Source organism: Hyperolius riggenbachi, chromosome 11 (genome assembly GCF_040937935.1).
Source record: "Hyperolius riggenbachi isolate aHypRig1 chromosome 11, aHypRig1.pri, whole genome shotgun sequence".
NCBI lineage: Eukaryota > Metazoa > Chordata > Amphibia > Anura > Hyperoliidae > Hyperolius > Hyperolius riggenbachi.
The window spans coordinates 41955419-42190293 of record NC_090656.1 but is presented as its reverse complement, the minus strand read 5'-3'; the positions used below and the strand labels follow the sequence as shown (position 1 = coordinate 42190293).

The 234875-nt window shown below is 43.8% G+C and overlaps 1 protein-coding gene across 2 annotated transcripts; it reads right to left on the bottom strand.

Moving 5' to 3' along the window:
* Positions 1 to 18926: 18926 nt before the first annotated feature.
* CPNE2 (copine 2) lies at positions 18927 to 234585 on the bottom strand. 2 transcript variants are annotated; one of them, XM_068260756.1, is made up of 16 exons: positions 234371 to 234585; positions 139304 to 139494; positions 96753 to 96932; positions 86858 to 86932; positions 84746 to 84817; positions 84507 to 84590; positions 81995 to 82084; positions 80529 to 80627; positions 75214 to 75300; positions 70562 to 70621; positions 51009 to 51142; positions 36918 to 36972; positions 31935 to 31986; positions 26036 to 26169; positions 21106 to 21342; positions 18927 to 19161 (listed from the first exon to the last, which is right to left on the bottom strand). In XM_068260756.1, the coding sequence occupies exons 2-16, from the start codon at positions 139469 to 139471 to the stop codon at positions 19054 to 19056; spliced, it is 1635 nt and encodes a 544-aa protein (XP_068116857.1). In that variant the 5' UTR covers positions 139472 to 139494; positions 234371 to 234585; the 3' UTR covers positions 18927 to 19053. The 2 variants fall into 2 exon arrangements, with proteins under 2 accessions (XP_068116857.1, XP_068116856.1); XM_068260755.1 differs by lacking the exon at positions 234371 to 234585 and adding an exon at positions 143155 to 143215.
* Positions 234586 to 234875: the final 290 nt, after the last annotated feature.

Here is a 234875-nt window from a genome sequence, read left to right as displayed (position 1 = left end):
TTACATGATTGCCACTTTCAGTGAATTCCCCAACATTCAATTAAGTACCATTATTTTAGCAGTACTATAAATAAAGTGGCATCAGCTAAAGCCTGATGCACGCTTCCAATTATGATTGGCCAATCACTGACCAATTTTACCACCTCCTCGTAGTATGAGGCTACATTCAAAGTGAGACCTTGCAGAGCTGCGCTATAAAGTCTTATATCGCAGCTTATCGCACTGCAATGCCAATCCTGTGAGACGGTCACAGTGCAACGTTAGCGTTGCATTGTAAAGTGTAGAGTTATGGTAACACACTGTTGCCTCTAAACGCACATTACCAGGTACAGGGAAGCATACTTTTCATTGCCTGTATGCATCCCTTTATTCTAAGCTCAGTAACCAGGCTGGTGTACTAATATGAATATATACAATGTATTTATTCATCAACGCGCTGGGGAAATCGCTATACAAAGCGCTTTGTGATTTCCCTATACCTTCTAAGCAAAAAACGCTCAGAAAAGCTCAGAGCTTTGCTGAGCGGAAATGAACCGCTCAGATGAGAACACTCTCACAGGGAATCATTGCACAAGCGTTTTCAGGGTGATTTTCAAAATCGCCGGCGCTTGAAAAAAAGTGCAAAAAAGCTGTAGGTGTGAACAACCCCTAAGCGTTTTTTTTCTCCATAGCAATGCATTGTGGAAAAGCTTTCAGTTAAAATGCATATAGTGGGAACTGAGCCATAAGGAAACATGGACATTACTCTACTTTGAAAATCAGTTTTCCTTTTAGTTATAACTGAGGCCTTGCTCACATGCGTTCGGCTTGTCGTCCGCGCTTAAAAAATAACAAAATTGCCTGCAGTGTGAACAAGCCCTTAGAGCAACTGCGTGTAAAAAGATAACTGAAAGAAAATGGATTTTCAAAGTAATGTCCATGTTTTCCTTTGGCACACTATACGCGTTTTAACTGAAAGCTTTTTCACACTGCACTGCTATGGAAAAAATGCATACCAACGCATTAAGTGTAAAAGGGCGGCCCTTTTACACTTAATGCGTTGGTATGCGTTGGTATACATTTTTAAGGGCCCTCAGGGTTGGTTCACATGGGCTTGGTTGGAACCACTTGGTTCATATGTTGCTTCCAGGATCATCTAAGTGCCAAGCAGACAGCGCAAAAAAATCTGGATAAAAATGCAGCGTTTGTGCAAGCAACAATAAACAATGGCGCTATCCATTCATTTGAATAGACAGTGTCTATTGCTGACTGCCGGTTGATAATTAGGGGAGTGGCCTATAACTTCTGGTCAATAATTGGGAGGGCGGGGGACCTAAGACTGCTGGCAAATATTGGGGGTCATCTATGACTACTGGCAGATATTGGAGACCACATATGCCTGCTGGCAGATATTGGAAGTCAGCTGTACCTGCAGGCAGATATTCGAGTGCAACGTCTGTGCGCAGATTTTAGTATCCAGCAGGATTGCGCGCACTCCTGGAAAAACCCAACATCATGTCATGTGACTGCAACCCCATAACAGACGCTTCATTGGAAGAGATACATTTACATCCAGTGTGGTTTTACCTTTAATGTGAACAGTTTCAGGCTTGAGCCATAGCAGTTTTGCAGTGATGGGTCTTCTACAGGAGGTTGTAGTTTATTGGTGACAATGCTCTCCCCTTAGTAGCTGTATACTGTATATGCTGGTGCCCAGAAATAAGTGAAGTTGTGTGAGTGGGTTGGGAGGATAGGTGGTGTAGTAGTAGTATCTCTTTAGGAGAAATAGTTTTTTAATACAGTATTTTTATATATGAAGTTTGTAAATCCAACCCTAGTGTGTTTATTCCATTCATGTCAATAAAGTGTATTTTTTTTATGTATCGAATTACCAGGTGAGCGCTCCTTTCTGGAATGTGCTATTGAGGATTAATTTGACCCAGCGCTATAGGGGATGAGATACTTACCATACTGCATATACTGTAAGTCATAGTGCCAGGAAAAGGTGTGGGCTGACAGTATGGGGGAAACTTATGGTAATTACGGTCACTTTGGAAGCTCCCTTTATTAACCACTTCAGCACCATAGGCTTACGCCCCCCCTAGTGACCAGGCTATTTTTTACCATTTAGGGCTCTGCAGCTATAAGAGCTCGCTGCAGAGCCATACAACCGTGTACACATATGAATCCCCATCCCTTTTCTGCCCACCAACAGAAATTGGTATGGCTCTCTAACCACTAATAAAGAGTTTATTAAATTAACACTCACTTTTTTATTAAAAATATTTTACAATGCATAAAAAAAATAGAAAAATGTGTCCTCTTCTGTATCCTTTTCTCCCATCTGTATTCTTCTTTGACCTCATCTGCATCATTTTTTGTTCTTTTGGTCTTTTTTTTTGTATATTTTCATCTTTTGCCATCACACAATATTTTTCTGTATACTTTTTGCTAGTCACTGAATACAAATAAATGCACTATTCATTAAAATTCAACATTTTAAGCCTTTATTCTGCAACAGAACCATTATTTTGCATTTCTTATACAAAAAAGGTCACACGAACATAAGAGAATAACATTAAACAAATACATTAAGATACAACGTACAAGCTTTCACGTTTAATAATTGCATTGGCATAATACAATAGTTACTTACAAGTTCCTCCAATAGGAGGAGCTCTTGTTCCATGTACTGCCTGGGCAGCCAGTGCTGTAAGCGGGACTTGTACTATGACTCTCAAGTTTATGGAGACACAAATCTTACAGAACATAAATCCTGATCATTATGTCAGGTCTATATACAAAAATGTACACATGTACAGAAAGTCCCCAAGAGCCAATCAGTGAGGCAGGATGTAGAGCTAGGCTGACCATCCTGGAATTTAAAAAATCAATCATCTGACTGGCAGTATATGCTGGAGCTGCTGGAGCTTGTAGTTCTGCTGCTGTTGGTTGTGCTGAAGCCTAGTCGAGCTGTAGAATGGTTCATGTTTTTGTCTTGCAAAAACCTTTGGCATGCATACAAATGATTAGTGTCATTTGAAAGGGTTTAAAGGGTAATGGCCGCTCACCCTTTATGCATTGCAGCACAAGGTACCACACACGCTGTGATATGCAAAATCAACAACAGTTGCATAGAAAGCAATGTGGTCGTGCTTGAATGGTGTGTGGTGCAATATCACCCTGCTGCCTGCATTTCTGCTGCATTACAAAGAATAGCCATGTACCTGGCCAACCAATGCATCACGTTGCACAGACACCTATTGCAAGTGGGCCCTAAAGAAGTTGTATAAAATAATTATAACACTGTGGAAGCCTAACATTATCTCAGAGATGTATGTGGCACTCATAAGAGGCTTTTGTTTTACACTTTTCATGCAGCTCTCTATACCAGACTATCACTTTATTACATTTATATAAGTGTAAAGTGGCATGTCTACTTATGTACGAGTACCACAAGGTGCCTACAGAGCACACAGTATCTGTAAAGTAGCATGGCTGCCTAGGTACAAGTGCCACAAGGTCCCTACAGAGCACACAGCATCTGTAAAGTAGCATGGCTGTTTAGGTACGAGTGCCACAAGGTGCCTACAGAGCACACCACATCTGTAAAGTAGCATGGCTGCCTAGGTACAAGTGCCACAAGGTGCCTACAGAGCACACCACATCTGTAAAGTGGCATGGCTGCTTAGGTACAAGTGCCACAAGGTGCCTACAGAGCACACAGTATCTGTAAAGTAGCATGGCTGCCTAGGTACAAGTGCCACAAGGTGCCTACAGAGCACACAGCATCTGTAAAGTGGCATGGCTGCTTAGGTACGAGTGCCACAAGGTGCCTACAGAGCACACAGCATCTGTAAAGTGGCATGGCTGCTTAGGTACGAGTGCCACAAGGTGCCTACAGAGCACACAGCATCTGTAAAGTGGCATGGCTGCTTAGGTACGAGTACCACAAGGTGCCTACAGAGCACACAGCATTTGTAAAGTGGCATGGCTGCTTAGATATGAGTACCACAAGGTGCCTACAGAGCACACAGCATCTGTAAAGTGGCATGGCTGCTTAGGTACGAGTGCCACAAGGTGCCTGCAGGCCACACAGCATCTGTAAAGTGGCATGGCTGCCTAGGTACGAGTACCACAAGGTGCCTACAGAGCACACAACATTTGTAAAGTGGCATGGCTGCTTAGGTACGAGTGCCACAAGGTGCCTACAGAGCACACAGCATCTGTAAAGTGGCATGGCTGCTTAGATATAAGTACCACAAGGTTCCTACAGAGCACACAGCATCTGTAAAGTGGCATGTCTACTTATGTACGAGTACCACAAGGTGCCTACAGAGCACACAGCATTTGTAAAGTGGCATGGCTGCTTAGATATGAGTACCACAAGGTGCCTACAGAGCACACAGCATCTGTAAAGTGGCATGGCTGTTTAGGTACGAGTACAAGGTGCCTACAGAGCACACAGCATCTGTAAAGTGGCATGGCTGCTTAGGTACGAGTGCCACAAGGTGCCTGCAGGCCACACAGCATCTGTAAAATGGCATGGCTGCTTAGGTACGAGTGCTACAAGGTGCCTGCAGGCCACACAGCATCTGTAAAGTGGAATGGCTGCTTAGGTACGAGTGCCACGAGGTGCCTACAGAGCACACAGCATCTGTAAAGTGGCATGGCTGCTTAGGTACAAGTGCCACAAGGTGCCTACAGAGCACACAGCATCTGTAAAGTAGCATGGCTGCTTAGGTACGAGTGCTACAAGGTGCCTACAGAGCACACAGCATCTGTAAAGTGGCATGGCTGCTTAGGTACAAGTGCCACAAGGTGCCTACAGAGCACACAGCATCTGTAAAGTAGCATGGCTGCTTAGGTACGAGTGCCACGAGGTGCCTACAGAGCACACAGCATCTGTAAAGTAGCATGGCTGCTTAGGTACGAGTGCCACAAGGTGCCTACAGAGCACACAGCATCTGTAAAGTGGAATGGCTGCTTAGGTACGAGTGCCACGAGGTGCCTACAGAGCACACAGCATCTGTAAAGTGGCATGGCTGCTTAGGTATGAGTGCCACAAGGTGCCTGCAGGCCACACAGCATCTGTAAAGTGGCATGGCTGCTTAGGTACGAGTGCCACAAGGTGCCTACAGAGCACACAGCATCTGTAAAGTGGCATGGCTGCTTAGGTACGAGTGCCACAAGGTGCCTACAGAGCACACAGCATCTGTAAAGTGGCATGGCTGCTTAGGTACGAGTGCCACAAGGTGCCTGCAGGCCACACAGCATCTGTAAAGTGGCATGGCTGCCTAGGTACGAGTACCACAAGGTGCCTACAGAGCACACAGCATCTGTAAAGTGGCATGGCTGCTTAGGTACGAGTGCCACAAGGTGCCTACAGAGCACACAGCATCTGTAAAGTGGCATGGCTGCTTAGATATAAGTACCACAAGGTTCCTACAGAGCACACAGCATCTGTAAAGTGGCATGTCTACTTATGTACGAGTACCACAAGGTGCCTACAGAGCACACAGCATTTGTAAAGTGGCATGGCTGCTTAGATATGAGTACCACAAGGTTAATGTTTTCTGGACACTTATCAAGTGTATGTCCACAGACACAGAATCCTGCCCATTTTTGACCCCTTCTACTGACTTGTAGTGTCCCCTCATCATCACCTAGCTCAGCCTTAAATCACTCCCTGGCCTAGCCCTAACATTGCCCAATCCCTTATAACGTGCCCAATCTTACCCATAAGCCATTTTGACATCTACACCAATAGCTTTGTTTAAACTGGCACCTAAACTACCCCCTAAATATACTTACAGATTTTGTCAACCAGTTTTGTCGTCCACTGTAACAACTTCAAAATACGAGATAGTCACACAACATTAGAGGGTTAAATTAATGAAGTACAATAAAGGCCACTCCATAAAATATAACTTTTCCTTTTCTCTTTGGTAGGAATAGAACATTCAGTTACAGTTGCAGCTGTGAAACCTACTTTAGGCGGTAAAGAGAGTATCAATATATATCTTGGAGCATTAACCACAGAAATGTACAGACTGGAGCTGTGATGTTCTATTCTTCACCTGAAGGGAAAAGTGACGCTATGCTTTACGGAGTGATGTTTAAAGTATTTAGTCCATTTAAGCCCTCGTTGACATTGCGTGAGTTCAGAAACATATTTAAGCTCATGATGAAAAACGCACGCATTTATGAGCGTTTCAAAATGCTTTTCAGTGCAGTGCGCTTTTTTTTAAGCTGACCCACGCGTTTACATGTACAGTACTTAAACGTGCTTGAACGTGTTTTTGTTAATTGTTTTGCTTATTTGATGTAGTAGTTGTCAATAAAGATTTGTTTTCATTTGAAAATATTTTTTTTTAAAATTATGCTTAAAAAACGTATTTCCTAAGCGCATTGGTATGCGCTTCTATGCGCTATAAAAGCGCACTCATTCATTTGCATTGCTGTACACTTTACATCGCAATGCACAGAAATGCCTGCAACACTGCGTTTCTCAAACGGAGAGTAACAAAGTGCATAGATGTGAACTTGTTACATTAGAATGAATGGAAAAAGCTGTACCTAGCAAAGCGCACAGCACAATGCGCTGTGAAAAGCGCACAGCAATATCCCCAGTGTGAACAAGGCCTAAAGCTCCAATTCATATTATTGAGGGCCACTGTTCAGTAGGGCCCAACAGTTGTGCTTCCTTAGACAATATAAATACATTTGTGGTGTAACAGGGTATACAGATAGGCACTTTGTGGCATCTGCACTTAAAAGTTCACTGATATAGTAATACTGGAAATTGAGCCTTATTCTGGAAATTGAGCCTTATTCTAGGGATTACATTATCTACTGAAGGTGCATTATATGGTATTAGAGATGCAGGAAAAGCTAAATGTTTATTTTTCTCCAGACCAGCACTTAGCAAAGCCAGAGACAGAGCACTTCACAGCTATGTTCAACTGAGCAAACACTTTTCTCCACATAATCTACAAGTGGACAGCCAGTGGGGGAAACTAAACAGCTGTACCATTATTTGATTTCAGGTGCACTTTGCTGTTTATAGACTAAAAGTCTCCACACACAATACAATTTATAAAAAAAAAATTCTGCTTCGAGAATTACAACTGATTTTTCCAGTCGGTTGTAACTTTTGAAAAATACGACCAATGTGCACACCTATGTTCAATTTTTCCCCAGTTAAAAATAGTACATTTTATCACATTTTCTGATGGTAAAAATAATAACGTTCAATTGTTCCTTACAACCCATCACAAAACTTAGAAAATCAAACATTTTGTTGTGCCGTGTGTGGCCAGCTTAATAACCAATGAACAGGCTTGTGGTTGGTTTTGTAGTAGTGAGCATATTTTGGGCCTTAAATCCCCACAACAATCTTTATGATTGCCCAGAGGAGCAGAATACGAGGCTGTTATGCTGCTGAAGGAGATGTACATAGGTGTTGTGAAATGGTGAGCTGCTTGGGTGCAGAGGTGTAACGATTGGGAAAGCGGAAGTAAGGGGAGTCCCAACTACCATTCCTTCGATACAGTGGCCCCCCTCTAGAGCAGGTGTTACTGTGACCACACTTATGGTCGTAGTCAGGGCCTGACTTCTGGAAAGGACACAAAGGCTCAGGCGTTGGGCGGTTGCAGCCCGTATCACCTGGACATGAAAGAGACGTTACTACATATAAAAGAGGAGGTGAAAATGGGGAGCAACGCATGAAAAAGGAAACTGATGCTAAAGGAAACTGTTCATAAAAGAAAGGGGCTGCTGTACATGGATGATGGAGCTGCACATGGATGGGGAGGGGGTTGCAGTGTATGGACGATACATATGGAATGAGGGGGCTGCACATGGAATGGGGGGGATGCTGAGACACAAGAAAGGGGAGCCAAAACATACTTGGCCTGTAAGCATAAAGTATAAATCCGGCCTTGCTCATAGTGTATGTACATCATAGTGGTGCAATTGCTATACAACTCCAGATCATTGGGGTCACGGGGGGGGGGGGAGTATGAACATAGGGTGACCCCATCAAAGTTTTGGTGGTGCCCCATGAGTTTTAGATATCCCCCTGTTTGGGTGCATAGCTGGTGTTTTAACCTGCACAGTTTAAAGCTTTTTTTCATTGTTGTTTTTGCCATGCACATATTACACTGCTTTGTTTCTCTGAAGGGTCCTCCTATTGTCCTGCATGCCTGATCCTTCCACAATGACCTGGTGAATTCAAACTTTACTTCCAACATAGGCCTTCTGTACGCAAGCCAACGCATGTAAAACTCATACAGACGCCATGAAGGCAATCCAGAAGTTTAAGCAGAGTTTTCTGCAGATTTCCCAGCAGGTCACAGTGTTACTGAATGGAGGAGATTGCTCCCAGCAGTACAGCTCTAAGACAATACAGCATGTACTAGGCTCTGATTACAAATGAAGTTATTCGCTTCTCTGGATTTTCTATGATAGGCTCTTTACAGAGGTTAGATAAGGTCTTTCATCTGTTCATGGAAATTAGACATTTATAGCAGAACATTGATTTTAACAAAAAAGCAAAAACCATTGTGGAAAAGTACACTTATACCTGGTGAGATGCAAAATGCCCAGTTTAAAAATCAGATGCTCAGCATTTATATACATCTTCTCCTGGTAACACATTTGCCCCCTCCACTAAAAAGAAACCTACCATCACCCCCAGTGTAATATACGATTCCAGCCACAAAATAAAGCTCTACGCGCTTCGCCACACAACCTAGCATACATCATATTGTGGTCCGCTCTGACTCTTATAAGTGTCTCTGATGTTCTGCCTCGGCATTAAAGAGAAAACGTGACCAAGAACTGAACTTCATCCCAATCAGTAGCTGATACCCCATTTTACATGAGAAATCTATTCCTTTTCACAAATGGATCATTAGGGGGCTCTGTATGGCTGATATTGTGGTGAAGCCCCTCCCACAGGAGACTGTGAGGACCATTTTCCTGGCAGTTTCCTGTCTGTGAACCTTGTTGCATTGTGGGAAATAGCTGTTTATAGCTGTTTCCAACTGCTAAAAAAGCAAGATCCCCTGCCAGCAGTAAAAATGTTACCATGTGATAAATGTCAGAATGTAAATCAGGGAGAGGAAAGTATTATAATGGGCACTGACTAAATCATTTATACGTAATTATTGTAAAAATGGAGTACTTTTTTTAATACATGATTTTCACTGGAGTTCCTCTTTAAATAGTAGTGGCAGTAGAGTATTGTACCATGTTAGCCATAAGTAAAAGCAAGAAGCTTTGAATCAGGATGATACCATTTATTGGCTAACTTAAAATAATAAGGGTGGCCACACACCATACAATTTTTTTATTTGATTCGATCATTCCGATCCAATTTTCCGATTGACCAGTAGTTTTGATCAGAATTTTTCGAGGTAGTATACACGTATTTTCGAGATGGCAGCAATTTTGGGATAAAAGATCGTAAACTCCGAAAAAATTGGTTGGTTAGAAAAAGGGAGAGAAAAATGTTCTGAATAGTTGCATACATTGCATTTTTTTCTGGTTGATACAATTTCACAATCCATTACACACCGCACATTTCTTGATCAAATTGGTCTGAATTTTCCAACATGTCCAATGTAAAAAAATAGAAAACCCCCCAAAACATGAAATTCGATCTGATTTTTCGATCGAAAACAAAAAAAAGTCTTTTGATCTCTCGGGATAACTGATCGTATTTATCAAATTGGTGTAAAATTGGATCTTTTAATTATATGGTGTGTGGCTATCTTTACATTAATGTTTTGGTTGTGCAGCCTTCTTCAGACTTCACTCCTGTTTGCTAACAAGCTGTTGGAACAGACAGCTACAGTACAGGATCTTCTCAAAAAATTAGCATATTGTGATAAAGTTCATTATTTTCTGTAATGTACAGATAAACAGACTTTCATATATTTTAGATTCAAATACACACAACTGAAGTAGTTCAAGCCTTTTAATGTTTAAATATTGATGATTTTGGCATACAGCTCATGAAAACCCAAATTTCCTATCTCAAAAAATTAGCATATTTCATCCGACCAATAAAAGAAAAGTGTTTTTAAAACAGAAAAAGTCAACCTTCAAATAATTATGTTCAGTTATGCACTCAATACTTGGTCAGGAATCCTTTTGCAGAAATGACTGCTTCAATGCGGCGTGGCATGGAGGCAATCAGCCTGTGGCACTGCTCATTTTTCAGCACGACCTGGCACCTGCTCACAGTGCCAAAACCACTGGTAAATGGTTTACTGACCATGGTATTACTGTGCTCAATTGGTCAGCCAACTCTCCTGACCTGAACCCCATAGAGAATCTGTGGGATATTGTGAAGAGAAAGTTGAGAGACGCAAGACCCAACACTATTAAGGCCGCTATCGAAGCATCCTGGGCCTCCATAACACCTGAGCAGTGCCACAGGCTGATTGCCTCCATGCCCCGCCGCATTGAAGCAGTCATTTCTGCAAAAGGATTCCCGACCAAGTATTGAGTGCATAACTGAACATAATTATTTGAAGGTTGACTTTTTGTTTTAAAAACACTTCTTTTATTGGTGGGATGAAATATGCTAATTTTTTGATACAGGAAACTTGGGTTTTCATGAGCTGTATGTCAAAATCATCAATATTAAAACAATAAAAGGCTTGAACTATTTCAGTTGTGTGTATTTGAATCTAAAATATATGAAAGTCTTATGTTTATCAGTACATTACAGAAAATAAAGAACTTTATCACAATATGGTAATTTTTTGAGAAGATCCTATATATATCTGCAACATCAAAAGGGGATACATGGATTTTTTTGCAAGCATAAATACATGTCATTAAGATGCCTTAAATGAAACAGAACATATATAGCTGTTTGTTCCAACATCTTGTAAACAAACAGGATTGAAGTCTGATGAAGGCTGCACAGCCGAAAGCTTACTTTAATTCTTTTAAAGGGACTCCGAGCAGTGCCTGTGGGTATGCCTTTAATCATACCCACAACTAATTAATTATATCCTCACACCTACCAGCATGATTTTTGTAATTATATCCCCCTGGGTTCCTTATATTTCATTGCATTGTGCTGAATCGAGCTGCCGACTTTGGGGAAAAGTCGTCTTGTGTAATACAATGCTGGACTCAAAAAAGTAACTATGGAAAGATGCATATCATTTTGAAGCTCTCTTTCTCCTCTTTCCAATGATATATAAACCGCCACCCTACGCCTTTTAGTTTTCGCTATTTTCGTGATCAAAATTGCGGTGGCCGCGATTTCAATCGCTCAAAATAGCAAAAACTAAAAGGCGTAGGGTGGCGGTTTATATATCATTGGAAAGAGGAGAAAGAGAGCTTTAAAATGATATGCATCTTTTCATAGTTTCTGCACTGCTCGGAGTCCCTTTAAGTTAGCCAACAAATGGTCTCAGCTGATATACGGTATAAGTCACATTATGATTGGTCAAAATGACTGGCTCATAAAGTTTGACAGAAGCGGCTCATTGTCAAGCTTTTAGCATTGGAAATGTCTCAACAGATTTGCTAATATGGTTTTTCATACATGCTCATTATGTGCAAATCAAATATTCTCTTTCTGCTCAGCGGCACTGAAGAGTGATTAGTCTGTCTCTGGTGCTGGTATTCTTTCTTTCTCTGAAACATCACCCTATGTGGCTGATCACACCAACACAATAAGCAGCACAGTTAGCGCAAGATGCAAGTCTGGACTAAAACTATGGGAATCTGGTGAAAGCTAGACCAAATATCTAAACAGGTAGAGAACATAGAATCTGGATACCAGACCAGCTACGAGAGCAACTCAACACTTTATTTCATCTCTGGCAAACTTGCTTCTTCAGAAGCCCCCTCAAAGAAGAGGATTTTCCCGTGAAACGGCTGTCTGGCCATCCACACCTTGCTGTATATCTGTCTTTGTTAAGGATGAAATAAAGTGGCGAATTGTTCTTGTAGCTGCTCTGGTGCCCAGATTCACTGTTCTCTACCTGTTTTGCAGAAAGGCTGATCAGCCACATATCCAATGTCCTGTTTCTGATATTTTTGACTGGAGCTGTTTTTCAGAAATAGATTTTCAGGACTAAAATTAAATGTGTTTTTCTTTTTTGTTCAATGCTTCTTGATTTTAGAGCACTGAGCTTTTCATGTTACTAGTCATGCTATTCATGGTACTAGGTTCTGCTCCGCACAACTCAGCCGAGCATTCAGGTTTGTGTCCACGAAAAGGTAAGGGGCGGGGGCAGGGAGAGGAAGTAGTTAGCAACTGCTTCGGATGCAGCTTGTCACATTTGTCACTGCTGCCTATCTTGTGCACTAGCAAGGTTAGAAAAGGATCCTAAACAACACAGCTATAAAATATAACAATAAAAGGTTCACGCCTGGTTAGCTGCAGTTTAGAAATTCTAATTGGCAAAGTATATATTATTAATCACAGAGATGTCTCATTTGGTGGTTTCATAATTAAAAATACAGGTTTGCACTTGCTAAGCGAAAGCATATCAGATGGAGATAAATTAGGACTCCAAGGACCAAGCATGAATAATAAAGGATATTCTTTATGTTATTAATAGTGTATTCTAGATACTGAGGCTTATAACTCAAAGTGGTTCAAACGCTTACTCTTACTATCCCATAATGCAGCAGAATGTAAAAGAGAGACTCTGTACGTTTGCTGTTTTTACCATAAAGCTGTCCATGGCTAACCTGGCAGTGAACAGATGGTGGCCTCCTCCTCCATCCTACATTAGTGATTCCTATTAGCTGCAGCATTGCCTAGTGGCTGTTTCCATGCATGGGAGAAGAATACATGGATGATCGGAGAAGGTCCTAGCAGTGTGGCTGCAGTTCCCATAGACATGGAATGTTATTGCCACACTTGTGTAAGAAAACCCTAAGCTGGTACCACAGTGGTTGCTTAATGCGGGCAGTGACAGTGGTTTTTAGTGCAGATGGCCAGCCACATGAGCCAATGTATGAAAATGTCTGTGGCTGCTTTAATGGCCACTGCGTTATTGGTTATCTTAGCTTCAGATGATTATAACTACCCCTAAACTTTTATTAGGCATATCGTGATGGCATTTTATAGTCTGTCTGCATAAACATGAGACTCTAGTGGTGTTTTACTGACCTTCTAACTTGGCAGTAACATTTAATAGCAGATAAGAAACTTTTATTGTGTGCAGACTGAAGTACTCACTGCTTTTGGCAACATAAAACTTAACAATTGAAGCACACCTGTTGAGTGCTCAGAAAATAAAACTGACTGTAAAACACAGTCACAATCATCTTTACACAGATTAAAGAGTAAAGAAACCATTCCTATTTCTCTGTCAGGAAGGCAGATGTGGGAATCCTGTGCTGGTGTGTATGAACAATACATAATGACATGGCTGAAACTACAGTGAGTGGAAGCACCTCATACCATGACAAATGTATAGGATGCTCCTGTAACACTATACAGCAGCGTGGCTAATCATCTCACCACCATACGCTTTCTGTAACACTCTGGGAGGTTCATCACTATGCATCCCAAGCTTGATACACACCTCTAGCGTAAACTCTTATCATCCCTCATGATGTGGTGCTTCTACTCACTGTAACAGAACACTGAAGAATACGGCGTTCCACCTGCAGGTTGAGACAGCTTGATGCAAGCCTTTCACAAACACCTGCACACTTTTCCCATGTCTACCTCACTGAAAGAGAAACATGAACAGCTTCATTACTTTTCAGTCATCCCTCATATACACAAACATGTAATATTTCTAGAAATAATAAACCCCAGCACAGCCCGACGGTCCCTCAAATATCCTGCTACATACCAGGTGGTGACAGAGTAGGTACATCCGCCTGTATGCCAATGCTCAGGTTCAGTGCAGTAATGTACAAGCCGGATTATAGCCTAGAGGCGGGGGGAGGCATACAGCCAGCATGCTGAACAGGAAATGTGATTGGTTTTTGCCTCACAGGGGCTAATTTCTGCAGGCAGATCATACTAGTAGGTACTTGAAGGAACACTGTATCAAAAAATGACGTAAGACATATAGAAATTCTAGAATACACAGCGTACAAAATGCCCAGGAATACCACTTTTCTGCATCTGACAGCTAATGACAGAAGATTGCCTATCAGTGCTACTGTACCCCATCTTCATTTGCTTTTCTTATCTGAAACAGTCATTGACTAGCAGCTGCTGATCTGTCGTTTTTGCAGTAAATGTTACAATGTTTGTCAGGTGGAAGAAACCAAGTGAAAAGGGGAGGTACTGAGGAGGTACCACTTGTACTCCCTAATGGAGGGAGGCCCTGGCTCTGTCCCTGAAGCTTCTCATTCTCAAGCTATGTCTGCTTCCTGGCATGCCCCTTATGATTCCACGTTTTATCTTAAAGGACTAGAGTTTTGCACAGACCATCTGTAGGTGGAACTGGGAATTCCCCATGGCGTGTATGTTCTGTCCATGCTACTGGAAGCCCTCTCTCTGCTGGCTGCAACTGGTATCAACCTAACCTATATAAAAGTAAACCTAAGGTGAAAATAGACTGATGAGATAAAAAATTGTATTTATCCTCCTACTCCAAAAATGGCTTTTCTAGATATCCCATGGTTTTATTTTATATTTTAGCAATTACAAAGTAGACTGAATATTTTATCGTCTCTGCTCAATGGCAGCCTATGAAGTGTCCCAGAGTTAAAATACATGAACTACTGACCTTTTTTTTTTTATCTCTACCCACCCTCAGAAGTTGTATTCTGCCAGGAAAACCTTTGCATCCAATTTTCCATCCGTTTTCGCGTTCCTGGGGGGTTTTTTTTGCGTGTTTTTGTTAATGTCAGTAGAAACTAAAAACAAAAAAACCTGAAAAAAATTAGCGATTACACATGCAAAGTTGCATGTAAATAACTCACACATATATGTATGCAAATTCACATGCGATTTTGCGTCCAGAAAATAGGATGCAAATTTGCATGCTTCTAGTAGAAACGGGTCCTTATGACTGTAATTTACTATATTCCCGACAAGGTACCGACACAACAGAAGCCGTCACTTGCATGCCTGAAAATTAACTCTTTTAGGCACCAAAATAAAAAAAGAAAAACAGGCTAGTTATAAATATGTTTTACACATATTTATCTTATCATGTCACATGTCGAGTCGGGTACACTTTAAAATGACCCTGAGATGAAGGGGCATAAAAGATTTATACATACCTGGGGCTTCCTCCAGCCCCCTCGCCGGAGCTCAAAGCCTTCCTGATCTTCTGCTATCAGTCCCGTTCTCCCCGGTCAGACAGGCGTACTGCGCTTGTGCGGCTCGACTGTGCGCCCGCCGCGCTCACGGGAGCATTCTGCACAGTATTACTGCACAGAACGCTTCCAGCCGTGGGAGCGACATGGGGGAGCGCACTTGGCCGCACTGCGCCTGCGCCGACTGGCCGGGGAGAACGGGACTGATACTAGGAGATCCAGGAGGCTTTAGACTGCGGCGAGGAAGAGATCTGCGCAGAGGAAGCCCCAGGTATGTATAAATCTTTTATCCCCCTTCGTCTCTGGTACACTTTAACCTTCCTGGCGGTAACCCCGAACGTAGTTCGGGGTAAGCCGCGCAGGAGGTTTTCTCAGGCCCTGCTGGGCCGATTTGAATAATTTTTTTTTTGCTGAACGCAGCTAGCACTTTGCTAGCTGCGTCAGCACTTCGATCGCCGCCGCCCCGCGCTCGATCGCCGCTATCCGCGTCGCAAGACAGCCCCCCCCCTAGACCCCTGCACTGCCTGGCCTATCAGCGCCAGGCAGCGGCAAGGGGTGGATCGGGACTCCCTTAGACGTCACGACGTCCATGACGTCAGTGACGTCATCCCGCCCCGTTGCCATGGCTTTGAACGGGATTTCCTGATCTGGGTTGGGGGGATGCCGCTGAGCAGCGGCTATCATGTAGCGAGCCCTCGGCTCGCTACATGATATAAAAAAAAAAAAAATCAAAAAACCGGCTGCGCTGCCCCCTGGCGGTTTTTAATATACCGCCAGGAGGGTTAAGGAAGTGACAGGGTTTGCTGGAGCAACAGGGTTGTTAGTTCCTGTCAAAGTGTGTCTGATTCTACTGACTTCTATCTGACTGCAGTGTGCTTTGAACTCAAGGGGCTTAATTCACTAAGACGAATAGCATGCCTTATCAAAGTTAACACACCTTATCAGAGTAGAATAGCGAGTGCTACGAACCCGCAGGGGCTCAGGGCAGGACAAGTGGGGCTCTCGTCATTGCCAATTAGAAGTCATAAGTTCGTAGCGCTTGCTATGATAAGGCGTGTTATCTCTGATAAGGTGTGTTAACTTGGATAAGGCATGCTATTTGTCTTACGGCCTTTTTCCACTACCCTGAGATTTGCAATTTGATTCTGATCGCAAATCGCAAGGTACATTAAACTATTGGAAACTGCAGCAGCAATTACCATTAGTGCGATCTGATTGCGATGCGATTTTGGTGAAAATGCAATTGTCGTCCTGCCACGTTTTGGATGCGATTGAGCTTTACTATAATGAGTATAGTAGCTCAATTGCAATCGCATGGTGGAAATTGAAACGCGATTGCAATCGCATTTCATAGTGGAAAAGAGCCCTTAGTGAATCAAGCCCTAAGTGTTACTGAATATCCCTGAGTGCAGCCTTCCTCAGACACTGATTGTCACTGATTGCTGTCTGCTCTGAACCCTGCTCATAACCAAATATTCTTGATTGCTGCCTGTGTGGAACCCTGCTTGCTACTGAATATCCCTGATGGTTACCTGCCTCTCCCTCAGCTTGGCTATAACTATGCTTCTGGCTTCTTTTCCTGTACTGCACACCCAGTGCTGCTGCTATCAACATTTGCCAACCTGGGCATAGTCAGGGGCTGCAACCTGGGCATTGGGCCACAAAGTCCATCATCCCTCAGGCTGGCAAAGTTGCTGGTTGGTGTCTTGTCACACATTCACTTTTCAGCAAAGCAAGCCAATGACACAGAGAGCCCACTGTCTTAACTGTGAATATTATAACACTGATAGTGAAAAGTGGCAATTGGGCAATTTTGAGGATTCTGTTGGCAAAAATTATGTAAGAATTGTATTCTGTCACTCCTACATGAAAGTTTATATAAAACAGCAGAAAGTCAGACGTTTTGTTATAATGGTCCCTTACGGCTGTATCAGTGTGATTTCCTGTACACAGCAGCAGATACTTCACTACTAAGACAAATTGTCAGCTTCATTTGGCAGTGCAGAACGATCTGATCAGACAGATCTCTTACTCTTACTCTTACTAGGCCCTGCTGGTATACTGTATAAAGCTTGGACTTTAAAATATTAACATCAGATGAAATCTTTATCTTTACAGCTTGTGTGCAAACTGTGTGAAGCTTGGAAATGGACCAATGAAATCGACTTCCTGCCAGTTTTAATTGGCCCAAATTCCAAGCTGCATACAATTTTATAAATTGTTTACATGCATGAAAAGACCAGCATCTCATTGTCCATATCCCATTAATGTACTTATACTTGGGTGGGCTTAAAATAACAAGTGCCTTGCATTACTGATCAGGGCCTTGTTTTAAAGCTAACCTGAACTCAGAACTTCCTCTCTATTCTAAAAGATAAGCAATAGCATAATAACCTTTAAAAGACATCCAAGGTGAAAATAAACTTATGAGAAAAACAATTGTATCTATCCTCAGTCTCCTAAAATGACTTTTTTTTTTTTAGATATCCCAGTTTTTTTTAATATTTAAATCTAGTTTTTACTGTTTCATTGTCGCTGCTCAATGACCCCTTCACTGAAGTGTGCCAGAGCTCAAATCTATCAGTTATTGACTGATTTATTTCCTACTTTCAGAAGCCATTTACTGACAGGAAAGTGTTTTATGGCTGTAATTACTTATCAGTGAGGGCTAAGGCCCGTACACATGTCCTACGGGAGGCAACAACGGGTCCGTCGTTGCCTCCCGCTGGGCGGTGTTTCAGCAGACAGTAGCGCGTGTGTACGCGCTGTCGGCGGACTGATAAGCCTGTTCCTGAGCGATCCGCTGAGCGGACCCGTCGTTGCCTCCCGTAGGACGTGTGTACGGGCCTTTAAGCTATAGTCTGACCCAGTTCGATCCGGGCAGAAACTGTCACCTGCATACCTGATGTTTAACTTTTTCAGGCAGAGAAAGAAAAAAAAAAAAGGAACAAAGCCCAGATATTTGTGTGCTAGGCACTGTACATACCAATGTCTATCTCAACATGCCACATGTCAACTCGGTTGTTCTTTAAAGAAAAAACATTTCTTTGTTACAGCTGATACAAACCCTGCAATAAATCTGCAGTGTGTCTACTTCCTGCTTTCATGGAAGCAGGCATAGGGTTACCAAATTAGCTGCTCTGCCGAGGCAGTCATCTGACATAGCTCACATTACATTCTTGATTAGTCACAGATGGGGAATTAAACAGGCTAAACTCTCTAAATACATACTGTTCGCACATTGCTATGTTTTCCTTCTGTCCTGTGCAAGAGTTTAGGTCCACTTTAAGTTATATTTAAACACACCTTAGTATAAGTACAGTAACACTTTAAATCCTCTAAATGCTCCTTTATTTTGCAGAGATTTGTAGTGAATAGAGAGCTGGATATGCTCAGTAACTGTATTACAGGGAAATGTTTAGCAGACGTACACAACCAATATGCCAGAGTAGGCCTTCTGTAGGTTTGTTTCAATAATCACCATAAATGACCCAGTAATACACAAGCAGAAGATCTACCTCAGGAAATGGCCGCCCTGATGAAGGGGAGCTGAGTACCTGGAAGTCACAGGACTCCTGTAGATTGTCATGGTAAGAATAGCAGCAACCCTTGCCAGAGCTTGGTGCAGTCTCGGATTGTCACAGTGACCTCTGGCATTATATATGCAGAGAAAGTAAAAAGAATATGATGGCTTTAATAATACACAGAAGGATGTCCATAGCTGGCCACCCCATATACATATTCACACTGCTGAGACAGATTGCTGGTTTCATTCTGTACTGAGGCTGCACATCCTGACCGTTATACTGCTTCAGCCTTGATGGGAGGCAGGTTGTGGTTCTTGAAGTAATCCACCACTTGCTGGGGAAGTTCTGCAAGGACAGCTTTGGCCAGAGTTTCCTTAGGAGCCTGAGGAGTGACAGAGAATGTGAATTAGCATTGACAATACATGTGGCAGTGCTTTCTGCAGCACACAGGTAATAGCAGTCACCAGTTCCCACACCTCCCCATTTTTATGCATTTCAAATCAACAAAGATAGTCAACGAGATGCAAATTTTATGTAGCTTTGAGTTGGGCCAACTCAATGTACTTCCTGTTAAATTTGATTGGCCCAATTCCAACCTGCATGAAATTTGCATAGACGTTGAAATTATTGGTATATCATTAACTATCTCTGTACACCAAAGGCTGACTGGAGCCGAATGGCGGAGTTACCGGGCTGCCTAGCGGAAGATCCAGGTGGTGTGGGAAAACGGCGAGGGACCAATCAGCCTGAGGGGGGGCTGGAGGAAGCCCCACTTATGTATACTTTTTTTATTTTAACTCCTATCAGGTTCTCTTTAAAGAGACTCTGTAACATTCAAAAGATCCCCTGGGGGGTACTCACCTCGGGTGGGGGAAGCCTCCGGATCCTAATGAGGCTTCCCACGCCGTCCTCTGTCCCACGGGGGTCTCTCCGCAGCCCTCCGAACAGCCGGCGACTGTGCCGACTGTCATTTCAATATTTACCTTTGCTGGCTCCAGCGGGGGCGCTGTGGCTGCTTTCCATTCCAAACTACACGGAAATACCCGATCTCATTCGGGTCCGCTCTACTGCGCAGGCGCAGGAAACTTGCGCCTGCGCAGTAGAGCGGACCCGACGGCGATCGGGTATTTCCGTGTAGTTCGGAGCCGACAGCCGTTAGAGCGCCTGCGCAGGAGCCAGGAAGGTAAATAATGACGTCACCGCTGCCCGGACTCCACGGAGGGCTGCAGCGAGACCCCTGACGGATGGAGGACGGCGTGGGAAGCCTCATTAGGATCCGGAGGCTTCCCCCACCCGAGGTGAGTACCCCCCAGGGGATCTTTTTATGTTACAGTTCCTCTTTAAGGTACATTTACAGAATTTCGCAGAAATCTATGCCCCAACATGTCAAATCAATTGTAATTGTAATAACCAATCAGAAAAGAAAGAACATCTCCATCGATTGGAGGCGGGGCAGGAGTGGCGGTAGATTCACAACCAACAGTGCAACACTGTGGTTCAAATGCTTCATGCTTAACTCTATTGAAAATCTATATGCAGTGTGTGGAAGGAATAGATCCCTCTCTGATCACATTTCGATAAGAGAGGGATCGATCTTTCTGCCACATCTGGTGGCGGTCTCCTAATGTGTGGCTACCTTTACCCTGGGCTCAGCATTTTGTTGTTGCAACAAGTACAGAGCACTGAGCGAGTGACACGGATCCTTCCTTATTCTGATACATTAAAGCAGCGGGGACAGCCATACTATCCCAGGGAAAAAACTCACATATATAAGTAGATAAATACTTATTCTACTTACATAACATATGCATTGTACTGTCCACGTTTTGATTTCAGTGAATATTATACAGTAAATAAAAAGAAAACTGTTCCAGGCATTTTCCATCTTTACTGCCCCTGACTGAAACCAATGCTGACGTCATTTCCTACCTTACTCTTTTTTTCTCTACTAGAAACTGCACTGTCATTTCTAGCTTGCTTCGTAAACATGTGAGCACAGCATACATCATATTTCAGCAGCTTCTGCAGAGGGGTGAGGTGTATTTCCCTTCTCAGCCTCATGTCACACTGAACTGCCCTCAGCCAATCAGTGTGGAGCAGGAATGTGGAAGGGTAGATAACAAGCTTCCCTCTCCTTGGCAATGTAGCAGAACAGAGCCAGGCTGACTGAGATACGATTCATTACAGCAGAAACATGTATGATTATATTGGAATGCTTGCAATGTAAGGTCAGGATGTAGACTACATAATAAACACAAAGCAGTGGGTAAATGGGATTGACTTTGTGGCTTACAATCCCCTTTAACAACTGATCTGCTCGACTTACATTACGAAAGTCCCGGAAAGGGACAAACTGTACAATGTCCCGCGATGCCTCCTCTCCAGTATGAGACCTGAGCATTCTGTTATCTCCATCCAGAAACTCCATGGCAGAAAAGTCAGCATTCCCCACCCCAATAATGATGATGGACATGGGCAGCTTAGAGGCTTGTACAATGGCATGTCGGGTTTCATCCATATCACTGATGACACCATCTGTTATGATCAGAAGGATGAAATATTGCTGGAAAACAAAACACACAGAGGTCGGTGATTCCATCAGATCGCCATCAGCAGCCATGCAAGATTCCAATCTGACAGACAGGAGCTCATGATGTCACATTTCATTCAATGCATTTTCATTATTCACACAGATGTAACAGTTTAATATCTAACAACTACAAAGTCCCTGCAGCCAGTCTCTGCACTATTCTTATAGCGACAGCACAGCTGCAGAGCGATGTGCTGTATGGTAGAAGCTGGGATATTTAGAGTGCAACAAGATATTTTCCGACTATCATTGATAACCAAATATAAACTGAAATCTAGCACCCTGAAACCTCCACTTCACGAGGTTCCACCAGACCATGCGTCCAGGCAGGACCAGCTGCTTTCCCTGATCTTTATCCTATATACAAGCAATTACCCATATTTTCCGGACTATAAGACACTCCTGACCACAAGATGCACCTAACAAACCAAATTAAAGACTTATCCCCACAGAGACCGCACCACAAAGGGTTGAACAAAGTAACAAAAGCTTTATTGTATAACAATTAGGTTCCAACAATAAAATCAATTAAAATGAAAAATCCAGGATGACACACCATTATAATAAATAACCATGATATATAAATATACATACACTCATGAATGAACTTCCAAACTGTAATAAATCTTGGATACCAACCCCATAAATTCAGTAAGCTAAAGTGCTAGTGCTATTACTAGAGTCCCCCCTAAAATGATTGCTGTAAGAACCTCAAATGGTTAAAAAAAGGAAAGAAAAGGAGACCCAGTGAAAGATGTGAATAGTGAGAAGTGAAAAGGATAGCAGGAGGAACCAGCGTGGAGAGGTGATGAGGAGGCTGGACGGCGCCAGCTAAGATAACAATTTGGGTGTGATAATAGCACTAGCACTTTAGCTTGCTGAATTTATGGAGTTGGTATTTAAGATTTATTACAGTTTGGAAGCTCATTCATGATTGTATGTATATTTATATATCATGGTTATTTATTATAATGGTGTGTCATCCTGGATTTTTCATTTTAATTGATTTTATTGTTGGAACCTAATTGTTATACAATAAAGCTTTTGTTACTTTGTTCAACCCTTTGTGGTGCGGTCTCTGTGGGGATAAGTCTTTAATTTGGTTTGTTGCAGTTCTGTACATTCCCCTTCTGCACACATAGTTCATATAGATTTGATTATTGAAGCTTGATGATTTGTGACTGGTGCTTGCCCTATGTTGGTAATTTACACAAGACGCACCTAGGTTTAGAGGACAAAAACCAGGGGAAAATATATATATACTAAACCTGGTGCATCCATGGTGAAGGGGCATCTTGTGGATTATGCCCCCTTTGTACCTCATGCCCCCTTCTTCCTCTTGTGTCCCCCTGTGTCCTCCTCTGTCCCCCTGTGTCCTCCTCTGCCCCCCTTGTGCCCTCCTGTGTCCCCCTCTGTCCTCCTCTGCCCCCCTTGTGCCCTCCTGTGTCCCCCTGTGTCCTCCTCTGCCCCCCTTGTGTCCCCCTGTGTCCTCCTCTGTCCCCCTGTGTCCTCCTCTGCCCCCCTTGTGTCCCCCTCTGTCCTCCTTATGCCTCCTCCTCTATGCCCCTTTGTGTCCTGGTGTCCTCCGTTTGTCCCCCGGTGTGCATGGGCACATTACAGGGAGTCCCTGACATAGATTATAGTTCAAAAAATACAGTAATTGTCTTACTTTGAAATGATAACCACATACTGTGGGAACTTGACATAGAAGAAGATTAAGATATGTATATATACACCTGTTTACTAGCATATGGGATATCAGCCAACAGTAAAACTGTGCCTGTTCCCTGAGCCGGGAAGTACCTGTGACTCCTAAAGAAGTTAATCATACAATTGGTTATGTCCACGAAACGCATCGAGAAATGAGCTATATCTCGGCCAATTTATAGCTACTAATTTTAGAAAAATATAAATACAGATATAATGCATCCTAATGTGATCCCTCCTTGTGCTGTGTGGTGAGGGTCCCATATCGGGAAAATACTCTTTTTAGAGCTTCCGGTACAAGGAAGTAATTGAAAGCAATATGGAATAATGTTAAAATTGTATGTAACCTACTATATTGTGATGGCTACACAAGCAATCATCTTTTTTTGTATGTATTATTGCTTTTAAAGTTGAATTTTCTAACAAACTTTATTTTTAAAAAGACTCCGAGCAGTGCAGAAACTATGGAAAGATGCATACCATTTTGAAGCTCTCTTTCTCCTGATTCCAACAATATATAAACCGCCGCCCTACGCCTTTTAGTTTTCGCTGTTTTCGCGTTCGAAATCGCGGCAAAAGAAATTAACCAAAACTAAAAGGCGTAGGGCGGCGGTTTATGTGTCGTTGGAAAGAGGAGAAAGAGAGCTTCAAAATGATATGCATCTTTCCATAGTTTCTGCACTGCTCGGAGTCCCTTTAATTGACTATTAGATGACCTGACTCAAGAATTACTATATATCCTTATTGTGAACAGTATGTGTGTCTGGTTTCCCCTGAAAAATCCTATGTGCCCAAAATAAGATTAGCATCTTGTATGTGATAAAGGGGGAAAAACAATAGCTTGTTTATTAATTGTAATTAGATATTTGTGATAACCTATTAGGTATCATTATTGGGCATTCTGAGTCAAATAAACTGAAACTGTAGATTGTATGCTCTCCCCTTGTCTGCTTGGGTTTCCTCCGGGCATTCTGGTTTCCTCCCAATCAGTTTTATGATCATTGGTCTGAAATGTATATTTGTTTTGTGCCAGATTGACAGTTCCATATCTATGTGTATCTCAGTGTCCATGTCCGGTGAATCAGTTAAAGTGTACCAGAGACAAATAATGGTTAACGAGGAACTGTCGCGAAAATCTTAAAATTGAAAACACATACAAATAAGAAGTGCATTTCCCCCAGAGTAAAATGATCCATAAATTACTTTTCTCCTATGTTGCTGTCACTTACAGTAAGTAGTAGAAATCTGACATTACTGACAGATAGTCCATCTTCTCATAGGGGGTTCTCAGGGTTTTCTTTATTTTTAAAAGCACTTAGTGATTGGCAGTTGCTTCGTCCAACTGCCAAAATAGTGTGCAGCGAGCAGGAAGGCTGGCCAGCATCTTTGTATTACTCATTTTCAGGGAATGTCTTTATAAAGAATAAAGGCCATGCTGCGAATCCCCCATGAAGATTGGTAATGTCAGATTTCTACTACCTACTGTAAGTGACAGCAACATAGGAGAGAAGTAATTTATGGCTCATTTTACACAGGAAGAAAACGTATTTCTTATTTGTATGTGTTTTAAATTTTAAGATTTCCGCGACAGTTCCTCTTTAATTATTATTCATCTCTGTTTTCCTTTAATGAGATTTTTATAAATACTGATATATTATGAATTCTAATGAAGCAACAACCCCATCATAATTGTCACAGATATTCCAGTTGCAGGCCCAAGGTGGGAGGCCCACAATGTGACTTAGCAAGTGGCACCCAAGAGGTGCCTGAAAGTATACTTTGTAAGGGGTTATGCCAGTATTTTTTAAACCTGTCCTCGTGGCTGTTTTGCAGGCAGCCTCAGCTATGCACAGGCGGGGTAATTAGTGTCTCAGCTAGGTGGATTCCATGCAGCTGAGACACTAATTACCCCACTTCTGCATAGGTGAGGTTGCCTGCAAAATATGCACCATTGGGGAGTCAGGAGGACAGGTTTGAGAAACACTAGGTTATGCATTCACTTCTCCATGTGCTGATAGCTGACCAGCTAAGGAGGTGACCACTGTGCACCACGGGAGGCCTAGGCTTTGATTCCAAGAGAGGGAGAATTTCAGTGTTGAGCTCTTGGGAAGGACATGAGGTAATTGATATTTATTTATTGTGTTTATAAAGTGCCAACATATTCAGCGCTGGACATTATTTAAGGTTGCAGACAATATTTAGGGGTGACATACAGCTATAAGACAATACAGGAATGCATGGAAACCACATCACGCAGCACAGTATAAGTACAAGGTAATGCTTAGTCAGTCACTGGATGGGAGCATGGAGATTAGGCAAGTCAAGCTCACACAAGAGTTTACTCAGATCCATAGGATGGGTCTACAGTAATGGAAGTGCATGAACAGGTGTGAGGAAGGTGAGGGCTTTGGAGAGGAAGAGGCCATGGACCACTGTAAGGTTATTGCAGACAGATCTGGCATTCCAGAGACCGCAGGGTAGGGGGAAGCATGTGTTTGTTTGTGGGTGGGATGGATGGAAATAAGGTTGGGGTGAGGATGGATGTTGAGGCTATTAGTGGACAGAGGGCTGTGAGGGGTGTTGCTTTTCTGGCAGCAGGCTGTGGCCCAGGGTTAGGTGATATATCACCAGCTGCAAGTAAGAGGAGGAGGGAGAGAGTGAGCAAATGGGAATGGGATTTAAATGTTTGTGAGGTTTTTGAGCTGCTGGGGGAGAGAGAGATTTCAGGAGAGCTAACAGTTCATGAGAAGCTGAGCAAGGTGAGGAAAGCAAAGCAGGTGAAATGAATATAGAGTGTGGTACATTGGGAGGGTGATACATTGGGATATTGTTAGACACACCTCCCTCCAGCCTTTGCAAGAGGCCTGGCTGGCATTGGGTCTGTCAGTTTCAGCTAGTGTAATACCATCTGCAGATGCCTAGGTAAAGTGAAGACTTTTCTCCCTTGACATGCACTTACTGCTGCAGCGTCTTGTGTTGTTGCCTGCGCCGCAAATCGTGCCACGTGGTTAATTATTGGAGAGAAGTTGGTTGGTCCATAGAAGCGTATGTGAGGCAAGCAGGCAGAGTATGCTTCTATAATGCCTTCTACTCCTACAAGAGAAGAACACACACAGAGTTCAGTGGCATTCACAGATGGCAGAATCTCCCAGATGTTCTCCTGTAGAGAAAAGTAATGGGAAACTAAATATGTAACTTATCAGGTGATTTATTTGTACTTCCATGACTGGCTGGTTATAATTAGCCTGCACAACCTGAGGTATGATTACATCATTGCAACCAGCCAATCAGAGGATTCAATATCAATCAGCCAATCAAGAAGAGCAGTAAAAATCAATCACATGACAAACTGATCATGTGCCTCTCCATAAACACTCCTGCAGGAGAAATTCTGCTAGGAGAATAAAAAATCTCTAATGATTTCTAAATAAAAGCACTGTCCAAAGAATAAGCACAGACAAGTAATATCAGTGAACAGTAACTACTAATGCAAACATACTGCAGCTTAGCTAAAATGTCATTGTTACATTTGAAATGAAAATTCTACATTCACTTCATAAAGTGCTTTAACATATATACAATATACTTTAATGTTATTAGAAATTATTTTCTATTTCAATTTGCATTTTGAAGCCAGTTATGTCAAAAATTGCATTTTTTCATAACCGTTAAATCAGTACTTCTTTGGTGTACTCTTTAAAAGTACAGAGTACCCGATAAAACTCCTCCTCCTGCATGAGTAATTAGCTGAATACAGCAGGTGGCACTGTAACTCCTCCTACACATATGGAGTAAACAAACAAACCCTAAAGCCTCATACACATACAAGCATGTAGTGCGGCAGTGATTGGTACTCAATCCCTCAGGTGACATTGCAGGGCTGAGGCTCTACAGTCGGGTCACTAGCCTGAAGGTGATGTGTTCTGTTGCTATGCAGAGGAAGGAAGAAGTCCCAGGTAAGTCATCTTTCTGGACACGGTTCAGGAGTAATTTAAAGTGGCAGGGACAGCCATACTAGCCCAGGAAAAAAACACATATATAAGTAGATAAATACATGTTCTACTTACATATGTACTGTACTGCCACGTTTTGATTTTAGTGAATTTTATATATTAAATCAAGAGAAAAAGGCATTTTCCATTTTTACTGCCTCTGACTGAAGCCAATCCTGATGTAATTTCCTTCCTTACTCTTTTTTTCTCCTAGAAACTGCACTGTCATATCTAGCTTGCTTTGTAAACACATGTGAGCACAGCACAGATCTCAGCAGCTTCACACTGAGCTGCCCTCATCCAATCAGTGAGGAGCAGCAATGTGGGTGGGGAGATACCAAGCTTCCTTCTGGTCAGCAATGAACCAAACAGAGCCAGGCTGACTGAGATACGATTTATTACAGCAGAAAAATGTAAGATTATATGGAATGCTTGCAATGCAAGGTCAGGTTGAAGAATGCATAATAAACACAGAGCAGTCTGGCTGACATTTACGCTTTAAGAAAACAAACTCAATAGTCAACACAGAATGGAGATTGGAGAAGCCAAATTCAAAAGATGCATTTCAGGTAAATGGTTAATTTTGAACTTTAAAAAAAAAGGTCATGCTTATTTATAGTATTATTTTAAGAAGAACATGCAATTTTTAATACAAATTGTTAATCAGTGCTCACTTATCCACCATAGAAATAGCCATACAGTGCTACAGTACATTCTGCAAAACATCAGACTATACAGTTCACAGAACCTAATGCTCTGGGCTAACATACAATGTTACAATGTAAACACGTTGTATAACAACTAATGCCAAGAATGCAACATAATCAAATGTTGTATAACAATAGCCATATTTAGAGACTGTCCAGTGGAGCTCACACTTTTAGCTGAAATACAAACTGCAATAGAGTAGGAGTCAAGCATGAGTAGCGATCTTGCTGACAATGAGAGGCAAGGGGTGGCCTATACCCCACAAGCGATCTGTGGGCCTACTGGGCTCGCCACTGCGGTGAGTTGCCAACTGGCAGGGAGGGGGACACAAGTGGTGAAGGTGCTAGAATCACTGCTGAGACCCTGGCTGCAAACCCTCGGAGTGGATTTATTCGTTTGGTTTATTAGCAAGAACGCTGCTCATAACTGACTTCATGCATTTATTAAAAGTTACTGTAATTGAGAAATGTAAAACAAACAAAAATAAAAGAATCCAGAGATACAGTATATTGATGCAAGCAGCATGAGTTGGAGGCTACAGTCACAGTAGAACGTGATTGTCCTGCATTAATAAAGTCTGATGACGCAGGTTACTGTACTGCAATGTTAAGGTTATGGGACGTTAAAGTCGCGTTGTAAATGTTGCGTTATGGTAACGCACTGCTGCAGTGCGTTACCTCTAAACGCAAACGTTAACAGATACAGGGAAAGATACTTTTCATTGCCTGTATTCTATGGTAACACAGCATTAAGGCGCACTGCAACTTTTTTATTGCGTTATAGTGTTGTGCTTTGACTTTAACATTGCAACACAAACCAACGTTCTACTGTAAACCGAGCCTTAAAGTGCTAATTAAAGGACAACTGACTTGAGAGGGATATGGAGGCTGCCATATTTATTTCCTTTTAAACAATACCAGTTGCCTGGCACCCTGCTCATCTTTCATGCTTCAGCAGTGTCTGAATCACACACCTGTGGCTAATGCAATCACACTTCAGTCAAACATCTGATCTACATGTTTGTTGAAGGTCTACCGCTAAAACTTTTTGGCTAGGTTCACAGTGGTCAGTTGCATAACTTGCGCATTATGATGATTGTGAACTGCAATGGAGACTGGACATAGACTTCAATACAAAGCCTGTATGCAGCAAGTTAGAATAATATGACCAGTTACTGTGAACAGGCCCATAGGATTGTATGGGCAGTGAGTTGACATGCAGAATTATCCTGCAACACAACTGACCATTGTGAACAGGACCTAAAAGGAAATAAATATGTCAGCCATATCCCTCTCAGCTCAGCTGCACTTTAACACATACCTCCTAGAAAAAGCATATAACATATGGTAATAATACAATCCCTAAGAATATGCAATAAGAAGGAAATGTATCCACAGCCGCCTGTCTTTTTCAAACTGAAAGGAATGTTCTAATAACTGTGCATTCAGTTCCTCCATTTTGTAAAGGTAGTTAAAGGACTCACGAGGCCAGAAAAAAATGCACCTTTACTTACCTGGTGCTTCTTCCGGCCTCTAGAAGTCATTTGGGTCCCCCAGCACAACTCCAATCCTCTCCGAGGTCCCCCTGGCAGTCGTAAGTCTTCTGCGCATGCGAACACATACACGCTCACGGCATTGGGAACGTACTGTGCCTCCCAATGACATTGGCTCGTACGCACATGGTGCTTGCACATGCCTGCGCAGAAGGCGCCACTGGGGGTCAACGATCCTTATAGGCTGCCAGCAGGACCCTGGAGAGGATCTGAGCTGCACCGAGGGACCCAAATGAATTCTAGGGGCTGGTAGAAGACCCAGGTAAGTAAAACTGCATTTTTTTTTGGCCCTGTGAGTCCTTAAAGCCTGGTTTACATTATGATTGAGAACAGAAAGCAGAACCCATCTGCACCCAAATCATACCTCAATGAGTCAGAAAATACAAAATATTACATATTGACTAAAAAATACTTGTTTATTAGTATACATTAAAATATATATATAGCATACAATTTGAAGGTCTGAGTATCTGGGGGGCTAAGGGAAAAAGATGTTATAATGCTTCAATAATATTATTACTTTTTTTTAGCATAGTATCAGCATAGTGTATCTTAAAGAGAATCTGTATTGTTAAAATCGCACAAAAGTAAACATACCAGTACATTAGGGGACATCTACTATTACTCTCTGTCACAATTTTGCCGCTCCTCGCCGCATTAAAAGTGGTTAAAAACAGTTTTTAAAAGTTTGTTTATAAACAAACAAAATGGCCACCAAAACAGGAAGTAGGTTGATGTACAGTATGTCCACACATAGAAAATACATCCATACACAAGCAGGCTGTATACACCCTTCCTTTTGAATCTCAAGAGATCATTTGTGTGTTTCTTTCCCCCTGCAGCTATCTTCCACTGAAGTGTCATGCTGTTTCTTCCTGCAGAGTGCAGACAGCTCTGTCTGTATGTAATTCCTCAGTATGTGAAAGCCCAGCCAGCTCAGAGGAGGATTTATCCAGCTTGTAAAAGATAAGAGAGAGGAGAGAAGCTGCCCTAATCTAAATAATTCACAGGCAGTGTGCAGAGAGGGGCCGGGAGGGGGAAGATACATCACAGAACCACAACACTGAAGAAATTGGCAGCATTCCAGACACAGGCTGACAAGTCTGACAAGAGAGAGATAAGTTGATTTATTACAGAGATGGTGATAGTAGAACGTGCTGCAGTAAGCCAGAACACATTAGAATAGCTTTTGGAACTTGTAGGATGATAAAAAACCGGATGTAATTTTTGTTACGGAGTCTCTTTAAAACATGGTCAATGAAATCACATATGAATCACCAAAAGGATTTCAAGAGTTTCTCATATCCATAGTTGCCTGCTTAAGGACAGGAACTTTGAGGATTAGCTCTCTGCTGGCTTTTTACCACCTTGTAAACCTGTGCATCTTGTGTCTCATTGTTGGAACTCTGTACATCAACAGTTGCCTGCTTGTAGACAGGAACTTTAATGCAAACTCTTTTTGCCACTACATTGCCCTGCCATTTTTACATCAAGGACTCTGTTTTCTTATAGTCCTCATGGATTGAGGCCTCTTGAAATCCTCTTGATGATTCATATGTGATTTCATTGACCATGTTTTAAGATACACTATGCTGATACCATGCTAAAAGAAGTAATAATATTATTGAAGCATTGTAACATCTTTTTCCCTTAGCCCTCCAGATACTCAGACCTTCAAATTGTATGCTATATATATATTTTAATGTATACTAATAAACAAGTATTTTTTAGTCAATATGTAATTTTTTGTATTTTCTGACTCATTGAGGTATGATTTGGGTGCAGATGGGTTCTGCTTTCTGTTCTTGCTCTTTTTAAACCCAAGTCACTCTGAGTCATATATCCTTTTTTTTTGCATATATGCATAATCAGAAGTGGATTGGTGTTGGATGAATCACATATATAATTCTTACATTATGATTGGCCAATCACTGACCAATTTTACCATCTCCATATATTATGAAGGTTTATCTACACAAGCTGCTCATAGTATAGTATTCAATTTCTCTTGACTCTCATACTACATGGAGGTGGTAAAATTGGTCAGTGATTAGCCAATCAAATTTGAAGGTGTGTATCAGGCTTAGTTTTTTAATCTTCCGTGAGATAAACAGATTTCTCTATTCCAGAAGGCTGCTCACAGTATTCTTGCTGCCAAATTAGGAATTCTGAGTGATTGCCAACTAAATTTACCTCATGCCGAATGAGTTTCATTCAGATTTCATCCTCTAATTATTGCACCTGAGCGGGTGTGTTCGGGGGGCGGGGTTAAGTTCACCCAGCAGTCTTCTTCTTTAACCCATGTCATGTGACTACTACGCATTCTCCTCCAACCCAGAAGGAAGGCGCCGTGCAACGGGTTAAAGAAGACTGCTGGGTAAGTTTAACACCCCCCCGAATACATCTGCTCAGGTGCAATTATTAGAGGATGAAAACTCAATGAAACTCATTCGGATTTCATCCGAATTTTAACCGGAGCTCATCCCTGACCTCATGACAATAAAATAAAGAATAAACAAAAATCAATGGTAAACTAAATTCAAGAACACCCAGATGCCACAGTCACAATGTATAAGTGAAGCAAATAATACCATAAATAGACTGACCTGAACAGAATGGGCTTGTAGGATTAAAGTTGATTGCAAATTCATGGGACACCTGAAAAATAACAGGTTGTTATTCCACCCCAGAACTAAAATGGTCGCCACACTCCATTTTTCTAAATATTTTGATCATTTTCATTGATGCTCAAAAACCATAAAATCGCCATCAACGAACCTACAGTCCCTATCTCGTTTGTTAACCGGGGACTACCTGTAGTATCAAATCACAGGCCAAGGTTAGGACTGGCAGAGTAGGATCAGATCACAGGCCAAGGTTAGGACTGGCAGAGTAGGATCAGATCACAGGCCAAGGTTAGGACTGGCAGAGCAGAGGCAGATCACAGGCCAAGGTTAGGACTGGCAGAGCAGGATCAGATCACAGGCCAAGGTTAGGACTGGCAGAGCAGGATCAGATCACAGGCCAAGGTTTGGACTGGCAGAGCAGGATCAGATCACAGGCCAAGGTTAGGACTGGCAGAGCAGGATCAGATCACAGGCCAAGGTTAGGACTGGCAGAGTAGGATCAGATCACAGGCCAAGGTCCAGGACTGGCAGAGCAGGATCAGATCACAGGCCAAGGTTAGGACTGGCAGAGCAGGATCAGATCACAGGCCAAGGTTAAGACTGGCAGAGCAGGATCAGATCACAGGCCAAGGTTAGGACTGGCAGAGCAGGATCAGATCACAGGCCAAGGTTAGGACTGGCAGAGTAGGATCAGATCACAGGCCAAGGTTAGGACTGGCAGAGTAGGATCAGATCACAGGCCAAGGTTAGGACTGGCAGAGCAGGATCAGATCACAGGCCAAGGTTAGGACTGGCAGAGCATGATCAGATCACAGGCCAAGGTTAGGACTGGCAGAGTAGGATCAGATCACAGGCCAAGGTTAGGACTGGCAGAGCAGGATCAGATCACAGGCCAAGGTTAGGACTGGCAGAGCAGGATCAGATCACAGGCCAAGGTTAGGACTGGCAGAGCAGGATCAGATCACATGCCAAGGTTAGGACTGGCAGAGCAGGATCAGATCACAGGCCAAGGTTAGGACTGGCAGAGCAGGATCAGATCACAGGCCAAGGTTAGGACTGGCAGAGCAGGATCAGATCACAGGACAAGGTTAGGACTGGCAGAGCAGGATCAGATCACAGGCCAAGGTTAGGACTGGCAGAGCAGGATCAGATCACAGGCCAAGGTTAGGACTGGCAGAGTAGGATCAGATTACAGGCCAAGGTTAGGACTGGCAGAGCAGGATCAGATAACAGGCCAAGGTTAGGACTGGCAGAGCAGGATCAGATCACAGGCCAAGGTTTGGACTGACAGAGCAGGATCAGATCACAGGCCAAGGTTAGGACTGGCAGAGCAGGATCAGATCACAGGCCAAGGTTAGGACTGGCAGAGTAGGATCAGATCAAAGGCCAAGGTTAGGACTGGCAGAATAGGATCAGATCACAGGCCAAGGTTAGGACTGGCAGAGCAGAGTCAGATCACAGGCCAAGGTTAGGACTGGCAGAGTAGGATCAGATCACAGGCCAAGGTTAGGACTGGCAGAGTAGAGTCAGATCACAGGCCAAGGTTAGGACTGGCAGAGCATGATCAGATCACAGGCCAAGGTTAGGACTGGCAGAGTAGGATCAGATCACAGGCCAAGGTTAGGACTGGCAGAGCAGGATCAGATCACAGGCCAAGGTTAAGACTGGCAGAGCAGGATCAGATCACAGGCCAAGGTTAGGACTGGCAGAGCAGGATCAGATCACAGGCCAAGGTTAGGACTGGCAGAGCAGGATCAGATCACAGGCCAAGGTTAGGACTGGCAGAGTAGGATCAGATCACAGGCCAGGGTTAGGACTGGCAGAGTAGGATCAGATTACAGGCCAAGGTTAGGACTGGCAGAGCAGGATCAGATAACAGGCCAAGGTTAGGACTGGCAGAGCAGGATCAGATCACAGGCCAAGGTTAGGACTGGCAGAGTAGGATCAGATCACAGGCCAAGGTTTGGACTGGCAGAGCAGGATCAGATCACAGGCCAAGGTTAGGACTGGCAGAGCAGGATCAGATCACAGGCCAAGGTTAGGACTGGCTGAGTAGGATCAGATCACAGGCCAAGGTTTGGACTGGCAGAGCAGGATCAGATCACAGGCCAAGGTTAGGACTGGCAGAATAGGATCAGATCACAGGCCAAGGTTAGGACTGGCAGAGCAGAGTCAGATCACAGGCCAAGGTTAGGACTGGCAGAGCAGGATCAGATCACAGGCCAAGGTTAGGACTGACAGAGTAGGATCAGATCACAGGCCAAGGTTAGGACTGGCAGAGCAGGATCAGATCACAGGCCAAGGTTAGAACTGGCCGAGTAGGATCAGATCACAGGCCAAGGTTAGGACTGGCAGAGCAGGATCAGAAAACAGGCCAAGGTTAGGACTGGCAGAGTAGGATCAGATCACAGGCCAAGGTTAGGACTAGCAGAGTAGGATCAGATCACAGGCCAAGGTTAGGACTGGCAGAGCAGGATCAGATCACAGGCCAAGGTTAGGACTGGCAGAGTAGGATCAGATCACAGGCCAAGGTTAGGACTGGCAGAGCAGGATCAGATCACAGGCCAAGGTTAGGACTGGCAGAGCAGGATCAGATCACAGGCCAAGGTTAGGACTGGCAGAGCAGGATCAGATCACAGGCCAAGGTTAGGACTGGCAGAGTAGGATCAGATCACAGGCCAAGGTTAGGACTGGCAGAGTAGGATCAGATCACAGGCCAAGGTTAGGACTGGCAGAGTAGGATCAGATTACAGGCTAAGGTGAGGACTGGCAGAGTAGGATCAGATCACAGGCCAAGGTTAGGACTGGCAGAGCAGGATCAGATTCCAGGCCAAGGTTAGGACTGGCAGAGCAGGATCAGATCACAGGCCAAGGTTAGGACTGGCAGAGTAGGATCAGATCACAGGCCAAGGTTAGGACTGGCAGAGCAGAGTCAGATCACAGGCCAAGGTTAGGACTGGCAGAGGAGGATCAGATTACAGGCCAAGGTTAGGACTGGCAGAGCAGAGTAAGATCACAGGCCAAGGTTAGGACTGGCAGAGCAGGATCAGATCACAGGCCAAGGTTAGGACTGGCAGAGCAGGATCAGATCACAGGCCAAGGTTAGGACTGGCAGAGTAGGATCAGATCACAGGCCAAGGTTAGGACTGGCAGAGTAGGATCAGATCACAGGCCAAGGTTAGGACTGGCAGAGCAGGATCAGATCACAGGTCAAGGTTAGGACTGGCAGAGCAGGATCAGATCACAGGCCAAGGTTAGGACTGGCAGAGCAGGATCAGATCACAGGCCAAGGTTAGGACTGGCAGAGCAGACTCACATCACAAGCCAAGGTTAGGACTGTCAGAACAGGATCAAATCACAGTCCAAGGTTAGGACTGTCAGAGTAGCATTAAATCACAGACCAAGGTTAGGACTGGCAGAACTGGGTTAGATCACAGGCCAAGGTCAGGAGTGGCAGCCGACAGAGCAAGGCTGCAGTTTAGGACTGACAGAGAAGGGTTATTTCAGGTGATGGTCTATCCATGATCACAGTACAGATATGCAGCTTGGCTTCATGTTAGGTCCAATGGAGAGGGGAGGAGAGGAACAAGCAGGAAGCATCCTGCTGGAAACATACTAACAATAGAGTTGATGAGTCTTTTCTATCTTAGCAGATAGCATAGTAGGAGTCCTCTAATATCCGGAACACCTATACACATAGCACACTGTCACCTACAACTAACACAATTGGCTTCAAGCGATACAATTCCACTTTCTCTATGTGCCTCAATTCTCTCCTGAAGTGGTAGGTATATGGAGGCTGACATATTTTTGGTTTTTTTCTGGTTGGACTTGATGGACGAAGGTCTTTTTTCAACCAAATTAACTATATTTACATCCTTTTAAACAATGCAAGTTGCCTGGCTGTCCTGCTGATCATCTGCCTCTAACACTGTACTTTTAGCCATAGACCCTGAACAAGCATGCAGATCAGATGCTGGACTGAAGTGTGACTGCATTAGCTGCATGCTTGTTTCAGGTGTGTGATCCAGATACCAATGCATCCAAACAGATCAGTAAGACTGTCAAGCAACTAGTATTGTTTAAAAGAAAATAAATATGACAGCCTCCATATCCCTCTCACTTCATGTGTCCTTTAATGCACGCTTCCAAGGACAAAAATATAATTTTGCATGGTGTGAAAAAGGAAACTGCACGTATTACTGTCTGTGTTACCACTGAGGCAATTTTTCCTCGACTCTTGTCCCTGGGATCACCAAGGACCTCTATGGCTTTAAAGGACAACGGAAATGAGAGGTATGTGGAGGCTGCCATTTTTATTTCCTTTTATGAAATACCAGTTGCCTGGCAGTCTTGCTGATCCTCTTCCTCAAATTCTTTTAGCCATAGCCCCTGAACAAGCATGCAGCAGATCAGGCGTTTCTGACATGCTTGTTTCTGGTGTGATTCAGACACTACTGCAGCCAAATAGACCAACAAGGCTGCGTGGAAACAGGTAATGTTTAGAAGGAAATAAACATGGCATCCTCCATATTCTCACTACAGTTGTCCTTTATTATGGCTGTAGTAGATCCATGGACAGGAATGAGATGACAACAATGAGGGCTTCAGTAGGCTGGCAATCAAGGTTGGCACCTGGAAGGCTGAACTACCCAACAAGTACGCTGTTCAGCATTCTGTATGAAAGAGGCCCTACCCTCTGTATGGAAAAGGTTTATTTATTTCTAAAGGGATTTATCCATTTCCTTTCATTACAGGAAAAAATCATCAGCTGGTGACAAAGACAGCAATAAAACCCGAAAAGATATCTAAATCCTTGATGCTATCATTACTGTACATATTCCTCTCTGTAGCAGGCTTCATTCAATAGTGTTGTGTTTCAGGCATGGCAATGCTATCATGTAGACTATGTCTCAGAGAAGCAATGACATGATCACACACACAGCGTAAGGCATATATTACCTTCCAGTCCGGAGGCAGCTGGGCACCAAATCCCAGGGCTGGAAAAAGTTTATCTCTACAAAGACAAGAAAGTGAAAGAAAAATGAATAAAATGAGCCCAGCTGGCTGGTAATCCAAATGTTTCCTTATCACACAACTCCAGAAAAGTTACAAATGAATCACTTCCTATCGCATTTATTTTACCTGTGTACACAGCCTACAGATCAACCGCACAGGTTATACTAAACTATGTAGGTTACTCTCTGAATGCGAAGTGTGCAGAAAGCTTATTAGAGGTGCTGCACATGTGAGCTGTTGGTCATTTCAGATGCAGCCTTTGTGGTATGCGCTGGCTCTCTCCTCGCTGTCCATTAAAATGTAAGTAAGGCTGCATTTCCACTTGTGCGGTGGGAATCATTGCGGGAAAAATTTGCATGCGGATGCGAATTTCGCATGCGGATCTATGCAAATTTTTATGCGAATTCGCATGGATGACGATGTATGCAAATTTAACCATGGCAGTGCTGGTGTGATTTTCCATTGTTTCTATGCGAATTCGCATGAAAATTCACATACCCAAACCGCATGCAAATGTATTAAATACATTGTATGCAATTTGCATAGCGGTATGCGAATTCTGATGGCTCTGCCATGCGAATTTTTTCTGCACAGAAAAACGCAAAGGAATCCTGACAAGTGGAAACAGTCCCATTCACTTGTATTGCTATGCGAATTCACATGCGAAAAACGAATGCGAATTCGCGATAGTGAAAATGGGCCCTTACACATTTTTGCTAAGCTGCTCCCAAGGTTATACATATCGTATGTTGTTTTTAATTTAGGTTAGGCCACTTGCCCGGAGGTTTGCCTCACCGTGGCGCAAGTGTCCAGTATATTATACTTTGCATGCAAACTATAGTGGAAGCCAAAGTTCCTCCATAGTATAATAAATGTAGAATTTGGTTTGGACGCAGGGCATGCATTTTCAGTCTAATAGTGGTGGTGCATGCCTGAGTGATTAACCAGTCAATTGCAGCATGTTTTAAGGGATGCGCAACCTCCCCCCTTTTCATAATTTTGCTAGTATGTAACTACCAGGTTATCTGCTCCCAGCCCGTATTCCTGAGTTTCCTGTTTGCATGGTAAGTAATAGTAGTTATGCATATGATTTTCATCTGAATTGATTGCGAAGTGTGCAGAAAGCTTATTAGAGGTGCTGCATATGTGAGCAGTTGGTCATTTCAGATGCGGCCTTTGTGGTATGCGCTGGCGCTCTCCTCGCTACTCTCTGCAATTAAACCTAGCACCAAATGATGTCATGGGTGAGGGTGAATGGGGATCTGCAAGGGGTTTCTTTTCTTAATTTCAATAACTGCAAAAGCTGCACAGAGGGTAGCATTAAAGAAGGGGTTGCAAATGGTACAGGAAGCCTGTGCATAGAAGAGGACTGCTGACAACCGTTTAGCAGCTTAGCTTCCTCAGAGGCCAGAGTGCCATCATATCCCTCTCAGATCAGGTGTACTTTAAACTGGTTAGCCTGAAATCTATTGAGTGTACAGGAGCCCCCTGACACTGCCTGAAGTTCCGACATACCGTATCTTTATCAACAATGCTTGTCCAACCCCCGAGAGCTAATGTTCTCTTCCTCAACCCACTTGCCAGAAGCCACTCTGCTGTGTGCCACACACTGTCCCTGCTATCCCCTCCATAGCAACAGACCCATCTGCACTCAGCCCTGAACTGGAGCCCAAAGGTGCGTACACACATGAGACTATAGTTGTTTGAAACGATCGTTCCCGATCGTTTCAAACGACGATCGTTTAAAAAAAAGCAACCAACGATCATTAAGTCTTACGACGGACGAGCTAGATCGTTAAAAACGAACGATCTAGCTTGGCGGATTTTTACCAACGACGATCTGTTGCAAAAGTAGTACATCATTGGAAACGGTCGTTAGTACTAGGCTTGACATGCGCATTTCACTATTTCTCCATGAAACTTCTCATTTTTATGCGCAAGCGTAATAGTTGCTTTACGTGTTGTAACGTTCGTTCTAACGATCAGATCGTTACACACATTTTAAAACTGATGCTACGTACACACATGGGACAACGATCGTTCGTTAAAAACGACGAAGGAAATTTTAATTGATGAAAGAACGACCTAAGTAAAGTTAGTTTTTAAATGTGTGTAACGATCTGATCGTTAGAACGAACGTTACATCACATAAAGCAACTATTGCGCTTGCGCATAAAAATGAGAAGTTTCATGGAGAAATAGCGAAATGCGCATGTCAAGCCTAGTACGAACGATCGTTTCCAACGATGTACTACTTTTGCAAACGATCGTCGTTGGAAAAAATCCGCCAAGCTAGATCGTTCGGTTTTAACGCTATAGCTCGTCCGTCGTTAGACTTAATGATCGTTGGTTGCTTTTTTTTAAACGATCGGGGAACAATCGTTTCAAACGACTATAGTCGCATGTGTGTACGCACCTTCACTTTACTCAGGTCGTTCTTTCATCAATTAACAGTTCGTTCGTCGTTCTCAACGAACGATTGTTGTCGCATGTGTGTAGGTAGCATTAGGGATTAAGTACCATTTTCAATCTGAATTTCAATACAAAAATGTAGGCAGTGCACCTGTAATCAGTGATTGCAGATGTAATCAGCTCTTCATTAGGATAGTGATGAGTACTGAGACTTAATTTAACCCTGTAGAGGCAGTAGGAGCAGATAGTATTGGCACGGTATAACAGGTGGACACATACCCGCTATTAGAGTTGCCTGTCAGGATAAAGGATATCCTGCCATTGACACTGCAGTGTGTGAGCGCTGTACAGACATGTCACTTGGGTATAGTAGTGTGTGTGCTGTGGCTCTGTAGCCAGGGGGAGAACCAGCCACATGACACACAAGCAGGGCTGTGGAGTAGGTACAAAAATCATCCGACTCCTCAGTTTATGAAACCACCGACTCCGACTCCAGGTACCCAAAATGGCTTCGACTCCACAGGCCTGAGCGGGCAGAGTAACCAGAGGACCAATACACCAGATCTGTATACCACAGACACTAGCACAGGCGATAGATACTCTGTGAAGTCCAAACAGCTGCCTCAGCCACCTTCCCACTAGGGAGTACTTTAGGTTATATTCTCTATGGAGCTACCTTATGTTCCTAATAAATCAGGAAAATGAGCCATTTCTTGTATTTACAAGTCAAACCAGGGTGGAGCACTAAACAAATATTAACTTTTCATTGGTGTATTCCTGATAAAAACTTTAAGGACATCTATCCATTAACCTATTGCGGCAGCCCCAGGACCGCCTAACACAGATCGGCGTAAAGTCCTGGTGCTTGCTTTTGCAGGAGATCGCACGCACACTGCATGCGCATCTCCTGCTTGGTAGGCGGATCCGCCTCCCAGTGGCGATCGCCGGCGGAGACTATTAGACGGTGAAACCATTGTCTAATTACCCGTACAGCGCTGCGATCATAGGCAGCGCTGTACTGGGGACAGCCGTGTGATATGGCTGTCCCCTTCATAGGCTGGGAGGTGATCGGCTGTCATAGACTGAAGCCTATGTTGTGCGGCCCTGCAGCTTGGACTTAAAGCTGCAGTGGCCTATTTTACAAAAAAATGGCCTGGTCTTTAGGGGGGGTTTACACTGTGGTCCTCAAGAGGTTAAACCAACTTTTTTTTAATGCTGTATGCTAGGGCACACATTACCACAAGTACTAGGCCAGTTTCTTTCCTCACATAGCCCTGCTTCTCTGCTGTAAAATCATCCCAACATTTCCAGATACAAAATGGTGTCGGCTCTGCATGACAGACCATGTTCCTGCACAGGGAGGTTGCTATATAGTCTCGTAATCACCTAGGTGAAAGAATCGTATTCAAGTAGCGATAAGGGGTTATATTTCCAACAACGTGTGTTTACTGTCTTCACTTATCTGACTGTTCAGAAAGGCATTATCAGTATATCTTTATCAAGGTTTCCCCCCTCCCAGCATGGACAGCACTGAGCAGCCAGATCAAACGCTCAGCGCTTTTTGAAGTGATTTTACAGAGCGATTCTAGGCATCTGGCTAGCGATTTTCTAATCATGCCTAGAGATTTTTGAAGCATTTTGATGTAGCGTTTTTTTATTTTTTGTTACAGTAGAGCTGGAACTGAACATCTTTTGTAACAAATACGTTTGGAAAATCGCTCTGTTCTAGCGCTTTTCAGAGTGATTTTCCACTTTCCTACACTATACATTGAGGCTGATTTGCCTCAGAAAAGCGTAGAAATGCTGCAGGACCCACATTTGCGTTTGGGAGAATATCACATCGCTCTGGTGTGCTCCATCCCATTCAAATAATTAGCCAAGTGCTTTTCGAAGCGCTAGCGTTTTTGAAATTGCGCAGAAGCGTTCTTGGTGTGCACCAGCCCTCAGTCAGGAGTGATGTATACATATCTCCCTGACTGCTAGTTACATTACAGCAATATTGCTGCACATATAGCTAACTGTTACCTCCAGCTTTCCTCCTCAGACTCTCCTGCATGCTGTGAGGACAAAACAATGAAGTATTTGTGAGCTGTGTTAGGAATGAAGAATTATTTTAAAGTAGACAGCAAGAACTAGGGGAATAAATAAAATGCTCCTTGCACTAGTGGTAATGCTAATAAATAGTATTAAAAGGGACCCTGAGCAGTGTATACAAATGAAAATCTGCACTTACCTGGGGCTTCCTCCAGCCCCCTGTAGCCCGCAAGGTTCCTCGGCATCCTCTGGGTACCCTCCCCGGTCCCGCTGGCAGCTCTGTTAAGCTGGCGACTTCGGCTGAAGTCGTGAGCAACTGCGCTGTGTGGCCCATCCACGCACCCGACTCAATCACGCGAGTGTTGCCAAAAGCCTCCTGCACATGTGCGGTTCTCGAAAGACTGAACCACGAATGCGCAGGAAGCTTATGGCGACAAGTGCCTTAGTTGCCAGCTTAGCAGAGCCTCCGGCGGGACAATGGAAGGAACCTAGAGGACGCCGAGGGACCTCACGGGCTACGGGGGGGAGCTGGAGGAAGCCTCAGGTAAGTGCAGATTTTCATTTGTATGCACTGCTCAGGATCCCTTAAAAAATACTTTTTTTGTGCACAAGGGCCACATTACTAGGCAACTCATGGAGCATTTATGGATGGCAGAGGGAGCATGGAGCAAGCAGCGGTTGTGAACAGGTAATGTATAGAGTGCACTGGGCAGCGTGGGGCACATTTAACATTAGGGGGGCAGCGTTGGGCTAGCAAGGCAGCGGTGCACCATCACAAGACCGATGCTGGATCGAATTCAGCATGGAATTTGGTCGGTAATCGGCCTGCGCTGTATGGGCAGCCGAAGATCTCTCTCTAATCAGATTCGATTAGAGAGAGATTTGTCTCTTGGTCGAATCTGCCCATCATCGCTAGATGTATGGCTGCCTTAACTCTTGATATGTACATTGTGATTTATGAAGACTTGGCACCCACTAGGGCTAATCACAGGAATTTTGACAACACCGCACTTGCAGTGTTTTTTTATGGGCCACAGCACATTTCGCATTCAGTCTGCATTAATTTTTTAGAACTGTAGAAAAATCACTAAAATCAAAACGTGGACAGTGCAATACAGATGTTTTGTAAGTAGAGCAAGTATTTATCTACTTCTATATGTGTTTTTTTTCTGAGATAGTATGGCTGACAGCTCCTCTTTATAAGGTTAATAAATAAATAGTTAAATAAATATGGCAGCCTCCATATCACTCTCAGTTCAGAGGTGCTGTGTTCACTGTGTTGCTCTTGGAACCGCTACACTCTACACCAGTCTTGTATATCAGCACACAGGTTTGTTTTTTTAATAATAATAAAAGCAAAGCTAAAGATGATTCCTGAATTGGAATCCTGAAATCTTGAGTTAGAATGGCCCTTCCCTCTCTGCTCCTTCCCTGTCTTTCTAAATATTTTGTTAACAAGATACGGAACCCTTCCCACCTCTATCACTGAAGCTTTTAAAGCACGAATCGCTGTCATCTGACAGAAATCCATTTTTTCAGTCCTGGCAAGCAGCAGAAGACAAATGAGCATGTTACCGTGGTAACTGTTGTGCGGAGTCTGTATTAGAATAGCCACTTAATAGAGATGCGGAACAAGTTTTCCTGCACAAAACCACAGGCAAGGGTATGCTTTCCTTTCAGCGATGGTTTTCTGTAATTCATTCATTTTCAGATGTAAAAACCCAAGTCCTAGCAGGATAAATACATCATCCTATATTTGTACATGCTCCAAAGGGCTGTTTACAAACATCTCCAGGCACAGATATAAAAATACCTTTGAATAGCTTAATAATTAGAGTGTTTGGTTATTACTCTTTTTTGTATGAAATGAGAATTCTGCAGCTTTAACTCCTGTCTGAAAATTTAAACACACGATCAGAAGCTGCTGTGATTAGAAAATTAGTTCTGTGGGCGGAGCTGCTGCTTTGATCACATCATACTGCGGTTCAGGCAGAAGGCACAGACTGATTCTCCCTGAGAAGATTCCAGGCTATGACTGTGATAGTTTGTGGAACAGGAAGTGGTCAGTGTCTGTGCTCCTACACAGGTGCATTACAAGTGAGGTATTTGACATAAAATCTGATAACATAGCCTTTGCTTGATGTACCACATATTGTATATGCAGTAAAAATGCCTACCTGAAAAATATATGCAAATTATATCCAGTCAATTGGCCCTCATATTACCCAGACTGTACAAAGACTGTAAAGCCCCATCTACATGGTACAATTTTCCGTCAGATCGACAGATCTATTACATCATTTCTGACTGGTCTGATCGGATTCCGATCGATTTTCGGTACTTATCAATGCAAAATCGATCACAAAATTGATGTACTAATGTTAGCAAGGCAAAAGAAAAAATGAGGGTAATGTAATTATATAGCTGGTCAGACGCAAGTTCTCAAGCTTGTTTGCACCATGACAACACTGGAGAGGGTTGTTCAGTCATGGTGGCTTGGGTGCTGGACTGAAGTCTATTGGGACAGTAAAGTAGGAAGAATACAGCGGAGGGGTGATACTATGAATACTGACGTTATAGGCATGACAAAGACATCAAAATGTATGTAAAGTATTAGATGGGGTTTGGTGGAAATTTAGGAAGGTTAGGTTTAGGCATCAATTCTTAGTGTTAGCGATGGGGAAGAAGGTTCAGCATGGCTTTATTAATTAGTTAGGATTAGAATTTTTTTTTATTCTGCAAAGTGTTTTAGTTCAATAAATGCATTAAATCTATTTTTTTTCTCTGCTCCTTAGGCATGGAGCCCAGGCAGGTTATTCGGTTTTCTCTTGTCCTTAAATTTGTATTACCAAGTATGACCACTAGATGGCAATACCTATCCCTTTAAAAATGACATTGGCTTATACAGTACTACGTTGAACTGAATTGTTTAGTGTAGCTCCCTCAATGTGCAATTAAAATATACAGAATCTTGTGTGCTCTGCTTCTGGTCCCTGTCCCTGAAGATGGTGGTGATATAAGTGGTATATGAATAGATTTGTGTATGGAGCTTCTCTCTGACCCGGAATGGCCCTGTTCACAGAGCACAATGGCATAGCAGCATCATTAGGCAGATATTCTGTACAAGGCTCATAGTTGTAGAAGTGGTGCTGTCATTGCTGGCAGGTAGTCAGGGTCTGGCAGTATTCACTCACCATGCAAAAGGAGAAGTATGGAAAGAGACTGCCACTATGCCACGCTACCACCTGACAAGCTTCTATACAGGACAAAGCACGTCTCTTCTGTGGTTTTATTTCATTTCTTGTGATTCCTTGTCTCAAGGCTGTAATCTACACCTATATTTAATGTATAAAGCTGTTTAAGGGTCGCTGATTTGCTGATCTGTCAGTAAGTTCTGTGTGAGATCTGATGAAGGCGTACGCACGCCAAAACACGTCATGACGCTGCAGGACCCCGATCCATCACTCCACCCTGACAGCCCATCCACATCAGGACACCTCTGCTGCTGGCCACAACTACGGTATTCGGAGGGAGAAGACGCGAAAGGTCATTCTGACTACCCACATGTTGGGTTACATGCTTTATCATTACCAACATCTTGTAAGTGCATTTTTAAATCCTTTCATCCATCCAATAAAAGTGAACGCACCATACAGCGCTCCTCATTTATGCTTTCCTGTGCGGTATTATCTCAGCATCACTGGTTATTGTCATAAACAATGGGATCTGGGATAAGCCCACCCAATCAATGCTGTCCCATCGTGCAGCAGCTACATGGTCAGTTGTTGTGATCCCTCAGCTGGGCGCTCTTTTGCCACCTCTGAACATCTTCCTGGACTGGTATTTTTTCACCGCTGATGGTGAACATGACATTTAAAGAATACATGAGGTGACATGTGACATGATGAGATAGACATGGGTATGTACAGTGCCAAGCACACAAATAACTATGCGGTGTTCCTTTTTTATTTTTCTGCCTGAAAGAGTTAAACATCAGGTATGTAAGTGACTCTGTCTGGGTCGGACTGATAAGGAATAAAGACCATGGCAGAAAATGGCTTCTGAGAGCAGGAGAGACATAAAAAAGACTCAATAGTTCATAGATTTGAGCTCTGGCATACTTCAGTGAATGTGTCATTGAGCAGAGACAATGCAACTGTAATAACTTTAAAAGTAGATTTAAATATAAAATAAAACTGTTAGTTATATAAAAAAGTCATATGTAGGAGATGGAGGACAGATAGAATTGTTTATCTCATCAGTTTATTTTTACCTCATGTTTTCTTTAACTAGTTACGCGCCCATGTACAGTATATCTACGCCCTGGCAGACTTCATCTCCACACTGGGGGCTTAGATACACGCATCTCCGCTGCAACCGCCACTGTCCGCGCTCTCGTTCACGCATGTGTACACGCCGCCGCCCATTAGCCCAGAGATCAATGAATGGGATCGCAGTTTCCCATTCATTGATCTAACTCCCCACTGCAATGATCGTCAGCTTCAATGAGAAGCCGCGATCATTGTGAAAAAAAGAAAGTTACATATACAAGCTTTACATTTGAAATACAAACATATACATACAAATATACAATGCAAGCAGTTTCTAGGCAAAAAAAAATATAAGGTGGGAAATGACATCAGGATTGGCTTCAGTCAGAGGCAGTAATGATAATGATGGAAAATGCCTGGAGAATCAAAACGTGGACCGTACAATATATATGTTCTGTAAGTAGAACAAGTATTTATCTACTTATATATGTGCTTTTTTTCTGGGATAGTATGGCTGCTTTAAATTGTGAATATACACTAAGACCCAGTGCACACCAAAAACCGCTAGCAGATCCGCAAAACGCTAGAGATTTTTGAAGCAGATTTCAGAGCGATTCTAGGCATGTTTAGAGAGGTTTTCTAAACATGCCTAGCATTTTTTTGGAGCGTTTTTGTGTATCAGATTACAAATATCGTTACAGTAAAAGCTGTTACTGAACAGCTTCTGTAACGAAAACACCTGGAAAACGGCTCTGATCTAGCGTTTTTCAGAGCTGTTTGAGCTTTTCTTATACTTTAAGATTGAGGCAGAAACGCCTCAGAAATCTAAAAAATGCTGCAGCCCCCAGTTTGTGTTTGTGGAAAAAACGAGCCGCTCTGGTGGGCACCATCCCATGCCCTTTCATTAGCCAAGCAGTTTTCACCCTGCAAGCGTTTTAAAAAACGCTTCAGAACCGCTCTGGTGTGCACCAGCACTAATATTGTATTGCACCTGGCCACACTGAAAGTTGTACCATCCCAGTTATGAGATAGCCTTTATCCAGGAATCCAGCAACAGACTGTGTATAATGTAATATAAAACACATTTCTGGATAATATCAAGATCAGCAGTGTAAATTGTTGATCACAGCCTGATTTAAATCACTCTATGCACAATTAAGCATACATACGATAACACTAAATGGTTAAAACAGAATATTTCCCTAATATGAGCACTTCGGCAAGCAGCCAATCACCAAATAGATAAAGTAAGCTGTTTCTTGCTAGTTAGGGTGTCGCCATATATTGTATGGTTATCAGCAGTGACCAGAGACAGAACACTGCATATCTTCCTGCTTAATACAACAGTGTGCTGTGTTGGAAAATACAGCAGTCCCCGCTCAGGCTTATCTCGCTGTTTGTTCTGTCTTTAGGGGAAGTTACCCAATGCAGCTACAAGCTCTTGCTTAGCAAACAGCGGATTTCTTTTGTGTCAGTGAACAAAAATTTAGAAGAAAATATTACATCTATGAGCCAAATTCTTTGGCTACACTCAGCTATGCAACTGATATAGTAACAAAGTATTGATGCAAATTCACATAAACCCAAACAGATCAAATAGTGCCAGTCAGCGCAATATTAGCCATTAGCAGTAACCCAATTCCATATGGATGATGTCACCCAGGCCAGCCTGATTGGCCACTGAGGTTGTAGATCAATATACGTGTGGAGTATCAGCACACAATGACCCGAGTCATAAGGAGCCAGGTTAACATGTCTTCATTATAAGGGGCTACAATGGTAGATGTGGGAAATGTCAATAATCTGTTGCTGTAATTTGGCATTACACAGTGTGAGGTTGCTTGTAAATGTATTTATATCTTTGCTGGACTGAGCATTGCTAGGGGGTGGAGGTAATGGACACAGGAGTTTTTAAAAGGGCCTGCAAGTTGGAGAAGAAAGCGTTTTGTAACAGAGAGGGCTTAAAGAGAATCTGTATTGTTAAAATCGCACAAAAGTAAACATACCAGTGCGTTAGGGGACATCTCCTATTACCCTCTGTCACAATTTCACCGCTCCCCGCCGCATTAAAAGTAGTCAAAAACTGTTTTAAAAAGTTTGTTTATAAACAAACAAAATGGCCACCAAAACAGGAAGTAGGTTGATGTACAGCATGTCCACACATAGAAAATACATCCATACACAAGCAGGCTGTATACAGCCTTACTTCTGAATCTCAAGAGATCACTTGTGTGTGTTTACCTTCTGTCCCCAGCTTCTCTCATGCACTGAACATTACAGGCTTCCTGCAGACAGCTCTGCCTATGTCGTTAATTCCTTAGTATGTGACAGACCAGCTCCTTTCACAGCCTCCAGAGGAGGATTTTTATCCAGCTCTCTTCTATCACTGATAAGATAGCAGAGAAGCTGCTGGCTTATGTAAATAAAACACACACTGGAGTGTGCATAGAGGAACAGTTCAACACTGAAGAACTTGGCAGCCTTCCAGACACAGGCCGACAAGTCTGACAGGGGAAAGATACATTGATTTATTACAGAGATGGTTATAGTAGAAAGAGCTGCAGCAAGCCAGATCACATTAGAATAGGTTTAGGAACTTGTAGGATGGTAGAAAAAACGTTGTAATTTTTGTTACAGAGTCACTTTAAAGCGGACCCAAACCAAACATTTTTTTAATTCAAAATATTTAGTTGCACCCCTCTGACACATACAAAGATAAATAAACACTCCTTCAACCCTATGAGCATTTCAGTGCATGCTTTTCACCCTTCTCTTTTCATAACTAGGGTTATACTGGGGGCAGCCATTTGCAATTCCTCCTTTGCCGGACACCACCTACTCCACCAGTTTGCCGGATTCTGTCCCGGCAATATGAAAGGAAGGGAGGGGTTCCTCCAATAAATATAAAATATTTTATATTTGTCATCATGCAGCTGAAAAAGGGCTGCTTTTTATTATTAGAATTTAGAAAATAGATTTTATTTCTGAAATCTTGTATTTTTAATTTGGGTCCACTTTACAGGAGACCTAAACCAAAATGAAGAGTTTCACTTACCTAGGGATTCTGTGCGCCTGGTGTGTGTCCTCACTCACATCGCTGTCTACGTCCTGCGCAGTACAAGATTTTCTCCTACTGCGCAGGACGCTTACGGCAAAGGGCGACGTGAGAGAGGCCATTTGGTCACTCCAAAATTAAACTTAGTCGCGGCAGGGGACCGGAGGATCATTCCAGGATGGCGCGGGCACAGGGCGGCTGCAGGGGGCTAGTAGAAGCCCCAGGTAAGTGTAACTCTTTTTTTTTTTCATTTCGGTTTAGGTTTGCTTTAAAGTGAACCAGATGTGAGAGTGATATGGAGGCTTGCCTGGCTATCCTCTGCCTCTAATACATTTAGCCATAGACCCTGAACAAGCATGCAGCAGATCAGGTGTTTTTTGACATTATTGTCAGATCTGACCAGATTAGCTGCATGCTTGTTTCTGGTGTCATTTACACACTACTGCAGCAAATAGATGAGCAGGGCTGCCAGGCAACTGGTATTGTTTAAAAGGAAATGAAAAATAGCAGCCTCCATATCACTCTCTCTCACCTCAGGTTCACTTTTTTTTTTTTTTTTTAAGAGGAATGATGTTTCTTCCCCTGAAAGCTAGGCACACATCCATAGCAAGCCTATAGTGTATACATTTTACAGTTGCTCACATAAAGCTGAATTATCACAAATACCTTCTGTTTTAAGAAGGCACAATTATACTCAGCATTGCATTAAATCAGGATCAGAACGCCGCATTTGCGCAATCTACGGTAATTGTCGATGCTAAACGCTCCCATTCACTTGAATGGGAGTGTTTAGCCGACGAGTCCTGAACGCTTGGCGGTAAATGCCGCCAAGTGTACGCGTGAAACAGCCCTTAAAGTGGATCCAAGATAAACTTTTACTCATTGCATAATTGGGTTCCTTTCATATTATTCATAGGGCATTCCTCAAGCCAAATACTTTTTTTTTGTTTTAATACTCTAATTCCCTATAAACTAAACAAGCCTCGCCCACAGCTTCTCCAATGCCTTGGCACTCTCAGACTCATGTAGCAAGGGCTTATAGGAGCTCAGTCTGGGCAGGAGGAGGAGGAGGTTACTAGCCAGAGATTTCAGAGGCAGAGGGGAGAGGGGGGGGAGGAGAGGGGAGTAAGCTGAGGGCTGGAGATGCAGTTGCAGCTTGCCTGTGACAATATGACAAACAGAATATGGCCGCTCTTATTGTATCACAGGAATAAATAATCATAAACTGTTCAAGCTGTTTGCAGCTAGATTTGCTATGTAAACTATCTAAACTTTAGATATAGACAAGTTATTTATTGTAGTTAGCTTTTCATCTCGGATTTGCTTTAAGCAGACAAGAGAGCTTCATCTTTCTATATATAGTTTCTTTCAGAGAACTGTCCCTCAGCATTGTAAGGGGGGGAGGTGTATCCCACTACATTATATCAGAAAACTAGTGATAGTATTCTGTAGGACATTGCTTTACAAACATGTTATGGTGTGTACCCCTTTGCCAATGCCACTGTGTTGCAAGTAACTTTTATAGTGGATTACCCTCCTTGGTGAATATCTTACCCCACAAATTATTGCCAATACCTTAATGACAATTGTGTGTATTTTTGAAGATACCTCCTTCAGTTAATATATCAAACACACACTATGCAATTCACTTTTTCTCCTCCGTTTTCTCCTAGGTGATATTTTCACAACTTAAAATAAGTTAATAAAATAACTTTTAAACCATCAACAAGAAAGAAAATACAAACAATAATTTTGGTAAAACCCTTTCACCTACTTTTTTAAAGTATTTTTTTAAATTTCTAAGTGCTGAAAAGTTACTTAAAACAAAAAATGTAAAATGATCTCCTATGAGAAAGAGAGGCGCCTTACTTGTGGCTATAAGCACCATTAGGCACTGCTATTTGGCCTGAGGAAGAGGGCATGCACCCACGAAACGCGTTGCCAGTGCAATGGAAATTAATTCAATACAATAATTTGTCTTCATTGAGGTAAGCCGCCTCACCCTTTTTCATTTTATTTGTTTTTAACATATTTTATCACTCCTGGGCGCCTGTTTCCATATATCTTGTCCAAGGAGAAAACTCAGGAGAACAAGTTAATTGCTTATGGGTCACTATCTGAAAAGGTTTCATTTTTTCCAGATAAGTCTATATTTGAAAGTAGATATACACCCTGAGCCCACTAGACATACCCCAAGGCTTCATGCACTCTTGGTTGAGAATCTGGGACATAGAAGAATCTATTTAGCAAATCTTTACTCACGAATCATAATCCTGGATGATCTGTCCCACCGACCACAGTGCAGAGAGGTATTCATTGGTTCCCATTGGATTGATATGATGTAGTGATGAGGAATCACGTGGATTTCCATTTGATGCTGTGAAGTCAATTCCAACCTAAGATTGAAATAATCCAGTTAAAGTTATGCTCAAATCATCTACCTATTCCCATTGTCAATCTACGTTGTTTATATCACTTTATTGACGAGAACTGGTTCTGAGTGACATATGCAGGCTGCTGATACCATTTTTAAAAAAGAAATTCCTCAGAGTTTCAGTTCAACTTTTTCTATTGCAAAAATTAAAGGGTACCTGAACTAATGAAATAAACATGTACATAAAGCGCCAATCTTATTTATCTTAATCTTCTTTTATTGCAAGAAGTTTTAGTAAACCAGTGCTTGATCTGTGCAATGGGAGCAGTCAGACTGCAGCGGAAACTCTCCAGAAAATGAATCAATAGCTATTAATCTTTTCTGTGGCTGTGCAAGCACTCTTTGCTATCCAATGGTGATTCAAAGCTCAATAGGTCATCATTTCTCTGTGTGGGAGCTAAATGAACAGCAGTATTGTAAGCTACTATCCCTAAAATAAGAATGAGACTGCAGGAAATTACTATTTAGCACCCGGTCTACAGATATAATTGCTTATCGCATACGTTTATTTTCACTTCAGGTGTGCTTTTGCACCAAATTTCTATATGCCATGAAAAAGCAGGCCATCACTTTGGAGTCACTTTGTCAAGGCATAAAATGAAGTGTCTGTACATTATTAACTCTGGGGCCAACTGCCCAGTTTTCCCCTATTAGGCCTGGTGCACACCAGAGGAGTTTTTCTGAGCGTTTTGAGTTTTTAAATCTGCTGCTAATGTTATCCTATGTGTCTGTGCACACTGGAGCAATGAGGTTTTGTAAAAAACCCCATAGCATTACATGGGGAAGAGCTTTTAGAGGTTTCAAAAGCTCTTCCCCATGTAATGCTATGGGGTTGTTTACAAAACCTCATTGCTCCAGTGTGCACAGACACATAGGATAACATTAGCAGCAGATTTAAAACTCAAAACGCTCAGAAAAACTCCTCTGGTGTGCACCAGGCCTAAGGCCCAGTGCACACCAAAACCGCTAGCAGATCGTCAAACCGCTAGCGGTTTTGGGAGCAGAGAGCAGATATTTGGCCGGGTGCACACCAAGCGGATTTTGTATGCGATCCACCAGCCGCATCAGCCAGTGAAAACGCTTGGCTATTGTATTTCAATGTGTGGTGCACACCGGCGGTTTGAGGTTTTTTAGCAAACCGCAAACGCGCAGCAGGAGGCGCGTTTGCGGCTTGGCAAAAACCTCAAACCGCCTGTGTGCACCATCCCATTGCAATACATTAGCCAAGCATTTTTCCAGGCAGATGCGGCCGGCGGATCACTCCAAAAACCGCTCGGTGTGCACTGGGCCTAAGTCTGTATGACAGATATGGAACAAGTACCTAGCTAGCAGGGTCACAGAAAGTCAAAACATACAACAGCATACCAATTAGGAGATGCAGGGGTTGTGACCATACAAGAGCCCCAGACCAGAGGGGCCCCAGGTGTCCTCCTGCAACCACTGTATTAGCTCTTCATTGATGCTATGCTGGTAATCATCAACTTTATTTGTTCTTTGGACAGTCGCAATCAATTGCAAACTCTCACCCTCCCCTGCTTACACCTCTCTGACACTGTGGCTGTCCTTGGCAGGTTTTGGTGCTGAATATCAGTTGTTATGTGTAGAGTTCTTGAGGGGTCCAATGTCAAGCTTGCACTGGGGCCCACAGCTCCTCAGCCTTGCCACTGAGTACACCTAATCTCCATACTACCTTTGGGTTAGTGACTCACAAACAGTTGATGTATAAAGGTAAAGTATTACAGACAGAGAACTGGGTCCTATCAGAAATGACAGTGACCATAAAGGTGCACAGACGCTGTTATAGAGTAACTGTCGAGCATAAAATAAAAAAATGTATTCTTTATTTTTATCTGGTAAACAAATAATAAGGATGCTAACCAGGCAATCTAAAAGTTAAAATCACTCTTACTTTTCTTCTCCATAAAACATCTTTCCCCAGTTTCCCTGGTTCTTATTTGGCACATCTGCAGCACAAAGGAAGTCACAGGGCATGCTGGGTTTTCTTTTTTTCCTGTTTACTTTCCCCTCAGACATAACTAATGCAGCCTGATTGGCTGAAGCCCCTTTACCTCCTGTTTTCCCCTCCCTCACCTCTGTTCCCCTCTGATTGGCTGATATTTTTTATGCTGAGACAATGAACTTTCTACTGCAGAGCTGGGTGGGAGTGCCTGAAGACTGGGGGAGCAGTTGGAAATGATACACAGACAAAGTAAGGGAGGAAATGATGTCAGGATTGGCTTCAAGATAGACACAGTCAAAATGGAAAATCCTAAGGAGGATTTTCTCTTTATATACTATGGCAGAATCACTCAAATCAAAACGTGGACAGTGTAATACATATGTTATATAAGTAGAGCAAGTATTCATCTACTTATATATGTGTTTTTTCTGAGATAGTATGGCTGACAGCTCCTTTTTAATGAATAAACTGTATCTACTGATCGGTGAATTGTACATTAGCACATTTGTTTCAAACCCTTAATCATTTGGTGGAACAGCCAGCCGCACTTTGTAATTACTCATAATGAGCTTTTTCTATACAACAACTTCACGCCACAACTTCCCTTTTTGTTCACACAGCAACTGGCCTCGAGCATGCAGAGTGGCAGTGATAGGAAGCGGGAGCTGCCAGCTGCATCAGCTGCTCCATTTTTAGAGACAGTTAGAGGACAACTCCCATGACTTGTTATAAGCTTGAACAATGAATAGAAAATGGGATGAAACTCAAAATTCATTTTTTTTCTCTAAGATATTAAACAGCAAAAAAATGAATGCGAAACATGATAAGACTGGTCTGATGTCATTTGAGACCATATTTTCCCTTCACTTAAGCTAATTGATAACATTGCTTGTTTCAGGATAAATTACACAGGTCTGCAAATATATTTTTTATTCGAGAGCTGTTTTGGTCATTCCACGTAATCTTTAGGTTTTTTGGTGCGCTGAATCTGAAAATCTCCTCCAGTTTGTCTCAGGACATCACCTTTCCTGACAATTTATGTAGCTATGTTAACTAAGGCAATACCTCAAAAATAAATGGAAATAGACTTATAAAATTAAAGTTTTATTGTAATGTGTTCATGAAAATCCTTATTTGAACTGAAATTAGTTCACCTACACACACTAAAGTCGATTCTTCTTCCCTGTGAGGCCCCTCTAGGTGCATTTATGCTTGTGAGTAGCATCTACAATGTCTCTCTGAAGCATCCAACAGTAATCTGCCATCATTGTGCTCCATTTTACCTGGTATCTCCTTTCCAGCTCTTAATTGTCTTGGTGGAATCGTTCACCTTCCTCACTCACAGCTCCCAAATTTTCCAAAAAGCACATACCTCCCAACTTATTGAGATAAGAAAGCCCCTGCCACACCCCTAACCACGCCCCTGGCACACCCCTAACCACACCCCGGCACACCCCTAGTCTCGCATACCATACCGTTTTCATAAAAAAAAATTGTGTTTTTTTTATTCAAACCACACAGGTCCTTTCTATCCTGATTCATTTTCCTTCATATTACCATTTGAAAATAAGAAATATATTAATTTAAAAGATGGGAGAGTCAATTAAAGTCTTATTATATTAGAGTCAATTAAACACATATTTCATTATATAAAATACATATATTTACACAGATCTGTACATGAATCCTGAAAGAGGGACAAATCCCTCCAAAAGAGGGACAGTTGGAAGCTATGCAAATAGTCAAGGTGGGACTGGAGGAAATATACTTCCAAGCTCATCAGGCAACTTAAAGCTTGAAATTCTTTCTTTTTTGTAGGGAGGATCTTTGTTATTGCCTAAAAATTTCTGTACAATTTCTTTAAATGCAATCCACCATTCTTTTTGAAGATCCAAAAATTTGATAAATTTTAAAACAATTTTGCATTTCGTGGCAAATCATGACACCTAGGAGTTATTTCAATATTTGATTTGTTTTCTGCACACCAACATATATGGAAATTTGATTAAAATAATCAAACAGCTTTTTAGTTGCAAGCCTGTGTTATCTGACTGACTTGCAATTAAGCCATTGTTTGAACAAATAAAAGAGAATGTTCTGCGAACCAACTGATTTCGGCACAGTGCTGCTAAAACTCAGAGGGGGATTAGTAATCAGCGCGGGCCCAGGGTTTGTGCAGGAACAGGGTGAACTGTTTTTCAGCTTCATCCTGCGCAGAGATGCCCTGAGCTAAGGATGAATAGACCTTCTTCTCTGGTTTCACCCCGGATTCATCAGAAACTTTTCTACACAGTTTACACAGCTCAGTACAGCTCAAGTCAATCTGATAATTCTAAAAATCTATTAACCCTTTGCACTCTCGTATGCAAATGTTCAAACAAATGCATTCACAGATTCACTTATCCAGGCACCACTGTTATCCCTACAGCTAACTTAAAAGCCAGGGTTTTAGTTCACAGAAGAATGCATTCTTATGCTTAGTCACCTATACTGCGCAGAAGTACCCAGGTAAACATAGGTGTCCTAACTCTGGCCCTGTAACAAGCATAGTGCTTGGATCGGGGAGGTTGGCCCTAGAGTTGCGCAGCCGCATTCGCGGCTATGCGGACTGCGCAGCCGCGGCCAGAGCAAGCGGCCATTTTAGGGGAGGCAGGAGAGCCCGACCCGGGCCGTGGGGTCGGGAGCCGGCCCGGGGGGCTAATGAGCGGGGGGACCCGGCGGATCGGCACGGAGGGCGCGGACGGCATCCTCCGTGCCTTAAAAGATGAGGCAGGTGATTAACTTTTTTTCTTAATTTCGCCTCGTAAGTCCTTTAATAATGTGGAAACATCATTATGACCTACATTTCTGATCTAACTCAGAGGTACACACCTAGCCGCTTACTCCGCTCCTCCAATGAACTTCGCCTGACCGTCCCCCGCATCAGCAGTCCCATGCACTCCTCCAGGACTTCTCAAGAGCAGCTCCAACACTATGGAACTCCCTACCTATACCCATTAAGGCAGCCCCCTCCTTCAACACTTCAAGAAGGCCCTCAAAACTCACCTTTTCACTCTGGCCTACCACCCCTCACAATTGCTCTAAACCCACAGCTGAACTCTGGTCCCCTACCTTTCGTGTCCCTACCTCTCCCTCTAGATTGTAAGCCTTTGGGCAGGGTCCTCTTCCTTTTGTGTCCTACCTGATCATGCACCTCCATTACTGTAAACCCATGCTATGCATTTGAGTGAACCTAACTTGCCTAATCCCCATGCTCCATTCAGTGACTGACTAAGCATTCCCTTGTACTCATATTGTGCTGCGTGATGTGGTTTTCTTGTATTCCTGTACTGTCATATTGCTGTATGTCACCCCTAAATATTGTCTGTAACCTAAATTAATGTCCAGCGCTGCGTAATATGTTGGCGCTTTATAAATACAATAAATAATAATAATCATTATTTAGCAGTTTTTCCTTTAATTAGGCTCACCTGGCAAATTAATTATCACAGGTGTCTGAGATTGGTTTCAGTGATCAAAAGAGCCTTAAGACACAATGGCCTCAATTCACTAAGATCATGCTGAAGATAATAAGGCAAGAGAAAACTTACCTCCACACAGTAAGAGCGTTATCTTATCTCTTCATTCCTTAAGTTACCTCCTCTGTAGTTAAGTTACCTCCTCTGTAGTTATTTTCACACGCAGTTAATGAACAGCCTGTCTTTAACTCTAGAGGTATTTTAAGGATTAAAGAGTTAACTTAAAGACAGAAGAGTTAACTTTAGGTTTGCCTGAGGTAAAATGTTTCCTGAATATTAGGCCTCAATTCACTAAGATCATGCTGGAGATAATAAGGCAAGAGAAAACTTACCTCCACATAAGAGAGAGTTATCTTATCTCTTCATTCCTTAAAGAGAGTCTGAAGCGAGAATAAATCTCGCTTCAGACCTCATAAATAGCAGGGGCATGTGTGCCCCTGCTAAAACGCCGCTATAGCGCGGCTTAACGGGGGTCCCTTCACCCCCAAATCCCCCTCGATACACCGGGGGAGCGCTTCCTGGTTGGGGCAGGGCTAACCGCCGCAGCCCTGCCCCACGCGCGTCTGTCAGCGCGTATCTCCGCCTCTCCCCAGCCCCTCTCAGTCTTCCTTCACTGAGAGGGGCGGGGGAGAGGCGGCGATGCGCCGCTGACAGACGCGACTGGAGGCAGGGCTGCAGCCGTTAGCCCTGCCTCCAGGAAGAGACAGCCAGCGACTTTTTCTACGACACACTTTTGCGGGGGGTGGGTTGGGGGTGAAGGGACCCCCGTTTAGCCGCGGGATAGCGGCGTTTTAGCAGGGGCACACGTGCCCCTGCTATTTATGAGCTCTGAAGCGAGATTTATTCTCGCTTCAGAGTCTCTTTAAGTTACCTCCTCTGTAGTTCATTTACCTCCTCTGTAGTTACGTTACCTCCTCTGTAGTTATTTTACCTCCTCTGTAGTTATTTTACCTCCTCTGTAGTTATTTTACCTCCTCTGTAGTTATTTTCACATGCAGTTAATAAACAGCCTGTCTTTAACTCTGGAGTTATTTTAAGGATTGAAGAGTTAACTTAAGGACAGAAGAGTTAACTTTAGGTTTGCCTGAGGTAAAATGTTTCCTGAATACCACATGCCTTATCACCATGGTAACAACTCTAGAAGAGTTATTAAAGACAGGAGATAAGCTTAGTGAATTGAGGCCTAAATGCCTTATCACCATGGTAACAACTCTACAAGAGTTATTAAAGACAGGAGATAAGCTTAGTGAATTGAGGCCATAGCCATCTATTGAAAAACAAAATATTTTTTCTATGTGACACTTTTGTTTGTTTCTGCCGCTCAATTCTCCACTCATCGTTTTTGGCGCACGATTCTGCTGGTGATTCTCTTATCTTCCACTGGTTTTTCTTATTTTTCCATTCTATCAAGAATCGAGCGTCTAAACGATCGAGCGGGAGATCGGACATGTCGGAAATTATCTATCTAACCATCTTTCTGCATCAAAAATGGCCGTGTATTCCCAGCATACAATACAATTTTCATAGTCATTTGGAACCCAATGTATCATGTATCATCTTCATAATACCACATATAATATAAATATAAAAAAACATAAAAATATTTATAAAGGCCCATCACCCTATAAAAAGGAGGGACAAGGTGCAGTGTTATAAATATCATTTTAAACTAAAATCTTTATATAAAGCGGAATGAAACCTAGCATTTCTTCTTTGCTCTAAAAAATTATTTACAGTAAATTATATACAACCAGCATTTTTTTTTTCTAAAGGGTTACTGTTACAAACTGTGATGCCGGCAGCTCCGCCAGCCTATTCAGACAGCAGCGGAAGCCGCTCGAGTGTTCCTCCTCTTCTGGCATTCCCGGCTCCCCTGCAAACGTGAATCGGCGTGGCGATCCCGGACGTGTCCCCAGGCTGACCCGCACGATTCACAGCAGCCTTTATAGGCTGAGGAGACAAGTGTGAGAGGTGTCGGCTGACGTAGAGTCAGCTGACACTGGCTCCCGCAGGAGCACTGCTGATTGGCTGGAAGTTCCAGGGGGCAGGGGTTGCTGTCTCTGACAAGTATATAAGTACTGTCTGGTCAGTTGTCTGGTGTCCGAGATAGCTATCAGTTCGCTGAGCGCTGGACCTTGTCTTGCTATTGTACCTAGTCAGTTAGTTTTCAGAGCTATATATATATGCAGACACTGCCGATATATATGTACTCTAGTTAGACCGGTTATATACCGTATATACTTGAGTATAAGCCGACACCCCAACTTTTTCCTAAAAAATATGGAAAAAATGATTAACTCGAATATAAACCGAGGGTATACGGCCTCCCCATGTGCACGGCATTGTGGGGCCCCTGTCTTGTGCAGATTTTGATGGTTGTTTGCCAATATTGTGCAGATTTTGGCACAATAATTCCTGGAGGTACACAAGGTCAGAAAGCACACTTAGTAAATGGCAAAAATCCTCTGAAGAGATGGGTCAAAGCTGTCCAGTGTACCAAGCCTCTCCTGATGGCCTAATTGCTAATGCATGTCCTGTGCAGCATGCATGAGCCATTTGTCACCATCAGATTGCCATGTGCAACCCCCTTCCACCACTGCCAGACCATGCAAATTAAGAATGCAGTAGTTGTACACACATCTATTTCCCCCTCCATAAGAAGATAGCTATGTGGTGTTTGCATTTACTTAATGTCCCCTGGCATGAGCTGACTGCTCTGTGCTGTGCGCTGCCATTAGATGTCCGTGCGCCTGCCCCTTCACCAGATCGGAGTAGTATGTGGTAGTTTTACAGACCTCCGTGTCCCCCCCGCCCCCCCCTCTGAGTGTCTCCTGTGAAAAGCACAGCGCTGTGGGCACTTTTAATTACCAGTCTGTACCGCATTCTCCTCCAGTCATCCGTCCTTGCAGATGCACGTCTTCCCAGGTTCATCCGTTTTCCCCCCGGCGGATTCCCTCCGGCAACAGCAGAGCGCTGCGATAATTACACTTGTTCACAGGCGCCATTAGAGGGCATCATAGCAACCGTTGCTATGACGCCTGTGAACACAAGCAATCATCGAGGTGCAGACTGGTACATGAAGTACCATGTAGCGTTCTGCTGTTGCCGGCGGGCATCTGCCGGGGGGGGGGGGGGGAACACAGATTAACCTGTGAAGACATTCCTTTGCACGGATGGACGACTGCAGGTGGACAGCGGTGCAGACTGGTAAAAGCGCTCTGCTTTTGAGGGGGGTGGGGGAAGGTCTGTAGAACTACCGCATAGTACTCGATCTAGTGAGGGAAGCAGCGTGCGGCCATCTAACGGCAACGGACAACAAAGAGCAGTCTGCTCCTGCCGTGGGACACGCAGCCGTCACTGCCAGCATGGGGGGGGGGGGGGGGGGCTGGAGGGGGGGGGACTGCATAAAAAGCAACTCGAGTATAAGCCGAGAACCCCACTTTGGGATCACTTTTTTTAATCTCAAAAACTCGGCTTATACTTGAGTATATACGGTATATATATTGTATTTTGTATATTATCCTGATTGTTATTCTGCGTATGACCCAGGGGGCTCTCCACTTTGATTAGTCTCATCCTTCTGTACTACAGTCATCTGATACTCGGTATAGACCTCGGCTAGCCTAACGACTCTGTCTCATCCTTGTTTGTACCTCAGCCATCTGATCTTACGTGTATGACTTCAGCCTGTTAAATGACTTAGCCTCTGTCTCAGCCCATTGTACTTCAGCCATCTGACTACCAGTGTAAAAACCTAGCCTGTTATTTGACCTAGCTTTGCTTCAGTCCTTTTGTACCGCAGATTATCTGATCTTACGTGTATGACTATAGCTGACGATCTGACTACGATTATCTTACTCGCAGTGTGATTATCCAGCGTCACATTATCACGGACCTAAAAAAGTATTATCATGGAGGAGTTGCAGCGTCAGGTTCAGCTTCTCGTGACTGCTATTAATCAGCTTAATACAACAGTCGCTGCTCAGCAAGAACAGTTGACACAGTTGCTTAATGCACCTCCACCTGAGCATTCAGCAGGCCGTAGAGACCAGTTAGTAGCTCCTCCTATCATTGAACCTAAAATGCCATTGCCTGAAAAATTCTCTGGTTCCAGATCCGATTTCAGTAACTTCATGAATCGATGTTTGACATACTTTGAGGTCAGGCCGAGGTCATCTGGTTCTGAATCCCAGAAAATAGCCCTTATTAAAACTCTCTTACAAGGTGACTCACAAACTTGGGCATATGGCTTACCTCCCGAGCACGAAGCCTTTACATCTGTAATCAAATTTTTTGGCAGTGATTTATGCCGATCCAGATGTGGCTTCTACCGCAGTTCGTAAACGTTGCGAACTACGACAGGGCCGTCATACTGCAGAGGATTATGCCGCCGAATTTAGGCATTGGTCAGTTTCCTCCAAGTGGGGGGAGGCTGCACTTCTTGATCAGTTTCTATTAGGTCTGGCTGACTCTGTAAACGATGCACTAGTCAGTCATCCTGAGCCTAAAACTCTCGAGGAAGCAATTACTTTGGCTATTCGGGTGGATAGGCAAATTTGTTATCACCGTCATGGTGGTGCTCATGCATCCTCCACAGCCGCTCCTCGTTCTGTTAGTGTGACTACATCCTCAGGTGAAGAACCCATGCAGTTGGGTTATTCCAAATTGTCTCCTGAGAAACTTAGAAGACGTCATGAGGAGTTATGCATGTATTGTGTTAAAAAGAGGCATTTCGTTCAAAATTGCTGAGCAAAAAGGAAGGCGGAAAACTTCCGCGCCTAGGTGTAGTTGGGGAATCTCACCTGGGCGAGAAAATTCTTCCCCTTAAAGTAAAGAAAGTATTACTATCTGTAACTATCAATTAGAATAATCAGTCTAGTCCTGCTCAGGCCTTTGTTGACTCTGGAGCAGCAGGTCACTTTATTGATTCAGATTTTGCCGCAAGCTTAGGAATTCCAGCCTTGCCTTTGCTGACCAAGTTGTATGTTACAGCCATTGACCTCTCTCCTCTTCAGTGTGGTCAGCCCATCACCATAACTCCTGAGGTTTCTCTACAGATCGGTGTGTTGCATTTTGAAAAACTGCAGTTTTTTTTCTTTTTTTTCTCAGAATATCATCTAGTTCCTTGGTACTAGGACTTCCATGGTTGCAAACACACAACCCTCACATTGATTGCAGACACACAACCCTCAGTGCTCCGAGAAGTGTTTAAAGAAAATTCCATTACATAATGTAGAAATCGTGTCTGACAAGTTACCGTATCAATATAAGTCTTTTGCCGATGATTTTTCTCCTCAGACTGCTGACAAGTTGCCTCCTCATAGACCATACGATTGTTCTATTGATTTGCTGCCAGGTACCATGCTTCTTGGGGACATTTATATAACCTCTCTGGCCTTGAAAAACAAGCTATGAGAGAATATATTAAGGAGAACCTTCATAAGGGTTTTATTCAACTATCTACCACCCCAGCTGGGGCAGGTTTTTTCTTTTTAGAAAAAAAAGATGTGGGTTGTGTCCATGTATTGATTACAGGAGCTTGAACAAAATTATGGTGAAAAACAGATATCCCCTACCCCTCATTGATGACTTATTTTCGCAGGTATCTGGAGCAAGAATCTTCAGCAAGTTGGACTTAAGGGGGGGGGGGGGGGGGCATATAATTTGATTAGGATACTTCAGGGTGACGAATAGAAGACGGCTTTTAACACCCAGGATGGACATTACGAGTACCTCGTAATGCCCTTCGGCCTATGTAATGCTCCAGCCGTCTTCCAAGACTTTGTTAATGATGTCTTCAGGGATGTTCTGGGCAAATATGTTGTTTTATTTAGACAATATCTTGATCTACTCTCCTTCGCTGGCAGAACATCGGGAACACGTTACATAGGTTCTTCAGAGACTAAGGGAAAATTCCTTATTTGCTAAACTTGAAAAATGCCCTTTTGAGGTCACTCAGGTACCATGTTTAGGATATATAATTTCAGATTCTGGCTTGTCTATGGATAAGAAAAAAGTATTTTTAGATTGGCCTCAGCCCAGAGACCTTAAGACCCTACAACGTTTTTTAGGATTCGCTAATTATTATCGTAAATTTATCAGGAATTTTTCCACCTTGGTCGCACCTCTGCCTGATTTAACAAAAAAAGGAGCGGACCCTTCTAATTGGCCAGTTTCAGTTTGTGACGCTTTTCCCACACTTAAGACGGCTTTTTGTTCTGTGCCCATATTAACACACCCTAATGCTTCATATCCTTTTGTATGTGGAAGTTGATGCCTCTGAAGTGGGAGTGAGGGCCGTTCTTTCACAATATTCGAGTCAGCCAGGGCGTTTGCACCCTTGTGCTTTCTTTTCTAAGAAATTTTCTACTGAAATTTTCTTACTCGCAGTGTGATTATCTAGCGTCACAGTTACACACAGGACTTGAATATTCAGTGCAGAGAAATCTGGACGCATCCGAAGTGGAGATAATGTTATCTTGTGTTTACTTTATTGTATCAAGTGAGGAATGTGACACATTCTCTGACTGTGCAGAAGCTCCTGGACACAGACAGAAACTCAAAGCATTTTTGCCTTCAATACATAATGAATAAAACCAGTTATGAATAAAATGCAAAGTCAGCTCTCAAAGCAAAAAACTGTACTTTTGGGAACGTATAATTTCTAAATGAATAATAATACTTATGCACAAATGCAAATATGATAACCGTATGGCATATAAAAATTAGGAAAACATGTTTTTATTGAATATTATGTCAGGGTTTTATACCGCTTTAAACCTATCAGCAAACGCATATTAATTTTGTTGCTCCATCCTATCTCTCTTTGATGTAAAATAATCCTTTCATCCAGTCCTTCTTGTGAATACACTGTTTGTAGGCTATAACATCTCAAGTCTCCCACATTGTGACGTCACTCAGAGAATTGCTTGCTGGAGGGTCACCCTCTTCCTGCTAGATAGTTCTCGATCGGAGCTGCCTCTGCCAAGCATCTAGTGTATCTATAGTAGACCCTGATCCCCTTTGATGCATCGGCACGCAATCTGCTTGGGGGATCCACTCGAATAAGTGCTGGCCGAGGGCAATGTTCTTCTACTCACCCCACTGCATCATGGACTGGGCCTTCAGCCCTCCTCTAACCTACATAGTAACTGAACGCATTGCTAGCCTCTAGGCTAGCGACACATCTGTTCAGATTCCAGCCCGAACTGTCGTCCAAAGAACAGAGTCTGGATCCCTCCCAGGCCACAGTCCTCATACATGTGTATTATTATTTTCTCTTTATCAGGTTACACTTTAACCACTTTACCCCTCGCGGTACGAATTTCTCTGTCCCTTTTTTCCCCCCTAAAAAAACAAGTGACGAAGAAATCCGTACCTTCCACGCTACTGCCGCTGTCCGCGCTCCCGCTGCTCGTGCACGCCGCTGCCCGCTCGGAGATCAATGAACGGGAAAATCCATTCCCGTTTGTAGATCTAAGCCCCCGCAATGATCTGCTGCTTCTTTGAGAAACAGCGCAATCATTGTGATCTTCCCAGCCTCGTAGTGCTTCCTGTAAGCGTCCTACACCCTAAAGCATTTTACATATACAAATACATTAGTTTTACACAATAAATTAACTCATTACCTCCCACACTCCCCAATTTTTTTTTTGTAATTAAAAAAAAAAAAAATACAATAAAAAAAAACATAAATAATTACCTTAGGGACTGAATTTTTTAAATATTTATGTCAAGAGGGTATAACAGTTACTTTATAAACTACGGGCTTGTAATTAGGGATGGATGCAAAACTGAAAAAAATGCACCTTTATTTCCAAATAAAATATTGGCGCCAAACATTGTGATAGGGACATAATTTAAACGGTTTTATAACCGGGACAAATGGGCAAATACATTTCATGGGTTTTAATTACAGTAGCATGCATTATTTAAAAACTATAATGGCCGAAAACGGGAAAATAATTTTTTCCCACATTTTTTTGTATTTTCCCATTAAAACACATTTAGAATAAAATAATTCTTGGCATAATTTCCCACCTAAAGAAAGCCTAATTGGTGGCGAAAAAAACAAGATATAGTTCATTTCATTGCGATAAGTAATAATAAAGTTATAGACGAATGAATGGAAGGAGCGCTGAAAGGTGAAAATTGCTCTGGTGTTCAAGGGGTAAAACCCCTCAGTGGTGAAGTGGTTAAACTCCTCGGTCTAACAAATGGAGGGATGTGCTATTGTGGGGATGATAAATGAAGGTGTTTGCTTGTAAGATGTTAGTAGGCAAGTGTTTGCAATATTCAGCCTGGAAACAGAGGGCCTACTTATATTCCAGGAAGAGACCTAGGCTGATTTGTATATTTGTACGTAGCCATTTTCAGGTGTTATCTGTCCTGCTCTCTTCAAGGGTACACTGTAGCTGTGTGTCAGTGGGGCACTACCCCTGGGAACAGTCAGCATGTGATTTATGAAGCAAGAAAGTCCTGGGAAATGAAAAATAGAGATCACTGATACTTTATCATGATTGCACAAGGACACGCTGATATATAGCCAGCCGGAGGCAGTGAAAGGTGTGAGAATGGAGAACAGGAATACAGGTGACATCCCCCTAGCTGAAACCATAGTCTATCATCAGAGATAAGTCACCATATGTGCCTTTATCAATGGCAACACCCCAACCAAAAGCTAAACAAAAGCTGTATCTAGTGCCTAACGACACTACTGCTTTCCATGTGGCCAGGAGGAAATCCAAATCTGGTCCTTGATTGCTGCATTTGGAGAAGGGGGATGCTTGGACAACAATACTCTCCCACACAGAGATAGTCTATACTGCTGAGGTCATACAGCTGTGAAATTGCGTAATACCAGAATTTAAACCTGTGTTCGTTATAATCTGAATCGAATCTAATCTAATCTAAATTATGCAGTGGAGTAAAGAAGCAAAAGGTGGATGTATCTGGCAAACTGTCTAGGGTTTAATGGCGCAACCTCTCTCTCTGGGGTGAAGCTGACTGCTAGCCCCTGCCACACAGTAAACAAACAGGCCAGACATTCTTTTCCTATGATAACATTAAAGTGGACCTGAACAGAAGGAAAACACTGAGAAATGCACCCTGTATGTATTTAGAAAGTTTAGCCTGTCTAATTCCCCCTCATCTGTGACTAATCACAAGTGTAATTTGATCTCTCAGCTGTGTTAGCTGGCTGCCTCTGCAGAGCAGCTAATTTATAAACACAGGATGTTAACCCTATATCTACTTCCATGAAAGCAGGAAGTAGACACACTGCAGATTTATTGCAGGATTTGTAAGCTGTAACAAAGCAATGTTTTCTCTTTAAATTTTGCTGTTGCTTATCTTTTAGAACAGAGAGGAAGTTCTGAGTTCAGGTCCACTTTAAGTGCCGAGCTTAGGGTAGCAGGCATAAAATAACGACCACTGATAACTGCGTACTTCATCTCTGCCTTTGGCCATACACCATGAAATTTTGATTGTACAGATTTGTCAAATCAGTGTAGTATATGGGCCAACTCATTGAAAATATCATATTGATAAGCTCCTACACAACATGATATTGCTAAGATTGAAAAATCAAGATTGTATGGTGTGTGGCAGCTGGCCATACATCATACAATCCTTGTGTTCATTCTTTAAAGCTTACTGAAATAATCTTCAAAGTATTTTAAATCTGTTGGCCCTCACACTATATACATTTGGTAACATTGTACAATCAACATTGTAAGGTGTATTGCCACACTTATTAGGCTCCTTTCACTGTAAGACCAGTCCGCCATAGCACGATGCAATTATATTTCAATGGGAGCTTTCACACTGGTACTTTTGCAGTGCAATAATGTCCAACAGAATGACGCACAGCATGCAGTGCATTATTGGCCGATGCGCGTGGTGCATGCGCAATGTTTATGGACTGTATGCTGCACTGTATGATTTGAATCGCAGTGGAAGGCTGCTATCCTATTGTTCAGGATGTACAACGTATTGTGATATTCTCTGGGAAGTGAAGATGTTTAGCTCATATTGGTAGAGGAGACCAAAGCACAGAAGGGTCACAACCTACCAGCCAGTGAGTCTTTATAGAGTTAAAATAAAACAATACAGCTTTATTGTCAAAACAATGTCTGGACTTGGAGGAGTGGCGTGCAAGGCCCACCCTTCTCCCAATACACACTAGTCCTGGATCCCAAACGAATCTGCCCAATATTGTTGTTGCTAATGTGCAACAATAGTCAAAATCCTGGACCTTTTCCTTCAAATCCATGCCAGAACTCAGGAGAGGTCTGTGCTGTACCCAGAGCAGGGACAAGGTCCTCCAGCACCCAAGGCTGAGACACCAAAGTGCGCCCCTCCATCCCTCCCACCTCAGCTGTCACACACGGATTGCTACTAGACTAAGAGGGCCACAGGGCCCACAACCTCCCCAACACATTAATATATAGTTATCTGGCTTGCAGTCACTGCTATGTATCCGCTTTTCTTATTACTTACTGCTTCATACACAATTAGGAATGACAGCTGAATGAATTGTGCGCCCCCTCCTACACTGCGCCCTGAGGCTGGAGCCTCTCCAGCCTTTGCCTCGGCCCGGCCCTGGATGTACCTCACAGTATATAGTGTGAAAGTAGCCTGAGCAGTTTATGTAGTATGCTGGGTCAGATATGTGTGACTGGAGCCCTCTGTATCACTGTGGAAGGAAACTGTACTCCTGAGGTCACAGCACATCCCTGTTCATAAAACGCCGGCATTCCTGAGTATGTGTACCCTGGTTACTAATTATGTCTTTAATTACCTGGTCAGTTATCTGTAATACATTACAGATTACCCATGCACACAGGAGCTTGTGTCACCAGTAGGAGTCCTGAAAGCCACACATGGTTGAACTCTGTGAGTGATACTGGTGGCAGTAGTATACATGGATGAAAGCAGAAGCTGAACAGATGATGAAGGTAATAATAACAACACTAACATTTGTTTTTTCGCTTTTCTCCTGTTGGACTGAAAGCGCTTGAGAGCTGCAGCCACTAAGGGTGTGCTCAATAGCCCCCCTGAAGTGTTAGGGAGCCTTGCCCAAACACTCCTTACTGAATAAGTACAGCAAAGATTCTAACCTTGGTTTTATTAAAGCACATCTGATCCAATGCAAAGCTCCCTGAGGGAAGCACAGAGGTAAGTTCATGCTGGATCCAAATACCACTGTACATCGTCAGTTACTCTTCCTGCTCTCCCTGGTCCCCATAACCACTCCTTGAAATATACCTGTCTTTTGCCTGAAGCCGAAGTTTTAGACAGGAAGAGGCAGGCTTGCCGCTGCCTTGGGACCAATAAGATCTCCCTTTAGTTCCATACCATCTAATCTACACCTCTCCCCACCCCAAAACTACTTCCTGAGCCATAACACCACTTCTCCTCACTGAAACTACATCCATCTCCATGGGAACCATTTTATGTACCATGTGTCACAACCTTCCCTCCCCAACATGTAGAGAAAAAAAAAAAATTCGAGAGCCCCAATAGTGTATTATTGTTCATAACATAATGGATGAATTGCCAGAAAAAAACAGTGATATACTCACAAGTGTGGGTTGTCACCACAGGCAACCACTATATGCACAAATGGGGAAAATAAACCTGTCCCCACTCAGGCTAAGACGTCGCTCTCTGTAGCCAGGAAAACGGTGATCACACCCATCCACCGGGTAGATAAATAGGTATTTTTGAAAATAGAGGACCCAAAGTAGAATAAAATGTCATTAAGAAAAGCTTAAAAAGGGGGTTACTGGTGGACTTACCTCCCCAGAGAAGACACAACAGTAGTGTATCATAAAGTATAACGTTTATTCTTACTCCAACAATCCCGCGGGTCTCGCGCCCGCTTCCTCAGGGAATATACAACAAGGAGCAACTATGTGGGAAACGTGTAAAGCGCCTCTAAAGTGCCTTTTAAGCTGTTCTTAATGACACTTTATTCTATTTTGGCACCTTTGTATTTCCAAAAAAAGAATTCCCCAACAGAATCCCATCTCTCCCCCTGAAAACATATAACCACAAACCAACAGGAGCTGTGCTCCTCCTCATGGAGAACTCAAACAGACAAGGGCAGATGCTATGGGGCAATTCCTCGGGCAGCATTCTTCCTGCATGTGTACTCACCTTTACAAGATGGGATTTTGAATGATAAATGGGGAAAAAAATCATGAATTTAAGTTTTGAAATCCTACCATTGAAATGCTATAATCCCTGGTAGTGACCAAGAGCACATACTATATATATATATTACATCCCAAAATGCATAATTTAGTAATAAAGTGATTGGCAAGGACACCAGCGTCAGCAGTTATGTAAGGACTTTAAAAGCTGTATCACATGGACAGCGGGATTGTGTTCTGTCTGGGGAACAGCATTACACCATGTTGTCATGTTACAGGGCAGGACTGGGGATCACAATACAGATAGGATCAATATTATGAGTATGTATTATGGAAACTGAATACGGCAGGGCTCCGCTGTTACAACATGGGCCTCTAGAAAATGATGACACAGAGACATTTACTTGTTGGTGACCACAGCTGCCTACATTTGTTGTGAAGTTATAAATAGGAAATGTAATAAAGCTATTTTGAAAGCTGATCTTTCTCCTCTATGACCTAGCTTAGTTTCACCATTACAACAACCCTGTATTTTCAGGCTGATGTTTCATTACTATGATCCCTATGCATGGCCTTGGCTTACCCATTCCATAATACACAGGTAGCTTTACGGTACTGGTAGTGAAGCTATAGTTATAATTCCCGCTCTACTCAAAGCCACACAGTAATAAACTTTTATAGACAATTTCTACACAAAAAAGTTACAGAGAGGGTTATCAGAGTGTGTTTTTCACTTTAATTCTACTTTGCAGAGAGCACTGAGAGAATTAACAGACTGTTATCAGGCCAGAACAAGCCTTATGACTGCTCACCAAAAACAATTGCAAATTAATTTAATCACCCTATTTTTTTGGACCGTAAGACCCACTTTTTCTCCCCCAAAAATAGGGAAAAGTCCCTGAGTCTTATGGTATGAATGCAACATCGCAACGCAAATGTGCAACGCCAACGCACATACCCGATCGCAATGTAAATAGGCACACCCCATCGCAAATCCGCCTATCCCTCCATGTCCCCTTCTGCCCCTTTGTGTCCGCTTCAGTCCCTCCGTGTCTACTTCTGTCCCTCCGCTTCCGCTTCTGTCCCTCCATGTCCTCAGATGTCACAAGCCACATACCTGCATTGGTCTTCTGCCAGGGCGGCATCTGGCAGGCTGCGGTTTGAATAAGCGAACCGAAGGAGATAGGCTCTTGTCAGGACAGCTGCTGATTAGTGCGCAGCCCTGTCAGTCACGGCTGTCATGCTAAATGCGCCATGTCCCTGCACCATGGACGCACCAGGTTAAGTATATTTTTTTCCCCTGATTTGTGTCCTCTAAATCTAGGTACGTCTTATCGTCCAGTGCGTCTTATGGTCCGGAAAATAGGGTATATACTGCGGCCTTTGCATGGAAACGGTATATACTGTTTCCATGCAATGGCCGCTAAGAATGCCATTCTATGACTTGGGGAACTTGCTTTTGTCCACAAATAATGTCATCTTTGTAAAAACAACAACTGTATAGGCAATAAAATAAAGAAACAAGTTATTATTGTGTGTTATGCCAATCTGTAATTTTCATTTAAGCTAGGAGCATTTTACATGGTTTTCTCAGGATCTAAGACTCAATTGATAATATGTTAAATGTTGTAGTCAAGTGTCCCGTCATTCAATTAAATATACTATGCATCACCCACTTGTTTCACAAATGTAACTATCTGTGCATACAATACCATATATACAGCCAAGATAGTCACAGTACTTACTGTAAACATTAATTGGCATCCCCCAAGTATGTAGTCAAGGAATGTATAATCCCTTGTAATCTAAAGAAAGAAAGCAAATATACCATTATAGAAATTGTTATTATAGTAAGATAGTAAAGCATATATGACAACTCAGCTCTTGTTACTCGTCATTAAAAAATAATTTCATTATGAATTAAATAGGAGCATTCTCCCGAGTTACTGTCTGTATGTCTTTGAGTTTTAATACACTTTGTGAAAATAGCAGGAGCAGTAAAAATGCATTTTTCAAAGCTAAGCAAGTTCTCCCTAACATAACCCGGCCATTATATGGATCTTTAGGGCGCCATAATCTTGTCTCAGGCATTAGTTGGAATTCTGATGCAAGAAAGAGTCCAAAGAATATACAGTAAAGTTCTGATTAACTGGAACTCAGGCAAACAGCAGTTTCAACTTATCGGCATGCCTGGCGGGAAGAATTGGAGCATTCCTACCACAGATTGCAGAGTAGTGCACAGCGGAAGTGACTTATGAATCCTCCAGTCATCAGTCTTTTCTCCTGCAGCTCCCAGTGGCTTTGCGGCGTCCTCGTATATCTCCCCCGGCGTGTAACCACACCTGCATCAGATCACCTGACACATCAGAGCTGTGCACAGAGGATGCCACTGGGAGCTGCAGGAGAGAAAAAGACTGGTGCCCAGAGGATTCAAATGTCACTACAGCTGCACACTACTCTGCCTTTATTCAAGACAATACATCCTAGAGAGAAGCGTATGTATGAGTATAGATTCATTTAGAGGGTTAACTAAATTTGTTTAGATTTGTGTAGGGAGAGAGGTAATGTGAAGGCACAGTTAGTATCAGGGCTAAGAATCCAATAGGTCATGATCAAAGGTTAGGATTAGCTACCCGTCTATTGGACAGGTTGTAGTATTTAGGGGTTAAGGTCACTGTTAGGCATAGTTTAAATTGTGAAAGTTAGGATTAAACCATGTCTGCTGGCAGACATGGCATGCACTGTCCTATTAAGAGGGGAAGGGCTTGAGTACTTGATGTCTGTATTCATCGTCGGGATTATGGGGAGGGTGACAGTTACTGCTATTCTCCGGTTTAGCATTAAGTTACATAAACGCTATAGATTACTATGACCTAATGTGATCTTTTCCAATGACTTTAGGTGACAATTCAATCATCAATATAACTGCAACACTGGAGGTGCAACACTGTGGCCTCAATTCACGGAGCATTATTAAACGTTTATCAAACACTTTATCAAACGTTTGATAATTTACCTCATGGGTAAAATCTTATTTTAAATTCACTAAGGTGTTATACATTTATCAAATGTTCTACCGATAAAACGTTCAACAAATATATAACACCTTAGTGAATTCAAAATGAGATTTTACTCATGAGGTAAATTATCAAACGTTTGATAAAGTGTTTGATAAACGTTTGATAATGCTCCGTGAATTGAGGCCTATGTGATGATTGATCTTACAATATTCCTGCTCATCCCCAAAATAAAAAGAAAGTCAATGGATCAGCTATGTTGGGGCAACAGATGTTGGCCACATTTGATCAGAGTGACTGAATCAGCCAGAATATAAGCGGTATGTGTACTGTATGGCCAGCTTTTAGCATAAGGTAAGGGCCCGTAGTGTGGGAGAGAAAGGCTGGATTTCCATTACACACTTGTATTTTCCGTGTGAGAATTGGCATGCAAATTTTCACACAGAACAAAGAAAAATGTGCAAATGTTTTGAGAATTTTCACATGCAGGGAACATATTGCAGAATTTCTCATTCCTTGCTTTGTATGTAAAGTGCATGAAATCTTTTGCATTTCACATGCAGACCAATGCGCAATTTAGACCCATAATGCATACAAATGCAGAAGACTTATTAGCCTTATTTTTTCATGCAGCACATTGGGTACTAAAATTTGCACTACATGGAAACTAGCCCATTGACCATCATTAGCATGTTTTCAATGCATATTTTCATTCCTGAAAAAAAAAAAACACACAGGAAATCATATAAATAGAAACTTAGACTAAAAAATTCTGCAGTCAGGATTATAACCATGGCCATGCTGTCTGCATCCAGATGAACAGTGCTATGATTTGGCGTTCTGGTGTCTTTCCGCAACCTAAAAATATGCTGGCATGTTCTCTGACGGCACCTCTCCCTCCTCAGACAGGATGATGAGTAGTTTGAGCTAAACTATTCCCATGAGTCTGTCTGAGGAGGCACTCATTTATATATAACTGATTCCCTCTCCTGGGCACTTGTAGAGAGAGCTTCTCTACAAGTGTTCTGGAAAAGGAATCAGTTACATATGAGTCAAATATAAACAAAGTTTAGATCACAGCAAGATCCCTAATAGTCACAACAAGCACCTTGGTGTATTTTGTGATGTCTTCCCACCAGGGCCGCTTCTTGTAACAATCGGGCCCCAGGGCAAAATGAACCCAGGGGCTGCTGACCCTCCCTCCCAACTTCTATGCTCTCTGGGTCCCCTGAATAGTCTTCGGCAGTGTAACATCTCACCTGCCCACCAGCACAGATGAGACGCTACTCTGTCAAAGACACCGCTTAGGCCTTGGGGAGCGACAGTTAAGATGGGGAAGAGACACCTTGGGGGCCCCTACAGGCTCTGGGGCAATTGCCCCCTTTGCCTCTATAGTAGCTCTGGTCCTTCCTCCCACATTTAAAATGGCATTTGGCACAATGACATAGACACTACAACCTAGGCCAGCCCCTGCTGTTCCAGCGGGACTCACCTTACAGTATTTACCCTTTGTCTCTATGGGAGTGCCGGTCCTGCCTCCCACATTTATAATGGCATTTGGCACAATGGCACAGACACTACAACCTAGGCCAGCCCCTGCTGTTCCAGCGACACTCACATTACAGGATTAACCCTTTGTCTCTATGGGAGTGCCGGTCCTGCCTCCCACATTTATAATGGCATTTGGCACAATGGCACAGACACTACAACCTAGGCCAGCCCCTGCTGTTCCAGTGACACTCACCTTACAGGATTTACCCTTTACCTCTATGGTAGCGCGGGTCCTGCCTCCCACATTTATAATGGCATTTGGCACAATGGCACAGGCACTACAACCTAGGCCAGCCCCTGCTGTTCCAGCGACACTCACAGGATTTACCCTTTGTCTCTATGGTAGCGTGGGTCCTGCCTCCCACATTTATAATGGCATTTGGTAGAATGGCACAGACACTACAACCTAGGCCAGCCCCTGCTGTTCCAGTGACACTCACCTTACAGGATTTACCCTTTGTCTCTATGATAGCACCGGTCTTGCCTCCCACATTTATAATGGCATTTGGCACAATGGCATAGACACTACAACCTAGGCCAGCCCCTGCTGTTCCAGCGACACTCACCTTACAGGATTAACCCTTTGTCTCTATGGGAGTGCCGGTCCTGCCTCCCACATTTATAATGGCATTTGGCACAATGGCACAGACACTACAACCTAGGCCAGCCCCTGCTGTTCCAGTGACACTCACCTTACAGGATTTACCCTTTGTCTCTATGGTAGCACCGGTCCTGCCTCCCACATTTATAATGGCATTTGGCACAATGGCATAGACACTACAACCTAGGCCAGCCCCTGCTGTTCCAGTGACACTCACCTTACAGGATTTACCCTTTGTCTCTATGGTAGCACCGGTCCTGCCTCCCACATTTATAATGGCATTTGGCAACATTGGCACAGACACTGCAACCTAGGCCAGCCCCTGCTGTTCCAGCGACACTCACCTTACAGGATTTACCCTTTACCTCTATGGTAGTGCCAGTCCTGCCTCCCACATTTATAATGGCATTTGGCACAATGGCACAGACACTACAACCTAGGCCAGCCCCTGCTGTTCCAGCGACACTCACCTTACAGGATTTACCCTTTACCTCTATGGTAGCGTGGGTACTGCCTCCCACATTTATAATGGCATTTGGCACAATGGCACAGACACTACAACCTAGGCCAGCCCCTGCTGTTCCAGTGACACTCACTTTACAGGATTTACCCTTTGTCTCTATGGTAGCGCGGGTCCTGCCTCCCACATTTATAATGGCATTTGGCACAATGGCACAGACACTACAACCTAGGCCAGCCCCTGCTGTTCCAGCGACACTCACCTTACAGGATTTACCCTTTACCTCTATGGTAGCACCGGTCCTGCCTCCCACATTTATAATGGCATTTGGCACAATGGCACAGACACTACAACCTAGGCCAGCCCCTGCTGTTCCAGCGACACTCACTTTACAGGATTTACCCTTTGTCTCTATGGTAGCGCCGGTCCTGCCTCCCACATTTATAATGGCATTTGGCAACATTGGCACAGACACTACAACCTAGGCCAGCCCCTGCTGTTCCAGTGACACTCACTTTACAGGATTTACCCTTTGTCTCTATGGTAGCGCGGGCCCTGCCTCCCACATTTATAATGGCATTTGGCACAATGGCACAGACACTACAACCTACGCAAGCCCCTGCTGTTCCAGTGACACTCACTTTACAGGATTTACCCTTTGTCTCTATGGTAGCGCGGGCCCTGCCTCCCACATTTATAATGGCATTTGGCAACATTGGCACAGACACTACAACCTAGGCCAGCCCCTGCTGTTCCAGCGACACTCACCTTACAGGATTTAATGATGATCATTCCAGAGTTTTTGTAGCTTCTTTTTTTCTTTTGTTTCTTTGGATTAATACATTCAAACTCTACCTGAAATGATGAGAAATATTTTGCCAGTCATGTCGCAGAGAAAATGATCCATACACATACCGAGGAGCCGATAATATTAATGGAGAGCTATGAAAGAGCTATGTATCGCCTTTGTTATACAAGTTATTTTTGCAAATGTATCTTGTGATTTAGTTACGATTTTAGCTTTCTATTAGTTTGGAAATTTTTAACCGGTTGCAAATTAAAATGGAAAGGTGACAAAAGACCTAAACAGCAATGATCTATATCTCTGGCAGTTTCATTATGAAAGTTACATTTCTCATTTATTTATAGAGCTCCACACAAAGAAGTATTTGGTAGGAGGAAAGGCTGTGGAATATGCCTGCACTTAAAGTGGCTCCGAGATGACTATAACAAGTAACTTGTCTATATATCTTATGTACAGTTTAGATAGTTTAACCAGTTCCCATCCTGCATACAGTATAATCACGTCATCTGAAGTGGCTCCTGAAAGCCACATGACGTGAAAATAAGTTACTGCAATTTTATGAGCACAGGGTGCGTGCTAGCACGCACCTGGGCTCATCAACCTCTATAATCCATCCTGCACTAAATAAGGATCCCCTTCCTGGGGTCTGATCCTACCACCCCCCGCCCGATCCCCTGTAGTAAGCCCTCTTCCCCCATGCAGCGATCGGGCAGCAGGCAAATTAGCAGCATGTAAACAACATACCTCACCTCGTTCCAGCGCGATCAGCCTCCCTTCCGTGCATCACCGCTGCCTGTCTCTTAATGCCGAATGGATCGAGTCCCGGCTTGATGACGTCATCAAGCCGGGACTCGATCAGTTCGGCATTAAGACACAGGCAGCGGTGATGCACGGAAGGGAGGCTGATCGCGCTGGAACGAGGTGAGGTATGTTGTTTACATGCTGCTAATTTGCCTGCTGCCTGATCGCTGCATGGGGGAAGAGGGCTTCTGCCTGATCGCTGCATGGGGTAGGGGGGGGGTGTTGTTTGAGTAAGTCCATATAGCTAGGGGCACATCTACCATTAATGGGGGGAGGGGGGCATAGAGACACACCTGGCTATCTATGGGGCATAGAGGCATACCTGGCTAGCTATGGGGGGGGAGCAAAGGGGCACTCCTGGCTATCTATGTGGAGGGGGGGAATAAATCTGCACACCAGGCTGTCCATGGCAGGGTCAAAAGGGCATATCTATGTGTTGATACTGGGGGGGGGAGGAGCTAATAAGGGGCACATCTGGCTATACTGGGGGCAAAAAAGGGCACACATGGCAATCCATGGAGAAGTGTGGGAATAGAGGGGTACATCTGGCTATCTGTTGGGAGGGAAGAAGCAAGGGGCATACCTGGTTATCAATGGGGGTGGGAGGACAAATAGGTGAATCTGGCTAATAAAGGGGCACATCTGGGCCTTTTATATGGGGAGGGGCTAATAAATGGCACATCTGGCTGTTTATACCGGGAGGGGGCGATAAAGAGCAACACTTGGCTATCTATGGGGGAGCAGAGGTAATAAAGTAGCACACCTGGTTATCTATGGGTGGGGGGGTATGGCGGAGGGGAATAAAGGGGCACATCTGGTTAACTACGGGGTGGAAGCTAATAAATACGTTTAGCTTTTTGAATATGTATGCCATGAGGGTAAATTACTGTTATTTTGTCAAATACGGCTTGTAATTACTGATAAAGTATAATGCAAAAAAATGGAAAAAATACACTTTTATTTACAAATAATATATTGTCGCCATACATTGTACTAGGAACATAATTTGAATGTTGAAATAAACAGGACACATGGGCAAATACAATGTGCAGGTTTTATCTATGGTAACACTTTTTATTTTCAAACTGTAAGGTCTGAAAACTGAAAAATAACGACTTTTTTAATTTGTTTTCTCACTATTCCCTTTACAATGCATACAAAATAAATAATTCTTAGCAAAAAGTACCACCTAAAGAAAGCCTAATTGGTGGCCAAAAAAACAAGGTATAGATCATTTATGTGTGATAAGTATTGATAAAGTTATTGACTTATGAATGGGAGGAGTGTGATATATAGAAAACTGCTCAGGATTTTTAGGGGGAAAACACCAGGGACGCGAAGTGGTTAAACAGCAAATCTAGCTACAAACAGCTTTAATATAATATGATTATTTCTTCCTGTGCTACAATGACAGCAGCCATATTGTTTGTAAACATTACACACAGGCAAGCTTATCTGCACCATCAGCACTCAGACTGTGAAAAAAACCTAATCCCCCCTCCTCCCCTCTGCCTCTGAAATCTCTGGCTAGTAATACCTCCCCTCCTACTGCCCAGACTGAGCTCCCATGAGCCCTTGCTACTGCCAAAGCTCTCTGAAAAACTGTGGGCGGGGCTTGTTTAGTTTATAGGGAATTAGAGTATTAAAATAAAAACAAAAAAGTATTTGGCTTGAGGAATGCCCTATAAACAATAGGAAAGGAACACAATTATGCAATGAGTAAAAGTTCATCTCGGATCCACTTTAAAGCATACCTCTGAGCAAAAACCAATATCTTGCAGTAGGCAATTCTAATTCATATAATGCAGAATATACATATACTAGTTTTAGCAATCCAGCAATAAAAGAGTTAAAGTCCCCTCCACTAGGATTATGCTGCGTTTGTAAGTGATTCATACAAGTCAGCTACCAGAACACAGACTTCTACCACTAATCAGGCTGGGAGAGGAGAGGGGGAGTAGCAATGCAAATGAGGAAGAAGGAAGCCACTCCTCTGTGTAATATACAGTACATCTAAAGGAGCTGGCAGAATACACAGAAGCCCAGATTTATGATACAGATAAACTGCCCTGCCTTGTTTATATGCAACCTATTGGCTTTTTAGAGGTGAGGTGCTTTCTCTCTCCCAAATCCATCAAGGCAGAACAGCAGGCTGCAAGGCACAATGCTCATAAGGAAGAATCAGCCATGCACCATGACAGGATGTTCTGTTTTTCTTACTACTTGCTGGAGGTGACCACAAGCGCGCATCACTTCCTGCTTGGCCGAATGCCAGACAGGGAACACCGTGTACTAATGCAGGGTTTCGTGAAGGCCTGTATTTTGGAGGTGCGGTGGGAGTGACGCACCGCAGCAAACCAAACTGCATTCAGTTTTAATGAAGTTTTTAATCAGGATGATACATGGTACAATACTCTACTGCTACAGAGGAATTTCAGCTCTGCTAGTTACTTCTCCCTCTCTCCTACAGCTGTCAGAATGACTCCTGTTAATTACTTTCTTATCTAAACCTAAATGTATGACTGTTTTTGTTTTTTTTATAGTCAGGGGTGTTTATGGTAGCAGTGATCTCCGCTTCAGTTAACTCTTCCCTGACTCATTTTAAGATCTGTCTTTCTGTTGTTATAAGCACTAAATTGTCACTGCTTAAAAGACACCTGAGCTGACACTTTATCTATGCTAGTGTATGTAGTTTAGGATCCTTCTAATTACCTGTTGCAGTAGAGAATTGTATCATGTTGGCCATCAGTGAAAGCAGGATTATATCATTTATTGGCTAAATTAAAAGAAAAAGAAGAAGCTTTCTGCTACTAAGCCTTCTTCTTACTGTATATTGACAAGATGTTGTTTGCTACTTACTTGTTCTCTGTTTTGAATAGGCTTTTCTCCACTGCACTGCCCTTTCACTTGTTTGTGGCTCTGACTGTAGCCAGTGGTACAGAGGACAAAGAAGCAGGGTATGCTCTGTCCACTCGCACTCCCTGTAATTTTGCGCTCCTGACTGGATGTGCACAGCAGCCGAGGCCGGGAGTGTTATGGGTATGCATACTTGACAAGTACTGCTCATACACGAGCATCATTTCTGAAGTATACATGCCCAGTAGAGTATTGGCTATTGGCTGCTGTACACATTCGGGCAGAAGTGTGGAATTACAGGGAGCACGAGTGGACAGAGCATGCACTGCTTCTTTGTTAGAGGAGAAGGGCAGAGCAGCACAATGGAAAGGAGCCCATTCAAACCAGTGATTACTAGTAAGGTTTTCAGACAGAATAATGGGGGAGGGCGGGGTTGGGTTGGTGACACCTGGCCTTGGGTGCTAGAAAGTACAAATCCGGCCCTGGCAAGGTAATTAATAAACTATACACTGAGGAGATGATAGCAACTCCTGTCCAAATCTGTCCTGCAGAGCCCGACAGTTTTTGTATCTAAAACTGATGGGATGATTTTACAGCAGCGAGGCAGAGCTGTGTGAAGAAAAAAATTGTTTCTTGTACTTGTGGTGCCCTAACATAAACCATTAAAAAAGTTGTTTTAAACGGTAGAGTTCCTTTAAGTACAATCACTGCATGTCATTGTGGTGCCTTTTTAATCTACTACAAACAGTGATAGTGCTTTATTTTGGAGCAGAAAGTGTCAAGTTTATGTTAAAGGACATCCAAGTGACATGTGACATAGGGATTGATTCACTAAACCGTGCCATCTCATAGCATGGCCGTGCAAGCGTTTTGTGCACGTTATAAGGCATGCAACGGTTTACGTGCGCAAACGCAATTTTTGCATGCAAAACGCCCTGCTATGAGTTAGCACAGTTTAGTGAATCAGCCCCCTGATGAGATAGACATTTGTATGTACAGTGCCAAGCACACAAATAACTATGTTGCATTCATTTTTCCCTTTCTTGGCCTGAAAGGGTTAAACATGAGGTATACAAGTGACAGTCTCTGCCCGGGTTGTGACTGGGTCAGACTATAGTGTAGCCCTCACTGATAATGAATTACAGCAATAAAACTTTTTCCTGGCAATAAATAGCTTCTGAGAGCAGGAGAAAGATATAAATGGTCAATATATTTATAGAATTTAGCTCTGGCCTACTTCAATGAATGTGTCATTGAGCAGATACAATTAAACAGTAATAACTTAAAAGTATGTTTACATTTAAAATAAAACGGTGGAATGTCTTAAAAAGCCATTTTTAGAAGGAGGAGGATATGTACTATTGTTTATCTCATCAGTATATTTTCACCTTGGATGTCCTTTAAGCAGCAGTGCAAGTTTACAAATGCTGCAAACCGACCCAGACCCTTTAATAAAGTAACATAAAAACATAGATGCACAGTGTTCCATAAAACAGATCCAATTTCACTTTCCATCATCTTAGAGTAGCAGGACAAGGAAAGATGACTGGTTACTACATGACAATGCACTCTGCACACTGCTCTTTCCCATATGGTATGTGTAGAAAGTGGCAGTACTCACAGACATGTTATCCCGAGCCTCACACATTTTCAGTGCTGTCGTCTGTAATTCCCCAATGAAATCATGCCCGCCATCATTGTCATAGTCAAAGCACATGACCTGTGGAAACAACAGTAAATAATAATGCTGCCAGTCATTGAACTTCCAATTTTCAACAATGGCCATGTGAAATATCCTGCGTTTTATCTTCACATTGATTAGCCACACACAATGCTGCTATCATGTGTCACTCTCAATCCAAGCACTAGCTAATCCATGAGATCAATCCACCAATAGTAACCGTTCATTTTATCTACAACTTGGGATATGAAGAGCAATTCTGTACTCTATGCAATATTCCTAAAACTGGTAAAAAAAAGGTCTTTGTGAAATTCATGAGTGATTGTTATGAAATGTATATAAAGAAAGACTCTGCTCTTTCCAAACCTCCTGGCTCAAAGAGTTGTGCTGCGGGTGGTGGGGATGTGCAAGCCCAACACTGGATTCTCCATAAAAGCAACAGAAGTCCCCAACACACCTTCAATGCCAAAACCTTATTAGTTTTATTAAAGTATTTTAAACAGTGGTGATAGACAGGCTATCACCAATGTTTTAAATGCTTCAATACAATTAAGAAGATTTTGGCATTAAAGATGTGTTGCGGACGTACCGCATCTTCCTTACATGGATTATCCCGTGTTATGATATATATATATATCATGTTACAGTATACAAGTTTTTATTACATAGTGAATTTTCTGCACTCCAGTCAGGGATTCTCACAGTTTCTACGCAGGGGCAGCTCCCTCCCCCTCAGACAAGCTGAAATTGAGAGCAAAGACCTGTCTGTGAGGGATAAACAAAGCACACACACAGGGGGCGTGGAGGGGGTGTGCATAACTTCTCCCTATCACAGCAGAGGCAGCACATTCCTGCCTGGGTCGACAAAGCTTGACAAAGAAAAGAAGATTAGATATATTACAGAGACAGTGCAACTAGAAAAGGCTGCAGTAATCCAGACCACATTAGATCAGGTATAGGAACTTATAGGATAGAAGAAATAAGGCTGGAAATTTTGTTACAGAGTCTCTTTAAGAAAATTAAATAAAGAGCTTTGATTTTTTTGATGATACTGGTATAGAATTATCTACTTAGTGCTATAAAAATACATAATTATAATAATAATAACAACTTATCACTACATAACATGTACACTGACTGTCCTGATAATAATATTACAGCTAAGCAACACTGACAAAAAATAATCAACAGCGCTAAAAAATACTAATTTCTTATTACCATATGCACACGAGAGGTTTACTTTATTTATTAGGCATTGTTAAGGCAACCCTCCAATTGCCACCTGTGTGACAAGGATATTATTGGAGTCATACGAATGGACATATCTTGTTCACCAGAACATAGGGCTCCTCCCATATTCAGCCAATGCATATCCCTTTGAGTTATCATAAATTAAGCATGTTAACCTTTATTGGCTTCTCGATGTCTCCATTGCACAAAGACTGTAAGGGCACAGTGAACGGCTTCCACACAGGGTCCAGAGTGTATTTTATGACCTGAAGGGAAAGAATTTGCAGTGATTAAACTGCTGTAAATGATTCACTCTTCGCAGTAAACATTCATTCATCTCTGTGCATGTGTGAGTTATCACTTCTTACAGGAGGCGGGTTCTTTGCCATGAATCTGCCACATGTGGGAAGGTAGTTATTGTATCATTTCCTTTTACTGTAACTATTACATGATTGTGAGAGCATGGTGGTGTCCAGTCGCAGCCAGTCTGCGCAAGAGAAGTTCGTCTGCCGGAGATAAGTAGAGGGCGCACTTCTCTTTCGCAGACTGGCCGCAACTGCCCAAAGTTACAGGACTCAGTACCGGCGATACAGAAGACTGAGGACGGCGGCGTGGGAGCGATACGTGCGCATGGGGCTGGAGGAAGCCCCAGGTTTGTATAAAACTTTTAGTTTAAATTGTCTCTGGTACACTTTAACTACTTTAAGACCGCGCCACGCCCATGGGTGTGGCCGCAGTGGCAGCCCCAGGACCACCTAACACCAATTGGCGTCAAGTCCTGGGGCTGCACTTTGCAGGAGATTGCGCGCGCATCTCCTGCTCGGGGGGGCAGAGCTCCGCCCCCTCTTCAGTCTTAGAGCGGAGATTGCCGCTTAGAAGACTGTTAGACAGCGTAATCGATGTCTATTTACATGTACAGCACTGCGATCGGCAGCAGCGCTGTACTGTGTGACACGGCTGTCCCCTCCATAGGAAGGACAGTGATCGGCTGTCATAGGCTGAAGCCTATGACAGCTGATCACCCTGATTGGCTGGCGGTGGGAGGGAGGGAGCAAAAATTAAAAAAGTGCAATTTTTATTCAAAAACAAAGGAAATAAATATTTATATATAAAAAATAAAGAAATGTGGAGCGATCAGACCCCACCAACAGAGAGCTCTGTTGGTGGGGGGAAATGGGGGGGGGGATTATTCGTGTGCTGTGTTGTGCGGTCCTGCAGCTTGGCCTTAAAGCTGCAGTGGCCAATTAAGGAAAAAACAGGCTGTTCTTTAGGGGGGTTAAACACTGCGGTCCTCAAGTGGTTAAAGTGTACCCGAGGTGGAGTAGTAGACACAAATGGGACACAGAGGCATGTTACCATCTAAAGGACTGTTTTTAGAGACAAAGGGCTTGTCACCAATCCTAGAGTGGAAGGGGCATCCTTAGCAGGAGAGGCAGTCCTGTGTAATGCCCCTTTCCCAACCATCAGACCATCCTACTGGTTCTCCCTTTCTTCCCCACCTTTGGAGCAATGGCAAGAAGGATATCAAGAAGCAGCTTTATCTACTCAGGGACGAACGCTGCTTCCAGTAAGTATATTTATTTTACAGTACCGTTTCACCTCAGGTTCTCTTTAAGATCTTTGCTCAAATCCTATTGCTTGCAACAATATCCTTCTCATGATCAACAAATGAAAATCTTACAAACTGACCACATATTTATCATTGAATTATCTGTGAAATGAATTTACGGTAAGCAGGATAAATTAACTCTTCTGTTTAGAACAAAACAAAATAACGTATGTCCCATCTGTGGTGAAATTGAGGTACCTGTTGCTCCACAAGAGTAGGAAATAGTTTTCAGATAATCAAACCCAACTAGCTTTTGAAGGTACAGTAAGTCAACTTACATCCACAGCGGAGTGGCGTTACAACCATACCCTTTGATTTGCCGGTTTTTCTGGGCATGGTTATGGGCTGTAAGTGATGTACTGCTACCAGCAGTCATGAAATATTCTATAACCTAAATGCTTGATCAAACTAGTGTAACTGGGGCCAAATTAACATTATTGAATACCATCAACCAGCAGTGGTCCAACAGAGTTCAGAACAACTGCATTTCCATCCACTGTAGTATCTGCAGGAGAACCAGGATGGAGCAGCTAATTGTAGCATGACCAAAAATAGGCATGCGCTAAAGCCAGCTACCAATGGTGGGCGCGAATCGGCCACTATTAGTAGCCGCAGTTCCCATAGTGGGTGGCCGGGGGAGGGGGGGTTATTAGTTGTGGGGTGAGTTATTAGTTGGCTGGGGGGGTTATTCGTTGCTGGAGAGGGTTATTAGATGCTCAGAGAGGGGTGTTAGTTGCCGGGGGGGTGGAGCTATTAGTTACCCACAAGGGAAGACTTCTGTGTTAGAGTTGGGAGAGGTTAAATTATGGTGAAATATCAGCAAATATGTGAAATATTGGCAAATAACACAGATATTTCACTATATCAATTAGGCTGTATAATACCGGTAAATTTACTGATACTCCACTACCACTATAGAATGCTCTCTTAACCTTCCCCCCCATTACGGCCATGCCCAAATTAGCATGCTTAAAATGTACGCAGCCAGGATGAGGGAAGAGGCCCTGGAAAGATGCACTGAAATCATTAATACCTTGGAAGGTGGTTTTCACGCATATAACATGTAAAATAAGATTCACCTCTGTCCTGTGAACCAGCATCCATTTCCCATCATCCCCTTGTTTATAGAATTCTAAAAACGGATCCGACTTCCCAAACAGGTCCTGTTGAGATAACAATGTCTATAGGTTACATTATGCATAAACCTGAGGTGAGCTGCTGGTTATCTTCTGATAGTAATGGGATCACAGTAAGAAGTCACAGGACATCCACATATTAATAATCAGCAGCAACATGATAACACAGCAAAATGTGTCACCTTTTTATCCAGCTTCCTGCCGGCCATGGAGAGCGTTATCACTCGGTTGTCGGACAACTCCTGAGCAATTATCTGGCAAAATAATAACCAGAAAATATACATAAAGAAAAGTAACCTGACATTAGATACAAAAAATGACCTTACAAGATAAACATACTTATTAATATATAGAGGGTACAAAATATGTACAATAACTGCATACTGACTAAAATGATCCTATTAGTATATTTACAATAAAATCCTAATTAAGTGCTGTCATGCACTGTCTGCTGTCATGCACTGTCTGCTGCATTGCACTGTCTGCTGCATTACACTGTCTGCTGTCATGCGCTGTCTGCTGTCATGCTGTCATGCGCTGTCTGCTGTCATGCACTGTCTGCTGTCATGCGCTGTTTGCTGTCAAGTGCTGTCTGCTGTCATGCACTGTCTGCTGTCATGCACTGTCTGCTGTCATGTGCTGTCTGCTGTCAAGTGCTGTCTGCTGTAATGCACTGTCTGCTTTCATATGCTGTCTGCTGTCATGTGCTGTCTGCTGTCATTTGCTGTGTCCTGTCATGTGCTGTCTGCTGTCATGCACTGTCTGCTGTCATGCACTGTCTGCTGTCATGCACTGTCTGCTGTCAAGTGCTGTCTGCTGTCAAGTGCTGTCTGCTGTCATGCACTGCCTGCTGTCATATGCTGTCTGCTGTCATGTGCTGTCTGCTGTCATGTGCTGTCTGCTGTCATGCACCGTCTGCTGTCATGTGCTGTCTGCTGTCATTTGCTGTGTCCTGTCATGTGCTGTCTGCTGTCATGTGCTATCATGCCCTGTTTGCTGTCATGTGCTGTCTGCTGTCATTTGCTGTTATGCCCTGCCTGCTGTCATGTGCTGTCATGCACTGTCTACTGTCATTTGCTCTCCTGCACTGTCTGCTGTCATGTGCTGCCTGCTGTCGTTTGCTGTGTCCTGTCATGCACTGTGTGCTGTCATTTGCTGTTATGCCCTGTCTGCTGTCATGTGCTGTCTGCTGTCATTTGCTGTTATGCACTGTCTACTGTCATGTAGTGTCTGCTGTCATGTGCTGTCATCTGCAGTGTTGGGTCCCTGAACTGTTGACCTAGTGATCTCATCCAATTGCTAGGTGTGGAAAACCTTTTTAGAGCAGAAAGGAAATTCTGACTGTGATTCCATTTCAACAGCCAAAGCATGTAATGGGGCTTTTGGCACTGGCCATTTGAGGCTACTTTCACACTACACCCCCTTCCCACCCCCAGCAGTTTGTCGTGAGGGCAAAGTAAGACTATAGAGACTTTCACGCTATTGCTATGGGACAGAAGTTGCAAAATCACCCCAGGCCAGCTGCAAACTCTTCAGTGCGTTGCCGCATGATCTGTGCCTACCACACAGATTGTGCAGCAATGCTAGTCTATGGCAACAAATGTTGACGCAGTAAGTGTAAACTGCTGATTGCAGTATCCGTGCGAATGTGCAGGTAATCCAGCAGGGAGTATGTCACCGAGTGTGTGTGTGTGTGGGGGGGGGGGGGGGGGGCGACGCTACACATTATTGTGAGCGCACTTAGCGGAAGGGTACTAAGGCTCTCCTGCCATAGGACGATCACACTGCTAGATGTGTGAAACTAGCCTGAAGGGTGCTAAGCTCACTGAGAGCCCTTACAACCATCTGTGTGAACTGACCCTAAACAGCTTTGTACCGTAAGCAACATAAGAAGAAATAGAACGTGCTATAATTTATCTCTGCTAATATAATAGACAGAGCAAGCCCATTATTCTGTTCATTACTGGTCAGTGCAGTAACAATACAAGGCTTATTCTGCCTTCCAGAGATAATACCGCTTCTTACATTTAGTACTTTGTTTACAAAGTTGCAGCAATACTGAAACAATCGGTGCACTTGAGCCTTTTCTCATACATAGAGGAACACGCAGCATATTGTTATACTGACGCTCTGTTATCTTGTTGCTAGGCTACTGTTGCCATGATGCATGTCGTTGGCTTTTTACTAGAAACAGAATGATTGCTACCAGTGGAATAATCAAGCGATTATCTCAGTATGAAGTTCAAACAGCTTTTAAAATGACACACGCAGCACAGAAAAAGCAACCTCTTTACCGTTATAGCTCCCTTTCCTGCTGGCTTCCCATTTCCCAAAACCAAGGGTCGTGTTATCTTCTTGCTTGAAACAATCTGAGAAGGGCAAAGGGAACAAAAAAAGAACACAACAATTGCTATTTGCCAGACAGATATTTTAAGCTCTTCCATTGCAACATAAGGTGTCATTGCCATACATGTCACACGCATTACATACACTACCTACGTGTGTGACATTACAAATAAGGTACAGATATGTTGTGTGTAACGGCAGCTATCGGTGTTATCTGAAGCATACATGCCGGGAAGAAATATTAACAAGCCATTTAGTCATGAAAGGAACGCGCAGGGGTATGTATGAATCACACAAAGGATTGTCACATATTTTTCGAGGCGTCCTAACCTGCCAGTCATTTATGTAACATGACTAATGGTACCCACAGATTCGCTTTTATTGTCACACACACACACACAAAAAATAGGATAAAAAAAGAAAAATTCTGCTAATTTTTTCTATCTACATCTTTTAACTGCAAAAAACCCAAAAGATAAAAAAAGTTTTAAGGGAATCCACTTTCATTATAAATAAAGGACACAAAGGGGTTGATGCATTAAAGGATACCCGAGGTGACAAGTGACATGATGAGATAGACATGTGTATGTACAGTGCCAAGCACACAAATAACTATGCTGTGTTCCTTTTTTTCTTTCTCTGCCTGATAGTTAAATATCAGGTATGTAAGTGGCTGACTCAGTTCTGACAGGAAGTGACTACAGTGTGATAAGAAATTCCAACTATAAAACACTTTCCTAGCAGAAAATGGCTTCTGAGAGCAGGAAAGAGATAAAAAGGGTCAATAGTTCGTAGAATTTAGCTCTGGCATACTTCAATGAATGTATCATTGAGCAAAAACAATAAAACAGTTAAAACTTAAAAAGTAGGTTTAAACATTAAATAAAACAGTGGAAAATCTTAAAAAGTCATTTTTAGGAGAAGGAAGATAGATACAATTGTTTATTTCATTCGTTTATTTTCGCTTCTCATGTCCTTTAAAGGCTGGTAACATTGCACAACACACGGCAATGTTACTTATTACGCAGATAGTGTGAGAATGTTACCATAGTAACACACGTAAACAGTGTACATGCATACGGAGGTAGTGTAGCACGCACTACACTACTGCCGTACCGCACAATAACTATTTACGTGCATTGCTATGGTAACGCTCTCTTGCTATCTATCTGCACAATGGGCGTTACTCAGTTCAGTACAGGCCGCGCATTGTGCCACATTACTGGCCTTTTCTGTATCAACCATCATGATTGGTACTGCAAACAAACTATTTTTTGGAATTTAATGATATTAATAATTAGCTTTCTATTTTAAATTGCAGTTGGCTAAAAATTTCCATAAGGGCTCGTTCACACTAGAGGCGATTTGGGACTTTTTCAAGCGCTGACGATTTTTCGAGAGCGCCCTAAAAGCGGCAATACCATGCTTTCCTATGGTGTCGTTCAGATTGGGGCGTTCCGTGCGCTGTCAGTTGACATAAGCGCTGCATGGAGCATTTTCAGGGCGATTCCGCCTCTAAGAAAGGTATAGAAAAAACACAAAACGCTCACAAAATCGCTTAGTGCAGCGGTTGCGTTTGTGTTTTTAAGAATAAATACATTGTATTTATTCTTTTCCGGATCAAGGTGTGAATTAAAAAAAACCTCTGGAAAAGCGCTTTTAACAAAAAACAAAAAAGCCCACCCAAGCACCGGGAACGGAAAAAAAAATGCCTCAAAAAACTGCCAATGTGATCAGACACGCTACCGGAACGCAATGGGAACGAGAAGGAGCCTGACTGAGATATGGAAGCTTTGCTGTCACTGTGCAGGGTTGCAAGGACAAAACAGTGGCACAAACAGTGAGAGCGGTAAGACCGAGGGGCGTGTCTAATTAAAATCTACGCCTTGGCAGGGATAGCAGCACCCCAATAGATTTCAATTACTCAGGTCCGGAAGCGGTTAAGATTTCCTCCTCCCCACTCCATAGCAACAGTACACAGCATTGGGCCTATACGACAACTCAGGACAAAACTATCACCTGAGGGATTGTGTCCTGGTCCCTGTGGATAACAATATTTGTGCATAAGTACATATGTTAATACCAGTGGTGAGAATGATACTCATCCTACAATTGAAACACGGGTCAACCATATGAATGAGTATTTAGAAATGGAAAAACTTGCCTATACTCATTGAGGAATACTCAAGTGATTCCTAAACTGAACATAAAACATGAAAAAAACACTGGTGGAGGCACCCTTAATGATATACTACCATAGGCAATATATAGATGAGTAGGACATACCATAGGCTAATGGAAAAAGTATTTAGAAATGAACTATAAACAACTTGTTTCACTGGCCTTGGCCTGTTTCTGCAGGTCAATACAAGTGCATGAGACGTTTCCGGTCACGAGCGCGAGCACCTAAAAAACATGCGCTCATGACTGAAAACGTCTCAGGCACTTGTATTGACCAGAGGAAGCGGCCCAAGTCCTATGAAACATGTTGTCAATGGTGCATTGCTAAATACTTTTTTTTCCATTAACCAATGGTTTGTCCTTCTGTAAATTTAAGATATTACACTTCTCATCTATAAATTGCCTACTGTGGTAAATCATCAAGGGTGCCTCCACCAGTGCTTTTAACACAGTCCATACCCCAGGGGGTTCTTAGTCACAAGGATTTATTGGAGTCCTCACAACTAATCAAGGAGCATAACCAACCAGCATCAGCACCAACATACAGAGCAGGAATGGTTATTTCCTGAAGGCTCAGACAGTGTTTACATGTTTTGCAACCCTCCCTTGTGTGTATATTACTTACACATGTATTTATTCATTTGCCGCATTGACCAACGATACTGCACCATTGGGTTCCTGTAAAGGACAAGGGGGGAAAAGGAGGGGGAGAGCGCACTCAATAGACAATTTGAGAAAAATCTCTCACCCGAGATTCTTGCCGATTAGCCCATATGGGTTGGTCGGCTGAAGAGCTTTTGTCTCACTCAGAACCGGGAACCAGGTCTTTCCAGCGATCTTCCTCCACAAGATGTACTTGCACATATGCTTCTCCATCCACTGAACTTCAGTCCTGGATCAGATGTATTTCCACTCCTCGCAGATGCTACCTACCGCTATAGGCGGCCGCATTTATGCATAGGAGTGTCTGCACAGAGGTGTCTTGGATGTGCAGGGGGGATCAGATTTGTGCCTATAATACTCCACGCAGCTCTGTATGCTTTACACTTGTAAGCCACAGGCTGCAGGAGCTCTTGGAGCCAGGAGCTGGCTGTTTGTGTGAGGAGTAACTCCACTCTGCGTGTCTTGCACAAGCAAGCAGCAGGCACCTGGAGGTAAGTTTGTGAGCTGCAAAATCCACTATTTTCTTGTGGATTTTGCTGCTCATGGAGGCAGAGCTATGAGCTGTAGCTCTGCCTCCATGCGCATCAATTCACAAACTTTCCTCCAGGTGCCTGCTGCTTGCTTGTGCAAGACACGCAGAGTAGAGTTTCTCTCAGCCATTACTCCTCACACAAACAGCCAGTTCCTGGCTCCAAGAGCTCCTGCAGCCTGTGGCTTACAAGTGTAAAGCATACAGAGCTGCGTGGAGTATTATAGGCACAAATCTGATCCCCCCTGCACATCCAAGACACCTCTGTGCAGACACTCCTATGCATAAATGCGGCCGCCTATAGCGGTAGGTAGCATCTGCGAGGAGTGGAAATACATCTGATCCAGGGCTGAAGTTCAGTGGACGGAGAAGCATATGTGCCAGTACATCTTGTGGAGGAAGATCGCTGGAAAGACCCGGTTCCCGGTTCTGAGTGGGACAAAAGCTCTTCAGCCGACCAACCCATATGGGCTAATCGGCAAGAATCTCAGGTGAGATTATTCCACGGTTGGCTAACCAGTTTTCTCAAATTGTCTATTGGGTGCGCTCTCCCCCTCCTTTTCCCCCCTTGTCCTTTACAGATATCTTCACCACCCAGAGTGGCTTTTAAAGGAGCAGCACCAACTAACTAACATACTTTGTCTAAACTTTACATCGGTATTGCCAAGTTCGCTCCCTCTGTCGAGTACAGAGGTTAAACAACCCTTTCTTCCTCAACATTGGGTTCCTGGTCTCTCTCATCCCACACATACTTGGAGGTTACGGGTAACCTCAAGGATCAAAACCCTATCTATAAAACAAATAAACTTTGTCCTATATTAATAATGTTCTATTTACCATAAGTTCTATGCATAGAATTAAGTATCTCATAAGTTTGTTTTCAGCATAGGTTTGCTTTAAAGCCGAAGGGAAATGCTAGTTAGAAAGACTATATACAGTATACATACTGTACATTAAGAAAAGAATCAAAAGAGTTAGTAACAACACCTATGTGCAGATGCTGTTATCATAACATAACCCACAATGCACAATCCTTATGCAACTATGAATAATACATTTTCCTCCAAGCGTGGGAACCATTACTGAGCTGTGATGTACTGTTAGTTCCTGTTGATAATGTAAAGCCTGTGACACATGGGCAACATGTAGCAGCGACTCGTCGCAGCAGCTACAAATCTCAAGCTGCACTTACTGTAATGTTATCTCATGAAGGTCTTAGCAACCACAAAACACCAGCAGCAAGCTGACACTACATAGGCATGCAAAGAGAATTATTTTACACAAACATGAAATGCAAAATCATCCACTTTGTTTAAATGACACAATCTGTTGTCGTGCAAGATGGGAGGAGGCACCCCAATTGTGATACAAGTGTGTTTGAGCTATCTATCTCCGTTTAATAGCACCAAATGAATATTTTTTTTATTGGCATCACCTCTTATCTCGAGGTTAGACTGTTCCTATTACTTACATCCACTCATTACATATTGTATCACAATTGGGGCGCCTCTTCCCATCTTGCATTGTCTCCTCCGCTGCCCCAGGTGTTACCTCTGCAACTACAGGGTGGGCCATTTATATGGATACACCTTGATAAAATGGGAATGGTTGGTGATATTAACGCCCTGTTTGTGGCACATTAGTATATGTGAGGGGGGTAACTTTTCAAGATGGGTGGTGACCATGGCGGTCATTTTGAAGTTGGCCATTTTGAATCCAACTTTTGTTTTCTCAATAGGAAGAGGGTCATGTGACACATCAAGCTTATTGGGAATTTCACAAGAAAAACAATGGTGCACTTGGTTTTAGCGTAACTTTATTCATTCATGAGTTATTTACAAGTTTCTGACCACTTATAAAATGTGTTCAATGTGCTGCCCATTGTGTTGGATTGTCAATGCAACCCTTTTCTCCCACTCTTCACACACTGATAGCAACACCGCTGGAGAAATGCTAGCACAGGCTTCCAGCATCCCTAGTTTCAGGTGCTGCACACCTCGTATCTTCACAGCATAGACAATTGCCTTCAGATGACCCTACAGATAAAAGTCTAAGGGGGTCAGACCGGGGGGGGGGGGGGGGGAGGAGGGGGGGCATTCAACTGGCCCACGATGACCAATCCACTTTCCAGGAAACTGTTCATCTAGGAATGCTCGGGCCTGACACCCATAATGTGGTGGAGCACCATCTTGCTGGAAACAATTGACACATTTTATAAGTGGTCAGAAACTTGTAAATAACTCATGAAAGAATAAAGTTACGTTAAAACCAAGTGCACCATTGTTTTTCTTGTGAAATTCCCAATAAATTTGATGTGTCACATGACCCTCTTCCTATTGAAAAAACAAAAGTTGGATTCAAAATGGCCGACTTCAAAATGACCGCCATAGTCACCACCCATCTTGAAAAGTTTTTCCCCTCACATATACTAATGTGCCACAAACAGGAAGTTAATATCACCAACCATTCCCATTTTATTAAGGTGTATCCATACAAATGGCCCACCCTGTACATTCAGTGGTCCTTTGTTTTTTCTGGAGCGTGACCCACGTTGACACAACGGAGTCATAACCAAGTGGAGATGGTCCTTCTCCACATGTCTAAAATTGTGGTTGCCTATAGCAACCCAAATTTGTCAGTAGTTGTAATTTCTTTACATTTCCTATACTTAATACACTTTTTGTCTCCTTTTCTTACCGGTACCTGGGTTTCCAAAACTGAAATTCATCTACCAGACCTCCCAGAAGCTGTTGTGCACATGGGCTGAAGATGCTGGAATGAACACTCAAGGCATGAAGATTGCACCTCGTGTGCCCCAAAAATGCTTCAATCTGTTGAGAGTTGACTACTGAGTCGTAGTGCTCTATGGAGATTCAATAAGATCTGATGCTATGCAGATAATGGAGATTCGGTACTCCAGAGATTTACTGAAATTCTGTATGCAGCAAAGATGAAGGCCAGGTACACATGAACTCATACTCTCTCCTGACCGACTATCGATCAGATCTAAACAATGGGAAAGGGAATTGATTGAAACAAAGCTCTTCTGCAGACCAATCAAAATTATTATATATTCAGTCCTGACTGGATGTGCATGTTCACTTCATTTGTTCCTGCACATGTCACACCATTTGCATGGGTACCTACAAATTAGCTTTTACACTGATATTTGGGTGAATTGCTGAAATTCAAGGAGAATGGGTGTTTTTTAGTCATTCAGGAGAGTGGGTGTTTTTTAGAGATTCAAGGAGAGTAGGTGTTCTGCAGGGATTCAAGGAGAATGGCCTCAATTCACTGAAGGTCGTTCGGTAAATCAAAACTGGTAAAATACCTCATTCAATATTTCTGTTCTTATTTTTAAATTCACTAAAGATTTTAGAAATGCAAGAGACATTCAGTAAAATAGGTCTAAAACTAACCATTCGGTAAGGTAGTCTAAAGTATTCGGTAAACACTGATTCATGCAGTATTTTCCCGAATGAACTTGTACAGTAATTCTTTGGATGTTAGCAAAGACACTCCAACCTAAATTAACTTTTTTTTTTATGTGGGTTTTTTGAAACAAAAATGTTTTATAGTTTTAAAATATACTATTTGTGTTGCACTTCATGTAATAAATTCTATTAAAACAGGGCTAACTTTCCTTGACAGATAAAACTTCCCGACAGGGACCAGCTGGTCTACTCTCTGTCTGGTAATACCCACATGCCCACTTTCACTTTTGTGAATTCAAAGTTCATGTCAGAATTACCAAATATTTTTAGACTAGGTCTAAGACATTCGATAAAACGTTCGGTAATTCTATGTGGATTCAACTTGTACACTACCAAATGCAGTATTTTAACAAACATTCGGTAGATTAGTCTAAACTGTTTTGTGAATTGAGGCCAAAATCTGCAGAGATTCCAGGAGAATGAGGTTCTGTAGAGATTCAAGGCGAATGGGTGTTCAGCAGAGGTTCAAGGAGAATGGGTGTATTGTAAAGATGTAAGGAGGCTGGGTGTTCTGTAGAGATTCAAGGAGAATGGGTGTTCTGTAGAGATTCAAGGAGAATGTGTGTCTGTAGAGATTGAAGGAGAATGCATGTTCTGTAGAGATTCAAGGAGAATGGGTGTTCTGTAGAGATTCAAGGAGAATGGATGTTCTACAGAGATTAAAAAAGGCTGGGTTTTCTGTAGAGATTCAAGGAGAATTAGTGTTCTGCAGAGATTCAAGGAGGCTGGCGTTCTGTAGAGATTCAAAGAGAATGGGTGTTCTGCAGAGATTCAAGAAGGCTGGGTGTTCTGTAGATATTCAAGGAGAATGGGTATTCTGCAGAGATTCAAGGAAAATGGGTGTTCTGCAGAGATTCAATGAGAATAGGTGTTCTGAAGAGATTCAAGGAGAATGGGTGTTCTGCAGAGATTCAAGGAGAATAGGTGTTCTGCAGAGATTCAAGGAGAATGGGTGTTCTGCAGAGATTCAAGGAGAATGGGTGTTCTGCAGAGATTCAAGAAGGCTGGGTATTCTGCACGAATTCAAGGAGAATGGGTGTTTTGCAGAAATTCAAGAAGGCTGGGTGTTGTGTAGAGATTCAAGGAGAATGGGTATTCTGCAGAGATTCAATGAGAATAGGTATTCTGCAGAGATTCAAGGAGAATGGGTGTTCTGTAAAGATTTAAGGAGACTGAGTGTTCAGTAGAGATTCAAGGATATTTGGTACTCAGCAGACATTTAATGATATCCCAAGAGATTCACTAAGATTTTGTGCTCTTTGGAGATGCAGGAGGATTTAAAGCTTTGTATAGAATAACTGAGATGAGGTGATCTTCAGAAACCTGGCTTGTGGGTAATGTGCAGTAGCCTGGCCTGTGGTTTGGTTCTGCACTTGCACTATATAACTAGTTTCTCAATAAAACCTGACCTTTAACATGACATGGGTCTCAAGACGCAGATGAATTAGTGTCAGCAAGTCTGATCACTTACGTCTATAGGGTGTAAGTAGGTTAAACATGATGCAGGTGTAACACAAACTGAAATTTCCATTTATGGAATTTTTTAATTATGTCAAATTTGAAACATGTACACATTTCTTACGAATAACTGTAAAGTCTCCTCCCATGTTGTGTTTTTGTAACTGTTCGCCATGCAATTGTAATCCCCACACATTTTCAATTTCTTGTTCTTCATTATTTGTTGTTTCTTTACGAATAAGAGTAATAATGATAAAAATAATAGTACTGTCCAGTGTTCTCCCCAGGCCCTTATAGCCTAGTGCTCCGCCCGCCTAGTTTTGGTGAGCACCCGGCTGTCATCAGCTCACCTCCTCCTATGCTATAAGCAGAGTTGCGCACAGAAGCACCAGCCCTGCATTCTCTCATATTGCCCCACCCAGCTACTTTTTTATGCCTCCCGGCTACTACTTTATGCCACCCAGCTGGAAAAAAAATTCTGGGGAGAACCCTGCTGTCCATCAAATTACATTCCTTGACTTCAGCTTTCCTTATAGCAGTGGCATCACTAGACTAGGGCCCCTGTGCCAAATGTAAGCAGTGGTGCCCCCATTCTTCTTTGGGACTAACTAGTCCCACTCAAGATCTTGTATATGCAGGGTGGAGGCAGAGCAGCAGCAGATCAATCACCTGCATGCCGAGTCTGCCTACAATAACAGCCTACAGGTGATGCGTAGTGATGATGGGTGCTTTAGCCACTTCACCTGGGTGCACTTCTGAAGACTGTAACAAGCAGCCAGGCTGCGAGACAAGAGATATTTTCACTTACAGGTGCACACTGACACCAGGGATTAGCAGGGATAGTCTTCCTAATGATGGTTTTGAGAGGATCTCTGCCTTAAAAATTACAGTATATATATATATATATATATATATATATATATTTTATTTTATTTTTTTGGGGGGGGGGATTATAATTGTAGGCAGTTCTCTTCCCAATTATGATTTTGGTGGGATTTCTGTGTTATGTTTGATGTTTGCAGTGGACTTGATTTTTAATGATGTATTTTGAGGGAGTAAATGTTACCTGTATTGTGTGTCTGTGTTTGTATAAAACGTTGCATTATTACTTATGGACAATTTGCCTAGTTGTGTTTGGGGAGGAAACCCTGCCTAATTATGTTGACTGTTGCTGAATTATGTGTTTTAGGGGAACATGTGGCCAACTTGTTGTGAGGGGAATCTGTCTGCATAATTATATTCTAAAAAGTGGCTGTTGTGGAAAATGTCTATTTTGGTGTCTCATATGGCTGTATTTAAAGCCTTAGTTTTTTTTATTCAAGGAGAAGGGAACTTCTCCTCTTCCTATGTTCATGAATCCTCAGGGGCACACCCACTTTCCACACATGCTGTACATTTCCCTTTTCCCGTATCTTTCAGGATCCTGGCAATGCCCCTCCCTCACAATATGATTCTGTTCCTAGTACCTGAGACAACTAACAGATGGTTTGACAGTTTTATATTTGTGAGAAAACTCACCGATCCCAGTGTACAAGCATATTCTCCCAGGAAGTCATGTTCATACAGCTGTGTGCTGGACTTGTCCTGGTCAAAGATGGCAAACTTCAATTTCTGCACCTCTTCAAAGTGATAGTTGGTAGTGAACTTCTTTGAAAATACTGGGTTCAGATTGTTGATGCTTGTTTCCGTTCTGTCAATCTAAAGCATTTAAATAAGAACATTTTTATTTCTTATATAAATTTCTAAACAGCAATATAAAATGCACAATGCATCCAGAATAAATTTACAGTGCGGCTGATGATCAAGACAGGAGCAGAGGAAACTCGAGTAAAAGTGGACGAGTTGTCCGTGGCAACCAATTCAATATTTATTTCATTCAAGAGCTGAAACCTACATTAAATGGATGCTTTGGGCAACTACTCCACTTCTGATGCAGTTTTCTGTGTCTTGGGCTTGACAAACCAGCATATCCAATGTTTAAATATACAACTGTGTGCCATATGATTGGGTAGATGGATGGCGCAGTGTGGGTATGAAGGCCATAAAGTTGAATTTATTGCACCCTGACCTTCTGCTGATGCCAGATGTACCTCAGCTGCACTTCCTGTCTGATCATTTGCTGCACATAGATACTGATGGGATTGCCTAATGGTAGGAGCAGGAAGCATGCAAACAGGAAGTACAGTAGGGCTGAACCAATAATTACAGAAGACTAATGCCTGGTACATACCATGCAATTTCCTGTCATATAGAAGGGTTGAATAGATCATTTCTGACAGGTCCGATCTGATTTCCAATCATTTTTCTGATTGATTTTCCAATTCCTTCTATACAAAATCTATCTGAAATCAGATCGCACCTGTTAGAAATTATCTATTTGACCCATCTATCTGACGGGATATTGCATGGTGTGTACCAGGCATAAAACACAATGATTTGAACTTCATAAAAATGTGTGAACTTGGTTCCTGCTGCTAAAGGGAAGGGGGGTATGTCGTGGGCTGGCACATTAGTACCACGGTAGTTTTAGTTGTCTTAGGAACCACGTTCATAAAGAGTCTAAGACCAAAAACAGATACAGCGCTGAAATACCCCTGCCCCAAATCCAACTATTTCATCCTGTAATTGCCTTCATTAAGATTAATATGGAGTACACATTCATCTTTACCCATACTATGAGCTGGGATAAAACTCTGACATAATATTCAATAAAAATGTGTTTTCCTACTTTTTATTACCCATATGTAATATGTAAACTGTTACCATATTTGCTTTTGTGCACAGGTAATATTGTCTGTTTACAAATTACAAGTTTCCAAAGTACAGTTTATCTCCTCTGAAAGCTGCCATTGCATTTTATTGCATAGCTCAGAATCAGAATCATTTATTTCGCCAAGTACAACGGGGGTTGTACCCGGAATTGTTTTTGGCTCATACAGGGTCGGTAATGGTACAAACACATACATGCATCTTCAACACATACAATCATATACAGTAGTACAAAGTAGACATATACCTATGTGTACAGACAGCACATGGCTATAGTGAAGGACACGTGGGGAAGTCTGGAGTGCTATGTGAGGGGAGCAGCCTGCCAACTACCGACGGCGCTCACTCGATCCACAGCAGCTCAGGGCGCCCCGCAGTGTATCCTGGAAAAGAGTGATAGAGAAAGAGAGAGAGAGAGAGAGAGAGAGAGAGAAGGGATAGATAAAGAGAGAATGAGGTAAAAAGGAGAGATCCAAAACAGGAGGAGAGAGCGTCCCTATTAGGGCTGCATATTTAAACACCCTGGGTACAGTCCGACAATCAGTCCAAGCCCTGGCATGCTGCCCGGGATCCATTTATGGTGGTTGCAGGCAGAGGGGACCCAGTGCCTGGGAGCGAAAGGAGCCAGTGGCCGCACAGGCCGATGGAGCTAGTGGCCGAGCTGGAGGAATCCCACCAGGAGAGAGAGATGAGGGGACCGACTTGGGGGCACAGCACGCATATCGGGCTCACCTAGGCAGGGCAGCAGTGATGTGCCACCAGGGGTTGATGTGATCTCCCCTGCGGTCTGGATGGGGAGGCATCCTGCCTGTGCCTGGCAGCAGCGGTGGTTGGTCAGAGGCAGGGCGAAGCCGTGAGGTGCCTGGGCCTATCCGTCCCTCCACGTGGGTGGCAGCGGCCGCTCAGCTGATCCTGGCAGTCACGTGGTAGAGAGCGCGGGGATCACGGAGCTGCGGCTCTATGGTGGTGGAGCTGCGAGGCTGTAGCGGCAGATGGAAGCTCGGGTCTATGATGATGCAGCTGCAGGGTTGTGGTGGCAGATGGGAGCTCCCGCTCGAGCAGATGGCCAATGGAGGAGGGCGGCCGGCCCCCGACATCCCGTCCATCCCAGCGGTCTCCCGTTCAGCATCCACGAGGCGTTCAGGTCTCCCGGCAGACGGCGGTGCGGTGGCCCCTCTCACAGCCTGCAAGGAATGCGGAGGCCGGACCGGTGGCGTCAGCGCGTTTCTCTCCCCGCGTCTCTCCCGCTCACATGTCCCAGAGGATGCTCCACATGCTGGTGAGCTTCCCCTGCAGTCGGTCTCCCGCGGCGGAGCACCCGACCAGCCGATGGCAGCCTGCGCTGCACGCCTGTGTCCCCTGCATCTCACCAGGCAGATGGAGTTTGTAGGTGAGAGCAGTTGGGAGATATTAAAGAGAAGAAGCGAAAAAAGGCCGGAGCCCTGTGGCCGTGGCGTCCGCACCCGGCGCCATCTTGCTGTGTATTTATACATTAAAATCTATCTAGTGATCACTTCTCAGCTGCACACATACTAGAAGCAGAGAGCGATCAGTTTCAGCACTTTGCTAATGTTTACTAATTGTAGGTGACAAAGGAATGTCAACAAAAAGTTAATGTTATCACCTCTTCGAATGTGGCAGGAAGCTTTCCACTGAAGATTAAAGTACTGTGTATTAACTATTTGAAGGCTGTTCTGCTACATTTGTTGTGGTAGTAGATTTTATGTTGCAAATAATATTTTTTTTTTTTTGTTTGAAAACAGTTCAAGTTTATTATAAAAAAGGATCAAATAGTACAATAAACTTGTATATACAATGGTAATATATAGTATTAAAGTATATGACATATACAAATATCGCATATCCTTGATCAACTCTTGAAGTGTTTTCTGATAACCAGATAACCACTGAATAAGAAAAAAAGTAACATATAAAACAAAAGAGGGGAAAATAAAAAGAAAATAAAAAAGAACGAAATAGGTAAGGCCCTTAATTAAAGGAAAAAGAAAACATATGCACAATTATATCGCCCACTGCACGGGGGCATATCTGATGAGAAGTTGGGGTCATGTTGCCTCCGGTCTTTCAAGAGTAGAAGTTTTTGAATATACTATGATTTTTTTTGTTTTATTGTGGCCGCCAAGGTATTACATAAAGTGGTAGTGGGGAAAGAGGGGCGCAATATGTAGGAGTATTATGGAGCTTATAGCTTTGTATGTTGAGAATCCAACCAGTTCTTCCATATTGTGTTGTATTTGCGCAATGCACCTCGTTTTTCATAAATTGCTTTTCTTAAGGGGAGGACACAATTGACAGAAGCCACCCACTCCCTGCGAGTGGGTACTTTGGGCTGGATCCAGTATCTAGTGAGAAGTTTCCTAGCTATATGTAGTACTTCAATTGTAAATTGACGAGTATGTTTTCCTGTAAAGGATTCAGGGAAAATGTATAAGAGACATACTCTAGGGTCACAGGTGATTGGGCAGCCCATATAGTCATTTAGGAATTTAATGATTTGCGTCCAGTATAGATTAACATCGGGACAGGTCCAAATCATATGAAAAAAGGTTCCCCTTTCAGTAGTACATTTGGGGCAATTAGGTGAGACATTAGGTTTAAATTTAGAAAGTCTTATGGGTGTTAGGAAGGCCCTATGTATTATATACAGATAGATCAGCCGATCGGGGGCATGAGGAGAGACTAGGAGTACTCTATCAAGGGTGTCCTCCCATTCCTGTTCATCTATTGGTCCCACATCCATTTCCCACATAATTTTACGGGAGTTAGCACGTACACTAGCAGCGGGAGTAACAATCACATTATATAAAGCAGATATTAGTTGTTTGGGGTTGAGACCATTGATTATATTAAGTATACTTGAATCTTTTAGTTCTGATGGAAAGGATTTGAACTGCATATAGATAGCATGGGATAATTGCATATATTTATAGAAAGATGTATGATGAAGTCCATATTCCTCTGGAAGTTGAGAGAACGATTTAAGTCTCTGTCCCTGTAAGAGTTGGTAGAGATATTTTATGCCTTTATTAATCCAGAATCCAGAGTCTTCTATTTTGAGAAGTTCCTGTAGACATTTGTTTTCCCAGAGGGGGAGATATCGTATGACAAACTTATGGAGAAGTTTTACATGAGCTTTATCCCATACAGATAGTATTTGTTTCAAGGTTGGAGGAAGAGAATGGAAATTAGTTATACCCTGTTTACCTTTTAAGACATTGTATACAGGATCTGTATATTTAACAGATAACCTTTCAAAAAGGAGAGTTTGCAGTACCTGTTTATCCTCTCTGAACCCAGCATATAGGAGGGATAGTTGCGCGGCTAAATAATAAGAGTAACAGTCAGGCAGTGCAATGCCTCCTAGGTCTTTAGGATGTTGTGGGACAGAGAGAGACAATCTGTGTCGTTGGTGCGACCAAATAAATTGAGTCAGGTGTGCATTTAGCTTAACAAAGGTGTGGGGTGGGAGATACACTGGTGAATGCCATAATATATATAGAATTTTAGGGAGAATAATCATTTTAAACATGTTTGCACGACCAAGTGTGGATAATGGTAATTTTTCCCAAGTACGAAGCTTAATAATCATGGAATGTAGCAGAGGGGTGAGGTTCAATGGGATGAAATCATCCAAGAGGCGAGAGATATTAATACCTAGATATCTAATTTCACTAACCCATTTGAGAGGTGTTGTAAGTTGTTCCGGGGAGGGAGCAAAGTGATCCACCGGCAAGATATACGACTTAGTCCAGTTTATACGCAGGCCAGAAAATAAGCCAAAATTCTCAATAATAGAAAGGGCTGTTTGCAGAGATTCCCCAGGATCGGCCATGTAAAGAAGCATATCATCCGCGTAAAGACTTATTTTTTCAGAGATATGCCCCAGTTCCCACCCCCGTATTGTGTTAGTATCCCGTATCAGTGCAGCTAAGGGTTCCAGTGCTAGATCAAATAATAGTGGGGAAAGGGGGCAGCCCTGCCGAGTACCTCGTTGAAGTGTAAAGGAGGGGGATAGCCAACCATTAAGTTTTATTCTCGCAGTTGGCATATTGTAGAGCAGTTTTACCCAGGAGGAGAACCCATCGCCGAATGCAAATTTAGAGAGTGCTGCAAGCAGAAAATCCCACTTTATGGTATCGAATGCTTTTTCAGCATCTAATGAGATTAAGACTCGTGTTCCTATATTTGAGTGACTCGCTTGTAGATTAATAAACAGACGTCGTAGATTTAAGGCTGTGGATCTATTGGGAATGAACCCAGTTTGATCTCTATGCACCAAGGTGGGTATAACTGAATTCAGTCTGTTGGACAGAATCTTGGCTAAAATTTTAACGTCTGTTTGCAGCAAAGAGATTGGGCGATAGGCTCCACACTCCTGGGGATTTTTCCCCGGTTTCAAAATAATAGTAATGATAGCCTCCCGCATGGAATATGGCAGTGTCCCTTGTTCATTGGCAGTATTAAATAATTTCAGGAGCAAGGGGGCGAGTAGAGGGGAGTATTCTTTGTACAGCTCAGCTGGTAGGCCATCTGAGCCGGGGGATTTGGCAGAGGGTAGATCAGCTATTGCATCACAAATCTCAGCAATTGTGATGGGTCTGTCTAAGTGTCTTGTTTGGTCAGTGGTAAGAGTTGGTAACTTGATTAAGTCAAGATAATTGGCGATCTCAGAGGGTGACTTACTTGTTTGTTTGGTATATAATTGTTTGTAGTAGGATGCAAACCTGTTAAGGATTAGGTCTGGACTGGTCAGTATATCGCCCCCTGCATCACTTATACTAGTGATTACTTGAGGAGAACCTCTTTGCCTGGAAATTTTTGCTAGTAGGGCGCCACATTGTTCCCCAAACGCATACCAATCCTGCCTATAAAATGATAGTTTACGCTGTGTCTTTTCTGTTAGTAATTGCTCGTATAGTGTTAGTTTATGCTTATATTCCTGTTCTGTCAGTGTGTTAGGGATAGTAGAATATGCCTTTTCAGCTTCAGTTAAAGCTCTTTTTGCTGTTTGCTCCTGGCAGGCAGATGCCTTCTTACATAGATTAATCTCTTTACAAAAGAGGGACCTAATATAGGTTTTAGTGACACTCCAGACTGAAGTAAAAGAAGCATCCATACCCTGGTTTCCAATGTACTCCTGTAATTTATACTCCAGTTGTATGGTAGGAGATAGTTTAGTTAACCAGTATGTATTTAACTTCCATAAATCAGATCTTGGCGGAAAGGACCAAGCTAGGGTAACTTTACACGGAGAGTGGTCTGATAGGATAGCTGGTAGGTATTCCACTGCAGTACAGTTGGGTAGTAAGGAGTCGCTTACCAGTACATAATCCAGACGGGATCTAGTATGATGGGTAGCAGAGTAACAGGAGTACACCGGAATATCAGGATATTTATTATGCCAAGGATCAGATATTGAGACCAGGCGGAGCATTTGAAGCAATTTAGTAGGAGGAGAAGTGCTACTAGGATTAGGTTGCTTATCTAGCTCCGGGAAGAGGACATAATTCAGGTCTCCCAGCCAGATAGAGGGCAGTTGTGGGTAGTTCGATATAAAGGACAGTGCCCGCTTAATTATTTCGTATTGGAACGGGGGGGGGGGGGTATATATATGGCCAGGATCAGCACTGGGGTGTTATATAATATACAGTGAAGGAAAATGTATCTTCCCTCATCGTCTATTACGGAGTCCCTGTACTGAAAATGTGCTCTACGTGTAATTAATAGGGATACTCCCCTTGACTGGGAATTAAATATGCAATGATAGTTCCAACCGATCCAGGGTCTTAAGAGGGCACGTTCCATGGTACTGTCCATATGTGTTTCTTGTAGAGCAATGACATCCACTGAGTGTTTTTTAAGCACATTAAGTGTTACTGACCGTTTAATTTTGTCCCTCACCCCACGTACATTCCATGTTAGGAAGGATACCTTGGTAGCCATATTGGTCCTGTGAATAAATAAATCATAGGGTCATGAAAGACGGAAGCATATTGGAGGTTGTTGGTGCAGTGGGTAGAGCAAAAAGGGGAAAAGGAAGAATAAAAAATAAAACGAAAACCCAGCTCCTTGCCAGTATAATAAGGCCGGAGCATTATACCCAAGAGCAAACCTTCACTGGGGCAGAGGTCCCAAGAGTACAGTGCCGCAGGTAGAAAGAAACCTGTGAGAATTCTGTACTTTGTGAAACAAGGTAGTATCTGTCCCAGGGGGGGTTGAATCTATATGCTCAGCACGGTCATTAAGGAGCTCGTCAGCTCAATCCGGCTAAAATTTAGTTTAACATGCAGATAAACATCCTGCTTCAACATCAATTAGCTAGCTATGGGCCTATTATGCCAGTATAGTATAGGAAAAGACATAAAACCAGAGAGAGTTCAGCAAACCATTAATAACATATATAAACTGTTAACCGGAAACATATTTATAGCGTCTACACGGCGCTAAAACAAAGCCTAGTTAGATGTTAAGGTATTTTCCAGGCCTAAAGAGAGGCCATCAGGATTCCGAGTGGCATATGGCGGCTTAAGCGCCGTTATAGGAAACAATATAGTCATTGCAGTAATACTTGCATGGCCCATGTTAGGCTAGGAGCTTCAGGTATCTTGCTGCTGTTGGACTGCTGGAAGTTTTTCTATCCAAGATGAGGCCTCCGTGGCGGTGGTAAAAAAGTGTGTCTTCTCCTCAGCGATGACCTTCAGGCGAGCTGGGAACATCATGGCGTACTGTAGGCCGCGTTTACGCAGCCTCTTCTTAACTTCTATGAAGCTGGCTCTTTGCTTTTGGGTTTCAACACCGAAGTCCGGGAAAATGGAGATCGATACGTTGCTCATTTGTATGTTGCCTTTTTCTCGTGCTAGGCGGAGGACCGTATCTTGGTCTCGGAAGTGAAGAAGGCGGCCGATAAAGGTGCGAGGTAAGGCTCCGGGAGGCTGTATTCTGGACGGGATTCTATGGGCCCTCTCTACCGAGAAGCAGGGTGTAAAGGCCTCTCGGCCATAGTGCGTAGTGAGGAGATGTTCCAAGAAGCCCTCCGCATCATTTCCTTCCGACTTCTCTGGGAGGCCTATCAGTCGAATGTTATTTCTCCGGAGTCGATTTTCCATGTCCTCTTGTCTCAGGATCATGGTTTTAAGTTGTTTCTGTGTATCAGCCGCCTCTCTTGGTATGTTTTTTATACTGTCCTCGAGGTCGGAGATCCGCCGCTCAGTGTCGCGCACACGGTCACGTAAGTTGCCTAGATCAGCACGCAGTAGTTGTATGTCGGCTTTTACCTCTTCGACCTTGGTGGTGAAAGTCTGGGTCAACGAGGAGTGCATGGTGTTGATTGCTTCTAAGATTTGTACTGTTGTGGGAGCCGGTTCTGCTTCAGGGTCTGAGGAGGGCATCGCACTAGCTTCCAAGGAGGCGCCATCTTGGGCAGTCTGGCGATATTTGTCCAACGGGCCAACCGTCTTCTCCCGGTCCTTATCTCTATCTTTTTGAGCTTTGGGGCCCATGGTAGTAGTCAGTGCGATGTAGGGCACACAGCAGCTTGTTTAGAGCAGAGAAAGAGATCACAATAAGCAGGATGAGGCAGGATAAATGAAGCCGGAGAGCGGAGCTGAAGTGAAACACGTCCTCTCACATGCTCGTGCTGGCCACGCCCCTGCAAATAATATTTTAGAGCAAAGAAGAAATGCTAAGTTTCATACCACTTTAACTATTGACAACAAAATGTTGCCAGAAATGAATCAGGATCTTCTTGAACTTCTGGCATTAATTAGAAAACACAAATTGACAAAACAGGAGACCTGCAATGGGTTTAGCTGTAGACCCAGGTAGTTACCATATACTAGGGTCAGCCAGATGCAAATAATTCCAGTTTGCTTACACATTTAACATACACTGTATACAGCTTGGGTTTGGGCTAATGTTAAACTTGGGGGTGTAATCTCCACAGTCAGCATACAACACATAAGCTGACGTGAAGGAGGTACACACACCAGCACAAGGGATCAGGATATCCCCAGTTTAGTGGAGGAGAGGACTGACTCCAATAGGAGATTGTGGTGCACAGAGCCGGTGCAGATCTGAACAGCCACAAACACTTTCGTAATAACGTCTCAGCGCAAAGTAGCGCTGAGCGCATAAACCAGGACTGAGGAGATCAGGACAGGTAGACAGAATGAACGCTTGCTAGCTAGCGATTACTTAGCGACAGCAAGCGTCCAAGACCAGACAGACTGGAATGAGGCAGCCAATGCGTTGCGGCGATGGCGTGCCTCACAAAGACAGGACAGGAGAGACAGGAATAGCAGGATCGAGATAGATGAACGTAACACAGATAAATATACAATAAGTATGTTTTCCTAGCGTATTACAATTACAGCTATCAATGAAACTATTCGTAACGTCTGACTAACATATGTATATATTGGCAATGAACCGATATATGACATAAGCAGGAACTCTGACTAAGACTGAAGTAATACAGGGAACAGGACTCAGAAGGATTCGCTATCTCTTCGCAGAGATGAACGCAATCCACAAACAGGACCAGGAACAGGATTCAGAAGGATTCGTTATCTCTTCGCAGAGATGAACGCAATCCACAAACAGGACCAGGAACAGGATAACTAGCTCAGCACGGGTGTTCACGATACGCGCAAACTACCAAAACGTGCTGGAAAACTGACTAACTGAACACAGGAAATAAACAGTTCGTGTACGTATATATCAGCGACACTGATATATTAACGTAACACGAATACAAGGAAAATAACAAAATGCGCAAGTATGCGTATATATTGGCGATGAACCAATATATGACACAAGACAAGCAAGTAGCAACTTCTAGAACAAGAGCAGAACTAGGAGGACTCGCTGACCCCTTCGCAGGAGTCAGCGCAGTCCACACGGACCAGGAACGAGGTGGGGCACGAGCAGAGTAACAGATAGAGTCTGAAACTATGATAGCCCATGAGGCATTGCAGGAAGCAGTTCTTTATACTGAGGTCATCCAATGGGAGCAGACCTGCAGATTCCCACACAAGTGAATGGTAATTAATCACAGGCTGATAGCAGGAAAAGGCAGACAATGATATGCAGCCTGCAGGAAAGGGACCGCCCCTCCACTGCAGCAGACAATGTTTGTTTACACAAAAGCATATTAAACTGTCATTAACTTCAGAGCGACTGCAGATGGAATCAGCAACTAGTTTAAGTGCAAACCAAACTATGCAAGCAAATGCATGTAATGACATTAGAACTGCTTGGTTTGCAATACCACTGCAGTCAGCAGAAAACGCTGCAGAAGCGATCATAACAGTACCCCCTCCCTTAAACGCGGCCTCTGGACGCCTATGAAAACTGACATATTTCTCCTGAACCACCCAAACCAAAAAATCAGAAGTGGGAAATCCAGCAAACTGATCTGACTGAAAATTCATGAAGGTCGGATCCGTCCGACAAAACCAAATTCCCGAATCAGTCTCACCAAAACTAGACCAATTGGAACCAGAACCTACCGAACCATGCCCGTCAGCACTACAAGCCTCAGTGTGATACCCATCAGAACCACGACTTCCAGAGAAAAGCCCCCAGAAACTCTCTGAGCGATACCCACCGCCTTCTCGGGACTGTCCAAAAACGCCAAAGCCTTTACAATGCCCACCGGAACTGTCCCCACCAACACAAAACCCACCGTTGAACCAGTCCAAGGTACCAGGACAAGTTTCCTCAGAGATCTCCCAGAACACCTGGAAGCTCCAAAGAGATCCCCACAGGTCAGAACGCCCCTTAGGTTCACATGGAGAACCACCAAGAACCCCTATGGAACCCAGGGCAACTCTAGAGTCAAGGTCACAAGGACAAACATCAAGATCAGGGTTTTTAGGGACCAGAACCATCTCCGGGCATGCAGGCCAACCGGCAACATCAGAACATGTCTCCACTAGGGAAGTGTGTGAGCACGCCAACACAGACACACTTGGGCACTCTGGCATACGAAGCACATCTGGGCACACTGGCACAAGAGAGACTTCTGGGCATGTCAAGGAACTGCAAACCTCAAAGTCAGTCAAGGTAGGACCGAAACCAGGACTGGGCAAAAAAAAATCATGACTAGACTTCACAGTTACTGGATTGTCACTAAAAAATGCAGGATTAGACTTAGATGTCTCTGATTCCAGCAAAGTTATTAACAAATCATGTTCAGGGGCATTTACAAGACAGGACAAATCTTCTGATGTATGCACTGAACTAGACAGGGTTCCCATAACTTCTTCTGGACTAGACAGAGACTCATCAAATACACTGGATTGGAGCTCATGAAGGGCTGCAAAACAAGTCAGTAGTGCAGCAATCCCCACTGAACTAGGCAAAACTGAGTAACTCACTGGACAGGAAGGGGACTCAGGAACTTCTGCCACACCGGCCAGAGAACCAGAATTTTCCAGGATACAGGGCTGGGTTTCAGAAACACTCATTAACCCGGACTGAAATTCTGAGATTTCTATTATTTTTTCCAGCGAGTCAGAATTATCCATGTTACAGGGCAAGACTTTTGAAACATTCAAAGGACAGGGCTGGAGTTCCTCGGCTGTTACAACACTGGAGAGGGACTCAACAACATTGGTTAAATCAGACTGTGTACAGGGCAAGGTATCTGACACACTTGCTGACGAGGACAATATTTCAATGGCTTCTGCTTCGCTGGGCAGAAATTCATCAAGTTTTATTAGAGCAGACTGTAATTCCAAAACAGCTGCTAGACAAGTGAATATTACTGTAACACCAACTGAGGTAAGCAGTGCCTCAGACTGTTCTGCTAGAGGGTTTGAAGTATCCCAAGTACTGGGTGAAGCATAAGACTCTGTGACCACAGCTTCACTGGACAGGATCACCGAACAGTCCACACTGCAGGGCAAAACCATGGAAGCACCTGCTGGACAGCATAATGATTCTGTGACCTGAGTTTCATTGGAGAGATCTACTGCACAATTCATGGTACAGGGCAAGTTCACTGGAACATTTTCTGAACACGGTAATAATTCTGCGATTTCGGACTCACATAGCAGACGCTGTGAGTTATTCATGAGACTAGAGTGAGGTGTAGAAACAGGAAGATCAAAACACAATGTTTGCGCATCTAAATCACCATTCAATTGTGAAATTGGAAAATTCAGATGTTGGGGTTCTGAGATTTCTGGACAGGATTGCTGGGACTCAGAAACTGATGTAGTGCATCTATTGGCATCTGCTGGATCAGACAGGAGTTGAACTTTATTAACACAGGTAATTTCTGCAGAAGTATTTGCAGAGACAGGCAAGATTTTTCTGGTGTCTGTTTCACTGAACAAAGACTCATGAGTACTGGCTAAGCTGGACTCAGAAGTCAGCAGGACCTCTGGGTCCTCTGCTGAGAAATTTGTGCATGGCAAGATTAAGGAAGTATTAGTAATTTCTGTCTTACTGGGAAGTAACACTGAGTTATCCATGGTACAGGGTGGAATTACAGGAACTTCAATTTCACACAAAAGGAGCTCTGAATCACTCGCTGAATCAGCCAAAGGTGCTGAAGCAGGCGAGTCCTCAGGAACTGAGGAAGTGGAACAATCTCCACTAGACAGTGTGTCTTCCCTGGTATCAACTGATTGAATCGCATAAAAATCGTCCAGAATCATTCTCCACACATCGATCAATGGAGCCACAAAGTCATACCCACACACACCGGTTTTTATTAGGTTATAGGCAGACTTAATGCATGCATTCAATACTAATTCACTCTTTGCACTGTAAAACTGACAAAATGAACTTGCATCTTTCTTCCATTCATAGACCAGGGCTTCCATCTCTCCTTTCTCAAATGGAGGATCCCATGCATATTTAACAGCTGAGCATTCCGGCTGATCATAGTTTGCAAATGTGTTAGTGGCAGAAACATACATTGGGTTATTTAGCAGGTGATTGGCCGATTTCTTATTCCTAAGGATCTCCAATACCTGTAGCAAGTATTGAACTGTAGTGTATGCAAATTTCCCTTGCTGCACGAATAAATTGATCTGTTCAATACTCTGTAATATATCTTCATAATCATATTCAGATAATTCATTTAAACAAGAACCTTTATTTTCCCTGGCTAGCAATGAAAGTTCATTAGTAGTTTCATAGGTCCATTTGACTCCCCTGAATGGTGACTGAATTTCATTATCTGCTAATGGTGGAGTCTCGTTACAGATCTGATGCGCAGTCGCCAAGGGCAACGACTCCGCTGATTGTAACGCTTTTCTTTTGGAGCGTTTACGTTTGGCTTTAGACCCTGCTGCCTTAGCAGAAGAAAAGTTATCAGAACAATTATCTGCTTGCTGATTATTTTTGTAGGCAGTAGAAGGAGCAGCTGATTGACAAGCTGCCAGGAGCTTATCAAAAGGGCTAGGCAAATCGGTTTTGCGCAGCCAGTTATGGATCACAAACGCTAGAAATTCCAGTGGTCTTTCTTTTAAATTGGTATGATCCAAGACATCGTAGGCCCACTGAAACAATCTTCCCTTAAATAAAACATAAACTAGCTGGGGGGCCCACGTTGAAACAGGAGTAGCCTGGAGCTCAGGATTGGCCAGGAACCTGGCACATTCAGAAAAAAACTCATTTTCTGTTTCAGAATTGAGCTTCTCAAATTTCTTAAAGGAACAGGAACCATAACAAACAGTGTCATTTTTGCTGGGAACCCCCCCCACAATGGGGATTGGTAATGGGGCTATCATAATGTTAAACTTGGGGGTGTAATCTCCACAGTCAGCATACAACACATAAGCTGACGTGAAGGAGGTACACACACCAGCACAAGGGATCAGGATATCCCCAGTTTAGTGGAGGAGAGGACTGACTCCAATAGGAGATTGTGGTGCACAGAGCCGGTGCAGATCTGAACAGCCACAAACACTTTCGTAATAACGTCTCAGCGCAAAGTAGCGCTGAGCGCATAAACCAGGACTGAGGAGATCAGGACAGGTAGACAGAATGAACGCTTGCTAGCTAGCGATTACTTAGCGACAGCAAGCGTCCAAGACCAGACAGACTGGAATGAGGCAGCCAATGCGTTGCGGCGATGGCGTGCCTCACAAAGACAGGACAGGAGAGACAGGAATAGCAGGATCGAGATAGATGAACGTAACACAGATAAATATACAATAAGTATGTTTTCCTAGCGTATTACAATTACAGCTATCAATGAAACTATTCGTAACGTCTGACTAACATATGTATATATTGGCAATGAACCGATATATGACATAAGCAGGAACTCTGACTAAGACTGAAGTAATACAGGGAACAGGACTCAGAAGGATTCGCTATCTCTTCGCAGAGATGAACGCAATCCACAAACAGGACCAGGAACAGGATTCAGAAGGATTCGTTATCTCTTCGCAGAGATGAACGCAATCCACAAACAGGACCAGGAACAGGATAACTAGCTCAGCACGGGTGTTCACGATACGCGCAAACTACCAAAACGTGCTGGAAAACTGACTAACTGAACACAGGAAATAAACAGTTCGTGTACGTATATATCAGCGACACTGATATATTAACGTAACACGAATACAAGGAAAATAACAAAATGCGCAAGTATGCGTATATATTGGCGATGAACCAATATATGACACAAGACAAGCAAGTAGCAACTTCTAGAACAAGAGCAGAACTAGGAGGACTCGCTGACCCCTTCGCAGGAGTCAGCGCAGTCCACACGGACCAGGAACGAGGTGGGGCACGAGCAGAGTAACAGATAGAGTCTGAAACTATGATAGCCCATGAGGCATTGCAGGAAGCAGTTCTTTATACTGAGGTCATCCAATGGGAGCAGACCTGCAGATTCCCACACAAGTGAATGGTAATTAATCACAGGCTGATAGCAGGAAAAGGCAGACAATGATATGCAGCCTGCAGGAAAGGGACCGCCCCTCCACTGCAGCAGACAATGTTTGTTTACACAAAAGCATATTAAACTGTCATTAACTTCAGAGCGACTGCAGATGGAATCAGCAACTAGTTTAAGTGCAAACCAAACTATGCAAGCAAATGCATGTAATGACATTAGAACTGCTTGGTTTGCAATACCACTGCAGTCAGCAGAAAACGCTGCAGAAGCGATCATAACAGCTAAATTTTGTATTAAATCTGCATGCAAGTAAGAATCATCATTGACCTTCATGAGCGGTTACTACACAGTTCAGCTGTTCAGATGAAGTAGCCTGAAGCTCCCAGCTAAAGTCGGTTTGGTCCAATAGTTTCGAGAGAAGCCAGTTATGCCTGAAGCAGAACTATGTCCCCTCTCTACCTCTCGAGATGCCATTAGTAAAATGAAAATCACATTTTTCTTGGATCACAAGGGAAGAAGGATTCGAAGGCAGCCAGCCCCAGAATTTCTGACTGGCAAGATGCCCCTTGTACAGTGGCAACAAACGGCACGTTGTGTGACCCACTTTCCAAAAGTGGAAGAACACTGTTTGCTCAACAGATCGCTGGCACAAGGCACTCTTAGTCTTAACACACTTACTTTCTGTCATTTCCTTTACTCAGATACGTAATACAGATTGATGGAGAAATCTACCAGACACTATTTGGCCACATAACCAAAACCTAATAACATTTCTAAACTAAACCCCAATTCGAAAAGAAAAAAGCGCACGCTTGCAGAATTTTATCTTCCGCTGTTGTTGTTGAGCAAAACTCTGTGCTTTCCGTTCAGTGTGATATATTTTGAGGATTAATCGCAAACATTATTTCAGCCTCGTGACTTTTTGTTTGATGTGCACAAACAAACATAATCATTGTTGTTCAGCACAGTGGGTTTTTTTTTTAGATGGCTTTATGTTTGTGTTGAACTTATTGCTTAATAAAGACCTTGTTTATTATTATAAATCGGTGATGCAGCCAATTTTTCCTAGGATTTCTGCTCCTCCTGTTGTTCATGCTATTGTATTGATCCTATGGCTTGCACACTCTACACTATTTGGTGTGCGGATATATTGAGGCTTACACACATACACTAGTTGGGTCACCCACAGAATCGAGCTCAATCCCGTGGGTGACGCTGCAGGGAATGAGTGTTGTACGGATACATCTCTCTAGTATACAGGAGTGATGTGTATTGTTGTTATAATGGGAGCTGGCGGGTCGATGGTGTGGTACTGAGCAATTCTGTTTAAAAATCCGATGTGCTAGATCTTTAAGGGGACACTTGTACTAGCAGTAGATTTTCAGCCAAGATGGCCTCAAAACAATCAGCCCAGTTCCATGTAGTCTGTATATGTAGATATTGGGCTGCTGTACACTACAGGGTCGATTCATAAAACATGTCTAAAGGTGCCCATTAATGGTACAATTTTTTCATGTGATCTTTCAATGCTATTTGAATGATTGAATTGTATAGAAAATTCACCGTTTATGAAGGCAATTGCTAAGAAACGATTCTTTGGTTGATGCTTAATAGGATAAAATCGATCCGAAAGTTGGATTTTATGATCGAATTTGAAGAAATGTGAACAATCAATAATTACCTTCAGATTAGTTTCAATCATTCAAATCGCATTGAAAGATCGCATTTAGTGATAATATTAAGCCGTTAATAGGTACCTATAAGGTGCCCACTAAATATACAATCTTTTTTTTTTTGTCCAATCTTACTACTATGTAATACGAGGAACTACCAAAATATCCATGTGGGATATGTGGGTGGGGGAGGTTCATCTATGCCCAGGAGCCCATTTCACCTAAAACCGACCCTGTTAACTGATAATCTTGCACAGCAGAAATACATTAAATAAAAAATACATAAATAGTTCAAGATGGAGGTTGTAAGATATATAAAACTGTCATCAGTCAGGCCTTGTTCACATTGCGTTCCACTCATGTGTCCGTCCGCGGTGGGCTTATTTTGAGGCGCTTTTTGTTTCCGCTTCCCTGCACTTGGGTGGGCGATTCTTTTTTGAGGTTAGCAGTTTCCGACGCGTTTTTCCTGAGCGTTTTGGTAATTCAATTCCTGACGCAAGTCAGGAAGTGAACTCTGATCCGGGAAAAGAATAAATGCAATGTATTTATTCTTAAAAACGCAAAGCGGTTTTCTGAGCATTTTACGTTTTTCCTCTACCTTCTATTGAGACGAAATCGCCTCAAAAATGGGTCAAGCACCGCTTATCTAAACGGATTGGAAACGAACCGCTTAGATATGAACTATCTCATAGAGAATGATTGTGTAAGCGCTTTAAATCGCCCGCGCTTAAAAAATAACAAAAACGCCTGCAGTGTGAACAAGCTCTAACACAGCAAAAACTTAAGACTTGGATTTCAAGAAAATCTTATTTAGGACTATGCATACAATTGCTTTCAAAACATTTTACTGTGGAGAAGATACATACAGATGTGAAATCAATTGCCAATGGTAATGCATTGGTAATACATTTTGCTATATCTTTTGTAACCACATTATTTTAACTATAACTCTTAGCCCTATACTTGAGTATGACATATTGAGTTATTGAAATTAACATCATGGTAACCATAAAAGTTTACAATCAAGGTGAACCAGTGGCTTTGAAGCCTAACAACTCCACTATCCATGAAAAACTATCCAGAAAAATCACATAAGAAACAATTCTTTGGTCGATTGCTTAATAGGATAAAATCGATCGGAAAGTTGGATTTCATGATCGAATTTGAAGAAAGAATCTTCAGTAAATGCAAACAATCGATAATTACCTTCAGATTAGTTTTGATCATTCAAATCGCATCGAAAGATCGCATTTAGTAAAAAAAATTGTACCTATAAGGTGCCCACTAAATATACAATCTTTTTTTTTGTCCAATCTTACCACTTAATCACACAGAACATACTGGGCAAATTTTTTTCCCAAGCACCACTCTTAGGGCTTGTTTCCACTGTAGCGGTGCGGAATCGCCTGGATTCCACCGCTGAAGAAATCGCATGCGGCTGCGTTTCCGCATGCAGATTTACCCGCGATTTCGCATGCGATTTCGCATGGCAAGGAGCCATGCGAATTTAACCATGTCACTGCCTGTGTTAAGTTCCATTGGCTTTCATGCGAAATCGCATGCGAAATCGCGGGAAATCCGCATGACAAAGCCGCATGCGATTTCCCTATTGAATACATTAGCGGCGATTCGCCCGCATTCCTGCCGCACGCGAATCTGCACGACCCTGTCGTGCAGATTTTCCCCGCACCGAAAAACGCCGCCGCCGCACACGTGGAAACAGCCCCATCCACTAACATTAAGTATGCGAATCCGCATGCAGTGCCCGCATGCGGATTCGCTATAGTGGAAACGAGCCCTTAAAAAAAAGAGAACCTGTAACAAAAAAAGTTCCCCTGGGGGTTACTCATCTCGGGAGGGGGAAGCCTCAGGGTCCCAATGAGGCTTCCCCTTCCCCTGTAGCTGCAGGCAGTCCAGCGCTGGCTCCCCCGAAGTGTCCCGGAATCCTCCCTTGACAAGCGCTGATAAACGCTGATTTATTTACCTCCCCGGCTCCAGCGGGGGCGCTGTTGCAGCTCTCCGCATGGCGATAGGCGAAAATAGCCGATCTCCATTGGGTCCGCTCTACTGCGCAGGTGCAGAAGACTTGCGCCTGCGCAGTAAAACGGGCCGACGGAGATCGGCTATTTCCGACTATCTCCATGGGGAGAGCCGATACTGCGCCTGCGCTGGAGCCGGGGAGGTAAATATTTACAGTTCTGGGAGGATTTTTGCCGCCACTCGGACCGACGAAGACGGGGGAAGCCTCAATTGGATCCGGAGGCTTCCCCCACCTGAGGTGAGTACCCCCCAGGGGAGGTTTTCTTCATTACAGGTCTTCTTTATCCCAAAAAAGCTCCCTCATGGCATTGAACCAATTACAAAAAACCCTTGTAGATAGTACCACAATAGACTTTATATGCAGCCCCATACAATGGCTAGAATACATTATACCGAACCTTAAAGCAGATCCGAGATGAAAAACTACCTATAACAAGTAACTTGTCTATATATCTTATCTAAAGTTTAGATAGTTTACACAGCAAATCTAGCTGCAAACATCTTCAATAGAATATGATTATTTCTTCCTGTGATACAATGACAGCAGCCATGTTGTTTGTAAACAATACAAACAGGCAAGCTTATCTGCATCTTCTGTGAAAAAAACCTAATCCCCCCTCCTCTTCCCTCCTCCCCTCTGCCTCTGAAATATCTGGCTAGTAATACCTCCCCCTCCTCCTGCCCAGACTGAGCTCCCATGAGCCCTTGCTGCTGCCAAGGCTCTCTGAAAAACTGTGGGCGAGGCTTGTTTAGTTTATAGGGAATTAGAGTATTAAAACAAAAACATAAAAAGTATTTGGCTTGAGGAATGCCCTATAAACAATAGGAAAGGAACACAATTATGCAATGAGTAAAAGTTCATCTCGGATCCACTTTAAAACCTGTGCTTGGAAAACAGCCAGTATCAACTCCATACATGATATACTATCATTCATTCAACTCGATGTTCTAAGACAACAGTTTGACCTCCCAAATTAATATTTTAACTAAGAATCTATCACACTTTGAAGATTCTTAAGCACAAAGTACATATAGAAATAATTAATCTACTGTTGCCCAGGTTTAAACAGTTTAAAGACACGGCCATATTCTGTCACTTACTGAATGAATCGGGTTTTAAGAAAACGGCTGTTATACATACAATTGTTTAATTTTTCAGTCTATTTTCACTTCAGGTTTGCCTTAAAGTGAACCTCCAGACTAAAAATCTACTCAGCAGAACTGAAAAGGCTTGTTTTTTCTTTAACAGTTTCACAGCATCAGAACTTTGTTTTTCTTACCAAAGCATCATTTTTAGCTGCATTTTTAGTTATGCTCCGCCCCATCAAACAAAATTGCCCAGGCATTTTTCCCCTGGACTCAATGAGCAGCTGGAAAAAATACACTAATATCTCAAATATACAAAGTTCTAAACTAATTTTATTGGTCCTCTCTTTTATCCTATTTTTAGCTAGATGTTCTTATAGCTCCGATATTAGATTGCATGTGATGAGTTTTAAACGTTTTTTTATATACATGTAATTGCTCACTTTTCTTTTTAACCATATTTTTCCCCTCCCCAATCTTGTTCAACCCTGACCCCTACCCCTCCCCTCTCCCTCTTTTCTTCCTTACACCCACCCCCTCCTACCCTGTCAATACACATTAAGTACATTATACCTGTGACCGTGTAAATGCATGAGAGTCCAAAATATATATTTTTTTTTTTGTTTTCTGTGATTTTTTGAAAAAATTGTTTACAAATGTCTCTTTTTAATCTGCTAATTTATTATTTTTTAGATATATACATTGGCTGAATCGTATAAAATGAAATTATTTCACCCTCAATAAGCTTTTGCAATAAACAACAATCAGCACACTCCGCCCGACTATCCCCCCCTCCCCCTTCCCCTAACCAGGAATACATCACCATGGAATAATCATCTATGCATGTATAAACACATGCCTAGCGTCATGGTTACCATGACAATGCGCAATTCCACATCTAAACGTGATCCTACGCATACCAAATTCCTTGCACAAGAATTGTCACTTTTATGAATTAGAAATTGTAAGCCAACCCAGAGTATATCTCTACACTCACCCCTTTTTATTATATATATATAATTGCCCACTTTGTGAGGGTTCAAACGTCCCTTCGTGAATAGCCCCGCTATTCTCCCTAAACAAAGATGGCGGAAACGTCACTTCCGCGTCCTTGGGCGCATGCGCGAGTGGACGCATGACACACACGCCCAGCCGCCGCAACTCAAAGTGAGGTCTGGCCGCTAGTTAAATACCACGTAGGCGCACGACGTCATATGACGCGACGCCATTTATCCACATAGCAAATAACGGGCGCATCCTTATTACATATAGCCAGAAGGCTTTTCCTAATTGGATAATGAGCACTAATTTACTCATTGACCAGACTATATTATAAGCAGCAAAAACGGCAACAAGGCACAGAGGCGCTAAGCTGACTGAAGCTGCTTACAAGGTAAGATTCTTGATTCTCCTTGTCCTATCATTTACCCACTGCACTGAACCTTACACATACCTTTACCTTCTTAATGCGAACATTGGATTATCGTTAGTCCTTCATTCCTACCAGCGTTACGCTGCCAACCTATTAATTAGAACTATTCAACAACCTTTCACTTCACTAAAGCACTTATCAGAGACTAATATTGACATTTTGCCTGCTGAACTGCACCTTAGTGTTTTAAAGAAAAGTTACATACTGTTTTTCCATATGTATATATATATATATATATAAACACCAAAAATGAATATATCATAGAAATATTTTGTACATAATAGAAGTACTGTATGAACATATTGTAACAGAATGTTTTGGTGGCTTTGTTTCCTTCTGTCCTATAGTGTTTGATTGCTCCTTTTTATAGCCTGATGAAGTGGGTGGAGCCCACGAAACGCGTTGCAAAATATTGGAGTATATAAATAAATCTTTTATTTGTCATAAACTCGACAATTCCTTGTGTCTGCATCAGGGAGGTAAGTCCACCTATTGCCTCCCTGTTTTTAAACATTTTATCTATTTTTATCCTTCTGGCGCCTCTGTAACATTGGTTACTATTTTTCCCCTGTTGCTGTGCAAAGCATGATGGGATTTCTGATGTTGTTGTTCTCCTTGACTACCAACTGGGAGGAGTGATAAGAACACAGGACAGTTGGAACTGTGTCTTATGCTCCCTGTCACCTCCTTTCAACCAAAAAGATGACTTCCCTCATGAAATCACAAACATTTGTCTATTCTCTTAAAACAGGGTAAGAGATTATATTACCTATCTATGTTAATTAACATAACTAATGTAACCTAATGATGGTATGTTTGTTTAGGCTGAAGTTTCTCTTTATGCTTACTTTAAAGCCAAATTTCCATATGTTCCAGATTTCCATACATCTGATTGGCTGATCCTTATTTTTAATTGACCACCAGCCAAAGGCGCTAATTGGTTATGTCTGTTATGCTGGGGATACACGGTACGTTTCTGTACCGTGTATCGACCAGCTGATCCAGCCAGCTGATAATATTCAGCTGGCCCGATCATGCCGCTCGACCCGCGCCCGCTCGATTCCCGCCGGCGGCCAATGGCAGGGGTTAGAGCGGTGATAAGGAAGCGCCGGCGGGGACGAGCGGCAATCGATCCGCGCGGACGAGCGGGGACGCGGCTGGGGTCGATCCGTGTATCCCCAGCATTAGGGATGGTGCACACCAAAAACCTCTAGCAAATCCGCCAACGCTAGCAGTTTTTGAAGCTGTTTTCAGAGCGATTCTAGGCATGTTTAGAGAGATTTTCTAATCATGACTAGCATTTTTTGGAGGCGTTTTGGTGTAGCATTTTTTTATATTTTGTTACAGTAAAGCTGTAACTGAACAGCTTCTGTAACAAAACCATTCGGAAAACCGCTCTGATGTAGCGTTTTTAAGAGCAGTTTTCCACTTTTCTATACTTAACATTGAGGCATAAACGCCTCAGAAATCTTAAAAATGCTGCAGGACCCGAGTTTGCGTTTGGAGGAAAACGAGCCGCTCTGGTGTGCACCATTGACTAATATTAGCCAAGCGGTTTTCCCCCGGAAAGCATTTTTAAAAAAAACGCTCAGAACCGCTCTTGGTGTGCACCAGCCCTTAGAAGTATTTGACTCATAGAATGTTAAAAACAATAGCTACTATTCAGGCAACTTCATAAAAATTTCTGATGATTGTAGAGCTCTGCAGCTGAACAGCGGTTCTGCACATACAGCATTCAGCATTAATAATGCACTTCTATTTTTGTTGTTGTAAAACTAATCACAAGGGTGGGAGCCCATACAAAGACGAGGCAGGACTCCGGAGGGCCTGGGGCAGCTTGACGTCTTAGTGTCGCCTTGTGTGGTCTATTGCAAGATGCATCAATACGTATAGATTATACTGCTGTGGTAGCAGCAATAATGATAGCTGTCACAATTAGAATGGATTGCGATGTAAATGGAGATGTTAGTAAAGGATGGAATGACAAAATCCATAACGGTTTGTGACAGAAAATGACATGCTTAGAGTAATTGGTGCTAAAATGGAGATATAAGTGATGAAAAATGTGTGCATCGAAAGTTACAGTGAGAATTAATATTTAACTCCTTGCAGGGATAATGAGAAAGTTTCCACGAAGAAAGAATGAGGCGGGCAGTATGTTGGCATAGCAGAACTCACCTTGTGGTGCTGGGGTCCCTGGTTCAAAACTGGGCCACTATCTGCATGGAGATTGTATATTGCATGGGTTTCCTTCCACAGCCCCACAACAACAAAAAAGAGAAAAAAATATTGGTTCCCCCAAATTGGCCTTAGCCTGCAATAGGGACATACAATATTACTATGGTAGCAGAAGCGTAGCAGTCCCCCACCCAGATATCAGCCCACCCCCGTAATAAAAGTTCTATACATAATGCAAAGCATGCAGCGCAACATACATGCTCCTGGCCCAATACACATGTCCGCCACTTCCTCTTCAGTTTGCAAGTGCCATGCAGCCAGCCAACCACCTTGTGGGAACTGAAGCTGCATTGTAATTGGCTGGCTGCATGGCACTTGCAAAATAACCAGGAAGGGGAGGGAGGAGACATGTATAATGCTGGCAGCAAGTATGGTTAACGCTCTGCTACACTCCCTGCTCTGCATCAATTACAGTCATGGCGGAAATTGTAGGCACCCCAGAAATTTGGGGAGAAAATCAAGTATTTCTCACGGAAAAGTATTGCAGTTACACATGTTTTGCTATACACATGTTTATTCCCTTTGTGTGTATTGGACATAATGTCCTGCAAAACTCCAAAAATGGGCTGTAAAAAATTATTGGCACTCTTTCAAAATTGTGAATAAATAAGATTGTTTAACCCTTTCTGGACCAGCACCCACTGCCCCCTGAAGGACGAGAGGGTGCTGGTCCAGCAAACCGCCACTTCCCGACGAATCGCCGCAAGTTACCGTCGCTCCCGCCGTACACGACGCTCTGTCCCCGCCGCAAGCTGCTCTCTCGCCGGTCAGGAGCCGCTTTCATTGGCTCCTGACCCTGTCACTCCATGTAAGCCAATGGGAAAGGCTTACATGAATGACAGGGCCAGGAGCCAATGAAAACGGCTCCTGCCCGGCTCACAGTGCTCTGCCGTCATAGAGGCGGCAGGGCAACTGATTGCGGCGGGGACAGAGCGGACCGAGCGACGGGGACGGGCGGGGTCAATGGGACGTAGAGCTTACGTCCGGTCAGGACCGCAGCGCCCCCTGTCCGCCGTAGATTTATACTCGCTCAGTCCGAAAGTAGTTAAAGCAAGTGAGGCTCCTTTAGACTCACCTGGGGTAAGTAACAGGTGTGGGCAATGTAAGAGTCACGCCTGAAAGCAGATAAATAGGAGAGAAGTTCACTTAGTCTTTGCATTGTGTGTCTGTGTGTGCCGTACTAAGCATGGACAACAGAAAGAGGAGAAGAGAACTGTCTGAGGACTTGTGAACCAAAATTGTGGAAAAATATCAACAATCTGAAGGTTACAAGTCCATTTCCAGAGATCAAGATTTGATTTTGTCTACAGAGTGCAACATTATCAAAAAGTTTGCAACCCATGGCACTGTAGCCATGGGTTGCAAATGGAAGAGAAAAATTGATGCAAGGCAGAATAGTCCGGATGGGGGATATGTTACGGAAGTCTGGCCACCTCGAGTTCTGGCCGGTCAAATCTAGAAGTGGCCGGCTGATGCGGCCGATGTTCAAAATAAACTTTCCCTGCGGACTTTGGCCGACCAGAACGCGTTCTGGCTAAGTGTGGCCGGCCAAGTCCCGAAGTCCCGCTCGCCTTTCCCCCGCACAGACCTCACATCAGGATGACCTGGACCGAAGAGGCAAAGAGAGGCAGAGCAGCGCACACGCGACCCGCAAGACGCATACACTTCCATGCTGAAGTAACGTCATTGCTTACTTCTGCATCTGAAGTGTATGGGTCAGGGTGGGTAGCGTGCGCACTGCTCTGCTTCTCTCTGCCGCTCTGGTCGCCCTGATCTGAGGCCTGCAAATAGCGCAGGTTGCCCCCCCCCCAGCCATGCAAAGCGTACAGCAAATGTCTCCAGCCATGCAAAGCACCCAGAAAAGCCCCCCCCCCCCCCCCACAGCCATGCAAAACTACCCCAGCCATGCAAAGCGCCCAGTACATCCCCCCAGCCATGCAAAATGCCTAGAAAATCCCCTCCCAGTCATGCAAACCCCCCCCCACCATGCAAAGTGCCCAGCACATCCCCCCAGCCATGCAAAACGCCTAGAAAATCCCCTCCCATTCATGCAAAGCGCCCAGAGAATCCCCCCTCCCCAGCCATGCAAAGCGCTCAGCAAATCCCCCCCCCCCAGCCTGCAAAGCGCCCAGCAAACCCCCCCCCCCCCCCACCCGCCGTGCAAACCGCCCAGCAAATCCCCCCAGCCATGTAAAGCGCCCAGCAAAGGCCCCCCCCCCTCTCAGCAAAGGCCCCACCTCCAGCCATGCATAGCGCCCAGCAAAGCACCCCCCAGCCATGCATCCCCCTCATCTGTGACTAATCACCACAGGACAGGATGTTAACAATATGTCTGCTCCCAAGAAAGCAGGATGTAGACACACTGCAGATTTATTGCAGGATTTGTATCAGCTGTAACTAAGAAATGCTTTTCTTTAAAAAGATTATTATGTTGTATCTTTCAGAGCAGAGAGGAAGTTCCGAGTGCCATTCATGGTGCTGGACAGGACCCGGTATGTTCTGGGATTTGTGCATTTTGGACTTTGGCTGACTGACTTTGGCCATTTCTAGAACTGGCCGGCCAATGTCAGAAATTCCCATCATTTTGGACTTTGGCCGACGTCAAATCGGCCAGTTCTAGAAATGGCCGGCCAATTTTAGAATTGGCCAATTTCTGCTTTTGGCCGTAACAGATACGCAGTTCCAAACAAGTTCCAAAGAAATTCAAGCTGTCCTGCAGGCTCAGGGAGCATCAGTGTCAGCGCAAACTACCCATTGACATTTAAATGAAATTCAATGCTATGGTAGAAGACCTAGGAGGACCCCACTGCTGACACAGAGACATAATAAAGCAAGACTACAGTTTGATAAATGTACTTTAGTAAGCCAAAATCCTTCTGGTAAAACGTCTTGTGGACAGATGAGACCAAGATAGAGCTTTTGGTAAAGTACATCATTCTACTGTTTACCAAAAAGAAAAGAACACAGTAGCTACAGTGAAATATGATGGAGGTAAAATTATGTTTTGGGGTTGTTTGCTGCCTCTGGCACTGGGTGCCTTGAATATGTGCAAAGCATCATGAAATCTGAGGATTACTAAAGGATTTTGGGTTGAACTGTAGAGCCCAGTGTCAGAAAACTAGGTTTGCATCCGAGATCTTGGGTCTTCCAGCAGGACAATGACCCCAAAACATTAAAAACCACCCAGAAATGCATGGCAACAAAGCGCTGGGGAGTTCTGAAGTGGCCAGCGATGGGTCCAGATCTAAATCCCATTAAACCCTGTGGAGAGATCTTAAAACTGCTGTTGGAAAAAGGCACCTTTCCAATAAGAGGGACCTGGAGCAGTTTGCAAAGGAAGAGTGGTCCAAAATTCCAGGTAAGAAGTGTAGGAAGCATATTGATGGTTTTAGGAAGTAACTGATTTCAGTTATTTTTTTCAAAGGATGTGCAACCAAATATGAAGTTAAGGGTCTTGTAACGATTATCAGTGTATGGCTCAGAACTTAGCTGACTTCAGTATTTTATTCAACGTGTAAAAAACAGGTGATTGGTGCACACTTTCAGGGTGGGTATACCCAGGCACCTAAAGGGTTCAGCCCCCAGTGGCAAGGGCCCACTGGTGGGATCGAGGTCGTACAGGCAGAGGTCGGCAGTAGATCAGGATAACTGAGGTACAGAATCGTGAGGTAAGAATCAGAGTCTATAGACAGGCAGAGGTCGGCAACGGATCAGGATAACTGAGGTACAGAATCGTGAGGCAAGAATCAGTCTATAGACAGGCAGAGGTCGGCAACAGATCAGATTGGCAAAGGTACAGAATCGAGAGGCAGGAGAGAAACCAAAGGTTCAAGCAAGAGGTCATACACAGTAATATCAAAATACAATAATAATAATAGTCCTAAGCTTAGTGCGAATATCCGGGGTCCTGCCTGTTCAAACACCCATGGATCTGACTAAGGTCTGAGCGCTAGCACGGATGTGTTCGCAACAACAGGCAAGGAAACACTTCACAGGGATAGAGCGCGGGCTGCTCTATCCCTGTGAAGTGCCGAGAGCCCAGTGTAGCTAGCAAGCACCGCTGGACCCTGACACGCCGGGCCGGCGATGACGTCGGACGCGGGCACAGCGGTCGCGCTGCTCCCCGCCGATGCAATACCGCTCTCCATCCTGACATGTCTTTAGATTGTAAGCTCGCAAGGGCAGGGCTCTCTCACCCTTATGTGTCTTGGATTTTGTTGTTAATTTCATAGCTTGCACTCTGTTATACATTTTATTCATCATGCTACATCTGTCATTGTAACCACCAGTTCTGTACTTTGTACCAATATCCAGATTTGATGTATATTATTGCCAGCATCATTATCCACTTCAGAATTCTGCGTACGCATAAGTACGCCCCTGAATCATGAAGCGGCTTCCATGCGTTCCATGTCAGTTCACGGAGGGTGTCTCCGTGAACACCCTGCGAGCCTCCGATCGCGGCTCGCAAGGTAAATGTAAAGCTGTTTACATACATACGGCGCTGCTGCGCAGCAGCGCCGTAGAGGAGATCGGCAATCCCCGGCCTCTGATTGGCCGGGGATCGCCGGCATCTGATAGGCTGAAGCCTATCTGAGGCGGCGCAGGACGGATTTCCGTCCTGCGCAGCCCATAATGAAGAGGGGAGGGAGGGAAGGAGGCAGAGGGAGGAATAGCGCTGCGGAGTGGGGCTTTGAGGAGCCCCCCCCCGCTAGGCACAGCAGCGCAGCGGCGATCAGACCCCCCCAGCAGGACATCCCCCGTAGTGGGGAAAAAGGGGGGGGAAGTCTGATCGCCCTGCCTGCTATCTGATCTGTGCTGCGGGCTGAAGAGCCCCCGCAGCACAGATCATCCAAACCACCCGAAACCCGGAAGTGGTTAAGTACCCCTTGTTTGTTTTCCTACTTTGTACAGCGCCACAGAATATGTTGGCGCTTTATATATCAATAATAATAATAATAATAGTAATAAAGGGTGCCAATCATTTTGCCCAGCTTATTTTGGGAGTTTTATGTGACATTATGTCCAATTTGCTTTTTTCCTTCCCTTTTTTTGTGTTGTTCCAATACACACAAAGGGAATAAACGTGTATAGCAAAACGTGTTTCTGCAATACTTTTCTGTGAGAAATACTTGATTTTCTGGAAAAATTTCTGGAGTGCAAAGAATTTCGGACCTGACTGTATATATAAGGGCTGCCACTCCAAGGCTCTGGAGTCCCCCCCAGCAGCCGGGTCCCTGCTATTGTTAAACCAGTGTTATAGATCAGAATGGGGAGAGCACTCTCAGAATTCTGTCCTGCAGCAGTTGGAGCTACTTGCAGCTTGCCCCTGCTGCTCATCATACATCCACCTTCTGATGCCAGAAGGATACATGTCCATTGTTCTGCTCACAGCTAGCTCTACGGATATCCCGGGATAGCCAGCCTGTGTCTCCAGGTGCCCGGCCTGCTGAGATCTGCGAATGGCAAGCAGGCATTTCTGAAGTGAACTAATGAAAAGCAGGAAATTGTCAGATAAAATGCTATAGACTTTGCGAGCTGTAATTCCTTAACACTCTCTGTTGCCATTACACTGTATGGTAGCTAATTTACATTCTTGTTAGTGGCAGAGGAACAGAGGTTAGAGAGGTCATAGCTGTGATCAGGCTAGTGTTCCTCAGTGGTTAGCTGTATCTTCCTTGTCTTCTCTCTTGTCTGTAAGTCACCTTGAATAGGCAGCCGGCTGAGTTACCCTGATGTGACCGCCATGGCAACAACAAGGCAGGAAAGCTAGTAACTACTGATAAGGGGAGGATGGCAAACTCCTGAACTTATCCTGTTGGATTGATCTGTAATTTTAAGTACAGTACACATAAAAAGGCCTGGGGAGGGGGGGTAGGTACTCACCTCAGTAGTTGGAAGTCCCTGGATGGTCCAGAGGCTTCAAAACTGAATCAAACAGATATAGCAGGACCATGCAATAGATTAGAATGGTGGGCTGTAAGAGGCTCCTTCCTTACCTCTGGACCATTCAGAGCTTCCCACTACTGAGGTAAGTATCTAACGTTCTTTTATAAGTCACTTCAGGTACCCTTTAAATGAAACCTGAAGTGAGAAAACTCACATTAGATACTTACCTGAGTAGAGAAAAGGCTCTGGGTAGTATAGAGCCTTCCTGACCCTCTGTGCGGCCCCTCGTTTCTCCACTGTCCTTCAGTAAAGCTGATTGACCTGTGTCTTTGACTAATTCTGAGGACAAGTGCATAACTACTGCGCATGCGCGAGTTTGTGCTTGTGAGTGTGCAGTAGCCATGCTTTTCTCCTCAGAACTACTTGGGGAAACGAGTAGTTCTAAAGAATGGTTTGGTCGAACAACTTTACTGGCTAACAGCGGAGGAAAGAGGGACCACATGGAGGAACGGGAAGGATCTATACTATTCTTACACTCCAGTGAAAAAAGGAAGCAGTTAAAATCTGACAGGACCGACAGATTTTGGACTAGTCCATCTCCTCACAGGGGAGTCTCAGAATTTTATTTGTTTTCAAAAGCTATTTCTTGAACGGCAGTTTAACTGCAAAATAGTACGATACCAGCCAACCTCTATACTCACACACCATTTTGGCAGTTAGACTTTGAAAATAAAGAAAACCCTGTTGTGTCAGATTTTAACTGTTTACTTTTTCACTGGAATAGGCCTCCCAAAGGTACAGGACAAAAGGGGTCTAATTTATGATCCCTGAGCTATAATATTGTTAAAGGGGCACTACAGCGGAAAACTGTAAAAATATGTGCAAACATATACAAATAAGAAGTACATTTTTTCCATAGTAAAATGAGCCATAAATTACTTTTCTCCTATGTTGCTGTCACTTACAGTAGGTAGTAGATATCTGACAGAAGTGACAGGTTTTGGACTAGTCAATCTCTTTATAGGGGATTCTCAGGGATATATTTATTTTCAAAAGCACTTAGTGAATGGCAGTTGCTTTGCCCAACTGCCAAAAAACTGTGTAGGGAGCAGAGAAGCTGGCCAGCATCATTGTTTAACCACTTGCCGACCGCGCACTCATACCGCGCGTCGGCAAAGTGGCAGCTGCAGGACCAGCGACGCAGTTCTGCGTCGCCGGCTGCATGCTAATTAATCAGGAAGCAGCCGCTCGTGCGAGCGGCTGCTTCCTGTCAATTCACGGCGGGGGGCTCCGTGAATAGCCTGCGGGCCGCCGATCGCGGCTCGCAGGCTAAATGTAAACACAAGCGGAAATAATCTGCTTTGTTTACATTGTACGGCGCTGCTGCGCAGCAGCGCCGTAAGGCAGATCGGCGATCCCCGGCCAATTAGCGGCCGGGGATCGCCGCCATGTGACAGGGGACAGCCTGTCACTGGCTGCACAGGACGGATAGCGTCCTGTGCAGCCCAGATCACCAAGGGGGACAGGGAGGAGAGGGAGGAGGGGAATCCCGCCACGGAGGGGGGTTCTGAAGTGCCCCCCCCGCAACACCCATCAGGCAGGAGCGATCAGACCCCCCAGCACATCATCCCCTAGTGGGGAAAAAAGGGGGGCGATCTGGTCGCTCTGCCTGCACCCTGATCTGTGCTGGGGGCTGTAGAGTCCACCCAGCACAGATCAGCTAAAACAGCGCTGGTCCTTAAGGGGGGGGTAAAGGGTGGGTCCTCAGGTGGTTAAATCCTTTTTAGGGAATATATTTATAAAGAATAAAAGCCTTGCTGAGAATCCCCTATGAAGAGATGGACTAGTCCAAAACCTGTCACTTCTGTCAGATTTCTACTGCCTACTGTAAGTGACAGCATTATAGGAGAAAAGTAATTAATGGCTCATTTTACTCTGGAAGAGACGTACTTCTTATTTGTATATGTTTGCACATATTTTAAATTTTATAGTTTTTCGCTGTAGTGCCCCTTTAAAAAGGGGCTAGCAAAAGCATGTTGAGGATTATGCTCCAAGGTGAAACTATTCCTGTATATTTCTTCTGAATATTTCTTCTGTCTTTTACTTACATGAAGTTATCTAGCAAGTTAAAGGAAGTTCGGTCACATTCTTTTCAAAGTTATTGTCATAATCTCCTTCATTTTTTTAAAATACTTTTTTGGTACCTGACATTCGCCGCCCCCTGCCACTGTAAAGAGCATGTTGGCGTTTACAAAAAATAAATCGGTAATAAAATTGCTGCATTGTATAAAATAAATTAGCAGTAAAGACGCGTCAATTAATGAGGGAACAGCTTATAAGAGCAGAGGGGAGAGAAGGCTGAACAGTAGATTCCGAGTGACATAGACAATGCACTACAAATAGACATAAAGACTGTTATTATGTGGCACTCATTCTGCATATTACAAACACTTTGCTTTCTTTTACAGCAGAAAATTCTTCCGCAGGGCCCATAAAAGCTCCTGTGGGTTCCATTAGAGACAGATTTAAAAGGTCACCATTCTCTGCGCTTATCGCCATAAAGAAACCATCAGAAGAAAAATTACCATAAAATTAGCACAACTGTGAGGGTAAATGGTCCTGCTGTCTCAATTTACTGTACTATTTTGTGCAAGAAAAACTGCCCACGCAAAAGATTATCAGGCTAGGCTGTAGCCTCATTTATCCGGCAGGAAGCAAAAGAACACGGGAACAAGTGGTTTGCTTTTTAATGGACCTGACTGAGCAGAGGGATGCGACTGGCGGCACGGATATTCATGAAAGTCCAGCCTATCGAATCTGCATAGACTAATGACATCACCTGCTAGATGTCTGCTCCTTGATGCATAGACTAATGACATCGCCTGCTAGATGTCTGCTCCTTGAAAAAGGGACACATTTCCGTTCCAACACAGTCTCATCCCACCTCCTGCTGCTTCTGCTCATTCAAAAAAAACCAAAATCCTCAGTTCGGTGAGAACACTTTTCAGATATAAATTTTACAGACACAAATGTTTTTTTTCTTTAAATAAAATGCAATCTTTGTACAACAAAAAATGAAGCACCCATGTGGCTTCAAATCATAGCTCCTCATTTCCTCCTTAGCAATCTCTAGCTGTCTGCTCCCTCCCCCCTTCATGGCCAGTTATAAACCATCATAGGCTGTCACTGAGTAGGGAAGTATGCTCAACCTTCCCATTCATAGAGAAAAAAGGACAGTCTAATGCTGGATACACACCATGCGTTTCCGCGTTCGTTGCGTCTGTCGATACGCATCGATTCGATTATTTCCGACATGTCCAATTCAAGTTTCAATGGATTGTTAGGTCGATTTGTCATACTTTACATGGCAATCGACCTAAAAATCATCGAAATGCGTTTGGAAATGCTCGGAAATAATCGAATCGACGCGTATCGACGGACGCATTCCACGTGGAAACGCATGGTGTGTATTCAGCATAAAGGGGAACCTGTGATGGATCCAAGTATATAAACGCACCAAAGTACAGCCAGTCTTGGCCCAATTCCACACGATACCCCCTATCTGGCCAGAATGTTCGCACACAACTCTCCCAAGGGTGCCCATCTCTCTCTTCCCCTATATGCATACTATGTGCAGAGTGACTGCAGTGGAAGGAACATACCTATTCCATCGCTGCATGCTGAGTTCTCTAGTCTCCTCTTCCCTGCGGTCTGAAAGAGAGCGAGAGAGATGCCCCCAACCCTAATTCCAGCTATAAGTTAGAAATTTAAGTCTGACTCGCAGATAAGTCCTTCTTGAGCCGACTGCTGGTTGCCGGGACCCTGTTCTTCTTCGCTGCAAACACGCTCCCGTCCATAAAAGAGCCAGGCTGACAGCCTGTGCATCTGCAGTAACACGGAGGAAATAGCCGTGCATGAGCGGTTCTGTGCTGCTACGCAGGTGTAGACTGCCTTGTGCCTGCGTGGTGTGGCCTCGCTCATACATTGATGGGAGCGCAGCCACATCAACCTACTTGGCAAGTACTTTTCAATTAGGTTTAGAGGGTCCTGACACGGGATCTACAAGCTCAAAAGGGATGGGGAAGCCTCTAGATCATATATGTCAAACTCCGGCCTGCAGTCCAAATATGGCCCTCGGAGCCATCAGATTTGGCCCTCAAGGGGTTTCCCCACTTTGCATTAAAGCAGACAGTACACTACATGTTTTGGGCAGAGCCCTTCATCAGGTGTCACACCTGATGAAGGGCTCCGCCCGAAACATGTAGTGTACTGTCTGCTTCAATACAGCTTGTCGCTGCACACAGCTCCTGAGTGCCGTGTCTTCCTTTCGTTGTTGCCTGTTCGTTTGCAGGTGTGGTGGACCTGCATGACACTGAGCACCGGCTGGCCGACTTATTGTTGGTTATACCCGAGGTGAGGTAATTTCCCTGTTCCCACTTTGCATTATGTTTGGCCCACTCTAGACCACCAGGGAAGCTATATTGGAGGTGAAGCCCTAGAACACTAGGGAAGACATATGGGGGAGACAAGTGAAATAACTAAACACTATGGAACTGTATAGGGGGAAGGGCTCTAGACACCAGGAAACTGTATAGGGCAGGGAGGACCACTAGATGCCAGGAAACTATGGGGAGGCAGGGGACCACTAGATACCAGGGGACTGTATAGAAGCTGAAGGGGGGGGGGGGGCATTAGACCCCTGGGCACTATATAAGGGAGGAAGTTGCCCTTTAGACATTAAGGTTGGTCCGGCGACTGGGTCCCAGTGTACAATTTTGGCCCACTTTGTATTTGAGTTTGACACCCTTGCTCTAGATTATCCCTCTACTGCGGTATCTCATTTTTGCTGAAAAATTGCCTTCAGGTATACTTGAAATGAAACATGATAATGATAATACCTCATGTGTCTAGCTTCATACATCAGCGCTAGTCCTATATGTCCTGAATTCAGCACATTTGGCTGAGTCCTGGCAGAGGCAGAACCTCACTGCTTGTTACAGCTTGCTCTCGGGATATGCTCTGTAATGGTTCAGTGGCTTATTTCTCCATGGCACGCTCCTAGCGCTGCTCATGTTCAAATGCAAATCATGTGCTGGATGAATAACAACTAAACAAAGTAAAGGAGGAAGCTGGAAGTTTTTCAGCTGCACAGATCAGCAGAAATCCAGAAAAATCATGCAAGGGCTTATTTCCAAGGTATGTCTTACAAGGCTGGAAGAAAAATCAATGTAAGAGGACAGGGGAGTGTGGATCTCTTAAATTAGGAACCTCTTATTGGATTGGGCTAGTGATTATCTTTGGGTAATCTGGTCCTCTCTGCATGTTTATTACAAGTTTGTAATAATGTTCTGCCCTCCGTGAAACCTTTAGCTTCTGATCTTATACAAGCTATGCGGCACATTGACTAAAGATTCACTTAAAGTGTAACTGTCAGGCTGCAAAAGCTAATTTAAACCTCTATTCTCCTGTGTTAAAGTTTACAAGGAAGCCAAAAAGGCAATACTGAAGTTAAAAATCTCTCTTACTTTTGATGTGTGCTGAACAGCAAGGCTGTTATTCCCAAGCTCTTAAGAGGCCGAGAGCAGGGCTGTGGAGTCAGTCCAAAAATCCACCGACTCCGACTCCTCAGTTTAGGATTCCACCGACTCAGACTCCTCGACTCCTCTAATTTGCATATTACAATTTTGTTGATTAAAAGTATGTAACATGAAATTCGTCTCTTAACTGCCAATGCTTAGGAATTTTACAAGACAACTGAAGTGAGAAGGATATGTAGACTACTATATTTATTCCCTTTAGACTAAAACTAGTCCTTGGTAAGAGTACTTGTAAAAGGTACAAACCGGAACAAAGAACATCTATCAGGCCCTAGGCAATGTAAGTGTGGGTACATGTAAGAATGATGTGCAGGTACTCTGCAGGGGAATGAGGAGATTGTATACAGACAACACCTCTGTGTTCAATGTGCACAGCATTCTCAGTGGATTCCCTGCAGCTCTGTGGGGAGTGCATATGTAGAGTATAGTACTACTGTGTAACAAAGTAAACCTAAGACAGATTAAATTAAAGTTTTATACATACCTGGTGCTTCCTCCAGCCGCCTTCAGGATAATCAGTCCCTCGTTGTCCTCCTCCTCCACCACCTGGATCTTCTGCTATGAGTCCAGGTACTTGAGCCAGTCGGGCGTAGTGCGCATGCACACACTCCGCCGCCAGGAGCATACTACACCTGTGCAGCACTATTGCGCAGGTGCAGAATGTTCCTGGCTGTGGGAGCGGCATGCGGCCGGACAGCGCTGACTGGCTGAATTACCAGGACTCATAGCAGAAGATCCGGGTGGTGGAGGACAGCGAGGGACTGATTAGACTGAAGGGGGCTGGAGGAAGCCCCAGGTATGTATAAAACTTTACTTTTCATCCGTCTCAGTTACCCTTTAATTTGTAGTCACCAAACCAAATTTTAACAACATATCAAATTATTTGATTTCATCAGCAAAGGGAGTGCATACATTTGCGTAAATCAGCATCAATGCAGAATTATTTCCATCTCGTTGACCATCTCTATTAGTGACACAGCTACACATCAGGCTTTATTCTTACAGCATAGATGTTATTTAGTATATATAAGAGATTCCTGTGTACACATCATATATACAGTCACAATCAGATATGTATATCTGACCTTAATAATACTGCTTTATTGAAGCAGCACAAGTAACTAATTTTGATTGGTTTATTTCATTTTTGTGGACTAAGCACAGCTACTACGGTATATATAGTGTATATATACATTATTTTTAATGACTATTATCTGAGAAATAGAAAAATGTATCATATTTTCTATTTTAATTACAGTTACAAATTCATTAGGAGTCGGTGCATTTTTCCCCGACTCCGACTCCAGGCACCCAAAATTGCCCGACTCTCCGACTCCACGACTCCGACTCCACAGCCCTGGCCGAGAGGCCGCATACCATACTGCAAAGCATTCTGGGGCTGCTTCTTCCCACCTTGGGTCCTCCCCTCGGCTGCTATTGAGAAGTTACAGGCTCATGTTACAACAGCTTGTAACGCAGTCCAGCTCACAGCACTGAAAAATCTCCGGGCAGAGTATACTGCATGAGTCCACTATTGTTCCTAGCCACATGGCTAATTAATATTCACTGCACAGTAGTGTTGTCTTTTTTGTAAGTCGAATCATCAGGAAGCAGGGAGGATATTACATCACAATTGGCTTCATAGGAGGCAGACAAACATGGAACCTGCCATGAGCTGTCAGGAGCATCATTCTCTGCAAATACTATATAAAAATTCTGTGAAATCCAATCGTGGACAGTGAAATGCATATGTAATATAAGTACAGCCAATCTTTAGCTACTGATATATGTGTTTGTTTTCTCTGAGACCTTATACCTAACAGCTCCTCTTTAAAGGATACCTGACCCAAGGCAATGCTACCCAAGGTATGCACAGAGGGATAGTAAGTTCATCCTGGATACACATACCTCTGTACATTGGCCTCAATTCACTAAGCTTATCTCCTGTCTTTAATAGCGTTTCTAGAGTTATCACCATGGTGATAAGGCATGTAGTATTCAGGAAACCTTTTACCTCAGGCAAACCTAAAGTTAACTCTTCTGTCTTTAAGTTGAGGTGAGATCTCTAAAGTTAATGTTTCAATCCTTAAAATAACTACAGAATTTTAAAGTTAAAGAGGAACTTCAACCTAAACAAACATACTGTCAATAAGTTACATTAGTTATGTTAATTAAAATAGATAGGTAATATAATCTCCTACCCACACTGTTTTAAAAGAACAGGCAAATGTTTGATTTCATGAGGGCAGCCATCTTTTTGGTTGAAAGGAGATGACAGGGAGCATGAGACACAGTTCCAACTGTCCTGTGTGCTGATCACCCCTCCCAGTTGCTAGGCAATGTGAATAACAACATAGGAAATCCCATCATGCTTTGCACAGCATCAGGGAAAAAAGGCCCGGGCAGTTTTCTTTGATGGGTGGAGCTTAGGTAAAAATGCAGCTAAAAATGATGCTTTGGTAAGAAAAACAAAGTTCTGATGCTGTGAAACTGTTAAAGAAACACCAAGCCTTTTCAGTTCTGCTGAGTAGATTTTTAGTCCGGAGGTTCAATTTAAAGACAGGCTGTTAATTAACTGCATGTGACAATAACTACAGAAGAGGTAAGAGAACTCTCTCACTGTGTGGTGGCAAGTTTTCTCTTGCCTTATTTTCTCCAGCTCATGATTTTAGTGAATTGAGGCCATTGTCTGTTCCTCTGAGCATTGGATTGACCAGGAAAGAGGAGAAAATGGGAGCATGACAGGAGGGGACATCTCAGCAAGCCTACCTCTTCCTGATTGAAAACTTGATAAGAGTCAAGGAGGGAACGAGGAGAGTGACGGACAATGCACAGAGGTATGTGGATCTATCATGGACATACCTCCGTACTTACCTCAGGTAGCTTTGTCTCCAGCTAGTGTGCTTTAAATCACAAGATGGGATGTTGTGCATATACACCAATGTGTTAACAGGCAATCTGCACAAACTTTAGCAAACTTCTATGAGCTGCAAACTGATGAAGTGAGAGTCTGCAGCCAGTTTTTACTGGAGTTGTTCACTGAGCAATATTATTGTTTTATTTTTAACTGTAGTCGCCAGCTCATGCACAAGGGACCTCAAAGCAGAGCTCACATTTCAGCAGGCCACATAAAGCAACTGACCACAGAGTCTCCAGTGTTAGCTTGTCACACTTCCAATGTCCTGACTGGGGAGGGTTATTCCTGAACTCCCTTCCCCCTCCCGTCATTATTTACTCCTCATCACATGATCCAGAGAGCCTGGAAGCAGCATCATTCATTTAGGCTGGATTCACACTTAGATGCGTTGTGTTAAGTCGCATTGAGTAGCAGCATGCTTTTTTTCAATGGGATGCAATGGGACGGAACTCAACGCAAAGCATCTAAGGCCTGGAACCCACTAGGAGCGCTTTTCTGAGCACTTTGTAATTTGAAAAGCTCTTGCTAATGTAATGCTCTGTGTGTGATGCCACTTGAGTGATGTGATTTTATAAAAATCCACCATAGCATTGCATTAGCAAGAGCTTTACAAATCACTAGTGCTTAGAAAAAGGCTGCTAGTGGGTTTGAGCCCTAAGTGTAAATCCAGCCTTAAATTTGGCCACACACAGTGCAATTTTGAATATTTTTTTCTGATTCAAGGATTATGATTTTTTTTTGTGAATGATTGTAACTTTTGAAAAACCTGACCACTGTATCCTACACCTTGCTTGGGTCTATAAACCAGGAAATTTACAATCTATCCTACACCATCCAATTTTGTAAAAAAAAAAAAAAAAAAAAATGATTAGAATTTTCCACTGTGGCTAATCTAAAAATATTGAAAAAAAAAAGGATATTACATCACATTTCTCAATAAAAAAACAAAACAAAAAAACACATATTTTTCAATACGACCTTTCGTTTTTTTTATGGAAAAACAGGAAAACCAAACATCACATTGTATTGCGCGTGGCCACCTTTACGCTGAGTAGTAAATGAATGGCAATCCAATCCATTATACAAGAACATTTGTGTAGTCAAAAGATAAAAATAAAATAGGTCACTGTGTACTGACCCATAGAAAATTACTGTTTTCTTCGACCCATCCATTTTCATTGCACAGTGGCACCCATGATGTGAACCAAGAAAGTTTAAAGAGACTCTGTAACAAAATTTTCAGCCTTATTTCTTCTATCCTATAAGTTCTTATACCTGTTCTAATGTGGTCTGTCTTACTGCAACCTTTCCTAGTTGCACAGTGGCTGTATTATCTCTGTTATATAATCTAATCTTCTTTCCTTTGTCAGCTTTGTCAGGCTCAGGCACTCAGGCAGGAATGTGCTGCTCTGCTTGTGACAGGCAGAAGCTATACACACCCTCTCCATGCCCCCTGCAGGCTCTGTATGAGTCACAGACTGAGCTTCTCTCAGCCTATCGCATGCTGGTTAGCAGCCATGTTTTTTGTTTGTAAACACTGCCTAAAACTGGCAATTACAAACCAGGATTGCAGCAGGGAGGGGCAGAAACAGCACAGAGAGGCCCGGGAGAACATAATGAATAGAATGGTATGCTTTTTATTGTAAGAATTTTAGAGTACAGATTCTCTTTAAGTGGCATGATGGGTGGACGTCTGCTGAGCAGTGATCAGTTCATTCTGGATTACTGATGCCCAGAAGACTGCCTCATGACTACCCACAATGCATTCTGGCTACAATTCAAAAATCCCTTACTAAGGACATCTTGTGAGGCAGGTGGGTGCCGCTACTGGGTGGTGACAGGATCTATTGATTACATGTTGATGGCCCCAGTTTCTAGGCAAGGTACGTCTCACTATGTGTTGGAAGTATTGCTTATTATTGTTAAACCATATAGGTGGCTTTTAGCGCATCTTTAACAATATTTCTTTGAACTAGCAGAACCGGAATTAACAGGGGCTGAACTGGAACATAGCGCTGGGTTTATGAGAGCAAATGATTTATCAACCAACAACTAAATTAATTACAGTAAAAAATCCACTGTGTAAGTATTCCTTCACTTCCCAATTTTATCAGCCCTGTGGAAAGTTCCAGTTCAACTTTCACTAATTCCAGCTGTTGTAGACTGCAATAAAAGCTGTTAGGTCTAACTAAAACTGCCATCTCTATTGCCACATATGCAATGAGAACAAAAAGCGCAGCCTTCTGTACCCCCCTCCAGGAAGATAGTCATACAGCTGTGTGGAGTGCACTGGCAATGCCACCCAGAAGTGTAAATACAAGTTGCGTCAGTGGAGTACTGAAAGGCAGCAGCAGCAGGAATAGAAGGCGGTGAGCCATGAGACGGAGTGTGGACCGCATTGCTGGCACCATGAGCTGGGTGGACTGCATCAGCGGTGCCAACCAGAAGTGTACATATAAGAAGCATTAATGAAGCACAGATACTGAAAGGTGGCGGCAGCAGGAGGAGATGGGGGGATCTAAGACGGAGTGTGAACCGCATTGCTAGCTGGCACCGTGAGCAGGTTGGACTGCACCTGGAATGTCACCCATAAGTGTACATACAAATAGCAAACATTTTAAAGTAAAAGTAGGAGTGCCAGACCAAGATGGTGTGTGCCAGCACTGCTGCTGTAGTCTGTGCTCCAGGGAGTGGTAGGAAGGTAGACAATATTGCTAACTTGCATCATGAACTGGATGACATGAATGCCACCCATCAATCTTGCAATACTTACCATTAGGCAAAGGCAATGGCACCTATCAGCAGGGCTGTGGTTTCGGAGTCGGAGTCGAGGCAATTTTGGGTACCTGGAGTCGGAGTTGGAGTCGGAGTCGTCGTTTCATAAACTGAGGAGTCGGAGTCGGGAGATTTTTGTACAAAATCCACAGCACTGTTAAATATTAGACTAAAGGTGGCCACACACGATACAATAAAATGATCCGACTTTACAGTAATTCGATAAATAAGATCGGATTCCCAGAGAAATCGAAAGCTTTTTTTTTTCATTCGAGCAAGAAATCCGATCAGATTTCCCATTTTTATTCGATAAAAGTTGATCAGGAGAGCTGGATTTTTCTGATCAATTTTTATGAATATTGAATGTTGTTTGTTAGATTGTCAGTTTATTAATATATACACCTTAGAGTTCTTTAGAGTTTCCAATCATTTTTATCATAATTAAGGAAAAATTGAACATACGTGTGTGGAACATTGATCAGATTTTTGAAATGTTACAATCAGTCAGAGAAATTGATTGCAATCCTTGAATTGAACAGATATTTAAAAAATTGTATGGTGTGTGGCCACCTTAAGGAGTCGGGGCCATTTTGGTTACCTGGAGCCGGAGTCGTGGTTTCATAAACTGAGGAGTCGAAGTCGGAAGATTCTTATACCGACTCCACAGCCCTGCCTATCAGTGGGGTTGGTGCTGGGGGTTTTCATTTGCACTTGCCTGGCCTCAAGGAACAAGTAAAAATGTAAAGTAGATTGCTAGCTACCAGCATGACAAGCACTACATTGGCGATGAATGCCACCTCTCTAGGTAGCAAGAACTAGCAGAAAAATGAAACGAAAGCAGCCGCAGGGGCCAGTACCTTGCATTGCACTTCCATCTGCAGACACTGGTCACAGGTAAAATAGGACAGTTGTATGACTGTATCATTGGCTCTGGCGCCTCCCTGCATCATGCTGACCAAGTAATGCTGGATAGCTAGCCTTTGTTCACACAGACATGCAAGCATATAAAGGGTGGAGTTCCAAACAGTCAGTGTCACAAATGAGTCCATGCAGCTGCAGATTCTGTTACCGCTGGAGTCTGCAAAGCGCTGTGGTGGCCATAGAGGTATAGCAAAAATGGTTGCAGATGGTGCGCGTAAGTAAATGCATTTAAAGAACCTTCAGATCCCCCCACACTCCTACCGTTTCACAAACAGTTTTTAATCCAAAGTCTATCGTGACACCACCCAGGTATTGCATAGTTTTCTCATCGCTGATACCTTGATCTCCAGCGATTCTAGCAATACCCCATGTGCAAATTATACACATTCAAAAACTGGTGCAAACATGGACAAGTTATCACAAGGCAGCATTGGTCTTTGTTTTCCACTTTCACACAGCCCACTACAATGCCACTAGACAGGTGTGAAGGGTCATCTGAGGTGCTAAAAATATATAACGTATATATAGCTTTGGGGTAAAAAAATAAATAAATAAAAAGTGTTGAGTTTTAGCGTGATGTCTGTGATCACAAAATGGCAAAGCAGAAAATCTATATGTTCTGTATTTGACTAAACTGTCCGATAAACAACACATGAATCATACAATGAAGGTAACCTTCTGTGCCCAAGGGACAAGAAGCTATAACTGTTACCAGTTATAGCCTCTCGCTCCAGGTCTGGTTTCTGAGAACTCAAGCCACTCTGAGAAACATAATCAATATTTACCCAGTGCAAGATAATGCAGTGTTTGTTTCACTTGGACTGAAATGATGTTTTCATTACTGTACCTCTGTCCACTTGTCATTCACTTCCAGAAATAGGACACAAAAAGGGTCAGATTTAGAGGCGACATCCCGGTCGAGGAGGCTCTGACAGGAAACAGAAAGTTCTACTCGGCAGACGCAATAATGGGAGCCCACTGGTCCAGCTGAAGAGCTGCTGTATGTGTACGCCATGGGCTTCAGCAAAGCACGACAGTCTATGGAAGAGAGAAAACAAAGACACAAATGTTTAAGCTACAAACTAACCAAGTGTGATGAGCTCAGCCTAAAAGTAATCCTGAAGTGATCTGTAGTATGATGAAGTAACGTGTATACTGTATGTAGTACTAATCCATCTAAGAATTTGCCAACTTTACCTTCTAAGGGTTAATAACCCAGTACTATAAATCCTGGGCACTCTTCTGTAGGACTTCCATGCTCAGAGATGAACTTCTGACACAAGGGAAGGAGCAAGGAGTGAGGAGAAAGCTCAGCACACATAAAGAGTGAGAGTGGAAGCCAGCCACAGTATATAAACTGACCACCTAGATTTTAAAATTGTTATAGAACGGTGTTCCATTTTGTGTTTCCACATGAGATAAGTACAGTATATCTTACAAAAGCACCTTAATACCGATCTTTAGATTTAATCATTCAAGTGACTACCTATGTGATTTGCCATGCCCAATGGGCTGCCACGATCTCTCACAAACTCCATGAAGTCTGAAGGCCAAACCTTGGTCTCCCCACATCCTTTCACTGGCCCTACTGAAAATGGGTGGGGTGGTAAACATCCCCTTGGCTATGCCTTCTCTCCCATCAGGCGGTATGGATTGATCAGGCCACCACAAGTAGCAGCGACCACCGCTGTGAACATCTAGATGAAAGCATTTAAAGGATTTTATAAGATCTAAAGATCTAACATGACAAGGGAGGTGATTAAGGAAATGGAAGTTTTATATAATGATAACATTTTGTGTGGCGAGGGGATTTAGAAAGTAAACAATATTATGGTATGTCAGGAAAGACTAAATTTGAATCAGTACTATACCTAAACTTTTATCATCATACTATATTTCACTTTAAAGAGCAACAATAGTCACATCCATTTTACAGTACATTGTTACAATGTTAGTCATGGGGCAGGAGAGGGTTTAGGGTAAGGAAAGAGATTAGAATTATAGGCTTTGGATCAGTAGAGAGGAGAAGCTACAGTATGCCGATCAGCCAGACTCAACTTCCCCTGCCCCTATGTGGACTTTGTCACCATATTGCCCTCACGACTTATGGGGGCGTGGCTTTTACTGGCAGCAGGGAGAGGGAGTGAACAGCCTTAAAGAGGAACTCCAGTGAAAATAATGTAGTAAAAAAGTGCTTCATTTTTACCATAATTATGTATAAATGATTTAGTCAGTGTTTGCTCATTGTAAAATCTTTAAAATCCCTGATTTACATTTTTTATTTTTTTTGTAAAATGACTTTTATTGATTTTTAATATAATACAAAACAGTAGAGGAACAGGTAAACAGGGAGACATCTTCCCATCAACATTGTAATGCAAAAAAAAAGTGATACCTTGTACAGGAATTCTTGAAAGCTTTGGTTGCCATTCTAATGTCTGTTGACTTATAATTGACAGCATTAATTGTAATGAGAGAAAGAAAAATGCAGAGGATTCACTAGGTATAATGGCACACTATTATATAACATTGGAACTTAAGGAGAGACTATCTCTAGTATTATCTCCTTAAGTGAGTAGGTATCTCGTCGTATCATCCAGACAGGAGTGTGTAGGGAGAAGGAGGGAAGGAAGAATAGGGAGGGAGTGGAGAGGTAGGAAAGATAGGAATAGGGGAGAAAGAGAGAAGGAGAGGTCTGCTGCCAAGATCATCGCCGATTTGAGTGTGTGTGTGGGTTTCTATTGTTGAGGTTTGGTCAGAGGTGCGCACGGGGTGCTTACGTGGTAGAGTATAAGTGTGAGTCTGATTTACATTTTGACATTTATTACATGGTGACATTTTTACTGTGGGCAGGTTATGTAGCTGCTCTTAGTTGTTCTGGCTGTTACAGACAGCTGTAAACAGCCATTTCCTGTCTGTGAACATTGTTACATTGTGGCAGTTTGCCCAGAGTACCGTGGTACTCAGGGCTTCTTGTGGGAGGGGTTTCAGCACAAAATCAGTCATACAGCGCCCTCTGATGGTCTGTTTGTGAAAAGCATTATATTTTTCATGTAAAAGGGGGTATCAGCTACTGATTGGGATAAAGTTCAATTCTTGATTGGAGTTTCTCTTTAAGTATGCTACCATGGAGGTTGGTGCCTGTAACTCCAAGCAGCAGATGAATATATGGGCAACACTCCTCCCTTGCAGCGCTGCATCCCTGGTTTACAACCCAGCACTATCTGCACAGAGTTTGTATGTTCTCCCCGTGTCTGCGTTGGTTTCCTCTGGGCACTCCAGTTTCCTCCCACATCCCCCAAAACATACAGAAAAGTTAATTGGCTCCCCCTAAATTGGCCCTAGACTTTGCTGGTCATATGACTATGGTAGGGATTACACTGTGATGACTATAGTGGGGATTACATTGTGAGCTCCTCTGAGGGACAATTAGCGACAAGACTATATACTTTGTAAAGCCCTGCGGAAGATGCCAGTGCTATAAAATTATTATTATATATATATATATATATATATATATATATATCTTAATTATTGTAACGGTCTGTAAAGCACATGACAAAATGTGACTTTACGAAGTGGCCTTCGTACGAGGTATACAGAGGTCGTGTCCTCTGCCTAGATAAAGGTGCCTACTAATGATCCAATTTAGCTGAAGTGGAGAGAAACGGTCATAAATCTTTGATTGGGACCATAAATAGAATTAAAAATTGTAACAATCCAATCATTTCAAATACAATCGATCTGAAATGGATTGATAATCGGATCGATGATCTAATTGTTTCTTGTGAATTGGTACCATCAATGGTATCGATCTGATCAATCAGAATGTCGATTGTAAGGCAACATTGGTCAATTAGTGAGCATATTTACTTGGTACAACCCTACAAAGACGGAAGGTATGTGATCTAAAAGGGAATTTATGTTTAGTTCAAATGGTTTGCTAAAACAGATATAATCATTTTGTTACAAATTGGGCCTGATTCACAAAGCGGTGATAACTCAGTTATCACACCTAAAAGACTTTAGGCGTGATAACCTTTGCACTAGCAAAGTTATCACCGCTTTGTGCTCTAACTCGCGCGAAGCTCCCGCATGCAAAGTTTTAAGTCCCATAGGGCTTAATGGGCACTTCGCGCGAAGCACGGTGCGCTGCGCGCATAGCGCACCGCACTACGCGCGCAAAACGTTGCGCGCGGGAGTTCGCGCGAATTCCTTCAGATCATGCCTAAACTAAGTTTAGGCGTGATAAAGGGCTTTTCACAGGCGTGCAAAGTGTTTGCACCGCTTTGTGAATCAGGCCCATTGTCTTTTTTACAGAAATGGCAGAATGTATTGAATTGGCCTGTGGAGAATTTTGCCCGAAGGTATAATCCTAATATTAAGGCTAAGCCCCCAGCACATGACATACTGAGTGTTATATTGCCTGTTGGGTCAACTGAAGAATGTGACAGCAGCAATCTACTTCTAGCGCTAGCCATAAGGCATAAGGCAAACATGTTCCCTGGTAAACTACTGCTGCTTCATTCCACACCAGGAATCTACCCTATTGCAAGAACAAGGGCATGCCTAATCCTTCCATTATTTACTGCAAGTTCCACATCCTCTTCCCAAGATTCCTGTGACAAATGCTGACTAACGCGTGCAGTGATTTCTTTCTCAATAAAAACACCTGGACATTGACAATTCTATTTTTACCTTATGAAAAGCAAATCTGTGGGCAGTAAACTATTAAACAGCAGTTACTATAGAAACAGGGACTTCCTGGTTATATGAGCATAGCCACACCCCCTGTTCATATGCTACAGAACAATTATGACCACTAGACAGGCCTGAGCATTGACATGTGGAAGATGAGTGTGTGCCTGTTCCTCTGCAAACTGACTTTAGGAAATCTGTATTTGCAAGAGGATGGATTGCAATGCAGCACTGTTTGATGTAAATGTAACTGTAAACAGGTTCACTTTAATGGAGAGGTCTTTGCAAAAGAGATTGCCAGCGTAGATTTAGGGCATTTCCACTAGGGGCCAGTGTTTGCTGGAGCAATGTGGCATTCTGGATAATGTACTGTATGTATAGCGCGTCAGAAATATGCATGCGTCATAGAGGGTGGCGCTATGTTCCACTACAGACCTGTTTGTTTTATGACACGAACATGCAAATTTCCTGCATTAGGTGGAAACAGCCCAATGATTTTCGATGAGCTGTTACACTTAAAGCAAATTTTGTGCGCATTCAGTATCTGGAAATCAGACCCAGTGGAAACAAAGCTTTAGGGCCTATTTCCACTACGCCCAAATCCGGGCCAATTCAGCAGTATTCCCCGCATGCGAAAGGAGCAGGGAAACGCTACCTAACTCCCAAGTTAAATGCCGGCAAGATCGCACTACAGTGAGAATCTGGACAGCATGCTGCAGAAAGTAGCATCGCACGTTACACATGCGATGCAACAAGTTACAACACGTTGCAGTGAACCATACAATCCCATTGAAAGTCATTTTCATTGCCACTGTAAACCCGCACGTTACCCTATGAACGCACTGTATTTAATGCATTATTCCACCGGAATCGCAACACTGCACCGCAATGAATGCGATAGCCCCATAGGAATATCACTGGGATGCGATAATATTGTCCGTTACAATGCAACTGAATGGACATAGTGTGCAAGGAGTCTAAGACAATTCCTGTTGTTTTTCTCCTACACAGCATAAGGCAAACTGAGTACATCAAAGACAAAAACAGACCTAACTACTATTTGGTGCACCGAAATCACACCTGATTGATCTCTGCCGAGTTCAGAAAGCAACTGCCTGGGAGGGTACTCGGTTTCCTCTCCCCTCTAAAGCTAGCTGGCCAGGACAGCCATCATGGACTACTTTGGTTGAGAATCTAGCATGTGTACGGATGCCCCCGAAATCATCTAAAGAGCTGACATAATGGATATTTAGACATGTGACCGACCCCAAGTGCCTCGTCCTACTACTCACCCCACCTGCCAGAAACCACTCTGGTGTGTACCCTTCCTCAGCCCTAATCTATAGTGACCATGTTAGCCTCTAGGCTAGTGATGGGTCTGTGCAGAGCTCAGCTTTGAACCGTCACCCGAGTCATGGAGTCCAGATCCCTGCAGGTGACAGTCCTCATGTGCAGAAGACTTAAACTTCTTTTCTGTGGTTTCTGCAAGCTCAGTTAAAGAAGGTGAGCTGTTTTAAAAGTTGCAAGCATCCAGCACTTGTGGCGATTTCTGCCTGTGCATCTGAGCGGGTGTCAGCTGGCCGTGGATGCAACATGCAGGGCTTTTCTACTGGGCAGTATTCACACTGCGTGACAACTGCTGACATGCTTTTGTTTACAACCACTGCCATACGCATGCATTATTTTGCAACCAAAAGTTGCATGTCCCCAGCAAATAAGCAGCCAAATGACACTGAAAGAGCCCTTAGACTTGGAACAATTTACTGCCTGATCTTGTTACAACCATGTGGCAGTGATTAGATTGTGAGCCCCTCTGAGGGACAGTTAGTGACAAGACAATATACTCTGTACAGCGCTGCGGAAGATGTCGGCACTATATAGATACTTAAAGAAAAAAATAATGTGGCTATAAAATCTAAATGGTGTCTGTCAATTGTTAGTGAATTTTTTTTTTTTTTGCAATAACTCAGTACTGAAGGAGGAATTCACTGCAACATAGAATTGCCAGCAGCAATCATCCATCCCATATTGTCCTGGAGTCAGCGTGCCAGTGGCGTTCGCGGACCTGTATGTCCTGAAGGGAACGCGGGTTTGTGAGCAGAGTCACCATGGTGAACTCCATCCTTGCTGGCCAGCTGCCTTGAGGTCAAAGGTCATGCTGGGCATTATGGGACGAGGTTTGTTGCTGGTGAACCTCCACTGTGGTGAATTCCATACCTACTCAGTGTGACCAGTTCTGTGGAGCAGGGTGTGCTGCTGTCCTGATGTACAAAGCTGCTGTCAGGAGGTTTACAGAGAAGCAACCAACCACTTGAATTACAGAGGCAGAGCAACTACATATTGTAGAATTCAAAGGGATACCCAGGCAGCTCCTGGTTTCAGCATCAGAAACAGTTAGATATTATTGAGTATTTATAGAGTGCCGACATCTTCCCCAGCGCTGTACAGAGTATATACTGTCTTGTCACTAACTGTCCCTCAGAGGGGCTCACACTCTAATCCCTACCAGTCATATGTCTATATATGCATTGTGGTATAGGGCCAATTTTATGTATAATGCAGTGTATGCATCATAGTCTAGAGCCAGTTTTAGGTGGAAGCTAGTTAACTATGTTTTGGGATGTGGGAGAAAACCAGAGTGCACGGAGGAAACCCACACAGATATGGGGAGAACATACAAACTCCGTGCAGATAGTGCCCTGGCTAGGATTCCAAACGGACCAGTGCTGCAAGGAGAGAGCGCTAACCACTATGCCACAATGCTGCCCGATAAAATGCTGTATATTGGTATGTAACCACCCTCCTAGTGATGTTCAGCTTAGGCTATATAGTTATGCAGCCTTCTGCCCCAGAGCATGCTGAAAGACCAGGTGTTGTTTCTGCTCACTTCGGAACACACAGCAAACATTCCGCAGTGATACGCCTTGACAGCAGTAAAGACGTCTCCATCTGTGATAAATTTAAGACTGTAAATCAGGGACAGGAAAGATTTTACAATGGGAAAAATGACTAAATAATCTGTAAATTAATATTGTAAAATGTAAGCAATTTCAGTCATTACGTCACATCCAGTGAAGTTCCTTTCTAAGGCCCATGTCACATGGCAACTTTCCGATCAGTAATACATGCAGCAGCATAGATTCATCTAAATTAATTTCTTTCAAGTAGCATAGTGTCCCTAGTCATGGGACAATTAGCTGATCTTAAAGTGTACCAGAGATCTCACTATGTAAAGATTTCATATTTACCCGAAGCTTCCTCCCACCCCATAAACACGTGCAAGTCCTTCGCCGTCCTCCCGCGGTCTCCAGTTCAGCCGCAATCAGCCCCAGTAACTGGGTCTTCTGCGCCAGTCTGGGTCTTCTGCGCATGTTCCCTTAAACCTCTTGAAGACCAGTGGTTTATACTCCCCCAGTGACCAGGCCATTTTTTACAATTCAGCACTTCGCCACTTCGGTCATACAACTTAGCAGCCAAATGAATTTACCTCTTTTTCTTGCCTATAATAGAGCTTTCCTTTGGTGGTCTCTGATTGCTGCTGCGATTTTTTTTTTTCATTAAAATTGTTTATTTTTTTTAATAAAAATCCCTATTTCCTATAATTTACTCCCCCCCCCTTAATTGGCCTTAGACTGCGATCCATACATTACACTACACTCTCATAGGCATAAGCCTATGAGAGGGATTAGATTGGGAGCCGTTAGGAGGGACAGTTAAGTGACAGGGCTGTCCCCTGTACAGCGCTGCGCTAGATCGCAGCGCTGTACAAATGTAATTTGCTTTTTTTTTCTATATCAGCCTGCCAGCTCTGATTGCGGCTGGCAGGCTGATCCCAGATCCGTGCTCTGTTGATGTGCAAGGAAAGTACGTGCGAGCTCACGTACCCCGCTTATCCCGCCCAAAGCACTTTGATGCCAATCGGCGTTAGGCGGACTCGGCAAGCCACTCTCCCACTGCCCATCAGTGTGTGATGGTGAAAAGGTGGTTAAAACAGAGGTGGAGACGCCCACTGCATAAAAGATAGGATAATAAGCTGTTAGTCTTATAAACAGAGAGGTAACCTTAACTCTCTTGAAGAATTTGGACCAGTTTATTGAAAAGAGGTCTTTTATTAGAGCACCTATAATTGATAACACATTTCGCGGGTGCTTGCCCGCTTCCTCAGGTCACTGAAAAAGACCCGATGCCTTAACTGCTATGGCTGCGTAGCAAGTATAAGCGCCTCTCTGTTCACTGATCTGTCACTAATTGCTTCTGACATTCATTTGCTAGTGACGGAACACCGAGTGGCTCTCCAACATTATGCCTGTTAATGGAAAAGGATTCTGATGATTCTTATCCAGAAATCTGTGTGATCCAAGCCTGAGATGATAGAGGGAACAATCGGTGCCTCCATTTCCACGTTATAAAGCTCTGTCACTAGTTAAGCTGGTGGCAAGGTACTTAACTGTGAATAACAGGAAAATGGCATGCAGCTTGCATCATCCCACAACAACATAATAGCAGAGCTGCATTTATATAAGTTCTGGGAAAGATCTTCTACCCACCACCTCCCAGTAATGAAGGCAAAGTGCAGCATCTCAGGTTAAACAGGTAGCAAACTTATGTCACAGTAAATGAAAGATCACTTATATGAGCAGGATCTGTTTACAAATGCAACAACAACAGAGTTTAAGCATTATTGGATGGGAATTCCTGCACAAGCATTTCAGACAGTGAAAAAGGCTAGCAGAAGGCAAGGTGTGAAAAACTGTAGACTGTACTGATCCCAAAGCAATTTAACTCCATGCTTTAAGGCTACGTTCACAGCGGGCATTGTGTTTCCTGTAACAGCGGGGTACGCAACAGGAAAGCGGTGTCGCGCGTTATCCACGCATTGCGTCACACACAGTCAATGAAAAATAAGTTTCCCTGTTACTGCTCACACGCGCATACAGTAGGTGTATTGCAGTGTGGCAAGCTGCTTTACAAAGCTGCCGTTATGCCGGACGATAACACACAACTGTGAATGTAGCCTTAAAGTCCAAGGAAAAATGTATTTAAAAAAATAAAAGGAGATACTTACCTATGGAGAGGGAAGGCTCTGGGTCCTATAGAGCCTTCCTTCTCTCCTGGTCCCCTCTGTGGGCTGGCACTGGCTCCCTGGTTTGAATCCCCCACAACAGAGGATTTTGGAAGTCTTTGAGAGCCAAGTCCTCCCGAAGACAGGCGGCCCCATACTGCACACGTGTGAGTACGCGAAAGAGAGCACTCGTGCGTGCACAGTATGGAGCGGCCCATCTTCGGAAGCACTCGGGCTACCTAAACTTCTGAAGTCCCCGGCGGCATGGGATTAGAGCAGTATTAGAGCAGGTTGAATACTTCTACCGGGGAGCCAGCGATGGAACCGGGACTGAGAGAGGACATGGAAGGCTCTATAGGACCCAGAGCCTTCCCCATCCATAGGTAAGTATCTGCTTCATTTTTTAAATTAATTTCTTTATTTTTTCTCATTGACTTTAATGTTAAATTGAATGCATTCATAAAAAAGAACTCTGCATCCCCTAACATTTCTAAATACACTCATAGGCCTTTCTTCACTACTTCCTGGAGTGTTTTCTGACAAGGGGTGTAACCAGGACTGCCAAGGTGCTGGCCATAGCAGCTATCATTCATGAAGTAAAAAAAAAAAAAAGTTTTTAAAAGTTAAAGTGACTGTGTCACATTAAAAAAATAAAGTGTTTTTTTTTCCCATACGGTGAATTGTTAACTCCTACCTAATTAACCACTTGTGTGATCTATAATGGGCCTTAAGATGCATGGACACCTGTAATGGCTGCCGCCCACAGCGATTGGATGCAATCACTAAGGTGACAGCTAGGGGACCCAACGCTGTATTGCATTGCTATGTTGTTGCCTAGCAAAGTACAGCACCCAGAGATCGCATGAAATCCATACAGATGCAATAATGTTACGCTACATGCCCAACTGGTGTCATTTTAACATGGATGAGACAAATCATGTATTTTGATGTGCTTTAAAACTGTGGCACTTGTTATGTGAAAATTAGGAAGGATGAAACGTGAAAAAAATGTGTAATTTTTGTTTTCATTCCTAATTTTCCCAGATAAAATGCCTGTAAAAATAAACAATTCTTGGGAAAAAAATGTTACCGAAAGAAAGCCTAGATTGTCCTAATATATATATATATATCATAAACATGGTGTGCAGGGTGGCGTAGTGGGTAGACCGAATGCTTTTATGTGACCCAATGTCCTGTTTATACAGAGTGAATAACAAAAGGAAAGCAGGAAAATGATGGCTATATAAAGCTGCACCAAACCACAATGTGTTCAGTCAATCAATCTTTATTGGTCTACATACATAATTAAAATCATTTAAAAACAAAAAAGACTGGACAACAATAAGCAATATCATATGATAAATTTGGAGTTAGACTATGGTGGAAATATGACTATAGAAGGGATTAGAGTGTGAGCCCCTCTGAGGGGCCCTTCAAGTCAGTGACAATAATATACATACTATGTAAAAGTGCTGCAGAAAATGTTGGTGCTGTATAAAAATTAATACATTAGAAAACTTGATCTGACATATAAATACAGTATGGCTTCCTTTACACTGCAAATCGCAGTTCCGATTTGTGATCCCTATTTTCATTGGATGCTATCAACACAAGAAGAAAAACAGTAAAAAAGCAGCATGTAGGACTTTTTTTAACCGTGTCACAAATCCGAATCATATTCGTATGTAAAATCGCATCAAAATCGGAATCGCATGTAATGTAAAAGAGCCCTATGATAGATTAAAAGCCAGGGCTCCTGCCCAGTAAAGTGCATCAGCAAATGCTGGTTTGGAAAACTGACAGTCGATCAATCCTATTTATTAATAGGATCCACTCTTGTGCAATCTGCAATTTTTCCCAGAAGAGCAGATGTCTTTCCCATATAGCTTATGGTGGAAACGCATATGCCCCCCGGCTCCAACAAATCCACAACCGACCATTGGAGCGCACAATACACTGTTTACTTCGGCTGGCCGTTTGAGATTCAGCTTTACTGGAGACCGAGCCTAATGGCCCATACTCACGGGCTACAATTGTCGCCGCAACCACGTGGCGCGCGCGTGTTGTGGCGACAGGTCGCCCGTGAGTATGGCATGCGCGCCCCGAACCGTCGCTCGTCGTTGCTGTCGCCAGGCGATTGGCGCGGTCAATCGCCTAGTGACAGTTGCCACCGCAACTTCAACTGTCGCTAGTCCGCGTGTGTATGCGGACTAGCAACAGCAACCTTATAACCAGAGAACTGAGTTTTCGGCGGGGGGAGGAACGGTCGGCGACAGCTTCCGTCGCATCACAGATCCCTCTTCCGCGGAGGAACCTGGTGACGAGCTGTCGCGGAACTGTCGCACACACGCTCCCCTGTGCTAGCGACAATCTACAAAAGTAACCCGTGAGTATGGGCCATTAGACTGAACAGTCATGCAGGTAGATAACCCATCCAAATGAATGGACAGTGAGTGATGATGGACAGAAACGCCTCAGGTTCCCCAGTACTTCCTTCTCTCTCACCGAGGACAAGCTCTGCTTTATGACAGTGAGCACTTCAATTCCTAGTGGTTACAACCAGCATCTACCACTTGGCCAACACAGGGCTTCAGATTCAGCTAAGAGTCGTACTGGTCCACCACCCCAGGGCAGAGTGTAACAACCATACTTGGGGGCAACAATGAAGAAGATAGTATCGACCAAGAAAGATATTAGCAGAGGTGAAGAAGAAAATCACCTGCTATGCAGATTTCCATTGACCAGCTATGAGAAATATATACGAATCACAAATTGACAATCAATAAACCAGGAATTGATTAGCAGTCTTTATATATTAATAGGTGTGGAACCAGGCACAACAACGTCGGGGAAAAATGTAGTCAAAATTCTGTTTCAGAACACATACAATGCTAAAGTGAGAATTACTGTTCAAGTGTGAGAAATGGTCTCACTGGTGCTCAGTGTCTTGATTCTCCTCACTACACTTTACATGTTTTTATTTCACTGTCAGTCACAAATGTCTCCTGTAACCAGGTCATTAGTCCCTGAAGGTTTGTGTAAGCCAGTTTAGAAATACTGTGTGTCTCCATCTCCTCAGCATGTTATTTCACTAACTCCCTGTGCGACATGACACTGGCAACGTATTCTCCAATACACTTGTTTGGTGTTCATCAATTTAGTGATCCACTGGGGTCATTTCCTAAACAATCACAAAATGTTGTTGTGGGGCAGCTGGTCACATTCTAGATTTTTCGGCTGAGATAGTCCAAAACAATTGGCTCAGCCGAGGATTCAAGTAATCCTGTAAGGAAAAAAGTGCCCCTGGGGGGGTACTTACCTTTAAGGATGAAATATTCTCCCACTTTCTGAACATTACGTGGCTTCAAACCATCCAATCAACGGGCAGCAAGAAGAAAATCACTGCTGCAAGTCGCGTTGCAAATAAACTCTGGCCTGCCATAAATAACCCACTTCAAAGTGCAAAGAATCAGCATTCATGGGATTTATAAGTATGCCCCTATATTCCCAGTCTCCCTTTACTTCTGCCTGGTTCACAACACTGTACTAGTTGTCTTTCAGTGTACCCATTATCTCCAGTAATACTCAGATTTGTAGTTTGTGTAACTAATGGAGAAGTGACAGTGTATAACCAGCATCAACATCATGCTGAGGATATTACTTTCCTTTAATCTCCAATCTCTGTGCCATGGCTTCAGGCATCAAAGATTACAGCCTGTTGTGTGCGTGCGACTGATATCCTATCTCAGTCTGCACCATTATCAAAGCACTAAACTTCCAGACGCTGGGAACGCCTAGCAAGGATTCAGATCTTTATTCAAATGACATGCAAAAGAGCATCTCCAATCTGCATAGAATTTACATTGCTAGATCTGCTTTTTGTAACGTATAATGAACTTGTAATGAACTTCCTCTCTGCTCTAAAAGATAAGCAACAGCATATTAACCTTTAAAGAAAAACACTTCTTTATTACACCGGATACACATCTGTCACGGACGGTTGCGGGGCCGCAGACGCGTCCTGGAACCGCCCGTGAAGAAAATGCGATCGCACTCGATTCTCTGCATCGATTGCGGTTCAGATCAATAGAGTCTGGATTGGTTGTGTAGGGGCTACCTGTAGCAACCTGGAGTTTCTCTTCCTCCCAGCTGTCACGGAACAGCCGGAAGGAACGTCGGCGAATCTGGCCGATTCGCCCTCGACTTTCCGATGTCTTGGTCGGATTTGCCAGTCATTGCAGCAAGCAGAACTGACAGTCCTGGTTTTTTTAAACTACAAGTTTTTTTTCTCCCCTGCCTAACTTAACTGCAGGATGGCTCTTTTGATATGCTAATGAGCAGGAACCAAACCCTTGCGTTCAGGAAGCTAATCCCAGCAGGGGGCTATTAAAACCTGCTTTCCCCCCAGACTGGCCGGAGCCATATAGACAGAATAAGAAAGCACGGAGTTTAGGATTTTGAGCATGTTTAAGCAATACCGTTCAGGTGAGAAATGTGAAAGTTATATCATACTGCTGGTCCGGATCTTGTGAGTATTTTGATATTAAATTGGGGCCACTGGCATAACCAGAACTCGGGGGATTCCCCCGTTTTTTTAACCGGGCATGCAAACATGCCCAAGTTTAGTATCATATGAACTGGCCTAGTCTTAGAAATATGAATATGTGATGGTCATGTGTGTGCAGAAAGCGTAAGCCGAGATATGGCAAATGTCATATTTGGTGGGCATAGAGCACCCCCTGTCCAACCCCTGGGCTGTACTTGAGGCTCCACCCAAAGGTGTGCATTGTTCAAAAGTGTTTGCAAGTGACCACTCCCTCAGTCCTCCACATTCCATCTGTATGAGAACGATCTACTAAAATTCTCAGGAACTCGGCGAGCACCACCTCCTATACTACTCCTAGAAAATACTGTGGGTATGCTGCACAATAAATTATGTAGTACTAACATAGAGATATCACAAAGCTTATACAATTATGCGCTGCCTCACAGTCCACTATACTTAACAGAACAATGTCAAGTCCCACAAATCCAGACAGTTCAGAAGTTTCTTCTATCCTTGGAGCCGGAAAGCCTCATGCAAAAGAGAGGGGAAAAGAAAGAACAAAAAACTTCATCGCATAGGCTGCCACGGCAAATATCAGTCCTTCACCAACTATGGCCCGTGCACACTTCTATTGCGTATCACCACTCGTCGTGCAAAACCACCACCCGTGGCTATTGCCCTCACCTTCTTCTCAGGCTGCCCAGACCCACAGACAGCTATAATAGAATATAAATCCAAACGATCACACTCTCATTTCCTCAGGTTATGTTCCAATCCACGAGCAGGTTTCTCAATAAAACACAGGAAAAAACCTCATTGCGCAGGCTATACTGCTGATATGGAAAAGGGGACACACCCACTCCCAGGATATGTCACCGTGTTAGCTTGCGAGGGTCACCAAAGCACACTGTGTAACCCCCCACCTGCCGGGATTGTGCTCACCTAATAGCGCGGCTGCCCAGGTCACAGACAGCTCACCAACATATGTGCACAACCCAGCGACGCACTGATGATTCCACCTTCCCACTTATCAGCCAGAAATTAATGCAGCCAACTGCAACTAAAAAGCTTACATAGCATAAAACCTTTTAATAAATGATAAAAGGCCAGTAGCGCTACTCACAAACAAGGATAAAATCAAGCATGTATCAGTAAAAGTTCAGGACGTCTCCTCAGTTCACTGCCGCTTCCTGCCCGCTAAGCCACGCCCTACGCGTTTCGTCTTATGACTCATCAGGGGCTATGGGTCAGGATAGGCTGGCAGTGTTAAAATACCCACCCCTCATACATATGTATAACCCCTCGTATTATCACCCTCAATACAAAACATCACATAACCACAATTCAAGTCTCTCATGGTGCTCAGATCCTGCACGCATCCTACAGCATAACGCGCCACCCATATCTTAATAATTTGTTCCAAACTATTTTTTAGGAAAAGAACGCGCTGAGTCCCCTCAGATCCCGCGAGAATATGCTTTGGACCGCACAGAACTTCCGCGCTCCAGACCATAGCGCGCATGCCCAGAAGCTCTCTGAGATCGCCTGATCTGTCTCCAAGGCCTCGCGCGAATATCCATATCAGCAGTATAGCCTGCGCAATGAGGTTTTTTCCTGTGTTTTATTGAGAAACCTGCTCGTGGATTGGAACATAACCTGAGGAAATGAGAGTGTGATCGTTTGGATTTATATGCTATTATAGCTGTCTGTGGGTCTGGGCAGCCTGAGAAGAAGGTGAGGGCAATAGCCACGGGTGGTGGTTTTGCACGACGAGTGGTGATACGCAATAGAAGTGTGCACGGGCCATAGTTGGTGAAGGACTGATATTTGCCGTGGCAGCCTATGCGATGAAGTTTTTTGTTCTTTCTTTTCCCCTCTCTTTTGCATGAGGCTTTCCGGCTCCAAGGATAGAAGAAACTTCTGAACTGTCTGGATTTGTGGGACTTGACATTGTTCTGTTAAGTATAGTGGACTGTGAGGCAGCGCATAATTGTATAAGCTTTGTGATATCTCTATGTTAGTACTACATAATTTATTGTGCAGCATACCCACAGTATTTTCTAGGAGTAGTATAGGAGGTGGTGCTCGCCGAGTTCCTGAGAATTTTATGATCAATTATTGTACTTACTTGGTTTGAAGCAATACACACACAGCTATCTCGCTCAGACTCTATTGAGACCAGGTTGGTTAGGTTTAGCAATTTGGGGTTCAGAGTCTGTTTGGGGTAGCAATCATGGAGATGTTTAATATCAGGAGTAGGGGTAAGGTGGACCTTGATTCAATTTTCCTGAAGGAGCCGAATGCGAAGGAGATGAGCCTAGATGGCTGCTTTAAAACATTACAAGGTCTGATGCATAAAGAGGTCAATGCTTGGTGGGATATGGCCAGTCTGGGAAAGTATTCCCAGGCTGGTATTGTGCCAAAAAGGTTTAGATGGGACCTGAGTGTATATGATGGGGAAGAAAGTGATACAAATGACAAAGAATTAGGAGATTTCCTTGAGGACTGTGGGGGTAAACTATTAAAGATCTTGACTAAGAGAAAGGAAAATAGGTTAAGCAGGTTAGCTAGAGAGATTGATGAGGTTAAGGCCAAGATAGAACCATACAAGGAAAGCTTGGAGTTACCCCAGTACATCATGGAGTTAAATAAAGGTATGGAGAAAGTAGAGAGAGAGGCAAGAGAACAGCGGGTCCTTAGGTTCCAAAAGGATTGGCAGGAATATAAGGATAATGTGGCATATAAATGGCAGGTGGAACAGAAGAAAAGGAAGGATGCGGAGTTACAACAAAAACAGGAAACAGAAATGGCTGTGGAACAACAACCCTCACAGGGAGTACCACCCCAGGGTGTTGGGCAGGATAGGGGTCCTGTTCAGGGGGGGAGGTGGGAGGCCCCCCCGGGGCAGGGATGGCCTCAGCCGCAGAGGAGGGGGAGGGGGGTGGGTTTGGGTAGGGGAGGAGGGGAATGGAGAGGAGCTCCAACTAGGCATTTCCAAGAGCACCTACAGCGGGGCCCACCTAATAGGGAGTTGATGGGATATAATGGACCACCACAAGGGGGTTGGAGAGGGGGGAGAGGTGGAGAGAATAGAGGTAGGCCTCTGGAAGTTTACAATGTTCCGGTTTCCAATCGATATGAACCAATTCGGGAGTTCACCCACTATAATAATTTTGAGGTAAGTAATAATTCACAAGATTTTTTAGAGAGAGGTTGGGGGAGCAGGGGGGACACAGCATGGGGGTGGGGGGATGGAATGGGGGTAGGAAGAAAAAGAGGCATAGAAGAGGATGTAGGGGAAGGGAGAGGGAAAAAAAGAAAAGAGTAATTGGACAAGGTATTTTTAATATCAGTGGAGCTCCACTGTCTGAAGCAGAAATACGGGTATTGGATAGAGGTTTGAAGTTTGCCCCATATAAGAGTTTAAATAAATTTGATACGTATATTAGTTTGAATAAATACACGAGAAATCTTAATATGAAAAAGTATTTTCTGAGTAGACCACAGGGGAATAGGAGGGAATTGGTGAATGATGGTTTCCAGCATACATCCTTGAAAAATAGGTCTAAGTTCAATCCCATGGACCAGATGAAGGGTAACACAGTTGATATTTTTAAGAATTTGGTCATGAAGGATATCGAAGCAATTGATGAGGGAAGGAGAGATTGGGATAAAAGGGTGGTTGAGGGTTTAAGAAGGAGGGAAGATATAGTAGTGAGACCAGCAGATAAGGGGGGTGGAGTGGTGGTTCTAAGTAAACAGCAATATGTGGCAGAGATGGAGAGATTGGTGGGTGACAACAGCACCTATGAACGCCTAAGAGGTAACCCCACAAAGGAATATAGGAAGGAACTATGTGGAATTTTGAAGCATGGGTTGGATGTGGGTATTTTGACTGATGTGGAATTTAAATATCTTTTGCCCGATGCTCCAAGAATACCGGTATTATACCAAAACCCAAAAATTCATAAGGATATGACACACCCCCCTGGCCGTCCTATAGTTAGTGGCATTGGTGGCCTTAATCAAAGAGTGGGTGAGTATGTTGATCTTTTTTTGCAGCCGGTGGTGGGGGCCTTGCCTCAATTGGTGAGGGACACCAAGCAGATCCTGCAGAAATTGGAGGGGGTGGTGTTTGGGGATGGACAGCTGCTGGTCACGGCAGATGTGTCCTCCCTGTACACCATCATTCCGCATGGAGAGGGAATGGGGGCAGTTAGAGAGGCCTTGACAGAACGGGGACAGTTGGGCAATCAGCAAATTGATTTTGTAGTTGAGCTGCTTGGATTCTGTTTGGAGCATAATTATTTCTGGTATGGGGGGCAATTCTTCAGACAGAGGGTGGGGTGTGCTATGGGGGCAAAATTTGCCCCCAGTTATGCTAATATCTTTATGGGGAAGTGGGAGAGAGGAGTTCTGGAACTGGAGGAGAGTGGGCCTATTAGGCAGTGGTGGCGCTATATAGATGACTTGTCTTGGGTGTGGGAGGGGACAGAGGACCGACTGGTGGAATATGTGGAGAATTTGAATAGTAACACACTGGGGATACGGCTTGATGCCAAGTGGGATGCGCAAACCATTGATTATTTGGACCTGACCTTATATAGGGATGGGTTGGGGATTGGGACGAAAACATTTTTTAAAAAGACCGATCGTAACGGATATATACCAGTGAATAGTTGCCACCATGACAGATGGTTACGTAACATACCAAGGGGACAATTTGTTCGGATGAAAAGGAACTGTACTAGGGAAGAGGATTTCTTGGAGCAAAGCAATGTATTGATGAACAAATTTGAGGAGAAGGGATATGGGAGAGAATTACTGATGGGTAAGTTCCATAAAGTACAACAGATGGACAGGGCCCTCACATTAAGAGATAGAGTTGAGGGAGATGGTATGGAGAAGCAATATGGCTATTCGGTCCTACTTGATTATAATGCCCAACACAGACAGGTGGAAAGGATCATCAAGCGACATTGGAATGTCCTGTTAGGAGATCACATTTTAGCACACCACTTGCCGTCTCGGCCACAATTTATATACAGAAAAGCCCAGAATCTTCAAAGTTTGATTGTCCCTACTTTTGTTGATGGCCCTAGAACTAACAATAAGGATTTGTTGGGACAGGTAGGTTTTTTCCCATGTGGCACTTGTAATGCCTGTTGTAAGACCAGATCGGGTAGAAGAAATATGGTGAGTTCTTTCCAGACGGGGAAAAATTACAAAATTCGGGAGTGTATAACATGTAATTCCAGATATGTGGTATATTTAGCGTGGTGCCCATGTGGGATTCAGTATATAGGACGCACCACTAGGAAACTGAGGGAAAGAATGTCGGAACATGTCAGAAATATTGAGAAAGGGGTAGAAGGGCACAGTCTCTCCAAACATTTTGATTTGCTACATAATCGTAACCCTGCACTGTTACAGTTTACAGCTTTGCAGAAGCTATCTTCAAAGTGGCGAGGCTGCCACAAGACAAGAGAAATATCTAAGCTGGAAACAGAGTGGATCTATAAAATGAAAACACTTCATCCTAGGGGCCTAAACATTGAAATAGATATCAACTGCTTCATATCTGATGACTAATGGTTATGTAACACTAGGGATATATATACTTTATTTTTGGGTGATTTATTATTTTTATATATGTATATATATATTATTTTTATTTCAGAGCATATTAGTAGTAATCACGTTGGTGTTTTTGTTGTGGTAGTGCCTAGACACAGGCTCAATTGGGTTTAGGTTATATATGAGAGTGGTAAGTGTCACATTATCAGTGGTTGATTATATATATATGCACATGTTAATATTATGTGTAGATATGCATAATGCATTTAGGGGTTTTCTGAGTAATAGGATACACTAGGTCACTTGTATTTTGAGGAATACTATTTGGGATGACATTAATATGATGTTTAGGAATATGGTGATTACAATTAAGTATTTAGGTGGGTAGCACTTAATTATTAGGTTGGGTGGATATGTAGGTTATATGATATTAGATAGGGGTTGAGATCTAGTTTATGATACTAGCATACATAGTGGGAAATGTTGTTGTGATGCTATGTGGCCTGTAAATGATGCGGGATACTGCACGAGTCCTGATATAGAGATGAGGGTGGTTGCTATGACTACCCCATTTTTGGGTTTGCGCAGGTGCCCGATGATGTCCTTGTGCGAGTAGGAGAGTTCCGTGTTTCCTCTCTCTGTATATTCGCGCGAGGCCTTGGAGACAGATCAGGCGATCTCAGAGAGCTTCTGGGCATGCGCGCTATGGTCTGGAGCGCGGAAGTTCTGTGCGGTCCACAGCATATTCTCGCGGGATCTGAGGGGACTCAGCGCGTTCTTTTCCTAAAAAATAGTTTGGAACAAATTATTAAGATATGGGTGGCGCATTATGCTGTAGGATGCGTGCAGGATCTGAGCACCATGAGAGACTTGAATTGTGGTTATGTGATGTTTTGTATTGAGGGTGATAATACGAGGGGTTATACATATGTATGAGGGGTGGGTATTTTAACACTGCCAGCCTATCCTGACCCATAGCCCCTGATGAGTCATAAGACGAAACGCGTAGGGCGTGGCTTAGCGGGCAGGAAGCGGCAGTGAACTGAGGAGACGTCCTGAACTTTTACTGATACATGCTTGATTTTATCCTTGTTTGTGAGTAGCGCTACTGGCCTTTTATCATTTATTAAAAGGTTTTATGCTATGTAAGCTTTTTAGTTGCAGTTGGCTGCATTAATTTCTGGCTGATAAGTGGGAAGGTGGAATCATCAGTGCGTCGCTGGGTTGTGCACATATGTTGGTGAGCTGTCTGTGACCTGGGCAGCCGCGCTATTAGGTGAGCACAATCCCGGCAGGTGGGGGGTTACACAGTGTGCTTTGGTGACCCTCGCAAGCTAACACGGTGACATATCCTGGGAGTGGGTGTGTCCCCTTTTCCATATCAGCAGTATAGCCTGCGCAATGAGGTTTTTTCCTGTGTTTTATTGAGAAACCTGCTCGTGGATTGGAACATAATCTGAGGAAATGAGAGTGTGATCGTTTGGATTTATATGCTATTATAGCTGTCTGTGGGTCTGGGCAGCCTGAGAAGAAGGTGAGGGCAATAGCCACGGGTGGTGGTTTTGCACGACGAGTGGTGATACGCAATAGAAGTGTGCACGGGCCATAGTTGGTGAAGGACTGATATTTGCCGTGGCAGCCTATGCGATGAAGTTTTTTGTTCTTTCTTTTCCCCTCTCTTTTGCATGAGGCTTTCCGGCTCCAAGGATAGAAGAAACTTCTGAACTGTCTGGATTTGTGGGACTTGACATTGTTCTGTTAAGTATAGTGGACTGTGAGGCAGCGCATAATTGTATAAGCTTTGAGAACGATCTACTGCCAGCCAGGGGATCATGTGGTTGGCGGCCATCTTGTCTGAACTGAAACAAAGGACATTTTCCATTTTGCTTGGATTTTAAATTGAGCTGAAACAAAGAACTTTGCGGAACTTGAAACCAAGGACTTGATGATTTTCCCACAAAGGGACATTTTCCATGAAACTAAGTATTTTTTCTCCCTTTCTTTTATTTTTCATACTGGCTATTAATGTTTCAATAATTGTTGATTTTAACCACTTCCATACCATGAAATTGTGTGCTGATCTGTGCTGCGTGGGCTCTCCAGCCCACAGCACAGATCAGCTAGCAGCCAGGGCGATCAGACTTCCCCCCTTTTTTCCCCACTAGGGGGATGTCCTGCTGGGGGGGTCTGATCGCCGCCGGCTGCTTGCGCTTGCGGGGGCGGGGCTCTTCAAAGCCCCCCTCCGCAGTGCTTCCTGGCCTCCTTCCCCTTCCCTCCCTCTCCCTCCCCCTGTGAGCGGCGCAGGACGGATTTCCGTCCTGCGCCTGATGGGATAGGCTTTAGCCTATCAGATGCCGGCGATCCCCGGCCAATCAGAGGCCGGGGATCGCCGATCTCCTCTACGGCGCTGCTGCGCAGCAGCGCCGTATACATGTAAACACCGGGGAAGATCTTCCCCGTGTGTTTACATTTACCCTGCGAGCCGCCGATCGGCTCGCAGGGTGTTCACGGAGACACCCTCCGTGAACTGACATTGAACGGCCGCTCATACATGGTATACACTTCAGGATTCAGGGGCGTATATATACGCACCGAGAATCCGGAAGTGGTTAATAATGGTCTGTATATTTTAATTATTTATATTGCCATGAATAAAAGACTTTATTAAAGTCATTCACTGTTCCGCTACCCTGCTTTTCAGCCATACACAGAAACTGATCCCAGGTCTCTGGAGAGACGCTACTACTATTGATGATATCTAGACAGAATACAGCGTGTTTTAACCGTTTTTATTTGCAGGATCAGTCAGTCAGTCGGTAGGGACCACTGGCCCATACCAGTGGTGGTGGCAGATATACCCTGAAATAGTGTGTAAGTTGTAATTACCGTTCCTCACAGGCTCACTTCTGGTCGGGCTGCTGCCCAAATTTCTGTCCGTTTCTGCGCAAAGATCGCGACCAAAGCTTGCATGGTCTGTGTGCTGAAACCGATTGGAAGGCAATTTGCGGTCTGACCACTAGGGCTCCTGTAACAACATCCTGCAATAAATCTGCAGTGTGTCTACTTACATACTGTTAGCATCCTGTGTTTACAAATGAGCTCACTGCCTTGGCAGTCAGGTGACACCGCTAAGGGACCGAACTACAACTTGTGAGTAGTCACAGATGAGGGGGAATTAGACAGGCTAAACTCTGTAAAAACATACAGGGTGCTTTTCTCAGTTTTCCTTCTGTCTTATGCAAGAGAGTCCACTTTAACATAATATCAGGCCCTTTGCCACAAAACCACGGGCCCCAGTGCGAATCTAACTGGGGTCCCCTCTGGGTCCCCTCTTTACCTTGATCCTTGTACACTCCTCATATTTCTCTTGGCCCGAGGATGCCATACGTGGCTGCTTCCCTGATGTCTGCCACATCATGTGTGTTTTACATAACATTACACATTCTGAAAGAGGAACTTAACTGAGTGAAACTTCATGAACAAAATTGCTTATTTTTTACACTATTACTTTATAAATGACTTAGTCAGTGTTTGCCCGTTGCAAAATATTTACTCATCTTGATTCACATTCTTAAAGTTATTATAGGTGGGGACATCTTTATTGCTCGCAGGTGCCATCACTGCGGAATATTTGTTTGTTCTGTGTTCCAAAGTAAGCAGAAACTACTTTTCATCTCCCAGAATGCTCTGGGGCAGAAGGCTGCATCGCTAAATAGCCTAGGCTAAATATCACTGGGAGGGTGGGGTTACACACCAATATTTGGCACTATATTCATATAGGAACTGTTGGTCTGATGCTGAAACCAGGATAGTCAACATAGAATTCGGTATCTTGAATTATGTATTACACTAGTGGACCTGCGGATGCGCACACCGCGCACGCACATTTCCGGCGCACGATGCACCCACCCGCGCACCCCCACCTGCCGGCCCGTCCGCCCCTTATCGCGTATCACTCCCCCTCACAGTCTCTGCGTCCGCAGAGACAGTAGGGTTTTATTATAGAGGATTCTACTATATGTCACTGCGGGGTCTCTTTAACCACTTCATGACAAAGGACGTATATATACGTCCAGTGTATTTGTGGCCAATGCAACACCAGTTTTTTACTAAATGTAGTACATGTGGTATCATTTTAACCGTGACGAGTTGTAGAATACATTTTGGTTAGTCTTACAGCTTGGACCCACATCACATAAATAATAGGTAGGGACAAACTCAATCAAAACATAGAAAGTCATTTTCAAAATTATGATCAAACTTGGGAAAGTTGTAAGTAGTAGAATAGAGTTTAGAGAGTTTTAGGGTTGAGGCCCATGTCTTGTGTATTCTTTTTAGTCACAAACTGAATCAAAAGCAATTCAATTTTCGCATATTCTGTATCAAAATAAAGTACTTGTAAAATGATAACATAGTCATAGAATATAAAAGAAAAAACATATTGTTACCTTAGGAAATTGGCTTTTTAAATATATATTCCATGAGGGTATATTACTATTATTTTTGCAAATACAGTCTTCAGTGTTCTCCCCAGAAATTTTTTCCAGCCGGGTGGCATGAAAAAGTAGCCGGGTGGGGCACAACAGGGGGAATGCAGGGCCGTGTAAGCTTTGCTGACAGCATAGCAGAAGGAGGAAACGAGCCGATATCAGCCGGGTGCTTACCAAAATTAGCCGGATGGAGGCCTGGGGAAAACACTGAGCCTCCATATGACTCTTGCTTTATTGCTAGGTACAGAGATGCTAGGTGAGATTTTCTGCCCGATTTACTGTCAGAACGATTATTTCCAACATGTCCGATCTGCTTTCTGATCAATTGCCGAGCATTTTCCGATCGATTTCCGTTCACTTCAATAGGAAATTGATCGGAAAATGCTCGAAAATCGATCAGAACGCAGATCGGTCATGTTTGAAATAATGGATCTGACAGTAAATCAGCCGGAAAATCTGTGTGTACCCAGTATTATATATGCACCATCTGTCTTAAAGTGAACCTGCCAAGTCAAAACCAGGAAAAACGGTTGTTTGATAGTTTTCAATGTGCTATTACAGTGCCTTTTGTTTGCGTTTGAAAAAAACAAAACAAAAATAGGCTTGATTTGCAGTACACAAATCCGGTTCACAGTGCAGGTGAAACAGACATCATATTGTTATACGTATTGGGCATCATTAATGGTTCCGATCAACCACTATTGTTCCGTCAATGTTTTTTGGGGTTGGTTCCTCTACCAATCATCTGATTGGTAAGGTTTTCATTATTTGTGGACCCCATTGTTGTGGAACCACAAGGCTCAGCATGTCCTACAGATTTAACTGAGAAGCTGCAAATTCACACATAGGTATGAACTGGGTTTTTTTTGAGAAAATGCAAAGCTCAGCATGGTTTGAAAGGACATGCTGGCCCCTTGAGATTCCAGAGATTAGTGTATCCTAAGGGTTAAAAAAGAGGGGGTGGGAATACACTTCAGGACAGAGCTTTATGTGTGCAAGCTGACCTAAGGTCACAGCTTTTTTTTTGCCTGTACCTATCAGATCAGACTGCTTTTTTTTCCCCTTCAGCGCTGCTGTCTGTGTGCTGTTCTCTGGGCAACCAAGACATCCCGCTCTCTGCAGCGAGTGGAGATCTGCTCCATGCGTCTGACACCCGGGGGAGGAAGTGAGTGATTGCCTGCACTCCTCTCTTCAGTCTGACAAAAGTGCCGTAATTCAGAGATGGGAAAGTTAGTACGGCACGTAATTGTACAACAATTGTACGGTGGGGACTGGGGAGGGAGAGAGAAAAGTGAGACAGCCATGAGGAGGAAAGGAGGCAATAAATACCAAGATTACAAAGCCAGACGGGCTGTAGTTTGCCCAGCTCTGCTTTTAGTCACACAGGCTCCAGCGTCCCTTCACGATCGTGCAAGCACAGACAGAGTGAGAGACTGCTTGCAACGTACCTCGTTCTAACTTCCTAGAAGAGCACTATGCAGTATAACAGATGGCCCCGCCTATTGCCATGCCGAGCCAATGAGTGTACGAGCCCGCCGGAAAGCGGGAGATCTCGTACGTAGAGGAGCTGAGCTTGCTGGGCACAGAGGAGTCAGCGCTGAGTGCAGAGAACAGCGCTGGCTTTTCTAATATGCAAAATAGCAGCCGGGCGGGGCCTTAATTCACCCGGGCGGCGCGCCCACTTAATTGATCCTGGGGAGAACACTGAGTCTTGTAATCATCGATAGTGTACAATGAGAAAGCAAAAAACTGAAAAAAGACACCTTTATTTACAAATACAATAATGTCACCATACATTGTACTAGGAACAAAATCTAAATGTTGTAATAACCAGGATGGATAAGCAAATAAAATCTGTGAGTTTAACTTATAGTTAGCTCTGCTTATTGTAAAGCTATACTGTATGTAAATGTAGAAAATGGACCCTATTTATAAAAGGCTTTGCGGTAAAAAAATGTTGGAGGGAAAATACTGCATCGGTATTTTAGACTTTTGTGTGCTAATTCATAAAAAAGTTTACAGTTGCGATAAAACGTCGGGGATTTCCCGAACTAGGCTGGTGGTAGGCTGGCGTAACATGAGAATCTGCTTGAGTTGATACATTTTCTCCATGCAGTGAAAGCCTTACAATAAAAGAGGCAGCTCCAACTTCCTTTTAGATGTGCATTTCTTTTTAAACTGCCTCTCATTGCCCTGAATCTGCGCTGAATCTGTCTTTTAGTCTTTTTAAACAATCTATTTTATTGCCACAGCTTAGAAAAACTTCAAGAAATGTTACACATGCAGGCTTTCTGATGTGAAATTTATCTGAAAACAGGTACCCAAGAGGTTAAAAAAACAGCTTGGGTATTCGGGAAAGCCTTTTTTGTTCCCTCCTCTCTGCTGCTGCCTGGAAGATCTGTCTGCTTTGCTGTTATCCGCATCCCTATCACCTTTTCTAAACAGAGGGTATTCTCCATCCCAATTCCGCCTGCTCTAATTTATGAATTGACATTTAGTGACATGTGTTGAGATAATCACCGCACAAGGCGGTAATTTCCCGCACTGCTCAGGAATGTCAGATTTTCATGCGGAAACAGCTTTTATGAATTGACACTTTGCTAAGTGGTCGGTAAAGTCAGCTGTTTTCAGCATTACCGCATGTGGGAATGCTTTATGAATAGAGCCCATAGTGTTTTTTTCCTATTTTTTCCCTTTAAAATGCATGGAAAATAAGCTAATTACTAAACAAAATTATCACATGCTAAAAGCCTAATTTGTCCAGAAAAAAAACAATATATAGATCTTTTGGGTGTGATAAGTAGCAATAAAGTTATTAGTGAATGAATGGGAGCTACGCTGATATGTGAAAATTGCTCTGGTCCTGAAGTGGTTAAAGTGTACTGGTAGCACAGTAGCATGGATCTGATCGTACCCAACTTTTTCTGCCGAAACCCGATCGGGTCTACCGTACTGCAACAGTTTTGCAGAGGGGGGTATCTCTGGCAGAGGAGGATGGGGAAGTCTCTGGAGGATACAGAGGCTTTTCTCTATTGAGGTGAGCACACCTTGGGGGCACTTTTTCCCCCTACAGGGACACTTTAATTAGGTACCGGAGTCTGATATAGTCACTTTGGAAACTACAATATCATGATTGTTAATCAATTACTATGGCAACAGCTTTAGGAATGAGCACTACTCAGACATGCTGCTTGGCTATAGCTACTCAGTGTGTGCTGTTCTATGGAGAAGGAAAGAGGTACAATGAGTGGCAGGTGAATGAGCTGTGCATGGGGGAGGAAAGGGCATAGTGACAAGACAATATACTCTGTACAGTGCTGCGGAAGATGTCGGCGCTATATATATACAGTGGTGTGAAAAACTATTTGCCCCCTTCCTGATTTCTTATTCTTTTGCATGTTTGTCACACTTAATGGTTTCTGCTCATCAAAAACCGTTAACTATTAGTCAAAGATAACATAGTTGAACACAAAATGCAGTTTTAAATGATGGTTTTGTATTATTTAGTGAGGAAAAAAACTCCAAATCTACATGGCCCTGTGTGAAAAAGTGATTGCCCCCCCTTGTTAAAAAATAACTTAACTGTGGTTTATCACACCTAAGTTCAATTTCTGTAGTCACCCCCAGGCCTGATTACTGCCACACATGTTTCAATCAAGAAATCACTTAAATAGGAGCTATCTGACACAGAGAAGTAGACCAAAAGCACCTCAAAAGCTAGACTTCATGCCAAGATCCAAAGAAATTCAGGAACAAATGAGAACAAAAGTACTGTAATTGAGAGCTATCAGTCTGGTAAAAGTTATAAAGCCATTTCTAAAGCTTTGGGACTCCAGCAAACCACAGTGATAGCCATTATCCTCAAATGGCAAAAACAAGGAACAGTGATAAACCTTCCCAGGAGTGGCCGGCCGACCAAAGTTACCCCAAGAGCGCAGAGAAAACTCATCCGAGAGGCCACAAAAGACCCCAGGACAACATCTAAAGAACTGCAGGCCTCACTTGCCTCAATTAAGGTCAGTGTTCACGACTCCACCATAAGAAAGAGACTGGGCAAAAACGGCTTGCATGGCAGATATCCAAGGCGCAAACCACTTTTAAGCAAAAAGAACATTAAGGCTCTTCTCAATTTTGCTAAAAAACATCTCAATGATTGCCAAGACTTTTGGGAAAATACCTTGTGGACCGACGAGACAAAAGTTGAACTTTTTGGAAAGTGCGTGTCCCGTTACATCTGACAAAGAAGTAACACAGCATTTCAGCAAAAGAACATCATACCAACAGTAAAATATGGTGGTGGTAGTGTGATGGTCTGGGGTTGTTTTGCTGCTTCAGGACCTGGAAGGCTTGCTGTGATAGATGGAACCATGAATTCTACTGTCTACCAAAAAATCCTGAAGGAGAATGTCCGGCCATCTGTTCGTCAACTCAAGCTGAAGCGATCTTGGGTGCTGCAGCAGGACAATGACCCAAACCACACCAGCTAATCCACCTCTGAATGGCTGAAGAAAAACAAAATGAAGACTTTGGAGTGGCCTAGTCAAAGTCCTGACCTGAATCCTATTGAGATGTTGTGGCATGACCTTAAAAAGGTGGTTCATGCTAGAAAACCCTCAAATAAAGCTGAATTACAACAATTCTGCAAAGATGAGCTAGCCAAAATTCCTCCAGAGCGCTGTAAAAGACTCATTGCAAGTTATCGCAAACGCTTGATTGCAGTTGTTGCTGCTAAGGGTGGCCCAACCAGTTATTAGGTTCAGGGGGCAATTTCTTTTTCACACAGGGCCGTGTAGGTTTTCAGTTTTTTTCTCACTAAATAATAAAAACCATCATTTAAAACTGCATTTTGTGTTCAACTATGTTATCTTTGACTAATAGTTAACGGTTTTTGGTGAGCAGAAACATTTAAGTGTGACAAACATGCAAAAGAATAAGAAATCAGGAAGGGGGCAAATAGTTTTTCACACCACTGTATATATAGCAAATAATACTACTGCTGTATGCACGCTGGATTCTCAGCCAAGAAGGCCAAACACAGCTGAAGAATATCTAGCATATGTAAGAGGTTCTCGTTCTGATGCATTTTTGTCTTACAAAAAATACAATAAAAAATGCGACTAGGGGGCCGTAAAGAGGAACTCCGCACAGACTTCTAATATACAATCAAATAAGTAACTATATGAGCTGTCCTACATGGCCAAAGTTTTGTAATTCTATCCAGATAGCCCTTTGATTCCCTCCGGTTCACACTCGGCGCTTGGAGCACCCCTTGCCCGCGATCGCATTCGGCTCCACTATCACAATTTGCGGGTAAAATCTCGCTATTTTCAACGTTTCAGAGTTTCTTGTGATTCCCGTTCAATAGCATGAGAATCACAGCGCAATCCCCCCCCCCCCCCCCCCAAAACGCTGCATGCAGCGCATTTGTGATTGATCCAAATCGCAAACTCTGCCGTGTGAATGTACCCATAGGGATGCATTAGTAGCAGCGCTTTGCTGATCGCCGGTGATTAGCAAAGCGCTAAAGAAATCGCCCAGTGTGAACTAGCCCTCAGCCTTGTTAGTGACCTCACTTTGACCAATTGCTATTAGGGCCCGTTCACACTTAAAATTGCCAAACGCTAGTGCTTAGTGCTACCAATTTGCTCTAGTGATTTTACAGTGATTAGCGCGGTAAAAATCACTGTATCCTTCCACGATTTCTGAGCGATCATGGTCAGCGTTTATAAGCACTCTACCGCGATCGCTGCCGTATCGCCTAGAAAATGCTGCAGGGAACTTGTTTGCAATTAGCGCTAATCGCAAAATGCCCGTGATCAGCGCCAATCAAAGTATTGCCTGCTAATCGCGTAGGTGTGAATGGGCCCTTAAGCTAGATTGATCACCTGCTGAAGAGCTTTGGTACAGAGATATAATCATCATGTCACTCTCCATACCTGTAAGTTAAACTAATACAACAGCGCAAGACAATAACAACAGGTGTGGATTGGAAAACGATGCAAAGAAATCAAAAGGCAAAAGAGAGGAGAAAAGAAGGAAGGTGGCTATATAAGGGCACAGGCTGTCCCTGGCACGCTGTAACGCTGCAGCACTCACCCTCCATCTCAGGGGACCTCTGGCTGCTGAACACAGAGCACATTTCTTCCCGTTGGAAGAAGAGAAGAAAGAACGCTCTGTTAGACTTGGATAAACTTGTGGACTCCTCACAGATCAGGGAAGTGATGCAATGGAAAATGATACAGACTTCAATAATATGTAATTTTCTGGATGGAAATTTGCCTTGGTGTTTCTTGGGGCATAATTACTACCTGTATCAGACCTTTACTTTTTTCCTACCTTAATTATACCATGAAGCCAATTCAGAGCACTCCACTGTGGTACCAATCAGAACTCTCCTAGCCCTAGTTTAAGCTCCTGTTTTCTTTATGCATCTTGTGTTGAGTACTCCAGGATTTGCGATGCACAGCATTTCATATATTACACTTTGCTGTATTCATTTGCTTTGTAATACAGACTTCCTGTGTGATGTCAGATGCGGCTTGACTTGTACTTAACAGCAGTCTGTGAGCCTTGCAAAATCCCCCCCCCCCTTTCCATTTTCATTCACATGGAGTAGTCAGGGAGGACATTAGAGGGGGCGTCATCTTATCTTTCACTGTGAATTTAGAGCTCGCTCAGCCTACTTAGAACTAATGAAAGTCCATGGGATCGCTCACACTTCAATGAGAATTTCGCATGGGGGGGGGGGGGGGGGGGGACTTGCAGCAGTGAAGCATAATTTCACACAACAGGGTTGATTAACTTAACAGCAGTAATAATACCAGTCACACACACAGAGCTTGTTAATATTACCCTTACTAATGCTGGTAGGTATTGCAAGTTACAATTAAAGCGCGACTCACGGTACTCAAGTAGCGTGACCATTACTACGGTAACGCACAAAACTAATGGTAACGTTCATTAGTTACGTGCATTACCATAGCAATGGTCAATCTACTCGAGTAATGCGAGCCGTGCTAATAGTGTAACTCGCAATACTTACTGGTGTTAGTAAAGGTAGTATTAACGAGTGCTGTGTGTGAATAGTAATATTACAGCTGTTACATGAATCAACCCTTTCTTTGACAATCATTGAGCTACTGTGGCAAAACATGCACGTGAAAACTAAGGCTCATCGGCCCATATGCAATAAACTTTTTCTCCTGAGTTATTTCTTATATCATTTTCATCCCCTCTTTAAAATAACTTCAGCATTTTACAATTAAAAAAATACCCAAAAGTCGGTGAAAAAGTATTATTGAATCACCTAAGAGAAAACGCAGAAGGAAAAGTGAATTGCATATGGGCCATTGCACCTATTCAATTAACTTTTCTCCTAAGTTTTCTCCTAGGTAATATTTTCAGATCTTATCAATAAAATACTGTTTATGCAATCAGCAAGCAAGAAAATACTCAGAATAATTTTGACAGTATTTTTCACCCACTTTTTTGTACTTTTTCAGTTGCAGAGTGCTGAAACGTAAGACGAAAAATGATCTCCTAGGAGAAAACTTGGGAGAAAAAAAGTGAATTGCATGTGGGCCCTATATTGTTTAAAAATCTTGCACTGAAAAACACCTGCATTTTTTGCACTGACAAGTGTAGACCTCCTTTAGGCGGGGAGCACACTTATTAGAAACCTGAGCACTTTGCCGCTTATGGCGTGTACTGTATATGCACTGCCACACATATAGTTTGAGCAAATGGATTGCTCAAGAATCAGGGGGAGGGGGGTTTGCTTACTGATTTGATCCACATTTGTAATGTGCCGCATAACAAAAACAAATCACAAATGAAATAATACAAAAAAAAGTTGTGCACTAAAAACTAAAACAAAAACAGAGCAACAGAAAAAAAAATGAAGGTAATTTTCAGTGCCCGATTAGCTGCAAGAGGGGGCAATAGCCTGTCTGCGGACATTGCCTCCTCTTGCCAATAAATTTACTTTCATAGCTGCATATCACAGCTATTCTGAAAGCCGCAAGGTTAAATTCTGCACCCGCTAGTAGCGCGCCCGTGCACCTAAATTTCCCTATGATGCTGCAAAATGCGTCTTAAATTATAATTGCCTATGGCGGCGCCATTATTACCGAAAAGGCTCCTGCGCCCATTTTTTCTGCTTCGACTCGGCACTAGTAATCCCAAATCTGTATGCATAGGTGCACAGCTACAAGCAAGCACAGATACACAACAGATTTTTGACTTGAAGGTTATACTTACGATGCACAATTGGATTGTTTTGAAAATTTGCCTAGTTCAATTTTTGGGTTTAACTGGACTTCAAGACAGGAGGCAAGAACATTTCACTATCACTGCTGACAACTCTGGATATTATTCTATATTACAACCCGTTGTTTGATAGGGGCACGCTATGCTTTATGCAGTTTTTTTCCTACAATCAATGAACCTCAGGGTATTTATGTTGCTATAGTACAATGGTGATGAATGCAAAATGCCATGTTCCCTCCAGCAGAAATTTCCCCAGAAACTGAAGAAACAGATGAAAGAAGTTTATATTTAGCAGAGGCATGGTCTCTCTCCAGGACACGCGCGGGCTAAGCTATGGCATATGATGACACTTGGCTACACGGACAGGTCATGTTCTGGTTGCCATGACAACCTTGCATTTTGCACTGAATAGGCGAAGAGAAAGACTTCAGACGGGCTGCGTGTAATTCCCAGATAAACACACAACATGACAAGAACTGCACAGAAATGTCAAGGGGAGGCTTTTCAGTGTATTGTCCCCGCTGCATACACCATTTTTTTTTTCATTCAGATTTCATGCAGTTGGGTTCACTGAATGCAGAAGCAGCTATAACACTTACACCCTGTATTAACCACTTGATGACCCACCCTTTACCCCCCCCCCCTTAAGAACCAGCGCTGTTTTTAGTGATCTGTGCTGGGTGGGCTCTGCAGCCCCCAGCACAGATCAGGTAGCAGGCAGAGAGATCAGATTGCCCCCCTTTTTTCCCCCCTATGGGGATGATGTGCAGGGGGGGGGTCTGATCTCTTCTGCCTGCCTGGGTGTTGCGGGGGGGGGGGGAGGGCACCTCAAAGCCCCCCTCCCTCTCCTACCTGCTCCCCCCCTGGTGATCGGGGCTGCATAGGACGCTATCCGTCCTGTGCAGCCTGTAACAGGATGTCCTCTGTCACATGGCGGCGATCCCCGGCCGCTGATTGGCCGGGGATCGCCGATCTGCCTTACGGCGCTGCTGCGCAGCAGCGCCGTACAATGTAAACAAAGGAGACATGTGTCTCCTACGTTTACGTATAGTCTGCGAGCCGCAATCAGCGGCTCGCAGGCTATTCACGGAGACCCGCTCCGTGATCTGACAGGAAACGGCCTTAATTAGGGAGGCACCTGGCGATGCAGAACTGCGTCGCTGGTCCTCCAGCTACCACTTTGCCGCCGCATGGTATGAGTGTGCGGTCGGCAAGTGGTTAAGTAGGTATTTATAATCAGCTAAAAAATGTCTGCATGTATAACATCTCTACCACCTTCTAAATGGATTTTAGGGGATAGCTGTGGTTATGTACAAAATTTACAGCTATCTGCCCCTCCCTCCCCCATTTATTTGCACCTTCAATATAGGAAGTCCAAAAACAATTGCAAGCAACAGGCAGTAAGGAGGTCTTGGTGCTCTGTGGGGATGCAAAACAGAATTTGGAGTTAATTTAACATTTTAATATAGGCACTTATTTTTTTGTGTCTTCGCTTTTGCTTGTAGGTTATGTTTCCACATATTTTATTGTGATGGCCTGTTCAATTAAGATGTACCGGAGACATGGGAAACAAAAAGACATTGGGCCTGATTCACAAAGCGGTGCAAACTTTTTCGCGGACTTTTGCGCGCGCAATTTGCCGCGATTCGCGCGATTGCGGACTTTTGCGCGCGCAATTTGCCACGAAACGCGCAAATGCGGCAAATTGCGCACGCAAAAGTCCGCGAAAAAGTTTGCACCGCTTTGTGAATCAGGCCCATTGTAACGATTGGTGTCAGCAAGCACAGATATTCTGATTATTGGTGATCTGCAGTATCACCAATAATACAGATGCTATACCTGATTATATGGTGATCTGCAGAATCGCCAATAATGCAAGTATAGCGTGACACGATACAATCGTATGCAAGAGGGTGCTTGGTACAATAGAGTATCTCTATAGGACACAGAGATACAACAGCAGACAACAATAATAATATAGAGCGTAAATTCAAGTCTGTGGAAATATCCACCACACCGTAATTCCTCAGAGGTGTGGTTACCTCTGAATGGGAACCCCGTGTGTGAGATCCTCCAAAGGACGGAGTGGAGGAGTCTTGGCCTCTAGCAGCAAGGGTTTGCTAGTGGCGGTCGTCTCAAAGAGGCAAGCCTCTTATAGAACCCTACAGTGGGAGACGTTCCACTGAAGGGAGAAAGGTCAGACAAAATGAGGTTCGGCAACAGATCAGGCGGCAGCAGTACAGAAACGTGAGACAAGAGAATAGTCGGAAACCAAGCCAATAGTCGATAACGGTACGGGCTGGCGAAGTACAGAATCAGGAAGCAGAAGAGTAGTCAAGACAGGCACAGAATCATACACGATAAATCAAACAGTATAATATGTGTAAATATTGGCGATAAACCAATATATACACAATATCAGAGACAAGGCTGACTAGGTCTGAGTGCTGACACAGAGTATCGCAAACACAGACGAAGTGTGACTGAAAAGCACTTCCTTATATACTGCCTGGGAGAGAAGTCTCCACCCCAGGAAGCAACTAATCAGAGCAAGCTAAAATGTCAGCTGACTTCCAGGTCAGCTGACACGCTTTCTAAGAGTATAAAGGCGTGTCTGGCGTGCGGCCGCACCCCCTAGAGGCAAGATGGCAGAGCCCTGGTGAGCAGCATGCTGGTGAGTTTGGAGCAGAGTGCTCGGACGGGTTTGCGTAGCGGATGCCGACGAATTTCCGCATCCCGCGTTGGAAGGTCCGCTTGCCGGACTGGATGTGACCATATTTCCGCAATCCATCCGGCGTTGCGGATTTTTCATTACAGACATTTACTTACCTGGGGCTTCTTCCAAACCCCCCCTCATCTTTCAGGTTCCTCAGTGTCTTCCAGGTCCCCTCCGCTGTGCTACTGTCAGCCAAATTACAGTCACAGACTAGCTGAGCTGCGGGCCACTGCACATGTACTGTCCTGACCGGGCGTTTCCTTGATCATGCTCCCATGGACTGGAGCATTCTACATATGCACAGGTCTTTAATAACTGCATGCACAATCACACCCCATGGCCATGAGATCGCGATCAAGCAGGCAAGCAGACTTTAAGTGAACCTGAGAACAAGGGAAAGTTTTATACATACCTGTAGCTTCCTCCAGCCCGCTTCATGCTGATCGGTCCTTCGCCATCCTCCTCCACTGCCTGCAGCCTCCACAATCTGACCTGGTAACTGCAGGAATAGGGGGCTTACTGTGGGAGCGCGACAGTTGGATTGTGCATGTCCGGACTGTGCCTGTGCTGACTGGCCAAATTACCGGGCTGGATAGTCCAGGATGCAGGCTGCAGAGGATGGCAGTGAGGGAGCTGCCTCAGGTACACTTTAAAGGGACTCCGAGCAGTAACTCAACTCAAAATCTGAACTTACCTGGGGCTTTCTCCAGCCCACCGTAGATCTGGAGGGCCCTCGGCGTCCATCTGGCTCTTCTCCGAGGCCTTGGTCAGAAATGGCTCCCCAACGGCTCCCGGTGACACTGGGCCCGAGCCATTTCTGATCTAAGGCCTGGGAGAAGAGCCAGATGGATGCCGAGGGCCCTCCCGAACTACGGTGGGATGGAGAAAGCTCCAGGTAAGTTCAGATTTTGAGTTGAGTTACTGCTTGGAGTCCCTTTAAGTCCACGTGAATCATGTATTTGTCAGGAGATGGTATTTACAACAAATCACAGCTGACATAAAAATAATGACAATTTCAATTTTATTAGGGATACATATACAGTGTTCCAAATTATTATGAAAATTGCATTTACTGTAAGTGTCATAAAGATTAAATATTTTGTTTTTCAATTAAACTCAAGGACGGTATTGTGTCTCAGGGCTCTTCTTATCACTGAAATCAATCTCGGATATTTCTGATTACTAGTTTGTCAGGTGAGCCCGATTAAAAGAAAAACTACAAAAAAAAGGTATTCCACATTAGAATCAGAATCATCTTTATTATCGCCAAGCACACCGCTAGGTGTGCCCGGAATTGCTTGTGGTTCACATGGCAAATGGCAGTTCAGGAACATATAACAACAAACAGCAAACGTATAGAGCAACGATTAGAGTCTTGGGAGGTCAGAGTTTACAGGTGTGACAGTCCATGTTTCTTGTCAGAGTTTACAGCTGTGATAGAGGGTTGCTCATTATTAAGCAGACCGCCATTTTCAGGCAATATGAGAAAGAAAAATTATCTATCTGCTGCCAAAAAGTGTGAAATTTTAGTAATAGCAACTCTGATCGGTGTTTCAGGAATTGTGAAGCAAGGGGAGACCTCATTCATGTTTGGTGGTCATGGCCAAGAATTGCAAAATTTTGGAATGAAATCAATAAAAAAATTAATAAGCTTTTAAAAATTCGTATTAAAAAGGACCCTTGGACCTTTCTTTTAGGATTTCAAATTCCACACAATTTAAAATGTGAACAGAAATTAGTTCAGCACATCTTATCAGCAGCTAGAATTACAATAGCAAGAAGATGAAGGTCTCCCCGTATCCATTTTTCTGAAACTTTTACACAAATCTCTAATATTATGATTAATGAGAGAATAAATGATAGTATGCCGCAATTTAATAGTATCTGGTCAGGATGGATTGATGATCTAAAAGTCAGTGGTCTCTACTATACCCTAACAATACTATAATTTATTTAATCTAGTATTTATTAACCATTATTTTATTTTTCATGCTTTATCTTCTTGATATTAATGTTTTGACATTTATTGGTCAATGTTTGTTTGATTGTCTATTTGTTATGACAATCAATTGTTATGTATTACATGATTTAATTTGCTATCTGTATACATAATTGTTGGCAATGTTTATGTTTACTGGCAATAAAGAACTTTGAAATGCAAAAAGTGTGAAATAGTTGAATGTCTTGGACAAAGTATGAAAACCTCAGATATTTCATAAAAACTTAAACATGATCATCGTTCTGTCTAAAGATTTGTGGCTGACCCAAAGCACACTCAGGTTTGTGCAGATAAAAGCAAAACAAGAAGGGTTTTGCCAAAGAAATACTTCAGATTAAGGTAACAGCTGCTAAAATGCCATTGCAAAGCAGCAAACACATATATGAAGCTGCTGGTGCCTCCTGAGTCCCGCGAACATCCAAGTGCAGGATTCTCCAGAGGATTTCAATGAATAAACTTTCCATTCAACCACCCCTAAGCTCACAAGCAGAAGCAGCTGCAGTGGACCCAGAACTACAAGAAGATTTTCAAACAGTTTTGTTTACTGATAAGTGCCGTGCAACTCTTCGCGAACCAGATGGATGGAGTGGTGGATGGTTGACCTGAACTCAGAAAATCCTCTCTGGTCTAAAAGATACACAACAGCATAATAACCTTTAAATAAAAAACATTTCTTTGTTACAGCTGATACAAATCCTAAAATAAATCTGCAGTGTTTCTACTTCCTGATTCATGAAATCAGACATATTGTTAACCTCCTGTGCTTCCAAATGGGCTTATTTGCCATTTCTGCCATAGGCAGTCATGTGGCACAGGAGAGAGATCAGATTACAATTTGTGATTAGACACAAATGAGGAGGGGATTAAACAGGCTAAACTCTCTAAATACATACAGTGTGCATTTCTCTATGTATTTCTTCAGTCCTGTGCAAGAGTTCAGGTCCCACTTTGACAGCCACCACTTCCCAACAAGGCTGCAATGTCAGGAAGGAGGTAGCCAAGTCATCTTTTTGGCCGGAATCATCTGAAGAGAGCTGTTCTGCCCCTTTAGGGTCCCAGAAAAGTATGTGGCGTTTCTGACTGACCACTTTCTTCCATGGCACAAACATAAGAACCTTATTTTCTGTGATAAAATCATCTTCATGTATGACCATCTCATGCTGCAAGGAAAAACTTTGTGACATTGGCTGCTGTTGGCATAAAAGAAAAAACTAATAGTGTGGCCCCCATCCTCCCCTGCCATCAATCCTACTGAGAACCTCTGAAGCAACCTCAAGCAAAAGTTCTATGAGAGTGGGAGGCAGTTTACATAGAAAACAGCAGCTCTGGGAGGCTATTCTGACATCCTGCAAAGAAATTCAAGGAGAAACTCTCCAAAAATGCACAAGTTCAATGCAAGAATTGTAAAGCTATTATCAAATAAGGGGCCCTATGTTCATATGTAACTTGACCTGTTAATACGTTTTTGATTTTGATTGATTTTGAAATAGCTTTTGATTTCAGTAAATATGAGCTCCTAATGCTGCAAGTTCATAAAATGACCATTTTTAGTTCTTTAGAACCCATAACATGTTTTGAAACTCTATGGCAGGCTTTCTCAGCCAGGGTTCCTTGAGTACTCTGCAGGTGTTCCTTGGCATTTTCCCCCATCGTGGTGGAAGTATATAGAGCACACTATAATAGGTGGTACTGTAACAAGAAGCACTAATTTTGGGGGGTCAGGAGACAGTATAATGAGTGGTAGTGTAATAGGGGTAGTGAAATAAACAGCCACACATACTTTTAAAGACCATGCCTCCTGCAAAACAACAAAAACAAGAGGTTCCTTGAGATCAAAACATTGTTTGCAGGGGTTCCTTGGGATCAAAAAGTTATTTGCAGGGTTCCTCCAGGGTAGAAAGGTTGAGAAAGGCTGCTCTATGGTGTGTATTAATTTAGAACAGTGCATTTTAAATTTTTCAAAAACATACCTTTATCATTAAAGAGAGACTGAAGCGAGAATAAATCTCGCTTCAGACCTCAGAGTTAGCAGGGGCATGTGTGCCCCTGCTAAAACGCCGCTATAGCGCGGCTTAGCGGGGGTCCCTTCACCCCCAAATCCCCCTCCGTAATGCGGGGTAGCGCTTCCTGGTTGGGGCAGGGCTATCCGCCGCAGCCCTGCCCCACGCGCGTCTGTCAGCGCGTATCTCCGCCTCTCCCCCGCCCCTCTCAGTCTTCCTTCACTGAGAGGGGCGGGGGAGAGGCGGCGATGCGCAGCTGATAGACGCGACTGGAGGCAGGGCTGCAGCCGTTAGCCCTGCCTCCAGGAGCGACCAAGTCTGCGACCAAGTGTCGCAGTGGGGGGTTTGGGGGTCAAGGGCGGCTGCTAACTATGAGCTCTGAAGCGAGATTTATTCTCGCTTCAGAGTCTCTTTAAAGGACTTACGAGGCCAACTACGTGAAAAAAGTTAATTACCTGCCTCTAAGTTTCAGGCACGGAGGATGCCGTCCGCGCCCTCCGTGCAGCGCCGGCGGGTCCCCCGCTCAATTTCCCCCCCCGAGCCGGCCCGGGGGGGGGGGATAATGAGCGGGGGACCCGGCGGCGCTGCACGGAGGGCGCGGACGGCGTCCTCCGTGCGTAAAACTTAGAGGCAGGTAATTAACTTTTTTTACGCAGTTGGCCTCGTAAGTCCTTTAAGTTTATTCAGTAACATTCAAATTGTACTCTAGTTGTTGATTACTCAAAAATGATGCTGTATCAACTATTTAGCAAAATCAGAGAACAATATAATTTGCATAATAATTTGGAACATGGTATAATATCATGATCTGCTCTTTGCATTTAAAAATAACAAAAAAATTACATTTAACATTTTTTTCTCTCACATTGGCCTCAATTCACTAAGCTTTATCGAACACTTTATCGAACCTTTGATAATTTAACTCATGAGTAAAATCTAACTTTGAATTCACTAAGGTGTTATAGATTTATCAAACGTTTTATTGATAAAACATTCGATAAATCTATAACACTTTAGTGAATTTAAAAAAAATGTGATTTTACTCAGGAGGTAAATTATCAAACGTTCGATAAAGTGTTCGATAAAGCTTAGTGATTTGAGGCCACTGTCTCATATTGAATTAAAGGACATTTTGATTTAATTCCGCCTCTTTTTTTTACAGAAAAAATATTGATAGAAAATGACAAGAGAGCAAGAACAGCAAACACCTCACACAAAGGCAGCAAGCTGCAAAGAGGATGTGGTGTCTGCAAGGTTAATGGGAAGCCAAGAAATCGGTGATCTGAAAGTGCCAACACTGACTGCAGTTCTATTGTAACAATTGTATAGAAAGAGTCGGGGAAACTGGCCTTCTGACCCCTGAATGGAAGTTTGGGGAATGATTTTACGACTGACCAAAGGAACTTCTTTTGACGTTTAGCAGCACACTGTGAAAAGTACAATAGAAATGCTTATACCACACTCAAGCTGTTACCTAATAATAGCCTTTCTCAACCTCTCTTAGCCTGGAAGAAACCTTCCGAAAAATGTCAGATCTCAGGGATCCCTTGCAGAATAGTTGTATCTAAAACACACATTACATACTGTATATGTCATATAACACAGTGAAGGATTTTCATACCAAATTTTGTAAATGTTATTATCTTGGTGTTATGATACTGTACATAGGAACGGAACAAGACCACCGTTTGCAGCTATACAGACACAGAGACTAGGGAAATACTGTGCAGTAGTGTTTATTGCAAGGCACTCTTGGTGCAAAAACATGCATACAAACATCAAATGCAAATTAAATGCAAACTACATGCAGTCACTCTATACACAGGAAATCACCAAGCAACCAAGGAAAAGTAAGGACAGAGTAACAGGTTAGCAGATAAGACAGTACGAAGGTACTGTACAGTACAGATAGTACGAAGGGAACAGGCAAATAGCGAAGTCAAGACAGGTGTAACGCTCGGTGAAGCACAGAGAGGTCTGATTACCGGTGATCTGCAGTATCACGGGAAATACAGACGTATACCAGATTATATGTGATCTGCAGTATCACCGATAATCCAATATACTAACTAACCTCTGGTCACCTGAGTAGAGTGTTGTGATTGGTGCAACAGTAATATAGAGGACAAGCCTCAGTGCAGCAAGGAGAACTGCACAGATTCCTTCCACAGGTCTGAGCTCTCCAAGACGGGAGGAGTCAGACTGACAGTGGGAAGGAAAGTCCGAAAGTGACACTCAGGCGCAAGTGTCACTAACAGGACGAGGAACCGCCTCCAATCGTGAGGTCGGTTCTCGAGGTCGGACCAGCCAGGTCGTAAACACACGGACAGATAAAGTACAGATTCAGTAGGCAGAGGCGGAGTCTAGGTACAGGCAGGGTTCGGCAACAGGTATCAGAAATATCGGGGTACAAAATCAAGAGGCAGAGGCGGAGTCAAAGTACAGACAGGGTTCAGCAACGGAGTGTCAGATATATCGGGGTACAAATCAGGAGGCAGAGGCGGAGTCAAAGTACAGGCTGGGTTCAGCAACGGAGTATCAGATATGACGAGGTACAAGGTCAGAGTTCAGGAGGATAGTCGAGGCAGGCAAAGGTCATAACAGATAATCACAATCAAACTAGTACTTTAAGCTATCAACAGAATCTAGCTTAGTGTAGGATTACAGCTCCAGCTGGTCCCGGCACACTAACGGATCTGACTAACGGATCTGGGTGCTCCCACGTATGTGAACGCAACGCCAGACGAGGAATGAATGAACAGCCAGCAGTATATATACTAAAAGGTGTCCCCCAGCACCTCCCTGATTGCTGGACCAATGGGGAGTGGAGCTAGAGTCAGCTGACCTGCCTGGTCAGCTGACTCCCTCTTGAGTGTACTAAGTCCTGTCTGAGTGCGCGCGCGCGCGTCACTCTGAACCCTGGGGGACTACGAGTCTCAGCCACGGCAGCCCCGCTCTGCGGTGTCTCCACAGCGGGGACCTGCCGGCTACCCGCCGCATCCAACGCGGCGGTTTCGCCGCGTTCTGCAGGCTGATGCACGGAGGCAGCCGCCTCAAGATGCGAGGAGGCGGCTGCCTCTCCGTGCGAGTAATTGCTGAGTGCGGAAGGAGCCGCCCGCCGCTGGCTCATGGCGGCGGCTCCTCCGCGCTTTCTCACAACAGGATGACATATTTGGCAACAGGTTAGCAAAGGCAGGTACAGACTAGGAACAGGTACAGATCAGGGAATGGGTTAAGGAAATGTCCAGATTTGCAAGTATTTTAGCAACATATTGGAGGAAGAGGCAGTTCCTAAATAGGCCATGAATTAACATAAAGGCAGTACATGGTTCGTGACCTTTGGCTAACCTATCAGGCTACAATGCAGCATTTATTACTCCCATAGAACATGTGCAGCCATCATGTCTCCAATCTACTAAGTAAGGTTACAGTTTCTCCACAAACAACATGCAGCAGCCACTACCTGCTTGATTCTTAAACATGTAGCTGCTATTACACCCCCCCTCCCCCCCCCCCCAAAGAGTGGTCTGTGCCCCTCATATGCCGGTTTTAGACCGCACAGTGCATCCTGTGTCCTGCATAGTGCAGCATGTGCTCTTCATTAGGGAAGCCTTTATCCCCTCCATCACTGGAGTTCTTTAAGGGCTCAAAACAAGATATACCAACAATTACATTGTCATCTTCCTCTCTATCTGCTCCATGCAGCCTTACATGTTTGAATCTTAAAGTGGATCCGAGATAAACTTTTACTCATTGCACAATTGTGTTCCTTTCATATCGTTTACAGGACATTCCTCAAGAAAAATACTTTTTTTGTTTTGTTTTAATACTCTAATTCCCTATAAACTAAACAAGCCTCACCCACAGCTTTTCACAGTGCCTTGGCATTTTCAGACAGTAGCAAGGGCATATGGGAGCTCAGTCTAGGCAGGGGGAGGTGTCAATAGCCATTGATTTTAGAGGCAGAGGGGAGGAGGGAGGAGGAGAGGGGACTGAATTTACACACAGCAAGCTGATTGCATCTCCAGCCCTCAGCCTGTGACAATGTGACAAACAGAACATGGCTGCCCTCATTGTATCACAGGAATAAATATCATAAACTGTTGAAGCTGTTTGCAGATAGATATGCTGTGTAAACTATCTAAGCTTTAGATACCATATATAGACAAGTTACTTGTTATAGTTAGTTTTTCATCTCGGATCCGCTTTAAGGTCCAGCACTGCAGCTTAGCAATTTCTAATCATTATGAGACTCAGCTGTAGATGAAGTTCAGAAGACACAGCGTAAATATCTCGGGGCCAGGAAGACGCTGGCTGGTGCCTCCTCACTTCTCCTCCTTGACTACCTTATGTGGGTGATGATGGGATAAGAGGGGGTGTCTGAACAGCTTTCTGCTGTGTAAAATTGCATCGAGATCTCAACAGGGTCAAGCTATCCAGGTCCTTTCTATACTTTTACTCCAAAATGTACAGGTATATCATAGGGTGACCAGGTGTCCTCTTTTGCCCGGACAGGTCCACTTTTTCCGTCCCGTCCTGTCCGGGGCGTCCTGGCGGGTTTTAGAAATGTCCGGGTAGGAGCCGTTTGGGAGGCGAACGAGCCGGCTCTTAGGGAGCCGAGCAACTGAGCCAGAAGAGCCAATGCTTAAAGAGCCGGAAGAATTCCCATCACTAGACTGCCCGGGTAGTACAAGCTGCGAGCATGAAGAGCCGTTTTGGGAGCCGAACAAGCCGGTTCTTTGGGAGCCGAGAGGCCGAGCCAGAAGAGCCGATGCTTAAAGAGCCGGAATTCCCATCATGGAATTCCGGCTCTTTAATCATCGACTCTTCTGGCTTGGCCGCTCGGCTCCCAAAGAGCCGGCTCGTTCGCCTCCCAAAATGGCTCTTCATTAGGCAATCAATCCCCGCTGCTCTGCTCCGCCTCCCCCCCATCCACTGAGAGCAAATTGCGGAGCAGAGGGGCGGTGGTGAGGGGCGGAGTTTAGGCCTAGGAGTTAGTGAAGTGAAGTCACGCTGGGCTGCTGTGGCCTGTGGGAGCAGTAATTGATTTATAAAGCTGCGACACAGATGCAGTGCAGAGAGGGAATTTGTCTGGAGGCCATGCCGATCGTCCTCTTTTTTGGAAATCAAAATATGGTCACTCTAGTATATCAGCCATAAAACATTGCTAACTTATACAAATTTACTGTCATATGCATTAAACAAAAATAATTAGCTGAGCTTTAACTTCAACCCACCATGTGTGAAAAATGACAAGGGGACTTGAAAAACAGCGGGTGAGAAATACGTTGTCTGTGATGCAATACAATGCATTCATGCTGCATTACCATGGTCTCAAAAAGTGTTTACAAAATATGTAGCGCCAAGCAAACCTTTTCATAGACAACTACAAAGAAAATGATGTGCTTCAATATCTTATTGAAAATGCAATCACCACCGTACATATTGGCAGGAGAACACAAATTCCTGCTTACACAAACTTCAAAGTGAACAAGTCAAGCTTTTCAACAGCTGTAAAGCAACCTTACTGCTTAAAGTAAACAAGGCATGAATGTAGCAAAAGGATTTATACTTAGCTGTGGCTTCCTCCAGGCCCCTGTAGCCAGTCTGCTCTCTTAATACCCTTCCAGTCCCCTCCATTATGCTGCTGTGAAGTCCGTGATCCAGCTGCTTTGCAGGCCACTAATCATTAGCAATTTGATCTTCTCCCCATGCCCATGCCATGAATCCAGGTCATGGCACATAGTATTATGAAAAAGGCATTAATACAGAGTTGTGGCTGGACTGTGCAAAATATGCACTTCGATGGTCAGGGCGTTTTCCCAGACTTTCAATGGACACCTTACTTATGCCAGTTAAACTGGGGGGTCTTGCTCTGCCTCATTTTCGTCTCTATTATTTTGCTGCACAGCTTACATATATCAGGCGTTGGTTACACCACATTAGGGATGATGCTTCACTAGACACTGAGGCAGATATGACATACTCCTATGAAACTTTGTGCAATGTCATTTACAGAGACGGTGCATTTGGCTCAGATGGCATTGATATCCTAAAATATTAACTTAAAATTGATCATAATGTAAGAAAACTAGCCGGTGAAGATTGCACTAATTGCTCCCTGAGTTCCCCATTGTGGTGTAATCCAAACTTATCTGAGTTTGCTTCCCTCACTGATGTGAGATTCTGGATCCAGAGAGGGGTCAAGTATATTCACCATTTGTACCACAATAACTCATTTCAGTCTTGGTCTCAAATGGCAGTGGAATATAGCCTACCTCGGCATTCCCGTTTTAGATATTTTTGACTCAGACATGCTGCTGCACACAAGGGTCCAACTGCTGATTTGGTCCTGGGCATTGAGGAAAGCTGGCTCTTGCACACTGAGGCAGACATGTCTCATTTGCAGTGGCTGGATAGTGTAATGGTTAAGGGCTCTGCCTCTGACACAGGAGACCTGGGTTCAAATCTCGGCTCTGCCTGTTCAGTAAGCCAGCACCTATTTCAGTAAGGAGTTTCTTGGGCAAGTCTCCTTAACACTGCTACTGCCTACTGAGTGCGCTCTAGTGGCTGCCTCGCAAGCGCTTTGAGTCCGACAGGAGAAAGGCGCTATACAAATACTGCCATCATCATTTCTAGGTACTATTCTAATCTCGCTGGCTATAAATATGTTTATAGATTAACTAAGACTAGGGCACTGTGGGAAGATTGGGAGGAAGAAATACCTCAATCAGAGTGCTCTGATTTTGAGGACACTTACATGAGCATGGTAATTTGCTCTCGGGATAAATTGATTCAGCTGCGACGGCTCCATGAAATTTATATTTAACACCAGTTCAAATACTGTATATTCCGGCGTATAAGACGACTGGGCGTATAAGACGACCCCCCCAACTTATCCAGTTAAAATATAGAGTTTGGGATATACGTGCCATATATGACTACCCCACTTCCAACGCACACCGAATAAAAATTTAAAAAAAAATCATATACTGTTGCTATGTATGAACAGATACTGATGCTGTATTGTATGTGGTACCCAGTATATAACAGTATATAGTTGATTGACTGGTTGGATTGGTCAACTCTCCCTCTCCCTAAGCTGATTGGTCAGCTCTCCATGTCTACCTGTTTATCAGAGCGGTATGGAAGAATAGATTGCACTGTGCCCATAAAACACGCCTCTTTCCCCCTTCTGGCCCGGCCTTGTATCCAATTTACCTCATTCTCTTATCAAATCTTACACATGTGCCTGAGCCGATTCACAGCAGTCCTCAGCAGCAAGATCTGGGAGGCTGTAACAGGCTAGGGCGTATCACCCAGCATCAATGACACCCGGCGTATAAGACAACCCCTGACTTTTCAGATGATTTTCAAGGGTTAAAAAGTAGTCTTAAGCCTTATCTACACGCGTAGATGAGGCTGTGATCCGGCGGCTCGATTAGCCGCCGGATCTCCTCTTCCGCGTACCCGCGTGTGCCCGCCGCATCCCCGCTCGCCGCGCATGCGCCGCATTTGATTCCCCGCTCGTCCCCGCCGGCGCCGCTTATCTTCCGCTCGATTCCCTGCCATTGTCCCCTCGCGGGGAGCGAGCAGGGAATCGGCGGAAGCAAGATCCGTCCTGTTGGATCTTATCAATCGAGCCGCATCAGCGGCTCGATTGATAGGGAGCATCGCGGCCGCATCTACGTGTGTAGATGTGGCTTCATATGCCAGAATATACAGTGGCTTGCAAAAGTATTCGACCCCCTTGAAGTTTTCCACATTTTGTCACATTACTGCCACAAACATGAATCAATTTTATTGGAATTCCACATGAAAGACCTGCAAGGTGGGGTGTGCGTAATTATTCAGCCCCCTTTGATCTGAGTGCAGTCAGTTGCCCATAGACATTGCCTGATGAGTGCTAATGACTAAATAGAGTGCACCTGTGTGTAATCTAATGTCAGTACAAATACAGCTGCTCTGTGACGACCTCAGAGGTTGTCTAAGAGAATATTGGGAACAACAACACCAGGAAGTCCAAAGAACACACCAGACAGGTCAGGGATCAAGTTATTGAGAAATTTAAAGCAGGCTTAGGCTACAAAAAGATTTCCAAAGCCTTGAAAATCCCACGGAGCACTGTTCAAACAATCATTCAGAAATGGAAGGAGTATGGCACAACTGTAAACCTACCAAGACAAGGCCGTCCACCTAAACTCACAGGCCGAACAAGGAGAACGCTGATCAGAAATGCAGTCAAGAGGCCCAAGGTGACTCTGGACGAACTGCAGAGATCTACAGCTCAGGTGGGGGAATCCGACCATAGGACAACTATTAGTCGTGGACTGCACAAAATTGTCCTTTATAGAATAGTGGCAAGAAGAAAGCCATTGTTAACAGAAAAGCATAAGAAGTCTTATTTGAAGTTTGCCACAAGCCATGTGGGGGACACAGCAAACATGTGGAAGAAGGTGCTCTGGTCAGATGAGACCAAAACTGAACTTCTTGGCCAAAATGCAAAACGCTATGTGTGGTGGAAAACTAACACTGCACATCACTCTGAACACACCATCCCCACTGTCAAATATGGTGGTGGCAGCATCATGCTCTGGGGGTGCTTATCTTCAGCAGGCACAGGGAAGCTGGTCAGTTGATGGGAAGATGGATGGAGCCAAATACAGGGCAATCTTGGAAGAAAACCTCTTGGAGTCTGCAAAAGACTTGAGACTGGGGCGGAGGTTCACCTTCCAGCAGGACAACGACCATAAACATAAAGCCAGGGCAACAATGGGATAGTTTAAAACAAAACATATCCATGTGTTAAAATGGCCCATTAAAAGTCCAGATCTAAATCCATTTGAAAATCTGTGGCAAGATCTGAAAACTGCTGTTCACAAATACAGTCCATCTAATCTGACTGAGCTGGAGCTGTTTTGCAAAGAAGAATGGGCAAGGATTTCAGTCTTTAGATGTGCAAAGCTGGTAGAGATATACCCTAAAACACTGGCAGCTGTAGACAACGCGTTTCACGGGACACAGCCCGCTTCATCAGGAAAATAAACAGAAACCTAAAAAACCTGTTTTAGGTTTCTGTTTATTGACCTGATGAAGCGGGCTGTGTCCCGTGAAACGCGTTGTCTACAGTTTACCCCCTATTTTAATAAAAAGACTCCTTTTTCCACCTATATGAGTCTTCTGATGAGGTAAGATACCTCTTTTTATTTGAAAAGTTATTTTTATTTTTAGTTCATTTCTCCGCTAATAGCTTGTTAATAAGATTAAGGGCGCCTCCACCAATTTGCCTCTGTATACCCTCACCTCTTTGAGGTGCTACTATATCACCGGGGAGACTATCCGCCAGTATATAGGACCACAGGAGGAGAGCGACCGCCTGGTACCAGAGTGTTCCAGTACACCGAGCGGAAACATTTTTTTTCCGCATGTGATTGTCATTGGTTGCATCAGGGTAACCCACCTTTGTGAGTATTTATTACCACACCATTACCTAACCCACTAGTCTAACGATACTACACCATAAGGGCTCCCGGTCTCATCCTTTCCCTAGGCCTAAGACGTTCCCCTCCATAGTGTGGCGACAGTCAAGGACCTTCCCAGAAACCTGTTCTGGTTAGGCTATTCTTTTATGCTAAAAAAAAACTATTGCCATGGAATGGAAGCTGTCATCAGAACCTTCTATTAACACGTGGAAAAGATGAATTAATGCCTCTCTCCCACTTTATAAGTTGACATGGTTAGCAAGAGGAGCTGGTAACAAGTTCAATAAGGTCTGGAAAGTTAGGATGCAGTGTACTGATTCAGCTATTGATAATTTAGATATCACACCCAGTATTGTGGACTCCCTCTGACAATTGTTGTGCCTTGTGTATTTAAATGAGTACAACCATGGCCAGGAACCTAGCCTCCTTATAATGCTATTTATATTTGTCATTACCTCCAACTACTCTATGTGTACCTCTATTTTCCTCATTAATTATTTTAGACCGTATATGCTCTGGTCACCTAACCTTGTGTACTATGTCTATCTTTGTGATATAGCCCAATGTAATATTCTTTTTACACTGTCAACGGATGTTTTTTGAATTGTTTTGTTTATTTTTCATATCTAATAAAAAGAATTTGAAAAAAAATGCACTTCAGCCTGCGACTTTGTAGCTACACCACTGGCACTTCAGTAGGGTATAGAGGTGGAGCACTGACTTCTTACTCAGCGATCTGTGCACTGATAGTCAAAGACATACTTCTCTGCTTACTATCTTGCATAGCCAATTACAGCAGCGGGGACTTGTCAGTGTCACACAGAGGCATTGCTGGGATCCTGGAAGCTCTCAAGCACTCCAATTAGGCAAAATTTCCCCCCAACAAAAAGACAATTAGGCAGCATTTCCTCATCACAAAAAAACATAACTCGGCAGCATGTCAAATAAATAGGCAGAGTGTCTAACAAACATAATTAGGCAGAATTCATCCAAAATCATAATTAAGCAGAATCATTATCAAAATCATAATCAGGCAGAGATCCCTCCATATCATAGTTAGGCAATGACCCCCTTTAAAATACGAATCTAAAATACTCAAATATAATTAGGCAGCATTCCCCTTAAATCTCCAAGCATAAATAGGCACCTTCCCTGATGTTTGGGGAGCTCTGTGCCTTACTACATTCTGGAATTTAAGGGAGAGACTATTTATTTAGTCTCAAGAGGAGTTTTATGAATTTGTCGATGCGTTAAACCAAAATAATCATAACATCAGGTTGACATCAGTTATTGGTGCAAAGATGACTAATTTTTTGGATTTGGAAATTCGCATTGCAAAGGTGTCCTCATTACTAAAACATACTGTAAACCCACTGGTGGCAATACACTTCTCCACGCAGCAAGCCACCACCCGCCATCCTTGGTCAGGGGCATTCCGACCACACAATTATTGCAGTACCGACGGAACTGCTCTGCGGACGAGGATTTACGCGCCGAGTCTTGATGAAAGGTAGGAGCGCTGAAATGTAAAAATTCCTCTCTTCCATTAGGTGGAAAATATCCATGGCCTGAAATGGTTAATGAAATCAATCCGAATTTTGGTTCGAACCCATCAAGGTAGTGGGATTGGTTAGGAGATTTTTGTCCATTAGTGGTTCCAAACGATCATTTACAATCGTTCATACGAAGAAACGCTCGTAATCGATCGTTCAACAAGTTGTCTCATTAGTGGTTAGACAGGTCAGTGCACTGATAGTGCGAGGGGCTCACTCTCCAGCCTGCCCCAGCCATCTGACCACTCTATAATGAAGCCCTGGGTACTGCAGCATATAGCCCTGTCATTGTAGACAGCCTTGGAGTGCGAGTCATCACTGAGCTGCCACTCGTGCAGCACTATTTAATCCCGAGTAAGGAACGTCACATTGTTCAGGTCATGCTTTCTTGCAGCCATGGCAACAGTACACCATTTTGTGTACATTTCTGAACTGTATGATTAAAAAAAAAAAGCACAAAGTTTTAGTTATATGGGTTGGGAGTATGCTCATCTAAGCACATTGTCTGACTGAAAGTTCTGTTTTTAGATACTTTCGCTTACTAATTTATCTTACCAGCTGGGATAATTAGCTGTGCACATCCTCAAATAATTTCACCCAAAAAAAGCAACAGACAGTTACAGGCTTGCTGCCGCAAGGTTTCATAAAATCAGCGTTTCACTTTTTTCATAAGGAATAGCTTTATTTTTCTTTATGAAACTTTAGATTCCTTTTAAAGTGGACCTGGACTGATGCACAGGACAGAAAGAAAACACAGATTAATCCACCCTCTATGGGCTTGATTCACTAACCGGCGCTAAGTATTAGTATTAGAGTGAAAAGCCACTTAGGGCCATATCTTATTCAAGGTGATAAGTAGCTTGCAGATGCGAGCTACTTATCACCTTGCCATCGCGCGAGGATTACCGGCAAATCCTATTGCCCATATCCTTCGCGCGATGGCCGATCGTTAGGGAGCATTACTCAGGCGAAAGCCTGAGCGATGCTCCCTGTTACCGAGCGATGGGGAGTGAGGTTTACGCTGTGGTGCTGTCCATCAGCACCACGGCCTCACTCCCCACACATGCGCACTCGTCCGCCGACATCTTCCGCCGCAGCATCTGGGGGTCTCCTTTAATAAGGAGACCCCCAGAGCTCCCCGTCGGGTCGCCGCACAGTTTAGAAGCCAGCGCGCAGCTCTGCCGGGCTCCTCTGTCATACGTACCGCCGCCAATCACCCGCCGCCTCTCGCCGCAAAATCCGTCACGTAATTACAGTGTATCTAACACTGTAATTACGGTGCGCATAGAAGGAGCCCGGGCAAAGCATCTTTGAATCTGCAGCCGGGCTCCCCATTGGTCTGCTGTCTGAACCAATAAAATGGCTCACACAGCAGACCAATGGGGAGCCCGGCTGCAGATTCAAAGATGCTTTGCCCGGGCTCCTTCTATGCGCACAGTAATTACAGTGTTAGATACACTGTAATTACGTGACGGATTTTGCGGCGAGAGGCGGCGGGTGATCGGCGGCGGTATGTATGACAGAGGAGCCGGGCAGAGCTGCGCGCTGGCTTCTAAACTGTGCGGCGACCCGACGGGGAGCTCTGGGGGTCTCCTTATTAAAGGAGACCCCCAGATGCTGCGGCGACGACGTGCGTTAGCTAGTTTAGACCTGCTTTTTGCAGGTCTAAGCTAACGCTCATGTCTGCCGGGAAGCATCGCTTCCCGGAGACATGATAAGGGTAATTGGATTCCGTGTTAAGAACTCGCTGGGCGATTATATCGCCCAAGCGAGTTCTTTTCCGCCTGGGGGGGGTCTAAAGTTTAATTAGATTAGGCGATGCCCCCATCGCCTAAGTTAAGAACTCGCCAGTGCTTAGCGCTGGCGAGTTCAGCAATAGAATATGGCCCTTAGTGCCTGAAAAGTAGCTTTGCGGCAGTAATAGCAGTAATAGGAAAAAAGTACTCTTATTTGTCTATGTTTGCACATATTTTAAACTTTACAATTTTTCGCCATAGTGCCCCTTTAGCTCCACAGCCCTGATTGTCTTGGGTAATAGTCTGCCAGTGAACCCTGCATACAACTAATATTCTGCTCCCTTCCACATAGCATGTTAGATTCCATGGAGAGGGGGCGAGCATGCAAGAGTTGTACGCCAGCTGCAGTGGGGAGACATAACAGCAACTGGCTCAAAGTTTTTATACTTGGCAGATAAGAAGAGGCGGATGTCAGGAGAGGCTTTAACACACAATAGCCTGTCACACAAAATTATGAGAAATGATTGTTTCAAGCGACAAGGGCCAACTGTGTCTTTATAGCTTCAGAATGAGACTCTGTGTGAGTTTCAAAACATTCAAAACTTGTCTGATGCCAAGTGCAGAACCTGGTGACAACTGCGGCTATCTGTGATATTTGGTTAGCAAATTGTGGAGGCGTTCAGTTTCCTACACAGAGCAGACTTCCTCATCAAGGCTTACTGAGATAAGAGATTAGCAAAGGTTCTGTGCTCATCAGAGCGGAAACTACAGGACAGTGAATACATAACAAAATACTAAAACCTATATTTGAAGGGCAGATTACAAATAGTTGTAAATCATACTTTATAGAAACAAAGCAATCTAGCATTCTTTGTACCTTTTGTACAATCCTTTAGGTAGTAAGCTGGCAAGGGCAGGGCTCTCTCCCCCTTTTGTGTCTTGAAAATTATAATACATTTTATTTATTATGTTACTTTTATCACTGTCATTACCAATTCTGTATTTTGTATCATTTTTGTATTTTGTCACTAATTATGTATCATGTATATTGGTGTACACTATTTTCTGTATTATTATGTACCCCATGTTCGTTTCTTACTTTGTACAGCACCACGGAATATGTTGGCGCTTTCTAAATCAATAATAATGATAATACCATACTATATAGAGAGAAATGTACAAATCTGAAATAAACATTTGCTTGGAGAGTGCCGAAGTCTGTATTTCTCTTTATCCAAAGAAGATCTAAAGTAATTTCTTTAAAGTGCCAGTGTACTTAATGTCAAACATGCTTAAAGAGACACTGAAGTGTCTTTTTTTTTACCTTAGTTTCGTATCCAGCCATCTTCAGCATTAAATTCGAAGTTGATTTGCCGCATTCCCACCACAGAACGAGTGAAATAGCACAGAAAAGTTCTACAACTTTTCAAGTCACAGATTTTGTTGCCCAAGAGAGGCAGAGCTGTGTGCTGTAGCTCTGCCTCTTATCCAGTCAATCTCCGCCCCTCTCAGTAAAAGAAGACTGAGAGGGGCAGGGAGAGGCGGAGATCGGCGGATGGACTTAAGAAGTGGCAGAGCTACTGCGCATAGCTCTGCCTCAACCAGGCAGCAAAATACTGGAAAATGTGGAACTTTCCTAGGCTATTTCTGGGGCATAAATCACTCTGCCGCTGGCATGTGGCGAATCAGCTTGGAATTTAATGCTGAAGACGGCTGGATACAAAACTAAGGTAAAAAAAGACACTTCAGTGTCTCTTTAAATTGAAGCTTGATAATTTCATGTACCTGCATTTCACACTTGTAGCATACACTATAAAGGTGGCCACACATGTTACAATTTTTTCGTTTGATTTGACCCCAATGCGACTAAAACAATCAGTTATAATGAAAAACTTAAATTTTTTTAGGTTTTCAACAGAGAAATACAATCATATTTCCCATTTCTCTCAATTTTTTTGAGATTGGATATGTTGGAAAATTCAGACCAACTTTACCAAGAATTGTATGGTGGATTATGGATTGTCAAATTGTATTCAACCAGAATAAATTGTAAATAACTATTCAGTTCATGGCAAGAGTATGCTATGGTATGTAGTGTGACAATAATATACAGTGGGGTGCGAAAGTTTGGGCAACCTTGTTAATTTTCATTATTTTCCTGTATAAATTGCTGGTTGTTACGACAAAAAATGTCAGTTAAATATTTCATATAGGAGACACACACAGTAATATTTGAGAAGTGAAATTAGGTTTATTGGATTTACAAAAAGTGAGCAATAATTGTTTAAATAAAATTAGGCAGGTGCATAAATGTGGACACTGTTGTCATTTTATTGATTCCAAAACCTTTAAAACTAATTAAGGGCCTCAAATTGGCTTAGTAAGCTCAGTGACCCCTGACCTACAAACACAAGTGAGTCAAATTATGAAAAAGAGTATTTAAGGGGGTCAATTTCAAGTTTCCCTCCTCTTTTAAGTTTCTCTGAAGAGTAGCAACATGGGGGTCTCAAAACAACCCTCAAATGACCTGAAGACAAAGATTGTTCACCATCATGGTTTAGGGGAAGGATACAGAAAGCTGTCTCAGAGAATTCAGCTGTCTGTTTCCTCAGTTAGGAACATATTGAGGAAATGGAAGACCACAGGCGGAGTTCAAATTAAGGCTTGAAGTGGCAGACCAAGAAAAAATGTGGATAAACAGAAGCAACGAATGATGAGAACAGTCAGAGTCAACCCACTGACCAGTACCAAAGACATACAACATTATCTTGCTGCAGATGGAGTCACTATGCATTGTTCAACCATTCGGCGCACTTTACACAAGGAGATGCTGTATGTGAGAGTGATGCAGAGGAAGCCTTTTCTCCACCCACAGCACAAACAGAGCCGCTTGAGTTATGCTAAAGCACATTTGGACAAGCCAGCTTCATTTTGGAATAAGGTGCTGTGGACTAATGAAACTAAAATTGAGTTATTTGGGCATTACAAGGGGCGTTATGCATGGAGGAAAATTAACACAGCATTCCAAGAAAAACAGCCGCTACCTAGGGTAAAATATGGTGGTGATTCAATCATGCTGTGGGGCTGTGTGGCCAGTGCAGGGACTGAGAATCTTGTCAAAGTTGAGGAACGCATGGATTCCACTCAGTATCAGCATATTCTGGAGACCAATGTCCAGGAATCAGTGACAAAGCTGAAGCTGCGCCAGGGCTGGATCTTTTAACAAGAGAAAATCCCCTAAGGCATTCATGCAGAGGAACAAGTACAACGTTCTGGAATGGCCATCTCAGTCCCCGGACCTGAATAAAATTGAAAATCTGTGGTGTAAAGAGAGCTGTCCATTCTCGGAAGCCATCAAACCTGAATGAACTAGAGATGTTTTGTAAGGAGGAATGGTCCAAAATACCTTCAACCAGAATCCAGACTCTCATTGGAACCTACAGGAAGCGTTTAGAGGCGGTCATTTCTGCAAATGGAGGATCTACTAAATATTGATTTCATTTCTTTTTTGTGGTGCCTAAATTTATGCACCTGCCTAATTTTGTTTAAACAATTATTGTACACTTTCTGTAAATCCAATAAACATCATTTCACTTTTCAAATATCACTGTGTGTGTCTCCTATATGATATATTTAACTGACATTTTTTATCGTAACAACCAACGATTTATACAGGAAAATCATGAAGATTAACAAGGGTACCCAAACTTTCGCACCCCACTGTATATGAAATTGTGGTTTGTTTGTTTTTTGTGGAATTATAATACCGTATGTAGCTGTATTGTACTTGATTTATTTATGTAATTCATTAACAGAAATCAATGAGTGTTTGCAGCACTGTGTGGTAAATGCAGGTGTAAGTGGCAATGTGGTGATCAGTGCTAATTGTAAGTAACAGCAAATGATGATCACATGTTATATTGATAGATGTACAGAGATGTAAAATGGCGATAAATATCACAGTGGAAAATGTAGTTCTATGAAAATGCAAAATGATCAAACATTTTTAGATTATTGAGTGAAATGCAGGAAGGGTTTTCTATCCAACCAATATTTGACATTTATGTTCTTTTTTTCCAGAAATTCCAGCAATCTCAAACACAAGTGTGTGTTCATTCTAATAATGTCTTCAAAAGTTCCAATCAACTAAAAAATTGGATCCATTGGTTGCATTGAACGAAAAAAAAAATTGTAATGTGTGTGCCCACCTTAAAGGAGTTATCAGGCAAAAAAAAAAAATGAGTTTCACTTACCTGGGTCTTCTACCAGCCCCATGCAGCCATCCTGTGCCCTCGTAGACATTTACTGCTGCTCCAGTCCCCCGCCGCCAGCTAGTTTTGTTTTTGCTGACCTCAGGGTCGGCGGGACGCATTGCGTACATTTTTACGCATTCCCGCTGATGCAGGAACATCAACACATAAATTTTTACGCGTTAGTGGTTCAATGCGTACATTTTTACGCATTGAACCACCAACGCGTAAAAATGTATGTGCGGGAATGCGAAAAAATTTACGCAATGCGGCCCGCCGACCCCGAGGTCGGGAAAAATAAAACTAGCTGGCGGCGGGGGACTCGATCAGCAGTGAGTGGCTGCGAGGGCACAGGATGGCTGCATGGGGCTGGTAGAAGCCCCAGGTAAGTGAAACTCTTTTTTTTTTTTTTTTGCCTGATAACTCCTTTAAAGAGACACTGAAGCGGAAAAAAATGATGATATTATGATTTGTATGTGTAGTACAGCTAAGAAATAAAACATTAAGATCAGATACATCAGTCCAATTGTTTCCAGTACAGGAAGATTTAAGAAACTCCAGTTGTTATCTCTATACAAAAAAGCCATTAAGCTCTACGACTTTCTAAGTCGTGGAGAGGGCTGTTTTCTGACTTTTATTATCTCAACTGTTAGTTAATTTTTTACTTTTCCTCTGTCAAAGGAGAGGTCATTAGTTCACAGACTGCTCTGAAAGAATCACTTTGAATGCTGAGTGTTGTGTAATCTGCACATATTGCAGATTATGATGAATTATGAGAATGATGCAATGTTAGAAAAAACACCATATACCTGAAAATAAAAGTATGAGAATATTTTCTTTGCAGCTAATCTTCTAGTAATTATTCATAGTACACAACCAATTCATTATATCATATATTTTTTTTCGCTTCAGTGTTCCCACTTGAGCTTAAAATGGTCTATTTTTTGTCTGCTCTCCGCAAAACTGCTAGCGAACGGCTCCCATTTTATATATTGGAGTTATTCGCGCTTGTCACTCTGCTGTGAATCTACTGGATCCGTTGTGGTTAACCGGCAGCACTTCTTTGCAGTCCGCGATAATCCCAGAACAGCAGATGCATTCTCCATATAGCCTATGGTGGTAACCAGGGCTATGGAGTTGGAATCGAGGAGTCGGAACAATTTTGGGGACCTGGAGTCGGTGGTTTGATAAATCTGAGGAGTCGGATGATTTTTGTACCAACTCCAAAGCCTTGGTAAGTAATAGACTAAAGAGTCGGAGTCGAGTTGGGTACCTGGAGTCAGAGTCTGAGGTTTCATAAAGTGAGGAGTCGTAGTTGGAAGATTGTTGTACTCCACAGATCTGGTGGTAACGCATCTGCCCCACATCAGCCCTGCTGGTAACACCGCTACTGCTGGCCGCACATGATCCGGTGCAAGCGGAAACCGAGCCTAAAAATGAGTCCTCGCTAGCCTGCATCCCCATACTCAGTGTGTATAACGTGCAGGTGAGATCTGCAAAAGGGTTATATGAATTATAAAGGTGCATACACATGCATGAAATATGTCCCCAGCGGGGATTGGGACTCAATCCCTCTGGTGAAAGAGCGGGGCCAAGAGGGGTAAGGAGGGGAACAATGAACTCAGCCTGTGTTTGGCTGACATGATCTGGCACTCCCGATCTTGGAAAACCTTCTGATAACTGTTTTGGCGCCTCTCAATCCATTCCTTTTTCAAATTATGAGGCTTGAATACATGCACCTATTTATCTCCTGCGTCTGCTAAATTACCATTACAGATTTGCCTGTATACAGATTGCCGTATGCAGGACTGCAATCCACTCATTTTGAATTGACAGTCAAATTCTTATTTTAACAAGTCAATTGAAACTGAACACAAATCAATCCATAACCGATGCATGTATTTTAACCTGAGACATCAATCAGTGGTTGGTATGACTATATGTCAGTTCTGTGTGCTATGCAATACTAACGATTTGCCAAAGCACAGCATTTGTCTTTATTTTCTCACTTTTTGCGCTGTATTATCACACAAATGTTCAGCTACTTCCGACAAGCAAGTCTAGGAGCAAATCATCACTACACAAGTTGTAAGCGTGACGCTGGTGTTTACGTTCTGTATCTATGCAAGGTGTATAAGTCTGTGAGTGGTGAATGTGGTAGTAATTTGTTATTATGAGCTAATGAGCATATGTTTGGAATTGATTCATTTGCAAGGAATTCAGAGCACAGCTTTGGACACTGGGAATTGTTCCATGTCATACTCTCTTTCACACACACAAATGGAAATGCATGAGAACAAGATGTCCATATAATATGAGCCATGGTTACTTAGCAACTGTAATGGGTGCAGCTGCCTCCTCTCGAGGCAGTGACATCACAGCTATCATGAAGTCATCATTGGCTCGGATGTCAATCACTGATCAACAGGCATACTAGACTTTTGCTTCGTGGCCCTTTCTAAATTAAAGCTGTGCATGTTTTGAAAGAAGAAAGGGAATAAATACACACACACACACACTTCTATTCTAATCACGCACCTATTATGCAGAATTTTACCTGCAGGAGAAGTCATGTGGAGTAATTGGTGCCAGAAATGGAACCCAATAATCTTTTTCTGCGATTACATTATTACAATAAATACGCATTTAAAAACAGAGCAATGTGTTCTGTTATTTGCAAAAGATATAAAGTTGTGAGTAAAATGTCATATTCACTTTTTTCACATACCCCAATGGTACCAACCCATAATTATTCTGTATTTCAGACTTCAGGGAACTTTCTGTCCTACACATGCCAATTCACAAAGGCTGTAACTGCATCGAAAACTGAAATGACCAACTTGTGAGGCAAATCACCAACTTATGAGGAAAGTACCTCATAACTGCCAATTCACAAAAGCTGTTACTGCACCAAAAACTGAAATTACCGACTAGTGAGGTAAATGACCAACTTGTGAGGATAATACCTCCTCCCTTTTATTCGCCAATAACTTTATCACTACTTGTCACAACAAAATTATCTATATCTTGTATTTTTCACCACCCATTAGTCTTTCTTTGGATGATACATTTTGCTATCTATTAATTTATACTAAATGCATTTTAACAGGTATAATAAAAAAATAAAAAATATATTATTTCTCAGTTTTTGGCCATTAGTTTTAAAATAAAATAAAATGTACTATTGTGAATAAAATCCACATATTTTATTTGCCCATTTGTCCCAGTTATTACAATGTTTAAAGTTTGTCCCTAGTATAATGTAAGGTGACAATATTTTATTTTGAATTAAAGGTACATTTTTAAAGTTTTGCGTCCGTCACTAATTACATTCTCATATACTGTATGTAAAAATAACAGTAATATACCCTCATGGCATTCATAGTAATTATTGCTCAGATACTTTATTCAATCGTGAATAATGACAGAAACGAAAGCCCGCTGTTTCGGCCTGGCTTGGCCTTTCCCAAGTTGCTACAAATGTCAAATGCAAAACACAATACACAACCACACCCACATGGGTATGTAACCATTCAAAATGCCAGGATTAACATGCGGACCTGATGGGAGACTACATCTATTATTAACAGCCAATCACATTGTAGTAGTTTAAAATGTTTCTCACCAATCAGACCCCAGTATCAGAGAGGCGACCGCTGGACGCTTGCTCCTGATCAGTAGGGCTGACGGCAGCATCCCGGCCCACCTCCACCACAAGTCATCCAATAAGCGGCGAGGACACTGCGTCGTGACATAAACATTGTGCCGAACGTATAAAGACGTACGTATCACATGTGGCTTTGAGATGATGCAAATTTTACGTTAATTTTCTGCAGCATGGACTTGCTCTTTACTTGTCAGTATAATTATTAAAAAAATCTACCTGTTTTACATCTTTCCATTTTCCCTGCACTGCAATAATCCATTGAATAGTGCATGATTCCTTAAAGAGACACTGAAGCGAGCTAATTTTGCCTATTTCACCTTATAATTCGCTTCAGTGCTCTCATGACAAGTAAACCGCCGTGTCCCCGCCGAAAAACAAGGGCTGCAGAGCCAACAAATCCCCGGGGGGCAGTCCAGACGGCATTTCCTGGAAGGGGCAGTGCTTTCAGCTTCAGCTCTGCCCCTCCTGATGTCAATCGCGGTGGATCGCCGTCTCTCCCCACCCCTCTCACTCTTCCTTCACAGAGAGGTGCGGTGAGAGGTGGCCATCCGTGCGGCCATTGACGGCAGGAGAGGCAGAGCTACAGCTGGAAGCTCTGCCTCTCAGCGCAGCAATATTTGCAGAGGGATTTGGGGGCTCTGCAGCCCTCGTTTAGCGGCAGGGACACAGCGGTTTACTTGTCATGAGAGCACTGAAGCGAATTATAAGGTAAAATGGGCAAAATTAGTTCGCTACAGTGTCTCTTTAAAAATACCAAATTAAATAGTGCATAAAGTAAAAACATCTTTGTGACCTGCCATGCAGTTTTTTGGTAAATTACCGAAATATGTGTGAAAAGTGAATGATAAATAAAAATATTTTTCCCGCATGAGGTAAATTACCGAAGATGACATTTTTACCGAACAAATCCTGGTGAGATGAAGCCATTATATCTTAGTAAACATGAAAAGTTGAAGGAGCACCCTCTGGACTGGTTGGCGTGCCCGGACCCCTACTCCTGTGTCCCCAGGAGTACACTCTGTTGCATCACAGAATGAGTCGGCACCACCCAAGTATTTTTATAGCTCTTTTATGGTGTAGGCTGCAATGACAGACCGCTGTTTCGAGCACTTGGCCCTTTCTCAAATTGCAATAGCCATGATACCAAGGCTATTGCAAAGTGAGGAAAGCGCCAAGTGCTCAAAACAGCGGTCTGTCATTGCAGCCTACACCATAAAAGAGCTATAAAAATACTTGGGTGGTGCCGACTCATTCTTTGATGTCATTATATCTTAGTCCTCATATCTCTTCATACCTCAGTCCTTTGTGTTTCTAATGTCTCATTATATGTTATTCCTTTCTGTGCCTCATACCTCATTAGACCTCAGTCTTCACTGTACCTTACAAACTTCTCCCATTCTATCATACATGTCCTCTGTGACCTGTGGACATACATTTGCTAACATATCCATTAAAATAAATGCACAGAAAATTAATCATAGCCCTCATTATTTGCCTTTCACATTGCTCTTGAGATATAACCTTCACCTCATAAAATAATTTCACAGCTATTTAACGCAATCTGTGCTGTTCATCCTGGTGTCCCCTTTCCAGGATTTTAATCAGTGTTTTTAGTTCATAGCTGGGTATGCATGGGATAAAGTGAAATGAGTGCATTATGAAGGTATCCTATGGTATGAAAAGCAATGCAAACAATCACAATTTATTTTTTCAGGATGATAAAAGATAGATTGATTAAAGGTGTTTTTCGTTTAAAGATTATAACAATGCTTGTGTTTTGTCATAGGAACTGGTAACCATTACATTAAAGGGACACTTAAGTCAAACAAAAAAAATGAGTTTTACTCACCTGGGGCTTCCAATAGCCCCCTGCAGCTGTCCAGTGCCCTCGCCGTCTCCCTCAGATCCTCCTGGCCCCGCCGGCAGCCACTTCCTGTTTCGGTGACAGGAGCTGACAGGCTGGGAACGCGAGTGATTCTTTGCGTTCCCAGACACATTAGCACCCTCTATGCTGCTATATGGTATATGATATATGCTATAGCAGCATAGATGGCGCTATTGTGGCCAGGAACGCGAAGAATCACTCGCGCCCCCAGCCTGTCAGCTCCTGCCACCGAAACAGGAAGTGGCTGCCGGCGGGACCAGGAGGTTCGGAGGGAGACGGCGAGGGTACCGGACAGCTGTAGGGGGCTATTGGAAGCCCTAGGTGAGTAAAACTCATTTTTTTTGTTTGACTTAAGTATCCCTTTAAAGGACAACAGTAGTGAGAGGGATATGGAGGCTGCCATATTTATTTCCTTTTAAGCAATACCAGTTTCCTGGCTGTCCTGCTGATCCTCTGCCTCTAATACGTTTAGCCATAGCCCCTGAACAAGCATGCAGCAGATCAGATATTTCTGATATTATTGTCAGATCTGACAAGATCATCTGTACGCTTGTTTCTGGCGTTATTCAGACACTACTGGAGCCAAATAGACCAGCAGGGCTGCCAGTCAACTGGTGTTGTTTAAAAGGAAATAAATAGGGCAGCCTCCATAGCTCTCTCTTTACAGTTGTACTTTAAAATTATCATAAGTAATTTATATAGCACCAACATATTCAGTTGCGTAGTACATATCTAATTATATCTATTGTTCATAGTCTTCAAAGATACAACACACAATAATGCTGGCCATACACAATAATTACTCAATTTTGTATAGCGATTAATTGTTTTACGACCGACTAAAGACCAATTCATTAGGATCCTGAGGCTTCCTCCTCCTGAGGTAAGTACCCCATAGGCGGCTGGTTTTTTGTTATAGGTGTACTCTAAATCCATTTCAATTCACGTCCGATTAGTTTTGTGTAACTGAATGTCTACATCGGATGCCCATACACTCAGGGCCGGATTTGTACTTCTTACCGCCCAAGGCCGACTATTACCAGCCGCCCCAACCGAAACCGTATCCTACTACCTCTCTCCACACACACACACACACACACACACACACACACACACACACACACACACACACACACACACACACACACACACACACACACACACACACACACACACACACACACACACACACACACACACACAAAACTTTTTGGGCCAATGGTGTCCACTATTGCGGCTAGTGCTGAGGTCTTCATGGCAACGTGAAGTGAATCAATCATGTCACACGGGGGAACTGGTCAATCAAGCGATCTACAGGTGATGGGCGTGGTGGGAGCCTTCCACCACACACACATAGTCAAAAGTGGCGCACAATTGGACATTGGGTGGGGTCAGCAACACGTAAAAGTGAGGCCTGTACCCACTGCTGTCTCCAGGGTAACAGCGCTGGCCAATCAATAATTAAGAAATGGGTACTGTGAGAGGCTGCCTTTTGTATTCTGTACTATTTGCTGGTGCTGCCCCTGGTCCTTTCATCCCCCACACCAAGTGTGAGACCCGGCCTTCTGTAACTGCCTGCAGCTGCTGCTATGTCATTGGACAAGGTCTGGCTTTTTGCTAGTCACACACTGTTCACAAACGTTTGGTTAACGGACTGCAGCTGCCTGTAGCACAGCACAGGCAGATGCCAGCTGGTACTAATAGTGCAGTTATCCTGACCACTTTCATTTGTTTGGACACTTGCAAATAATGCCCACTGTCTGCAGGCCGCCCCTTGTTTATCTGGTGCCCTAGGCCATGGCCTATGTGGCCTTCCCAGAAATCCGGCCATGCATACACTGCAGGTCAATTCCCAATCAATTTCATGCTGAAATCGATCCGGAATCGGCCTTGTAACACCGCATCCGATCACCTTGCCGCTTTCCCCCTAATGTTAAGTGTGTCCCCAGTGCAGGTTATACATTGTCCGGGACCTCCGCTTGTCCCTGTTGGCTTGGGGCGTACTTTGTTCTTTATACACGTGCGCCACGTGGTTGCTTAGTAACATGGCTGTGTGTATGACGTCATATGCGTGCCCTTACTAGGCAACCATGTGGGATGTGCATGTATGGAGAGTGGAATGCACTGCGGGGATCAGCTGAGGTGACAGAAAGGTAATGTATTACATGGACAAAGCACCGGGACGGGGGCGACTTAACATTAGGGGGGACAGTGCAGGGGGTTCCGTCGCGTTTGTCGATCATCCTGAAATTGCACGCTGTTACCACCATGCACCGATCGAGCAAGTTGGCACAACATCTAGCAGCATGCGCAATCGACTTATGCGACCAATTCCATCCGGAAATTGGTCGCATTGTCATTCGGCATGCACTTGGCGGCACAGATTTTCATCCGATTTGATTATAATAATCGAATGGGTTGAACAATCGGTGACAAGTCACCTGATGTGCGGCTACCATTAAGCTACCTTAAAGGCCCATACACACGCTTGATAGATGTTACCCGATCAGTATCCCGACCTGATCCCTCATTGCTGGGCCTAGGCTGTACAGACGTGCAGTATATTCAGCCTACAAGCTGAGGGTGCTTTCGGTTGCTAAGTTGAGGGCAGACAGAACCCCAAAGATGTGAAGTCACGTGGCAGCCAGGGCAAACGGCGAACAAAGCTATCGGCCGTCGCTTGGCCAAGTTGATCCATCTGTCCGTACACCTGCCAGATTATCGTCAGATGTAGTCATTATAGGCCGCCTCAGCTGACTTTAATCCAGCATGTGTATGGACCTTACCACAGACTAAAGATTCAATTTTTCAAACCATGCCAATCATACTTTTCCTTCAATGAAAGAAAAATGATCATTTTATTGAATTAAAGGATCAATTGAATGGAAAAAAATTAAAACAACTGATTCATGTTTGGCCACTTTTACAGCTAAAATATGAAAAGGAAAAGCAGGTAACTCCTAATAGCAAGATAAGTAGCATTATGTACAAGTTTAACTCATTATGCTTTATCAAATGCATGTTATCTAATTACACAAGTTCACAAGGCCTCCGCACAGCACACACTAACTACAAGAAGAGTATTTCTCATGCATAATCTGACATGATCTTGTTAGCTTAAACTACCACCAGGGAACATCAAACCAGAGGGCAGAGTCTGAAAACATTTGCAAATACATAACCCTAGCCCGATCTGCATTGTTATTACTACAGACAAACCATTCTTAGCATTTATGTGGTTAATAATAGCTTTAGTATATTCTAAGCACTCTCCCATGGCTAGCTATGCTGAAATAAGCAGAAAAACAGGAAAATATACTGCCATGCTACCAGTAGACCTAAAATTCAGCTTATTTTAAACTTATAACAGGAAAAATGTGACATAAACCAATTCCAGTGGGCAGCACTGTCACTTCAATCTGGGCTTAAACCTAACTGCAGGTTTATACACATGCACAATGGTTGTCACTCAAAGGGAACGAGTCCAGATCCCTCAGGTGACAGTGCAGGGGAACAGCGCTGTACAAACACCACTCTCTGCTATAGCCAAATAATACAGCTGTATGGGGGAGGGGCCCTAAAGGCCACATAATACCTCTATCTGGGGAGTGGCAGGGGGACAAAGGCCACCCAATGCTGCAAATGGGGGGGGCTGTAGAGGACAAAGGCCACCCGTAACGCTCTTACCTGTCAGCGGTTCGTGCGGCGGCTCAGAAGGCTCGGATGGTGGAGCACGGCCGCGAGATTCCTCTTCTGATTCGTCCGGCGGCATCCCCAGCACCCCTGCGGTGGTGACTGAGAGTGCGCCGCATACGTCTCCCCTGCATCCTTGGGCGCACGTGGCTCAGAGCCGCTCTTATGCCTCCCGATGTCGGCAATGATAGTGTCAGCTGATAGATTGGTCAGCTGACACTCAGGTAGATACTGTGTGACGATTGGTTGCTGTAGGTGGGGGCTGGCTTGGGCAGGCTTTAGGGTATTTAAATCCCTGGCTCTCATTCAATCCTTGCCCGTGATAGCAATCAGTACGCTGGTGCTGGGCACTCTGTCACTCTGTGATATTATTGTATTTTTCTATGTTATTAGTCTAGTTGCTCTGATAGATATATATGCAGTGTTTGCGATATATATCTATCCTTTAGACTAGTGTTTGTTATTTTCCTGATATACTGTGTATGGCTTTTGCTACTCTTGACCACGACTCTGTCTCAGCACATTGTACCTCAGCCATCTGACCACCCGTGTATGATCCCAGCCTGTTAAACGACCTAGCCTTTGTCTCAGCCCATTGTACCGCAGCTATCTGATATCTCGTGTATGACCCTAGCTTACGTTTTGACTACCACTAATCTGAACCTCTGTGCATACGTCTTAAACCAAACGTGATACCACCTAATACTGCCATATTGGTGTGGGGCACAAAACCCACCTAACACCACTAAATTGAGGGTCCTTGCAACGTGCTTTATCGTGCTGGAAAACCTGGATTATTGGGAGACGTTTTGATGCCATTGGTTATGCATAGTAGTGTTATAGGGCAGAATTATGAATGATCCCACTCCCTTGAATGAGAAGCACATGGATTGTCTAAGGATACATCACTCTTGGTACAACATATGACTTATGATAGCATTCTCATTTTCTTCTATGTACAATTTTGAAAAAGGAGCCGTCAGGGAAAAACTTTGTTCCAGTCTTCTGCTGTCCAGTACTTGTTCTTCCTGCACAATTTCAATCAGTCCTTGAAGTTTTTCTTGGAAAGAAGTGGCTTATTTGCTGTCCTTCTTGACCTAAAGCTTTTCTAGAAAAGTCTTCTCCTCACTGTGCATGCAGATGCCCTCACACCTACCTGTTGCCAATATTATGCAAGCTCTGCATTGGTGGCGACACAATTCTGTAGCTGACTGCTCAGGAGGTGTTCCTGGCACCTGCTAGACATTCTTGGATGTCCTGAAGCCTTCTTCACTGTAACCGAGTCTCTCAACTTGAATTTCTTGATAATCTGACTAATGGTTCTTTCAGATGCAATATTCTCAGCTGCAATTTCCTTTCATATGAGGCCATCTTCATGCAAAGTGCTCATTGCTGCATCTGTGTATTTGGAGGTAACCATTGCTAGCACAATAAGACAATTATTTCAAGCACATCTACCACTCTTTGATATCAATAAAGTCCCATACCCACGCTGGTCTGAACTCAGTCATGGCAGACGATAACCACCGCCATGGACTGAGAATCGGGTGTCAAACCAGTGTGTGTACAGCGGCCATTCAACGATCGCTGAAGATCTAGAACAGTGGTCCTCAAACTAAGGCCCGCGGGCCGAATGTGGCCCCCTGAGCCTTATTCACTGGCCCCCCCAAACACAAAATAACTTATAGATGTGGCCCACTGCACCTTTAAATATCGGTGGCCCCCATATAGAATAGCAGTGCTGGCACCACCCATCCACATACTATAGAAGCCAGTGAGCAGTCATTTGCTGGCTTCCAATCCAATTCTGCATCAGGTGACACTGCTGTCCAACTGGACGGCAGGCTGTCACCTGGGTATTCTTCACTGTCTGGTGCACAAATACTTTCTTCGGGCGGCGCATGTCTGAATGGCTTCTGCTGGGCATGCTGGCTGCTCCTCTGGGCATGATTGGGGGGAATCAATACCTAGATTCAATGTAATGTTTTTTCAGCATCATTTTATGTACTGTATGTTCCGGCCCCCCAGCAGTCTGACGTATGTTGACCCGGCCTTTGACCGAAAAAGTTTGGGGACACTGATCTAGAATGTCGGATCCCTAGTGATGTCAGACTCGCGAAGATTGTACGATTGCATTGTCCTCGACGCTCCCCCGCCTCCTGGAATCTGCTCTGTTGTACGCGCTTGTTATCATTCGCCCCACCTGCATAGAACCAGATGCTTCGTCAGCCGCGGGCTGATGGGGCATTTGTACAGCGTTGTTAGTGCTCTGCAACCCTGGCAGGGACCGCTACACAACTTCTGGGACGACAGAGATCTGCAAGGCATCCCCCTGGTGGGTATGTAGCTTTGGTCTGCACTTATAAGCAGGATGAGAGATTCTGGCTATGTTTATTGCTACCTTCACATGTGCAAATGACATGAAATAAGTTATCTGATCATTTTGTGCCAGGGCCAGACAGAGTCAGGCCAGTGTATATTTGCTGTAACAGGATAATATTCTTGATTCTATCATCCTTTTGTTGTTCTCTCAGCTGACACACTTTTCTACAAGTTTCCCTGATCTAGTGCTGGGAATATACGGTCGTTTCTGGCGCTCGATTCTGCGCCCGATTGTTTGGCCGCTCGATTCCCACTCGATTCTCTTATCTTCTGCTCGTTTTTCGTATCTTTTTTTAATTCACTTTAGTGACAAATCGAGCGGCAAAACAATCGAACGGTTATCGGACATGTCGGAAATGATCTATCTGACCATCTAATCAGCTCAGAAACGACCCCTGTATTCCCAGCATAAGCCTCAAACTTTCTTTCCAAGGTTGTGTACTGCTGGTGTTCTTGAAAGGGTAGCCAAGCATTTCCAGGATTACAGTTGGCATAGCAAATACCAGTTATTTGTTTTGAGTTATGTCATATTTATTGTGAAAAGGACTTCCCACAATTGGTATCGTCCAGCATGCTATCTGGGGTCCATCTCTTCTAGCCCTACCCTTATGGGGCAGCCAGGGAGGCGGCAGAGGCAGCATCGGTAGGCCGATTCCTGATAGATTTCATGCTGCAATAAATACTTACCTAAGAAGAGGCAAGCCTCTGGATCCTGCACAGATATGAACAGATGTGATGAGTGTTAATAACACTTGCCTGATGTTGTCTTTCATTTCTGGGATCTGCAATTATCTGAACTAGGGTCTGAAATGTCAAACTTTTGTATCTGGCCACAGAAAGTCTGGGCAGTATGTGTCTGCATCTGCTTTCCGCAGTGTAAGGGTGAATTGCTGTTGTTGATTCTTTTGAAATGTTTGTCCTGCTTTCACCTGTCATTTTTTTACTGTATTAAACTAAAAATGTCTGGTTGCTATGGGAAAAAGAACAAATACTTTCCATATACTGGGCGCCGGGTTACAGACAATGAACTGTTGTATCGCTCTATCTCTCTGAAAAAGAAATGTACCAGTTTTTTGAAGAGCTTTTGTAGCCTGTTATTTTATGTTCTGTATGCAGTGTTTATCCTTGTAAGCTGTGGAATATGACTGCAGTGCTCTGGAACTGTTAATGCTGCATAAAGACTATTGAAAATACAACAAAGGAAACTGAATTTCCAACCAACCAAAAGGTCAGGGAGGGGAACCAACTAGCATTTTTATATACACTGAAGAACTCTAATTCGCAGACATACACATTCTGCAATTCATGCGACATGTCTCCAAAATTTAAAGGACAACTGAAGTGAGAAGAATATGGAGGCTGTCATATTTATTTCCTTTTAAACAATAGCAGTTGCCTGGCTGATCTATTAGGCAGCAGTAGTGTCTGAATAACACCAGAAACAAGCATGCAGCTAATCTTGTCGGAACTGACAATAATGTCAGAAACACCTGATCTGCTGCATGCTTGTTCAGGGTCTATGGCTGAATGTATTAGAGGCAGAGGATCAGCAGGACAGCCAGGAAACTGGTATTGTTTAAAAGGAAATAAATATAGCAGCCTCCATATGTCTCTTGTTACAGTTGTCCTTTAACCTCTTGCCGACCGCTCCACGCCAATTGGCGTGAATGTGGCGGCAGCCCCAGGAATGATCCACGCAGATTGGCGTGAACGGCCTTCTATGGGGCTAGCAGGAGAGCGCGCGCAGGCTGAGGGCGCATCTCCTGCTTGGAAGGCTTCTCCCAGCGGCAATCGCTGCTCGGAGACTGTTAGACAGCGAAACCGCCATCTAATAGGGCAGTACAGCGCTGCAATCTAAGGCAGTGCTGTACTGGGGCACAGAAGCAATCGGCGGTGATAGGCTGAACCCTATCACAGCCGATCACAGTGATTGGCTGACTGGGGGAGGGAGGGAAAATATTTAAAGAAATACTGTTTTTTATTGAAAAAATAATAATAAAAATATTTGTATAAAAAAATAAACATGGGGAGCAATCAGACCCCACCAACAGAGAGCTCTGTTGGTGGGAAGAAAAGGGGGGGGGATCACTTGTGTGCTGAGTTGTGCAGCCCTGCAGCGAGCCCTTAAAGCTGCAGTGGCCTATTTCATTAAAAAATGGCCTGGTCACTAGGGGGGTTTAACACTGCGCTCCTCAAGTTCATGAATTCAGAAGTGTGCACGCCACAAAAATAAAGAAACCAGAAAGCAGGCAAGTCTTATTACCAGACACTGGGGTTGATTTAGAAATCATATCTTAAGAATTATCTCCCCTTATCTGTTTATTTCATCTTATCAGACATAAGGCGTTACAAAAGCTAGATTAACCACTTCACCCCAAGGCGGTTTTTACCCTAACGGACAAGAGCAATTTTCACCTTTCAGTGCTGATCCCTTTCATTTGCCAATAGCTTAATCACTACTAATCACAATGAAATGATCTATATGTTGTTTTCTTTATCACCAATTGGGCTTTTTGGGGTTGATATTTGTTTCCAGTAATTACTTTATTTTCTATGCATTTTAAAGGGAAATACAAGGAAAAAATGAAAAAATACACTATTTCTCCAATTTCCTACCCTATGGTTTTAATATAAACACTGCTACTGTACATAAAACCCACACATTGTATCTGCCCATTTGTCCTGGTTATCACAAGATTTTAATTATGTCCCTAGTACAAAGTATGGTAACAATATATTGTGTCTTTTTTTCCCCCACAATTTTCACGTGCGCTCATGCACAGCGGCAGCAGCACTGTCTGACTTATACAAACGTCCTGGAGCCATTAAAAGGCTCTAGCAGGACGTTTTTATAAGTCAGCATGTCATTAAGTGGATAAAGTTGGTTGAGGCGATCCCCGCCAGGCGACATCCATCTAGCGTGCATACAAGCCTTCTGATTTCACTTTTCTTCTCTGTCTTAACTCATGATTTATCTCTCCCTATATATTTTAACTCATAGTTTACCTCTTCTCATAAATTATTTCTCCTTGGCTACTATTCAATTAACTTTTGTCCTGATAAGAAACCTTTCAAGCATCCAGCAATCAAAGACATAGGGAGAGCCTGTACATAAATCTCTAGGCTCTCTAAAGTCACTTTATGTGAGAGCAATACCCCTTTATTCTATTAAAGTGAACCAGAGATGACATGTGACATGGTGAGATAGACATGTGTATATACAGTGGCAAGCATACAGACACTTATGCTGTGCTCCTTTTCTTTTTTCCCTGCCTGAAAGAGCTTATAATTAGCTAGGGAACTGACCATTTTTCTCCAGTCAAAACCCAGTCACCTCACTAATAACAAATTACAGCTATAAAACACTTTACAGTGAGAGGAAAAGATAAAAAGGTCGATAGTTAGTGTATTTTCACTCTGGGACTCCTGAGACACTGCAATTGAGCAGAGACTATGAAACATTAAATCTGCTTTATAAATGTTTATACATAAAATAAAACCTTGAGATATCTAATAGTCATTTTTAGGAGTAGAAGGACAAATCCAATTGTTTATCTCATTAGTTTATTTTCATTTCTGGTTCACTTTAAATAGTTTTACAGTATTACGCTATGAGAGGTTTTTATTTGAGGTTATCACACTGGCCATGAATGGGATATTGATGGTGGAATAGGAAGTGGATTGTATCTGATAGTGGAGGGCGGGGTTGACCTGGGAGTATCCCCAAAGTGCTCCTAGACCCTGGTGGTCATCGCATCTGGTGAGTGGCTTCTGATTGGGTGTAGTGGAGGTGCACTGAAATATGCAAGAAACAGGGCCTTGAAACATTTGCAGAGGAGGAAAATGACATCATGCTGTGGGATTTGTGTGACTTCATTGCTATTACATATGAATTTGAGTGGCGCCTGTACTGAGTATTGAATTGCAGTATCAACCTCAGTCCAAATACCTCTGTACATTAGCAAAACATCCACTGGGCCTTTTAGCTTCTGGGTAATGGACTAGAACTACAGAATACAATGACAATGTTTACCAGCCGTGGGAACAGCCTATCCTGTTTTGCAAGATTTTTAGTGAATTAGCTCACATTTTCTAGAAATAGTACTCACCAAGAATTTTGTCTGCTGCTTCACTCTTTACAAATAAAGTTTTGTGAATTTGTAACAGATGGTGCTCTGATAACAGACTATCAAAAACTAGCCTGTTTCTCAAAGCCTTAAAGTGACCCAGAGATGAATAAAATCCCTTTTTTTACTTACCCGGGGCTTCCTCCAGCCCCAGAAGCATGGATGCGTCCCTTGCCCTCCTCACGCGTGCCTCCCGCAATCCGCCCGGAATGCTCTGTGTAGTCGCAAAACAAAACCCTGGTAGACGGCTCAGTCGGACTGATTGACGTCAGCCGGGGCCTTCTGCACATGCGCAGAAGGCCCCCTGCTGACATCACACAGCCACTTACCGGAACAGGTTGCGGCTTAATGGAGGTCCGCAGGAGGACAGCGAGGAATGCATCCGTGCTTCTGGTGCTTTCATTCATAGGGCACGCACGGCCAGGCCACGCAAGCGCAGTATACCGGGCCACCTAGCAGAGGATCCAGGTGGTCTGGGAAGATAGCGAAGGACCACTCAGCCTGAGAGGGGCTGGAGAAAGCCCCCGGTATGTATACATTTTTACGATTAGTTAATCTCAGGTTTCTTTTAAAATTCATGGCAGGCTGGTTCCTGTAGATCTGTTTCCTGTTTTATTGCCAGCGCAATTTTATTGGACAGACAAATGTCCAAACTCCACTAGATGAGATAGTCAGGAAGGAGCTAAGCTGGGTCAGCAATCTGTCTCTGTATGTGCATGGATCATCTGACCCAGCCCAACTCCTCCCTCTGCTAAAAGATTAAGGGTTCACGTATATTGCTTGGTTACTGGCATCAATATCTGGTCGATTCGATAATAATGATTGAATCTGGCAGAGATCAATGTCGCATCATGGCCATGTGATCATCACTTTCCAGCTAAATCAATCAAAACAATCTTTGATCCAGCATGCTCGAAAAAATTTTGTCGAAAGGGCTCTATTCAGTGCATGGCGATAACACCATACAATTTCTCTGTGGCAGACAGACCCCTGGCAAATTTCCCTTCAAGTGTATATGTACGCTCCAGGCGAGTGTTGCAGGTCCACCTGACAGGCTGGCACAACCTCATCTGTCCAGCATATTTTTGAATTGCCACCGTGAGCGCCTGTACCCCTTGACACCACCGCATGCAATGATGTCACCTCCTTCTTCTACACTCTCCTGCTCAGCACAGAGAGTAAGGGCTGGTTCAGACGGACGCTTGCAGAGCGTTTACAGCCAGCGTTCAGGGCTTGGTGTTAAACGCTCCCATTCAAGTGAATGGGAGCGTTTGTACCAAGCTTTCAAGCGCGTTTACACAAACGCGGCGTTTGGGTCCCGATTTTCCCTGGCGTTCAAGGAGCCCCTGGAAGCTACATGTAGCTTCCAGGGGAGGTTAACCGCGACGGCTAATGTCCCCCTAGGGGAAGAAAAAACGCGACCGCATCCAAACGCACACGAACGCTGCTGAACGCGACGCCAGCAAACGCAACGCCTCCAAACGTCCGTCTGAACCAGCCCTAAAGGTGGTTGGAGTCAGTTCTGTGTGCACCTCCTTCAAGCTCCTCCCAGACTACCTCATGAGGGTGATGACTGGATAGGTGGAGGAGCTTGGATAGAACACAGACTGCAATTCAGTCCTGCCAAGCAGTATCTGGCACTATGAAGCCATAAATGACCCATGCCTGGCCAGGAACCAAACAGTGCAGCACCTAAAGGAATGATTACAGCCATGAAAATCACAAGATGGAGTTCTACTTCAAAAACCACTGCTCACACTCATACAGAGCTCTTAAGGAGTATAACCAGTAAACCCCCATTTCCAGGCACAGATTTACCTCACAGGAGCCTATAGAAACAGATGTCCTGGCAAAATGAACCTACAACACCCCCACCAAACTGTGCAAGTGTGCTGGCTGACCCAGCTGTCACTTCTCCCTTACTTCCCTTGCCTGTCATAGGTAGCTACAGGTGTCCCTCAGTATTGCGCCACTCAACACCACAACCACCACAGAGCCCCTCCGTCCAAAACCACAACCACCACAGAGCCCCTCCGCCCAACACCACAACCACCGCAGAACCCCTCTGCCCGACACAACCACTGCATAGCCCCGCCACCCAACACCACAACCACCGCAGAGTCCCACTGCCCAACACCACAACCACCGCAGAGCCCCACTGCCCAACACCACAACCACCACAGAGCCCCTCCGCCCCAAACCACAACCACCGCAGATCCCCGTCGCCCGACACCACAACCACCACAGAGCCCCGTCGCCCGACACCACAACCACCATAGAGCCCCACTGCCCAACACCACAACCACCGCAGAGCCCTGTCGCCCGACACCACAATCACCACAGAGCCCCACTGCCCAACACCACAACCACCGCAGATCCCCGTCGCCCGACACCACAACCACCACAGAGCCCCGCCACCCAACACCACAACCACCGCAGATCCCCGTCGCCTGACACCATAACCACCACAGAGCCCCGCCGCCTGACACCACAACCACCACAGAGCCCCACTGCCCAACACCACAACCACCGCAGATCCCAGTCGCCCAACACCACAACCACTGCAGAGCCCCACCTCCCAACACCACAACCATCGCAGAGCCCCGCCGCCCAACACCACAACCACTGCAGAGCCCGGCCACCCAACACCACAACCACCGCAGATCCCAGTCGCCCAACACCACATCCACTGCAGAGCCCCGCCTCCCAACACCACAACCATCGCAGAGCCCCGCCGCCCAACACCACAACCACTGCAGAGCCCGGCCGCCCAACACCACAACCACTGCAGAGCCCGGCCGCCCAACACCACAACCACTTTAGAGCCCTGCTGCCCAACACCACAACCACTTCAGAGCCCCACTGCCCAACACCACAACCACTGCAGAGCCCACCTCCCAACACCACAACCACCGCAGTGCCCCGCCACCCAACACCACAACCACTGCGGTGCCCTGCCACCCTACACCACAATCATCACAGAGCTTCGTCACCCAAAACCACAACCACTTCAGAGCCCCGCTACCCGACACCACAACCACCCCAGAGCCCCGCTGCCCAACACCCCAACCACTTCAGAGCCCCGCCGCCCAACACCACAACCACTTCAGAGCCCCACCGCCCAACACCACAACCACTGCAGAGGGCAGCCGCCCAACACCATAACCACCGCAGAGCCCCGCCGCCCAACACCACAACCACAGCAGTGCCCCGCCTCCCAACACCACAACCACTGCAGAGCCCGCCTCCCAACGCCACAACCACCACGGTGCCCCGCCGCCCAACACCACAACCACCGCAGAGCCCCGCTGCCCAACACCACAACCACCGCAGAGCGCCGCCGCCCAACACCACAACCACCACAGAGCTCTGCCGCCAAACACCACAACCACCACAGAGCACCCACTGCCTAACACCACAACCTCTGCAGTGCCCCGCCGCCCAACACCACAACCACCGCAGAGCTCCGCCGCCCAACACCACAACCACTGCAGTGCCCCGCTGCCCAACACCACAACCACTTTAGAGCCCCGCCACCCAACAAACAACTACCACAGTGCCTTGCCGCCCTACACCACAATCACCACAGAGCTCCGTCACCCAACACCACAACCACTTCAGAGCCCCGCTGCCCGACACCACAACCACCGCAGAGCTCCGCCGTCCAACACCACAACCACCGCAGAGCCCCGCTGCCCAACACCACAACCACTGCAGAGTGCCGCCACCCAAAACCACAACCACTGCAGAGCCCGCCTCCCAACACCACAACCACTGCAGAGCCCGCCTCCCAACACCACAACCACCGCAGTGCCCCACCGCCCAACACCACAACCACCGCAGAGCCCTGCCGCCCAACACCACAACCACCGCAGAGCCCCGCCGCCCAACACCACAACCACCGCAGTGCCCCACCTCCCAACACCACAACCACTGCAGAGCCCCACCCCCAAAGTCTGCGCACATCGATGTCACGTTACCCGGTTGTGCTGTATGTGCACAGACCCTGGGTCCGTGCATATTTACAGCTGTCGAGTAGTATATAGGATGCAGAAAAATTCACTGTAAATTTCACTATTCCTTCTCTTTTTTTTATTTGTAACATCTGCGCTGAACTGGAACAGATTTCTGCCGCTAAATATGCCCGTGAAATGGAGCAACTCCAGCAAATGTGCAAATCTCTTGCCAACCTCTCGCTGGCATGATGGTTTCTCAGTATCAATATCTCCCCCAACACCCCTATGGATTGGGAAGAGCAGAAGGTGGCTTCACAAGATCCCCAGATGGTGAGCATGCAAGGCACAAAAATAGTGTGAGTGTGTTTATTGTATCCCAGATTGCAGCACAGAAATGTGCTCTGAGATTCCCTGGTGCTGAACCATCTCTCCTGTCTGATTTACGTAACATCTTCTCCTTACTTCCCCGCTCCAAGACACCGTCAGCCTGTTCTGGGTCAGGCTGAGCGTAACTGGTAGCACTGTGACAATGCTGCAGGCATCACATCGCATCCGTGCAGTGCGTCATAAGCTGCCACTCGCATAAACACAGAGGCTTTAGGACTGCCATTAAGCAGCATTATTCCTCCCTGTCACTTTTACTATGGAGGTGTGAAGTTCAAACTTCATGCAGATGAACAGAGAGAAGCTGACTGCCGTCACAATACACACACAGCGCAGCCCAGGACTTGTGCTAACTTACTATTACAGTAGCCAGCATTTTATAGCAGAGCGACGGAAAAATACGTGTAAACTGTTAGTTATCAATTAACAAAATAAATAATTAAAATGCTAGTATACTTAAGGTGGCCATGCATCTATCGACTTGGCGGCCGATCGACCATTTGACTCTATAATTACCATCTAATCAGATAATAATCTGTGCCGCCAAGAGCATGCCCGATCGACGATGTGACCAATTTCGGCCGAAATTGATCACATGTATTGATTGGACATACTGCAAGATATCAGGCTGTCGTGGTCAATTGTTTTGCAGGGCGGCAGCGGTAAGCAATATCAGGACGAGCAACGAACGCGATGAAAGCCCAGCGCTATCCCCCTAATTCATTTTATTTATTTATTGTATTTATAAAGCGCCAACATATTACGCAGCGCTGATCTCAAATGTTCCCTCCTGATGCACTAGACCAGGCATGGGCAAACTCGGCCCTCCAGATGTTACGGAACTACAAGTCCCACAATGCATTTGCTTTTATGAGTCATGACTGTGGCTGTCAGACTCCTGCAATGCATTGTGGGACTTGTAGTTCCTTAACAGCTGGAGGGCCAAGTTTGCCCATGCCTGATCTAGACTTTACCTCTCCTTGTCCGCTGCTGGATGCTCAGATGCTAGATTCAATAAAAACATCAGATGCAACATAAAAGTATTAAAAAATAAGGTCTTGATTAAAGCGGACTTGAACTCAGAAGAAATTCCTTCGATTTCCTAAGTTAAAGAGACACTGAAGCGAAAAAAAAAATTATGATATTATGATTTGCATGTGTAGTACAGCTAAGAAATAAAACATTAAGATCAGACACATCAGTCTAATTGTTTACAGTACAGGAACAGTTAAGAAACTCCAGTTGTTATCTCTATGCAAAAAAGCCATTAAGCTCTACGACTTTCAAAGTCGTGGAGAGGGCTGTTTTCTGACTTTGATTATCTCAACTGTTATTGAACTATTTACTTTTTTTCTGCCAGAGGAGAGGTCATTAGTTCACAGACTGCTCTGAAAGGATCATTTTAAATGCTGAATTTTGTGTAATCTGAACATATTATAGAATGATGCAATGTTAGAAATAACACTATACTCCTTAAAAAAAAAATATGTGAATATTATCTTTGATGCTAATATTCTAGTAATTATTCATAGTACACAACCAATTCATTATATCATATTTTTTTTTTCGCTTCAGTGTCTCTTTAAGCAACAGCATAATAACCTTTCAATGGACTCCGAGCTGAATGAAATAAACAGGGAGCGATCCAAGTGAATGGGGCTGAAGGAAGCCCCAGGTATGTACAGTGGGTTGCAAAAGTATTCGGCCCCCTTGAAGTTTTCCACATTTTGTCACATTACTGCCACAAACATGCATCAATTTTATTGGAATTCCACGTGAAAGACCAATACAAAGTGGTGTACACATGAGAAGTGGAACGAAAATCATACATGATTCCAAACATTTTTTTACAAATAAATAACTGCAAAGTGGTGTGTGCATAATTATTCAGCCCCCTTTGATCTGAGTGCAGTCAGTTGCCTATATACATTGCCTGATGAGTGCTAATGACTAAATAGAGTGCACCTGTGTGTAATCTAATGTCAGTACAAATACAGCTGCTCTGTGAGGGCCTCAGTTGTTGTCTAAGAGAATATTGGGAGCAACAACACCATGAAGTCCAAAGAACACACAAGGCAGGTCAGGGATAAAGTTTTTGAGAAATTTAAAGCAGGCTTAGGCTACAAAAATATTTTCAAAGCCTTGAACATCCCACGGAGCACTGTTCAAGCGATCATTCAGAAATGGAAGGAGTATGGCACAACTGTAAACCTACCAAGACAAGGCCATCCACCTAAACTCACAGGCCGAACAAGGAAAACGCTGATCAGAAATGCAGTCAAGAGGCCCATGGTGACTCTGGATGAGCTGCAGAGATCTACAGCTCAGGTGGAAGACTCTGTCCATAGGACAACTATTAGTCATGCACTGTACAAAGTTGGCCTTTATGGAAGAGTGGCAAGAAGAAAGGCATTGTTAACAGAAAGCATAAGAAGCCCCGTTTGCAGTTTGCCACAAGCCATGTGGGAGACACAGGAACCATGTGGAAGAAGGTGCTCTGGTCAGATAAGATTAACATGGAACTTTTTGGCCAAAATGCAAAACGCTATGTGTGGCGGAAAACTAACACTGCGCATCACTCTGAACACACCATCCCCACGGTCAAATATGGTGGTGGCAGCATCATGCTCTGGGGGTGCTTCTCTTCAGCAGGGACAGGGAAGCTGGTCAGAGTTGATGGGAAGATGGATGGAGCCAAATACAGGGCAATCTTGGAAGAAAACCTCTTGGAGACTGCAAAAAAGTTGAGACTGGGGCAGAGGTTCACCTTCCAGCAGGACAATGACCCTAAACATAAAGCCAGGGCAACAATGTAATGGTTTAAAACAAAACATATCTATGTGTTAGAATGGCCCAGTCAAAGTCCAGAGCTAAATCCAATCGAGAATCTGTGGCAAGATCTGAAAACTACTGTTCACAAACGCTGTCCATCTAATCTGACTGAGCTGGAGCTGTTTTGCAAAGAAGAATGGGCAAGGATTTCAGTCTCTAGGGGCTTGATTCACAAAGCGGTGCAAAGTGTTTGCACGCCTGTGAAAAGCCCTTTATCACGCCTAAACTCAGTTTAGGCGTGATAAGAAGAAACTCGCGCGAATTTTCAGTGCGCAAAGTTTTCCGCGCGAAGCTCCCATTAAGCCCTATGGGACTTTGCGCGCACGCGTACGCGCGGTAGCTTCGCGCGAAGAGCAGCACAAATCGGTGATAACTCAGTGGTGCAAAGGTTATCACGCCTAAAGTCTTTTAGGCGTGATAACTGAGTTATCACCGCTTTGTGAATCGAGCCCATGATGTGCAAAGCTGGTAGAGACATACCCTAAAAGACTGGCAGCTGTAATTGCAGCAAAAGGTGGTTCTACAAAGTATTGACTCAGGGGGCCGAATAATTACGCACACACCACTTTGCAGTTATTTATTTGTAAAAAATGTTTGGAATGATGTATGATTTTCGATCCACTTCTCACGTGTACACCACTTTGTATTGGTCTTTCACATGGAATTCCAATAAAATTGATTTATGTTTGTGGCAGTAATGTGACAAAATGTGGAAAACTTCAAGGGGGCCGAATACTTTTGCAACCCACTGTATATATCTTTTTTGTTTTATTCAACTCTGGTACACTTTAAAGAAAAACATTTGTTTGTTACAGCTGATACAAATCCTGCAATAAATCTGCAGTGTGGCTTCTTCCTGCTTTCATGGAAGCAGACATAGGGTTAACATCACGTGTTAGCTGCTCTGCAGTGGCAAAGGAGATTCCTGAGCAAAAACAGCTGAAGATCAAGTTACAGTTGTGAGTAGTCACAGATGAGGGGGAATTAGACAGGCTAAACTCTCTAAATACATACAGGGCACATTTCTCTGTGTTTTTCTTCTGTTCTGTGCAAGAGTTCAGGTCCACTTTAATGCTTTGCTTTTAAAAATTCATCAATCATGGTTGCATATTATGTAGCTCAAGCACAGCAGGGACAGGTGGGTTTGTGGTGGGTAGTGGTGTGAGGACTGTAATATAGGTCTGTAGTGCATCGAGCAATGGAAAGACAGCAGTGTCTGCGTTCTGAAAGATATTTGGTCAAAGCATGACAGAACATCTCCAAGATATGCCATTGGATTGGGTCTCGACCAGTAATAAAATTTGCTATTTATTTTTTTTAGACTTGGTTCACACGGACGCTTGCTGAGTGGTAGAGATGCCCCCTGCGCTTGTGTGCACACGAACACTGCATTCTGAACCTTATTTTTACACATGGTTTGAGACGACCCTAGAAGCAACAGACTGCTTCAAGGGTTGTTTACCGCCATGTTTCCATGTCCGCTAGCAGGGGTGAAAAATGCTGAAAGCTGCCGAAAGCTGTCACATGTTTTTCTGCACCATTTCAGAAAAACATTTGACCGATTCGCCGCAGGACACCCTGCAACAGTCCGTGTGAACCGGACCTAAAGAAAACATGTACTCCTTCAAAAATGTGCAGCTCTTGAGGCCTTGACATCCCTCAGATTACCTCTGTAGTCAGAGGTCCAACTCATGCTATTTGAATGAGTCTGAGAGATAAGCAGAGGCACACAGATCGCTGAATTACAGGCACTGGCAGAGACATAATGTTTTGGTCGGATGAAACAACAGATATCAGTCAATTCATCCAGCCATGTGCTGAACAACAGAATCGTCTGACAAAATAAACATTCTCAGTCGCAAACCATTATTTCCAGTGAGGATCAGGAGAATGTCATGTAACCATGGAAACCCACCAGCAGTGAATGATGAAGGAACTTTATTCACTGCTCTATCAGGGCAAGGCTGGCAGAAGTTTCTTGACTGAGTAAGTCCACTTACAGCAGGAATTAGTCAGCAAAGTCCATGGACAAGTCATGGTCCAGTCATGGGAGCTTGCTGGACTGGCATCAGAACACCAAAACAACAGAAACACTGGGATCTGTCTGGGAGAAACATTTTTTTCCCATTTTAACACAGTAGCAGCTGTAAGCAACTTCTGAAAGTTTATTTAAACACTTCAAGACCAGAAGTCTCTGGCCCCTTAAGGACCAGAGACTACTCGGTGAAAAAAATGAGGCTCACCGCCGTCACGCTGCACGGACCCGCCGCTACCGCCGTATGGCTGCCTTTACTGCAAACAGATTGTGAATCGATTTCAGCATGAAACCGATCACAATCTGTGGAGCTGCTGCTGCCGCCTGCCCGCCAGCTATACATTACCTGATCTGGCCGGCGCGGCTCCCCAGGTCTCAGCTGTCTTCTTCTCCGTGCTGGTCTCTGGTCCGGCTGGCTTACTTCACTGAACTTCCTATCCAGGGGAAGTTTAAACAGTAGAGGGCGCTCTACTGTTTAAACTTCCTGCCGGGGCAGGAAGTTCAGTGAAGCTGCAGCCCTGGAGCCCGCAGCAGAGAAGAAGACAGCGGAGACCGGGGGAGTCGCGCCGGCCGGAACAGGTAATGTATCTCTGCTGTATTCGGTCATCGGGCATTCGAACGCCGCTATCGACAGATTCCCGACCCGCCGGCGATCGAGAAAAATCTTCAGCACGGATGGATCTACGGGAACGATTGATTTCGGAAGGGAATCGATCATTCTGTCAGCGTTTGTGCAATGATTACACAGCAGATCACAGTGACTGAATCTGCTGTATATCGGCGGGAAAATCGTTAGGTGTATGGGCCTCTTTAGACAATGTGATTGGCTAACAGTGAGCCAATGAAATCAGCTCCTGATAGGCTCACGGAGCTCTGCTGTCATAGCGATGGCAGAAGAGTGGGCTGCAGTGGCAGGAGAGTGGCGCGATCAGTGGTAGTGGTGGGTCCGTGCGGCAAAACAGGTCCCAAACAGGGCGTGCTTATTTTTCAAATTACTTTATAATTTATGTAGTCAATGGTTGCCACTGTATAATCTTTCTTCACCCTGATTTAGATTCTCAAAGTGTATCTGAGGCAATCCTAAAGTAAAAAATGAAATACTTACAGCGTTCCCATGTCCTCCTGGCACCTATCGTTGCTGCATGCACACCCTCGGAACATATCCAAAAAAAAGCTTGTCAGATATGTACTAAAGAAGTACTTCCTGTGTCGTGGCTTAGCTTCTGATTGGAGGAAGCTAGCAAGGCGGTGAGCTGCGGGGGGAGCTACGCTATGAGGGAGGTGATGCTGATAAAATTATTGACAGGTTGCAAGGTAAACATCAGGCTAACGACAAGCAGATTGTCGCTAGCCTGGCAATATTTTCAGGGGGGACAGCAGAGCGCAGGAGGGACCAGCGGCGGAAATAGAGAGACACAGTGGCATGTCATTGTGCACATGACATGACATGCCTCTGGGTCCCATTAAGATTTCAATATTCCGCCTCGGGTTCTCTTTACATCTATAAGTGTAGTGATAAGTGGTTAACAAATGAACACCCAGATCTGCCAACATCAAACTGACAAATAATGATTCAAATAATGCATAGAACCCTTTCCAATCCAATTTAGCCATAACCCAAATCCCCCCACCACTAACTTTTTTATTTGGGGGGGGGGGGCATGGATGCTCTACAGCAGAGATCCGGAAAGGTCTTTAGCTCTTTGCGTGGTGAGACGATGCAGCAGTAGCGCTGTAGCTCCACCCCCATCACACCAGCATAATTACTGTAATACACAGTGCAACATGGTGGCAAGGCGGATCAAAGTCCGGCAACAGCACCCCTAGTGGCGAGCCCAAATCCCCCTTCCCCCAATGTAATATTATTATTATTTATATAACTTCCACATCGCTGTACAGAGTATTATGGCCCCTCAGAATCTAATCCCTACCATAGTCATATGTTTCCTGTAGTATAAGTATTGTAGTCTAGGGCCAATTTTAGGGGGAAGCCAATTAACTTATCTGTATGTTTTTGGGATGTGGGAGGAAACTATAGTGCTCAGGGGAAACCCACACAGACACAGGGATAACAACTAACTCAGTGCAGATAGTGTCCTGGCTGGGAAATGAACCAGGGACCCAGTGCTGCAAGGCGAGAGCGCTACCCACTACGCCACCATGCTGCCAATATTTACTTGACCTCTGCCACTTAAAGTAATATGGACTTTAAGCGGCGCACAGGTTGGGAGCATGGGATCGGCAGTGATTAAAGTGTCGGACTTTGGCTGAGAATTTGATCTACAGGGGCTGACGCCATGCCAGACTAGTTCCAGCAACAGAGCCCCTAACGCTAGCTGTGTCCGGCTATGCCTGTGTATCAGTGCCGAACTAGAAAATGTCATCAAAGAGTGATGTCTTTGGTTTCAGTGTAAAGGCAACAGCTCTAAACAACTGCAAGGCAAGCTGAAATAATGCTTTGTAATGTACAGTCTGGCCACAAACATCTCTAGGGACAAGCCTTCAGATGCCAGAACAGCCTCTAGAAAGGAAGGGTGCAGGTGACAAGTGTACAGCATATAGCTGCCTAACAGCAAACCCTGCATACAGAGCAAAGTTACAGCTGCAGGAAGCTATTATCAAAGGGATACTTTGTTTACAATATCGACTGACTGTAATCTCCATCATAGAGCTGAGCTCAGTACAGGAAGCAATACAGGAAATGCAACTGCTCTACACTAAGGGCCTGATTCACAAAGCGGTGCTAACAGTTAGCACCCTGGTGAAAAGCCCTTTATCATGCCTAAACTCAGTTTAGGCATGATAAGTTTAGGTGTGATAAGTTTAGGTGTGATAAGTTTAGGCATGATAAGTTTAGGTGTGATAAGTTTAGGCATGATAAGTTTAGGTGTGATAAGTTTTTAGGCGTGATGGGCTTGATTCACAAAGCGGTGATAACCCAGTTATCACGCCTAAAAGACTTTAGGCGTGATGACCTTTTCACCACTGAGTTATCACCGCTTTTTCCTGCTCTTCGCGCGAAGTTACCGCGCGTGAGCGCGCGCGCAAAGTCCCATAGGGTTTAATGGGAGCTTCGCGCGAAGCGTCGGGAGCTGCGCGCGCGTACGCGCGGTAACTTCGCGCGAGTTTCTTCTTATCACGCCTAAAGTGAGTTTAGGCGTGATAAGGGGCTTTTCACTGGCGTGCAAACACTTTGCACCGCTTTGTGAATCAAGCCCGATAAGTTTAAGCACCAACTGGGTTAGCACCGCAGTGCACAGCTGATCAAAAGTTTTGCGCTAGCAAAGTCTGGTGCACTTTGCATAGAGTTTAATGGAGCTGCTTTGCGTGCGGGACTTTGCACGCTATGTACACTTATCTAAACTTATCATGCCTAAACTTATCATGCCTAAACTGAGTTTAGGCATGATAAAAATGGTTATCACGCCTAAAGTCTTTAACTGGGTTATCACCGCTTTGTGAATCAAGCCCTAACTCTCTTATGAGTTGTTATTATTATGTACTTATATAGTGCCAACATATTTCACAGTACATATTGTCTTGTCACTAACTGTCCCTCATGCTGGGCATACACAGCGTTGTATTTTCTTATCAATCGAGATGCTGATGGCTCGATTGATAATTTCCGACATGTCTGATCACCGCGTGGATCGATTCTCAGCTCGATCCCCGGGGGCGGACAATGGGCAAAAACGAAGCTCTGATAAGGAAGTGCCCGCGGGGACGAGCGGGAATCGATCCACGCGCACACGAGCGGTGACACGCCGGCATCAAGCCGCTGGCTCGATTCCGGCGCATTATCTCACCGTGTATGCCCAGCATTAGAGGAGCTCACAATCTAATGCTGACTATAGTCATATGTCTATTGTAATCTAGGGTCAATTTAGGGGGAAGCCAATTGACTTATCTGTATGTTTTTGGGATGTGAGAGGAAGCCAGAGTGGTTGGAGGAAACCCGCATAGACATGGGGAGAACATACAAACTCCGTGCAGATAGCGCCCTGGCTGGGATGTGAATGGGGGACCCAGAGATGCAAGGCGAGAGCACAATCCACTACCCCACCGTGCTGCCAATGAGTTAACAATCATTACTTGCAGTCCATCACTAAGGCAGACAGTGATAGCAGATGCCAGCAAAAATTGCTCACTCTCCAATACAACTGGTATCCTCCCTACATTCAGATGTGAACACCAGAAATGGGACAGTCCAAACGGTGGATTTTGCATATAAGCAGTTTAAGAGGAATCCTAGTACTGTATGCACTAAATAAAAGCATTCTAATTGTTTCAATCATTTTTACAATTCATTTTTTACTTATAAGGTGCACTAAAAGTACGCTTTTAAAGTTGTTTTTCTGCCCCTTAAAAGTCTGCATGTTCTTCTCCCAAACAGAGGCTATTGTTCTTCAAGGTTAAAGAGACACTGAAGCGAAAAAAAAATTATGATATTATGATTTGTATGTGTAGTACAGCTAAGAAATAAAACATTAAGATCAGATACATCAGTCTAATTGTTTCCAGTACAGGAAGAGTTAAGAAACTCCAGTTGTTATCTCTATACGAAAAAGGTATTAAGCTCTACGACTTTCAAAGTCATGGAGAGGGCTGTTTTCTGACTTTTATTATCTCAACTGTTAGTTAACTATTTACTTTTTCTCAGCCAGAGGAGAGGTCATTAGTTCACAGACTGCTCTGAAAGAATCATTTTGAATGCTGAGTGTTGTGTAAACTGCACATATTATAGAATGATGCAATGTTAGAAAAAACACTATACCTGAAAATAAAAATATGAGAATATTTTCTTTGCTGCTAATCTTTTAGTAATTATTCATAGTACACAACCAATTCATTATATCATATTTTTTTTCGCTTCAGTGTCTCTTTAAGGCGGACCTGAACTCAGAACTTCCTCTCTGCTCTAAAAGATAAGCAAAAGCATAATAACCTTTAAAGAAAAGCATTTCTTTGTTACAGCTGATACAAATCCTGCAATAAATCTGCAGTGTGCCTACTTGCTACTTTCATGAAAGCAGACATCGGGTTAAAATTCAGTGTTTACAAATATTCTGCTCTGCCGAGGCAGCCAGCTGACACAACTGACAGTTCCAATTACACTTGTGATTAGTCACAGATGAGGGGGAATCAGACAGGCTAAACTCTCTAAATACATACAGGGTGCATTTCTCAGTGTTTTCCTTCTGTCCTGTGCAAAGGTTCAGGACCACTTTAAGCTGGCCATACACTATTAAGGTCTTTAACTTCTTGCTGACCGCTCCACGCCAATTGATGTGAACGGCCTTCTATGGGGCTAGCAGGAGAGCGCGTGCACGCCGATGTGCGCGCATCTCCTCTTCGAAGGCGGGCCAGACAATGAAGCATACCCAGGTGACAACCTGACTTCAGTGTCACCTGATGTGGAATTTGATTGGAAACCAGCAAATTACTGCTTTCTGGCTTCATTCTATGTGCGGACCACCAATATTTAAAGATGTAGCTGACTGCAACTATAATACATTTGTGTGTGGGGGGCCAGTAAAAAAGCCTCAGGGGGCCACATTCAGCCCGCAGGCCTTAGTTTGAGGACCACTGTGCTATGCGTTCAACCGCTGAAAGTTGGGATTTGAATTCTTGTCAACACAATTATACAACACAACAACTTCCTCTAACTTATAAGATCTTCACTGAACCCCAGCTCTCCCTCCTCGCTCATACATAACCTTAACAAAATCCCTTAGTGGCTACCACTTGAAGCCCTAACCTTAAGGCCAGAAGCCCATAAGGAGCGATTTTCTGAGCGATTTGCGATTTGAAAACTCTTGCTAATGTAATGCTATGGGTGTGATCCCATTTGAGCAATTTGATTTTATAAAAATCCCCCATAGCATTGCATTAGCAAGAGCTTTTTCAAATCGCTAGCGATTAGGAATCGCTCCTAGTGGGTTTCTGGCATAAGGCCGGTTTCAGACTGCAGATTGGCGGCAGTGTTGTGGAGCTGCTCGGGGACCACACCGCCAAAAACAGGCCTTCGGGGATTACTGCGTAAGTATGCGGTAATCCCCTTATGCCTCAAATCCAAACAGGAGGTGACACTCGCTTGTACTCACTTCCTGTTTTGGAAATACGGAAGTGTCCAGAAGCGTATTGTGAAAATACGCTTACACGCATGAGCGCCGCCGCCAACATTTTGAAAACACCTGTGTCGCCATAGGCTTACATGACTTCCGGTCCACCGCAGAGTGCAGCACAGCAACGTAGGCATGTACTGGGGTTAGATAGGGCACATCCGGTGCAGTGTACCGCACTGTGAGTGGTATGAGCTACTCCATAGACTTTCATTAGGCTGCAGTAAAATTACCGCACAGTACCAGTGTGAAAGGGCCCTAAAGAAAACCTGAAATAAGGAAACTCACGTCAGGTTTGATAATTATCTAAGTAGAGAGAAGGCTCTGGATACCATAAGGTAGAGTTTCTACATTCAGTTCTTAAGTACTCCCAACAGTACATGTTTTGTGGAAATCCACAGAGGTATTTAATAGGCCTGAAAGATAAATCGAATTTAAACTGAAATCGCGATCACAAAGATTACAATTTTGGAAACGTCAAAGCGGCGATTATCGTGATCACATCATTTACACATGGGAAGTTTGAAGAAGCGGCTTCAAACTTACCCGAAGTCCGGGCGCATGTGGCCCGCAGCATCGGCAGTGTTGGGTATAACTTCCGCACAAGTCCAGAGCTGTCTGTCCTCTCTTGCCATCTGCCGACTCTTGTGCACGTCATACTTCCTGGTTCCTGTATGTCACATGACATACAGGAAGTATGCCGTGCATTAGAGCCTGCAGGAGGTGAAGTGGCTAGATGGGCATCGCTGGACTCTTGCTGGAAGGTATGACCAGCACTGCCGCAGCATGGGGGCACAGGGTGGGTGCAGAGAGAGACACGGTGGGCACAGAGAGAGACACAGAATGGGCACAGAGAGACAAAAGGGGCACAAAGAAACAAATAAGAAAAGAGAGAGACCCAGAGGGGGCACAGAGAGAGACACAGAGGGCACACAGACAAAGGTGGCACAAAGAGAGACACAGGGTGCAAAAAGAGAGACGGGGACAGAGGCACACAGAAAAGGGGAACAATGCTTTATTTGAAAGAAATTGTGAATCGAAATCCCGATTTCGGACAGTAATCGCTCAATTCAATTTTTTACTAAAATCGTTCAGGCCTAGTAGTTAAAGAGACACTGAAGCGAAAAAAAAAATTAGATATAGTGAATTGGTTGTGTACTATGAATAATTACTAGAAGATTAGCAGCAAAGAAAATATTCTCATATTTTTATTTTCAGGTATATAGTGTTTTTCTAACATTGTATCATTCTATAATATGTGCAGATTACACAACACTCAGCATTCAAAATGATTCTTCCAGAGCAGTCTGTGAACTAATGACCTCTCCTCTGGCAGAGAAAAAGTAAATAATTAAATAACAGTTGAGATAATAAAAGTCAGATAACAGCCCTCTCCATGTCTTTGAAAGTCTTAAGCTGGTCATACACTAGGCCGACTCCCACCAGATCGACAGCAGATTCGATCGAATCTGGGATCGAATCTGCTGTCACATCGTTCGCGCAACACGCCGAATTTCGATCCATTTCGTCCGATCCCGACGATCGCTCCGTGCTGAAAATTACCGTCGATCGCCCGCGGATAGGGAGTGCACCGCTAGCGGCATTCGAGTACCCGACTACCGACGCAATAGAGCCCGCATACATTACCTGCTCTGCTGGCACGACTGCCCCCGGTCACCGCTACTCCGTCCCTGCGCTGGTCTGGTCTGGTCTCCGGGTCCGGAATGCTTCACTTCTTCTAGCCCGGCAGGAAGTTTAAACAGTAGAGGGCGCTCTACTGTTTAAACTTCCTGCCTGGCAGGAAGAAGGAGTAAAGCATGCTGGACCTGGAGACCAGAGCGGAGACGGAGCAGCGGAGACGGAGCAGCGGTGACCGGGGGCAGTCGCGCCGGCGGAGCAGGTAATGTATGCCGGGGGGGGGGGGGAGAGCGGCGGCAGCACCACCACCACAACAGATTGTGAACGGTTTCAGGCTGAAATCGGTTCACAATCTGTTTGCAGTAAAGGTAGCCATACGATCCCTCTCTCATCAGATTCGATCAGAGAGGGATCTATCTGTTGGTCGAATCTGATGGCAAATCGACCAGTGTATGGCTACCTTTAGAGCTTAATGGCTTGTTTGCATAGAGATAACAACTGGAGTTTCTTAACTCTTCCTGTACTGGAAACAATTAAGGTGCCCATACACTCGTCAGATTGGCAGCAGATAGATAAGAAATGCTTCTGATGATCTATCTGATGCATTTTTAGAACATTTTTTACCAGGATAGAATTCCAATAGATTTCTGTTTGAAATCTATTGAAATTCGATCTGATGGCATTGTTTTGCCATCAGATTTCCATTAAGGCCAATGCAAAATGATAAGCAATCTCATCAGATCGACCTAGATTTTCCACCCTGCCAGTTCGATGGAAACCCATCGAAATCGATCGAAATCAGCCATCGATCGGTCGATTTGCCAACCGATTTGCAATCGATCAATCGATTTGGATCGATCAGTCGGCCAGAAAATCGACTGAGTGTATGGGCCCCTTTAGACTGATGTATCTGATCTTAATGTTTTATTTCTAATGGTCCGTACACACGCCGGCTATTTTCGCCTATCTCCTTGCGGAGAGCCGCAAAAGCGCCCCTGCTAGAGCCAGGAAAGGTAAATAAATCAGCGCTTATCAGGCTTGTCGAGAGAGGATTCCGGGACACTTCGGGGGAGCCAGCTCTGGACTGCCTGCAGCTACGGGGGGGGGGGAGGGGGAAGCCTCATTGGGACCCTGAGGCTTCCCCCTCCCTAGGTGAGTAACCCCCAGGGGAACTTTTTTTTGGTTACAGGTTCTCTTTAAAGAGAACCCGAGGTGAGATTTAATTATATTAGTGGGCCACAGAGGCTGATTGTGCACACTTATACCAGCCTCTGTTGCCCTATGGTGTGCCCACAGGACCCCCCTGCGCTCTGCTATCCCCTCCGCCGTGCTAGTGACACGCAGCGCGTCGCCAGCACAATGTTTACCTATGCGGTGTCTGTCAGCGCCGCTCCCCCGCCTCCTCTGTATCGGCGCTACCCGCCCGCGTCCCTTCCCTCCCGCTGATTGAAACCCTGCTGATTTCAAGGCGTAAAAATTTACGCATTGAACCAGTAATGCGTAAAAATGTATGTGTTAATGTTCCTGCACTAGCGGGAATGCGTAAAAATGTACGCAATGCGTCCCGCCGACCTCCAAGGTCGGCAAGCTGCCAGCGGGGGACTGGAGCAGCAGTGAGTGACTACGAGGGCACAGGATGGCTGCATGGGGCTGGTAGAAGCCCCAGGTAAGTGAAACACATTTTTTTATTTTGCTTGGACCTTCCCTTTAAGGACTGAGGTGAGAAACCCTGCCATAGAGCCTTCCTGTTTCTCCATCATTCCTGCACCGTCCTAGGGATGCTTGTTCGGATTTTGTGGAAAACTCTGCATTTCCAATTGGAAATCGGCTTTTCCTGTCAGAAATACCGCACTACCGCAACTCATTTTAGCCCAATCACAGAACTCAGAAGCATTCAACCAATCTGGGAATGCAGAGTGAACTCGTAAGTACAGTATTTGGCCAATCAGAAAATGCAAAAAATGACCAATAGAAAGACTCCTCGGAACATGAAAATCCGCGGAATTGGGAATCAGCATTGGCGGAAATCTGAATTTCCGTGGAATTGGAAATATGCATTTCCGGCCACCCCCACGCTGTCCCCAGTTGCAGATATTCCACCAAATTGTTCTCTGGAACCCCTCGGGTAATCTTTGTAACCGCTCTCATCCCTGATTAGTTCAAAAGAGCAGCGCATTCGTACTGTGCATGTGCGAGTCCAAACTTGCTTATGTGCATCAGGGATGCATTCATCCTCAAACTACTTGGTAGCGCGAGTAGTTACAAAGATTGTCTCAAGAGCTATACGGCCGAACAACTTGAAAAGCTGCACCTGGGGATGGCACAGGTATTTTCCATGTTAACCCTATCCCAACCAGAAAGCTTTCCCTAACCAATAAACCTATCCTAAACCTAACCTCTCAAAAGGAGACACTCACAGTAAAGGTTGGTTTACATTGGGCCCTTTTGTAGCACTTTGTTGATTTCCGGAGACCAGCAAAGCGATGCAGCTAATGTATCCCTATGGGATCATTCTCAATGCAGTGTTTGCGATTTGAACAAATTGTAAACACGCTGCATGTAGCGCTTTGGGGACGATTGTGTTGTGATTCTCATTTTATTGAATGGGAATCACAAGTGCAAATCGCGTTAAAAAAAAAATTTGTACGGCAAAATCGTGATTTGCGCTTCTAACGTTAACTAGCCCTAAGGCACACTAACAAAGCTGATTAACTAAACGTTTAGCAATATGACATATGTATGAGATATGGTGGTGAAAGGAGAAAATCCATTGGGTGATGACGCCATAGATAGCCAATGGTTACCCCACACTCCCAGACCAAAATTCATCCAAAGGGGTCAGGTTTGTGCACAGAGAAAGATTGCCTGCTCAGTACTATTTTCCGATGGAGAGAGCGCACTGCACATGCTCAGACTGGCCGCGGCTGGCCGAAGTTACGGGAACCGGTACAGATGTCTGAGGAAAGCGGCGTGGGAGCGATCCGTGCTGATGGGGCTGGAGGAAGCCCCAGGTATGTATAAATCTTTCGATACAGCTCATCTCTGGTTTCCTTTAACCAAAGATAAATGTCTAAAGGTGGCCACACACCATACAATTTTTTCAATTTAAGAATTGCAATAATTTTTTCTGACTGATTGTAACATTTCAATAAATATAACCAATGTACCACACACCTATGTTCAATTTTTTCCTCAATTATGATAAAAATGATTGGAAACTCAGAGAAAATTGTTAGGGTGTGTATATTAATAAATTAACAATCCAACACACACCATACAATCTTTAGTAGAGATTGCAGAGAAATATCTGGCATTCCGGATCGATTTAAATCGAAAAAAAACGGGAAATCCAATTAGATTTTTCAGTCGAATATAAAAAAAAAAAAAAAGGTTTCGAGATACGATCGTTTTTATCGAATTACTGTAAAATCTGATCATTTTATTGTATCGTGTGTATCGTTATTGCCACCTTAAGCCTGTATGCTCAAAAAGAATTTCTTGCACAAGAAAGCAGTACATTCTATTTGAGCATACAGGCTTACACATTCATCTTTTGGGTAAGCAGTTTACCTTATTTTAATGGTTTTGAATATTTTATAATTTGGGGCACCTCTCATTCATGGCCACACACCTTACAATTAAAAGATCCAATTTTACACCAATTCGATAATTATGTCGGTTGTACCCAAAAAAATCAAAAGAATTTTTTTAATGGCTCGAGAAACCTGATCGAATTTCCTGTTTTTATTTGATAAAAGAAGATCGGGAGCGTTGGATTTTTCGAATCATTTTTTATCAAAATTGTCTGGTGTGTGGTCGATTGTCAATTACATGATGTAAAGACCCAAGCAATTTTTTCAGAGTTTTCAATCATTTTTTTTCATAATTAGGGAAAAAATGTAACATGTGTGTGGTGCATTGGTCAGATTTTTGAAATGTTACAATCCATCAGAAAAATTGATTGCAATTCTTGAATTGAAAAAAAATATTTAAAACATTGTATGGTGTGTGGCCACCTTTAGGCCTGGAACCCACTAGATCGATTTTGTGAGCGTTTAGTAAGCGATTCAAACCGCTATCGATTTCCCTAAACGCTCAGCTAATGTTAATGGATGGGCCAAATACCACTGGAGCGATTGCGATTACCAAAACGCAAAACGCAGGACATGCAGCATTTTTAGCGTTTAGTGTTTATGCAATGTAAAGTATATAAACGCTGGCCTAATCGCTCATCAAAACCTACACATAGCGATTTTGCTAGTGTTTTGAAGTTACAGCACACTATAAAAAAATTAAAATTAATTGAAAGGACCAATCAGAATTAAAAACGCTAATCGCTAACCGCTACACAATCGCTGGCAAAAACCTCGCACTTTTTAAAATCGCTGCCAAAAACGCTCATGAAATCACTTGCTCACACAAAACGCTAGCGATTGCGATTAGCGATAGCGTTTTGTAGTGGGTTCCAGGCCTTAGACTGACTGAGGATTGATGAGTATGCATATCTTCCCCTCACGCCTTGATTGAGCTTTCAGTATAGGTCAAGCTATCAGTAACTTACAGGTTTTATCAATTTCATAAAAATTTCTGTAGTTTCGTAGTTTCAGTAAATATTAATCTCCTTCTAATAGGGTTATCATTGTGAATTGCTGAAAGTCAGATTTTGTGTATGTAAGCAGATATGTGGTAGATGAAACATGTAAACCATCAAAGCACCCAGGTGTGAACAAGACCTGCTGAACATTCAACAGATGTTGCAGCACAGAAATCAGCACAAGAGGTGCACTGTACAGGGCTCTCTCTACAGGCGCAGCACATGTAATGCAACACAAGGCCCGGACAGATGTGCATAGCTGTAACACATGCACACTGCTGCTGCTACATGGAGCATAGAGCTCTGCAAAACCACATGAGAGGTCAGAAAATGCAGGAAACCGTGAAATAGATGAATGACGCCGGCTGCTAAGATACTATAGAAGCACTGCACAAATCTCTATACTTCTATGGATGGAATTTGCATAATTCTCACTGATTATATAATGCGTGTAGAAATAGCATAAATCCTGCTGCCATCGTGCTACAACTCAGATGAAAAAACTGTTCCTGATCCAGCACAATGCTTACAGGGACGTTCCACAATTTCCAGAGTCCTGGAGGTGCTGCCCCAGATGGAGAGGCAGCCAAAATTCCACCAGATTTCAGCCAATCCCCCCCAACACTCATAGGAAATAGTGTGATGCCTGATCTCAGAAATAACAGTCAATGAGCTCCACACATCAAAACATCCTCACTTCTTTATATGGCAAACTGCCAATACTCTAAGCTGGAAGTAAAACATCTAGTTCAGGCCATCTTACTGCAATTCCAGAGCTTAAAAGAGAACACTAAGCACATTTCTGAACACTCGTATATGGCAAAGGAGGATCATCAAAGGAGGAATCTCCAGACTTTTTTCTCTTTTGTCTGGCTGTCATACTGATCGTCCTGTCACAGAGGTAACAAGCATTCAGCCAGCAGAATCAGGCTCCATTCACAATGCCAGTTCTGCATGTTTCTTCTGAGTCAGTGACTCAAGATATTAGAGACAGAAGGATCAGCAGCACTGACAGGAAAATGGCAGGTTTTAAAACGAAATGCAGAGAGCAGCCTCCACTATGGGTTTCCATCAGGTGTTGAGTGATGTTTAGACACCTCCAGCCCGTTTTGTGATTCACTCACCTCTGCTACGCTGTACAGCCACACCGGTGTCCAGGTTCCTGTATCAGCTGCCTGTTTCCTGAACTCGCTATGCTACTCTGATAAGGCATGTTAACTTTCATAAGGTGTGATATCTTTCATAAGGTGTGATATCTTTGATAAGGTGGGCTATTTGGTTTATTACGGTTTAGTGAATCAAGCCCATTGTGTGTGATTTTATTGCAAATCTTCAGCTGCTGTGGCATAACGCACACCTTAAAACACGCAGAAATTTGTGTGCAAATATCATGTGCATAAAAAATGAGTGTTTTTCACATGGACAAGCGTGGTCCAAGCCTAAAGGAGAACGTTACTGAAAGTAATCGGAAGGTATTTATCGATTGATGGCATAAACCAGACTTCCTCTCTTCAGAAATGATTGCAAAATCCAACATTCCTATCAACAAAATGTTCTATTCCAATAGACGGTAGAATTGTGTAACATCAATTCTCTCCACCTATATCATGCTTTTCTGTACAATTCAATTGTAAAAATCTGATGGAAACATCTCATCTCAGGGAAAGTATTGCACCATAAATGGGTACCTTTAGAATGGTTCCATGACCTGTTCAGAGAAAAAGGACAGAAAAGCCACTCACTACATCACTGGGCTCAGCGGGGTTCAACAGGAAGGATTGGTAGTGGTGGTGGGGGGAGGGTATAGAAATATTCCTGTCATGTAAATGTGTAGGTGGGGGGCTGGCACCCCCCTCTATGACTGCAGTCTGGCACCATGTGCTGCACATTTCTGGTACACTTGCCCTGTTTGTGAATCACAAGACCAACTGAACTGAAGGAAATAGTGAGCAGTTCTGCCTTAAAAAATCACTTCCTTTGATAAGCACTTCTAATGTTCTTTCTGTAAACTGACACGAGTTGGTGAATAGACTGCACTGGTCACGCAATGCTGGGGCCATTATATATAGCACCCCTATACATAGCACACTAATTGCAGCGCGCGCGGAGCTGAGAGAGCGCCGAGCAGCGTTCAGCAGCGCTCAGCAGCAGCAGCGCCACATCACACAGAGACACACAGAGGTACATCACATCGCCAGCGGCATCTACACAACTTTACTCACATCCGAGGCTCACTGAGCTCCCGATCCGCACAGCAGTTCCATGTGACTCCGCGCTGCCAGCTGGAGAGACGCAGCCCGTATGAGGGGCTCGGAGTGGCCACTTCCCGCGTAGTGATCCTGGGCGAGCGATGTGGCAGCTTCTATGGCATTCCTGGCTTCCAGGTCATGTTCCTCCTGACACTCTGTATGTGTCTATCTCGTGTGTGAGCTGCGTGCCTGGGAAGCTTCCTCCTCCCCTCTGGGTGGGAATATAGTAACAGTCTAGCAGACTGTGTACACTTTACTGCTCCACCCAGACTGTCACTCGCTAGTCACTGTCGCTCTCTTGCGCGCTCTGTTATCCGAGTCCCTCAACAGGTGAAGGTTCCATTTCCGTAGCTGGCCGCTGGTACCACACAGAACGTTTCTGATCACCTATCCTTCATCAGAGTCTACTATACACGTTACAGGCTTAGCTATGCTCATCTACACCCTTCACTCTCATCCCCACCCACCAACTAACACT

What these genes read in the sequence shown, in the direction of transcription:
- CPNE2 (XM_068260756.1), bottom strand. Translation starts at nt 139,471, where the DNA reads ATGGCGTACACATACAGCAGCTCTTCAGCTGGACCAGTGGGCTCCCAT. An exon ending in GATGCCAATTAATGTTTACA is followed by an intron (nt 51,143 to 70,561) that starts GTAAGTACTGTG and finishes TTTCAATCTTAG; the next exon opens with GTTGGAATTGACTTCACAGC. An exon ending in AGCTGCCTCCGGACTGGAAG is followed by an intron (nt 31,987 to 36,917) that starts GTAATATATGCC and finishes GTTATTTTTCAG; the next exon opens with GTGTCCCATGAATTTGCAAT.